General features: G+C 49.8%; 1 protein-coding gene and 2 long non-coding RNA genes across 3 annotated transcripts; 1 reads left to right on the plus strand and 2 right to left on the minus strand.

Annotated features, from left to right (window-relative positions):
* Positions 1-74142: 74142 nt before the first annotated feature.
* Positions 74143-174145, minus strand: BMP7 (bone morphogenetic protein 7). Its single transcript, XM_005569414.4, has 7 exons — positions 173229-174145; positions 135841-136033; positions 110076-110224; positions 89372-89569; positions 80369-80445; positions 78593-78703; positions 74143-76482 (listed from the first exon to the last, which is right to left on the minus strand). Exons 1-7 carry the CDS (start codon positions 173644-173646, stop codon positions 76333-76335), a joined length of 1296 nt encoding a protein of 431 aa, XP_005569471.1. The 5' UTR covers positions 173647-174145; the 3' UTR covers positions 74143-76332.
* LOC135965673 (uncharacterized) lies at positions 173979-174814 on the plus strand. The gene is made up of 2 exons (XR_010578738.1): positions 173979-174173; positions 174311-174814. It is a non-coding gene; the product is annotated as an uncharacterized lncRNA (long non-coding RNA).
* Positions 174815-179825: 5011 nt separating this feature from the next.
* On the minus strand, positions 179826-196734 carry LOC102129297 (uncharacterized). The gene is made up of 3 exons (XR_281597.5): positions 196630-196734; positions 183601-183807; positions 179826-179915 (listed from the first exon to the last, which is right to left on the minus strand). It is a non-coding gene; the product is annotated as an uncharacterized lncRNA (long non-coding RNA).
* Positions 196735-215917: the final 19183 nt, after the last annotated feature.

Consider the following 215917-nt stretch of genomic DNA (forward strand, 5'->3'; position numbering starts at 1 on the left):
ACATGCTTGCTCACACACAGACCCCTGCACATTCACACACACTCATACAGATGCACGCTCCAACATGCAGGCTCGCGCACACACACACACTCAGAAAGACTGTCACGCACACCCCTTTCCATACACCCAGCATGCCAGGACAGGCCTGTTGTCCGCCTGAGAGTTGCCTGTGCCCTACCCAAGGTGTCCCGCAAGAGCCCTGCCCTGAGTGGTGACCTCAGAGCCTCAGACCTGCTGGGAGGGCCAGGGACCTGTCAGGTGGCCGTAACATCCCCCTAGGCCTGCGCGTCCTGCCAGGGCCAGAGGGCAGTGAGGGTCCCCAGACCGGGACACGCCCCAATAGGGATCAGTCAGCCCAGCTGGGAGGGCCCCCTTTTGACCCCTCCTCCAGGCAGGCCCAGCCCTATAATAAGCACAGGCACACACACTTCCAACCCACAGCCTGCATCCATTACAACCACCCTTCCACCCGCACAGACTTGCTGGGAGCCTGCTTCTCTGCGCTCCCTCCTTCAGTCCGCACTGGGTCCTAGGGAGCAGGTGCTGCTGTGATGATGCCCTTTTTTTTTTTTTCCTTGAGACAGAGTCTCGCTCTGTCGCCCAGGCTGGAGTGCAGTGGCGCTATCTCGGCTCACTACAAGCTCCGCCTCCCGGGTTCACGCCATTCTCCTGCCTCAGCCTCCCGTGTAGCTGGGACTACAGGCGCCCGCCACCACGCCCGGCTAATTTTTTTTTGTATTTTTAGTAGAGACAGGGTTTCACCGTGTTAGCCAGGATGGTCTGGATCTCCTGACCTCGTGATCCGCCCGCCTCGGCCTCCCAAAGTGCTGGAATTACAGGCGTGAGCCACCGCATCCGGCCAATGCCCACTTTTCTATGAAGAGGAAACGGCTCCAGGGTGTGGGGGCTGCCAAGAGTGGCACAGGAACCGAGCTGGTGGGATCCGTGCCAGCCTCCTGACCCTCCCGTTCTGGGTTCCCTGAGTTGGTGGGAGAGCATCCAGCCCCTGGGCAGGGAGGCCAGGTGCCCAGCTGCCCAGGCCTGGGAGGGGCAGAGCCCTGCCCACCTGGGGTGGACATGGCACTCCAGGAGGGTGACAAACTCACTGGACCTTGGAGAGGCATGAGGGTGGGGGTGAGTGAATGTGTAGGAATATTTGTGGGGAGGTGCTCATCTCTCCACGCTGTGAAACGGATGCTCAGAGAACTCCCCAGGAGGCTGGTGGGAAGGTGGGTGGGGAAGGGGGAATGCCTGCGTGACGTAGAAATAGTGACTCGGGCAGTGTCATGGCTCATGTCTGCGGGCACCTACGTGCAGGCTGTACTCCTCATGTACACATCTATTAATTTGTTTAGCCCTGACGGCCACCCTATGAGGCAGGCACTATTGCCATCCCCCTTTACAGAGGGGAAACTGAGGCACAGGGCAGTTAAGTCAGGGTCCTGCCTGAGGACCCTGAGCAGCAGTGAGCAGCAGAGCCACGGTGCAGACCTGAGGAGTTTCCCTCCAGAGCCAGAGCTTCCTCTATCACAGATGGCCGTGAGCCTGGCGGCGTAAAACAACACCCACATGTCACCCTCCAGCTGGAGGTTGGATGCCAGCTTTCATCTTCATCTCATCCCCATCTTCGTGTCTCAGAGGGCATTTCCGTTGTATCCCCAGTCCCCTCTCCCTCCGTGGGTGCCACTGTGTCCCTGTCTGCGTGCTCCTTCCCTGTCTCCATCTGTGGGCATTTCTGTGCATCTCCATATGTGTTTCTGTCTCCACCCCATCCCTGCCTTGCGCTGTCCCATAGAGGAGTGGGGCAGGATGGCCAGGCCCTCCCATGTGGACAGATCTTGCAGTTCCTCATGGAAATTTGGTGTCCCTGGGCCTCGGATCTCCCTCCAATGTGAACCAAGCCTGGGTCTTGCTGTGCCCCCGGGTACACCAGCTGGAGCCGCCTAACCTGAGACCCTGCTGAAGGGTTCAGCTCTGATCTCCCGGGTACCCTCTGCCCAGCCGTCCTACCCACCCCCCGCCTTGGTTCCTGCCTGATCACCCCACATCAACCTGTGACACCCCCCACCCGCTACTCAGTAGAAGCCTCAGACCTTCCCTGAAGATGAAGGGGAGTGGGGGCAAAGGGAGGCCTGGAATCAGGGGGTTGTAAAATTGTGTCCTGGAATTTGCTGGAAGCAGAAAAGCCCCCCATAAAAGTCTTCGGATCCCTCATATTCAGTTTCACGAGCCAGTCGTCCGGGAAATGGCTAAGAGCAGCTCAGCATCAAAGCAGCGGCCTCTGCTCCCCCAGTCCCAGCCTGGTGGGCAGTCAGGCACGGGAGAGGCCAGGGCCTGGCCACCGAGCCTGTCCTTTGCTTGCAGCTGCAAGATGCTGAGTGGCCACGTGCAGCCAGGATGACTGTCTTGGGTGGGTGGCCCTCCCAGCCAGGCCCATGAGTAGTCTAGAAGACAGGACAGAGACCTGGGACCTCCGCCTCTGTGGACACAGAGACCCCAGTGGACTGCCTCAGGCTTGACCAGAACCCTGACCTGGGTTGCACCCCTCATTCCCCTCCAGAGCAAGTTCGTCCCACACTGCGTTTCCTCACCAGAATAAAAGTCCCCACTGTTCAGATCACCTGGGCAGCTCCTGATGGGTGAGGACAGGATCGGGCAGGTGGGAAGTAAGCAGGTGCTAGAGCAGGCTGAGAATCTTGAATAAACAAATCCATTCATTCACTCAGGAAAGTGTCTCTTGAATGCCGGCTAGGAGCAATGTTTAGTGAGCCTGGGCCGGTGGGGCTAATAAACCTGCCTCGGGGGGCTGCTGCATGAATTAATTAATTGCTCATGGTAATCAAAATGGACTTAAGGTCAGGCTCAGTTCAAACCTCAGCTCTACCACTTACTAGATGGAGTGTTGAGATGCTCAATGTGACGCATCAACCCGGTGAGGCCACAGTCCCCTGTTATTCAACCAAACACTCATCTAGGTGTTGCTTCAACAGGGTTTGGTAGATGTGATTAAAGCCCGTCATCAGCTGACTTTAAGTAAAGTTGGCCTCGATGACCCAGGTGAGCCTGATCCAGTGGGTGGAAAGGCCTTAGAGCTGGCGGAGGCTCCCTGCAACAGAAGAAATTCCTCCTGTGACAGCGGCCTGAGCAGTGCCCAGGAGACCCAGCCTGTCCTCCATGATTCCCAACTTGCCTGGCCAGGCCCCACCATCGCCTAAGCCAACTCCCTGCAATTAAATCCCTGAATATCTGCCTCCTACTGGTTCTGTTTCTCTGGTTGAACCCTGACTGATACAGAGGCACTGGGCAAGTTATTCAGCCATAGTTTCCCCAGCTGTAAAATGGGAGTAACAATCTCTCATCAAATCGTAGTAAAGAAAGTGGGATCTACATAAAGACCATCCAATCACTTTCTAGAACATACTAAGCTACTTCCTGCTTCTGAACCTTTGTGGTTGCTGTTCTTTTTACCTGAAATGCTTCTGGATTTCTGTGTGATGGTCTTTCATCTTTCAGAACTTACTTAAAGGTCACCTCCTCCAGGAAGCTCTCCCTGACCACCCTGGACAAAGTAGCACTCTTTCCATTACTCTTGGTCGGATCACTCTGTTTAATTCTTCTGCTGCCCTTAGCATGGTTGAACTATTTCATTGATTATTATACTGATGGATTCAGATGTATTTAGATAACTTGGTCAACTTGTTTATTGCTCATCTCTTCCTCTAACCTGATGTTTCTCAATCTTTTTTATTTTTTTTAAATTAATGTCTCCCCTCCCCCTGGCAAGCTTTTTATTTTACTTTATTTATTTATTTATTTTGAGATGGAGTTTTGCTTTTGTTGCCAGGCTAGAGTGCAATGGCATGGTCTTGGCTCATTGCAACCTCCACCTCCCAGATTCAAGGGATTCTCATGCCTCAGCCTCCTGAGTAGCTGGGACTCCAGGCACCCACCACCATGCTGGCTAATTTTTGTATTTTTTGTTGAGACAGGGTTTCACCATGTTGGCCAGGGTGGTCTCGAACTCCTGACCTCAGGTGATCCACCCACCTCAGCCTCCCAAAGTGTTGGGATTACAAGTGTGAGCCACTGCGGCTGGCCAGGGAAGCTTTTTAGACATTTTTTTCTTATTTATCTCTCCATAAAGTGCTAATGCCACACATACACTGTCTATCTGTTTACCCACTATATGTATATCTATGCTTCCTACATAAAAACACTAAGATTCCTTTTGGCCCTCAAGAGCCCGCTACCACTCCCCATCGGCCCCTGCATGTTCCAGCCCCTCAACACTCATAACATGGTCCAGGACAGTCACATCGGAGCCCCAGGAGCAGGTGAGAATGACAGACTGCCGTGTTGCGTGGCATTAGCCTCCATTTTAACACGGTTGCGTGACTTATGCCCATGTCACACTTTGGGAGGAATTGCTCCAGACTTTACAGTCTTCCTTGTTCATCTTGGGACCCCAGAGCCTCATTGAGAGCCTGGCACACAGAGACTCCATATATGTGTGTTCCAAATTCTCATCCCCTTCCTCTCCGTTACCTCTTTCACCCCTTGCTGCTCCAACAGAAATAGGGCTGCCTTAAGGCCCAAAGCCACAGATATGAAAGACCAGAGACTCGGAGGTCTGAATCACCCAAGTCTGAACCACCTGCCTTCAGGCTATGAGCAGAAACCCCTGCACAGGAGGGAGGGCGGGCACCCGGTCCTTTCCATGTGTAAGATACGGGCACATGTTTCCACCTCAGCACCATTTTACAAAAGAGACAAAGCTTGGTCTCTTTTTCCTCCCTTAACTTGGAACCTACCAGCTAGTCTACCAAGTCTCTACAACAAGACAGGAAGCGTCCATTCCTGACACATGGAGGTGATGGGCATAAGGCTGCCAGATAAAATACAGGATGCCCAGTTAAACTTGAATTTCAGAAAAATGACAAATAATGATGTAGTATAAGTATGTCTCATATATTGCATGAAACATACTAACAAAAATTATTCATTGTTTATCTGAAAATCAAAATTAGCCAGAAGTCTTGTAGTTTTACCTGCATGGGACATACTTATGCTAAAAGAGTATTTGTTGTTTATCTAAAAATCATATTTAATTGGGGGTACCATATTTTTATTTGCTAAACCTGGTAACCCAAAACGGACAGGAGTGGCTACATAATTATTAGGAATTATTACAGATTTCCAGATGGTGCTAGGAGAGTTTTAAACCGAGCCTGAAGACCTTGTGAGCATGGGCCCTGTGCAACTGCCAGAATTGCACACCCTGGAAGCCAGCCACCCTGAGCCCTGCCCGTCCTCCCTCTGGCCACACGGAGGGAATGTCCCGGCATTCCCACTCTCTGTCAAGCGGGACAGGAGATATGGCACCTTAACAGGTGACAAAATTCAGGTGCTATCTCAAGAACCCAAGGAAGAAAGGTGAGCTCAAGAGTTTCCCACCGACTCCCATGCCATTAATTCCATGTCCGATAGATGGCAATTTCGAGACTTGTGCTTGCTATTATAAGCTGCTTCCAATCCCTCAGGAAAGCAGCTTTAGATAATGATAATTCCTAAAGAGGCCATGGGCATGGGATTAGGGAGGGAGTATGAGGGCCTCAGCTGTTTCTGTAATGATTTAATCCTTTTAAAAACAAGTCTGAGACAAAGAAGGCAGCATGCTAAATGAGCAAGCAGGATGATAGGAACACAGGGATTCCCATTAGTAACTAAAGGTTTATTAAAAAAAAAAAAAAAAAGAGGCGTGGGCCACACACTTGATCTAACAAGGGTCCTCCCACTCTGCAGGGCATAGCCAAGCCAACTGGCCCAGGTTATGCCTCTAAAACTCAAACCTTTGTTTTCACGTCTCGCCTGGAAGACCACCCAACTGTAAGAGCAAGGATTCCAGTTTGCTGATCAGTTCTAAATGTTAACATTGGTTTGCCAACATTAGAAGCTAACTGTTGCATATGGATCTAGTATCCAGAATATATATATATACACTTATCACAGTTCAACACCAAAAAGACAAACCAGGCAATTAGAAAATGGACAAAGGACTTCAATGGGCATTTCTCCAAAGAAGATAAACAAAGGGCCAACAAACACATGAAAAGACGCCAAATACTGTTAGTCATTAGGGAAATACCAATCAGAATCACAACGGGATGTTTCTTCACACCCACCCAAGATGGCCATCATCAAAGGAATGGAAAATACCAAGTACGGGTGAAGCTGTGCAGAGATTTGAACCCTCAGATACTGTTGGTGGGAATTAAAATGGTGGAACAACTGTGGCAAACAGCCTGGCATTTCCTCAAAAAGTTAAATAAACCTATGACCCAGCAATTCCACTCTAAGATATATACTCAAAATAACTGCAAACTGACTCTCAGACAAGTCCACGTATGCACCTGCTCAGAGCAGCATTGGTTACTGCAGCTAAAACGTGGAAACAGCCCAGTGTCCATCCGCTGATGAATGAGTCCACAAAATGTGGTCCAGACACACCAGAATAGACCACAGAATATGATTCAGCCACAGAAAGAATCAAAAATCAGCCACAGAAAGGAAGAAAATACTAATACAACTACAGCATGCATAAACATTGAAAAAATTATGCCGGCTGGGCATGGCGGCTCATGCCTGCAATCCCAGCACTTTGGGAGGCCAAGGCAGGCAGATCACCTGAGGTCAGGAATTCAAGACCAGCCTGGTCAACATGATGAAACCCAGTCTCCACAAAAATACAAAAATTAGCTGGGCATGATGGCAGGTGCCTGTAACCCCAGCTACTTGGGAGGCTGAAATGGGAGAGCTGCTTGAACCCGGGAGACCAAGGTTGCAGTGAGCCAAGATTGTGCCATTGCACTCCAGCCTGGGTGACAGAGTGAGACTCCATCTCAAAAAAAAAAAAAAGTAAAAAAGAAAACATTATGCTAAGTTGAACAAGCCAGTCACAAAAGGCCCCATATTGTGTAATTCCATTTATATGACATATCCAAAATAGGTAAACTCACAGAGACAAACACAATTGGTGGTTGCCAGAGGCTTGAGCCAGGATTTAGATGTCAACCCCAGACAGCCCAGCCAAGCAAGATTCTTCCCACATCACCACCTCACCTGTGACTGCGGGCGTGATGTGGAGCAGGTCACTTGGCCTCTCTGAGTCTCCGTTTTCTCATCAATAAAACAAGCATTTAACTACCAAACCTCTTTTAGTGCTGTTTTTCTTTCTTCCTGGATCCCATGTCTTGAAGATAGGCTTACCAATCTATATTTTACAATCCATTTCCCCCTTTGGGTAATCAAAAACTTTTCAGCATGTCAGACAGTTCCGAATGAGATCACCAGAACAAACACACAGAGGCGAGGATCTTCACTTCCTCGCCTACAGCCAACCCAAACCCCATTCTTCTTTTCCTCCACTCTAGGGGCTGGAAGAGCAAACCTTACTTTCTCAGACTCCTCTGCAGCCACATGTCACAGTACATTTCCGGTGAGATGTAAGGGGAGTCTGCTGGAGACCTGGGAAAGCTTTTGATCTTATGCTAAAAGGGACATATGTCATTGACATCACATTTTCTTCCTTTCTTCCTGCCCACTGACGTGATGCCTGGTGCTCCAGCAGCCATTTTGTGGCCTTGAGAAAAGGCCCAAGAGAATCACAGAGGCATCAGCAAACTGCTAAACCAATGGTAGCATGTGCCTCCCTCCAGCCTTCTTGTTACGTGAGCAGTAAAGCTCCTCTTAATGGAGGCTTCCACTCCTTGAAGCAGCACACGAGCCCACCTGTTATATCTTGTTCCTCGACACTTCTACAGATGCAGTGGCCAGTGTGTCGGCTGGAATCATTCTGACTGCAAGGTGTGTTCGCCTATTTGCATTGCTATAAAGGAATACCTGAGAATGGGTCGCTTATAAAGAAAAAGTTTACAGGCTGTACAGGAAGCATGGTGCCAGCATCTGCTTCTGGTGAGGCCTCAGGAAGCTTAGCCAGCCTGTCACATGGCAAGACAGAAAGCAAGAGAGAGAAACAGAGGTGTCGGGCTCTTGTAAACAACCAGCTCTCAGAGGAACTCCCAGAGTGAGCACTCACTGATCACCATGAGAGGGCACCGAGCCATTCGTGAGGAATCTGTCCCCATGACCGAAACTCCTGCCACCAGACCGACCTCCAACACTGGAGTTCACCTTTCACATGAAATTTGTAGGGGACACATCCTAAACCATATCACCAGGGCTGGAAACCCGACTCACAGCAGCTTAAGCAGGAGAAGAACTTCACTGGCTTCTGTGGTTGGGAAGTTGGGGAGGAGCATTTGGCTCCAGACAAGGCTGAAAACAAAGGCTCAGATCAGAGTCTGTTAACCTTAGTTAGCACTGCTGACATTCAGGACGGGACCAGCCTCTGATGATGTGGAGTGTGTCTTCAGGCTCTGTCAGTCTATTTCCACTCTGTGTCAGCCTCACCATCTTCCCCACGGATGTGCTCCCTCATGGAGTCCAGGAAGGATCCAGGCTTACACCACTCCCAACCTAGCAGTCCCAGGGCAGGATTCCGATTGGCTTGTCCCCCTAGGATCACGTTGCCTGTCCATCTGATTGTATGAAGAGAAAGAAGGATCAGGGCCAGCATGGAGCGACCGCCCAGGCCTGACCTGAGCAGGCAGGTGTGCTGGGGCGGGGCAGGTATGGGAAGCTCACCAGGGTCAAAGAAAGTGGTGGAAAAGCAGTTTCTCAGAGGAAAACTGGGTTCTGTCACAAGAAAACCAGTGAAACAGAGGAAGAATAGATTTCTGGTTTCATCCACTCCAAAACAGACATAAGAGAACTTCAGAAAGCAAGCTGACTTGCTAAAATTGAGATGTAGCCAGGCACAGTGGCTCACACCTGTAATCCCAGCATTTTGGGAGGCAGAGGCAGGTGGATTACCTGAGGTTAGGAGTTCGAGACCAGCCTGGTCAACATGGTGAATCCCCGTCACTACCAAAAATACACAAATTAGTTGGGCGTGGTGGCAGGTACCTGTAATCCCAGCTACTTGGGAGGTTGAGGCAGGAGAATTGCTTGAACCTGGGAGGCAGAGGTTGCAGTGAGCCGAGATCGTGTCATTGCACTCCAACCTGGGTGACAAGAGCAAAACCCTGTCTCAAAAAAAAAAAAAAAAAAAAAAAGAGAAAATGAGAGAGAATTCACATACCATACCATTCACCATTTTAAAAGGTATAATTCAACAGTTTTTAGCATGTTCACAAGGCTGTGTGGGGGTTGCTGCTATAGGAGTAGATGAGCTCACATGACCTTGTACGTAGCAAGAACCCAGCTCACACTAACCCAACACACGGCATCCCAGCTCTGGCCAGATCACACTCTCGTGTCTGTTTTACAGATGAGGAAACTGAGGCTCAGACTAGAAAAAAAAACTCACTGAAGATCACCTACCCACTTTACAGAGTGTTCATGGAAGATTCAAAAACACTCCAGCTCTCTCCCCTTGAGGGCACCTCCCTGCCTTCTTAGAGTCAGGGGTGGCCACGAGATTTGCTAAGACCACGTTCTCTTTTCCCTCTGACCTGACTACTGGCCACATTTAAGTGGGTGGCTGTTGTCTGCCTGGGTCTCTGAGTGACCATGGTAGCACTGTCTCTCTGCCAACCTGCAAGTGGCATGTGATGTGTGTGAGAGATACACCTCAGTTTTTAAACCGTAGCGACGTCGGGCTTGGTTGTCACCTCGGCATAATCTAAGCCATCCTGGCTGATACAGTCACATGGCTAAGAGCCCAGAGCCAAGATTTATACACGAGTCTGGGGCCCAGGCCTCAGGCCCTAACCACCCGGCTTTGATGGAGAGTGTGGGGTGTCCAGGGCCATCGCTGGGGCTTCTGAGGCCTGGCATTGGTAAGCGGCTCTGAGTGTCTGCTCACGGCCATGAAGGCAGGCATGGAAGGTGGAATGCCACATGACCCATCAGCAGCCCACCCCTGACCTCATAATCCCCCCATCTCCAGTGTGGAAGGACCTGTGGGTGCCATGGGCTGGTGCTCCATGAGCAAGCTCTGCTACGGCACCGTGACTGATAAGTTGAAGGGGCCCTGACCTAACAGCCAGGTGAGCCCTGAAACGGGACGAGGCCCCTTCTGGAAAAGGAGATTCAAAGCCTAAAAGAGATGTGATGTGAGGGAGATTCTTGGTTGCTGGCTTCAAAAATGGAAGGTGCCACGGAGCCAGGAATGAGGTGGCTATCAGGAGCTGAGAGTGACCTTGACGGCCAGTAAGACCCAAGTCCTACTCCACAAGGATGGCATTCTGCCCAATCACATGAGCTTGGAAGGCCACCCGGAGCCCCAGAGGAGCATGCAGGCTGCCGACACCTTGGCTTCAGCCTGGCGAGACCTGGGGCAGGGAACTAGTCGCACTGTGTGAAACTCCTGACCTCCAGAGCTGATGGGTAGCAAAAGGATGTTTTAAGCCACGAAGTTTATGGCGATTTGTACACAGCACTGAAAATGAATACAAAAATATGTCTGTTGAGCCCAGGGAGAACCTCTCAGAAGACCCAGTTCCTCCTCTGTCCTTGGGTCCCATTTTCCCAGAAACGCCCTCGCTCAGCACACCTGGAGATCCTCCCCAGCCCCCTGCCTCTATTCCTGGCAGCTGCTCTAATTCCTTTATTATTCCCTTGAATACCTGCTCCACTAATGCGCCTTGTGACAGAAAGCTCTACTTGCAAGGGGTGAAAAAAAAAAAAAAGAACTTAAGCTCTCAAATGCAGACTCCTAGTCAGAGCTGAAAACACTGGGCCGAGTGGGCACAAAGAATGCCAGCTCTTGCCAACGTTGTTGAATGAGGTTTTTTAGTCTCAAACAAAGCTCTCCCTTTGAGGATTAACTGCTGACAGGGGCTCTTTGTTTTGAGTAGAATTTAAGATTATTGCTGGGATAGAAATGGGGAGAAAGGTGACACTGTCAAGATTGCGCCGCGCAAATCCAGCATTATAGAAAACATCGTTTTTAAAAAGCTTGTTGGCAAATATGGATGTAGATTGTGCTGACACTCCAAAACGTCCACTTGATTTGTGACCAAGTCCTCGGTCTCATGTTTCCCAGGCAGGTGATGCCTTCAAAGATATACATGGATAGCTGAGCGCAGTGGCTCACACCTGTAATCCCAGCAATTTGGGAGGCCAAGACGGGTGGATCACCTGAGGTCAGGAGTTCAAGACCAGACTGACCAATATGGTGAAACTCCGTCTCTACTAGAAATACACACACACACACACACACACACACACACACACACAAATTAGCCGGGTGTGGTGGTGTGTCCCTGTAATCCCAGCTACACAGGAGGCTGAGACAGGACAATCGCTTGAACCTGGGAGGCGGGGGTTGCAGTGAGCGGAGATTGTGCCACTGCCCTCCAGCCTGGGTGCCAGAGCAAGGCATCATTTCAGAAAAAAAAAAAAGAAAAAGAAAGATATGCATCCAGTATGCAGATCCTGGCACACAGAAAGGCCTATTCTCACTTGTTAGCTTTCTGTGTTAGAAAAAAGGAAAACAAATCCTCAAGATATAGCCCATGTGTTATTCCCGAGGTAGAAAACCCAGGCGGTGGGTGGAAGTGTGGGTGGCTACAAGGCAGGGCTAAATGCTTCCTTCCAGAAGTAAGCCCTGGCCTGGCGTCCATGACCGCTGACAACACACCTCCCACACCTTCCGTCCCGAGCAGAGCTTGCTGGGGGGAAGGCCCTGCCTTGCTGCTCCCATTCCGACAGGTCTGCTACTTACTCTCTCTCTCTCTCTCTCTGAGTAAACTCCAGGTCCCACTCTTGGGCCATGGTCCTCACCACCTGGCTTTCCTGCTGTGTCTCCATCTCGCCTCCCGGCTCCCTCTATCCCAGCCTTGTCTGGAACACGCTAGGCATGTTCCTGCCTCAGGACCTTGGCACAGTCATTCCTTTCACCCAGGATTCTGCTCCTCCAAATATCCACCTGGCTGACTCCATTTCTTCCAACTTGTGCTCAAGAATCAAGAATATGATCTCCTCAGAGGGCTCCCTGCTGCCTTATCTCTTCTCTGCGTACAGCGTCATCTCACAGGCTTAATTCTCCATTCTCTCCTCCTGTGGGGAGTGGAGGCCCCACACTTTGATTCACATTTGTCCTGGCCTCCTCGGAGCATTTGGGCCAGTGGAGAGATGACGACAACACAGTGTGCACCCCGCCGTGGTCCCTGCCCTCCTGGGACTCCTACTTGGGGACAAGTCCTGGACACTAGGCTGGGAGAGAGGGCGGGAGGGTCAGCAGGGGTGACGTGGGGCTGGCCTGTTTCCCCTCCTCCAGCCTGCGCTTGCCAAGAGGCCCCAGGCCAGGTTCCAAGCAGCCCCGTGGCTGAGTTCCTTCCTGGTAATGATTTTAGGGCCACTCAACTTGTCAGCTCTGTCTTTTGAAGCTCCTAGGCGTGGGCTCTGAGCCGCGGTCACTCCTCGGTGATCTCAGCTCAGGGAAGGGAGTCACGACACACTTAATCCAAAACAGCTGAAAACCAACAGTGGGAAGAGGACTCTGGTGACAATGGCTGGTGCTAAGGACTTGACTCGCTCTGCAGCCAGGCCAAGCGCTTGACACCTGCTCTCTCTTCTTCTCTAAAGGGATTTTTCATCTTAATGAGTTTTCACTGTATGTGAAGCTGTTCTCCTTTGACTTGCAACATAAGCCTAACCACTAATGGAAAGAGAAGATGCTCTTTATTTTTTTTATGAAACTGAGCATCATTGACTGAGGTAGAATTTATGTATGGTCAAGGTGCAGTTCTGTGAGTTTCGACAAACATCCAGTCACAAAATCAACTCCCCACAATCAAGATGCCAAGAGTTCCACCCCATCAAATTCCCTCAATTTCACGCTGTCTTATTTAATCCTCACAGGAACCGCAAGGAGCTACTGAACTGTAAGGACTGAGAGGGCAGGATTTTGTCCTCATGGACACCCCGACTTCCCACTGCCTGGCACAGTGTCTGGCATATAGTAGGTGCTCACTATGTGTTTGTCAAATGACTGAATGAATGATATTGATATTATTGTTATGAGCAGTTTACAGACCAGGAAACTGAGGTTAGAGAGCAGAAATACTGTGACTAATAAGATATGGGTCAAGGATGCAATTGCAAGTCTGTTGTTTGTATCTGTGGCCCCTGCCACAACCAGGGGTTCGGTTCTCAGATCCAGAATTCCTTATGTAGGATGCCAAAGGTCTGGGTCGGGGTCTCCATGCAGCCTCACGTGAAGCCAGCCTAAAACCTGGAAACCTTAACCTCTGTCTCCTGTTGCTTCTTAGGTTCAGGAACATTTATGTAGAGGATGCTTGGGGGGCAGGGGTGGGAAATGGGGCAGATTGACTTTCCTGACCACAGGATGGGAGAAGGAGTGCTAAACTGGAGCTCTGCACCCTCAGGTCCAGTCCCGGCTAAGGAGTGTCTCGCTGTGTGACCTCAGGCAAGTACCATGGCCTTTCTGGGTTCTAGTTTCTCCAATTACAAAATGAAAGAGGGGCTTCCACCTCTTAACGGGGCGAAAGCATCCTAATGGCTCTGCTCTTACGGTTCTGTATTGGTCAGGACTTTCTTGGTTGCAAGTGATGGAAAAATCCCACTCGTGCTGGCTTAGGGAAGGACAAGGGAGGATTCTTCTGGCTAACCAAGGAGTTTTTGGGGAGTGTGCTGATTCAGGCATGGCTCGATCCAGGGGCGCTGACAAAATTACCCAGAGTCAGTCTCTCTCTGTCTCTGCCTCTGTCTATCGATCAGTCTGTCCTCTCTCCCTCTCTCTCTGTTGTTTTCCCTCCACTCTGGGCTCTGCTTTCCTGTGTATTGGCTCCATTCTCACGCAAGCTATCCCTGTGGGATGGGGATCGTTTCCACCAGCCCAGGTTTTTATCGTGTCTTCCCTGCGCCCCCAGCAGCAACAGCAACAGCAACTCCCTTCGCCCCAGAGTTCAGGCAAAGAGTCCACATCGGCTCTGATTGGACAAACTTGGGTCACATGCTCATCCCTGACCAGTCACTGTGGCCAAAGAAGCAGCGTTCACTGGTTAGCTAAGCCAGTGTCACAGAACCACATCTGGCTATGAGGGTGTGGGTGACATGAGCCACATCATGAAACTGGAGGAAGAGCAGTTTTCCAGAAAAAAAACCTGGAATCATTTCCAGAACAAGGGAATAGATGCTGGGCAGGGAAGCATTTTTAAAAATCCATTAGAGAGTCTGAATTACACCTTGTTCAACTGAGACCAAGGAGATTTACCTCCACTCATTGTTTTTCAAACCCTCTTGGGTGCTAGGGGTCCCCCAGCTCCAAAGCCAGCCAGGCACAGCCTGCACCGTCACTGCACACCCAGGATCAGTTCACTCGCTCTCTCTCTTCCTTCATGCTCTGATCCGAAAAACGGTCTTCCTGTATTCCCCCCACACCTCAGAGAGGAAGTCCATGTCTACTTCCTCAAAGGTGGCTGAGGGATGAGGCTCTTCTTGCTGGCCTCTGAGGTCACATCAGTCCTCAGAAGAAACTGAGAAACTCCTAGTAATTTTCGCTAAAGAAGATGGTTCAAGGTTGTGTGTGTTTCCTCTGCCTGCTGTAATAAATTACTACAAATTAAGTGGCTTAAAGCAACACAAGTCTATTCTCTGACAATCCAGACCCCAAAATGGGTCTCACTGGGTGACTAGCATGGTGCCAGCATGGCTGTGTGCCTTCTGGAAGCTCTGAGGGGAATCCGTTTCCCTGTCTTTTCCAGCTTCTAGAGGCCCCTGCACTCCTCAGCCCATGTTCCCTTCCTCCACCTTCAAAGTTAGTAGCACAGCATCTTGCAGTCTTTCTCACACCTCTGTTCCCCGCTTATAACGACTCTTGTGATTACACTGGGCCCTGCCAGGTCATTCGGGATAACCTCGTCATGTCAAGAGCGATCTAATTTGATCCCATCAGCAAAGCCCCTTCTGCTGTGTAAGAGGACACATGCGCAGGTCCTGCGGCATGGACGTCTTTGGAGCCATTATTCTGTTGACCACAAAAGTCATTCCACTCATTCCCCTGCCACCTGGTCCTCCACCCAGACTAGACCAGTGAAAATTTGCTTTGTCTTGTAGAATGGCCTTACAGTGGATTAGGATAGAGTAGAAATTCTCCACATTCACACAAGCACACACAAACACAAACACAAACACACACAAACATGGAAGCTTCTCACCTCCTCTCGATTGCCAGCAGTACACGGCACACACACAAATTCATTCATTCATTCAGCAACTATTTGTGAAGCACCTACTATGTGCTTGACACTGAACTGGCGGTGCTGTGGAGATCAAGACAGGGTCACCCTCAGGAAGCTTACAGCCCAGTGCAGGACAGAAACATCAAACCAAGTAGGTACGTCCAGACCTATGAAATAAATGAGAAGAAACAAACAAAAAACCTCACAAATAAGTACCAATTCATTCATCAATCTACTCAGCCAATACTTATTAAAGGCCTACTATGTCCCAGTCGTGTGTGAGGCCCTAGTGAGTGGGGTAGAGCTAGCCCATGTCCTCGTCCTCATGGAGTGTACACTCTAATGTGCAAAACAACACGTAAACATGTGACAGCAACGGAGATCGGCTAGGAAGAGGGACCACCCAGAATGGGGGTGTTGACAAAGGGGAGCAGTGAGCTGTGTATCTGTTATACCTAGCTGAGTGACAAGCCACCCCCAGCCACCATGGCATTTCTCACAAGTGTATAGGTCAACTGGAAAGTTCTGCTAATCAAGGCTGGTCTGCACTGATCAAGGCTAGGCTTGAACTTGTGTCTGCAGTCAGCTGGAGAGGTCAGTTGGGGTTGGCAAGTCTAAAACAGCCTGGCTTAAATGCATAGTGGTGGCTGGCTGTCAGCCCATCGGCTGGGTCTTGTACCTCTCATCTTCCAGCAGGCTAGCTGGGTTTTGCTTACCCAGCAGAGGTGGGGCCCAAGAGATAACAGCAGAAATGTGCATGGCATCTCCTGGACTAGGGTTGCAACTGGGACAGCCTCTCTCCCACCACATGACATTGTCCAAAGCAAGTCACAAGACCAGCCCAGGTCCCAGGAGGGCAGGATGGACCCCACCTGTTGATGACTGCAACAGGATAGTCACACTACCAACAGTAAGGGCAGAGGGAGTGGTGGGGCACGTGGCTGTTTAAAAATTCTACCACTAGGAAGATGGCAGAAAGCCGCCCAGGTATTTTTCTCTCTCTCTCTGCACCTGCACCACTCACATTCCACGTCTGGCCACTGGGAAATTCTTCCTCTGACATCTCCCTGCCTGTGCCTCCTTCTTCATCCTGCTCTGATTCCAACCTAGGACACCTTTGCTGGGCAAATCTGCCACCATGGAGCTGAGAAAAGAACCATGAGGCCGCCGGCAGGCTCCCACATCCCCAGCACTGGAGGTTCCTGGTACCTGATGCCAGCATGCTGGACCTCAAGGGGGCCACAGGACTTCTCAGCTCGGCTCTTGATTTTCAACCACCAAGTCATAAAAGCTTCCACAGAAATGGCCAGGAGAGCCCCTGTAGCCCTTTTGTAGCGCTGGTTTCTGGGTTGGCCTGACCAGCAAGGATTTTTCCAGATCTGCAGTAAAATCTGACCTTCCATTCAACCCGGCTTAATGAGTACGTGCGGCTCACAAAGGCCCAGCACAGTCCCCAGAGCTGCTTTGGGGTGAGGCCTCCAGCCATGGGGCCAGCCCTTCCCCGTGATCTCAGTGCCCCCTCCCAGTCCCCACAGAGCCAGCGGTGGCAGCTGTGGGGCTGCAGTTTGGGAAACGAACTGAGGCAAGAGGTGGAAATGCTGAGAGCTAGAGCAAACCCGGCTGCTGGGAAGTCCCCGCAGGGCCAGCCAGACCTCCGGAAGGCCTGGAGGGTCCCAGCCTCTTTGCTTGCACAATGTAATGAGGCTGTTAACAGGGTGGGCCCTAGCATCGGACTGCCTGGGTTCAAAGTCCCGCCCTGCCGCTCACCAGCTTGTGATCTGAACATGTGGCTCACCCTCTCTGAATGCATATTGGCCATCCTCAAGATGGGGTTAAGAGCATCCAGCACCCAGGCTTACTGTGCGGACAAAAGAAGAGCCACGAGGAAAGCTCAATAAATATTAGCTCTAATTGTTATTGCAGGCTTGGGGCACACCTCACTAATTTGGAAGGCGCAGCGCAGAGGAACCACGCCCAGCCCAGCAATGAGAAAGCTTGTGTTCTAGTTCCAATTCTGGTACTGAGACACTCTGTAGACACACCCTGGAAAAAAGGACTCATCCCCCCGTATCAAGAAGGAGAAAGGCCTGGGGGTAGCGCTTGGTCTCATCATGCAAACAGCACCCCACAATCGCCCACCAAGGGCCAGACCCTGGGTCAGACCCATCATCTCCATCATCATCGCAACCCTCCCCCATTTCACAGGAGATTAGGAGATGGGCCCAGCCAGGAGTCACCCCCGGCCTTGCCCCCCAGCCCCAAGCTCTGCATGTTTGTAGCTGTGTCACCAGGCTCTGAGCACTTAGGCTACAAACGGAGCACAGACTCTGAGGGCTGGGGCCGCTGCTGCTCCTGCAAACAGCCCATGCTCCCAGTCTAGAGAAATCCTTCAGAAGATGACAGTTCCAGCTGACGGAACTGAAGCAAGCCCCCCACAGGAAGTCAGTCTCCAGCTGACCACTGTTCCGTGAGGCTGTCTGAGCAGGCTTCTCTATGCACACATAACAGCGACAGCACCAACAGCAGTAGCAGCCCCAGCTGGCGCGGGGGGCGCTAAGTCTTCCGGCTCGGCGTGTGCGGGGCGCCGTGCTAAGTCTTCCCGCTCGCCGTGTGCGGGGCGCCGTGCTAAGTCTTCCGGCTCGGCGTGTGCGGTGTGCTGTGCTAAGTCTTCTGGCTGCATTCGCACTCTTTCCCTCCGCCTCAACTGTGGCAGTGAGGCACTGCTTTGTTTCGTTTTGCTTCTCAATTTTACTGTGGTAAAATACACCTAAACTTCACCATCTTAACCGTTTTTAAGTGTACAGTTCAGTGGCATTAAGTACCTTCATAATGTTATACAACCATCACCACCTCCAGAACCCTTTCATCTTCCCAAACTGAAACTTTGTTCCTGGTAAACACTAACTCCCCAATTCCCTGCTCCCCCACCCCTAGTGACCACCCTTCTGCTTTCTGTCTCTATGAAACTGACTGCTCTAGAGACCTCCTATATGTGGAATCATACAGTATTTGTACTTTTGTGACTGGCTTATGTCACTTAAAGTAATGTCCTCAAGGTTCATCCATGCTGGAGCCTGTGTCAGAATTCCCTTCCTTTTTAAGGCTGTATAATATTCCGTTGTGTGGATGCAACCACATTTTGCGTATCCATTCATCTATTGATGGGCACCTGCGTTGCTGCCACATTTCTGCTGGTGTGAATAACGCTGCTATGAACATAGTGTCTCTTCTAGACCCTGCTTCCAATTCCTTTGGGTTTGTACCAAGAATTGCTGGAATTGCTGGATCAAGTGATAATTAAATTTTTAGTTCTTTGAGGAGATGCCATACTGTTTTGCACAGCACCTGTGCCATTCCCACCATCAGTGAAAAAGGGTTCCAGTTTCTCCACATCCAACAAGGTATTGTTTTTAAACCCCTTTTTACAGAAGGGGAAACTGAGGCCAAGAGAGGCTAAGTCACTTGCTCCAGGACCTCCAGTTAGGAAGCAACAAAGTCAGGACTGAAATCCAGACCCAACCAAGCTCTGAGCCCTCACACTGCTCTCATGCCCTTGCAAGGATGCAATTCACTCGGCCCCTCACTCGGAGCTGGAGCTGCAGGTTTAGAGTCACGGATGTGCTCTAAGGCGGGGGTGGTGCAGTGTCAGGAGCACAGGTCAGAAGCTGCCTGGGCACCCATCCAGCTGATCCTCAATTTCCTCACATATACCACAGGAATGAGAGACATTTGGGATTTTCATGATGATAATAAATGTAAAATTTTAAAAATCACACTTGGTACATAGTAAATGCTCAATCAATTATTATTTAGTCTGGTCCATGCTCCTTGCAGAGAGATAGTGTGTGGAAATTCCTGGAAGCAAAACAGCATGACATCTTCAGGGACGTTCAAGCAGCAGGGAGCAGGAGGTGGGGGGAGGGGCAGGCCCAGGCTGCAGGGGCAGACGAATGGCCAGACCTCCAGCCACCTCAGGTCATGTGATGAACGTTAGTTATCTCAGGGCCACCAGAGGGTTTGTGCAGGGGCATGATGGGGACACATTTCCATTTTAGAAAGCCCATCTGAAACATCCAGAAAGAAAGGGGCCAGAGAGGAGACTGCAGAGTAATCAGGAGAGAGACGATTGGGACCAGAACCAGGCTGGCCGGGCCGACTTGGAGGTGGGTGGCTAGAACTTGGGCATATTTGAGATGGGAGGGCCCAGGAGCCTTTGCTTCACTGTGAGGGGTGAGGGAAAGGAGGCAAGGAAAACCCTGTGGTCCTCGAGGATGCCTGAGGAATCATTCACTGAGCCAGGGGACCCACGCCAAGGAAAACTGTCATGCCCGTTTCTGGGTCCACTTTGGCCCGTTGGTGCCATAAGCCTTGGTGCCAAGGCATGGTCACCATTTTCCAGGTGTGGTATGAGCCATGAGGACTCCAGCAGCACCATCTCCTCCCTTGTTCCCCCTACCATACCTCCATGAATGCAGCCCACGTGAGGGGTTAAGAGGGAGATGGGCCCATTTCCTCAGCCAGCTTGTCTCCTCTCAGTGGCCTGTAAATGGTCTTTGAAAGAGGAAGACAGCCAGCCAAGATTTCTGCAGTGAATGTCTCTTTCCTTCCTAAAGAGACAACCTGGGGGGCCTTGAACCCCAGCTGCACTAGCACTGCTAAATGGTCATGGGCAAGTTTCCGAACTCCTCTGCTATGTCCTCGTCTTTAAAATAAAGACGATCAAAGGAATTTAGACATGAAAAGTCCCTTGTATCCAGGATGCAGTAGAAGCTCTATCCACTGTAGTTTCATTGTTGCTCTGTTGGTCATTGGTACTGGTGGTGGTGGTGGTGATGGTTAGTGTGACAACTGTCGATGAAAAAAGTCAAACTCTGAAAAATATTTAGAGGTTTATTCTGAGCCAAATATGAGTGACCAAGGCCTGTGACACAGCCCCAGGAGGTCCTGAGAACATGTGCCCAAGGTGGTTGGGTTACAGCTTGATTTTATACATTTGAGGGAGACAGAAGGTACAGGTAGACATCTATCAATACATGTAAGGTGTACACTGGATTGGTCTGGAAAAGTGGGACAACTCGAAGTGGTGGAGGGGCTTCCAGGTCATAGGTGCATTCAAAGATTTTCTGATTGGCAATTGGTTGAAAGATTTAAGTTACTATCTAGAGACCTGGAATCAACAGAAAGGAGTGTCTGGGTTAAGATAAGGGGATGTGGGGACCGAGGTTCTTACTCTGCAGATGAAGCTCCAGGTAGGAGGCTTCAGAGATAATAGATGGGAAATGTTCCCTATCAGACTTAAAAAGGTGCCAGACCTTTAGTCCGTTCTGTCCTGAATCAGTGAAAAGACCTGGAAAGGGAAGAAGATTCCTGCAGAATGTAGAATGTCTCCCTCTCCATCTCCATCTCCATCTCCATCTCTTATGTTTCCTCCACAAGAGACAGCTTTTCAGGGCCACTTCAAAATATGTCAAAGAAATCTATTTTGGGAGAAAATCGTTTGATTTCTTTCAGGGCCTGCTATCTGTCACGTGATGCTGTGCTGGAGTCAGGTTGGAATTTGGTATCTTATTGCTACAAAGAGCCTGTTTTGTCAGTCCTAAGGTCTCTCTGGTTTAATGTCAATGCTGGTCAGCTGTGCCTGCACTCCAAAGGGTTGCATGAGGCATATCTGACCCCCCTGCCCATCATGACCTGAACTAATTTTTTGGGTTGACTTTGGAAAGTCCTTGGCCGAAAGGAGGGTCCATTCAGGCAGTGGGGGGCATAGAATCTTATTTTAGTTATACATGATGGTGTTGTTTTTGGTGGCAGTGGCCCTGGTGGTACTGGTGGTGTGGATGGTGGTGGCCCTGGCTGTAGTGGTGGTGTGGATGGTGGTGGCCCTGGTGGTACTGGTGCTGTGGATGGTGGTGGCCCTGGCTGTAGTGGTGGTGTGGATGGTGGTGGCCCTGGCGGTATTGGTGGTGTGGATGGTGGTGGCCCTGGCTGTAGTGTTGGTGTTGATGGTGGTGGCCCTGGCTGTATTGGTGTTGTTGATGGTGGCCCTGGCTGTATTGGTGTTGTTGGTGGTGGCCCTGGCTGTACTGGTGGTGTGGATGGTGGTGGCCCTGGTTGTAGTGGTGGTGTTGATGGTGGTGGCCCTGGCTATAGTGGTGGTGGGGATGGTGGTGGCCCTGGCAGTACTGGTGCTGTGGATGGTGGTGGCCCTGGCTGTATTGGTGGTGTGGATGGTGGCGGCACTGGCGGCACTGGTGGTATGGATGGTGGTGGCCCTGGCTGTAGTGTTGGTGTTGATGGTGGTGGCCCTGGCTGTATTGGTGGTGTTGGTGGTGGCCCTGGCTGTATTGGTGGTGTGGATGGTGGTGGCCCTGGGTGTAGTGGTGGTGTTGATGGTGGTGGCCCTGGCTATAGTGGTGGTGGGGATGGTGGTGGCCCTGGCAGTACTGGTGCTGTGGATGGTGGTGGCCCTGGCTGTATTGGTGGTGTGGATGGTGGCGGCACTGGCGGCACTGGTGGTGGTGGTGGTGGTGGCCCTGGCTGTGTTGGTGGTGTTGATGGTGGTGGTGGTATTTGTGATATTAGTGTTTGTGGTAGTGTTGTTTGTATTGTGGGTGTTGGTCCTGGTGATGTTTATGCGGTTGTTGTTGATGGTGGTAGTTGTGGCACTGGTGGTGGTGGTGATGGTGGTGACATGTGGCTCCACAGGACCCACTGACAGGCAAGGATCAGCCCAGGTTGCAACCTGAGTTAGTATCTGACTCAGCTGCTTGCTCCTGGCCTGGAGCGTCTGGGGTTTCTGACCCCTTCACTCCAATCCATGAATCCCTCCCAGCAGGGATGACTGCCTGACCCAGGGGCTCTGGGAAACAGGGGTTTTCATCCTACACGAGAAGGAACCACACCACCCTCCAAGGGAAAAAGCAGTCACTGGCAGGCCTCAAGGTGCGATTTGCAGTCTCCTGGGTTTCTGGGGCCATTTGTCCTGGTCCCACTCTGCTCTCTGCACATCCCTGCTGCGTAAACTGCACTCTCTCCCAGAAGGTCACTGCACACTCTCACCTTTGCTTTCCTCAACACCCAGGATCTATAATCAGGACTGCCACCTTCTGCCCTGAAGGTCAAAGTGATCCAGCCAGGGGGAGGAGGGGCCTAAGGAGCCAGGTGCAGGAGGTCAGGGGTCAGGGGTTAGGACAGTGGTCCCAGCCAGCTGGGCTCCATCACACAGGCACTGCCCCCTTCCCCGGCCCTGCCCCAGAGCTGAGGGAAGGGAAGGCAGGAGAACTAGAAAGAAGGCACAAGGACCAGCCAGCTGGGAGAGGCCAGGTCTGTGGAGCACCTGCTCTGTGCACAGCAGCTGCTGCCTCAGGTAGAGTCTGTGGTTCCTAGAGTGGGGACTCATCCTGCCAGATGGAGGGCTCTGGGTTCTGCTGAGCACCTTCAGGAGTTGAGGTGAGAGCTATGGGACTTGAGCTGGGGAGAGCTCCATTCCTTTGTGGAACATCACAAGGTGAAGAATCTGCAGCTGGGGGAACAGTGGGGGCAGGAGGGGTGGGAGCCAAGATGGAGGAGACCGGAGGGAAAGGCAGGCGCTCACCAAGCCCAGCCACAGGTCCTGACACCCGCATCATCCAGGCCCAAAGGCACAGACCCCAGAACCCCTGCATAGCTCCTGTGGGCCACCCAGGGAACCCAAATGGGCTCTTCTAAACATTGTCTTAGTCTGTTCAGGCTGCTATAACAGAACGCCACAGACTGGATGGCTTAGGAACAACACAACTTTATGCTCATCATTCCAGAGGTTGGGAAGTCCAGGATCAAGGCACCAGCAGATAGGGTGCCTGCTGAGGGTGTGCCTCCTGGTTTGTGGGCAGCACCTTCCTTGCATAGAGGCAGGAATAAGGGCGCTCTCTCTGCTCTGGCTTTTTAAAAGGGCACTCATCCCATCTATGAGAGCCCCACCCTCATGACCTAATCACCTCCCAAAGGCCCCCCTTCCTGATTCCATCACAGTAGGGGTGAGGACTTCAACCCAGGAATTTTGGAGGGACACAAATATATTGTCTATGCCAAATACATATATATATATTTTTTATTTTTTTTTTTCAAAATACACATTTAAATTCTCATAGAGAGCTCATGCACACTTCTTAACAGTCCCAGAGAAGCCCCACCCTGAGTCAGGCACACGTATCAGACCCAGAATGAAATGCGATGCTGTATTTCCCTAACTCCACCCATACCTTCCGTGAATCACTCTTCATCCAAACAGCAGCTTCCCGTCCACTATGGCTGTTCCCATCAGGGGTTGCAGCAAGGTTTCCAGAGGGCCTTGCGGCTGCAGCAGTGGGAGCTGGGGACATGCCTGGCTGCCGCTCACCTGCACTGCAGGCCACTATCCGCTGAGATGGACCACATCCTGCCCATCCTTGAGATTCACAAAGACATCATCCACTCCATCCCCTCCCGCATTCCCAGGCTCCAGGTGTCTCCAAGTCTGCCTTTACTTTGGGGACTTCTGAGCATCCCTGGACACAGGGGTAGGGTGGGAGAAGAGGCTGCTCCACTCCCCACTCAGGGCTGGAGAAACTCACAAAGCAGAGGCAAGCTCTCTGCTCAGATGCAGACATGACACAAACCAGCCATGTTTCCTCTGTCACCTTAGCACAGCTCATGGCTCTGCCCTTGAGCTCCCACCGCTCCAGGCCTCTCTGATTTGTTCCTGCATGGGGGACTTTCCATGAAACTCACCCAGGAAGGGCAGAACATGAAGCCCCTTCTCAGAAGCTGCCCACCATCCAGCCTCTCACTTCTCTTCCTCCCTCTCCCAGCCCAGGATGTTCTACCTCTTCTAGAGGTAAGAGGATGCTGGCTCATTCACCACTCATTCCTTATACATTGACTTCTTTAGGGATGAAAGCTTTGAAAAATTATGCTTTGGAGAATTTTTTGCAAGTGATTTGATTTATAATGCCGACATTTTAGAAGGTCAATAAGCAAAAATGGTTTTCTCATAACTGGATGAAAACTGCTATAACAAAAATGAAAAGAAAGTCAAAGTTACTGCTTTGCATGCAAATCCCAGACCGAGCTGTGTTTACCCAGACCGAGCTGTGTTTACCCAGAATGAAATAAAAGGACTTTTGATTAAACTGGTAGAAACTCACCATAGGTTTTGAATTCATACTTGAAAATCACACCCAGTGGGGCTGACGTTTTGTTAAATCCATGCTCACGGCAGCTTGGTCCAGAGGGCGACTGGTCTAAACCAACATCTCCATTCATGGTTCCATTCTTGCAATTCTTTAGCCCAAAAACCTGAAGTCATTCCTGAGGGTCTCTTTCACTACACTGCTATCCGATTCATTAGCTAATCCCGCCAGGTCTTCCTTCACACTACACCCCTCCGCGTGCATCTGCTCTTTGGAAATGAGATGGTGGCCAAGATAAAGCTATTGGCTCCATCCAGACGGCTTTCTCCACAATTGTTTTCCGTCCTTCCCTTTTGTGTCAGTTGTGGTGCTGGCTGTGAGTGACAAGGACCTTGATCTGGCTGAAGGAAAGAGTGTTGGCTCCTGAGAGTGAAAAGCTGAGGGTAAGTCCGATGGGCACGGCTGGATTGGGAGCTCATGACATCAACATCCCCTCTCTGTGTCTTAGGCCCACTCTCTACCAGGTTGCTGCTCTCCCCAGGCTCTTCCCTCATGGGAACAAAACAGCTGCCAGCAATGCTAGATGTACATCCCCTCAATCTCCCACCGGAGAACACAGCGGGCCGCATCCACTTCCCACAGCCAATCGCCCTGGGCCAGGATCATGTGACCGGCTGATAGGCTCAGGTCTCAGTCATGAGTTCCACCTTTAAGGAAGGTGGGGGCAGAAAATAAGTTTCCCTCAAGCCCTGTGGCCTGAGATTGGAAATAGTGGCTCTGCAGAAGGAAAGCAAGACACAGTGACCAGAGGAGGGCACATAGAGGCCAGGAGACCAAACAGCAGGTGGCCACCTCACCTGTGGCACTGCCCACCCCCCAACTAAGCACCACCCACCCAACCACCTAAGCACCACCCACCCCATTAAAGTATCACCCACCCCACCTAAGCACCACCCACCCCATCAAAGTACCGCCCACCCCACCTAAGCACCACCCACCCCATTAAAGTACCACCCACCCCACCTAAGCACCACCCATCCCATCAAAGTACCATCCACCCCACCCAAGCACCACCCATCCCATCAAAGTATCACCCACCCCACCTAAGCACCACCCACCCCATCAAAGTACCGCCCACCCCACCTAAGCACCACCCACCCCATCAAAGTACCATCCACCCCACCCAAGCACCACCCATCCCATCAAAGTACCGCCCACCCCACCTAAGCACCACCCACCCCATCAAAGTACCACCCACCCCACCTAAGCACCACCCACCTCATTAAAGTACCATCCACCCCACCCAAGCACCACCCATCCCATCAAAGTACTGCCCACCACAACTAAGCACCACCCACCCCATTAAAGTACCGCCCACCCTACCTAAGCACTGCCCACTCTCCCACACCTGCAGCACTGGCGGCCTCACAGGGCAGGGCCCCACCTGCCTCAGAATAAGAAACCAGCAGCTCCATCACCCCTGGAGGTGGCGCAGCACTGGAAACATTCCTGAGAACACAGCTGCCTTTTCCGAGATTCAGAGATGGCTCTAGTGCCTGTCACCCGCCCAGGAATCCTGCTTTCCAGCAAAGGTGCCTGTAATTCTAACTTTTTTTTTTTTTCAATTTAAAAAAAATTTTTTTTTATTATTGGGCCGGACACGGTGGCTCACACCTGTAATCCCAGCACTTTGGGAGGCTGAGACGGGCGGATCATGATATCAGGAGATCGAGACCATCCTGACTAACACAGTGAAACCCTGTCTCTACTAAAAATACAAAAAATTAGCCAGGCATGGCAGCGTGTGCCTGTAGTCCCAGCTATTCGGGAGGCTGAGGCAGGAGAATCTCTTGAACCTGGGAGGCGGAGGTTGCAGTGAGCCAAGATCATGCTACTGCACTCCAGCCTGGGTGACAGAGTGAGACTCTGTCTCAAAAAAAAAAGAAAGAAAGAAAGAAAAAGAAAAATGTCTCAGGATTAACAGGGAAAAAAAACAGTGACTAGGACCAACGGCTAAAATACATCTCCCCCAACTACTCTGTACATCCACCCAGCAGGAAAAATGATGCTTCTGAAATAATAATTTCTCATTTCCTAGGGCTCTAATAAAATCTACTTTAGATAGCAGTAGCTTCTCTGTTCAAAGAGACGCTGGCGAGTGGTCCATGTTGTTGCTTTCTTCTGCGACCCTGTGTGGAGAAAGATGAGATGGCAAAGTCGAAGGGATTTCATCATTGCAAGGATCTTCTCTCTCTCCCTTTTTTCCTTCTTTCTTGGAGTACTTGATCTCTCTCAGTTATTATTTACCAGTTAGGGATTTTAATCAGTAGTTTGATGAAATCATTTTTAGGACTAAACAATCTGTTCGATGGAAAATACCGAGGTCACCGCCTGATGTGTAGTATGCACCCAATAAATGGTAGGGTTAAAAAAAATCAGTATCTGGCCGGGCGCAGTGGCTTACGCCTGTAATCTTAGCACCTTGGGAGGCCAAGGTGGTCGGACTGCCAGAGCTCGGGGGTTCAAGACCAGCCTGGGCAACATGGAAAAACTTTGTTTTTACTAAAATACAAAAAAATTAGTTGGGCGTGGTGGCGTGGACCTGTAGTCTCAGCTACTTGAGAGGCTGAGGCATGAGAACTGTGTGAAACTGGGAGGCAGAGGTTGTAGTAAGCCAAGATGGCGCCACTGCACTCCAGCCTGGGCAACAGAGCGACACTCTGTCTCCAGAAAAAAAAAACAGTATCATGGTGAGAGCAATAATTGTTAATGTGGAAATGTTCCTGCCCCAACTGCACCCTGACCTCCCCAAATTAATTCAAAATGACATGTTTGCCAGATATTCCAGAATGAAAACCTGGAGAATGGAACAAGAGAACCAGGATCAGAAAGATGGGCCCAAAGCGGCTCTAATCCACCTGGGGAAGCTGTCACTCTCCATATGAAGGGAGTGGGGAAGTAAGGAGCGAATCTGGCAATGCTGGAAGTGGGTGAGTGCGAGGCTCACGGTCAGCTGTGGGTGCAGGGGTTGGGAGGGGAGGACAGGGAACTTGAGGAGCGAGGTTATGGGTTGTGATGTAGATACTCGTTGATGCCGTCTTCGAGATGCCAGTGCACGCTGCAACAGTCACTGGACGGTGCTTCTTTATACGAGACCCTGTTCAGAGACTGGGACCTGTGGGGCCCCAGCTTTTCCCAGGGCACACTGCTGGTTCCCTCTGGGGTGCAGACAGCAGAGGCGCATGCAGGTTTTCTCAGATGATGAGAGTTTGTTTCAGGAAAACCCTGGGAAGCAAGGAAGACAGAAAACAGCCTTAAAAGGCAGGCATCCTAGAAAGGGGCTCCCTGGGGATCCCGGGACTCCACAGAGCTGGCGACACTTTCCTGCTGGAGCCGGGCATGTCCTCTCCCCACTCCCCGGACACTCACCATTGTGAGTCAACCCCAGACCCCCTCTCAAGTGCTCCTTTGTGGGCTCCCTAAGGGAGTCGGCCTAACTGCTTGGCCATCACCACCAGCACCGTGCGTCCCTGGTGGCATTGCTGTCCTGTCAAGCCGTAGATGGCTTCTTTGGAGGTAAGCGTCTAACCCTACAGCGGGTGCCATGATGTGCCACCCAGATCCTCCCTCAGGTCTGAGGCTCATTCCCCAGGCTGCTGGGGGTGATCATTCTAGCTGAGTCCTTCTCCAGGAATTGTCTTCAGGCTCTGACAGCCAGCTGCCTCAAAATCAGGCCCCTTCCTGGGGTGGCCCATGTGCAATGAATGGTCAAGGAAAAACCAGAAAAGTCCAGGCCCTGTTTTCCCCTATTTATGATCTTCTGAAGGGCCATCCTGACTCCAGACTTCTGTGGGTCAGCTGAGGTCTTTGCTGTGCCATCTTGAAAGCTCAGCTTCTCCCTCCCTGCACATGTTCATCCTGGAATCACTCCCCACTGACCTTCCTTCACACCAATTTCACCTCCTAATCTGCTTCCTTAGAAACCCATCTATAACAGTCCCTAGGCCAGGTAGCTGTGAGAGAGGCACAGCTCTGGAGTTGCCAGATTTCATTAATAAAAATGTAGGATGGCCAACAAATGTTAATTGCAGACCAACAGCAAATAATGTCTTAGTATAAGTATGCCCCAAGCCATATTTGGGAATATGTATACTCAAATATTATTTGTTGTTGACATGAAGTTAAAATCTAACTGGGCATTCTGCATTTTATCTGGGAACCCCAGAAGGATCATGGAGTAGAGAATACAGGATCTAGGTCCACATGGGCCCATGGCCACAGCAGACATTCAGAGTATCACAGGCTCTTGTTACACATGCAGTTCAGCTTGAATTTCTCCTGTAAGAAATAAAACAACTCCAATGTGATGCTATTTTCTTTTCTTTGCTTGAAAAAATAATAAAAATAATAACTACCATGCATTGAGGACTAACTCAATTCCGGACCATGTGCTAAGTATTTCAAAGCTGTTAATCCATTGTCAACCCATTCAATTGTCACAACGTTTTGAGGTAAGCATATATCAGTTAAGATCAAGTCCAATAAGAGTGACAGAAAACCCAAACTACCTGTGGTTTAAAGAAAATTTAGAAGTTCAGAGGTAAGCAATGCAAGGCTGGGATTGGGAAACTCCATCCCTTTCCTTTTGTTTAACTCTGTGTGGTCTATATTCTCAAGGTCACCCACACGGTCCAAGATGGTTGCTGGAGATCCAGCCCTTACACAAAACTCCAGTCAGCAAGAAAGAAGCAACATCGCCACCCTCCCCTTTAAAGACACTTTCTAGAAATTAAAAGAGCACATGTTAATGTATCTTTTGACAGAACTCGGTCACATACATGATCTGGGTGCAAGAAAAGATGCAAAATGTGATTTTTTTTTTTTTTTTTGGAGACAGAGTCTTGCTCTGTTGCCCAGGCTGGAATGCAGTGGTGATCTCAGCTCACTGCAACCTCCACCTCCGGGGTTCAAGCGATTCACCTGTCTCAGCCTCCCAAGTAGCTGGGATTACAGGTGCCTACCACCGGCTAATTTTTGTATTTTTAGTAGAGACGGAGTTTTGCCATGTTGGCCAGGCTGACCTCGAACTCCTGACCTCAGGTGACCCACCCACCTTGGCCTCCCAAAGTGCTGGGATTACAAGTGTGAGCCACCATGCCCAGCCTGCAAAGTGTGATTTTTATTCCAGTTTGTCACAGGTCCAAGTAAAAATCTGAGTTTTCCTTGCTAAGGAAGAAGGGGAGATGCATAGTGAGGGGCAATGATCAGATTTTGCCACAAATAGGTGTTATTGTTATTATCCTTGCTTTTAGATAAAATTGAGGCTCAGGAAGATTAAATACCTTACCTAGGGTCATGCAACTCCCAGCCTGCCCCTACAGCCTGTGCCTGCAATAACCACTATCATATAATTCCATTTAATTAGATTTCAGAGATGCCAATTATATAAAGAGGGTCTGATGACCGGCAAACTCTATTTTTTAAAAAATCTAACATTCAAACATCACAACTTTGTAAAACACCCTAACGAATGCAGCAAATGTAGAAAAACATAGGAGAAAAAAATGTTTAAACTATACACACAGAGGTATAAAAGAGAAGCAAGACCAGCTTTTGCACAGATCAACAGTCCTTCCAGAGAAGAAAAAGCCCATCACGTGTTCCGGAAGCCAATTTAACTAGGATGATCACAAAGAAGAAACAAGGGAGTGTACCAAATGGCAAAGCGGCCACAGGGTGGGGAAGTCATGCTTGAAATCAGTAAGAATAAAAGGTTGAGCACTGGGGCCTCAGTGAATATTAAATGGGCTCTGTGGGTTTAAGTAATACAACTCAACAACACCCTGCAATAACTTTGAACTCTTGGATCTTGGGGAAATGGCCTGGGGAATGAGAAAATTCTCCAAGAGAAATATTATTTGTATTCCACGGTTGTAAAAGTTAATAGCCCTCCCCCATCCCAAACCGTGGCATCCCAAACCAGAGGAAGGGAAATTTGAAACATGTAATTTAGAAGCTGGGCTACAAGGAAGAGAGCCTGACCCCCAAGCTGGCTGCCTGGGGCTTTATTTACACAGGTCTAGAAGCTGAGTGGCTCTAACTGTTGGGAAAATCTTCCCGAAATTCCACAACTTGGTTTACCTTCCCCCTGCTAGGATGAGGTTGCTCACAAAATCATGGTTTCATAGAATGCAAAAACTAACATAAAGCTTAGTGATCATCTAAGGCTCAGATTCAGCTGGGTCTCATCTTGAAGGAACTCCCTTAACTGGGAATAGCTGCCTGGGTCACAGCACTATGCAAGTGTGTAGAGCTGAGGCTGGATTGAGTGGGACAGAATGCTTCATTGTGATTGATCTGTCGTGTCTGCTTCGGGCACAGAATGATAGGGGAAGCATGTGCATCGAATGTTTTTTGACTATAAACTTTGTGAAACCCTTCATTTTATAGAGGAAGTAAGTGGGGCTCTCTGAGTGAAAGCAAATTGCTCTAAGCTTTTTGGTAGCTGAGTGAGAATGACAAGTCAGTTCTCTTCAATTCTCATCCTGTCTTCTTTTTACCATTAGCTTCAGTGGCTGGCAACTGGAATTTTCGCAAGAGTAATTCCTAACGGCCATTCACACTCCACTCAAACAGAAAGATCTGCCCTTTCAAGGGGTTCCATTTCCACTTTCCTTGATTCCTGTTCAGGTCTGAGCATGGCACAATTGGAGGTAGTAGTTTAATCTTGGTAGTTGACATCCCCAGTAGGACAATAGTAAGGGTGACCCTGTGTGCTGCTGTAACAAATAATCCCTAAACCACAGTGGTTTAACACGGAATGCCGGGTGAAGAACAACTGCTCGAAGATGACCAGGTCCTAATTTCCAGGACTGTGAGTATGATACTTTACATGGTAAAAGGCACTTTGCAGATGTGATTAGATTAAAGATATTGGGGTAGACAGATTAACTGGACCTCTTACAATGGTTTTTCTAAGAAGGAGGCAGAAGAAGAAGATAAGATGACAGAGCACAGACAGGAGCAGAAAGAGATCTGAAGATGCTGCACTCCCAGCTTTGAAGATGCAGGAAGGAGCCAGGAAAGGCAGGTGGCCTGTAGAAGATGGAAAAGGCAAGGAAATGGATTCTTCTTCCAGCCTCCAGAAGGGAATACAGTCCTGTTCAGACCTTGATTTTAGGCCTTCTGACCTCCAGAGCTATAAGATAATACATTTTTGCTGTTTAAAACCACAGAGTTTGTGGTAATTTGTACAGCAGAAATTGAAAATTAACATACACAGTAAAAGTTTACTTCCTGTGCCTCTTACAATCTAGCGAAGTGAGACCATTTCCCAAGTCGTGATCGGGGCTAGTCCCTACCATTGCCAGGCTCTAGGGGTCCCAGGGCCTCCAGGCAACCAAAGCTCAGACAGAAGAGGTAAGGGCAGAGATCCTGCAGGGGGCTCCAAGTGCCAGGCTTCGAAGTGACTTCCACCCACCCTTCATCTGGTAAACCCATCCCACTGCACCACTGAGCTGCAACTGTCTCCTGGGAGCCCAAGAGGAGTATCAGACGGGTTTAAGAAACACACAGCATCTGTCTCTCCACTCATCCCCTTTCCTCTCCTCGCCATCACTTCCTCCCCCAGTTCTTTAGTCCTCAAGAGTCAACCAAAACTGGCTCTGATCCCAGTTTGCCACTCAATAGCCACGAGCAACTAATTGGACCTCTCTGACCCACTGCATCCTTATCTATAAAATGAGAAAGGGGGTAAACAATTATTATCATAACTGTGAATAGATTATACCATTATTATAGGCGTATTATTATAGAGGTCTAAGAGTTAGATGATAGGGCATAAAATAAAAACACTTTTCCAGAGGTTCTCAGCCTGGGGACATCCTCAGAATTGCACGTGGACTTTTAACAGCCACACATATGGGGCCTCCACAGGTGGCGGCTGCCACATGGGACGATTCTGCAGCTGGATCATGACTGCTCAGTTCAAAGGCAACATACCGAGAAACTAATACTGGCTCTCAAGACAGGACGCGGCATCAGTCACTTAAGAAGCTGCATTGCCCTCCCCAGGAATATTTACATTGAAAATTTGAGCTCCAATGGCAACAACATCCTGCTAAGTGAAAGAAGCCAGACACAAAAGGCCACAAAGTGCATAATTCCATTTATAGGAGATACTCAGAGAGGGTCAACTCGTACAGACAGAAAGCAGATTCGTGGTTACCAGGGGCTGGAGCAGAGGGAAGTGGGAAAGACTCTTTCACAGGTACGGGGTTTCCCTTCGAGGTGATGAAAATGTTTGCAGCTACAAGTGATGGCTGCACAGCAGTGAACACACTAAGTACCACTGAAGTTCATGCCTCCAAATGCTGATTTTACATTACGTGAATTTTACCTCAATTTTGTTTTTAAAAAGCAACATCTCTGCTTCAGGGACATATTTAAAGGCCAGCATAGTCCCAGTTGGCCTGAAATCAAATCCCAATGCTTTGCCTATATATAAAATTGTCCCTGTGCTAATTGTATAAAAGGCCCCTGTACAGTAACTGAGACACAAGGACAGTCTTCCCCAGCTGCTGGGGATGTCAGTGACCAAGGCCCTTGGCTGACAAAAGCCGTATCCCCAACATCACACCCTGGCGCGGGAGGCGGCCTTGTGCCCATTGACAGGTTATTGGGGGAGGGAGTCCTGGTCTCTTGCCCAAGGCAGGACACCTCTGCAGGAGCACAGGACCCGGTTGAGGCCCTTGTGACCACCACATCCCCATCCAACCCCATCCACATCCTCTGTCCACCTTGCTGATGTCCCCACCCCACTGATCCCAAAGCCCTTCCCCCAGCAACCTCTGCAGCAAATCTCCCTCTGAGACCTGCTGGGATGCCCAACCTAAGATACCTGCTCAAGGTGAGTCCTGCTGTCAAGTTCTACAGCAGTGGTTTCAACCAGGCAACAATGTCTCCCACAAGGGATGGAGCTCCATGAGACATTTTTGTTTATCAGGACTTGGGGGGGTGCAGGTGCTACATCTAGCAGGTAGAGGCTGGGACATAACTAAATACACTACAATGCCCAGGACAGCCTCACCGCCACAAAGAATGATCCAGCCCAAAATAGCAGTGGGGAGGTTGAGAAACCCCGTTCTAGAATAGAAGTTCCTTGAAGACAGGGTTTTTTTTTTTTTTTTTTTGGTCACGTGTCCAGCACATAGTAGCTGTTCAATCTGTACTTGCAGAATAAACGAGTGAGGGACTGAATGTGAAAACGCATCAGGGCACCTCCACCTCTCCTCAGGTGACGTCTCCTCAGAACACACATTATTGAGGCTTCCATTCTCTGCCTCCTCTTCCCCCAAGGACTTAAGGCTTTCTGTGGTCTGGCTCCTGCCTGCCATTTGGCCTCATTTCTTAGCATTCTCCTCCTTGCTCACAGTCGTACAGTTTCCTTGGCCTTCGGGGGTCTTCAAACACACAAGCTCACTCAGAAACTTAAGGGCAGCAATCACGGGGTCCTTGCATCTCACTTTCTTGCAGGGTGGGTTCCTTACCTGATGGTCTTTCTAAAATAAAACCCGTGCTCCTTCTGGTTACTCTTACCACACCATTCTGTTTGTTTCCCGCACAGCCCTTGCTATCATGAAAAGTACCTTTTTGCTTGGTTGCTCATTGTTTGTTCTCTGTCTTGTCTCCTGGGAAGGTGCCACGTTGCAGTTTTTCTCCGCTTTGCTCTGTACTGTGGAATTATCTGTTGCCTGGATGAATACAGGAATTGGCAGAACAACTGGTACTCTGAACTTGTGATAACAGGGGCCCAGGAAACTGGGCCTCATGGAGGTTCAGGACCCGTTGAAAGAAGGAAGGAAGGATGGGCCTGCTGGGGAGAGGGGCCGCCACATGCCCAGTGGCCTCTGTTAACAAGGGCAAGTGTGGACAAACTCCTGGGGGCTGAGTCATCTCTTTCTCTGGAGCTGTGCGGGAGGCAGATGCCTCCAGGCTGGGCAGGGGAGAGGAGGCCCAGGATTTTGTCTGGGAAGTTCAAGGCGGAGCACAGGCAGGATTTGTTTTCACAGGGAGATGTCAGCCCCACGCCCCCATGTCAAAGGACTCTTAATTACGCTGCCAAAACCAAGGCTCAGTGCTAACCTGTGACCCCAAAGGTGTTTATATTTCCCTCCAACACTCTCTTTTGATCATCCCCCTAGAGTCAAATGTATCGCAAGGCCTGAAGATAAACTGTTAGTTTTATGGGGTCGCTTTTACTCCCACCAGAAAATAAAACGAATGCACCTCGGTGTTTGGGGGAAGCCATTTGCATTTCCGTGCCTCCCTCCTGCTTTGCCCGCTACCTTCTGCACTGGTGGAGGCTCCTCTTGCCACCTGCACAAGGCTGTCCTGCTCTTCGCTGCCTGCTTCTTATCCGGGTTTTACCCAAACTGAAACAAAAGGAAGCAAGATGAGATCTGCGTGCAGTCACCCTCACCACGGGCAGGGGAGAGAAGTGAACAGTGCTTTTCGAGTTAACAAACTTTCCGAAATCTCTAGGATGTGGCTCTCAAAAAAGGTCCTGGTGAAAAATCTCCTCTTAACATAGATGAAAACCTGATATAACTGAATGTGGAATGGCAGGGGATGGTACCACCCCCTGGTATCATCCATGATGAGGCCACGCTCTGCAGCCGCAACAGAGCAAAGTGTACTCACTGAACTGGAAAGAGGTTGGTTTTCCGTCCAAAGGGAAGGGAGGTGGCAGATGACTTAGTGACCAGGACTCTAGCAGATGCTGTGGGTGCCCTGTCCTCACCCCCTGGGCCTTCACCTTTCCTGGGTATTGGAACCCAACAGCTCCCAGTGCCAGGACATGCCAGTACTCCGCAGAAGTACTCAGTGCAGACGGGTTAACACTCTCCTGGGAGCAGCCCCCAGGCAATGGTTAATGGGAGGAGTGAATGCATTGTTCATCCCCAAGGGCGAACTCCCAGGCACCTCCTGTACTGCCTGTGGGAAGCCTCCAGTGAAACCGACCCCCAGGTGCCCACAGCAGAAACCTGCTCCCTTCTGTTTGCCCAGCGAATCCTTCCTGGAATCAACTTCCAATTCACTCACTTGCCACCCCAGGGGCTAGAGGCTATAGAAAAAGGGCAGGAGTTTGCCATTCCTGACACAGGAATGATAAACACAGAGAGGACATGCGGCATTACACGTGGGCTGCCAGGCACACAGTGGAGGCAGTGCCTGTGCCTAGGAATCTGAATGTTAAATACGCACTCCTGCCCAGAGAGATTCCCGTGCTCAACCAGCAACGGAGCCTCCGCCAAGCCCACGCCACCAAGACCATGGAGCCCAGACATCAGCCTGCTGCGAAGTCATCTGAGAAGCATGTTAGAAGGCTTGGATCTGGATCCTACCCAGAGAGTGGGAGCCAGCAGGTATGCAGTGGGCCCAGGAATGGGCATATTACACAAGGACCCCGAGCAGTTCTGAGTTCCAGGGTGAGAAACGCTGGGCTGGCAGAGTGGACGGGTCCATGAGACAGAGGCTGCTCTCTAAAGACAGCATGTGCTTGCATTCCTGATGGTGGCCAAGGATCACCTGTGTGATCTCCCCTTGGCTGCCCAGAGCAGGGGAAGGAGAAATGCTGCCTGTGTTTGTTTCCTCATGGTGCTGTAAGAAATTACGACTAATGTGATGGGCTTAAACCCACAGCCATTTCTTGCTGATAAGCTGATGCCCCTTCTGTAGGTGAGAAGTCCTAGTGGGCTCAGTGAGGTCTCAGCCTTGGGTCTCACAAGGCTGAGATCTAGGTGTCAGCAGGGCTGAGCTCCTTCCTGGAGGTTCTGGGGAGGAATCCAGAGCCGGAATTGCAGGCTCATTCAGTGACTGGCTGGATTCAGTTCCTTGTGTGTGAAGGACTGAGGTCCACGCTCCTCACTGGCTGTGAGCCTGGACAGGCTCCGAGAGGCTGCTGCGGTCCTGCCTGCGCTTTCCATGTGCCTCCTCCAGCAAAGGTGAGTTAAGTCCCTCTCGTGCCATGAATGTGACGTCTCCTTCTGCCACATCTAACTTTGGCCAGAGAAAGTTCTCTGCTTTTAAGGGCTCATGGGATTACATTGGGTTTACCTGGAAAATCCACGATAATCCCCTACTGTAACATCCCCACCCTTAGTCACATCTGCAGAGTCCCTTTTGTTATGTAAAATTACACACTCTCGGGTTCCAAGGATTAGGGTGCGGACATTTTTGAGGGGACATTCTGCCTACAACAATGCTATGTCACAATCAAAGCCACTGGATTTCTGGTCTTCTTGCAAATGATTCTTTGCTTCAGGGATTGTGTGTCTATAGGCCTGAGATAGAGGAGGCAGGAGGCAGAAGAGTTGGACCCGCATGGAATTAAGAGCAAAGCTCTTCCTCCATAAGAGTAAGGTGTGGGAGGAGAAGGGCCTTCCTTGTTCTTCTGCTCAGAATACTGTCATTTAAGGATGCTCAACTCAGAATCTTGGCAGCCATCTTGCCACCATGAGACAAGGCCAAGCACTAAGGATGGCAGGCCAGGAGTCCAGGAGGAGGTCATTGCTGACTTAGTTAAGGGGGCCAGTCATGGTGGCTCACATCTGTAATCCCAGCACTTTGGGAGGCCGAGGCAGGTGGATCACCAGAGGTCAGGAGTTCAAGACCAGCCTGGTCAACATGGTGAAACCCCATCTCTACTAAAAATACAAAAAAAAAAAAAAAAAAAAAAATTAGCCAGGCATGGTGGCACATGCCTGTAATCCTGGCTACTCAGGAGGCTGAGGCAGGAGAATCTCTGGAACCTGGGACGCGGAGATTGCAATGAGCCAAGATCACGCCACTGCACTCCAGCCTGGGTGACAGAGCGAGACTGCGTCACCAAAAAAAAAAAAAAAAAAAGTCGTGGAATCATCTATCTCCACTGTCTCCAGGCTTCTTGTTGGTGAGGTGATCAAATCTCTATTATTTAAGCTAAGTTTAGATGAATGTTCTGTTCCTCACTGATGGAAGCATTCCTAACAGATTCGTGTGATGTGTGCAATAGTTTGGAGTACTGTTCAACACACAGTCACTCCCCTCTCCTTTGCATAATAGGCAGAATATGCCTCTTATCCTGTTTATGGTGGGCTTGGCGAAGTGACTTGCTTTGGCCAATGAACAGCAATGGGTATGACATTCAGAGGCCTTCAAAGTCCTTGCACGTTTGGGCTCAGCTCTTGTGCCCCAGTGATCTGCCACGAGCAGAATACGTCCAGGATAAGCTGCTGCCCCTTCAGCCTGGACCCCCAAACAAACACATGTGCAGCTGCGTGAGCCCGACCTGCGTTCTACAACTGAGGCCAGCAGGACCCTCAGCCCGAAGCAGAAACCTCCAGCAGGGCCCAGCTTAGATCACCTGCATCACGATCAACCGATCAACCGCTCTTATTGCTCCAAGCCACTGAGCTTAGTAATGGTGTGTTATGCAACATTAGCGTGTCAATAGCCGACTTGCACAATGGTGAAAGTGCAAGAGGTCCACACACTCCTGTTCCCCAAGATCCCAAAGTCACGTGGGGGAGAGTGATAGAACTCTAGGCTGGGGATCCAAGAGCACAGAAAATCTAGGTCAAGCATTCACAGAATACAGGAGCTGGCAAGCTCCCCACATCCCCCTGAGACACAGAGGAGCAGGCACAGAAGAAATGTCTGCCTGGGTGCCTGGAAGCCTCACAGGGTTTCGTGGGCTCAGAACGCCCCAGTATCCAATGAAAGCTTCCCATGGGCTGGGCTTTCAGTCTGCCCTGGCAATTGCGGCCAAGGGACCCAGCACTCCCGGAGAGGCTCTGTTCTCAAGATGCAGAGGGCACAGGTGTGACCGGTGAGAACTGAGGACCACTCCAGAGGGAAGGAGGCGGTTTCCACGGATGTCTGGGTCACCGGGAGAGAATCCAGGCCGACACCACCCGCATGCCTGGGCTATTGGGTCTCCCCTACCCCCCATTGCCCGAACTGGAGCAATCCTTAGGGAAAGGGAGAACCCAAATCCCTAAAATTAGGTTTCTGCGGCTGGGAACAGGGCTTGAAAGATAAATTAACTTTCGTTAGACTTAGAATTCTTGCATACCATCGACTGCAGACTGAAATTCAAGCCCACTGCGGACACAGAGAATGCATTTAGTCCCTGGGTAGAGTGGTCAGCTTGCTTCAATTCTGGGTGTCTCCGTTCCCATTGGACTAAACTTTCAGCAAACCGGGGCTGACGGGTCAAATCCGGCTGACTGCCTGTTTTTGTAAATAAAGTTTCATTGGAATAGCCACTCCCTCTTTGTTCACCGCTGCAACGACGGGACTGAGTGGATGCGACAGAGACGGTCTGGCCTGCAAAGCTGAAAATATTTATTATCTGGCCCTTTGCAAAAAAACTTGTCAACCTCTGCACTTTCCCACCTGCTCCAAATCTCAACTTCCCTGCGCTGAGCTCCGCTTTCATTATACCAATACAACCAGCGTTGGAGAACGAGGCACACAGCATTCAAGAACCCCAGCCCTCGAGTGGCCCAGGGAGCTCTTTCCCACACCCCACAAAATTCTCCAGACTTCCCCCTCCAGTGAGCCAAAGGGATGCGACCGCACAGCACTGTACCCTCTGCTGCCCAAGATCAATGACTTTTCCTCTTATTGCTCGCATGGCCTCCTCCCTCCTTCCCTGAGACTTCTTCCCATCTTCCCTCACCCTGGTGCTCCTCAGGAGAGGCCCAAATGAGAAGACGGGTCTCCGAGTTTGAGTTCCACATGGAACTCTGCTCTGGCCAGACTCCGCCCAGCACCGTGGACGCCAGCAGAAACCCCATGTTTGTCCCCATTAATCACAGGCGGAATCTGCAACTTGAGCCCCATCAACCCGAAATGAGTGGAAAGAGTGCAACCTGACCACAAAAGTATTATTTTATAAATAAGGCCCTTCAGTAGTGGTTAATTGGATACACATTTTGTAAGATTCAGGGAACATGAAAGCTATCATACTCACATTGACTGGCTGCGTTCCTGTTAGACCGCAGTGGCCATTTTCTGTGCAATATCAGGCCCCAGGCTGAAAGTCCTAGCTTGGAGACTTTATTTTTCCCTTAGGGATTATGCTTCTCCACCCCCACCCTTACAAAAAAAAGAGCAAGATTGATTTAGTGTATGTTTAACAGCTCCATAAATCACTCAACATACCCCAATGTCATCAAAATTCTGCCAGAAATGATTTCCACCGAAGCAGATGGCCTGTATGGGAAACGAATCTGGCATGCTTTTGTTTCCACCAAATTTCCATGAGCTCCTACTGTGTGTCAGCGCACACCTGGCCTTGGAAGAAGTTGAGGGGAATGCTCCAGTCCAGGGCCCTACATCCCAGAAGAGGAAACACTGCAGGAGCTGGAAGGAGATGTTCAAGAATACAGGGAATCCGCCGGGAAAACTGTGGGCTGGAAGGCCTGCCCCCGTTTGTCTGAGATGGTGTAAAATTCACACACTTCTTATGAAGGCAGAATAAGAAAGACAAGGCTAATTTTGCATGCTCTCTCCTGCTACGCTTGCGCTCTGTGGGTAGTCTGGGGACAGTGATAGGACCTAGCTATGCCTGCTACAAAGAGATGACTGGATGACTAGACAGAGGGATGGCAGGTTGGGGAGGTGGCCTCCCCTCCCCAGCTGGTGCGGGCAAGCTGACAAGAGCCAGCTCTGTAGAAGGCTCACCAGCGAAGGCCGAGGGCCTCATCTCCAAACTGAATGGCCAACCTTGACAACCACACGAGGCCAAGTGTCTGCATTTGTATGTGGCGTAAACCAACACCAGGGAGAGAGAGCAGTGGAGACTGAGGAGTCAGGAGAGCTTCAGAGAGGAGCGGGATGGTGTTCAGACGAAGAGAATGAATAGATGGGAGAAAGTGAGAAATCCACTGTGCTTTCATGACCAAAACAGCTCTTGGGAGCAACGTGTGGTTGTTTCTAAGGAGTAACAATAGTAATGATCACAGCTAAAGTGTGCTTAAAGAGTCACTCCATGCCAGGAAGTTCATATGCACTCTTATCTCTCTGATCACTCAAAACCATCCTAAGAGGTAGTTACAATTATTACACCTAATTCACAGATGAAAAAACCAAGTCTCTTAAGTTTCCCAACTTTTCCATCAAAATGCTCCAGGAAGCCGAAGAAAAGGAGCCTGTGAGCTGAAGACTCAGAGGAGTTCCCCAAATCTACCACTGCAAATGCAAAATTTCTTTGAAGTTCTGTTTTTTATATTCCTTTTTTTTTTTTTACCCTCTGCTCTATAGCTCTGTTTTAATGTCAAAATGATGTGCTTAACTGTCTTTGAGTGAAATTTCACAAACTTTCTCCCCTAAAATGCTTCTAATCAAATTACCCTTCCCAGAGGATGAATCTTATTTCTTCTGAGGCTTTTCCGACTCCTTCACCCACTGACTTGGATCCTAAGGCTAAACATGCTCCAGTTTAAGCAGCTCAGCTGGGGAGAAGGGCTTGGACACGGCTGGCCTCTGGTCCACTGTTTTTGTTTGGCATGCATAGTGTCTTTCAGTTTTCACACACACACACACACACACACACAAATCCACATTTCCAGATTCTCCTAAAATTGGTTCCACTGTGGCCACCATTGTGTGGCTCTGAGTAGTGACACAGGCTAGGTACAAGACACTAGGGAGTGGTGGGGATTGTGGCAAAACTGCCACCACTCCCTCGCGTCTTGTACCTAGCCTGTGTCACTCCATATTTCTCTAGACCCTGGAGTACATGCTTTTGTCTTGGAACTCTTGGTGTTTCAGGTACAACATGCTGAAAAGCCACGGGGTCTTGGTAAAACAGAAAGGGCTCCAATCAAAAGAGATCAAGAAAAGGCCGCCCACAAAATGTCCCTGCAGACCCAAGTCAGCACCGAGAGGGGAAAAAAACACCCCAATGATGCTCAGTGAAGCCTTTTTATTTTCCACTCTACCTCTGACGCTGCTCAAAGTGATGAATTAGAGAAGCTCATTTCCTTTGGTTAAAAAAAAAAAAAACCAGAAAGCAAAAGAAAAAGCCAGTGTTCAATAAAACGTGGGGGAATGACGCAATGGTGTGCAGAGCCCTCAGAGCAGAGCTGTTAATTGCTTCCTTCCCGGGACGCTGGCTGGCCCCTTTCTCAGGGACTCGGATGCATTTGTCAAGGAAAGTATCAGCCCCCCATAACTCTCCAAAATGATACAATACATCACTTGAAAGTAAGCTAGGATCAACACGTTGTTAACTGTTTGATCTCGCAAGTCAGAATTAATGATAGGTATTTTGCACAAAGAGAAAAAAATGAATGTTAAAAGCCTATTTACGTTAACTAAAGACATCCCTGCAGCATCAGGGCTGAGTTGGAGGCGATTTCCTGCGGCACAGCTGTTCTACGTTTGTTAGTCTGCGGGTGGGTGGCAGCCCAGTAATCAGAGCCAGACTGAGGATGTGGGGAGCTGAAGAGATGGGAGGCGGGGGTCAGGAATCTTTACACAGAAAATCCCAGTGACCACCTCGAGAAAGAGGATCCGGGTGAGAGCTCAGAGTGAATTCTTTCAGAGCTTTGGAGAGAGCTGCAGACCAGTTTCTTCATCTGAAAACTAGCTTTCATTCATTCATTCTGAAAATGCTTACAGAGTGTGGACTGAGCACTGGGGAGCATTAAGGACCAGGTCCTTGCCCTCGTGGATCTTACAGTCTGGACAACAAACTTTAACCAATAAGGAAACAAACAGATTAACAGACAAAACTTCAGGTCATGAAAATACTATAAGGAGAACAAACAGGATGGGATGTGCCCAAAAGGGACCAGGGATGGGGCCACTTTAGATTGATGGCCAGGGAAGGCCTCTCTAAGGAAGCGACATTGGCCTTGAACCTTGGATGGAGTGAGTCAGGTAACACCCAGCCGGCAGAGTGTTCCAGCAGAGGCTGTGGCTGGTGGAAAGGCCCTGGGGAAGGGACAGGCATGGAGCGCTCCTGCTACAGCAAGGCAGTCCACGTGATGGAACCAAGGGAAGGAGGAGAGTGGTGGCAAAATGGGGACCACAATGTATACGGCTCTGGGGCCAAAGAGTCTAGCTATTACTCTGAGTGTGAAGGCGTCCATTTGAAGATTCTGAGTGGAGAGAAATGAGATTTAATTTGCGTTTTAAAAATGTCTCTGGCTCTGGATAGAAAAATAGATCGTGGGCCAGCAAGGGGAGAGGAATCAAGAGACCAGGTACAGGCTATGGGAGGTGTCCAGGCAGAAAGGAGGATTAAAGTAGATGAGGCTGGCAGCCCAGGGCTAGCACACACTCAGTCAGGGCTGGCAAGAGGACAGAGAAAGTGAAGTGTTCACCTCGAGTGCAAAATGTAAGATGGGGAGAGGGAACTGCCAAAAAACTCAGTAATCAAAATAAATAAAGACACAGTTAGTATTACTTATTTTTCCTTTTGCCTCAGGCTCCAATATGGCTCAACACGGCGCTGTGAATGACCCTGTCTTTCTTTAAAATGTGGATATTTTGTTCATCATGGAATTTTGGGCATTAATTTTGATTTTTGAATGCATTGCATTAAAATATTATTTATCTGGATGACTTTTTTGGCACCTCCTTAAATTTTGTGGCTGAGGCAAGTACCTCCCTTGTGGTACCCTAATCCTGACTCTGCACTAAGTACTCAGCACCCTACAGCGATTGAGGCCATTGCTGTTGTTTTTTGGCCTCTAAACCCCTAAGTAAATGCATAAGTGGACACCAGGGGAGACAGGTACAAGGTGGGTTCTGGAACCTTCCCATGTTCCCAGCTGACCTGATTTATGATGGAGATGGGAATGAGCAAAGCCTTTGGAGTCATCTTAAGAGCTTGTTGGTTGCAGATTCTACTCAAGCTGAGGGGAAATTTGTGGGAAGGAAGGAGCCTGAGGCATCTCAGAAAATCTCCAGCCCCAGGCTCTGTGTCTCTCAGGACAAATTCCCCCAGGAAGTGCCTCTGATTGGCCCAGTGTGGGTCACATGCTGTCCCTGAGCCAAATCAGCTGTGGCCACCCAGGCAGCGTCGTGATGCACAAACATGGCTGCCAAGAGGCCCACCCTCTTCGGTGGGACAGTTCTCCCCAAAGAGAGATGTAGGCTGAGGTGGGGAAGGGGTTGTGCTGCTAATGGTGTTTGTTCGTACAACAGTATTTCCTGCTGCCAGGGAGCTGGAGTTAGGATTCAGAAAAGGCTGGGGAAGTTTAGAGGAAGCCATAGCTGCGTAGCAAAAGGGGAAGTTGAAGAAGCCCTGAACAACATCTTCCGGTCGTTGCCTTCTTGGAATAGCAAGCCTGCTTCTCCTGTGCGCCTTGCCCGCTCTGACCATGAGGGGGACCCCCTGGAGCACCCTGTACGTTCTCGGATCATTCAGATTTGCCATGCCCACTCAAACAAATGGGAGGTTTTCTGGAGAGAATCAGAGACCATCAGAGGGGGTCTCAAAACCAGCTCAGCTCCCCAGTGTGGGAAATGAGTTTCTAGGCCACCAGACAGCTTCCTACCAAGGACAGAAGCCCCATCACCTCTCCACATTCAAGTGACAGAAGTGGAGGGACAGGCCGGGCGTGGTGGCTCACGCCTGTAATCCCAGCACTTTAGGAGGCCGAGGCGGGCGGATCACGAGGTCAGGAGATCGAGACCATCCTGGCTAACACGGTGAAACCCCGTCTCTACTAAAAACACAAAAAATTAGCCGGGCACGGTGGCAGGCGCCTGTAGTCCCAGCTACTCAGGAGGCTGAGGCAGCAGAATGGCATGAACCTGGGAGGCGGAGCTTTCAGTGAGCCGAGATTGCACCACTGCACTCCAGCCTGGGGCACAGAGCGAGACTCCGTCTCAAAAAAAAAAAAAAAAAAAAGAAGTGGAGGGACAATGAACCACAGCAAAGCACAGCAGGAAGCAGCGGGTCTCCTTGCGATGTTCAATGAGAGCCGAGCGTCAATTCTGCTACCAAGCATCAGTTCAAGTGAATCAAAGTCGTATCTAGCATTTATAATTTTTTTTACATTGCAAAGAACTTTTCCCTTTAAGAGTTTACTCTGATGTTTCACAAAGGGTGTTCTGAACACTCCTGGTAGCACATGAGACGATTTTAGGCAAGACACCAACAAACATTTTTATTTTATGTATTTATGTTTAGATATATTTTAAAAACATAGCAAGCACATCAAGATAATTGCTTAAGTCGGGGCTAAAGTAAGTATTCAAATGAGAAAAAAAGGGGCATGGTTGATTTAAATAAAATGTTAAAGAATAATACAGTCATTTGATGGGTGAAGGTAAAAATCGTGAAGATGAGTGAAGTTTGGGGAACAATTGCTCAGCTGACGGCCACAAGTTCTGGAAAAACCATTTGATCTGTTCGATCTGCTGCGATTGTCTCCAGGCAACAGATGACAGAGTGGAGAGGGAGAGTGGCACCAAGTACGTGCCTCAAGTCACACATACACCCATGTGGGGCCAGGGCAAAAACACTGGATGTGATGTGATGTTATGTTATGTTATGTTATGTTATGTTATGTTATGTTATGTTATGTTATGTTTATTTTATTTTTTGAGACAAAGTCTCACTCTGTTGCCTAGGCTGGAGTGCAGTGGTGCGTTCTCGGCTCACCGTAACCTCTGCCTCCCAGGTTCAAGCAATTCTCCCGCCTCAGCCTCCCAAGTAGCTGGGACTACAGGTGCATGCCCCCACACCTGGCTAATTTTTGTATTTTTAGTAGAGAAGGGGTTTCACCATATTGGCCAGGCTGGTCTCAAACTCCTGACCTCAGTGATCCACCAGCCTTGGCCTCCCAAAGTGCTGGGATTACAGGTGTGAGCCACCATGTCTGGCCTGGATTTTAAGCTTAGTTCAAAAGTCTTTTCACCCCCTCAAACTGAGAAGTCATCTGTTACTTTAAAATGTGATCTTTGAAAACTGACCCCAATATAGTATTTCTCAAAACTCCTCTAGAAACAGAGAAAATATAATAAAATGTAATAACTGTCTCCTTTTATCCATTTGTCTTTCTATAGCAGTGGTTCTCAGCCAATGCATGTTTTGTTCCCAGGGGACATTTGGCAATATCTGGAGACATTTTTGATGTCACAGTTGAGGGGTGGGGAGGCGGGTGGGGAATAGAGACCAGAGATGATGCTAAAAGCTTCCTACAATATCCAGGACACTACCCTCTCCACTGCCCAACAAAGAAATATTCAGCCCCAAATGTCAATAGTGCCCAAATTGAGAAATTGAGAATCACCATGTCCCATTTCATTCACAAAATCACATCTCAGACTGAAGGATCAGAAATCTGTCTCCTGGCTGGACACGGTGGATTCCACCTGTAATCCCACCACTTTGGGAAGCCAAGGCAGGAGGATCCTTGAGGCCAGGAGTTTGAGACCAGTCTGGGCAACATAGCGAGACCGTGTCTCTAAAACAACAACAACAAAAAGAGAAAGCTCTCTCCCTGTTGTGCTCCTGACATTTGCCTAGAAATTAGCATTTTGGTGGCTTAAAAAATAGGAAATGTTTCCTCAGGAATAGCTGTCGTATAATAATATCTCTCATACATGCTAGCATTTATGGAGTCTCTTGCTGTGCCAGATACCAGCCCAACAACTTTGCAGGAAATTCTCACAACCACCCCATGGGGTAGGTACAGATGAGGAAACTGAGGCACAGAGAGGTTAAGCCATTTGCCTGAAGCACCACAGCCTCTGCTTCAGAGACAGGATTTGACCCCAGGCAGTCTGGCTTTGGAGCCTGCACTGTTATTCAAAACAGTATGTAGTCTATGTTGTAAGATTATATATTTTCTATGGGACACACTTTAACGACTTTCATTATTAAATGGGAAAAAGAATGCCACACATAAGATTTTTATTTTTCCTGAGTCGGTCTTCATGAAGAAAGAGGACTCACCACTGTTTCATATCATTCTCCTTTACTGCAGTGACTTCCCCTGCAATTTCCCTGTTTGGCCTTAATTTCCTTTGAGTCCTCGAGTGCCACGTAAACTAGGATTGGAAGAGTTCATGGAGAGGGCTTCTGTTCAGCTTCCCAGGCCCAGGACAGACTGCCGGCTTCTTGGAGCAAGGCTTGGTGGAGTAAACGGCACGCTTTAGAACTGTGCACGTCTTCACTTTTATTTCCCGGGAGCTAAGATCAGCTGGCACTTCTTCCGTGCCAGGGGCTGTGCAAATGCTTCACAGGTGTGAGTTCGTTTCAGGTCCAACTCTTTCTTTTTATCTTTTGTTTTCTAGTGAGGTAAAATTCATACAACAAAATTCACCCTTTTAACCATATTAAAATGTACAATTCAGTGGCTTTCCATGCATTTATCACCATTGTTTAATTCCAGAACGTTTCATCAACCCAGAGAGAGATCTCATATCCATTGAGAAGTCACTGCCCATTGCCCGTTTCCCGTCGCCCCTGCCAGCCACTAATCCTCTTTCTGTCTCTATGGATTTGCCTGTTCTACACATTTCCTATAAATGGAATTGCACAATATGCAGCCTTTTGCATGTGGATTTTTTTATTTAGCAGAATTATTTCTAGGGTTCATTCATGCTGTAGCAGGCAGCAGAACTTCTTTCTTTTTTGTGGCTGAAAAATATTCCATCGTATGGACAGACCACAGTTTGTTTATCCACTCATTAGTTATGGATATTTGGGTTGCTTTTACCTTTCGGCTACTGGGAATAGTTTTGCTATGAACTTTCATGTACAAATTTTTGTTTGAACACCTTTGAAGCATAAGTAACACTTTTATTTATCTTGGACATACATTTAGGAGTGGAATTGCTGAGTCATACGGTAACTGTATGTGAGACACAGTTGTGGGCCCACTTCACAGGTGAAAAATCTGAGTTTCAGTGCAAGCTTGCCCAAGATCATTGAGTAGTAAACATTAGGGCTGGAATTTGAACCCAGTCACAAGGCCATCACCACTGGTCTCCCTATCTGTCATCAGTGAGCCTTGGGAGAAATTGTAGATGGAGTTATAGCAAGAAAATAACACTTCATTTATCTAATTTAACTTTTACAATTTCTTGATTTAATTTTATTTTGTTGAAAGTAATGCGTGACCATGTGCAGTGGCTCATGTCTGTAATCCCAACACACTGGAGGCCCAAGGTGGGGAGGATTGCTTGAGGCCAGGAGTTGGAGACTAGCCTGGACAACGTCCATCTCTATTTCAAAACCAACCAACAAAACTTACAAAAGTAATGTATGCTCCGTGCAACAAGCCAAATGATTTTTTAAAGTGAGTATATTCAAAGAAAAAAAAACCACGTGGTTCAAGGTCCACATGCACTAAGCAGCTCTTACTTTTGAAGCTGTTCTCTATCCTCAGTAAAGGCAGCGATAGAGCAGCCCACAGACAGAGCGACACCTGAGGCTTCATCAGACTAACCCGGGGAAGGGGCGACTGCCCCACAGTGGCCTAGGCTATGCTGTTCCCACAGACAGGAGTGATGGGGGCGTCAAGGGCTGGAGCTGAACCATCCGGGGAAGCTGTTGTTCCCTCTGCAGCCACAGAGGCTTGGCCAATAGTAAGGGAGACCCTGAGCCAATAGCATCAGTTCCCAGGTGAGGGCAACACTGGCCTACATTTGATTATCAGGGAAACCGCTATTTTTTTCTCCTTTTGCTTCAGATGAGAAAACTGAGGTTCCAGGAGGGGAACTGAGTTGCTGAAATAACAAGGAAGTGGCTGGTCTGGGTTCCGATCCCGCCCCTTCTCACCTTCAATCCAGAGAAGCTTATTGGCTACACACTCTTCGCTTTCACACTCATGGCCACATTTGATTCACAACATCCTGGGTAGGTTCTTTTATTATCCCCATTTTGTAGATGGGGCAACTGAGACTCAGAGACAGGGAGTGATTTAACTGAGGTCATTTAGCTAAAGGTAGAGCTATGCTTGAATTGAGGTATCAGGTCTGAGCCTGTCTTTATTGCAAAAAAGCATTCTCTGGCAATTCAGGTGTTTACTAAATGCATTTGGTTTGTTTTGTTGTTGTTGTTTTGTTTTTGTTTTTGTTTTGGCTTTTTATCCCGATGTTAAAAGCTTCTAGGTTTTCACCTTGATTAGCTCAGTGGGCTTTGGTACCATACAGACAGGCCCAGTTCTAACTTAGGGTTTTTTTTTGTTTTTTGTTTTTTGTCCTTCAAGATGCTTGCTCCTCCTCCTTTTCTTTTTACCGCCCTACCTTTATTGTTGGTGGTCACGAAATGACCGTGTATTATGTACTTTGCTATAAATAAAAACTGAACAAAAAATAAAAAGATAATATAATTAAAAATTTTAAAATTTGCTTGATAAGTCAAACTAAACCATCTCTATTCCACAGATAAATAATAAAAGAATAATCAATTAGAAGGAATCAATTAGAAGATATAATCACAGAAGGCATATCTATTCCATGGGTAAATAATAAAGGAAAAATCAATCTGTGTAAACATCTTACATCCTGCCAGAAACAGGGCAAAGCATTTTCTACTTATTAACTAATTTAATTCTCACAATACTTTGACCTAGGTATGGTTTTTGTTCTCATTTCATAGATGTAGACACTGACACACAGAGAGGTTAAGTGACTTGCCTGAGATCACACAGCTTTTAATTGCCAAAGTTGGCATCTGCAATCTAAGCAGCTTGGCCCCAGAGTTTGTGCTTTCAGATACCAGGCTCAAAACTGCTCTGTAGAACTACATGAACCAGGATGGCAAATTCTATGAGTTCATGTTTAAAAGTAGGTCACAAATCAGCACGGCTGCCCCTCTTTATTTTAAATTTATACATAACACTACTTTTTTGTAATGTTGACTGTGTGTTGGGTGCTAAAGCAAACACTTTGAGTATATTGTTTAACTGAATCTTCAAACAGCCCTGCAAGTAGGGCATTGCCATGGACATATTCATATGCAGAATGAAGGCTCAGAGGGGCTCCATCACCCAGCCTGGAGACACTTGGCCTGCAGAATGAGCACGTGTAGATGCACTCACTGGCTGATATCACACAGCTGCTTGTGGGAGCTTCACCATGGGCTCCATGAAACAGCAAGAGGCCCTAGCTGGAGACTGCCACCCGTGGATGGGTGGTGTGTGGCCTATTCTAGCCTAGAGACTCACCCCACCCACCCTTGCCCACTGCTTTGCAAGGATGTTTTGCAAAATATTTAGCAAGGCACAGATGGAGCAGGTGCTTGGAAGTCCCCACTGTGTGGGTGCTGCTGTTTTAGATGCTGGATGCGGGGAGCATCTGGGGCAATGTGGGGAGGCACCTAGTGGGCTCAGGGCCAACGTTGCCCACTTGCAGCTTTTCATTGCAGCCACAGTGAACACCAGCCCTGTTCTTCTGCCTGGAGAAGAGGCTGGGTGCCAGGGTTTCCTGTCTTCCCTGGGAAGCTGCCTCCAAGCTCTGACTCTCACGCCCATCCCCAAATACAGAGCTCCCAATGGGAAGACCAAGTCTGGAGGATACTGGGATCATGAGCAGCTGTGGAGGAGCGGCAGAAGGGACATTGTGGGGACAGGCTCAGATGCCTGCCCTGCCATGTGCATGCCAGATGCAGGACAGGGAACAGAAAGTACATCAAAGTGGCTGGAGTGGGAGGGGACCGAGGAAGTGTATGGCACAGTGACAAAAACCGAAGCCCTGCAGAACTGGGGACAGCAGGGACGGTGGTCTGAACGGGCCCAGATCCAGGATGGTCTAAGAACTTGGAGGAACTCGCACTTCCTGCATCTCCTGGCCTGAGGGGATGGGCCAGGCTCATGGGTCAGTGGGGCCACAGCAGCGTGGCAGCGCCAGCATTGCAGCAAGGATTGTGTGGCCAGACCATGCAGAGGGCAGCAGCGCAGGCTCTGGACCAGAAGGCCTGGGCTGGAAGCCCAGCCTCATAAATCACTGGGAGGTGTAGCCTCTCCGGCTCTCTGGGTCTCAGTTTCCCTGTCTACAAAGTAGGAACAATAGTGTCTACCATACGGCGTTGCTGGGAAGCTAGGGTGTGTTTAGCAAAACATGTGGTGCATAGCAGCACTCTTTAAATGTTATTCAGGTACTGGGAGTCACCCTTGACTATGACGGACAGAGTTCTGGATAAATAGCTCAGCCACCATGCTGCTCTGAAGGGCCACGCTCTTCCCCAGAGTTCTCCAGCAAGAGGGAAGCTCCACTCCCCACAGCCACCACAGCCATGGCCTGCCCCTGAGCGCACCCTTGATGACTTCCTCCCTTTCTTGCCTCACTTCCCTCCTCCCCCTCCTCCCACACGCACTCCTCAGCGCAGACTCAGGATCAGCTGAGCCTCATAGATGGCTCAGACCATGCTAACAGTATCAGCCCTCGATGCTGTCGGTCAGATCTCAGTGGGATTCCGCACTCTGCCACTTGTACCGGCAACCTTGGGCAAGCAAGGCAATACCTCTGAGCCTCGTTTCTCATCTGCACGATGCGGACTAGAGTGGCAGCCACCCCGTAGGGCAGGTGTAAAGACTCGCTGTGTGCTATAGGTCAAGTGTCTAGCACAGATCCTGGCACACAGTAACCACTCCACAAAGATTATCTATTAATATTTCTAGTACAGGAGATTAGACCCAGGGGCCGCTCTATGGGCAAGAGCGCTCTGCAGCCACTCAGGGCTCCATGCTTGGTTTAATGCTCTCCTTTTGCTGTCTTGAAATGCTTAAAGATTTTTTAATTAAAGGCTCTGCATTTCCACTTTGCACTGGGCCTTGCAAATGATGCAGCTGGTCCTGGTGAGTGCTCTCTGGGCCTCAGTTTCTTTAACTGTAAGATGAGAGTGATAACACAGTCAACCTACCCTGCAGGAGCATCATGAGGCAGAAGAGTGTGTGCCTATAAAAGTGCTTCACTAATAAAAAGACAAACAACCCAATTAAAACATTGGCAAAGGGTCTGAATAGACATGACTCCAGAGAAGATGTACAAATGGCCCATAGGCACATGAAAAGACACTCAACATGTTTAGTCATTATGGAAATGCAAATCAAAACCACACCAGCTACAATGGCTATGATCAAAATAGCCAGTGTTGGCCAGGATGTGGAGAAACCAGAACCCTTATACAATGCTGGTGGGAATAGAAAATGATGCCAGCCCCTTTGGAAAAGTCTAGCAAGTTCCCAAGAATAGTTACCATCTGATCCAGCAAGTCCATTTCTAGGTACACACCCAAGAGAAATGAAAACATATATCCACACACAAAAACTCATACACAAATATGTACAACAGCATTATTCATAATAGCCAAAAGTGGGAACAGCTCAAATGTCCATCAACTGATGAGAGGATAAACAAAATATAGTCTTTCCATATGATGGAATATTATTCATCCATAAAAACAAAGTCAGTACTGATGCCTGCTACAACATGGATGAGCCCTGAAAACACGATGCTATAGACACAAGACTGTATAAGTTTCCACTTAAATGAAATGTCTAGAATTAGAAAATCTATAGACACAGAAAGTAGATTAGTAGTTGCCAGGAGCTGGGGTAAAGTGGGTAGAAATGGGGAATGTCTTCATCAGTTCGGGCTGCTCTAACAAAATACCGTGGACTGGGTGGCTTGAAAACAACAGAAATTTATTTCTTGCAGTTCTGCAGGCTGGGAAGCCCAAGATCGAGGGCCAGCTGGGTCGAGTTGTGGTGGGGGCCATCTCGCTATATCCTCACGCAAAAGGCCAGGGGTATCTCCCCAGCCTCTTTGATAAGAGCACACTAATCCCATTGAATCACCTCCCAAAGGCCCCACCTCCTAATACCATCACATTGGGAGTTAGGATTTCAACAGATACATTTTAGAGGGACACAAACATTCAGTCATAACACAGAGTGACTGCTAATAGATACAAGGTTTCTTTTGGAGATGATATTCTAAAAGTGAATGTGGTAGTGGTTGCCAACTCTGGATATACTAAAAATATTCAATTGTTCACTTTCAGTGGATGAGTTGTGTGATATGTGAATTATATCTCAACAAAGTGAGAGAGAGCAGCTTTATATGTCTATACATATGCACACACACATATACGCAAATAGAGACATGTATAAGTTTAAAAGTGCTTTGCAAACTCTAAGGTGCAGACACCTATAATAATGCATGATCACAGCATAGTCCCGTGCTCACACCATGCAGACACACGTGTGCGTGCACACACACGCACACACACACACAGCACACACACAAACACACATACATCCACATACACACAGACACACACTCATGTGCCGTGACTGCTTGAGTGCCCAACCTGACTGTTCCCCGCTGGGTTCACTGTGTCTAGCCCTCATTCTTGGGAAAACATGTTCACTACCAACTCCTGGGGGGAGAGGCCCCAAATAAATACACCAACAAGGAGGAATCAGGGGCCCTGCTGGGGCATCTTCCCTGCGTTTAGTCCACCCTGCATGAAACAGAGGTCAGAAAGACCCAGTGGGACAACATGTGACGTGGCCCTTCCTCAGGGCAGGAGCAGCTTTCTGACTGTGCCAGAGGCAAATAGTTGTCATGCCTTGGTTCAGAATGTGGATGATAGAGGGCTCAGGATAGCGGTGGCCAGATGGAGGGCTTCCCAGGACAGTCAACAGTCAAATAAATTTGTGGTGACTCCTGTGGTGTGGTCTTCACCTCCCTCTTCACCCCTCACCCCAGTGTTAAGGTGTGTCCCTTTCTGATCTTCTGATTCTCACCTCATAGCTGCAAGATGGCAGCTGTGCCTCCAGACATTACATCCATGTTCCAAACAGGAAAGAAAGGTTGAAGCAACATCAATTCATGCCTCAAAATATCTTTCCAGATATTTGTGACAGGGACAAAAATCTGACAAATGTTTGAACGCTCCTTCTTTTACTTATGCACTCCACAACTACCACATCCAAAGAGGATTTTCTATTTCACCTGCCCAATTTTCTGCTCTCTTCTGTGCTCCATAAACAGCCTGGCCTGATCCTGGGCCTTTGAGAAAGATGAGTGAGAAATGATGGATAGGGACAGAGAGACTGGTGAGGTGAGAGTCACAGGAAATGAGGAACTAATTCAGCTTGCAGAATCTTTGAGGGTGTATCAGTTCTGGTCCTCTGGGCTTCCACCAAACCTGTATTTACTTCTACCACATCAAGTATTTGATTTCTTCTATTCATTCATTCATTTATTCATTCATTCATTCAACATTCCTTCCTTCCTTCATTCATTCATACATTAATTTATACATTCATTCATACATTAATTCATTTATACATTCATTCTACATTCATTTATACATTCATACATTCATTTATACATTCATACATTCATTCATTCATTCATACATTTATACATTCATTCATGCATTCATACATACATTTATTCACGCATTCATTCATACATTCATTCACTCACATACATGCTCATTTATTTATTCCCTTTCCGATGTTAACAAAAACCAAGGGGCTTTACCTCATCAGCTGCAGTGTGATTGTCTTATACTTGTCAGTGTCCTCCATGAGACTTGAGCTCCTTGAGTCTCTCAAGGACCAGGCATCTGGTGTGCTGCATGTTTATTAGACAAAGGAACGATGCAGGGACCATGTCATGATGCTTCCCCAGGAAGGACCCTGGCTGAACAAAGCTCAACTAACCAGAAATCTCTGAATCAGAGGAAATGGGGATAGTGAACATTCCAGCCACTTTTCTCCATGATCCCTCGATGGTGGATATCTTGCTGAGATACCTTGACCTGTCTCTCTGCCATGGTCAAGATCCATGAACTTGATTGACTTGATTGGATCTCTCTTTAGCACCTGTGGCTCTTAGAAAGCTTACCACATCACCTTGAGAGTGGAGGCAGATGGAGAGGCTTCTAGGAGACTGGCTGGACTCTGCCCTCTCCCAGGACCTGCTGGCCCTTAGCTTGTTCTCCACGTGTTGTGAAGTGTAGAAGTGTCCGTGCGGAGTGGGGGCAGAGCAGAATCTGTTCAATGGGTAGGCTGATGAATTGAATGCCAATTAATTGTGGTCTCTGCTATGGTTTGAACATGGTTTGTCCCTGCCAAAACTCAGGTTGAAATTTGGCCGTGTTGGGAGATGGGGCCTAGTGGGAGGTGTTTAGGGCATGGGGATGGATCCCTTGTGAATAAAATAATGCCCTCCCTCAGAGGTGAGTACGTTCTCAATCTCCAGGAATGGATTCACTCCCATGACAGCAGATGGTTAAAAAGAGCCTGGCTTTCTCAGTCTCATTCTCTTGCTTCCTCTCTCATCACGTGGTCTCTTTGCACACACCTGCTCTCTTCCTCATTCTGCCATGAATGGAAGTGGCATGAGGCCCTCACCAGATGCAGCTGCCCAGTCTTGAACCCTCCAGCCACTAGAATCTTGAGCCAAATAAACCTCTTTTCTTTAGAAATGACCCAGCCTCTTGTATGCTGCAAAAGCAACATATATGGACTAAGATAGTCTTGCTTAGCTGAAGGTTGACTCACAGTCTGCTCTTTCCTGAACCTCCCAGATCAGACAGTGGCCACCTACAGCAGAGCAGGGATAAGTTCCACTGACACAGAATCTATTGTGTTTCTTGAAGAATAAGAAAACGAACATGGTAATAATAATAAGAGCAATAGTAATACCAGTCACCGTGTACTTTAATTATGTGCATATTTTCACAATATGCTCAGCACATGATATTTATTTTTCTTTTAAATCTTCACAACAGCCCTATGAGGTAGGTGCTATAATTACATCCATTTTGTAGATGAGGAAACTGAGGCTCAGGGAGGCCAAATAAGACAGGCAATGAGTGGGTGGATGTGGGAGCTAACCATCAAGGCACACACCAGATGGTCCTCTTTCCCCACCAGCCCCTCCTCTGCCAGGTCACCCTCCTGCCTGCCCTCCAGCAACTGCCTTGCACTGGGCTTTCCTTCATCTCTGTGTAAATTAATTTGTTCTATCGTGTGATGACTGCTAAGCTCAAGTCATCCTAAAGATATTTGCCTTTTTAAGTCCTAATCCAAACGTGTACTTCATTCATAGAATGTGGAAAAGCACTAACCGAACAAAAGGGCATCTCCTGATGCCATCCTCATGGCATGGGGTGGACAGAGGTGCTGAGAAAGGTCAGCTGCCTCTGTCTTCCAGCTACAAACCCCACTGCAGCAGAGACGGTGAGAGCACCACCTCCAGCCCTGCCCTTGGCTGTGAGTAAGTCCTCCCAGGCTTTTCCATGGTGATTGTTAATCTTCAGCCCTAACGACCAGCCTGCTCTCTGCACTTCCAGGTCTTGTTTGGACTGGAACCATTTGAAATGCTGTCTTATAATTACAGAGGTTGCGAGGGCGGGGGCTGCGCTGCCAGGCGGCCGTTGGACTTGCACGTCTCTGCTGCAGCCAGCAATTTCAGTAATGATAGTCATGCACACCGTTTATCTTTGGGGTTTCCAGAAATACAGGGACTTTTCCAGACACTCACGGGTGTCTGACATGAGTGATTTCATCTGCATCGTTCTCTGAGGCCGCGAGGGCGTGCTTCCTGAATGAGCTGGGATGCTGGCAGGGGCTGTTTGGGGAACACTGAACGCGAACAGGTTCAGAAATCCAGGAGCCTCAGACGTCATGGCTGGAGAAAGGGTCTCCCCTGGACTGAGGGGTTTCCTGGGAGGTAAAACTTCCGGTTTTAAAACCAGCGAGTCCTGGGCAAACCCGGACAATGGGTCACCCTGTTCACGGTAAACACAGGGAATGGAACACAGGCATTTTTCTTTGCTCCATCCAGAGACCTTTCTATAAAGGTAACAAACTGTTGAACAAAGGTATAAACCTGACGAGCAATAAACGGGAAAAGAGGAGGCGACAACAGCAGTTGAAGGGCCCTGCCAAATGCGGGAAGGTGGAAGGCAGGTGGGAGGGGACCCCCCATAGCCCCACAGAAAAGCTGACTGTTAAGAAGCCTGGGCTCTGGGACAACAGCAGGGGGCCCGGATAATCAGGCCCCCAGTACTATTGCCTTCCCAGAAGGAGCTGGGAGGACTGCCCCTCAGAGGCATTGAACCTGAGACTCCAAAGCCTGAGATGCCGGCACAGTGAAGGGTGGGGGCGACCCTGCGGTGAAAACAGGACCTGGGGTGTGGGGAGGACTCCAGTCTCCCATCACACGGAACCAGAAGCTGAAACCCACAAGCAGAAAATGATGGAAGGCGCAGGAAGCAACGATGATGCAGGGACAGGAAAAGCTAGAAACATTTGTCAACGAAAAGAGTCAAACTCTGTAAAATATATGAAGAGATTTATTCTGAGTCAAACATGAGTGACCAATTGCCCAAGGCACAGTCTCAAGAGGTGCCGAGAACATGTCTTAGGTGGTGGGGCTACAGCTTGGATTTATCCAATTTAGGAAGACATAAGACATCAATCAATACATGTAAGCTGTACATTGGTTCCGTCTGGAAAGACAGGACAACTCCAAGTAGGGGAGAGGGCCTTCCAGGTCATAGGTGGATTCAAGAATTTTTTAGTTGGCAACTGGTTGAAAGAGTTGAGTTATTGCCTAAAGACCTAGAATCAATAGAAGGGAGGCTCTGAGTTAAAATAAGGGGTTGTGGAGACCAAGGTTCCCATTATGCAGATGGAGCCTCCAGGTAGCAAGATTCAGAATCGATTGTAAATTTTCTTATCAGACTTAAAAAGAAAATGTGCCAGACTCTTAGTTGATTCTCTCCTGCATGAGGAAAAAGGCCTGGAAAGGGAAGGGGATTCTCTACAGAAGGCAGATTTTCCCCACAAGAGACAGCCTTGCAAGGCCATTTCAAGATATGGCAAATAAATGTATTTGGGGTTATAATATTTAGATTTCCTTTTTTATCTGTCATGTGAGGAAGGAAGAAAGAAGAGAGAAAGAGAAAGAGAAAAAGAAAAATATAAAGAGATAAAGGAGTAAAAATAAAAAGAAGTTTCCTCCGGAGGATATGAGTCCAGATTCAAAGATTCCATCAAGTGCCTAGTACAATAAATTGCAAAATGATAGATACCAGTTTGTATCCCCACTGGGAGCAGGAGCCAGTGGTAGAAAGCAGGGTAGGACACAGCATCTTTTTATTATCAACCTTGTATTAAAGTTTGACTTTTTATTTACTGTTGTACACATGTAAATTCAATTTAAAAAGTAACAAAAGGACAGTTTCCTACCGGGGAAAAAAGCATCAAAAGGCATTCATTGGGATACACACCCCAAAACCCTGGAGTGGCCTGCTTTCGGGTTCAGCTGGATTCAGCAGCTCAAATGATGTCACCAAGACCTAGGGTGGCCAACTCAACCTCATTTGTCTGGGACTTTCTCAGTTTTAACACTTACATTTCTGCAGCTTGTGAAAACCCATAGCGTATCTATCGTTATGGTCTGAATATTCATGTCCCCTCACCCCCTACGAATTCATAGGTTGAAATGTTAACCACGAAGGTGATGGTATTAAAAGGTGGGGGGACTTTGGGGAGTGATTAGGGCATGAGGACAGAGTCCCCATGAATGAGATGAGTGCCGTTATTTTAAAAAGACTCAAGCGAGTCCCCTCACCCCATCTACCATGTGAAGAAACACCTAAAAGGTGCTGTCTATGAACAAGTCCCAGGCAAACCACAGTGTCAGTCTCCTCGTCAGGGCCCCGTTTTCCTCTTTCTCTGATCTGCTTTCTCAGCATCAGCAGCATCGTGCTCAGATCCCCGGCAAAGTGGCCCTTCAGCAACATGGTGTGACTCTCCTGTCCCAGATGCTGACCACCACCGACTTCTCTGTTCCCTTTGAAAAGCATCTTACTCCAATTTTATTTTCAACCTCCTGCTTTTCACATTTAAGTTTTTTAGTAAGTTTTCCTCAAAACCATTTTTTGGAAACAGGCCATCTATAAATCCTAAATAAATAAATGCCTCACTCTCCTTCCCACAGCTGTCATGGTGAGAGCAGAGCTCAGGGCGAGCTGGCAGGCTCCCTGATCAGTGGGGACCACCAGAGCACAGTGAATTTTTTAGCCTAAATGATCAGGTTTGCTCATCTAGAGTGGCCAGAGAGCAGGAAAACGGCCAGATCTCCTCCTTATGCTGCACTCAGTGGATTACCAGTAAAGTCACTTGTTTTTATTTTAATTCATCCACATTCAGGTTTGGGCACGAGGCTCTTTCCCGGGTTCCATTTCAAGTTCTCTGATCATGAGTCCCCACGTTTTTGATGTTCAAGGCCTGGAGCAGAAGCCAAGAGGAGAAAAACAAATTGCTGGTCTGTGGGAGTAGTATCTAGGTTCTCCCTTACCCGGGCAGCGGAACCATTCCAACAGGCAGAATAGTGCAGGAGCTAGCAGCAGGAACTGGCGTGGGACAAATCTGGCCTCAGACCCCTGCTCTGAGCTGTGAGTCCCTGGCAAGTTGCTGTCTCTGGGCCAATCCACTTTTCTCCTGGGCTGTTGATAAGCCCATCCAGTGCCTTTGTGTGGGAGGAGGAAGTGTCCTACCTTTCTGGGTAGATGTGGCCCCACACACAGCCTGCCCCAGGGAACCACAAACATCAGGAAGGGAAAAGACCATTGCCACACAGCATGTAGCTTGTCAGCAGGGCTCAAGAAGAATAAGCAAGAATTGTTGTCATGGGCAGGGATGATGGGGATGAGGAGAAGCACACTGTCAGCTTTCTGTGTAGATGGAAAATTTCAAACGGACAGAGAAGTGAGTTTAACAAACACACCCACATGCCCACCACCAAAAGCAACACAGGTTCACATTTTCACATTTGTTTCCGATTACTATAAAGTGTTGCTAAGTAATAAACACAGCTACAACCCTATGTGATGCATTCATTTTCCAGGCTCAGAGAACACAGCACCAGCCCAAGGTCCATGAGTGAGAGTCCAGTTCTGACCAAACTTCCTCCCACTTGCTGCTTGACCACGGGGCACTTCCTGCCCCTCTCTCAGCCTCAGTTTTCCCATCTGTGGAGTGAGGGGTGTGTGAGTGCTGAACTGGATGCTCTCCCAGGGCCCTGCGCAGCTCAGCTGGGCTGCCCCAAGTTTCCAGCTCTCTATTCAGCAGCCAGAACAGTCTCAGTGGGATGTGGCCAGGCCACCCTCCAGAGTGCGGTCATACTGGCTGCCTGCCACTCTCAGATGCAGTCCCTTAACTGTGTCAGCCCAGCATGCTTTTGCCTCCCTGCCCAAAAGCCACTTAACAGTTGCACATGTGTAAAGAACAGGAGGCACAGGGAAGATGGTGTGGTGGTAGTGATGATGGTGATAGTGATGGTCGTGATGATAATAGTGGTGGTGGTGATGGTGGTGATAAGTAATGGTGATAATGGTGGTGGTGGTGATGTTGATGGTGGTAATGATGATGATGGTGGTGGTGGTGATGATGACGGTAATAGTGGTGGTGGTGATGGTGGTGGTGATGCTGGTGGTAGTGGTGATGATGGTGATAGTGGTGATGGTGATGGTGGTGGTGGTGGTGACAAGTGATGATAATGGTGATGTGATGATGGTGGTGGTGGTGATGATGATGGTGATGATGATAGCGGTGGTGGTGCTGATAAGTCATGGTGATGTGATGGCGATAGTGGTGTTGATGATGGTGGTGGTGATGTTGATGGTGGTAGTGGTGGTAGTGATGGTGGTGGTGGTGGTGGTGATAATGATGTTGATAGTGGTGGTGATGATGGTGGTGATAATGATGGTGATAGTGGTGGTGATGATGGTGGTGGTGATAATGATGGTGGCAGTCGTGGTGATAGTGGTGGTGATAATGATGGTCGTAGTGGTGGTGATGGTGGTGGTGATGATGGTGATGATGATAGTGGTGGTGATGGCGGTGGTGGTGATAATGATGTTGATAGTTCTGGTGATGATGGTGGTGATGATAATGATGGTGATAGTGGTGGTGATGGTGGTGGTGATGGTAGTGGTGATGGTGGTGGTGATGATGATAGCAGTGGTGATGATGGTGGTGGTGACAATGATGGTGATAGTGGGGTGATGGTGGTGGTGTTGATAATGATGGTGATAGTGGTGTTGATAATGACGGTGATAGTGGTGGTGATGATGATGGTAATAGTGGTGGTGGTGGTGGTGGTGGCGATAACGATGGTGGTGGTGGTGGTGGTGATAATGATGGTGATAATGATGGTGATAGTGGTGGTGAGGATGGTGGTGGTGGTGATAATGATGGTGATAGTGATGGTGATGATGGTGGTGTTGATAATGATGGTGATAGTGGTAGTGATGGTGGTGGTGTTGATAATGATGGTGATAGTGGTAGTGATGGTGGTGTTGGTGAGGATGGTGGTGGTGGTGGTGATAATGATGGTGATAGTGGTGGTGATAATGATGGTGATAGTGGTGGTGAGGATGGTGGTGGTGGTGATAATGATGGTGATAGTGATGGTGATGATGGTGGTGTTGATAATGATGGTGATAGTGGTAGTGATGGTGGTGGTGGTGATAATGATGGTGATAGTGGTGGTGATAATGATGGTGATAATGATGGTGATAGTGGTGGTGAGGATGGTGGTGGTGGTGATAATGATGGTGATAGTGGTGGTAGTGGTGGTGGTGGTGATAATGGTGATGGTGGTGGTGGTGGTGATAATGATGGTAATAGCAGTGGCGATGGTGGTGGTGGTGGTATTGATGGTGGTGTGGTGGTGGTGATAATGATGGTGATAGTGGTGGTGGTGGTGATAATGGTGGTGGTGGTGATAATGGTGATGGTGGTGGTGGTGGTGATGATGGTAAGAGCGGTGGCGATGGTGGTGGTGGTGGTGATATTGATGGTGGCGTGGTGGTGGTGGTGATGATGAACTTAACAGTGATGATGGGGACAGTGGTGTTGGTGGTATTGCTGGCAGTACTAATGGTGAGGATGATTTAACAGTACCCATACTCACTGTAAACCAGGTACTCTTTCTTTAAAATTTTTTTAGGTTACTAATTCTTTCCACTCACTCTTGCTGTCATCTTATGAACCAAATACTCTTCTAAGCACTCCACATATTAACTCACTTAATTCTCACCATACTCCTATGAGGTTAAAAATGATTATAAGCCCGATTTTACATGTGAGAGGACCACAATAGAGAGGTTGTCACTTGCTCAAGGTCATACAGCTAGTTAGAATCAGGACATAAACCCAGGCAGCATGTGTGCATACTCAGTCCAGATGGCAGGCAGGCAGCCATCAAAGACAGGGCTGCAGAGGGGTATGTGGCCCAGGACAACATTTGTGATTCAGTAAGTGAAGAGAGAAGGCTACAAAAATTGAGTATAATCCCTTTTGTATTAAAACAACAACAAAACGATGTAAGTATGGACAGAAAAAAAGTCTAGAAATAAGTATAGCTAATATCCAGTGGAAGCAGAAGGTCGGATTTAAGGACAGTTTTTTTTTTTTTTTTTTTTTTTTTTTTTTTTTTTTTTACTTTTTCCTGTGTGCTTTTCTTTATTTCCAAATCTAGGACCAAGAATGATAAATGTGAACAAAAGAAGCATTCTGATGATGAGCTGTGGGCAGCCAGAGAAACACTTAAGGCACGATATTGAAGGTGAGCACCCTTCAATATCCCTGTCCCTGAAGCAGGGACAAGGAGGTCACAGCTGGGCAAGGCTGGGAGGAGGAGTTCACAGGGCCCACTCTGGCTGAGGACATGGCGGCAGAGGCAGCAGCAGGTGTCTGTGCACCGTGGCTTTGGTTGGGTGTCACATACCAGGTGTGCCAGGCTCCGCCACTGCTGCCATGCCTGCACAATCAGACGTGGAGCCTCTTGGACTATTTATACCCCTTGGAACATCAGCAGGCCAACCAGGAGGCAAAGACCTTCGCAACACGTCCAAGGCCCACAGCTGCTACCCCTCCTCGCCCAGGGCTTCCGTGAGGACCTGCTCAGTGTTATCAGCGCACCCACTCCACAGATAAGAAGCCGTGCCTGGCCCCACTAATGGTATTATTTTAGGGACCACTCAAAGGACAGGCCAGGATTGGGGCCTGGGTCATCTGTCATTCCTTCCTTCATCAACACACTAAATAAGGATCAAACAGAGACCAGCACTTGTTTGCAGGGCTGGAGGGGCTCTGCCAAGCCGGGATATCATCCTCCCCAGAGACTGCTGGGAAAGGCATTTGCTCAGAGCAGCTATTTCTGTCCCACTCGCAGCACCTCTCGGTGACCCACCCACAGGTCGGGGTGACCGTGCAAGGTGGAAGGACAAAGACGTTGCTGCCTAACTCTTGGCAAGAGGGAATGTATACGAAGGCTTATGCTCAAATCTCCCAAAATAGAGAGACCACAGATCTGGATTCTGTTAGGAAGGGTCAGAGCTCAAATACGTAATTTCTCTGCTGGCTTTAGCATTCGAAACCATTTTTATTCAGCATTTCTTTTTCTTTTTTTCTTTTTTCTTTTTTTCTTTTCTTTTTTTTTTTTTTTTTTTTGAGATGGAGTTTCACTCTAGTTCCCCAGGCTGAAGTGCAATGGCACAATCTTGGCTCACTACAACCGTTCCGCCTCCTGGGTTCAAGCGATTCTCCTGCCTCAGCCTCCTGAGTGGCTGGGATTACAGGCATACGCCACCATGCCTGGCTAATTTTGTATTTTTAGTAGAGATGGGGTTCTCCACGTTGGTCAGGCTGGTCTCGAACTCCCGATCTTGGGTGATCTGACCATCTTGGCCTCCCAAAGTGCTGGGATTACAGGCGTGAGCCACGACGCCAAGCCCAGCATTTCTATAATTTAATTGTGTTAGATATGCACCACCGAGGGTCAAGTACAAGGGTGTGGACCTTGGAGCAAATTGTGGCCAAAGTCACCACCCACCATCCATCTCCGCCTTCACCCCCACAGATACCCCCTGCCAACACACACGCATGCGTGCACACACACACACATAAACGTTTCTTGGGAATTATTTAGTCTGTTACTCAGTGACTTGCTTGTGGCATTAAACAATGATGTGAGTTTGAGCAAACATGCATCTAAGGTCAGATTCATCACACGTAATTTCTTTCCTAAAGCCACTTCCTTTTCTAGAACAAAAAAAGAGCACAGGAAAGAGCTACAGGGTCTGGGATGAGGGTCAGCAGGTAAGGCCACTGCTCTGTCGGGGGAAACATGCTCCTGGGCACACCTGAGAACGCTTTTCACTGATGACCCGAAGATGCCGCCCAGCACTACCAAAGGGGCCAATCAGATGAAGCCCACCCACAAGCCCCCGACTGTAACCTTGACCTGAAAGTGGGAGGCCCAGAAGACCAGGGTTAAGGCCCTCCCCAGGGTCACTCAACTGTGAGGGGCAGAGCCCACGTGTCCTGATTTCCAGCTGGTAACAATAATGACATTTATTCATCAAAACATGTCAGATAAGCTCTGCTGTGTGCCAAATCCTGTGCCGGGAGCTGGGGACACACAGTGACCAAAGCAAAGTTGCTGCTCTCCAGCAGTGGAGACAGACAAGCTGTCTTCCGTAAGGCATTCCATCGTTGGATGGCGATCAGCATTAAGGAAAGAAAGCAAGTGACACGGGAAAAGAGACCGCCAGGAGGAGACTCAGGGGTCAACAGGGCTCAGAAGACTCTGGGCGAGGTGACTTTGGACAAAGGCCTCAAGCAGCCAAGGGAGTAGGCCTGCAGCTGTCTGTAGAAACCGTATTCCCGGTCCCAGAACCAACCCTCATTCACCAACCTGGAAGCTCTCTGAACCCCTTTGTTCAGGGAGGGATCCGCGTGACTGATTGAATCTTTAGCCATTGGTGATTAGATCAACCTTCAGCCTCTCTCCCCTCCCCAGGGCCAGGAGGTGGGGCTAAAAGTTCCAACCCTCTAATCACAGGGTTCATCCCATTGGCCATTCAAGGGTTACCTAATTAGCATAAACTCAGGTATGGTCAGGAGGAGATTGGTCTGAATGACCATCGAGGCTCCCATCACCCCCTCTGGGGGAATTCCAAGGGTTTTAGAAACTCTCTGCCAGGACCAAATATTTATTTTTTATGATATCACACCTTGCACAAAAGACTTTGCAGGTGTGATGGAATTCAGGATCTTGAGATGAGGAGACCATCCTGAAATATGTGGGTGAGCCCCATGTCATCACAGGGTTACCGTAAGACAGTCAGAGAGAGAGATGACAAGACTGTGGGGAGCAGAGGTCTGAATGAGAGCGAGTGGGGAATGCTTCAGTGCTGGCTGTGAAGATGGAGGGAGGGGCTGTGAGCCAGAGTGCAGGGCCCCGAAAGGCTGGACAAGGGAAGGTTTCTCGGAGCTTCTGGAAGAAGCCAGCTCTTCTGAGACGTCTGACCTTAAAAGAATAAATATGTGTCATTCTAAGGTACTAAGTCTGTGGTCATGTATTACAGCAGTCATAGGAAATGAAGACTGGGGTGGAGGGGGCAGACATAATGCCAATGGGGAGTGGGGGGTGTCCTGTACGGCCCTTCTGGTGATTTTACCCGAATGAGGCGGGAGCCCTTGGAAGGCTTTGAGCAGAGGACCCTAAGTGTCATTGGATCACGGTAACAGCTTCAATAAGCCAGCTCTGTGATAAAGGTTCTGCTGACATCACCTTAATGAATGACCCCAGCAACCCTAGGAGGTTATTATGGCTGTGCCCATTTTACAGAAGAGGAAACTAAGGCTTCAAGGAGCTACGTGACATGCCCATGGTCACTCAGCTCACAAGAGGCTCTAAATTCTTCTTTTAAAAGGACACACAAGGTCCTTTGTCTGGTGGCCCTATTTGTCATAGAAGTTTCCCTTCAATAAATTCACAGCTCTCCATGCCCCTTCCCAGCCTCCTGCAGATCCCTGCGGCTTTCATAAGGAGGCAGATGCTGGCAGACCACAGGCTCGTGATGGCCAGCCCGGCAGGCTGGATGTCACTGGGGTCTCCAGGAGGCAGCACAGGGCTCAACCCCAGCTCCTTCACTTGTCCACCTGAGGATCCTTGAGTAAGTGGACCCCATCCCTCGGAACTCCCTGCATCGCCCCAGACCCCAGCCTCCAGCCTCATTGTTGACTCCAACTTCTCTGATGCAGTGGTTCTCAAATGGGGGTAATTGTGTCCCCCAGGGGACACGTGGCAATGTCTGGGGGATGTTACTGGTATCTGGTAGGTAGAAGCCAGGGCTGCTGGTAAACACTTTACAATGCACAGGATGTCCCCACACAAACAATGCTTCAAACCCTAACGTCACTAGTGCAAAGGGTGATTTCTGGAACCTCTCCAGCTTCACTGCCTTTCCCCAGAAAGGGTCCCCTCTGGCTTTCCCTTGGGGTCTCCCTCATCCCTTTAGCCTTGGGGACATTTTACATGGATTCCGTGCACTCTGCCTTACACGGCTTTGTACATGTCCCAGCCCCTTCTCTTCCACCTTCCCAGTTGGTCCTAATTTGAGCCAATTTTGTTTCCTACAGGGATTCTTTGTTAATCTTTTTGTTTTGTTTTGTTTTTGTTTTCGTCTTACCCTGTCGCCCAGGCTGGAGTGCAGTGGTGCAATCATGGTTCACTGCAGCCTTGAGGACCAATGATCCTTACCTCTCAGCCTCCCAAGTGACTGGGATTACAGATACATACCATCACACTCAGCTAATCTTTGTATTTTTTGTAGAATGGAGACTCACTATGTTGCCCAGGCTACTTTGTTTTTGTTTTTTGAGACGATTTTTCTCTTGTTGCCCAGGCTGGAGTGCAATGGAGCCATCTTGGCTCACTGCAACCTCCACTTCCGGGATTCAAGTGATTCTCGTGCCTCAGCCTCCCAAGTAGCTGGGATTACAGGTGTGCACCACCATGCTTAGCTAATTTTTATATTTTTAGTAGAGATGGGGTTTCACCATGTTGGCCAGGCTGGTTTTGAACTCCTGACCTCAGGTGATCCACCCGCCTCAGCCTCCCAAAGTGCTGGGATTACAGGTGTACGCCACCTCTCCCAGCCTACTTTGTTAATATTCTACCTGACACCCGCCATTGCCTGAGGGCTTCCTTGATGATGTACTCACGAGCCTGTCCAACCAGGGGCCACATCATCCCAGAGCCCAGAGCCCCTCCCTCCTCACCCTAGAGCCCAGGCCCCTCCCTCCTCACCCTAGAGCCCGGGCCCCTCCCTCCTCACCCTAGAGCCCGGGCCCCCTCCCTCCTCACCCTAGAGCCCGGGCCCCCTCCCTCCTCACCCTAGAGCCCGGGCCCCCTCCCTCCTGACCCCAGCGCATCCCTCTGCCCAGAACACTGCCTGCAGCTCGCAGGTGCTCAAGACCGACTTGTTGAACGATGACCGTGACAGACACCTTGCTCTGTCCATTGGGCACAGGACCAGCTAGAGAATCTGGAGGGCCCAGGGCAAAATGAAAATGTGGGACCCTTGTTCAAAAGGTATGAATAAATTCAAGACAGCAACAAAAAAAGCGTGAAACCAGACTCCAGGCCCTCCTGAGCACAGAACATGAGGGCCTCTTGGCCGGCCAGTAGTTTGCACCTGTCTTCCAACTCGGGCTGCCAGTGTGGGCTGGTGATCTGTGGACACCCTCAGTCCTCACACCAGCCTCCAAGCCACTCAGAGCTGGGAAAGCTCTGGGCATTGCGTTCTGCGGAGTCACAGGCCTGAGACCGGCCCCGTCTTGTCCACCATGAGAGCCATGTCTGAGAGGGGCTGGGAGAAGCACCGAGATTCAGTCAGGGGACCATGGCTTTTCCAGCCCAGGTGCACGCTGCTTCTGTCCAGATGGCGGCATCCAGTCCAAAGCTTTGGAGAGTTCTGTGTTTTTCCTCTTCTATTTTTATTTCCTCAAATCTGAGACCAAGAGAGATCAGCTCCAGAGTCCTGGAGGGGTCTAAGCCAGGAGGAATTGATCCACAAGCAATGTGAGTGTCCTTGTCAGGGATAGACGGGCGCCAACTCCAGGGTGGGCTGGGCCCTGACAAGAGCTGGGTCCTGTGAGAGAGGGTCCGTCCTGCCATCAGATACCCTGGCCTGGGGCTGGCCAGGGCCCCCTCTGCACTGCCCCACCCTGGAGGAGTTGTTTCCACTGACGCTTGTGTGAACAGCGCCCCCTGGGGTTGTGAGGACCCAGCGCAGCAAAAAGTTAAAGGTCCTGTTTGGTCTATAGAGGCAAGGGCAGTTTGTGGCGCAGCTCTCAGGTTTGTGAGCGTTCAGTGAATGAGATCAAGTGTGAAGCATTTGTTATGCCTTGAGCAGGGTCCTTGGCCCAGAGGAAGGGCTCAGAAGCTTGTACTGTGTTTTGCAAAGATTCAGACCGGTCATCCATCCTCCTTCCCAGCCACACGTAGGATAACTGGGGTGACAAGTGACTCTGAAGAATTGGGGGCCTACAGATAATGCCAAGCACATAAAACTCAGGCCTCAAATTGCTCAAATCATCAGATGTGGTGGGGGGATTCTTAGTGGGAGGTCCTCGGATTCCACTGCAGTCCCTGTTGTTTTATTTTGCACCTCCTCTGTACCAGGTACTTTATTCTTAGTGCAACCTGCGGTGTGTAGTGTAGCTTAGGTACTGTGGGAAGCAGAATTCTAAGAAGGCCTCAAAGATTTCTGCCCTCCATATAATCTCCACCCCTTGAGTGAATACAGTGGGTATTGCTCTCCAAAGTAAAGGGATTCTGCCTATGTAATTTAGGTCCCTAATCAATTGACTAGGAGTTAAGCAATGGGAGATGATCCTGGGTGGGTCTGACCTCATCAGGCGAGTCCTTACAAGAAGTGAGAGATATTCTCCCACTGGCTTTGAAGGATTCGCTGCCAAGTTGCAAGAAGGCCACATGGAAGGGAACTGAGAGAAGCCTCAGGAGCTGGAAGTGACTTGGTTGACAGCCAGCATGAAGATGGGGCCTCAGTCCTACAATTCCAAGAGACTGAGTTTGGCCAAAACCTGAATGAACTTGGACAAAGACCCTGAGCTGCAGATAAGAACACAATGCTGACATTTCACATTTAGCTTTTGTAGGATCCTGAGCAGAGAACCCAGCGAGGCCATACCTGCACTCCTGATCCATGGAAATTGTGAGAATAAATGGGTGTTGCTTTAAACCACTAAGTCCATCGTAACTGTTATAATCATAGGAAATTAATACAGATAGGTAATTGCCAAGTGCCAGAGTCTTTAAAATTCTGCTGGTAATAGGACTTGGACTTCTGAGTTTTGGCTGTGCCTAGTGTCACTCAGAATAAAAACCTATAGTTACCAGTCTCCCTTGTAGCTACATGTGACTGCATTTGTGCTAAATGAGAGGTAAATGGACTTTTTGTGTCTCATCTTTGGGTTGGCTGCTTAAAGAAAGCACACAAACCTAGAACACAGATGATATGGTCTGGCTGTGTCCCCACCCAAATCTCATCTTCAATTGTAACTGCCACAATTCGCACGTATCATGGGAGGAACTCGGTTAGAAGGTGATTGAATTATGGGGTTGGGTCTTTCCTGCACTGTTTTTTTGGTAGTGAATGAGTCTCATGAAATCCGATGGTTTTAAAAACGGTAGCTTCCCTGCACAAGCTCTCTCTGCTGCCATTCATGTAAGACATGACTTGCTCCTCCTTTCCTCCTGCCACGATTTTGAGGTCTTCCCAGCCACGTGGAGCTGAAAGTTCATTAAGCCTCTTTCTTTTGTAAATTTCCCAGGCTTGGGTATGTCTTTATCAGCAGCATGAGAAAAGACTAATACAACAGATATGACTGGCACTCCGACAGCCATCCTGGACCATGAGGTGGGTTGTGGAGATGAAGCCATGAATTAAGACGGTAGAGCAGAAAAGTAGGAGTCTAGATCCTTAGGGGCAGAGTAAGACGACTACCGTCCTGTCTTTGGATGACTGACCTTCAGACTTCTTTTAGATGAGACAAAAACTTTTATCTTCTTTAAGCCACTATTATTTGGGGTTTTTCTGTTATATGCAACTGCTGTTAAATATCCTAAGTATGGGTAGGCACCACACCCATGTCACAGATGAGGAAACTGAGGCACAGAGAAAGTGATAAGTTGCCCAAGATGGAGGTCCCACAGCTGACTAAGTAACTGGGTCGAGCTCTGAGCTGGAGCCAGCCCTGGCCCCTCTGCCCAGCACGTGCTGCCTCTTGCCTAGTGGCATGAGAATTCTCCTTTGTCCCAGATAAATAAGAAGGTGGCAGATGTCTTCCCCAGAGGAAGTGTGTGTCCTCTCAGCCGCCTCCACATGCAACCTTGACTGGGTACCACTTCCCACTCTAAACACCGGACAGAGTGGGCTTGTGCGCCCGTCCCACGGCCAGTCTCTAAGAAAGCGACCTCCCAGGACGAGGAGGAGGAAGGGGGAGCAGCTTCATTGGTGCAAAGTGGGATTGGAACGCCGCTTCCTCCCGGTACCCTTAACCCTCCCCACTGTGGCTTCCCCTGGTCTCTGCATTTGCAATGGCCCCCAGTGCACTTTGGATGAAACCCAGGGTCCCTCTGTGGCCCTCAACACCATGCACAACCAGCCTGCTCTCTCCCTGCTGACGTCCTGCCTGCCTCCCTCTGCCGCAGCCACGTGGCCTTCCCGCTGTTCCTCCCGCCTGCCACCCCAGGGCCTTTGCACACACTCCTCCCTCAGGTGGCTAAGAGCTCTTCCCTGCAGTCCCCCCGGCCCTGTCACAGCCCACTGTGGCCTGCATTCAGGTCTTCGCTGAAAGGGCCTTCCTCACAGTCCGTCCCTGACCACCCTATCCTCCCTGTCACCCCACACACTGTGGCTTCCCGATACACATCATTCCTTGGCATGAAATGGCTCAGTCAGGTCTGGCTTCTCCACTAAACGTGGTAGACACAGTGCCCAGCCCCATGGGACTTTCAGGGACCCACAAATGCATTTTAATGTCCTTTAAAATCAGAGCAAATGAATATAACTCTGCCTGGTTGGTATTCATCTTTATGCCAACACAGTAAAAAATAACAATTTGTCTTATTTCCAGATGGACAAGGGGCCGCAGTCATCCTGGCATGGGGTTGGGTCCTATTTGCTTGCTATGTCCTCTGATCGGGACCCACTTCCCCAAGCGCAGACACCTGTTTCCTGTACCTACTGCCCGCCATGGTGCCTGCTGCACGGTGGACACACAATGAATTAGTGAATGAGCAGATGAAGAATGAACACTTCCAGCCAAAGAGGAAGCTCCTGCTGTCCCCAGAGCCCACCCTGCTCCTAAAAAGGGCATCGCATCACAGTTTGGCTTCCCCAAGCCACCATGGTCATCCTTATTTATGGCCACCTGCTGCTGGATAGGGGACACTGGCCTGGAGCGCCCGTCCATCCGCCAGTCCCCTCGCGGAGAGCACCTCCAGTAGCACACGAGAAGGGTTGGAGCTGGTGGGAAGCTGAGGTTGGGCTCCCGCAGCTCCTCCTCCAGCTGTGGGAGCTCCAGAGTTCACTCTGCCCAGCATGGGCAGCAGTGGTGGCACCAACCAGGAACAGTGAGGACAAACTGAGGCTGGATGGAGAAGCTCTGAGAGGCCCAAGAACCCTGTGGTGGGAAAGGAGAGGGTCTCGTGATGGATTGAATGGTGGCCTCAAAAAAGATATGCCCGTGTCTGAATCCCCCAACCTGTGAATGTGCCCGTACTTGGAGAGAGGCTCTTCACAGATATTATTAAGGATCTAGAGGAGGAGGTCATCCTGGGTTATCTGGGTGGACCCTAAATCCAATGACAGGTGTCCTTATCAAAGGCACACAGAGGGCCAGGCGCTGTGGCTCAAGCCTGTAATCCCACTTTGGGAGGCTGAGGTGGGCAGATCATGAGATCAGGAGTTTGAGACCATCCTGGCTATCATGGTGAAACCCCGTCTCTACTAAAACTACAAAAAAAAAAAAAAAAAAAAAAAAAAAAAAAGAAAAATTAGCTGGGCGTGGTGGTGGGTGCCTGTAGTCTCAGCTACTCAGGAGGCTGAGGCAGGAGAATGGCGTGAACCCGGGAGGCGGAGCTTGCAGTGAGCCGAGATTGTGCCACTGCACTCCAGCCTGGGTGACAGAGAAAGACTCTGTCTCAAAAGAAAAAGAAAGAGAGAGAGAGAGAGAGAAAGGAAGGAAGGAAGGAAGGAAGGAAGGAAGGAAGGAAGGAAGGAAGGAAGGAAGGAAGGAAGGAAGGAAGGAGGGAAGGAAGGAAGGAAGGAAGGAAGGAAGGAAAGAAAGAAAGAAAAGAAAGAAAGGAGAGAGAGAGAGAAAGAAAGAAAGAAGGAAAGAAAGAAAGAAAGAAAAGAAAGAAAGAAAGAGAAAGAAAGAAAGAAAGAAAGAAAGAAAGAAGAAAGAAAGAAAGAAAGAAAGAGAAAGAAAGAAAGAAAGAAAGAAAGAAAGAAAGAAAAGAAAGAAAGAGAAAGAAAGAAAGAAAGAAAGAAAGAGAAAGAAAGAAAGAAAGAAAGAAAGAAAGAAAGAAAGAAAAGAAAGAAAGAGAAAGAAAGAAAGAAAGAAAGAAAGAAAGAAAGAAAGAAAGAAAGAAAGGCATACAGAGGAGCGATGGAGAAGGCCATGTGCCATGTGTAGACAGAGGCAGAAATCGGGATGATGCAGTCACCAGCCCAGGAACACCTGGAGCCACTGGAGGCTGGAAGAGGCTGGGAAGGGTCCTCCCTGAGAGGCTCCAGAGGGAGCACAGCCCTGCTGACACCTGGGTTTTGCATGGCTGCCCTCCAGAGCCACAGGAACAAATCTGTGCTGTTTTAAGCCAGCAGTTGGTAGCGATTTCTTATGGCAGCCCCAGAAAACTCACATGCTCAGTGTCTCCAAAAGATCTGAACAGAGGGCAGGACTCAAAACATGCCAGTGAGAATCCACTCTATAGATGGCCCCGGTGACCACTGCTAACCCTCCCAACCACCCAGCATGGTCCATACACTGTTGTCACCAGGCGATGGAGGAGAAGACAGAGGGAAAGGACTACTCATGTGCAGCGTCCACAGTACAGCAGGCTGGCCACCAGCCCCACCCACCAGGGAAGCTAAAGCTCAGCATCAGTGCACACTGAGGAAGGCCCTCAGGCAATTTGGAAGCAAGAGGGAGGCTGAGCCCTGAGCAACGGTCCAGCGACTCAGTCGTCAGGGCCTGACACACAGGACTGGGGACGCACATTGGGAGGCTCAGAACTGCCAGCCAGTAATGCCCACGTTTCTCCAGCAGCCCCGGGAGATTCCAGCTCAGGAAAGCCTGGGGTTGAGCCCAGGTTTTGAGGTTCAAATTTCAGTTCCAGTAACTATTAGCTGGGGGACTTTGAGTAAATTCCTTCACCTCTCTGTGCCTGACAGTGAGCGGGACTGAGAAGAGAGGCAACAAGAAAATGCTCCAGGGGGGAAATGAGCAAGAGAGGTGGAAACCAGGAGGATGGAAGGTAAAGAAGAAAGGTGAGGCCATTTGTGGTGCTACAGCCACAGACGCACATGCCTGCAGGGCCTGCCCAGGGGGCCAAAGAGGAAAGTGGGACAGCGGTGATAAAATGATGTTTGTCCTTTCCAAAGTGCCCGGCTCTCCCAGGCTAGCCTCTAGTTTCCTGCTCTTAATAGGACATTAGGGACATGGATGCACATAAATCGGCATCTACAATTTTAAAAACAGCAACTGACATTCACCCTTTTGTAAGAGAGGCGATAGGGAGCAGTGGAGACTGGGCACCAGCTGTCCCTCTGCAGCCACCCAGAGCGGCCACGTGTGTGGGGCCCAGAGTGGCCAGGCCTGCCGATTCTCAAGAGAAGCCAGATTTGGGGAGTTTTTCTTCACCAGCTTCTTCTGATACTCAAAAACATGTTGGCGATGAATGCACATTTTAACACACGGATAAACACCATGCCGGGGAGTCAGACCCATGTGGAGGCCACATCTGGACCTCCGGTGTGCGGCTCTGGTCTTCAGCCTGGAAAATAGAACAAACGCTAAACTGCTCATCCGGACAATGGCAGGAGGGTCTGGAAATCACAAGGGTTGGACTTGTGAGGAGCAGCCGTTTTATTTCGGGCAATAGGGGAAGAATGGGCAGCCTGTCCAAGTATCAGGCTGGGATTCCAACAACAGACATCAGGTGACCTGAGTGTGCACTTCAAAGTGGAAAGGCGTCCAAAATGCTGCTCCACGCTACACGGCCAAGTGCTGCTCCATGCTCGGCGAGGCACCTTTGCCAGGCCTGCTGGGAGCCGTGCACATCCACAGCCGCGCTCCAGCAGCTGCTCCCCACTGCCCCAATCATTTGCACTGGACAGTGTCAGCTCCGGGGCCGGCACTGCTTTAAAGTTTTGGGTGTGCACCTCCTGCCCTTTTTCTCTCTGTGCTGCCTCTATTTTATTGGGATGACTAAATCTTTCAACTATGTTAGCAGTAAACACAGCTAATTTACCCCCTGCCTCTTTGAAACAGCTGCTGACAGCTGCACTGTAATTCAATCAAGGACCTTTGTAGTGGAGCCTCTACCAAATTCACATGTGTTGTTTGGTTCCATCTCTCCTGCCCAGAGCCCCACACAGCTGCACCAAATATTGACGAGCGCCCACTTCCCCCCAAGGCCTGAATGCTAAACAGTGTGTTCACGGTGGAGGCGAAGGCAGGGAGCTCTCAGCAGTGTGAGAGAACTTCAGTGTTCAGAAACTGAGAGAAAAACACAACACACACAGACAGACACAGGCCAAAGAACCAGAACCAAACGTCTCCTTTTATTGCAAAGTCAAACCCTTTTTATTTTGTCTATTTATACAGAATTTTCACTAAAGACTGTTCGACGCAACAGCCATGAGTACATTGGTCCAACCATTAATAAATAGTCTTAAATAAGAAAACAAACAGGTTGAAGGAAAGCAAGCTCGCCATCCTGAACGAGGGATTAAGGGGTGGGGGGTTCAAAAGAGCTTTGGATGGAAATAAATAATCTCTTTGCTTTGTAACAACTATTTACAGGTTTAAATGTACAAACGATGCTAACCAGAGGCTGGTTGGGTCAGTAAGTGGTGAGAAAACCTGCACCAAGAGAGATCACACAAAAAGCCCCAGCTCTGCAGGCAAATGAAACCAAACATAACAAAAAATACTCCTCCCCAGTGACTAGAGAGTGGAGGCTGCAGCCCAAGCTACTAAAGAAGAAAAACATCAAGGAAAATAAAAACAGAGCCCCGGTGTTTCCAGGAACCGTCTGAGTCAAGATGGAGAAACAGTCCCCCACAAGACCGGGTTCCACATGGCCACAGTCTCGGATCACCTTGCTTCCTTTACAGATGCGGAAAACGTTTGTAGACAGTGTAGCCCTCCCCCAGGCCTTGTGTTTGTGGCCGTAGGCTGACTGCATACTATTTATGGGACTCACCAGCCAAGGCAAGGCGGGCTTACACCAAGAGCCATGTCAGAAATGCCACCTCCAAATCGGGACACTTGGTTAGGATGTTACCCTCAACAAGGCTTCTGTTTGCAATGTGAGTCCAGCACATCCTGCACCCATCAGACCTCCTATTATGCCATCTCCCCCTTACTTCAAGGAGCAAATTTGTTTGCAGAGACTTCTGATCAGGGTCTGCAAATGAAGAGACAGCCACGGGTACCCTTGCCAGGGCCCAGCCTTGGAATGCCGCTGCAGACAAAGACCAGAGGGTCCACTGGGAGGATGTGCAGTACCCCTGCTCACCCCACTCCCGTGGAGAACTAGGCTTCATTGGTGCTTCCTTTTTTTTTTCTTTTGAGATGGAGTCTCGCTTTGTCACCCAAGCTGGAGTGCAGTGGGGTGATCTCGGCTCACTGCAACCTCCGCCTCCTGGGTTCAAGCGATTCTCCTGCCTCAGCCTCCAGAGTAGCTGGGATTACAGGCGCGTGCCACCATGCCCAGCTAATTTTTGTATTTTTAGTAGAGATGGGCTTTCACCATGTTGGCCAGGCTGGTCTCAAACTCCTGACCTCAAATGATCCGCCCATCTCAGCCTCCCAAAGTGCTGGGATTACAGGCGTGAGCCACCGCGCCTGGCCCATTGGTGCTTTTTAACAACAGGGTCGAGTTGCAAGTTCCATCCTACTTGCTGTCCTTGTACCCTCTGCAATTTCACATGGATTTACTACCACTGGGGCGAGCTGAAAAGCCAATTCCAAATGTCTGCGGGTGTTTCACACACCTAGTTTCATATCTGCCACTGCAAATCCAGCTGAACAACAGAACATATTTTACCTCCAAAGGTCAACACACAACCCTCCTCCGAGCAGACATTTGCTCTTTCCCCTCCCACTAGATCTTGGATTTGGGCAAACCTTGGTAAACACTGGAACTCTGCAAGCCTCAGAATGAAACCTGTAGGGAATGGAGAGGGACCTCCCCGCCCTCCACATGACACAGCTTCTGTTTATGCATCAGGATAAACGGAGAAATGGGGATAAATTGTTTAGGAAAATATATTTGTAACATCCTAACCATTTTCATTCATTCGTTTTATTGTGACATTTATTACAGGAACTTCCGGGTCAATTTTCCTTTCGCACAGACACCAATGTGCCCACCCCTTGCCACGCCCCCTTCCTCCCACGGCTGGGTGGCCTGGCTGGCGGGCCCTCATAATTACCTCTGGAAACAAGTCCGTGCATGGCTGAGACTTCCCAGCCAATGACCTAGCCCGGCCATTTTTCTTTATGCGTGTTTTTTTTTTCCCTGCTAGGTTTTGCCTGTACAGCTTGTAGGATCTTGTTCATTGGATGAAAAATTGATCAAAAGCCATATGCTGCTCACGTTTCCTAATACTCTTGCACCTTTAAAGTTGGGGATAGGGAAGGAAAGGTCTCACAAAAGGCAGTTGATCTGCTGGTTCCTGGCCAAGGCGAGCAATGGAGGATCCAGAAAAACTTGGCCCCAAAGGGTCTGAATTCCCGGAGGGGCTAGTGGCAGCCACAGGCCCGAACCACCATGTTTCTGTATTTCTTCAGGATGACGTTGGAGCTGTCATCGAAGTAGAGGACGGAGATGGCATTGAGCTGTGTGGGCGCACAGCAGGGCTTGGGCACCGTTTCCGGGTTGATGAAGTGGACCTGAAACACACACCAAAACATGGGCAGTGGTGAGAAGCGGTGAGTCCTTCTAACTGGCCTCCACGTTTCTATAAAGAAACATCCTGTCTGGGCATAATAAATGACTGCAGGTGACACTCCCCAAGCCAAGCACTCCCTGTTCTAAGCACTTTACCTGGACAACTCAGTTCTGGGATTACCCCTGTTTTGCAGACAAGCGAACCAAAGCATAGAGGTTTTCACACTATGCAGTTGAGAAGGAAGGGACCAGATCCGACATTCAGGACCAGGTAATTCTCTGTTGGGGAACTGCCCTGTGCACTGCAGAATGCTGAATAGTGTCCCTGACTTGGAGCCACCAGAAGTGCTCCATCTTGCTCATGGGCTTCTCTGTACCTTACAGAGGATGTGGGCCAGGGACACACAAACTCAAATGCCTATGGGTGCCACATGAGTGCCACTGATGAGCAAAGTAGACCAAGGGTAAGACAATAGGGAATAGTGGGGACTAAGGCAAACTAAGGGAAGAGGCCGCCACTCAACCTAAGCTGACGGCAGCCGACCGATCTCAGTAAATTAGCAGATCTGCCACGTGTCCAAGATAGGCCAGAGATTCCACTCTCCTGTTGTTTTTAATGTGAAACTTCTGGGTTTCCAGCAACTGCAGGTGCCAGGCAAGAGCATCAATGACTGGCACTCTGTTCCCAGCGTCCAGGCTGTGACCGCTGACACAGGCTAGCATGCTTTTTACACATTTTATGATGGACAATTTCAAACTCTTACACATCCATACCCTTCCCTACCTGCTCCACCTTGAATGATTTTAAAGTAAATTCCAGCCATCAGCTCATTTCCTCTGGAAGCATTTCATCAGAACTCTCTAGAAGACAGTTGTCCCCTTTTAAAAATGACCACAATTGCATCATTTCACAGTCCCTGGAGAATTCACTTTGATCCTGCAGATCTCTGGTGAAATACTGATGGAAGTAGGTGCACACAGGACGATGGCACTCCTGTTCCATGGGCCATGAAGGCAGCGGTTGGAGAAGGATAGAGATGTGTCCCCTGGCGGCTGGGGAGACATGCCTGGCACCTTCCAGGGGATACTGGCACAGCATAGCACATCCAGACCAAGGAACACGTTGGGGAGGACTCTTCCCTTTCCAGCCTAAGGACCTTCAATCCCAAGTAGGGCTTTGGAGTTTACAATTGAGGAGGGGAGAGAGGGCTTTGGAAAATCAATGCTTAAAAAAGCAAACAAAGAAACAAAAACCCTTACCCTCAAAGAGCAGAACCAAATGAAAGGGATAGATGAGATTTTTATCCAGGATTTAACACACAGGACAGGGGCAAGAAAAGGAGGCAGATTACTAAATGAAAGGAGGGAGTAGTCCCAGTAGTGAGCTCTCTGTCACTAGAAGCATTCAAGGCAGGGTGGATGATCAGTTGGCGGGAAAGGTTCAGATGATGTTCATGGCAGGGAGCTACATAACCAAGGTCCTTGAACCTTGGATTCTAAGCAAAAGAACACAATCCCTATAGCTCTTATCACTATGGTTGGTGTTGGCAGAGCAGGAATAACATCTACTGAGTGTCGCCATGTGCTGGGCACGTTCATCTCATTATCACACAGAATCTTCCCAGTGACCCCACTGAAATTTTACTCGAAATGGCCCCGTGGGTCCCCACTCATCTCTCCATCCCATTATTCTGCTGGCCAGCTTCTGATCAGTCTGCCCCTCGCTGAAATTTCTCATCTGTTTACCTATTTCCTCTACAGGAAAATGAAGCAGGGCCCAGTGCTTCATTAGGCATTCACTGTTAGGCACAGTAACCAGCACCCACAATACTACAAGCATCCTCAAAGGAGCCCATAAAACTTTCAGTTACTTTTAAAATAAGGAGAAATAAATGTACTTCAGGGTCAAAGATTATACTCCTCTTTATACCAAACCAGTCATAAAATACAACTTTTGCTTTTTTTTTTTTAATGGGGCAAGGAGCCCCTGAAGGTCATGACATGGCAATGGGCTGACATCTACTCAGGCCCCAGCTTGGAGGCAGCAGGATCTGGGGGCCCCGCAGCCTGCCCAGCCCAGGTAACCACACCCCAAGACAGTGTGACACCCACCAGTGTCTGCACGATGGCGTGGTTGGTGGCGTTCATGTAGGAGTTCAGAGGGAAGGCACACTCCCCCTCACAGTAGTAGGCAGCGTAGCCTTCAGGCGCGATGATCCAGTCCTGAAGAGGAGAAGAGAGTGTGGGAAACCATGCGGAAGGCCTGAGCCACATCATCCCAACCCCCATGCTGGCCAGAAGCCACCACGCCAGGCTCACGACCTGAGGATGAAGGCTCAGACCATGCCTTCTGAGCAGCAGGGGGCCCGGCAGCAGTAGGAAACATGGGTGGCCTCTCATGGTCCCACAAGAATGGAAAGGAGGACCATTCTATAGTCTTGGCCTACAGTCCAAGCTACTTGGGAGACTGAGTGGGAAGACAGCTCAAAGCTGCAGTAAGCTATGATCATACCACTGCACCCCAGCCTGGGTGACAGAGCAAGACCCCATTTCTAAAAAAAAAAAAAACCATAAAATAAACATGAAGGAAAGCCCCACAGAGCTTGGCTGATCGTAAAATGGACACCCATGGCTGTGTCTTCTGGACAGAAGGTGGCACAGCAAGGAGCCTCTGGTGTGAGGCAATCATCCGCTCTACCCGCCACTAGGTGGTCATACACTGGCAGCTCACCTTAAACCAACCTCCATGCCTCGGTGTGCCCACCTGCCAGAGAGGCTAATAACTCCTCATGGCGTCACCCATGCTGGCTCAGGATGAGAATTCAGTGACAGTGTAGACAGGTCTGTACACTGGTCAGGAAAGGAACCATGTGCCATACCTGCCTCTAGGGTCTGGGTGGCGCAGAAACGTTGCCCAATAATCAATACACTCCTTGGTGAGGCTTAAGCGCATGGAATCTTCCAGCAGGGGCCCCTGGAGTTTGGGTTCTGTCCCAGCAGCGGGTGGATGTGGTCATCAGTCCCGAGGGCAGGCTCACAGGAGGGCTCAGAGCTGGCTATGTGTGTGCACGCCCCGAGTGTGTCTGGGCATAATCCCCAGGGAAGATTCTGGACTCTCCCACTGAACTACAAGCTCCCTGAGGGTAGAATACCACCAGTTGCCCTGATGACCTCATGACAATACCCTCTCCAGGGATATTTGAGCCCCACGGGGCAGATACATTGCAATGTTCAATGCTGCATCTGCAATCCGGTACCAGAACAGGGCCCAGAATGCTGCAGACGCTGCACGACTGCTGAATGAGAATCACACCAGAGCTCACAGCAGACACATGGTGGATCAGATGACCTTCACTCCTCTCCTAGGATTCATCCCCTGCCTTTTGCCTCACTCCATGCAGATGGCTCCAGAGGGGGCAGCCATGTGCCAGTAACATGACCACGTCCCTAAAACAGTTGACTGGTCCAGGAACAATGGCCTGAACCAAGTTGGGCAGATCTGTCCCTCCCGTGGGAATGGGAATGGGATGAGGACAGAGGGCAGAGGGGGAGATGGCTCCCCAGGTATCTGGATTCAAACACACAGCCCGGCATCATCTTGAGAAGCAGCCAGCCGACAGATGGGAATGATGTGCATGCAGAGAATGGGGTTCAGAGTTCAAAGTGTTTGGGTTCCTGGTTCGAGTTCAAGTCTCAAACACATTTCTGCTCTTGGACTTCATGAGGCCTCCCTGTATCCTTAGCCCAAGTCCCCTTCTGCAGCGAGGCCACTTGATACTGGAGTCTTAACTGGCAGAGATGAGAAACAGGACCGAACACAGACCCGCTGCCTCGTGGGAGCCCACGCCAGAGGCCCCATGCCCAAGACAGACCCAGCCAGCCCCTTACCTGCCAGCCCAGGTCTCGGAAGCTGACATACAGCTCGTGCTTCTTACAGGCCTGCCTCTGGTCACTGCTGCTGTTCTCTGCGTTGACAACGAAGTGAAGAAGCAGAGCCCAGTGAGAAGAAAGAAACACACACACATCAAAAGTTCCCTCCATCTTAGGTGGTGATGTGAACAGCAACCAAGCACAGATGGCTGAGGGGTAAATTTCCTGATTCAAAAGCCAGTTCAAGGGTCTAACTGCCTTAATACTCATTTCTACCCCCAGCAAATGCCCTACTAAGGGAGGTGCCAATGCCCCCATTCCTCTCTCACGCAGTCTTATCCCATAATACTTTCTGGATCTTTCTGCGGACACTGGTTTCTTTTATACACGTGTGTTGTTTAAATGCTGACATCTGCCTGGATTCCATAAGGGACTCAAACCCCATCCACCTCCCACAGTGCCACTGCAGGGGCCCTGCTCAAAGAGATCTGCTTATGAACGACCTCAACGTGTGAGGCCCCAACACACTCATCCCTCTGCAGGGGCAAGAGGATGCGGGGACAAGGCCTGGGACAAGCCCCCATCACCACCACCAGCAATAAGCAATGAGACAGCAAAGAGTCAAAACCTGATGACCTTTCAGAGAAAAACACTCCTGAGGTTTCTTTGAGCAGTGAAAATTACACACTGGGATTTTCCAGAACGATGTAAGTTTGTAAGCATTTGGGTCAGGGCCTGAGCACTTGTAAACACTGCAGAAGTTTCTGTCTGTCTGTCTCTCTCACACACACTGCAACCTTCCTTCCACCCCACGGCAGAGGGATTGCTTTTTTCTTAGTCATGACCTGTCTTTCCTCCACCTACAACTTCCCAGGGGCTCTCTGTCATACTCAGAGCAGGGCCCAGTGTGCTCTGACAACTGATTGATCAAACACCGAGCTCACTCCCACCGCAGGGCCTTTGCATGTGCCGTTTCCTCGACCTGCAATGCCCCTTCCTGCAGTCTTTGTTGTGTCTGGCTCAAGCCTTGGTTCCAATGTCACCTCCTCAAAGAGGTTTTGTAAAGTCACTATTGGATCCCCAAAGCTAAGCTCATCAGTGCACATCCTGTCCAGGAGTCAGGAAGTGGTTCAGGGAAGGGCAAGTGACCCGGCACAAACTAAAAGAGATCGAGACTTCCGGAAACAGTTCCCCCGTTCCTAAGAAAGACCCATGGGGAGACATTCATTCTCTTCCTCCTACTGCCAGGGAGCAAAAAATAATGAAGCTCCCCTGGCTGTCCCCATGGCCAGCTGCAGCTGTGGCCTTGAGAGGAAGCAGCACTGAAGATGGTGGGGTGGGGGCAGAAGGAGCTGGGGCTCGGAGGACACTGTTAAGCTCCTGGATCCACCAACCCTAATGTCCACCCAACCTCGGCTCTGTGGGCTGATGAATTTTGTACTGGTTGAAGCGCATTTGACTTGGGTTTCTGATATCTGCAGCCAACCCTCAACCCATCCCAACTGGCCGCCCTGTGAAGGCTCATCCCACATAGAAAATGGTGGTCAGTTTGAGCTCAGGTGTCACCCTTAGAGGTGTAGACCCTGGAGCACAGTCAGCCTCTGAGTGGAGTCTAACCTGTGAGTCAAGACCAGGCCCTGGAGACTGCTCCAGCTATGGAGTCCAACCCCAGCTCTCCTAGATCTTGGACTCCTGGTTTGCAAAATGAAGAGAGCTCCTATACCTCCTGGGGTAACCTTGAGTGTTCATGTCAGTTTTATATTTTATTCTTCTTCTAGCCCACTTGTTAGGGAAATTTAAAACTACACACATTCTCCATTCACACACACACACACCTGTTAACTATTTGAATGCATGGCTGTTTCCTCCACACCCACAACATGCCCAACATGCCATTAGGGTATATATCAAAGAGTGGAACATCACCCAATTTTTGACTTTTCTCTGATTCACGAGAATTCTATCTGCATGATTTCTAGGATAATGAGAAATAGTAAGAAGGGCATCGCTGAACTCCCTTCCCTGAGCCTCACTTTCCTCATCTGTAAAATGGGTGGGACAGGAGTGGTGCAGTAAGCTAGCCTCCCATGGACCACATACTGCAAATTAGGACACCTCCTCAGGCACAGACTGGACATTCTGTTGGTCCTGGAAACCTTCAGTGTGCAGCCGCCTTAGCTACCCCATGACTGAGAACAATTCTGGAATGAAATGGGCTAGAGACAGCGAGCGAGAGTGGAAAGCAGAAAGAAGGAGAAAGAAGAGTGTTGAGGAGGAAGGAGGCGGGAGAAGGGAGAACAGCATGGAGAGTACAGGAGTCGGGAACCTGCCTCCAAGGCTCAGGCTCAGACAGGAGCACCATGCTCCCTGCTGGGGACTGAAAAGCAGGTTGCTTTTGTTTTCATCAGCAATTTTTTTTTTTTTTTTTTGAGACAGAGTCTTGCTCTATTGACCAGGCTGGAGTGCAGTGGTGCAATCTTGGCTCACTGCAATCTCTGCCTCCTGGGTTCAAGTGATTCTCCTGCCTCAGCCTCCCAAGTAGCTGGAACTATAGGCACTCATCACCATGCCCGGCTAATTTCTGTATATTTATTAGAGATGGGGGTTTCACCATGTTGGCCAGGCTGGTCACAAACTCCTGACCTCAGGTGATCCGCCCCCCTTGGCCTCCAAAATGCCATTTTTGAATGTATCTATTTATATAGATATAAAATTTATCTATAGTTCAGAAAAGCAATGTGGAAAGATATGCACACCAATGAGGAAATTACATTTAATTGATTATAACCGAATCATGTGTGTTTAGACCTGGTCCTGAGGAGACACTCGAGACTCTCTGCGAAGTGACCTCTGTGAAGGCTGGGGCGGGGCAGGGGGCCTCCAGGCTGTGGGGTGGGAGCGCTTGCCCTGGGTGCCCTGCCCTCACGGCCTGCATGCCTGGTGGAGTCATTCATTCAGCCATTGCTAGGGGCTGCTTCCTAGTGTACAGGCATGAGATGAGTCCCGGGTGTAAGACAGCAAAGGCCTGCCACTCAGGGGCTTTTCCAGAATGAGAGGCGGGTCATAGGTAAGTGAGTGCACATGACTTACACGGAGATGAGGGCTACAGAGGAAGACAAGGCAGGAGAGCTGCAGCGAGTGGGCATGCTGCAGGGGGTGCCGGCAGGCGCTCTTCTGAGGAGGTGACGTGTGGATAAGGACCAAAAGGAAGTGAGATAGGAGGGTGGGGAGGCATCCAAGGGCGAGGCATTCCTGGATGAGGATGCTGAGCAGCGGGGACGAGGCGCCCTCCATGCCTGAGGCTGCTGGAGCAGCATTGGACAGAGGATCAGAAGCAGGCACTGAGCCCCACAAGGAATGAAGCTGGGGCCTGGGTCAGCAGACTGCGTGGGCAGAGGGAAGATCAGCGTGGCTGGAACCAGCCCCCAAGGCTCAATGCTGCAAGGGGGTGCACAGAGTGGATGGAGGCAGCCAGGGGGAGCCTGGAGGCCCCTAGTCCCCCCCCTCAGTGGGGGAGTAGCAGGGCTGGGAGAGAGAGAACCAGCTCTGGGGCAGCAGGGACCTCCCCAGGGCCAGGGTGTCCTCAACATGAGAAAGTCAAGGTCAAGGAACCATCAGGGAAGAGCCCAAACAGCTGGACTCTACAGCCTGCCCTCGAGAACACACAGACGCCAAGCAGAAACCTAAGATGGCCTTTGTGGCTGCAGCAATGCCCAGGGCCACAGGTAGCCACGCCCCTCCACGACTCTCCTCCCTCTTCCCTATGGAGAGGCAGAAGGCAGGGCGGAGGAGAAGGAACATCCCCTCAGCTCAAGGAAGTGTTGGGTGAAGCTGCTAGCTGGAGCCAGGGACATTGCTGACTCCTTGGTGTCCTGAGTCAAGGAGGATTCTGAAGCTGCGTGCAGGCTCCCTCAGAAGGAAGTCCCATGATCTATTAGCAATGTCTGTCATGAGCACAGGAGGGGCCATGATCTATTAGCAATGTCTGTCATGAGCACAGGAGGGGCCATGATCTATTAGCAATGTCTGTCATGAGCACAGGAGGGGCAAGGAGTGGCCTGGGTGCTACTTTCCCCAACCCTGTCTTAAAACAAAGCCACGACATTTGGCATAACTTAGTTCAAACCCAAGGCCAAACAGACCAAGGCTGAGCACAGCTCATGAAGCTAGTTGTGGTGTGCGAGTGAGGCGTGGGCACTGGCCCTGCCACCAAGAATCCCAGACCCTGCTCTGTACTTCCAGGGCTCTTTGATGATGGCTGTCCCAGCGGAAAGTGGCCGGAGCTCCAGTGTATCCTTAGGACTTATTAGCAGGAAAGCAAGGAAAGGAAACAAAAGAGAGACTCCCAGCTCCCCTGTCCCTCCAAGCCTGCCCCACCCACCCCAAAGCAACAGAACGTGAGCAGGAGACAGCCCAGATGCCAGCACCGTGGATTCATCCACCTCCTCAACCCCCTGCCTGGGCCGCAGACAAGTCTGGACTGGTGCTCAGGCTCAGCTCCCGCCCCCACGGGTCACCTGGTAAAGGCAGCTGCTTACCAGGGAGCTGGGTCCAAACGTGGGTGGGGAGAAGGAAGTGCAGGGACCCAGTTTCTCAACCCCAAACTGCACCATCTGAAGAGCACGTGAAGCCCCGGGGAAGGGGGCTGGTGGGCAGGAAAGCGAGCTCCGCGTGGGGTAGCGTGCCAGAGCATGTGCCCCCGCTCCAGCACACACAAGGCTGCCGAGATTCAACTTGTGTGGCCCCACGGCAGGGCTCCAGCCCATCACAGGGGTGGGGGGGCAGAGGGGAACGAGCGATTCAAAGGGGCAGGCACACAGGCACACATACTCACACTCACACTCAGGGACTCTGGCCTAAGCCTAGGGTGGGGCCGGGCCTCGGTATTTTTTATTTTTACTTTTTTCTTAACTTCCAGGCAGGTTTTAGAAGAACTTCAAACAGGGCCACGAGCGATCCGCGGGAAGGAGGCAGGTTCCCAGCAATGAATTTCTGCCACGGGAAACAGTCAGAGCCCCGTCCTGGGAGCTGTGTAAATGGAGACTTGGTGGGGCTTTGATGAGGAGGTGGTGGGGAAAATCAGATTGAATTCTAAACCTGCGAGGCCTAGTTCCTCTCCCCCTCATTACCCAGGTGCGTGCACCCGATGGAGCTCCAAGACACGGAAGTCTTCGCCGGGATGGAGTTTGCTGCACTTCCTGCCTGGATGATCTGTAAAAATCCTCTAGGGAGTCTCCAGGCTCCGAGCACCCCCTCGGCACCTAGCCTGTTCCTCACCTTTCTTAGAGCAGCCAGAATGATCTTATCACCTGCACCGCACACCCCAGCTTGAATCTCTGCAAAGACTTCTGAACATGCTTGGCATGAAGTTCAAATTCAAGGCTCTCAAGAGAAGGCCTGACTCACCACCCTCGCTCCCCTCCCCTGCTTCAGCCCCCACAGCCTCCTGCCCCCTCCCCAAAGCTTCCAGGAAACCCCACAGCACAGGCCTCTGCCCCTGCAGGTCTCACAGCCCAGAGCAACCTCTCCGGACCAGCCTGGCCTCATGGGCACCCACTGGGCCCAGAGCTCTCAGCTCACTCACCACAAAATCTTGTCTGCATCCCTCGGGATGGGCTGGGTTCCCTGGGCACCACCCTGACTCTGGGCTTGTTACTATGTATGGATGTGAATGGCAACCCCCTCCTTCCTGTCCTAAATTAACACCCCTAAGGGCAGCCTTTGTGTGGGTGTTCAGCATTGAACCCCAGCCTTCAAGAGTCCAGCATAAAAGAGGCTTTAAATACAAATGAAGAAATTCAGTTGGTTTTTGATTTGGGAGACCACAGACCCCTCTGAGACACCTGGAAAAATGGATCCACCTGCCAGAAAAGAAAATACACAGAATCCCTACACACACTCTGGGCCACACAGACGCACTGAGGTCCATCTGGGGGCCCCAGGACATCTGCCAGGGGTCAGGAAGCCTTGTCTGAAAAAGGCCACCAACGCTGCTGACCTGCCTTCTCCCTTGAAAAGTAAAATGAACATAAATTTCAAGCTAGGCTAGGTGAGGAGGAAGAAGCTTTTGGCACTAGAGGGTTAGTTTGGGGGTGGGGCTGCTGCTGTCCTCTCGCCAGGACCTTTCTCGATAGCCCCTTGCTGCCCTTAGGTGCTTCCTGGGACCAACCGCAGGCCCCAGAGCTGATAAGCAGATAATAGCTTCCCACATAGCGGCAGGGCAGGTTTGCACCTCAGACCTTTTTCTGCCTTGTGATCAACCTGGAGCCAAGAAGGCTGCAACTCCTCCTGAGCCGGCCCCCAGACGGCTGTGTCCCAGCTCCTTAGCAGGATGAGAGAAGCACTCTGAGGAGGCCGGGAGCACTAACTTGCCTGTAATCTCAGTACTTTGGGAGGCAAAAGTGGGAGGATAGCTTGAGCCTAAGAGCTCCAGACCAGCCTAGGCAATAGAGGGAGGCCCCGTCTCTACAAAAAATAGCCAGCTGTGGTGGCATCCATCTATAGTCCCAACCACCCGGGAGGCTCAGGGGGGAGGATTGCTCGAGCCCAGGAGGTCAAGACTGCAGTAAGCCATGCTCACACCACTGCCCTCCAGCCTGGGCAATGACGCAAGACCCTGTCTCTAAAAAAAAAAAAAGAAAAGAAAGAAAGAGAAAGAGAATCACTTTGCCAACAAAGATGTATTCTTTCTTATTACTGCTTTAACAAATTACCAAACAAATTATCAAAACAATACAAACGGATGATAGCTCTGTGGCTCTGAAATCCAACACCAGTCTCAGCAGGTAAATGCAAGTGTGGGCAAGATGGGTTCCTTCTGGGGGCTCTAGGGGAGGATCCCTTCCTTGCCTTGTGCAGCTTCTCCAGGCCACCCGCATCACAGGGCTGGTGGCCCCGCTCATCTCCACCCCTCTGTCCTCTGTGCTCACATGGCTCCAACCACAGCTCGCAAAGGCTCTCTCCTATAAGGACTGATAGGGCCACCCTGCTACACAGAGCCCGCGTATTGGAAGGCCAGCTGATTAGCACCTGTGATTCCAAGGGCAGCCTTAACTCCCCTTCGCCCTGGAGGGTGACACGTTCACGGGTTCCAGAGATTAAGACACTGGCATCTTGGAGAGGCTGTTGCCCTGCTCATTGCAAATGGCTTCCTGAAGAGCCAGAGAAACAGCACCCCCAGGCAGCAGCTCCCCTGGCCGGCGGGATGGGACTGGGGATAGGGAGCAAACTGGGTTCCTTGGATCTGGGGGCAGGTGTCACCCCTCCAGTCCACTGGAAAATGGTTTGTTGTGAGGTTCATTGATTCGAAGCTTTGGTTTTGGTCTGGGACGAGTCCAGATGCATCTTCTGGCAGACTTGACACTGCATGTGGTGGGGCGTGAGCCAGGCAAGGGGTGTGGGAGGGCTGTCCACAGACGCCCACAGTGCCAGCAGGGCTGGTCCAGGCCAGCCCGCCCCCAAAGCCCAAAACCAGAATGCACCTTCTTGGGACCCCAGCACCCGCAGGCCACCACAGGCTGTCAATGTCGGTTCCCCAGTCAGCCTATGGGGAAAGGGATTGCACCCCAGCCACAGCCCCAGTGCCCGGGACAAAGCCAGGCTCCTGTGGGGGCCCCACAAATGCCTGGTGACTTGTCAGAAAGCACTCAGTGGGATTGTTGGGGACACTGAAGCTCATCCAGGCCAGGCAGATGGCCCTGGCAACATCCAACAGGAAAGAGGGCCTGGGGCAAGGGACAACCCAGACCCCAGAGACCCAATCCCAGGGCTGCCACTTACCTACACCATGCCCTTAGACAAACCACTTACCCTCTTCGAGCCTCAGTTTTCCTCTCTGTGAAGTGGGAGGCCATCTACCTCAGAGCCTCAAGAACCACACAACATGATGGGCTAAAAGCTGTCTGCTCTAGAGGACCTGCAGAGTGCGACCCCCTGGAAGTCTCCTTCGCACAATGCGTTAACTTTACTTATATTTACTGTTAATGTTTGATTTGCTTGCAATGAAAATATTAGCTTTAATTTTTTAAAAATTTATTGTAAAGAAACATTTCAAACAAACTGAAAAGTATTGCAAATCATATATTCTTTTTTTTTGAGACAGAGTCTCGCTCTGTCGCCCAGGCTGGAGTGCAGTGGCACAATCTTGGCTCACTGCACGCTCCGCCTCCCAGGTTCATGCCATTCTCCTGCCTCAGACTCCTGAGTAGCACAAATCATATATTCTTTAAACACCTACCACCTGGCCGGGTGCAGTGGCTCACACCTGTAATCCCAGCACTTTGGGAGGCCAAGGCAGGTGGATCACTTGAGGTCAGGAGTTTGAGACCAGCCTGGCCAACATGGTGAAACCCTGTCTCTACTAAAAAAATACAAAAATTAGCTGGACACAGTGGCGCACACCCGTAGTCCCAGCTACTCGGGAGGCTGAGACTGGAGAATCACTTGAACCTGGGAGGCAGAAGTTGCAGTAAGCTGAGATCGCACGACTGCACTCCAGCCTGGGTGACAGAGTAAGACTTTGTCTCAAAAAACAAAAAACCATATATATATATATATACACACACATACAAATATACATATATACATATATATTTATCAAGTATTAAAGTTTGCCATGAATTTAAAATATGTTTCATTTTATGAAATAAAGAAACAGCAAATTCTACCTCCCCATTTCTTCCTCCCCCTCCTTCCATGGGTAAGCTCCCCGGGGGTCTTCCCATCCATGTTTCAGAGTCTTCCTTCATCTCTGTGTAGCTGCAAGCGCTGTCATTGTTCTGTCTATTTAAATATCTACACGCTTGGCATTGTATTATACTAATGTTTTGCAACTTGCATTTTTAAGCTAGTTTATTACTTTTACAGAATTAAGATGCTCTGTGTAGGGAAGGATTTGGGGGTTTTCTTCCTGAGCCATCTGGCGAGCACCTGAATGGATTTTGAGTCAGTCCCCTGCTGGGTCCCGCTGGGGCCCTGCTGGGTTCCTGTGGTGAGTCTGTGATCCCCCCTACCTGGGCGTACCTGCCACATTGGCCATCCGCAGGGCTTCCTGGTTCTTGGGCGTCTTGGAGCGGTTCTGGCTGCGCTGTTTGCTCCCCGTGGACCGGATGCTGCGGAAGTGGACCTCCGTGGCTTTGAAGAAAGCCACCATGAAGGGCTGCTTATTCTGGGGCCCGTGCCGCCCAATCAGGCCCGCCAACTTGGGGTTGATGCTCTGCCCTGGACAGGAAGCAGCCAAGTGCACAGAAGAGTAGTTACAGGAGGGCCACGAGCGGGACAGGGCTGCAGAGACGCTACGCCTCCCGGTTCATTCATGAACTCTTTATTCCTCCATCCAGCAAGTATTTATTGAGTACTCACTCTAGGCCAGGTACTGTTTAAGGAACTTGGAACACAACTGTGAGAGCAGCCAAGAAAACGTCCTGTTCTCTGGGTTTCCATGCAAGTGGGGAAGGCAGGCAGGAAATATAAGGGGTGGGGAACCAGGCTGAGGGCTGCGGAAGGTGGCAAGCTAGCGAACCCCATAAGTGCCACTCACATTCCATTGGCCAAAGCAGGTCATGGTATCTGCCTAATATCAGGGAGTTGGGGGGCAATCTTGCTCTGTGCCAGGGAAGGTGGGAGCAACTACAAACAACCCTAATGACTACAGGGGCCATCTCAGTAGAGATCTGGGTAACAGTGAGTGAGGGGGCTCAGTAGATGTTTGGGAAGAGTGTATTCCAGGCAGAGGGAACTGCAGAGGTGAATGTATGGAGGCAGGAGCGAGGAGGGTGTGTTAAAGGGGCAGGGGTAAGTAGCAGGGACAACTGGGAGGGGCAGAACGGGCATGAGTCAGGTTGGGTCCTATTGGCAACACGAGCACCTGCCTCAGCCCAGTGGCCTGCATTGCTGGTGTCCCCTAAAATTCACACCCACAAGCACCTGCCTCAGCCCAGTGTCCTGGGTGGCTGGTGTCCCCTAAAATTCACACCCACACAGAACCTCAGGATGTGACCTCATTTGGAAGCACGGTCTTTGCAGATGTGCTGTCGTCAGTTAAAATAAGCTCATACTGGATTAGGATGAGCGTTAATCCAGTGACTAGTGTCCCCATAAGAAGGCCACATAAAGACACAGATGCAAACAGCCCGGGGCAGACAGAGGCCATGAAGCACCAAAGATGACCAGGAGCCACTGAAGCTGGAAGAGGCAAGGAGGGATTCCTCCCTGGAGCCTTTGTAAGAGGACAACCCTGTGGGGCACCTTGACTTTGGACTTCTAGCCTCCAGACTGTGAGAGAATAAAGCCCTGTTGTTTCAAGCCACCCAGTGAGTGGAACTTCACATCCAGGGCCCTGGTTAGGACACCAAGGCACTCTGCAAGAAGTGAGAACCACTAGGGTGGGACTTTCAGTGGTTTTTATAAGGTCACTCAGGCTGCCCCTGGAGACCCGACTGCAGGGGTCAACCTGGAAGCAGGGAGACCAGGTGGAGGCAACAGAATGGTTCAGGTCAGAGGTGACGTGAGACTGGACCCAGGGTGGTGGGGAGGGAGGCTGGTGAGAAATGGCCAGATCCTCAAGAGTTCATTTTTAAAATCCACCTTTAGAATTTATTTTGGTTTTAACTTTTTGCTGTGAAATGATTACAGATTCACAGGAAGTTGAAAGACAATGTACAGGGAGGTCCCAGGTGCCCTTCATCCAGTTTCCCCCAAAGGTGACATCTCAAATAACGAGAACACAGCCTCCAAACCAGGAAAGTGGCAGATTTAGGACTGAATTTGGGGAGGGATTATAAAAGGTGTGAGATAAAGGGGAGTCTCATGAGACTGGCATGCTCTTGGCTCAAGCCCCTGGAAGAAGAGAGGGGCTATTTACCAAGGTAGGGAAACTGAGGCAATGGAGCATAAGCTGGGAAATAGAGGGTAGAAGACAAAATGCAGTTTGCTTTAGCAGATATTATCTGAAATCCCTACTTGACACCAAAAGGAAGGTGTCAGGTGGGCAGCAGAGGTCTGGCCTAGGCTTGATCAATTGATCAATTGGAAGAGATGAGCTCTGGGCTAGTAAGGGAGGCAGCCGGGCCCAGGCCAGACCGCCTGGGTTCAAAGCCCTGCCTCTGTCACTTAATGCACAGCTGGGGCTCAGGGCAGAGCTTTGTGCACCCTAAGTGCTCAATAAATGCTAGCTCAGGGCAGTGGTCCAGATAGTAATGTAAGCTTGGGCATCCCCAGCATAGAGATGGGATTTAAAGCCAGAAGACTGGATGAGCTCGCCTGGGGAAAATGTGCAGCCTGAGAAGCAATGTGAAGACTGAGCCTAGGTGGCCTCTGTCTTCCACTGAGAGGTCAGGAGAATGCAGTGGAGACTGTGCAGGAGTACCCAGTAAGGAAGGATCTGAAAGAAGCTTGGGCAGGAAGAATGGGGACACCAGCAGGGTATGGGGTCCCGGAAAACAGGGGAGGAAAGTGGAGGGAGCAAACTCCATGTCCTGTGCTCTGCAGATGGACCCAAGAACACACTACCTCTCTATTGGCCGACGATGATGAGGTCATTGGCAATATATATGTAACACCATGCCTGGGGGTGATGAGTATTTCAAAGCCAAAAAACAAAAAAAGCATCCACTGGAAACAAAGCCTATTTCGCACATGACAGCACAAGCTCAGAGACGCTGAATAACCCACCCAGGGATACCCGGCTTGGAAGCCACAAATCAGAATCCGAACCCAGATGAGGACAACAGGGAGTTGGGGGGGCTGAGCCTCTGCAGATACAGTGCCCCCAAGTTGGGTGGGAGGGGTCAGAGGCCAGCAAGTGATGGGCCCGTTCACATCTGGAATTAACTTCACCTGGAGTCCCCCAGACGGGCCAGAAGTCCAGAAACCCAGCCTCCCAGGACCAGATTGGCACCAGGGGGTTCACTTTGGTTTTTTAACAACTAATGTTTAAAAAAACACATTTCCCCCCACCCGCCACTATTTTACCTTAACCCCCTTTAACGTTCGGCTTCCCTGCATTCTTGAGCGGGGTTTCCCCGAGTTCACCCATCTATAATTTGAATGGTTCTATAAAAGAAACCATTAAAGCTGAGCCCCTAGGAATTGTGTTTCCCCCCTAGAAGGCTTTTAGGGCAAAATAAAAATGCCTGGCCTGAAAAGCTGATGCTGTTCCAGATACCTTAAATCCACGCGCTGCAAAAACTCTCCGCGCCTCTGAGCAGAGGCGTCTGGCTTGCTTTGGGCAGCTGTCAGGACAGCCACATCCAGTGAGCCACAGCCTCAGCTGAGAAGTGTCAGGACAGAGGGGCAAGAAGTGGGTCTCAAGGGTGTTTAAACCCACGTCTGCCACTAACCAGCCTATGCGGGCTGAGAGAGGCAAGTTGTATGCTGGGGCCTGAATTTCCTCATCTGTAAAATGGGGATGATGCCATGAGACACATCTGCCCCCGCTTTCCTTGGTAGCCAATCGGATTTTCATTGAGGCAGTTGTGGCTTACACAGCCTCCACGCTGGCCTTAGAGGAGGGGCCTGTGGTTTAATAAAAGGCAGCTAATCCTCTGGCTACAGTGATTAGTTCAGGGATGAGCACATGACCCATTGTGGCCAATAAATGAAGGAGAGGTATCCTGGAGGTTTCTGGAAAAGAAGCCTCCCACTCCGGTGTCCAGAAGGAAGCCCCCCGCCCCCTCTCCCTGCCCTCTCTCTCTCTCTCAACAGGATTGAGGGAGGACGGATGGATGCAGCCACAGAAACGGCCACCATCTGGCAATCACAGGTGACCATGTTTCCAAAGAGGCCACGCTGGTAGACGGCAGAGCAGAGAGACCGGATCTCTCCCGACATTGCTAAGTCACTGGATCAAGTCAGCCCTGAAGCCCGCATTCTCACCCCAGCCACTAAGATGAAAAACCCTTTGACTGCTTAGTCTGAACTGGTATTTTGGGTTATTCTTGTCCCTTTCCTAGAGACTTGGGGACAGGGAGCATGGTGCCAGCCATCTGGGACCTGACATGGAACAGGTGCTCTGAGGGCAGGTATGGAATCTTCCCCTCTGTCACCGAGTTTGGGAAAAGGTTCAGGATTTTAACCTAAAGGCTGAACAACACCACGGCAGACACTTATTCACCTTCAACAACAACAACAGAGGGATACAGAAAATACACTGGCAATTCCTAAAAAGGGTTTAATATGTAGTCTTCACGTGACCCAACAATTCCACTCCTAGGTGTGTACCCACGAGAACTGAAAACACAGGTTCACACGAAAAACTTGTACACGAGAGTTGGCGGCAGCATTATTTATGGTGGCCAAAAAGTGGAAACAACTCGATGTCCATTAACTAATGAAGGGATAAACAAAATACGGTGTATCCATACAGTGGAATATTGTTTGCCATAAAAAGGAGTCATTTTCTGATCCATGCTACAACACGGACAAACCTTAAACTCGTTACACCAAACGGAAGAAGCCAGATGCAAAAGCCACACATTGAATGATCGCATTTCTGTGATATGTCTGGAACGGGTAAATCCATAGAAGTAGAAAGTAGCTGACTGGTTGCCTAGAGCTAGGGGTTGGGGTAGCAGGGAGTGGCTGTTAAGGGATATTTCGGCGGGAGTGATGGAAACGTACTAGAATTAGACAACGAGATGGCTGCACAACAATGAGAATACACTAAAAATAAATAACTGAATTGTACACTTTGAAATGGTGAGTTTTATGTTAGGAAAATTAGATCTCACATTTTTAAAAAGGCGAAAAGCAAAACAGGGGTGGGAATGACCCACTCACTGTGCCTTAGAGGGACAGTTTTTATGAATAACTGTAAGGATGCCTACCGCACAGTCTGGCTATATACTCAATGAATAAATGCCTGCCTCACCAACAGCAGACTGGGAGCTCACGGCCCACCCCATCCTCAACACAGCCCCAGGGCAGATGCTGCAAGCTCACTTTGCAAAGGAGGAGCACGACTGAGTGAGGAAGGCCTTTGAGCTGGTCCATGGCAAGGCCAAGATTCGAACCCTGGTCTGTCAAAACCAAAGCCTGCATTCTCTGCCATGATGGCTACAAGCCCTCGTGCTGCAAACACACCCAAGGCCTCCCTTCCGTCTGGGTATACAGTTGGTACTCAACTAGGATCAAGGCTCCCCAGAAGGGCATGGGGCCTACACATGAGCTTGGAGGTCAACACCCCAGGGGTGGGGAGGGGACAACTTCTCCCAACAGCTAGGTCTTTTTGTCCCTGGTATTCCTTGAAATGTCAAATGCCTGACTATAGTCATTTGGAAGAAATTGGGCTGAAATACTCTAAACTCAGTTATCTGACTTTTTCTTGGGGTACAGGGGGCTCTGAAAACAATACCTGATGACTGCAAACAGAGGAAATCACAGAGAACGTAGGCCCTGGAACGTCTTGCTCAGAGCCCATGTGCGGGCAGCGACCTCCCATCCATCTCCAGGCGCCAGCACCAGCTATACAATTTGCCAGACCCAGTGCAAAATGAAAACACAGGACTTCTTGCTCAAAAGTGATTCATCATTTCAACGTAGGGACAGCAGAAGCAAACCCAGCACAGGGCCCTTCTAAGTTCACCCGCACCTGTGAGGCTTGCCCTGTCACACACGCGTGACGCAGACACAGGGTGCGATTCCACGTGATTGGGATTGCACCGTCAATCCTGTTTCATATAACTCTGCCCTTTACGTAATATATTGCAGACATATTTCCACGTCAATGAAACACGCACTGACCTCCTCCCTGGAGGCCACAGAGGAGCTTCGCATCTGGAAACGCTGAGATAGAAGCATCCTTTGCCTCGTCCTCTTCTCCTAATGTAGGTTCTGTGTCCCAGGCTTGAACAACTAACTTGTTTTTTCATTGATTCATTCAGCAACTATTTCTTGAGCACCTACTATGTGCCAGGGGCTGGGGCACATCAGTGAATGAGAACGCGACCACCCAGGGAGCTGACTGGAGAGGGAGATCGGCTCAGGGGTGTAGAGTGCTGTGTCTGATGGTGGCAAGCACTAGGAAGGACCCAGGACAGGGTAGCAGGGACACGACAGTGGGGCACAGTGGGGAAGGTGTCTGGGAGGCACCTGGAGCACAGGGCAGAGTGAGCCGTGGGAGGCCTGGGGAGGGAATATTCCTGGCAGAGGGAATGGCACATGCCAGGTTCATGAGAAATACAGTGTGTTTCAGCACAGTGAGGAGGCCAGCGAGGCCGGAGAGAGTGAGCCAGGATCCAGAGAGTGTGAGGCCGGAGAGAGTGAGTGAGGAGCCCGAGGGGGAGAGGCTGGAGAGAGTGAGTGAGGAGCCCGAGAGGGTGAGGCTGGTGACAGTGAGCAAGGAACCAGAGAGGGAGAGGCTGGAGAGAGTGAGTGAGGAGCCCGAGGGGGTGAGGCCGGAGAGAGTGACCAAGGAGGCCGAAGGGGTGAGGCTGGAGAGAAGGAGCAAGGAGCCCGAGGGGGTGAGGCCGAGGTGGGTAGGGGCTGGGTCACACAGGGTGTCCCAACCCAGCGAGGGATTTGGGCAGGGGGCGATGTGGCCAGGGTTCTGTGGTAGGAGACCCATTCTGAATGCCATGTGGGGAACCAACAGGGCTGGGAGAGAGAGTGGTGGTCCGGAAGCACATCCCCTCCTGCCCACCCCTCCTCCAGGCCCCACCATGCTCAGGGCCGGCCTCCCTGGGACCCTCACACATACTACCCTCCTCCTCCTCCAAGCTCAACACCTCAGGGAAAGGATGGTCTCCTTCACCCACTGCTCCTGCACAGAAGCCAGCTTTAATGCTGGCTCCAAAGCTTGCTCACCAGACAGGCCACAGCCAGCATGGTGGGCCTGCCCACTCGGGCGCGGTGGGCATCGGGGCTGCCTCATGCATGGCGGGATGTTTAGCAGCACCCTTGGCCTCTTCTCACTAATGCCATCGGCACCTCTCCATTTCATGACAACCAAAAATGTCTCCAGACATTGCTACATGTCCCCTGGGAGGAAAACCGTCCCTGGTCAAGAGCCGTGGCTCTACAAACACACTCCCTAAACAAGCCAAGAAAGGAAGATGTGTAAAGGTGAGTCATCGCAGCGGAGTCCAACCTACAAAACCCGAGAGAGAATGTAGTGCTTTATCAAGATGAGATTAATGAACGTAGAAGGTGCATCATGAAGCAGCAACCAGTGCCTGAAGATTCATTTACTGAACACGTGTTCATGCCTCGGGTACTGAGCCCAGCACTACCCTGTGCTCTGGGGTGCTCCAGCGGCAAGGCAGGCCCAGGCTCTGGTGGGGCCAAAAGAAGGAAAGTTCCCTCCCATGGGGAGCTGCACGCAAATTAGCCTGATTACACCTAGGAAGAAAGAAATGTAGGCCAGGTGTGGTGGCTCACGCCTGTAATCCCAGCACTTTGGGAGGCTGAGGCAGGTGGATCACTTGAGGTCAGGAGTTTGAGACCAGCCTGGCCAACATGGAGAAATCCCATCTCTGCTAAAAATACAAAAAAAAATTAGCCAGGCGTCATGGTGCATGCCTGTAATCCCAGCTACTTAGGAGGCTGAGGCACAAGAATCGCTTGAACCTGGGAGGCAGAGGTTGCAGTGAGCTGGAGATCGTGCCACTGCGCTCCAGCCTGGGTGACGCAGCGAGACTCCACCTAAAAAATATATACATATAAAATATACTATGATATAAAAATGTATATTATATATAGTATATATATCATGGTATATAACATAGTATATACCATATATAATATGGTACATATGGTATATTATATATAATATATATTTATAATATTTATAAATTTATATATTTATATATATTTATTATATTTTATATTATAAAGTTATAGTAATATATATTATATATGCTATAATATGTATTATATATTATATATAATATATACTAATATATATAATATATACTATTATACATAATATATTATAGAAGACATATTAATATATTATATATATATAAAGCACATACTAACATAGGTGTTTGCATATGTAACATCTATTTTGTTCTAATACCCCAGGAAGGGCTGAGAAAGGTTATTTTGCAGGAGAACAATTCCTTTTCATTTTATATTATAAAATATCAGATTTAGTCAGTGCGTGTAACTATTTACTTTGATTATTTGTATTTAAATGTCCTGGACAAGTCACACTGGCTAGGGAGCCAGCCCGCATCTGTAAGGCATAGGGGTGAGGTGGGTGAACAAACTGATGTAGGCAGGGAGGCAGGACGTGCATCATATTTTAACCATAAAATCTGTATGTTTGAGAAAGTTGGAAAACATATTTTAGCAGAGGTTTGAGAGGTTTTTTTTTAAAGCCTGCAGATTTGCCCAAGAATAGCAGATATTGCAAAAAAACAAAAAACAAACAAACAAAAAAACACACAGGGTGCCTGATCGAATTTGAATTTCAGATAAACACATAATGTTTGCAACATGGGGGACATGCTGAACTAAGTGATTCTTTGTTGTTCATCTGAAATTCAAGTTTAACTGGGCATCTTGTATTCTATCTGCCAAGATATTCTCCTTAAGGCTGGGACACAAAGGCTTTCCTGCGGGGTAATGGCATCTGAGCCCTCTGCAGCCTGCAGCAGCCGGGTGGGAAAGAGGTCTGGCCTACCTGAGAGGCAGGTAGAGGGGCCCAGAGGCCAAGGCTTGGCTGGTTTCTTCACTGGGACTCAGTGCTTGTCTCTCTGTGGTGTGTTTTGTTGCTTTTTGAAGTCTCAGTTTTTAAGTTACCGTACAGTAAAATCGACCCCTTTTGGTATGCCCATCTGTAAGTACTAGCGCGTGTATAGATGCCGGTACCCAGCTTCAATGGGGATACAGAACAGCTCCACGCCACAAAGAACTCTCCAAGCTGCCTTTTAGCTCAGTGGCTCCCAACTGGGGTGATGCTGCTCCCCAAGGGACATGTGGCAATGTTTGAGACATTTTTGGTAGTTGTAACTGAGTAGTTGCTACTGGCATTAAGTGGGTGGAGGCCAGGGAAGCTGTTAACATCCTAAGATGCACAGGACGGCCCCACAACTGAGAATTACCTAGTAGTGCCAAGGCTGAGAAACTCCGCTTTGTAGTCACGTGGCCCCCACCACCGGCCTCTGGCAAACACGGACCCACTCACATCCCCATGACTGCATTTTCTAGATATTTCATACCAATGCCACTCTTTGGCACTGGCTTATTCCAACCTGTACAATGCCTTTGAGATCATCCACGTAGCTGCGTGTTTCAACAGTTCATTCTTTTTTTTTGCTGTATGTAAGTAGCACAATTTTTATCCATCCATCTGGTGGTTCCAGCTTTGGTGATTATGCATATAATGACAGACACAGTGTACAGGTTTTGGGGTGAACTTACCTTGGCATTTTTCCAACATAAAGCAGAAACTGAGTCCTTCACATTGCCAAAACTTCAGCCCTTTGCACACTGTAGGCGCCATCTGTTCACAAAGCATCACAGCTACTATTGTCTGAAGAGGCCAGGAAAGCTGTCTGACCACACCTTTGCTCCAATGGTCCAGAGCAGAATGGAGGAGGCCCAAACCATTCTCACCCAACCCTCACCAGGCAGGTGAGGCAGAAGTGGCTGGTGTGGACCCCACAGTCATGCGCGGCCCCCTCGTGCCTGGCCTTCCTCCATCCATGAAGGTTGCACATTAGACCCTTTCCAGCCTCCCCTGCAGCTCCTGCTGGGGATGGATACTGCAGGCTTCTCAGAAGTGTCTTCTTCCCAAAAAAGGCAGGCACATGATGAGATAAACATTCTTCCTTCTTGCCCACTGCATTTTCCTTCCATGCTTGGGGACATGGAGGCAGCCACGTTGCCAACCATGATGAGAGAGCCTCAGGACAAAATGTCAACGCTGTCAAGGTGAGGGGGCCGGAAGGAAAAAAGCCTTGAGCCTATTGATACTCTAGCCCAGGGGTCAACAAACTACAGCCTGCAGGCCATATCCAGCCCACTGCCTGTTCTTGCAAATAAAGTTTTATTGGAACACAGTCGATGCACAGTCAGGAACACATGACCTGTGGCTACTGTCACACTAAACAGCAGGCAAAAACAAACATCTGACCCTCAAAGCCTAAAATATCTACTCTCTGGTACTTTACTGAAAACCTTGGCTGACCATGACTCTAACCAACCCTAGATCCAATTACTTCCAGACTTGTAGGGAAAACCATCAATATCCTCATGAGATAAGACATCATTATCTTCAATTATTCGCTAGTATAAGTATTCTGGGTACAGCTGATTCCATCGTTGCTTCTCAACAAAAATGAAAGCCCACCAATGTGTGCCAAGCACCGTGCTGAGCCCGTTCCATGCATCGCTACTCACTGGAACCTCTCAAGGTAGAATCGTAACCCCACATTTACAAAAGAGGAAAGCAAAGTCACAGGCGCAAACTCACCCACCAGGGACCCAATGCTAGGGAGTGCAGAGATGGAGTCCACACCCTGGCCCAGCCAACTGGAGCCTGCGAGCTTGACCCCTGCACCATCTGCCAATCAGTCCAGGTGATGGCAGGGAAAAGGATCCCCCAAAACTCAAGAGAGCCTGCCCAGGCATGGACATAGGTGACCTACGGGGACTCCAAAGGTAGGAGGGATTCTCTGAGGAATAGAGGGAAAGGCCTTCCAAGAGGAGCCGGGCGGAGGCAGGACTCAGAGTGAGCTGAGGACAGGGCCCAGCCAGTGCATCCCAGCACCACTGGCAAACCCCAGGCGACCTGAGCAAAATCGGCGTGGCCAGCCCGAGGAACCCAGCGAGCTCTGCAGAAAGACCCTGAAGAGCAGGCAGGGAGCACAGTGGGGCCCCTTGATAAAGGAGGGGATGCAGCCCACCCACACTGCACAGGGGTGGCATCTGGGTTTCCTTGTGGCTTCTTTGTTTTCCAGGCCCAGGGCTATAGGCTACCCCTCCAAGGCCCACACCACAAGAATGTTTCTCATTAATTGTGAAAAACACATTCACTCCAGTCACTTCTCTCGATGGACCAAGGCCCAAGTGACAAGTGAGAACTTAGTTTAACACTTGTGACATCTGCCTGGCCCCAGTTACCCAATTCCGCCCTCCCCATCCCTGCCGTCCCAGCCCTGGAAGGACCGATCCCAGCCACTGGGTCATCAGGCCTTTTCTTTCCTCTCCCTCTCCGGCTTCTGGACAAACAGGATGTGAAGCAATCGCATGGAGCGAAGGCACCTTGGAGCCAGCTGCACTGTGGGCGGCGTCGCTCACCAGCCTTGGCTTTGTGGGGCTTAGTTTCTGCAGCCGCCGCAGGCGAGTGGCTCACCTCCTGGCTCCTTCCTCAGCTGCCACAGCTGAGCGTCACACTTGGACAGCACATGCCCTTCAATCCTTTAAATGCTCTGCAATCCCATCCAATTCAATCTGGAATGAGCATGAAGCGAGACACGTGCTCTCGTGTCACAGGAGAGACGCTCGGGGTTCTCTGCGTGCAGATAGCCAAAATGCACATGCTCCTGACCCCCAGGCGACTGCAGGAAGCAAAGATGGGGTGCAGGAGGGAGAGAAGGTGCCCTATGGCCTTGGAGCTCAGGGGATGGAGAGCCAGCGCTCACAGGAGCTGGAGAAATGGGTCCCCAACGAGGGAGTATGATATGAGGCAGACAAGGCCTCCCTGGTCATCTTCTTGGAGCTGAGAGGCAGGGCTGATTGACGTGGCCCTCCTGAGTCCCGAGTGATTTCTTCTGCAAACAAGGAAGAGAAGGGGTACACCATGAACCAGGACAAAAGGGTGCAGTCCCTTTCTTGGGACAAATGACCTGCTGCTTCCATGTCTGCAAGGATGAGAGTCTCCCCAGCCCAAATCAGTCTTCATCTCTCTGCAGCAGGCTTTGCGGGTGGAAGACAGCACAAGGAAAATGGGCGTGTTGGTTTGTAGAGCAGCAGGAAGCCCTTCTGAACCATACTCAGAGCCTCAGACCTTATCTGCATGGCTTCACCCCTGCCCTTCAGTACATGGTCTCTCGTTACTGGTGGGCCTCCTCCTAGAAGAATGTGAGCAACACAACAGCCAAATCTTCCTTTTGTTCAGGCTGTACCCCTGGTGCCTAGAACAGTCCTTGGCTCGCTATAGGGGCATGCAAATGTTTGTTGAGTGAATAACTGTACTTCCAACATAAGTGGAGAGGCTGTTTGCTGTAGGAAACTTGTTCTAACAGTGGGGGCGGGGGAAGACCATCATTCATCATTCACTCCCCATGCTGGGATGCAGGGCCCATGAAAATGCAATAATGTCTCTTATAATCAGAAGATAAAACATGAACTTTTAGTATCTGAGAATGTTTTGGGTTTTAATTCAAAGCTGGGCACCTGCGATTCCAGCTACTCAGGAGGCTGAGGCCAGAGGATCGCTTGAGCCTGGCCAGCCTGGGCAACATAACAAGACCCCATCTCAAAAATAATCTTTAATTTTTAATTCACCAAGAATTATAATATTCATCTTGATACCAACATGACCATAAAACATACTTTAATTTAAATTTTTTTTTTTTTTTTGAGACAGAGTCTCACTCTGTTGCCCAGGCTGGAGTGCCGTAGTATGATCTTGGTTCACTGCAACCTCCACCACCTCCTGGGTTCAAGTGATTCTCCTGCCTCAGCCGGGACTACAGGTGTGTACCACCACACCTGGCTAATTGTATTTTCAGTAAAGACGGGGTTTCACCATGTTGCCCAGGCTGGTCTCAAACTCCCGACCTTGTGATCTGCCCGCCTCGGTCTCCCAAAGTGTTGGGATTACAGGCATGAGCCACCGTGCCCGGCTCTAATTTTTTTTTTTTTTTTTTTTGGTAATGGAGGGAGGAGCCCATGGAAGTCAAGTGCAGCCCTGGCCACTTCTGCAAAGGGGGCTCCTACAGTGGTTCCTACAAGAAGACTACTGTCTTCTGAGTTCTTTCTAGAAACACTTTCCTTCCCGGGTGAGAAGCCAGGCAAGACCTAACATGGTAGAGGGTCCTGACATCTCTACCTCTGGACGGCCAGGCTGGGTCCCCTGCAGGTGCTCGTCTACCTTCCAAACCCCATCCTGAGGCTGCAGCCTGGTGAACACACTCATTGGAAGATTTTCCAGCAAAGAGGAAGGGGGCTGGAGTCACAGTCCTCTGGTCAGAGCCCAGGTCTACACCTGGGAGTCACGAGCAAGTTTCCCCGCCTTCTCAGTTTCTATTTCCTCATCTATAAAATGCTGGTGATATCAATTGTGTTACCTGGGCAGGATTATTGTGAGAACTAAATAAATCAACAATTAGAACATCTAACATTCATGAGCGCAGACAGGGAGCTGGGCCCAGGATTCAGCATGTTCTGTGAACTCACTTCCTTCTTCCAGCTGCCTACAGAATCCGTGATGTTATTATGTTCATGGAGCAGACAAAGGAACAAGACCCCAAGAGGTTGGAGCAGCTGCTGAGACTACACAGAGGTGACTGAGGAGCTGTGCTATGACAGGGCCATGGGTGCCAGAGTATGTATGTGCAGGGGCTGCTCGTCCATCCTGCTTCTAAAAGCTGCATGGACACTGGCAGCTCAGGGCCTGGCCTGCAGGGAGGGCTCCTCTGCCTTAAGGCCACAAGGTGGGAGGAGCCCCGAGCTGCAGGATTCCCTCCACTCAAGGGTGCCTGGCCTCTCCTCTCCTCTCGCTCTCCTCTCCCTCTCCTCTCCTCTCGCTCTCCTCTCTATCCTCTCCTCTCCTCTCGCTCTCCTCTCTATCCTCTCCTCTCCTCTCGCTCTCCTCTCCCTCTCCTCTCCTCTCGCTCTCCTCTCTATCCTTTCCTCTCGCTCTTCCCTCTCCCCTCCCCTCTCCTCCCATCCTCTCTCCTCTCCTCTCCCTCTCCTCTCCCTCTCCTCTCCTCTCCTCTCCCTCCCCTCTCCTCTCCTCTCCCTCCCCTCTCCCTCTCCCTCTCCTCTCCTCTTCTCTCCTCTCCCTCTCCTCTCCTCTCTCTCCTCTCCCTCCCCTCTCCTCTCACTCTCCTCTCCCTCTCCTCTCCTCTCCCTCTCCTCTCCTCTCTCTCTCCTCTCCCTCTCCTCTCCTCTCCCTCTCCTCTCCTCTCTCTCTCCTCTCCTCTCTCTCCTCTCCCTCTCCTCTCCTCTCGCTCTCCTCTCTCTCCTCTCCCTCTCCTCTCTCTCCTCTCCCTCTCCTCTCCCTCTCCTCTCCTCTCACTCTCCTCTCCCTCTCCTCTCCCTCTCCTCTCCTCTCACTCTCCTCTCCCTCTCCTCTCTCTCTCCTCTCCTCATCCTCTCCTCTTGCTCTTCCCTCTCCCCTCCCCTCCCATCCTCTCCTCTCCTCTCCTCTCCTCTCCTCTCCTCTCCTCTCCTCTCCTCTCCCTCTCCTCTCCCTCTCCTCTCTATCCTCTCCTCTCTATCCTCTCCTCTCCTCTCCTCTCGCTCTCCTCTCTATCCTCTCCTTTCTCACAGGGCTCTGGGCAGTGCTAGATTCACCCCGGGTCCCTGACACCAGCATCCAGTGTGGGGTGTAGGACACAGCCAGTCCATGGGTGGGAAGCACAGCCTGGGGGCTGCAACAAGTGGAGAGGCTGCCTCTCCTCTCTTCTGTACTAAGGGAAAGACAAACAGACTCCAGCCCTCATTCCTGCAGCGCCAGCCCATCCCCAGGGAGATGAGACCGGGCTCCCCGCTCGGCCCCTCCTGACGAGCTGCAGGTGCCTGGGAGTTATAGGCTTCTCCCCACGAGGGCACGCTGGCCCGGAGCGGAGCCCCAGCTGCGGCTGCTCCGCGTGGTGACTCACAGGAGGGCCCAGCTGGGAGGAAGAGGAAACAGACGCACGCTTCCTGGGTGGTCTCAGAAGGGCACCTCTGCACTTTGACCTCAAGACCCCCCACCCGTGGTCAGCTGGGAGGGAAGGAGGGCGCCATCTGGGCTTTGGAGTTTTGGAGACCACTGGCAGGCAGGGGCTCACGTCGGGTCAAACACCAGGCTTCCGCAATAAGGTCTTTGATGGCTGCGCCCCACTAGAATGGAAGCACACTGGCCCAAATTACTTTCCTCCACATGCCCATTGTGTGCATGAGAAAAGTAAGGCCCCAGGAGGTGTACAGACTCCAAATTCCAGCAGCTGCCAGGGCCCCTTCTACATCCAGGCACAGTGTAACTGCCTAGTGGTTGCAAGGTTCAGGTGACCCTGTCTCTACCCCTTCTGGATGGTGACATGGGTATGGGCACTGCTGCCTGGGCCCCTGTCTTCTCTGGATGCTGGTGCAGGCAGATTATTCTCTGAGTTAAGGTCAGTAAGAAGTTCCCAGGGTAGGGACCAGGGCCTCTGCAGCCAGCTCGGGGCCAGGCACAAAGCAGGTGTGCACTGATTTGTCGGATGCACACCACCTCCCACAGGCCCTGCTGCCCTTCCCCGTGCAGGATCCGGCAGGGGAGGGTTGAGACCCAGAACCCAAGGGGCACCTGTCAGCCCAGGCACCATCTTGTAAACAGGCTGCCCCAGGCACTGTACACGACTTTGCCAGAGTGTTGTCACTGGCCAGGCCTCAAGTTACCCAAGTCTTATTTTAAAAGGTGACTAAGGAATAAAAAACTACATATTGGGTGCAGTGTATACTACTTGACTGACAGGAGCACTAGAATCTCAGACTTCACCACTATATGATTTGTCCAGGGAACCAAAACCACGTGTACCCCTAAAGCTACTAGGGAAAAAGGGCATATTCCTGGGCGCACCATCAGAGATCCCCCACTGTGGGTCTGAAATGGAGCCCAGGCACCCGCACGTGCAGTTTGCCCTGCAGGGTGACCCTGATGGACACCAGGCTTGAGATCCTCCACAGTAGGGAAAACAAAGCATTTTCACAGCCATGATGTCTCGAAAATCCTGGACTCACTTGCTCCTTAGCTCATCCCCAAAAGGTCCAAAACTCCACACAGCCAACTGGCCATTATATACTTTTCCCCTCCCTGACAATCTGAGTGGGTGATCCTCCCCTGACTTGGGCAACCACACCAAACTCACTGCTTGGGCGCGCACAGTACCTGGACAAGCCAAGTCCCTGGGCGGTGGCACCACACCCGGCCCCCAGCGCCCTGCCCAGGAGGGGCAAAGAAGGTGTCATGGAGCCAGAGGGGGTCACGGACGCAGCATCTAATCCTTGATCTGACTCTAGATAGCAACTTGCAGCCTACGGAGAGGGTCTCGGGTGGGCTGCTGAAATACGGAGCCCCGGCAGGTTCTCAGGAGCCTCCATTTCCTGCCTGCACCACGGGGATGTGAACCATAGCATCTACCTTGCTGGGTAATTGTGATGATCACAAGACACAGCGGTGCTCCGTAGCAACCACACACTGAGCAATTACACTCTTCACTCACATGAGCTCATCTAATCCCTCATAACCACCCTTGGGGATGGAAACTATTATTAACCCCATTTTCCAGATGAGACACATTACGTGACTCACCCTGGGTCACAAGGCCGGAAACAACAGGGCTGGGATTTGAACCAGGGGAGCCTGGCTCGGGAGCCTGAGCTCTAACCATTGGGCAGCACTGCCTCCGCCAATGCTGAGCCTTTCCCCATAACCTGGACAATGGGGGGAGTAGGTGCTGGAGGCAAAAAGGGCAAAAGGACTCTGAATGTGTCTGGGGGGAATGGTGAAGGCAGGAGCGGTACTAGGAGGAGCTGGCCACAGGGCTGGCATCAAATAAGAGAAAAATCACCTGAACCAGCCGGGCAGGCAAGACAGAGAAGCACAGAACCCACTGGGGCCCAGTTGGAAGGTCTCCCCAACATCTACAAGTCCACAGAAACGGTTACTGTGAAGAAGGGAATTAAGTCCACCTTAGCCATATTACTTCATTTTTATCTTATCCCTAGAATGTTCCACAGGGGCTTCTAGGGAAAAAGAAGTCAAATGATTCTGTTGCTAGATGAGTTTGGAATTCCTTGAGGCAATATTTCCTATCCAGAGATTCATAATGGACACTGGCAAAATAAATGCTCTGATAAGTCCTGCAGAGAAATCTGTTTCATTTATTCAGCCTAGCATTCATCATATTTAAATGACTGTGAAACTCTTCCTTTTTCCCTGAGGCACCTATTGGCCTTCACGGAACAGTCTGAGGATTGCTGGTATAGAGCAGGCATCACAAACTTTTTCTGTTAGTATTTCTGAAAATAATACATATTTTCAGCTTAGCGGGCCACAGGGTCTCTGTTACAATTACTCGACTTTGCTGTGAAAGCATAAAAGCAGCCCCAGACACAATGTAAACAAATGAGTATGGCTGTGTCAATAAAACATTAGGTATGGACACCAAAATGTACATTTCATGTAATTTTATATGATATTAAATATTCTTCTTCTTTCAATTTTCCTCAATCATTTAAAAATGTGAAACTATTCTTAGATCACAGGCCACACACACACACACAAATCAGGCTGCAGGCTGACTTTGGTCAGCGGGCTAGAGTTTGCCAACCCCTAAGATAGCAATGGAAAGCTCCAGTGTCTTCTAGGACCACTTTTAACTCTCAGGGGCATGGAAAGGGGAAGAAGAACAAGTTGCAGGGTGGGGGGGAAGTGGGGGACAAGCAGTAGAAAGAAGACTGATCTGGGATTCAGGGGACAAGAGCGTGTGCTAAACTCTTCAGTCCGCTCACATGGCCTGTGACTTTACGTGAGTAATTCTACAACTCAGGCAGAGCGCATGTTCTGGAGGGTCTGGGGTGAGGAGGGTCTCTATTTTCTCACTCAGACCTCCCGCAGGCCTATCAAATGCTGGAATTGTTCCTGCTACCCACATCCTACTGCCAGGCACCTAAGCTGGAGAAAGAGATAGGGCCCCTAAACTACACTTTGATAAATTATCCCCAAGATGCTGGCCAGGATGTGCCTCCAGCTCCAGACTAAGGCAGTGGCCTTTGATAAGAATTGAAAAAGAGACAAAGTCCAGGATCAATCAAGGAAAAGGTTATTACATTCAGCTCTATTGTCTTTTTTTTTCTTTTCTTTTTTGAGATGGATTCTCTCTCTGTTACCCAGGCTGGAGTGCAATGGTGCCATCTGGGCTCACTGCAACCCCCGCCTCCCGCGTTCAAGTGGTTCTTCTCCCTCAGCCTCCTGAATAGCTGGGATTATGGGTACGCACCACCATGCCTGGCTATTTTTTGTTTGTTTGTTTGTTTTGCATTTTTAGTAGAGACAGGGTTTCACCATGTTGGCCAGGCTGGTTTCAAACTCCTGACCTCCAGTGATCCACCTGCCTCGGCCTTCCAAAGTGCTGGGATTACAGGCGTGAGCCACTGTGCCTGGCCAAGCTCCACTGTCTTAATCCACGTGGCAAAATCCAGCATACGCAAAGTAAAAATTAAACTAAAAAACTGGGGAAATGTTTGCTGCTCAAACTGCAAAGAACCAAAATCATATAGAAAAAGACCAAAACTTACCAGAACAATGGGCAGAGGATATGAACATACCATGTGCAGGAAGAAACTGCAAATGGCACACATGAACAAAATGCCCCACCTCACACAGAATAAGAAAAAAAGCAAAGTCAGGCTACAAGATACCATTTGTTATCTGTTGGATTAGCAAAAATCTATGTTTGAGAACTTGAACTGGCAACAATGGGAAAACAGGCACCCTCACGCATTGCTGGTGGAGATGCAAGTGGAATGGCCTCTAAAGAGGCCAAACTGACATTATCTATCAAAACTACAAATAGGCCAGGCACGGCAGCTCATGCCTGTAATCCTAGCACTTCAGGAAGCCAAGGCGGGTAGATCACCTGAGGTCAGGAGTTCGAGACCAGCCTGACCAACACGGTAAAACACTGTCTCTACTAAAAATAGAAAAAGTAGCCAGGTGTGGCGGCAGGCGCCTGTAGTCCCAGCTACTCAAGCAGCTGAAGCAGGAGAGTCGCTTGAACCCAGGAGGCAGAGGTTATAGTGAGCCAAGATCGTGCCATTGCACTCCAACCTGGGTGACACAGTGAGACTCCATCTCAAAAACAAAAACAAAACAAAACAAACAAACAAACAAAAACTACAAATAAACAACACCACCTTCAGGAACTGGTCCTAGAGTTACACTCAAATGAAAAATGACCTACACACCGAGGTTTCTCACTGAAGCCCTGTTTGTGAGACCAAAAGACTAGAAAACACCTAAGCATCCATCCCAGGAGAGCTGGGTAAGTCAGTTATGATGATGATGGTGGTGGTGATGATGATGATGATGATGACTGCTCTCCTTTACATGTGTATGACAATTAGGTCCTGTTCTAAGCCTCATTACTCAAAGCATGGTCCAGGGACCAGCAGCTTCTGTTACCTGGTGGCTGTCTGAAAACACAGACTCCTCTGCCCCAGGCCAGCTGAATCAGAATCTGCATTTTACCAAGATGCCTGGGAAAATCCCATGCACATTAAGGCACTATTTTAAAAAACTCTTCCCATAATAACCCATTACATCTTGTAACAACCCAATAGCCCAAACCCTCTCATCACCTGCATGCTGGAGATGAGAAAGCCCAGGCTCTGACAGGTTAGGGAAATTGTCCAACGCCACAGTGTGTGTGGGTGGCAGAGCTACATGGACACAAAACACATGGAACAAGGAAGCTCTTTAATGGCTGACAGGACCAATCTCTGAGATAAGTCATCAGTTGGAGAACACTGTATATGCCAGGCCACCATTTATGGGAGGGGGAAAAACTGAAAGCTGAATCTCCATGTAATTTCTGAAACACCCAGAGAGCATCTCTGAAAAGAAGGAAACAGCAATTGTCCCTGGGAAGTGGAACTCAGCAGCTGGAGAAGAAAGTGGGAGGGAAACTATTTCGTGTTACACATGTATTGCTCATAGCTCCAAAGGCAAACATTGTGAAGGTGTTTATTCAAAAATAAATGAAAAAAAATTGTTGTTCATAAAACTGGTGGAAGGAAGAAGTTACACAGCTGGAAACCATCACCACTGAATTTTAAGCAAAGTCAAGCTACAAGATACCATTTGTTATCTGTTTGGGGTGGGGGAAAATTAGCATAGAGAAGCCCATTCCCACTTCCCCACTCACCATCCTTCCTTCTTCCCTTCTCAAAGGAGGCAGAATTGTGGTGGGAATGAGAGGTGTGGGGGAGGGCAGACTCACAATGGATTCTCCAGGAACTGGGGACTCAGACCCACATTCAGGTTCTAATGTGGAAGGGACTAATGCCTTGCATGAGGGCAACTTTGTCCCACAGGGGACAATCTGGCGATGTCTGGAGACATTTTTGGGTGTCACAACTGGGAGATGCTACTAGCATCTACTGAGTAAGAGACCAGGGATGCTGCTAAACACCCTGCAGTTCACGGACAGTCCAGAATGTCCTGTGTCCTGTGGTGTCACCTTGGAGCTCTAGTTAAAGTGCAGGTTCTGATGCTGCAGGTCTGGGGAGGGCCCGGGATTCTGCATTTCTCATAAGAGGGCTGCCCTCCCCCCTGCTGATGTGGGACCACCCTTTTGTAATGAAGCCTTACCCAATTCTGCTATGGCCAAACATGTAATCTTCTCATAGAAAGGGGAAGGGGCTGCTTCCGGTTTGGATCAAAAGGCTGAACATGGAGTACTGGTTGGGAGGGGTGGGGAAGCCTGTTTGTAGTGAGGCAAGCATGAGCACTACTGAGACCCTCCTGAAGTCCAGGAGCACAGGCTGCATTAGGACTGGTGGTGGCAGTGGCCGGGGGACTCACCATCCAGTGTCTCCACCGAGAGCTGCAGGCCCAGGTTGTGCCGCGGATTGACCACCCAGTGGTTGCTGGTGGCTGTGATGTCGAACACCAGCCAGCCCTCCTCCGAGGCCCAGAGGGTGCGGCTGTCGAGCAGGAAGAGATCCGATTCCCTGAGAGAGAGGAGGAGAGACACAGGCTTTGCGTCAGCCAGGTCACAGCTCAGCTTCCCCAACAGATGGGAAGCAGAGCCTCATGGAAAGAGTCCACTGGTCCCCCACAAGTGGGAACATCAGACCAAGATCCAGGCACAAAGACCCCTCAGTAGTTGTGGTGAGGAAAGAGAGTGCAGAAGAGCTACAAAGAGACACATGTAGGGAACAGGCAGCTGTTACAAGGCAGTATCACCCCACAAATTGTTAGGGGCATCCCAGCGGGACACAGTACAGGAAGACAGGGATTATGCAGCCTCCGTGTTGCTGGAAGAGTCTCAGAGAGCAGAAGTTGATAGTGACTGCACTATTCACCATGTGCCAGATACTGTCCCACAGGCTCAACACTACACTGTCTCATTCAATTCCCACAACCCTAAGTTCATTTCCAGGACGTGCACCATCTTCCTCAGCCCACCAAGGGGCAGGAGGTGAATCTCTGGACTGAACAGTATTAATAGTGAAAATCCTTTCATTCTCTCTTCCTCACTTTTTACAGTAGCAAAATGGGGTACAATCATAATTAACTCGATAGGGGATGGAGGGTGGATGGATGGGTAGATGGATAGGTGGGTGGATGGATGGGTACGTGGGTGAATGAGTGAATGGACGGATAGGTGGGTGGATGGATGGGTACATGGGCGAATGAGTGGATGGATGGATGGATGGATGGATGGATGGGTAAGTGAATGGATGGGTAGATGAGTGGGTGGCTGGGTGGGTGGGTGGATGGATGGATGAGTAGATGGGTGGGCAGGTAGGTGAATGAGTGGATGGGTAGATGGGTGGATGGATGGATGAATGGGTAGATGAGTAGATGAATAAGTGGGTAGATAAGTGGATTGTTATGTTTCTGGATAGTAGAAATTTAGTATGAAAAATCTTCATAACATTTCTTGCACACCTTTAATAAGGATTCAAAGTTTCAATACTTTAAGTCCTTTAATAGTCAACTAGAATGTTTATACCGCTGTGTTGTACCAGAAACCAAGGCATAATGATGAACAACGTGACATTGGGTCCCTGCCCCAGGGCAACAACAGTCTCTATCATACTTGGAGTTATCTAATCTTCCTGGGGATTACAGTGAATCTTCTCTGCTCACACATAAAGATGTCAGACATACCCTTTATGGAGCACTTACCATGTGCCAGGCTCTGGGTTGAAACGCCTGACCAGTCTCATGTCACTTAGTTCTTACAATACTATGTGGGGTAGATAATATTCCCCATGCCATTGTGCAGAACTCAAAACTGAGGCTCCAAAAGGTCGAGTTATTTGCCCAGGGTTATGCCACTAGGACAGTCCAGGCAGGACTGGAAACCAACCAGGCTACCTGCAAGCCCAAGCTTGCAACCATACACAAAGACAGTTCTTCTGGACACTGCCTTTTCAGAGCCTTTCAGCAGTCAACCTCATTGGAATGTAACCCACTAAACCACGGGCAGGAGCCGAGCCACCGATGTCCCTTTGATGAGGCACACATCTCCAGTTGGCTCCAGCCCCCAGCTCTCCCTACTAACACTGTGGAAAACCACCCTTATTTATCTTCCTGTCTGACCTGGACAACTCTAGGTTTGTGAGGTCTGCTAGATCACCCTTCTGCTGCATGCCATAATCTGTCAGACATTCATCAGGCACATCAATGTGAACAAGGCTCAGAGAAAGCATACGGGAAACAGATCTGTAATGTTAGTGAGTGCTGGGAGATTAACAGACCCAGAGAAGCATACACAGGGAAGAAGAACCAGAGTCAGAAACCGACAGGAACCAAGGCAGGCGCGAGGGCACAGGGCAATTTTCTCAGGCACAAGCACAGAAGGAACAAATCGGAGCTGCTTTTCCCTCTGGGCCTCTCTCCATCCAAAACTCTGGGGGAGAGAATCCAGTTGGCCCAGTCAAGTCATGTGCCCACTCCTAGCCATAGAAGGGTGGGCACTCCACAGCAATGGACAGCATCACCAGGACCAAAGATGGGGGCAGGAGTCACCTCACCCCATGCCCCCCCAAACTCTCCTTTTTAACAACCCCAGAACCTGATTCAAAAAATGCTTAATTCTGTTATTGCTATGGTTTCAATGTTTTGTCCTTCCCAAGACTCATGTTGAAAATCCCCAATGCATCATTATTAAGAGGTGGGCCCTTTAGGAGGTGATTAGGCCATTGGGGATGGATTGATGTATTTATGAAAGAGTTTGGAAAAGTCTGGTCCCTTTTTGTTTTTCCACCTTTGACCACGTGAGGACACGGCAACAAGGTGTCATCTTGAAGCAGAGGGCAGCCTTCACCAGACACTGACCCTGCCGGCACCTAGATCTTGGACTTCCCAGTCTCCAGGACTATGAGGAATGAGGTTTTTTTTTTTTTTTTTTTTTTTTTTTTTTTTTTTAAAGATTGTAAAGGACTCATTTCTCTCTCAAGCACAGAGAGATGACAGAAGCAAGGAAGTCTTTTTAGAGCCACACAGGACTTTGAAGACCCTAAGTTTGCCTTTCACATCCAAACTGAATTAAAATAATGAGATGATTTTTCATGACTCATTAACTTCTTCCCCATGCTCTTTTAGAGATAGTTTCAGGCTGGCTTTGGGGATGTCTACACAGATTTTAAACTTATAAACAAGAATTTCCTGCTGTCTTATCTCCAGTTTGCCTGGATGACTTTCCTGGCTTTGAAAAGCTACCAAGGTTGTCAATGAACCATTAGCTATTCTCAACAATTAACAGATGAGACAAGAAACACCACTCCAAGTTGAAACAACTTCTCCTACTGAATCAGGCTCCCAAGGCCCCTGTAGGAAATATCCACACCCCAGCACAGAAGTCACAAACCCAGGTGGTGATTTTGCTGGAAAATTGTTATTAGCAGGAAAATGTGACCAGATAATCTGGACAGGCCCTCCAAGACAGTGAAACAATGAATGGTAACCAGGGGAACAGAGTGAGATCTTTAAACAGAGAACGCCTCGCCAAACGATACTGAGCATTCTCTTATTGCAGGCTATGACACTGAGGGCAGATGCTACAGGCCAGCGCTGACTCATTCATGAATCAACGTGAACGCGTCGACTCCCCTCCTTCAAGTCATAGTTTGCAATGTGTCCCAGGCACGTTTAGGAGAGCCAAATCTTCATCGGAAGGCACCGGGAGACAGGAGCCTTGCTGAGATGGGTCAAGTGTGAGATGCTAACACGGGCTTTGCTTTCAGACTGAGAGCCCAGGTGTGAGGTTGGACCTCATGGAAAGGACAAGGAAGGAATTACTCAGAAGCCAGGTCCAGTCTGACAGCTGGGAGAGGGGGAATTTCTAGCTGCCACCTCGAGCATCATAAAAGAACACTGGTTCTTACAACCAGGAGAGCACTGAAGGAGCCCTTTGTGACGTTTTTATTTACCTTGAACACATTGGCCTCCCTGGCCCAGCCCAGGTGAGAGAAGAGGTAGGGAATGCTCAGGGTGAAAGGCCTTGAGGAACCTAAATGTGTTCTTTCACCTTCGCCACTGCTGAGAATCTCGGTGCTTTCCACACTTTGGTTCTCCAAATCTCCCCACCAGCCCTATGAAATGGTCAAAGTCCTGTTACCGTTTTACAGATGAGAAAAGTCGGGGTCAGTGAAATGAAGCCAATTGTTTGCAGTGACACACCTGATAAGTGGCAGAACCAGGTGACAGCGCAGGAAACCTGACTCAAGAACCTGAGTGCTTAAACCCTGCCACCTCCTTCACTCACCTGGGGACAAGAGACACATAGGAATATGTTGAATCCTGTATGATACGTGATGTCATCACAGACAGAGAAAATACGAGAGGGATGAAACCCGGGTGATGGAGAAGGGATAAGGCAAGGTTATGCCAGATAATTCCTGTGTCTTGGTTTCCTCTTATGTAAAATGAGAATAATGCTATCTTTTTCAATGATTAGGAAGAGCCAAGTTAAGACCAGCCTGGCAGCAAACTCCCAGATGCTCCGGGAATATAGTTATTATAAGGTATGTCAGTTTTGGTGTCTATTCTCTGCTAAACTTCAGGAAATCCTAGGATGGGGACTTTACATGTCTTGGCCCCAGAGGTTACGTGACTTGCCCACAGTTCTCCAGTCAACAGACTACATGTCCATTCCAAGCATGTTTACCTTGGACTCCAAAATTTGTCAGAAAAGTGTACTGTGTTCACAGTAGTGTTAGATTTTCTGCAAATACGGCCACCAATAATTCCTTGTCTCCGTACGCAGATGCTGCTGTCCCATAAACTTGTGGAGTCTGTTCCCCACCTCCGAAGTCTGGACTGACCATGTAATCTGCTGTGACCAGTAGGACCCAGTGGAACTGAGGCCCTGCCAGGCTCAGGACTAGGATTTAAGAAGCCTATCATTTCTATGTTTGCCCTCTGGGAAGCAAGCCACTGAATCGAGAAATCTGACTACACTGCTAAAGGAAGAGGCCACATGGAGGGGAAGGAGGCACAGGCTATGGAGGATAAGGATCTATAAACCAGAGAGAGACAGAGAGAGAGAGAAACCAAGTCAGTGAGGCACCATCTCAGGCCTTCCAGACCTAGTCAAGCTCCTAGCTCCATCAGTGACCCCAGAAGACACCAGAAAGAGTAGAAGAACCACCCGGCTAAGCCCTGCCTAAATTCCTGAGCAATAAAACAATGTTGTTTTAAGCCACTACATGTGAGTGGTTAGTTTCAGAGATACATAACCCAAACAACAGTCACATTGTTTATAACAGAAAAACTGAAAACTAACCATCCAGTGAGAGAGACTGGTAAAAACATTATGGCACGTCTAAGGCAACAGAGCCCTGCACAGTCACTTCAAAGGACCATATAAAGCTACACTTGTTGACAAGGTGGAAATATGATAGGAAAGTACTTAAGAAACAGAATTTGTAGGATGTAAACTTCTGGGAAAATGCAAAATGCAAAAATTGGTGCAAAAAGAAATGAAAATTTTGATTTGCCCAAAAGAAATTGAAATAGGAAGGTCTTTCCCACCCCCATACCCCAGTTGGTTTTATAACCACAAATTTTGCAAATTATCAACAGATAATTCTTTCTTATATAATTTGATCAAGAACATGGAAGAGGGAGAGTTTAAAACCCATATTGTAAAGCTAGCATGCCACTGACTCCCAAAATAGAGAAGGCTAATTTGAACAGATGTTTTCCTAAAGAAGACGTGCAAATGGCCAGTGAGCCATGAAAAGATGCTAAACATCATCAACCATTAGGGAAACACAAATTGAAACCACAGTGAGACAGCACTTCACACCCACCAGGATGACCAGAGCCAAAACCACAGATGATAACTAGTGTTACTGGCAAGGACGTGGAGAAAGTAGAACTCTCATACATTAATGGTAGGATTGGAAAATGGGGCAGCCACTCTGGAAAACAGTATGGTGGTGTCTCAGAATGTCAGATGTAGAATTACCATGTGACCCAGCAATTCGACTACCCACAGAAGCAATTAAAATACATGTGCACCCAAAATCTTACACATCAATGTTCATAGCAGGATTATTCACAGCCAAAAAGGTAGAAATAGCGAAGTGTCCATCAACTCACGAACAGATAAACAAAATACAGTACATTGATACAACAGAATATTATTTGCCATTAAAAACTGAAGCTCTGATAAAGGCTACAACACAGATGAATCTTGAAATCATTATGCTAAGAAAAAGGAGTCAGACTCAAAAGATTGCATAGTGTATGAGTCCATTTCTATGAAATGTCCCAAATAGGCAAATCCATAAAGACAGAAAGTAGGGCCAGGCATGGTGACTCACGCCTATAATCCCAGCACTTTGGGAGGCCAAGGCGGGCGGATCACCTGAGGTCGGGAGTTCAAGACCAGCCTGACCAACATGGAGAAACTCCATCTCTACTAAATTGCGTCATTGTACTCCAGCCTGGGAAACAAGAGCAAAACTCCATCTCATAAATAAATAAATAAATAATATATATATAAAAATTAACCAGGCATGGTGGTACATGCCTGTAGTCCCAGCTACTCGAGAGGCTGAGGCAGGAGAATCGATTGAGCCCAGGAGGCGGAGGCTGCAGTGAGCTATGATCACGCTACTGCACTCCAGCTTGAGTGACGGAGCGAGACACCATCTCAAACAAAAAAAATAGAAAAAAAGAAAGATGAGTGGTTGCCAACAGCTAGAGAGGTAGGGAAAATGGGGGTAACTGTTAGTGGGTATGGAGTTTCCTTTCGGGGTGATGAAAACATTCTAACATTAGACAGTGGTGTTGGTTGCACAACTCGGAATGTACCAAAAACCACTGAATTATACACTTTATATCTTAATAAAGCTATTTTTTGAAAATGGATAAGACCAATCTAAGCCCCAAATAGAGCGCCCCAAATATAGGTGCCATTATGCTAATAATTGTTTAAAGTATACACACATCGGCATGAAACATTTATATGCATACAGACCAGAGGGGCAGCAGCAATTCACTGTGAAATATTTTGCTTCCCTTTACAAGCTAACACATGTACATCAATATTGTCTCAGTTTAGTAAGCACGTCCTATTTCTGGAAAAAGCTAGATCTGTATGGGGCAACATATTTCCATGTTATACTTGATCAGCAGAACGAACCTAGGTAAGGTGGCAAGCCTGGCTCTCACCTCGTTTCCTGGGTTCGGACAGATTTTCCCCCTCCTCTAATCTCACAGAAAGGCAGCAGAGCCAGGGGACAGGCCACACGTCTTTTGTCTATAAACTTGATGATCCTTCCACTTTCTCAGGCTGTTTCTGATTAAAGAAATAGCAAGACCCCAAAAGTCATCTTCTCTTCTCTTCTGAAATTGGGTTCTCCCATGGCCCTGCTCTGCAAGGCATGAGCCACTGGTGACCCCGATGCCGCAGCACTGAGACGTTAATATTTAACCACCAGCCTGAGAACAGTGCGTTGCTGGGCTTTCGGGTGCCTCCTCCCAGGGACACCCAGGTGAACCGGCTGAAATCTAATTCTAGAGGGAGCAGGAGGAGGAACCGCAAGTCCCCAGGCTCATTTCCAGTGTCTCTCAGCCCACCTTCCCCTGGAAAGTCCTACCACAATGGAAAAGGGGATATTTTAAAATCTCAAACGTGGGAAGGCAGGAAGTCCTTTTTTTGGCCTCTGGTTACCTTCCTAGAGGCTATTTACAGACTGATCCTTATGGGCCTTCACCCACCACCCCACTCCCAGGGGAGTAAGACTCCCATGTGCGATGCAGGACCAGGGCCTCAGCAGAAAAACAGATCCAGGGAAGCTGGCCCTGAAACTCCCCCAGGGCAAAACACAGCGGAGTTGGGAGTCTGAGGATCTCTCTGGCCCTGAGGCACCCAGGCAGGCGTTGGAGCCACAGGAAACACAAATTCCAACATGGCCACGCAGTGCACACTGCCTCGTTGCCTGGAACAGTCGGTGTCCTGTCTGTGCCCACTATCAGGGCTCCTTCAGCCTTCTGCCCCTGGGCCCAGCCATCCAGGGTCTTAGGAGCAGAACAAGCCCTTGGAAATCCATTCTGGTCATTTTAATTTTCAGCTTGGAAGATCAGAGAGCTTCTGTCTCACACATGGGCAGCTGGTGGCTGAACAAGGATTAGACACCAGTTCTGGGCCATAATTTAGGGCAGTGTAATGAAAAATCTTCTCACCATCACAGCCTGAGAGCCAGCCTGATCTCCCCCTCTGCTACCTTCAGACACAGCCCCCCACCACCTTCAGGGAGCTGGTGCAAGCCAGGGTTGGAAGGGCCGCATTTGGAATCACCTGGCTGGTGGATGGGGGCCCTCAGCACCCTGACACCTTGTCCTGGGCACCTACTGCACACTAGTCTCTTAAGGGACACTCTCCCACCTCCTCCTTCCTCCTCCAACGAGGTCAGTACAATCTGTAACCCCACTTAATATCACCTCAATACCACCTATTACATGGGGATGGGGATTGTACCAAAAACTGAGGGGCAGGGAGGCTCAGGACAGGCCTCCGCTGGGAGCAGCAGGTCCCAGGCCAGAGGTTACTCGAAGCACAGAAAGCTGTCTCCAGGGGCCCCACCCAAGTTAGAGGAGGCAGGGCAGGATAGCACAGGGCTGGCCCAGGCCCACCATCAAAAAAAGGAAAACACACTTCAGATGATACGGTAGGCAGAATAACACCCCCTCAGACACGTCCAGGTCCTGATCCCGGAAGCTGTGGGTATGCCACCTTCCAGGTCCGATTCCGGAAGCTGTGGGTATGCCACCTTCCAGGTCCAATCCCAGAAGCTGTGGGTATGCCACCTCCCAGGTCCTGATCCCGGAAGCTGTGGGTATGCCACCTTCCAGGTCCGATTCCGGAAGCTGTGGGTATGCCACCTTCCACGTCCTGATCCCGGAAGCTGTGGGTATGCCACCTTCCAGGTCCTGATCCCAGAAGCTGTGAGTATGCCACCTTCCAGGTCCCGATCCCGGAAGCTGTGGGTATGCTACCTTCCACGTCCTGATCCCGGAAGCTGTGGGTATGCCACCTTCCCGGAAGCTGTGGGTATGCCACCTCCCAGGTCCTGATCCCGGAAGCTGTGGGTATGCCACCTCCCAGGTCCTGATCCCGGAAGCTGTGGGTATGCCACCTTCCAGGTCCTGATCCCGGAAGCTGTGGGTATGCCACCTCCCAGGTCCTGATCCCGGAAGCTGTGGGTATGCCACCTCCCAGGTCCTGATCCCGGAAGCTGTGGGTATGCCACCTTCCATGTCCTGATTCCGGAAGCTATCGGTATGCCACCTTCCAGGTCCTGATTCCGGAAGCTGTGGGTATGCCACCTTCCATGTCCTGATTCCGGAAGCTATCGGTATGCCACCTTCCAGGTCCCGATCCCGGAAGCTGTGGGTATGCCACCTTCCCGGAAGCTGTGGGTATGCCACCTCCCAGGTCCTGATCCCAGAAGCTGTGGGTATGCCACCTTCCAGGTCCGATCCCGGAAGCTGTGGGTATGCCACCTCCCAGGTCCTGATCCCGGAAGCTGTGGGTATGCCACCTTCCATGTCCTGATTCCGGAAGCTATCGGTATGCCACCTTCCAGGTCCTGATCCTGGAAGCTGTGGGTATGCCACCTCCCAGGTCCTGATCCCGGAAGCTGTGGGTATGCCACCTCCCAGGTCCTGATCCCGGAAGCTGTGGGTATGCCACCTTCCATGGCAGCAGGGACTGTGCAGATGTGGTGAAAGATTTTTGAGTTGGGAGATTATCCTGGATTATCCTCATGGGCCCAAAAGAATCATAAGGGTCCTGATAATGGGGAAGGCAGGAGGCCAGAGAATAAGATGTGACAGCGAAAGCAGGGAACAGTGTGGTGTGACTGCGGCTGGGGACCTCTGTCTCCTAGAAGCCAGAAAAGGCAAGGAAACAGATCCTCCCCTAGGCCCCCCAGAAAAGATGCAGCCCTCTGGACACCCTGATTTGGGCCTAGTAAAACCCATTTCAGACTTTAGACCTCCCAAACTCTAAGAGAATAAATGTGTGTTGTCTTAAGCCACTAAGTTGGCGGTCACTTGCTACAGCAGCTACAGGAACGAACAGTTTCTCTCCTGAGATCCACACTGAAACGCCTCCTCTCCACAGGTGCTCTGCTAGGAGCAAGAGACACAACGGCAGCCGGAGATGGAGCTCCGGGTCCAGAGGCCGGGCGTGCGTAGCACAAAAGAGGGTCATTCAAACCCGAATTAAGTGGTGTGAAGGAGGGAAGTGTCCTCTGGGTGAGCAAGACAAAAGAAAAGGACTAGATGTGAGGTGTGAGGGTGTGCGGGAAGGACGTTCCACAGAAACATCTCCTGTCGGGGGTCAGAGGATGAGTAGAGCTAACACAGCTAAAAGGGCAGGGAAAAGCGTTCCTGGCAGAGAGAACTGAATATGGAAGTCACGATGAGAAAGTAGTGAGGAGAGGGCACAGGTACATGATGTCCCCTGCAGGGCCTCTGGCCGGGGGAGGTCAGGTCTTGCTGAGCGCTGGGAAGCCGGGAAGAGTTCTAAGCAGGGGTGGAGATCACAGGTTTTACCACTCGAAGACCCAGCTGACTCTCCCCGACCCCTAGTCTGACTCTCACCCTCGCCTCACCCTGCTGCTCTTTGGAAAACTGCAGGCCGGACATTCTGAAGGCCTGTGTGTTGTGAATGGTTGCTGGGCCGCAAGGATATTCCTCAGAAGAAAAGGAGCAAGAGAGCGAGCCAGCGAGCACAGCCAGAGCATTCCCAGGCTAGCATGATGTCATGGAGGGAGCACAGGCTTGTGGCTGTGGTGTCAGGCCGGGAAACTGCAGCCCGCCACGCACCTGGAGTCAGCCCAGCAGCAACCCCGGCCTGCAGGGAAGCCTGGGAAGGAGATCAAAGGAGCCCAGGAGGAAGCCGGCTCCACCCTGGCAGCCAGCTCCCGGGTCCAAGGGGTGCCCCTCCTGAGCTGTAGGCTGGGGAGGACCCAGCCCGGGCCCCAGGCTCCCCGACCTCAGCTTCAGGGAATGCCCTACTTTCCTGCCAAATCATAGAACAGTCCCTGGCATCCCCTAGACGGGAAGATGAAGTCAGGGAGGTCCAAGGCTTTTTTAAAACACACTTCCTTGAAGACGGTGCCTATCCAGGAAGACTAAAATTAAAGCTCTGGGGAGTAAGGTGGAAAAATACACAAAGAGGCACAATATCCTCCTGCCCCAGACAGAGCTCAGGTGGCCACCCACGGCCCTCTCACCCACCCCACGGCTGTCTGTCTCCCTCTGGGCAGGGCCAGCTGACTGCGGACAGCACCCGCCCAGCCACTCATGGGAAGGTCAGGAAGACGCCCGTCCGGCGCCCGGAGGCCAGTGTTGTCACAGTCAGAAAGCGAGTCAGTGGCCCTTATGTTCTAGCCCTCGGTTTCTCCACCCACAAGACAAAGGGTTTGGAGTTTTTCAAGATCTCAAAAACTGCAACTTATTAATAGGATAGCTAAGAGAGGAAAATGGGAGGGTCAAAAATCCAAAATGTGCTGTGGTGAAATAAGGTTGGGAAGCGCCGCACGACACATTGTTCCTTAGAGATGTCGTCACGCACCTTAGCTCTTTAAAGGCTCTGAGAAGTCTGCTGCAAAGAAATGTCTGCTCCGGCAATGGAGCACAGTAATGAGTCGTTCAAACTTGTGTCTAGGTGCGGATCACAGAGGCAGGGGGTCAAGAGGGACGAGGATCATGGCGACAAATGGAAGGCTCTCCCTCATTTGAGACACAGCCATCAGCAGAGACAATCAGGAGGTCAGGGGCCCGGAGTCCTCTCTGTGATGAAATCCCCAGAGGGGTCCTCTGGTCCCACAGTGGGTGTTCAGGGATGTGGGCTGTAGGGCTCCAGGCTCTGGGTTGCGGAAAATTGGAATTAAATCTCAGTGGAGTAACCCTGAGCAAGTCAGCCTCTGCCCATCAGGTTCTTTTGTTTATAAAATGGAGGTAGCCATGAGGATTGTTCTGAGAATGAGTTAAATGGAAAGATATGCTCAAGACGCCAGCTCAGAGCCAGATACTCAAGGCTCTCAGCTGGTTGGAGCAAACCTCAATGTCAGTGTGAATCTTCCACCACGGGATTCAAGCTGCCTCGGCTTTTAAAGCAAGATCACAACTGCAGCAAGCTGACCCCAACTCAGGATGGAACCATCTCAGAACAAGGGCCCGAGCGAGCCCACTGAACCCTATGGCACCTGAGAGGCAGGCACCGTTGTCCCCTCTCACAGGTGGGAGACTGAGGCTCAGGGAAATGCAGGTAGTGAATGGAGCCAGCCCAGAGCCCCGTTCCAGCAAAGTGCCAGCCCTGCACAGTGATGGTTTGATGGCGGAGGGAGAGCTGCCGCCCAGCGAACCCCGGGGGTTCCACTTCCACTCTTCTTACCCCGCACTCCCCCTGCCCCAGCAGCCTGCAGGGGCTGAGCAATTCACTTCCCTGCTTCAAACCCTTTAGCAGCTCTTAGGATAAAAAGCCAAAGCTCTCGAATGTGTTCTGTGACAAAGAAGACTATGGTACTGACAGTCCAAACCGAGAAACTGGGGAGAGAGAGGAAGCATTATCATCAACTCCAGGTCACCCAACCTGTAAGGCCCTGGATGGTCTGGCCCCTGTCTCCACAGTCTCCTCCCACCCAGCCGTCCTCATCTGTGCCAGTCTCCAGCCCACCACAACCCTTCACACATGCTGTTCCCACTGCCTGCAACACTGTTCCCTGCCTTTTCACCTCCCTCACACCTGCCCGTTCTTGAGCTCCCCAGGGAAGCGTCCACTGATGCCCTCCTACTGGCACATCCACGTCGGACACCCTCCAAGCCCAAGTCCTCTCCCCTGCGCCATCTGGGCTGGAGTTTCCGTTTGTTTGTATAGTTTTTTGGGTTTTCCTCTTTCCTCGCCAGGTCTGAAGCTTTCTGTCAGCAAGAACCAGCCCTATTTTGTCCAGCCCTGGAGCAGCCTCTGCGCTGGTGCTCTGCACCAAGCACACAGCTCAGCACAAAGCAGGCCTTGGATGCACACTGGACAAACGTGCTGGCATCCTCTGTATCCTTACAGCCAGTGAAGTTTTCTGGTTTCACTTCCAATAGTTTATATTATTAAAAGAGAAATGGTAAATACTTTTTCAGATTATTCCAGTAGCTCCAGAAATGGCTCTGACTCACAGTTCACTGGGGCCTTAGCCCACCCTATGCCCCACTAGGTGCCCACTCCCAGGCCACGGGCACCCAGCTGCACACGCTAGTTGAAGGGAGACCCTCGTCAGCCCCTGGGCACCTCCATACCCTCCACCTTCACAGGCCTGGCTGTGGAACCAGGGGGCGGTCAAATTACCTCAAACTGACCCCCCGCTGGAAACTGCCAGGTTGCACGGCCTTCCGGTTTAGTGCCCCCATTTCCTGTCCCCGTCACCTCTTCAGAGCCACCTTCTTTCCCCACATCAGGAAAAAATCAAGAGGACTCAGGCAGGCAGAGAGCAACAGCTGGGAAGAAAGCATGTCTCACATTTCCTTTTGGACCTGACTCTTGTCACTCTTTGCTTAAGATACCAGGGTTTCAGCCCCAGAGTTTCTGGAAAACTGGAGGCTCTACCATTCCATTCAACCCAGGCGTGATCCATCCGGAAACCCAGTGGAACTGAGCCGCGAGCTGGCTTCCGGCCCACAGAACACATCAAGAACTCTGGTGAAACGTCAAGAACTCTGGGGGGTCCCCCCAGAAAAACTTGGGGGGCACTGCAGAGCTTCTGACGCGGCTCTGGGGGAAATCCCACACGGACGGGCAGCTCCCTGCGTCTGGCACTGTGGAGGTGGGCGGGCAGCCATGGAGGATGGGGACACTCATCTTTCTAGACTTCCCCTGGGGGCCGCATTTCCTCCAGCCTCCAGGTCCAGACCAAAATAGAATGAGGTAAATTCAGCCCCTTTCATGCAGCACACTCAAGGAATAAACAAGCACCACAAATACAGTCTTCGAGCTGGGTCATCTTTCCAACCTGTTTTTTTTTTTTTTTTTTTAAGAGAACCACAGGCTCTTTTAAGATTCCAAAGCCAGAGACAGAAAAAGTGCAGCAAAGCAGGGAGACAAGGGGAGAGAAACTTGACAGTGCTTTGCAGACAGAAACAAGTAATGCAATTTCCAAATTCAAGAGTCTCAAAAACAGAGGCTGGGTTGGAACCTCCAGAAAAGGCCAGAGCGGGGTGTCTAAGACTTATTCTCATGGTAGCATCCTTAAGCCAGGGGGTCCAGGAAGGGGGCAGGCTGAGGATGTCGGCTTGCACTTAGTAGACCCTCACCGGGTCCCAGGAGCTGTGCTGGTGCCAAAGCTGCCCCTTGCCAGGGAGCCCTCCCAGCTGCCCTGTATGGTTGACACTTGGCCTCTGTCATGCTTCAGTGACCCCAGAGGCAGATCCTGAGTCAAGGACTTGAATGCAAGTAGTTTGTCTGAGAGGTGACCCCAGGAACCACCTGGAGGGGGCGGGGAAGTGAGGCAGGCTTGGAGATCGTCAAAACAGAACACTGTGGGCCTGGGACTCAAGCCGGTCAGAACCTCCTGGAGACTATGCTCCTGAGGGGTGCACCTGAGGGTGAGGGCTGTCTCCTGAGGGCGAGGGGCCGTCTCCTGAGGGCGAGGGGCCGTCTCCTGAGGGCGAGGGGGCCGTCTCCTGAGGGCGAGGGGCCGTCTCCTGAGGGCGAGGGGCCTGTCTCCTGAGGGTGAGGGGCCTGTCTCCTGAGGGTGAGGGGGCATCTCCTGAGGGTGGGGGGCCTGTCTCCTGAGGGCGAGGGGGCCGTCTCCTGAGGGCGAGGGGGCCGTCTCCTGAGGGCGAGGGGGCCGTCTCCTGAGGGCGAGGGGGCCGTCTCCTGAGGGCGAGGGGGCCGTCTCCTGAGGGCGAGGGGCCGTCTCCTGAGGGCGAGGGGCCGTCTCCTGAGGGTGAGGGGCCTGTCTCCTGAGGGTGAGGGGGCATCTCCTGAGGGTGAGGGGCCTGTCTCCTGAGGGTGAGGGGGCCGTCTCCTGAGGGTGAGGGGCCTGTCTCCTGAGGGCGAGGAGCCGTCTCCTGAGGGTGAGGGGGCATCTCCTGAGGGTGAGGGGGCATCTCCTGAGGGTGAGGGGGCATCTCCTGAGGGTGAGGGGGCATCTCCTGAGGGTGAGGGGGCCGTCTCCTGAGGGTGAGGGGCCTGTCTCCTGAGGGTGAGGGGGCCGTCTCCTGAGGGTGAGGGGCCTGTCTCCTGAGGGTGAGGGGGCCGTCTCCTGAGGGTGAGGGGCCTGTCTCCTGAGGGTGAGGGGCCTGTCTCCTGAGGGCGAGGGGGCCGTCTCCTGAGGGTGAGGGGGCATCTCCTGAGGGTGAGGGGCCGTCTCGTGAGGGTGAGGGGCTGGGGAATTCTCCATGGGCCTTGACTCCGACTCCTCAGTGGGTCAGAGAAAGCTCCCAGCAGAGCTCCGCATAGGGAAAGGTGTGTGGGGAGGGGAAACCTAGAGGTCTGCGGCTCAGCCGGTCCATTTCTCCGAGGAGAGGTGGAGACCCTGTCCAAGGTCGCAGCTGGTGAGGCTGACGTGGCGGGAGTCACCGCCTGAGGAGCCAGACATGGGCTGGAGGAGAAATGCAGTTTACACGCATGGCAAGGACCCCTGCCAGGACAACCTGTGGTGGCATCTGCAGAGAAAAGGCTCAAACACCAGCGATGCAGGGGAAGCTGGAGGATCCCTCTTATGTCAAGGAGCAAGACGAGGGCTTCAGAGATGCTTTTCCTACTGCACCGTGGGCCCCTGCACGTGGAACCCCCAAGGGGAAAAGGATGGAGGCAGGGCTCAGCTGGAGAAAGCTTTCCAAGGAGAATGACCATGACAGGTTTCTTGGGAGGCTCCTGGTTCCAGCCCTCAATTCCACTTGCAAACCTGACTCCCAAACCACCCCCACCCACCCTCTCCCACTTCTGGAACCTGTGGGTTCAACCCCAGAGCAGGAGGCTGAGCCCACTCCCTAAGCCCACAGCACGGAGGGGAAAGAGCCTGCTGAGGATACCTCAAGTGCCACCTTTAAGCACCCCTACCTAGGCCCTGGGGAAGAGTTAGGAGACAAAGAACCCTTACCCCAAAAAGGCTCTTATAATCTAGTTTCCACTCAAGAAGCAAAGCCACGTGGAGTGCTCTGTGCCAGGCAGTGGGGTCACCATAGCTGAAAGCCCAGGGGTTACAAGGACTCCCGTCTGGGGACCCCATGTGGCTGTGACCCAGGTCACCCAAGCTCAGAAGACAGCGAGCCACAGCCAGAGCGTAAGGATTCGGGTTGAATTTTAAAATAGGTGGGGCTGAGACAGACCGAACACTAGTGGGAGAGGATTCTGCATCAACTCCCTAGCAAACGCCGGGTGACTGTCACCTTCAGAAACAAGCAAAGCCAGAGAAACACACAGGCAGGAGGAGCCCCAGGAGATGTGGCCACTGAAGGGTAGGTGGCGTCCTGGACAGGACAGAAGGACAAGAAGTAAAAGCAAAGGGGTCCAGAATAAATGACTGACTTTCATTAATAAAAATGCAGATGCTGGGTCCTTAATTATGAAAACTGTACCCTATTTGATGTAAGGTGTTAAAACAGGGAAACCAGGCGTGTCTGCGCGTCCGTGGGCTGTATCTGTGTTTCCAAGGATCTGTCTGTGTTTCCACATGTTTACGTGTACAGGAGACAGCCGGAAATGAGGCTGGGGCTGAAAGGTATCTGTATAAAGATATCTATCAACACAGATATCAACAGACATCTATATCCAGGGAGATGGCAAGGCCAGGGCTGACTGCATGGGCGTGTGACCCATGCAGTCACACGGGGCCCAACACACAGAAGTACTCCGAGCTTGGTTTCATGCTGTGCTGTTGCTGTCTTGAAATCCTTTATACATTTTTGACAAGGGGCCCAACATTTTCATTTTGCAGTGGGCCCCAAAAGGGACACAGCCAGTCCTGGGAGCTTGTTTTCAAACGTTAATGATGAAAACTCCATGCCCTACATCTGACTAGTTGGGGTTAAACATGGGAACCTGTATTTTTCTCTTCCGATGTATTTCCAGGAGGTTCTGACAACAGCCGGGTTTGAGCACCACCCCAGACAGATGTGTGTGAGGGGCTGCACAGCTGGTGTTTGGTGGTAGGTAGCAGTGAGCAAGGTGAATGGGAAGGTGGGAAAAAGACAGGGCGGTCGAAGGACTTCCCACTTAAGTATGTTCAGCTTCGGTTGTGTCACCCAGAGGCACTTGACATCCCTCCCTCCACCCTGTGCTTCTCAGTCAAGGCCATTCTGCACTGTCTCCTAACTCTTCCCCAGGGCCTAGTTAGAGACCCGTTAAAGATGGGACCCTGACAATGTCTGCTGACATTTTTGGTTTCACAACTGAGTGTGAGGATGTGTCACTGGCATCTGGTGGGCAGAAGCCAGGGCTGCTACTGAATGCCCTACAATGCCCAGGATGGCCCTTACCCCAGAGAATGAGCCTCCCCCAAAGGTTACTACTGTGGAGGATGGAAAATAGAAACCCTGCCTCAAATGACAGGGTATAAACACTTCAGCTCTCTTGATGGGACTAGGGTGAGGGTGCACCTTTGTCTCCAGAACCTCTAGCAGGAAGAGTGAGCCAAAGTCACCCTACAGGGTGCTCTGCAGCAGCACCGCTCCCTCACCTGGCCTCCCCACCTCCCCACCGTCCGATGCTCTAAAGGCCTTTCTTGGAAACATTTTCTAATCCTTCACTCTCACAGCCACACAATCCTCAGCTAAGGGTCAGCTTCTGAGAAACCTGACCTGAAACCAGTTTCACTTGATGGCAGCTTCACTCAATTGGCAGTGGCTGCCTCATTTAGAGATCTTTACCAAGGATCCAGGGAAAGGGAGTGCTGGGATCCATTAGCAATGCCTGCCTTGGTCACGGGAGGAGAAGGGTGGCTTGTGTGCTGGAATGCAAAGCCAGGTGTCAGCTTTCCTTCTTCCTTTCTTGGGGTGGCAAAATGGAAAGCCATGGGCATTATTGAGGAAAAAGAAGAATATTGCACTGACAGAGGTGGCAATAGGAAGACAAAGGAAGAAGCAGGGTTTGGAAGAACCTTGAGTATTTACCCACATGCCTACTTCCAATCTGAACTTGAACTAGCTTCATTAATTGTGGTTGTCTCCTTTAAAACATCATTTTCCTGCTAAGCCTGTATTCCTCATCCTTAGAGTTAATATTTGAGCAGACACTTTTCTTCCCAGCTACAGATGACTGCTTATGACCAAATTGAAAAATATTAATTCTCTTTGTCTCCTGCCAAAAAGGCTAAAGCGATTACAGATCCTGATTCGAAACACAGATGTTAATACATTTGGAAAAATGAGCTTCTATAGGCAAGCAGAGGCCCAGGGCCAAGCATGAAGTGCTTTTGGAATCAAAGTGCCAAATCAAGTTATCCAGAGAGCTGCCTCCACGAAAGCCTATTCTCCCCAAATGCATTCCAGTGTAAAGAACCCCAGGCTGCCGCACACATGCTGATGTCTCCCCTATTTGCAAACAAGAACTGACCTACCCTTGGGTACCCACTGGCACACAGCTCTAAATAACGTAATTATAATCATCACAGGGAAACATCCATAGGATCAAAAAGTATCATAATTACAAGCAATTTTCACTTTTCGGAAATTGGGCTCAGATGCTGAAGGAAAAAGGCATTCTCGAGTTTCAGTTCTGGAAGAGAAAGCATGTTGGAGTGTTTGCTAGGACGGACTAGCCCCAGGGCAAAGATACTGTGGCCAGCACCTGCTCATCCAGCAGGCATCTGCTGTGCGTGTGCTCGGGCACACAGGACCAGACCATGCGGTGTGTGAATTCAGGAAGCCCACATCCTCAAAGGAGAGGCCGGGTCATGCTTTCATCCTTTCATGCATTCAGTGTCTTACTGAGCACCTATTATGTGCCAGGCTCTAGGAAAAATGGATACCACAGTGAGCAAAACGAACGAAACTCCTGCCCTTGTGGAGCCTCCGTCACTGTCTCTGCTGGGCCCCACTCAGATCCCGCTCAGATCTTCACTGTGCAGCCCACGCTGGCTCAGCAAGGGTCCACATGCTGTCCAAGTCCATGCAACTTCCAAGGGGTGGAATAAGAGGCAGCTCCAGGTGCATCTGCAAAGCCTCACTACACACTGCTGGGACAGGCTGGGCAGGTCACTGGTCTCTGCCTCAATTTCCTTGTGTGGAAAATACGAATTGCCCCACCATTTCCCAATTTACAGGACTGGACTGCCATGAGGAGAAAGAAAAAAGTGTATCCACCAGCCAAGGAAGAAAAACATATGTGACTGGGGAAAGATGTAAGCTTCTCATCCTTAATCCCCAACCCAGAATTGTGCCTACATTTCCTTGTCTGTGAAAAAGGGTGTGGGAGCAGGCACGGTGGCTCATGCCCGTAATCACAACACTCTGGGAGGCCAAGGCAGGAGAATAACTTGAGGCCGAGTTCGAGATCAGCCTGGACGACATAGTGAGACCTCATCTCTACAAAAGTAAAAAACTAGCCAGACAGTGGTGTATGCCTGTGGTCCTAGCTACTTGAGAGGCTCAGGTAGGAGAATCGCTCCAACCCAGGAGGTCGAGGCTGCAGCGAGCTGTGATCACTCCACTGCACTCCAGCAGAGCAACAGAGCAAGACCCTGTCTATCTCTAAAAAAAAAAAAAAAAAAAAAAAAAAAGAGGGCTGGGCAGGGATAAGGGTGCCTCCATGGAGGGTTGTTGTGGGAAGCAGTAAAGAGTCCCTGTTGCATACAATTAGCTTTTGTCATCATGACTGTTTCCAAAGGCAGACATCCCTTCTCCCAGTATAGACAAGCATCATGGGAGAGAGGAGGCTCCAGGATCGCATTGTGGACCCGGCTAAATCGATGGAAACATAAAGGGAGCAGACCTTTCCCACAGATGGCCTACAAGAGGGCGGGACTGACCACCTTGTGGGGACACCTGCTCAGCTTCACCGCACATGATATAACACCTATAGGGAATCAGGGAAAATGCGGGCAACCTGCTGAGCCCCCGCCCGCCATAAACACTCAGCGAACAGAATCTGTTGCCGTTGATTCCCAGCCACCACCTGTATGCTCCCTGTGAAGCCAGGCTTGGGATGAATTATGGGAAGAAATAACAGGGACAGAGATCAAAAAGAGCCACCAAGGCCCACCAGATGGCCTCAGACCACAGGACAGGAAGCCAATGGGCATTTGGCCCCCAGATGCTGAATAGGAGATGCTGGCCGTGTCTCCAGCATTAACTGGCTTGAACACAGTGGTTTGCTGTCTCTGCCCAGCTGGGTGGTTTTTTCCAGAGGGATCCCTGCAGATCCATGAGAGGACCCCAAGTGGAACCAAAAACATTAAGGCCTGCCACTCCCACTCAGGCAGCTTCAGCCTGGGTTCTGGAGTGGGACCCAGAGAAAGGGGCTGCGAGGAAAAATGCCAAGTCCCCTTGGTGAGGACTGCTTTCCTCTGACCTTCTAGGATATCCTGGAAGTTCCCAGTAGCCAGAAGGAATCCTGCTTGTCTTCTGAAAAGTCTACTCAGGAAGCTGAACTGGCACATCCTGAGAAGGCAGCTCAAAACCAGAGCTCATGCCCTGGGGCTGAGGTGTAGTGGCAAGAGGTTGAAGTCAGGAGATGAGGAAACAGGCACACAGCCTTCAGGAGCAGCAAGAAGCTCCAGAGGCTTCCAGAAGCTTCCAGAAGCCTCTGGAGCCAGAGTCCAAAGGGATCTTCACCCTTAGCCAGTCCCTTTCCTGTGCCATTGAGACTGACAATTGTGTTCTGGAATATACTTTGGGCTCACTCTTACAGCAAGAAAAACAGTCTTCTCTGAGACACCAAGCTGAAGGGAACATGGAATGTGTCAGAGAAGGCCAACATGGTGAAACCCCACCTCTATTAAAACTAAAAAAATTAGCCAGGCGTGGTGGTACACACCTGGAATCCCAGCTACGTGGGAGGCTGAGGCAGGAGAATCACTTGAACCTGGGAGGTGGAGGTTCCAGTGAGCTGAGATGGTGCCATTGCACTCCAGCCTGGGCGACAGAGTGCAACTCCATCTCTCTCTCTTAAAAACAAAACAAAACAAAACAAAAAAAACTATTTCCTTCCTCTTGGGCATGTAAGACAGCTCATGGGTGAGAAATCAGAGAGATCTTACCCACCTGTTCATACCCTAGCACACAGGGAGCTTTTAAACCACACCAATGACAGTTCAACCCCTACGGATCAGGACTTTTAAAAGGCTCTGTAACTCTAATGCACAGCCAAGGCTGAAAACCAACTCAGGACTCATCAATGGACCCATGTGAGCCCCAGGTGAGGAAACCAGCACTATGGGAATCACTGAGGCACGGCCATGGCTAAGACGGTGAGTGCTGGAATCTAAGAGCCTGGGTTCGAGTCCCACCTCTGCCACTTTGCAGCTGTGTGCTCTCGGGCAAGCTACTTCCCACCTCTGAGCCAGGCTCTGCAGCTGTAAAATGGGGATGATATGTCTTCATAGGAAACTTTGCAAGGCGTGAAACAAAGCTGAAATGTCCAGCACAGTCATAAACCGTAAGCACCACGCAACGAGAAGCCTCAACCACAGGGTGGAGACGTGCTCTGGAACGTGACCATGGCTCTCTGCCCAAACACACTCATGGGGGCTAACGGCAGGGCAAAACCCACCCAGAGTCTTGCTACCAAGTCATGAATCTGCACATCACAAGTTGCCGCCACCCCAGCATCCCCAGGAAAGGACTGGGCAAGGAGCCCTGGCCCACTGCCCAAGGGCTGTCCTGTGAGGGGGCTGCAGCATTCCTCCTACCACATCCAGCCCCATCTACCTTCTCAGGTTCAGGGACCAAAATCATCAGGGCGTCCCCAGGGAGCTTGTCAGAAAGGCAGAAACTCAGGGCCCCCATCCCAGGTCTGGTTGAGGGTAAGAGCCTCTGCCTAGGCTGAACGTACCCAGGAAGCTGAGCCCAGGCCTCCTCTGCCAATCCATCCTGTGCGGTGGGGACAGGCAGGGGGCAGCTCCCTCTTCCTCAGAGTGACTCAGACTGCAGCTGATCCAAATCTTGGCCCTGGAGACCACACTGAGGTCACCCTCCTGGCAGCCGAAGTTGCTGAGATGAACCAGAGGACATTTTCATCCAGCTGCCGACATCATCTCGACCTTGGTGGCAGCTGACTCCCTTGGAGCAGATTCTGCTGCCCTGACTGGCCTTGGCCTCCCAGGGAGGTTCTCATAGGCCAGCTCCCAAAGCAGAGTGTGTCGCTTACATGTGGGGCAGTGCTGCGGAGCAGGGCAAGCCTGGGACATGCTCAGGGAGAGACGGGGAAGGCTGGGATGGAAGATGCCAGGTCCCAGTTCCACAGTAGAAATAGGGCAAACAGCATGACCCCTACCCCAAACATCCTCACCTTCACCTGGAACCAAAGTCTGCACCAACGGGGAGAGTAGCAAGTCCAGCTCCTGGAATTCAGGCCCCAGCTGGCCTGGCCTCAGGCCTGGGGTTCAGAAAATGAGGATAAGACTCCGATCCTTTAGCAGCCCCCTCTCGCCCCGGCGAGGCCTCTGGAGCCAAGGCCACTGTCCCCAGACCTGCCTCTTAGCCCCCACTCGCTCCACAGCCCGCCAAGGGCGGATCCAACTTGTCTTTCCAGCTGTCTGGGGCCGCGCTTTAAACAGAGCCACAGGGCTGTGGAAGGCCTCCAGCTCAGCTCATTATCGGAATTTAATCTGGATTCCGAGAGATCAAGAGGACTCAGTGGAAAGTGACTCCCACAAGGGGAGAGACGCTGAGGCCGACCCAAAGCCAGCTAATCCCCGGCACCCCCGGGGCTTTCCTGGAGCTCAGGCACAACTTGTCAGATGTCCCAGCCCTGCACAGCTGGACGGCTGGCGGCACAGAGACCGAGGCAGCCACACGGCGGGGGCAGCAGGGCAGGGTCTGGGCTCCCCTGGGCTGAGATCTGCAGGAGGCCTTCAGCTGGAAGAAGCCGTGCGGGCCCAGGTTGGGGACACGCAAAGAATAGCCCCATCTCTGAACAGGCGAGCTGGCAGAAGCGTACGGGATTCAAAGAGCATTTTCCAGCTCAGGGCTTTGTTCCCACTGGGAGACTGCAGAATTAGGGGAACTGGCTCAGTGGACATACACAGGAAGGCAGTGCCACAGCCACCACCCAGGGCTCTTATCTTCCCAGGGAGGTCTTGCTCCACTTCCTGCCATGATGACGATGATACTAACGCAGGTGACCATTTATTGAGCACTTCCTGTGTGTGAGACACTGTTGTAAGTATGTCACCCCCTTCCATCCACAGCACAACTCTGGAAGGGAGATCCAGTTATTATCCCCATTTTACAAAGGAAAAAACTGAGGCTGTGAGAGGTGACTCTTTCCCAAGGTCACACGGGCACCTGGTGGCAGGATTTGAATCCATGCTCTCAATAGCTGGGAACTACATAATAGGGGTATCTTGGTTCTAGATTCAAAAACAAAACCACCTGTCCAAAAAAATGAATAAATAATATTTTTTTTAATTTAACCATTTAACGTCTGAAGAATGGAGGCTTTGCTGCAGGAGGCACAGGAAGAACATGTAGAAACCTAAAGAAAGCAGCTCGGTCTTTCCCTCCACTGCTTCTCACCCTGCTCCCTTCCCTGCTCAATGCTCCCACCTGCCATGTCCTCTCCTCTGCTGGAACGTGAGCTTCCAGAGGGCAGGGACTCATGTCTAGTTCGTTCTGGTCGATGCCCTCAGGCATGGCATGCAGCAGGTACCTGTGCTGAGCGGGGACTCAGCCACCCAGCAGCCCAGAAGCCCCCAGGAGCAGGACCCCAGCACCAGAATGGGCATCCCCAGCCCAAGTTGCTTGTTGCCAGCAGCCTGGCAGGGAGGACGCCTGGAACGCCCATCCCTGCTCCAAACACACTGCTCAGGCCTGCTGCCCAACCCTGCAGCCCTCAGGATCCACCCCGTGGATCTCAGGCAAGACAGCAGAGACACCTCAGACCATGATGGGACCAGGTACCCATGAAGCCAGCAGGAAGGACCAAGAGCTGCCAGAGCTGAGTGGAGAATCCAGATAACAGCCTGGACGCAGAGGCTGTGGTTTCACCCTAAGAAAGAAGCTCCCTGGCTGCTGGGAGTAGATGCCGATGTCACCTCCCAGGAGAGCTGCTCAGCAGTGTCTACCAAAGCCACCCACGTGTGGGCTCTCTGACCCCACAATTCTACCTCTAGAACTTTATCGGACTGATAGACATGAACAGGTGTGTCAGCGAGGGTACCTGCCCTGCGGCACCATCCATCATAGAACAGAGGGGCCAGCGTGCACACATGAAAGACAGCACACCCCACGCTGTGGAACAGTGAGGTGACTCAGAGGACGAGGGCACCCTGCGTGACCCACTGGAAAGGGCTGCCAAGGTTCATCATCCAACGATGAAAGCCAGGGGCAGGAGTGAATGTACTGTGGGGTGCCACAGGTGAAAACAGCAACACAGATCCCTTCGCTGATTTCAGGAGACTCAAGTAACTGGCAGCAGGAGCTGCCTCAGCAGGAGCTGGGAGCCTTCATTTTCACTGTGGTTCCTTCTCTTTCCTTTTGATTTTATACCATGACCATGTCTTGCTTACTCAAAAACCCTTTTTTTTTTTTTTTTTTTTTTTTTTTTTTTTTTTTTTGAGACAGAGTCTCGCTCTGTTACCCAGGCTGGAGTGCAGTGGCACCATCTCGGCTCACTGCAACCTTCTCCTCCTGGGTTCAAGCAATTCTCCTACCTCAGCCTCCCAAGTAGCTGGGATTACAGGCACGTGCCACTATACCTGGCTAATTTTTATATTTTTAGTAGAGACGGGGTTTCACCATCTCTACTGGGGTTGGCCAGGCTGGTCTTGAACTCCTGACCTCAAATGATCCACCCACCTTGGCCTTCCAAAGTGCTGGGATTACAGGCGTGAGCTACCACACCCAGCCTAAAAACAAATTTTTGAAAGAAATATCGTTCATAAGCGTGGGCTCCAGCTTTGCAAACCTGGGCTCATGTCCTAACGTGGCCACGTTCTCTCTGGGTGGCCTCATTCTTTGGCTTCGGGCCACTTTAGTTCTCCCCGTTTTACAGATGAGCCACCACTTCTGAAGGCTACTGTGAATGTGAAACAAGATATCTCAAGTGCAACACACTGGAAACGCTCAAGACAGTTTTGTTTTCTTGGTACTTAGATGACCATCCCCCCGCCCCCGCCAAATAGCAGTGCTTGGCAAATGTGGCTGTGATGGTTCTTCTGTCCCTGTCTATGGTAACAAGTCCCCTTTCTAGCTGAAGATGCTAGGCCTGCACATCACAAGGAGGTGCCCACAACACCTTTCTTCCATTAATTTCCCTGCCCAGTGTGGACGGTAGACGTCTGACAGCCTGAGGGGTCCAGTAACCCAGCCACTAAGTAATAGGACCTTGGTCATTTCCGCCTCCGGACTGTCTGAATAGAATGCACCTGCTAAATGTCCCAGCCCTTTTTCTTAGCCTCCTTACCTCTCACAAGACCTTTAAATTAATGCATCTCGATAAATTAAAGACTTTCAACACACACGTTTGGTTTCTGAGCTAGTGATTCTTGGAAGCTAAGAGTTCTCTGTTTATTTTTGGTTTGGGCTTTTTTCTTCCCCTAACATTTTATTTTAGATGGCCACCTTAATTGGTTGCCTGACATTGTGCGCTGGGTTTCAGAGTAAGGAATGGGAGAGAGGTAGCCCTTCAAAAATGTTTCTTCCCCTTCCCCTTTTCTTCTATGTCCCTTAGCACCCAGACAGATCCAGACTGCCTATATATACCCATATGGCACCATGCATCCTCGGGCTCCCTGGCCTTCTACTATTCCTGAATTCGTTGTTGGTCATGGTTTTAAGAAAGTGACATACACCATACACCTTCTTTAGAAGGGATAATCTGGTACAGGACCTGGAACGTGGCTGCACCAATCTGTCCCATCCTCTGGCCATCACCCCCTTTTTCCTCTGCCCCCAGAGGAAACTCAGCACCTCTCCCAGATACTCATACAGCACCCACCTGCCCAAGTGCTCCTGGAGCACCTGATAAACGCTGATCCGGAACGTCTCATTGTCGAAGCGTTCCCGGATGTAGTCCTTGTAGATCCGGAATTCGGCTGCTGTGACAGCTTCCCCTTCTGGGATCTTGGAAAGATCAAACCGGAACTCTCGATGGTGGTAGCGTGGGTGGAAGAATTCCTTGTCATGTTCCACTGGAAGAGGAAGAGAACACACACCAACACCGACAGCTTATTAGTGTCTGGGTTTCACTCTCAGGCTCTGAGTTCAAGCATCTTGCCTAAGCTAGATGGAGGCATTCCTGTTGCCAGTGACCCCAGTGACAACTGCTCCTTCTGCACTGACACACTGCAGACTGGAGGGTCACGGGCTCAGACCCCACGGCCCCCATGGTCATCCTGAACGACAAGAGCATGATTTTGCGTCCAACCTGCTGGGAAAAGTAGAGCACTAACCACAGCCATCCAAGAGGTCCTGGCCAGACTCAGGTCCCAGGGGCTCAGGCCTGGGTTGGAATCTGGCCTTAGCTGATAACCAATAGAGTGGCCCTAGATAAGGTAACAAAAAACCTCTATGGAACCCAATTTCATCATCTAAAAAATGGGGATCATAATCCTCCTTCATGGGTTGTGGTCTGGGTTGAATGATCTCATTAACACAAATAGTTTAACATCTGCTAGGGCTGGGTAACTGTTAGCTATTGTTGGTAAGCAGAAACCTTACTGTGCCTACTACGGGACATCTCTAGGACCAGGGGTTCTCAGCCCTGAATGCACATGAAAATCATTGTGGAAACTTTTAGAAAATATCGATGTCCTGGCCCAGGTGTGGGCTGGTAAACATTTAACAACCGGCTCTCTGGGACCTGATCTGAAGCGCCTGCTGACTCCACAGTGTAAATACCACCGTCTTGGCAGATTCCAAGATACCAATGTGAGGTTGCTGGACATGGATGGGAAGAGAAGCACACAGCGGGCTCCAGCACACAGCTACTCCTACCCCCTCCTGAACCAAGGGAATCAATATCTTTTTAAAGCACCCCCAGATATTTCTAATGAGGTGCCAAGGTTTACAGCCACAGCAGTAGACTAACAGCAGTAAAAGAAGTGAATGGCAGAGTGGGGGTGGGGGTTGAAAATGACTTCAAGACAAAATAAGGCAAAAGACCTCCACCCTTCTGCCTTCTCCTGGCAGCAATATTAGACTAAGATGTCATTTCCATTTCATGAATGATAAGCACCAGGATGAACGCCCAGGAATGGTGTTTCTGGGTTGAGAGCTGTGGCTCCTGTGGATCATGCCCCCTCTGGACCAACACAGAGCAGGAATGACACTGGGAGCCACAGAGTGCTGGAAGGGACAGGATGACCACACTCGGGCCAGTGGGCAGAACCTCCAGACACCTTTCATCTGCTGAAAAATACAAGCCCATCTCCACTTCCTGTCTGGGGGTGGGGAACTGGAGAGAGAAGGAGAAAGAGCAGAACCAGTTTGGCCACCAGATTGGTCAGAAGAAAGGAGAAATACGATCAGCAAGCTCCAGCTCTCAGGCTGGGTTATGGCTGCCTGGTTCCCGGTGGGACAGCAGGATGGGAACACCAATGAGGAAGAAGTTCACAGCACTGGCAGCCCCAAGACCCCGGCTGCACTGCTCCATTAAAAATAATCTCGTTTAAACCTTAACAATAGTCCAAAAAGAGAGCAGGGTGAGAGCAGGGAGCGTGGGGGAATGATCCACTCAGGCTGTTTCCATCAGGAAGAAGGGGCAGATGAAGTCCCTGAGGCTGGGGGCTCTGGCTGGGCACAGCAGCATCCCTGTCTTTGGAGACACCTCAGGAAGACGACCTTTGAACCACAGGTGCTAGAATCCTGGGCCATATATGGAGAGCTGGCAGGAGGGAAGGACTCTCCAGAAACTGTTCCAGGCTTCCTCCAGATGACAGTTCTCCTTGTCACAACACGCCCCTCATGCCCACAAGGAACCCTTCTCTCCTGACTAATCTATGGGACAGGCCATGACTCCACAGTGTAAACACTGCCATCCTGGCAGATTTCAAGCTACCAACGTGAGGTAGATATTTCTAATGAGGTACCAAGGTTTACAGTCACAGCAGTAGACTAACAGCAGTAAAAGAAGTGAATGGCAGAGTGGGGGTGGGGGTTGAAAGAGAGAAGGCGGCCATGGGGATGTCACCAATCCCCCCCTTTGATTTACAGAGAAGGCAGGAGTCTCTGTAAAGGGCAACCACTTGGAAACCAAGTGAGCCTCCGGAGGTGACCCCAGGTGGGAAGGCAGGGCAAAGGGTCTGACTATGTACCGTGGGACTGCCCAGGGGCAGTCCTCTGTCACCTTTCCAGTTCAGTCGACCCTCATGCCAGCCCTAAAAGGTGAGCAGCCCGAGGAGGTGAGTACAATCCCACATAGGTAGGTGGAGCATGCAGCTGAGACCCAGGAGGTGTCCAGTGACCTCCCCAGGGTCAAAGACCTGGGATTCAAGCCCAGGTCCTGCCCAAACCAGAGGCCTGAACCACCATGCATCTCTGTGGCTGCATGAACAGCTCAGCAAGGGGCGTTCCTTTGCTTGCTTGCTAGAACTGTTTAACTGCACTGCTGCATACATGTAGCGTGTGTGTAAACCAAAGTAAACCCAGTCATGGAGAATCCTCTGGGTCAAGAGACAGAACACCCATTTCCCTTCCTGGACTTCTCAAACTATAGGTTAGTTTCGCCTGGTTTTGAACAGTCCCTGCAGGGCCTCATACGCTATACTCTCTTTTGTATCTAGCTTCTTTCATTTAGCAGTGCTGGTGTAATTCATCCACGTCACCGTGCATGCTCGTTCATCCTCACTGTCGTATGATAGGCCATCGTTGTATTAGACCACAATTCATGTATCCATTCTACAGTTCATAGGCATTCAGGGAGTTTCCAAATTGGGGCTCTGAAAGCAGTGCTGCTATGAACATCATAGGGCATGTGTTTGATGCCTAGAAGTGGAATTGTGTATGTACAGCTTTAGTTACCCTGGAAGCTGTTCTCCCAAAGCATTGCATCTAAGAGGTTTTGAAGAGTGTGCTAGGAAAGAGGTGGAAGAGGCCAGGTCTGTCCATGAAGGAGGTGACACAGTCTTGGGACAACTCATGGCTTCTCAAGTGCTTTTCTCCAGGGGACCAGGAGAGGTGAAGCACAGATGAAATCTTGTTCCAACCATCTCTGTTCTCCACCGGAGCACGGCCAGGCCTCCAAAGGCCAGGAGGAGACTTTGAGGTGTGCCGTGATTCAACTTTCAGCAGAGAGGGTTGCTCCTGCAATCATGCACAGGAGCAAAGTGCAATGCCTTGAACACAGTGGGTCCCCAGCAAACCTCAGTTCCCTGCTCCCAGCGCTGGATGAACCCAGCTTCAGAACAGCCCCACTGGGAGATACACAATCCGACTGAGCAGAGAAAGGGGCTGGGGAACATCCGCTTCACAACTGAGGACGGCTGAAGAGCCCAGAAGTACAAAGCGCATGTTTCCTGAGTGCTTACTCTGTGAGCCCCACACTGAGCACTCTTTGCCAGCATCTGATGGAACCCCACGAGGCAGGATTGATCCCCATTTTACAGATGAAGAAACTGAGGCTCAGGGAGGCCAGGTAACTTTCAGAGGTCACAAGCCAGGTGAGCGGCTGAACTCCAAAGCTCACCCTCTTGACCTTTACTCTCTAGAGCCAGGTGGCCTGAGTTTGATCTTGGCTGTGCCACTTACCAGCTGTGTGACCTTCCCCAAGCTACTTAATCCCTGTGTGTTCCCCTCTCCCTAGAGATAGTAACAATGGCCCTTTCTCATGGAGTTGTTGGGAAGATCACAGAAGCCATTTGCTCACAGGAGAAAGCCACAGGTGAGCCATTTGAGTCTGCCATTGTTACAGGTCCTCCAAAACAATGAGCCAGAAGAATGACAATCAATGCAGAAGAAGCAACGTGTGCTGTGGGCATTTACACAGTGCACTTATGATTACATTTGAAAATAAAAAGTGCAATAGACCGAACAATAAAGATATGTTTGAATAAGCATGACATAAATACAGGTACAATCATTAGAGTCATGCCCAATGAAGAAAGAAAACACTGATACATAATCACAAACACAAGGTTTGTTGCAACAGCTGCAGGTACAACTGTTTTTAATATGTAAGATAAACTGTATCTTAACTGTTAAGGTATCGGGGTTACAAGGTTTCTCTTCTAAAAAGCAACTCAGGGATAAAGTGAGGAACTATATTTCTTGCAAACATTTGTGGGCTCCTTGGTATGGCTTTCTGAGAGGATTTCCTTCATTAATTAATTGGAGACTATGAGAAGCAGGAGCCACAATATTACTCTATTCTCCCTGAAACCCACATTGTCACATGTTCTGAAAATAATTTTGTACCCTTTATCAAAGAAAGAACAGTCATGAAGTACACACACACACACACACACACACACACACACATACACACACACACAAATAAGCAGTGGATAATTCAAAGTCCAAACCAAATTCCAAATCTCATCTTTCCAAGGTTTTCCTTTTCTATGGAAGCCACTCTACAGCATGGAATCTGCACCATTTCAACTCAAGTCTCAAGACGATTGAATTGTTACCACTAAAATAGGTAGAAGCTTGCATGTATTTTTCAGGTGAAAATATGTCTTTATACTTTCTTCTCAAGTTACTGTATATAGTTGATTACCCAGGACTTGAGTTTTAAACTAAATGTCTAGAGTTGACATCTCCCCATGCCCACAGGGAAAAGCTTCCTTAGGAAGCCAAGAGCCTAGGATTCCAGCTTTTCCTCCCTCTACCTCGTTACATCCCAGCACCCCAAGAGCTGAGAGAGCTCACAGGCATTAACAAAGGACTTTCATCTTCAAAAAATTAAAAGAGCCTAAATCCCCAAGACCAAAAGATAAGTCCAAAGAAAATGGGTTCCAGAAAACACCATCCTGACAGAAAGCAGCCCCGTCGCTGTCCCAAAGACAAGACCGACAAGACCAGTGTCTTTCTTTTACAAAAACCCGAAATAGCCCCAGAACAGACCCCAAGAGGGGAAATTCTGGGCTGGAGGGTGTCAATAATGGGTTAGAGGCAGGTAGGAACAAGAAGCTGCCCACTTGGGCGCCCCCCCACCACCACGTGATCCTTTGCCATGTCAGGGAAGACTTAGGTCCCAGATAGGAGTCACACCTGCCCCGAGCATCACTCAGGAGTACCTTGCCTCTCCCTAACATCTGGGGTTCTTCCTCCCACCTACAGTTATGAGAAATATTCAGGCAAACCCCTAAGTTATAGTTGTCTGATACAAAGGGAGGGCCACAACCAAAGAAACTGGCAACCCACTGTGTAGACTTGCAAAGGGCAGCTCATGCTTAAACAGAACCTGCAGTATTCAGAGTCGTGCTTTATGGGACAGTATTTAACACCCTAAAAATTAGGGGTATGAACCCAAATATATGCATATGTACAGCTGTACATCATAATACACAAAACTAAAATGAACACAATAAATGGTTACCGACACAAGAAAACAGTACAGAAGATATATTTCTCCTGTTGCCTGGGGGTCACTTTGTGCTGGGCATAGCTCACCAGGATGAGCAAAGTTGGGGCATGGTTCACTGCGATGCACAGGTGATAAGGAGCCTTGCCCATGTCCCCCCACCCCCACTCCCCATCCCTCGTGTGTCTGTCTCTCTTGGAGAATCCATCATCACTGTCCCGGTTGAGCCATGGGACTCCAAGGGAGCCACCATCTTGTTCCATGACCCTCTTCTCCCCAGTTGAGGGACAGGAGGAAGCCAGTCTTAACCTTGGCCACACATAGGCCTTCTTTTTATTGGAACCTGGTATGAAAGAGCCCCTGTTCACTCTCCCTGCCTTGATTTCTAAGGATGTAATCCAGTGCGCTGGGAAGCCCCTTGCCAGCACCCTGCAGGGATGCCTGGTCTGTGAGAAAGAAGCTTCCAAGTACAGAGGACTGAGGCTGGAATTGAGGAGAGAGACCTGCTGGGTTGATCCCCTGGTCTGGTAGTCTCTGCCCTTCCTGAAGTTTGGGTTTCAGCTCTTCCAATCTACGAGTTATGTTGAAATCCTTCAAAGAAGTCCCCTTTAAGCTAACTCTAGTCAGGCTGCTGCCTGACTGCAACCAAGGCAGTTCTGAGCAAAACACACACAAGCCCAATTGTATATACACCCAGAAGTGGAAACGGATGGGCAGGAAACACTCCCAGGTAGCTGTGTTCTCTCCAGATGACCATTCACCATGAAAACTGCTTTCTTCAGACTTGGATCATTCCCAAATGTAAGGCATCCCCCTTGACTGAGCTCTGTAAGAACAGGACCCATGACTGTCTCAGCTCTGGATCCCATGCCCTGCACAGCCTGATGCTTAGCAGGGTCTCATAAATCTTCCACACTGAACACATTCCTCTTCACGCAATTCCTTTCTAGTTTAAGTAAACTACTTTGTTGATAACGTACACACAGTAAGGCACACAGACAAGCGTTCAGGAAGTGTGATGAATTTCCACAACGTGAATACACGTAGAGCAGGACACAAAACATTTATTACCAGCTCTGAAGTTTTCCCGATAGGGGCCCCTCCCAAACACCAGTCCCTGCTCCCCTAAGGCTGACTGCCTTCCTAATACCCAAAACCGCAGACTGGCTCTGCCTCCATGACACCTGACTATGGAATCACAAATGTGTTCTCTTCTGCGTCTGCAGCTTTCGACAGCCTCACTCATGTGGTTCTGTGTACCAGTGGTCCCTGCATTCCCACTGCTGTCTAGAACCCTGTCTTATGAATAGGACACAACTCATTTTTTTATAGTCATTTGGGGAGTTTCCAGTTGGAGACAAACCGTGCTGCAATGCATACTCCTGTGCATGGTTTCTGGTGAACACGTGTCCACTGGGTAAATGTCTCGAAGCAGGACTTCTGGGTCAGAGGGTGGGCACGTTCAGCTTTAGTTCCACATCTGACTGTTTCCATGGCAACAATTTTGGGGAAACAGGGTATGAGGCCAAAGGAGACATAGTCCCTAAAGAGATCGTTCATTTTCGCTGATGTTGGCAAATCCCAGTGCCTGTGTTTAGGTATGAGGAAGGTGGGAGGCAGCTCTGCAGGTGGTGGTTCTTCCCAAGAGAGGTGCTGAATGGACTCTTAAGGAAGAACGGAGGCCCACTAGCCCCAGAGGACAAGGAAGCGCACTGCAGGCAGAGGGAACAGCGTGACCGAGGGCCCAAGAGACAAGAATTGCTGAGAATAACAAGAAAAAAGCAACAAATTCCTCATTGGGAAAATGCCTGAATGTCAAGCTAAGGGGTTGATCTTTGATGTCATCAACCATGATGGCTTCCTCCCTTGTTAGACACAAAGCAGTGCCCTGACCAGATCTATTTTAGATAGAGGACTGGTGACCCTGTGGAAAGTGGATTGGTTATAGGGAGTAAGGACAGAGGCAGGGAGCTCAGAGGAGGCTCTGGATCAGAGATGATGCATACCCAGTACATGCGCCCTGCTCCTGCCTCCTGGCACCTGAGGCAGGCATCACTAAACAATCGCAACACTCTTCTTAATTCTGGCACCCAGGCAGCCACTATCAATCCTGACTGGCTCAAGAGAAAAGATGTTAGCATTTTCCGTCCCTTATCAGGACGCCAGAAGTGTAATGGACCAGAAGTGCTTCTCTAGGGGAAGGGACAAGACAATGGATCAAAAGCAAGCATATGAAGAGGGGGAACTAGAGGATGCTGCCCACTGCTGGCCTGGAATGCCAGGAGGGCGATAACACCATCAGTAGATGTCAGTGCAGGAGAGACTGCTCAGGTGAAGTGGTAGGGAAGAAAACACGTGTGGCTGCAGACAGGTGAAACTTGAGATGACCTGCAGAAAATTCAACTGGACAGTTGAAAAAAGAGGTTTAGATAACCCTGGAAAGAATGCTCAAGCTCGGAGTTGTTGAATTGGGTTTATGGATAAAGTTATGCAGGAAAAATGCATTTATGATGAGAAAGACCAGCATGGCCTTGAAGCAATATTTTGGGACTGCCTGGGAGAGGGAGAACCATGCCACCAGAAGGACTTGGTCCAAAGGAAGGGCAGGACCAGAGGACAGGCAGGGCAAGACGGCCCAACAGTGGCCAGATTCAGAGAAAGGGGGCAGGGAGATTCCTCTTCCAGTGACCATTCACTGGATTTGGTCACTGGCTGCTCAGAGACCTCAGGAAGCAGCACTCATGGGGACAGCCATGCAGAAAAAAAACACCTGACGAGCAAGACTGTGGCCAGTTGCATATGAAAGATATTTGTATCCATGAAAAGGGAAACCATCAGCCCAGGCAAAGCCGCCTTCATTTCCTCCTGAAGCCGCTCTCCCAGCCAGGGCTGGAAAGAGTTGATAAATGGATAGTAAATAATCACCCAGCAGCTCCTTCCAAAACTTTATGGTCTTCAGAAAAAAAATCGGTTAACCTTCCAGACTATGCGGTCTTCTCACTGCCCCCAAAGATGCTGCTAAACTATGAGGCAGGAACAAATATTTTATGAGCGAAGGGATGCTTTCCAGGCAAAAACCACAAGTCCAGCATTAAGAGTTCCTCACTCAGAGTCTGGTTTCTGTGAGCACAGACTAGTCCTAAGTGTTCTTCAGCTCCAGTTAGGGGCTGGGGACAGACACCTGCACCCCGCTTTAATGAGGATGAGGCTCAAGGAACTAAAAGAACTTATCAAAGTCTACATTATAACCAGAAGTTAGAACTGGGTTTTCACGGACCCGAGGACTGCTTAGGGCCCCATATCCCGGCACTTCCCGGGTGCCCATTTAACTCTGAAACTACCAACCCTGGCTCGCTCTTTTCCTGGAGGGCTATAGCTCATCTGGAAGGTTCTGGCACACACCAGAACTCACTGGAGCTAACTTATCCCGGCTGCTGTTAGAAGGCAGTGTACGGCCCGCAATTTCAGGGATGTGAAATTTGATGATGACCATTCATTCATTCAAAGATTTCCATGGCAAGATTAAGGAGCCTGAAAAAGCCGCCAGAGGCATGCAATAACTCCACTACTCTAACAGGAAAATGTTCTCTTAATAACACGAACAGCCTGAGGAGGCCACACTGACATACGCAGCTTTTGGGAGAAGGGAGGAGAATGCCCTATGCCCAGAGAAACAGAACATCGCCTAGAAGTCGACAATGATACGCATTGTCCAGATAACACCTCCACTGTACTCATTCAACAAGGACTGTCTGGCTACCCCAGCAAGGACCTGAGAGCCCTCAGCTGTACTGTAGCAGAGCAGTTCGTAGAAGCTCACCTAGATTGCAGCTCTGACAACCTATGGAACCCCTAAGCCAGGTAAACAGTCACCATTTTTTTAAATTTTATTTTTAATTGTGGCAAAATACACAGGATATACAACTTAATATTCTAACCACTTTTATGCGTACAGTTCAGTCATTTTAAACACAAGGGATGCCATTCTTGCACATCCAGTCTCCAGGACTCTTTTCATCTTGCAATGCCGAAACTCCGTCCCCATTAAACACTAACTCCCCTTTCTTCCTCCCTCCTCCAGCCCCAGGCAACCACCCTTCTACTTTCTGTCTCTATGAATCTGACTGCTTTGGGCAACACCTATAAATGGAATCACACGGTATGTGTCCTTTTGTGACAGGCTTATTTCACTTAACAAAATGTCTTCAAGTTTCGTCTGTGCTGTAGCCTGTCAGAATGACCTTCCTTTGTAAGACTGAATAATATTCCACTGTATGGATGGGCCACGTTTTGTTTATTCATCCCTGAATGGTGGGCTTCCATGTTTTTGCAATTGTGAGGAACGCTGCTGTGACTACGGGTGTGCAGATATCTCTTGGAGACCCTGCTTTCAAATCTTTTGGGGATATACCCAGAAGTGAAATTGACGGGCCACGTCGTAGTTCTATTTTCATTATTTTGGAGGAAGCACCATACTGTTTTCCATAGTGGCTACAGCATTTTACCTTCCCGCCAGCAGTTGGGAAGAGTTCCAATTTCTCCAGATGTCCACCACCACTTGTGATTTTCTGTTCTGTTTTGTTTCATTTGATGGTGACTGTATTAGTCCGTTTTCATGCTGCTGACAAAGACATACCCGAGACCAGGAAAAAAAATTAAAAAGAGGTTTAATTGGACTTACAGTTCCACATGGCTGGGGAGGCCTCAGAATCATGGTGGGAGGCAAAAGGCACTTCTTACATGGCAGCAGCAAGAGAAAATGGGTAAGAAGCAAAGCTGAAACCCCTGATAAACCCATCAGATCTTGTGAGATTTATTCACTATCGTGAGAATAGCATGGGAAAGACCAACCTCCATGATTCAATTACCTCCCCCTGGGTCCCTCCCACAACACATGGGAATTCTGGGAGATACTATTCAAGCTGAGATTTGGTGGAGACACAGCCAAACCCATTTCACCCCTGGCCCCTTCAACTCTCATATCCTCACATTTCAAAGCCACCTATGCCTTCCCAATAGTTCCCCAAAGTCTTAACTCATTTCAGTATTAACTCGAAAGTCCACAGTCCAAAGTCTCATCTGAGACAAGGCAAGTCCCTTCTGCCTATGAGCCTATAAAACCAAAAGCAAGCTAGTTACTTCCTAGATACAATGAAGGTACAGGTATCGGGTAAATACGGCCATTCCAAACGGGAGAAATTGGCCAAAACAATGGGGTTACAGGGCCCATGCAAGTTTGAAATCCAGAAGGGCAGTCAAACTTTAAAGCTCCAAAATGATCTCCTTGGACTCCAGGTCTCACGTCCAGGTCACGCTAACTCAAGAGGTGGCTTCTCACGGTCTTAGGCAGCTCTGTCCCTGTGGCTTTGCAGGGTATAGCCTCCCTCCCAGCTGCTGCTTTCATGGGCTGGTGTCGAATGTTGAGTGACTGTGGCTTTTCCAGGCACACAGTTCAAGCTGTTGGTGGATCTACCATTCTGGGGTATGGAGGACGGTGGCCCTCTTCTCACAGTTCCATTAGGCTGTACCCCACTAGGGACTCTGTGTGGGGGTTCTGACTCCACATTTCCTTTCCCCACTGCCCTAGCAGAGGTTCTCCATGAGGGCCCCACTCCTGCAGCAAACTTTTGCCTGGGCATCCAGGCATTCCCATACATTTTCTGAAATTCTAGGTACAGATTCCCAAACCTCAGTTCTTGACTTCTGGGCACCCACAGGCTCAATACCATGTGGAAGCTGCCAAGCTTTACCCTCTGAAGCCACAGTCCAAGCTGTACATTGACCCCTTTCAGCCATGGCTTAAGTGGCTGGGACACAGGGCACCAAGTCCCTAGGGTGCACACAGCAGGGGGACCCAGGGCCTGGCCCATGAAACCACTTTTTCCTCCTAGGCCTCCAGGCCTGTGATGGGAGGGGCTGCCATGAAGGTCTCTGACATGGCCTGGAGACATTCTCCCCATGGTCTTGAGGATTAACATTAGGCTCCTGCTACTTACGCAAATTTCTGCAGCCGGCTTGAATTTCTCCCCAGAAAATGGGGTTTTCTTTTCTATCACATAGTCAAGGTGCAAATTTTCTGAACTTTTGTGCTGTTTCCCTTTTAAAACTGAATGCCTTTAACAGCATCCAAGTCACCTCTTGAATGCTTTGCTGCTTAGAAATTTCTTCCACCAGATACCCTAAATCAGCTGTCTCAAGTTCAAAGTTCCACAAATCTCTAGGGTGGGGGCAAAATGCCACCAGTCTCTTTGCTAAAACATAACAAGAGTCACCTTTGCTCCAGTTCCCAACAAGTTCCTCATCACCACCTGAGACCACCTCAGCCTGGATTTTATTGTCCATATCACTATCAGCATTTTGGACAAAGCCATTCAACAAGTCTCTAGGCAATTCCAAACTTTTCCACATTTTCCTGTCTTCTTCTGAGCCCTCCAAACTGTTCCAATCTCTGCCTGTTAGCCAGTTCCAAGTCACTTCCACATTTTCGGGTATCTTCTCAGTAACGCCCCACTCTACTGGTACCAATTTACTGTATTAGTCCATTTTCATGCTGCTGATAAAGATACACCCGAGACTGGGAAGAAAAAGAGGTTTAATTGGACTTACAGTTCCACATGGCTGGGGAGGCCTCAGAATCATGGCGGGAGGTGAAAGGCACTTCTTACATGATAGTGGCAAGAGAAAATGAGAAAGAAGCAAAAGTGGAAACCCCTGATAAAACCATCATATCTTGTGAGACTTATTCAATATCACAAAAACAGCATGGGAAAGACCGGCCCCCATGATTCAATTACCTCCCCCTGGGTCTCTCCCATAACACGTGGGAATTCTGGGAGATAAAATTCAAGTTGAGATTTGGTGGGGACACAGCCAAATCATATCAGGGGCCATTCTGATGGCTGTGAGGTGGGCAGCCAGCATTTTAGAAGCCCTCCCACTGGCCTGGCTGCCACTTCACATGTCCTGTAGATCATCTCATTGAATCTTTATGAAAACCCCACTCAGAGGCAGGGGCACACATCATGCCCACTTTCCAGATGAGGACACTGAGGCTCAGACCGACTCTTGTCCAGGGTCACACAGCTGATCTAAATCCTCAAAGGTCCGTACTCTTCCCCACTCAGCCATACCAACTCTCTTCCTCACACGGGAGCTACCAGCGACCTCTTAGCTGTGGTGATGATTCGACAAGGACACCTCTGAGCTGAACCACGCTCTTGGCACACTTAATGTGCTCGCCACATAAATCTCCAAAGCTAAACTCAAAGTGAAGGCTCTGCATCCGACTCAGCTCCCTCCCAGGCTTGTAAATTTTGCTCCTGCCTAATGCCAATCCTTGAGGGACAGAGGCTGACGGCCTGAAGGTTTTGTAGCATTCACCCATCTCCTCGTCACCCCTCCCCAGGCCCCCAGACTGGGGGGCAGGGCCCTGCCTGGCAGAGGGCACACAGGCAGCATTGTCTCCCCTGTCCCTGAGCTGCTTCACCTCTCGAACTTTCCACCAAATGCTTCAGCTGCCAGCAATACCACCTGGAGTCCTACCCGCCCGGCTCTCCGAGAGGGTCTTTGGAGACACTGCCGCCTTGTTAGGTGCCAAGGGGCTGCGTCCAGAGACATGAGACCCGGAGGCGAGATCACAGGCGGGCCAGGCATCTCCCAGGCCATCCTCTAGTCATGAGCCCTGAGTCTGCAGCCTGCACAGATGTTGGGGTAGGGGCCAGAGGGAATGATTGTACCACAAGATTAAACACTTCAATGTCAACATGTGTGCAGTGTTGCTTGAACAATGTTATCATTGTGAATTGAATGAACCAAAGAGTTTAGGGGATGGGGCAGGGAGAGGGAGAAAAGATGGGTTTAATTATCTCTAGAGCTGAGGCCAGTTCTTTGCCTAAAAAAACCCAGACGCCCATAGAGCTGAAAAGAAAAATGGGCTGCAAGCACATGCCGCTCCTTCTACTACAGACCCAGGCAGCCCCCTGGCCTATGGCTTCCCACCTCCCAGAGGGAGGAACGCAGTCCCCAGGGATTTCTGAGTTCCAGCCCCATCCTCAGCCCATTGAAATTGAGGGAAAAGAATGAAAAGTAGTTACTATCTTCACCTAAACCAGTGGTTCTCACCCAGAGCTGACTTTGTCCTCCCCTCACTCCCATGAAGGCACCTTGGGCAATGTCTGGAGTCATTTTTGGTTGTCATAACTTAGGAGGGCGTGCTCCTGGCATGTAGTGGGTACAGACCAGGGACACTGCTAAACATCTCGCAATGCTCAGCATGGCTCCCCATCCAACCCCAAATGTGACTAGTGCTGAGTTGAGAGTCCTTGACCTGAACAGACAGGCAGAGTTCAAGAGGGTCAAGAAACCTGGGGTTTGGTCTCATCTGAACTGTGAGCTGGCTGGTATAACCCCAGGCTCACTGGGCCTCAGTTTCCTCCCATAACAAAGGAAAGGACTGAATTTCTCTGAAGTCCCTTTTCTGACCTATTAGACTGTACCATGTAAAGCTGCTGATACTTTACCAGTTTTGACCTGTACGCGGTTCACCCTAACACCTCGGGGCAGCTTGGAGGCTCTATCTGTGCTGGCTGGTAAGGCACACTGAGACATGTGGGGCTACTAAGCGCAGGAAATGTGGCCCCCGTGACTGAGATCTGAATGCTTAATTGTATTTCATTGTAATTAATTTAAATCTAAATAGCTGCCAGGCACAGTGGTTCACACCTGTAATCCTAGCACTTTAGGAGGGCAAGGTGGGTGGATCACTTGAGGTCAGGAGTTTGAGACCAGCCTGGCCTGGCCAACATGGTGAAACATCGTCTCTACTAAAAATACAAAAATTAGCCAGGCATGGTGGCACACGCCTGTAATCCCAGATACTTGGGAGGCTGAGGCACAAGAATGACTTGAACCTGGGAGGCGGAGGTTGCAGTGAGCCAAGATGGCACCACTGCACTCCAGCCTGGGCAACAGAGCAAAAATTCCATCTCAAAAAAATAGAATAAAATAAAATCTAAACAGCTGCATGTGGCTCATGGCCTTCCTAGTGGACAGCCAGATCTCAGGTGTCCCCATCACTGCAGAGGTGCTATTGCCCACACTGCTTTGTTGCACCAAGGGCTTGCAGGGGGCCACTGCAAATAGGGGTCCTTGCCTATGTTCTCAGAGATGCAGGAGAAAGTTTTTCTTTAAAACCTTGGGATTGGTGGCTCATGCCTATAATCCCAGCACTTTAGGAGGTCGAGGCAGGTGTATCACTTGAGTCCAGGAGTTCAAGACCAGCCTGGCCAACATGCCGAAAAGCTGTCTCTACTAAAAATACAAAAATTAGCTAGGCGTGGTGGCACATTCCTGTTGTCCCAGATACTCGGGAGCCTGAGGCACAAGAATCGCTTGAACCTGGGAGGCAGAGGTTGCAGTAAGCTGAGATCGTACCACTGTACTCCAGCCTGGGTAACACAGCAAGATTCTGCCTAAAAAATATATAATTAATTTAAGAAATAACGAAATGGCGTTCCCAGTGTGAGAAATTCTGTGGAAGCAGCAGGAATTCAACTCCTGACTTGCGGGTTTGAGGCCTGGCATGCGGGCTGTTCAGGTATGAGGATCCGCACTCTGCTCATGGGGTCACCTGGGGAGCAAACATTCCCCATCAAGCACCTGGCGAGTGGTATCCTGCTGATAACTGTCAGACATGCCAAGTTCAAGACGGCAGAGGCTTTGCTCCAGGCCTGCCCGGGCACCGTGGCCCCTCCCCACAGCTGAGTTGGTCTCACCCCCACCGACACTCTCCCTGGGCCTCCTTCCCTCTCAGCCTCTTTCATTTCCCTCCCATAGCCTAAATACTGGGATTATTTTGGTGAGAGGCCTGCTGACCTGTTTCTCCGCTGTCCTCTCTTCTAGATTTTAACTCCAGGAGAGTAAGAACTGAGCAAAGGAGCAGGACTCAGGTTTCCAGAGCAGAGCTGGGCAACAGGGCGAGTCTCGGCTCTGCCACTTGCTGGGGCGTGTCACTCCTCTTCTGTAAAATGCAGGTGGAGCTAGTAATAGCACTGACTCCACTGGGCTGCCAGTTAAAGCCCGGGAGTACAGTAGACCAGGCACGCTCCGCCTTCAGGATGCCCAGAGTCACATGCGAGCTTATTAAAGCACAGGCCACTCGGCCCTACTCCCAGCATGTCTAAGGTGGGTGGTCTAGGGTGGGCCCAAGAGCATGTCTAACACATGCCCAGGTGATGGTGATAACGCAGGTCTAGAAACCCCACTTTGAGAACCAGAGGAAAGGAGAGTGTCCGTGGAGTGCCTGGCACACGTAATAGTCTTGGAAGCTATTCGCTCTGAATGCTCTGTTGCTTAGCACTGTTCACACACCACCTCCCACACTCACTTGCTGGGCACTCAGCAGCTTCTCTGGAGACTTAGTGAAGTGGGTTTTGAAACTCTCTCCATGAGCAAATCAGGAGGAAGACACCTGCTCCTCAGCCTCACTCAGCCCAGGATGCAGGAGAGAACTGGGGTTGAGCATGGGCCGTGGGGCCTGGAGGTCTGGTTCACACGCAGGCTCTGCCAATCACCAGCAGTGACCCAGGACAAGCTAACCCACCTCCTCTGGAAGGCTCAACTTTTTCTCCCTATAAAACGGGGACGGACAGAGGCCCCCAGTTCTGGGGCTGTTGGGAGAATTCAAGGACATGGAGGCTGGCCACCAGGGAGGGCAGCAGAGACCTGTGCCTTGCCTGCTCCCAGCCAGGCCAGAGCAGGCCCCAGGAGCAGCCAGGTGGGGGAAGTGAAGCTGCCGTCCTCCCTCCTTTCCCCAGGACAGGAGGGGCCTGCTCAGACCTTCCCCCAGAGCAGCCAGAGACGCTTGGGTCAGCTGGGCAGACACAGCTGGTTTAAGGTATTTTAGAGGCAAATCAAATCAAATGAGAATTTATAATCCTTCCTGAGGCCTGGGTTCCATCAACCTAAACTCATTAGGCCCAGGAGATGCAGGTGCAGTGAAGGAAAAGATGGTTCTGCCTTTCCTTCATGCCCAGCCCTTGTCTCCCTTTCAAAATAAGAGTCTTCTTTAAAGCCACACTCTGTCCCTGGACCAGAGTAATCAGCTTCATTTCTGAAAACAGGATGGTGCAGAGACATACAAAAGCCACCCCAGGGGCTGATGGGGGAGATTTGGTGGGAACTGGAAATCTTGGAGAGCCTCACTCATTTCAAGTCCACACTGTAAGAACTCGAACTTAAATTCCTAAGCTAAACTATCAAAACACCCTTAAAATTGCATGGTTGTCCTTTGAACCTATTTCTGGTGTGGGAAGCAGAAGAATATGAGATCAAACCAAAAAACTGGTGTTTTTTTTTTTTTTTTTTTTTTTGTAAATAGAAATAGGGTCTCACTCTGTCACCCTCAGCTGGAGTGCAGTGATGTAATTACAGCTCACTGAAGCCTTGGACTCCTGAGCTCAAGTGATCCTCCCGCCTCAGCCTCCCAAAGTGCTGGAATTACAGGCATGAGGCACCCCACGAGGCCCAGAGAATGGTTTTTAAATGACATTTTGTATTCTATATGAAATGTAATTGGAAGAGTTGCAAACAGACTCCCAAAAGTTCTACTTGGGGTCTTCTTTCCAAATAATTGCTCCTGTGATTCGTGATTTAAAAGTATTATTGTACAATTAAATTTACATAAAGCTTAGAAACAGGCAAGATTAATTTATGCTACTAGAAAACCGGACAATAGTTACCCCTGGGTACAAGTACAAGGGGGTTCTGGTCGATTCTGTTTCTTAATCTACACACTGGTTACCCTGTGTGATTGCTTTGCAAACACTCACAAGTATTCTTGATTTCTATGCTATTCTGCACATGTTACACCTTAATAAGCAGTTTTATTAAAACTCAATTAGCAGTTTTATTCATAAGTGTTGTTAGCTTTACTCACTGCCAGCTCTACTCAACATACACGTCACCATACTAAGAGGCACAATCAATTCAACAGCAGCTCTTTGGGAAAAGATACCAATATCTTAATCAATTTAAAGACATCCTGGTTTTCAGAGACTTTGATAAGCAAATATATGGAGCATTAGGCCTGACACACATAACTGTAAAACCCCCAATGTGGCTTCCTCCTGCCCTCATGTGAGACTCTCCAATTAGCATTGCTGTTGACTGGTCTGCTCCAAACCTATCCTTCAGGCCTGAGAAGCAGTTCAGGATCAAGTGTAAGAGGGAAGGCTCAGGAACTGGATCTCCAAATCCAATGACGCTTAACTGGGTATGTGTTCTTGGGCCAACTACTGCTCTCTGCTCATTTATCTGCTAATAATAGCCCCCACCTGAAATGGCTGTCATGAAAATTAAATAAGTTAATATTAACTAAAGAGGACAGGCTGGGTGCAGTGGCTCATGCCTATAATCCCAGCATTTTGGGAGGCCGAGGTGGGCAGATCACCTGAGGTTGGGAATTTGAGACCAGCCTGGTCAACATGGTGAAACTCCGTCTCTACTAAAATATAAAAATTAAGCCGGGCGTGGTGGCACGTGCCTGTAGTCCCAGCTACTCGGGAGGCTGAGGCAGGAGAATCACTTGAACCCAGGAGGCAGAAGTTGCAGTGAGCCTCAAGATTGTACCACTGCATTCCAGCCTGGGTGAGAGAGCTAGACTCCATCTCAAAAAAAAAAAAAAACCAAAAGAGGACAAAAGCGTGCTTGGCACATAGTAAGCCTTTGACAAATATTCGCTACTGGGATGATTATTACAATGGCTAACATAGCTGCAATCAGACAGTAGCCACACCTCCACACCCCAGCCCAAGCACAAAGGGCCAGAGGCTGACTCCAGCAACTGTGTTGATGTAGCCTGGTCTACCCTCTAGACCCAACTGATTCATGAGTGAACATGTGATTCAAACTGCTTAAGAGCCTCTCCCCAAAAATTGTAGCTGAATGTAGTAGTTCAACCATATGACTAAGAACCCCAATTTCTTCTGTCTTTTTTGCTCTGTCATTGTCTGCATGTTGACTTATCTCACAGTCACAAGATGGCTGCTGTGGCTCCAAGCAACATGTCTTCACAAAACCACATTCGAGGCAAGAAAATGGGGAAGAGAACAGAGACTTCCGTTTGCTCAGCGGCCACTTATTGGAAAGCAAAAGATTTTTCAGAACCACCTCTCAGCTTCTCCCCTAATCATCTCTTCAACCAATAGGCTTAAGGAGGCACCCAGACCTATCACCTCAGTCTCCCATGGGAACAAGCAGAAGGAATATAGGTGCCCAGAACCCTTTACTAGAAAACATTTGATCAGGCTCTCAGTGTAAGCATGAAGTTCCACCATTTCGCCAGGGCAGGCAGGCGTTTCTTTCAAGCAGCTCTCCACTCTTGGCTAACAAACACTGACACAGATTCTTAAAATGCTTTGAGTCTCTTGATCTGTTCATCCTCCACTCAGGGGAAACAGGAGCTGCCTGTCTCACAAGCAGAACTCAAACCAAGCTCCACCCCAGGCTTTGCTTCCTCCCAGGGGACAATAATTCCTGCCCTCCTCGGGTCATTTTCAAGAAATTTTGGGCCGGGCGCGGTGGCTCAAGCCTGTAATCCCAGCACTTTGGGAGGCCAAGACGGGCGGATCACGAGGTCAGGAGATCGAGACCATCCTGGCTAACACAGTGAAACCCCGTCTCTACTAAAAAATACAAAAAACTAGCCGGGCGAGGTGGCGGGCGCCTGTAGTCTCAGCTACTTGGGAGGCTGAGGCAGGAGAATGGCGTGAACCCGGGAGGCAGACCTTGCAGTGAGCTGAGATCCGGCCACTGCACTCCAGCCTAGGTGACAGAGCGAGGCTCCGTTTCCAAAAAAAAAAAAAAGAAATTTTGCCCTTATCTCAGGAGATCAGGAGGGTTATGTTAGTAAAACAAAGCTTGTTTTCAGCAAATAACTGGCTGTTGGCTAGAGTTCTATATAGTCTTCAAAGTTAGAGCTAATGTTGTACCTACTTGTAGGTAGGTATGAGTTTAAAGAATAACTAAAATCTCTCTATGGGCTACAGAGGGTCTGGTTAAATTAATGTCAATGTGCAACCAACTTTTGGATATATTCACAGTGGAACACTATCGTCTGGAGGCTTTGGAAGCTTGCTTAGGGCCTCTATTTATCTGTGCATACAGTGGAGCCACATCACATGTACAAACACCTTTTGTAAATCTAACTGTATACAACACAGGAAATAACAATAAAGAGGGAGAGAGAAACCATTTCAATCATTTGCACGTGGCCACCCAACAACCACTTCCAACCCACTTTTCCCTCCCCTGCCTCTCACTGTGCTGGCTGGACGCCAGCTGTATACCTTCATACCTTCCCTCAAAGCAACAAGACGGGGGCTTACACACAGTTTAGCCCAAGAGACTTAAGGAGAAGTCTTCCAACAAACTTCTAGGAAACCAAGAGGCAGGCAGGCAGGCAAGGAGAGCTCTTTGCACCATTCCCCATCCTCCTGCCTTGAATGTGAGATTATATGAGGATGAACTGGCTGGGGTGGGAGCAGCCATTTTGTAAGCATGAGGTAAGAGCCATGAGGAATTTGAGGATGGTGGTGGGGGGAGGTGGGAAGCTCATGGATGCTTGGATGGTATCACTGAGCTGCCCCCGCAAACGTGAACTCGCCTCCCTGAAGACTTGCTGCTAGGGGAGATAATGACATGTTTTTGTGCTGAAGCCATGCTAGGCAGGTGTTCTGTGAACTGCAGCTGAACAAGTTCTAAGTGAAACACCATTCCTCTCCACGGAAGTAGGTAGTGACCATTAGGATGTGTATCTCTTATAGTATCTGCTGTCCCAGAGGGTGTTATAGGTCCTTAAGTGTTAAGTATAACACCAGGAGGGTCCTTAAGTATAGGACCTGTATTGTACCAAACTTCTTACCTTTTAGTGTTTGAAGGTAAGTATTTTGGTACAATACAGGTCCTACACTCAAGCAGGTTATTTCATCCCATGTGCAATGGAAGAAGCAGCGATCTGCTGCAATACTGGAAGAGAAACCGGGAGAAGGGACTCAGCCATACAGGGACACCGCATAACGAAACAGCTTCCCATGGGAATTCAAGGGTAATTCCCACTCTGCCCAATGTCTGTCCTACCTGCTGTCTTTAGCCTACGCCTGATGCAGGGGTGACTACATCACACTTTTTCAAATTCCCGAGATTCTTTTCAAAATCTATAATAAGAATTGAGTAAAATACATATAATGTTTGAAATGTGAAGGTACTTAGGGAAGTGTATAGTCTTGGATAAGAGGGCTGCATTTGGTCACGAACTTTCAGGCATCTCCAATGAATTGCAGCAGGTAAACAAAAACATCATCAGGCCATTGTCATGTTCCCTAATGACATCAGTCTACTGTCATGTTCACAGATGAGCCTAGAAGAGGCTCTGCAGCGAGACTGGACCCCCAAGGCAGCCAGGAGCAGCCCTGTTTACTGAGAGTTCCCTGTAGGTAAGGACTGAGCCCCTTCCTGCCACGATCTCATTTAATCCCAGTGTCCTGAGCCTTGAGTGGCTCACCATAGAGGGAAACTGAGGCCCAGAGCACTCCGACCCTTTCAGTAACTTGCCTGAGGACACACACCAGTGATCTGGACCCAAAGACAGACAGACTTGCCGTCCCCAAAGCTGGGCGAGTGATTTGTCATTCCTGATCCCATTTTCACATACATAAAAATAAATGTTGAAATCATGCTATTTAATGAACAACTGGCATGGGCAGGTCCTCACTTAAAATGAAGAAATGGGCCAGGTGCAGTAACTCACACCTATAATAACAGGGCTTTGGGAGGCCGTGGCAGGAGGACTGCTTGAGCCCAGGAGTTTGAGACCAGCCTAGGCAACATGGTAAAACCCAATTTCTACTCTCTCTCTCTCTCTCCATATATATATAATACATTTTTATAAATATAAATACATATCTATATTAAATATATATATACATATATATACACACATATATACAAAAAAAAATTCACCAGGCATGGTGATGCACACCTGTAGTTGCGGCTGCTCAGGAGGCTGAGGTGGGAGGGTCACTTGAGCCCAAGTGGTAGAGGCTGCAGTGAGCCAAGATCGTACCACCGCACTCCAGCCTGGATGACAGAACCTGTCACCCTGACTCTGACTCAAAAAAAAAAGGAGAAATTCATTTATCCATATCAAAAAGTGGGGGTAACACAGAAATGCCACCCACTAAGTCTGACATGAATGGTATTCAGATAAATAAAAGAAAAACATACAACTTTACTGTGAAAGTTTTATTTATGTGCTTTTTTTAGAGTAGGCCAGCCCACAGTCAACTGTCTAAACCCAACAGGTTGCCTGTGCCCCCAGCTGGCAAGGGGGGTGCAGATCTGGGTGTCTCCTTAAAACTCTGCACCAATAAACACAGATCTTAATCAGCAGAAGGCAATTTTCTAGTATAACTGGATTCGTCACAATACAGCCAGTTTCCTGTTTTGCCTGTGCCCAGTCGACACCAACAAGCCTCCAATTTCAGCTGGGGTATCATCACAAAGAGAAGGCCAGCTGCCCTGATCCAAGTCCTGTGGAGACACGGCTTGGAGGCCACCGTGCCCACAGCCTGCTCTGGATCCCAGCACAAGCCAGCAGCACATCCCACCACGGTGGGTAACAGAGCAGCTGAGCAGAGGGCACAGGCAGGTCCCGTGCACGATGGATCCTGATCGGCTATGGTGTGGCAAATGACAGCATCGCTGCCTACCACTGGCATCCCCAGCCACCAGCGGCAGGCGGCCCGAGGTCAGCCCTCCTCCCGTCTCCCCACGCGGGATCTTCACAGCAGCCTAGGAGACAGGCACCCACATCAACCCCAGAGTAGGAAAACAGGAGACCCAGGGTTTAACAACCTGCCTGAGTGAGTCAGGCAGGTGGGGGCAGAGCGGTGGGGACAGAGCGGTGGGGGCTCTGCAGTCGGATAGTCTGACTCAGACCCAAACTCTTAACTACCATCTGAGACATTTTAGAACTTTTTCAAAAACAGAACACAGGAGAACAGCGTGCTGGGACCAGGCAAATACAGGAAAAGCCTCACTGTGTTCACACCACCCTTGTGGGGACTCGGAGCACACACCTCATGTTAAAGACACAGAGGAGTCTTCAGAGGGGACATGCTTTAACCCAGAGCTTTCGCAGACTCAGAGGAGCTCCATCGAACATGGAGGGGAGCAGGAAGTGTGGCTGACTCACTGTCTGCAGAAGGACAAAAGGGACTGATAAAAAACTCAGGCTTTTGGCCAGGCACGGTGGCTCACACCTGTAATCCCAGCACTTCGGGAGGCCGAGGCAGGCAGATCGCTTGAGGTCAGGACTTTTGAGTCCAGCCTGGCCAACACGTTGAAACCCCGTCTCTACTAAAAATACAAAAATTATCTGGGCATGATGACCAGCACGCCTGTAATCCCAGCTACTCAGGAGGCTGAGGCAGGAGAATTGCTTGAACCCAGGAGGCAGAGGTTGCAGTGAACCGAGATCGCATCACCGTACTCCAGCCTGTGTGACAGAGCAAGGCTCTGTCTCAAAAAAACAAAGCAAAACAAAACAAAAGTCAGGCTTTTTTACTTTTTGTACTTTCCCAGGTAGGGGACACAGCCTGTGGAAAGCAGGGCTCAACAAACCCCATGAAGAGCCAGACAGAAACTACTCTAGGCTTTGGTCACCATCGTGTCTGTGGAAACTCTCAACCCTGTCGCAGCAGCAGTAAAGAAGAGAGAACGAGTAAGTGGATGGATGTGTTCCAATAAAACTTTATTCATAGACCTTGAAATTAGAATTTCACATTATTTTAGTGTCATGAAATATGATTCTTCTTATTTATCACACTTTTTAAAAATGTACCAGCCATTCTTAGCCCACAGGCTGCACAAAAACAGGTGGTGGGGCTGGAGTTGGCCTGTGGGCTGGGGTCTGAAGCAAGCAGGTCTCCTGCTCCAAGCAGCACTTAAGTCACAGGGAGACACGAGAAAATACAGCTTCTGTGCTCACCCTCCCTCTCCCAACCCCGAGTAAGTTACCTGCCAAGAGAGGGGAACAAGGTGAGAGAGAGAGATCTGCCCTATTCCTCCCGAGGAACGTCCAAGGAGAAAAATAAAAGAGGGGCCAGTCCTCAATGTGTGTTTAATAAACTTTTAGCATCATCAAGCAAAAGGTGCAGTAAAGTATTTTGGTTCCCAGGAGACGATGCTTGCTCTTTAGAGACCTGAGCTCCATTTCAGTCTCCAGGGTGTTTTAAAGCCAGGTAGAGCTGTGTTCCCAGGAGGAGGCTTGAGTTTTGATTGCAATCTGTGCTCCTTTCAGCCAGAAAATAACCCGCCCGTCTAGAAATGCTGTTTTTCCCACTCACCACTGTGGGCCAATGGGTTTGAGGCTAAGGCTCCCAGAGGAATTCCCAGGGTTGAGGCAAGTTATCCTAAACCAGTGGTTCTCAAATGGGGGCAACTTTGCCCCCAGGGTACAGTTAGCAATGTCTGGAGATACACTTGGTTGTCAGATCCTGGGGGAAGGGCCAGGGATGCTGCTAAACATCCTATAATACACAGGACAGCTCCCAGCAGAGAACTATCTGGTTAAACACACCAATAGTGCCCAGGCTGAGAAACTGTACACTAAACGTACTAAAAACGGGCGCTTCCAAGTTCCAGAGGCGCAGAGATTTCTGGGTCCCCCCTTCCATCCCTGCTTCCCGCCAGTATATTAAGATAATTAGGAGCTCAGGGTCTGAGTAGGCATAAGGCAAGTAGCTTCATTTATCGTTTCCTCCTAAAGGAAATGACCAACCAGTGCCTCCATCCCATAAACATTTACTAGCCTGGAAGGTTCTGAGGCCCTGCTGCCATTTTTAAGGGCTTCTCTCTCAAGAAATGTTAGGTCAAGTCAGTCAAAAACTGAAACTTGAGAAGGGGGAAGATTGGGGAATGGAGTAGGGGGCATTTTACAAAATTCAGGACCAAGAAGAAAATAGAAAGATCTTTCAGATCTGCTCCCACCCTACCCCCACTTTCTTGACCATAAACAAACAGCTGCTTTATATCGGGCACCTTATGAATGAGGAAAAGAGAGTTTTAAAGTTCTCAGGGCACTGTCCTGTGGGTTTTTCTTTTACTCGCTGAGTCCCTGTCGTGTTAATGGGTCTGTAGATTGATTCGTTATTGGCCTTCGGGGCATCGTACTGAACAGGCTCTGGGACTGGCTCTCCTGCCCCCAGCCTTGGAAATGGCAGGACCACCACAAACAGCAGCTGGTGGCTGAGCTCGTGGACATCCATGCACCAATAACAGAGAAATGATGAGAGCTTGCATCATAGTTGCTTCCTTTAAAAAATAAATAAACTTCTTATTTTAGAATAACTTTATAAGAACATTGCAAAGCTAGTACAGAGAATTCTTGAGTACCCTTCACCCAGTCCTCCCAGGGTGAACATCTTCCACAACCACAGGACATTTGACAAAACCAAGACGTTCACATTGCTGTGTAACTGTCAACTCGACTCCAGATTTGTTTCAGACTATACCAGTGTTTCCACAGATGTCCTTGTTCTGGTCTAAGATCCAGTCCAGGACATCACATTGTACTTTCTTTCGGTTCCTTTTTTTTTTTTTTTTTTTTTTTTTTAAAGACAGAGTCGCTTTGTCATCCAGGCTGGAATGCAGTGACATGATCTCAGCTCACTGCAACCTCTGCCTCCCGTGTTCAAGTGATTCTCCTGCCTCAGTCTCCCAAGTAGCTGGGACTACAGGTATGTACCACCACACCCCACTAATTTTTGTATTTTTAGTAGAAACAGGGTTTCGCCATGTCGGCCAGGCTGGTCTCGAACTCCTGACCTCAGGTGATCCACCCACCTTGGCCTCCCAAAGTGCTGGGATTACAGGTGTGAGCCACTGCACCCGGCCTCTTTTGGTTTCTTCTTATTAAAAGACAGAAAACTTGACAGAAATAGGTGAAATTTACTTGAAACTCTCATCACAACTATCCTTTCCCTCCTCCCCAGGGGCAGCTCTCACCCTGAAGGTAGGGAGTCCTTCCTGCACATGTGTCCACAGTATTACTGCAATGTGTATGAACCCACAAATAATACATTTATAATTTGAGTTGGTGCCCTGGTGTGGGAGGTTGGGGGTGCCTGTGTGCGTAATTAACAAACGGTTACATCCTAAACATCCTTCTGCTACTTGCTTTCTCCTTCTGACACTGTTTCCAGTCTACATTGATACAGTAAAAAAATAAAAAAATTAAAAAAAGAAGTCCCTGCTGGGGTAACTCCATTCCATATCCCCTCCCAGAGCTACACCTGCTTCTCTCTCGAATCCCCTGTTCATGCGCATTTGGATTCTGGGGACTTTACAGTATTACAGACCATACACAAAGGCATGCTGGCACATACGGAAAAGACTGTTTCTGTGGTCTTTTTTATATGGCATTTTGAGGAATTGCTATTAAAATACCAATCTCTGGCTGGCTCTGGAATTTCCCCATGGAGGGGGTAGGGGGCACATGTAGGTGCCCCCCACAGGCACTCAGGGCCCTCTGCCCTGACAATTATTTTTAAACCATAAAGACCGAGGAGAAGGAAGGTATCACAAGCAGGGTGGATAACAGAAGGGAACGGTGTGTGCCTGCTTATCTCTATGTCACTCATCAGAACACGGGACCACACAGTCAAGCCCAGGGGCTCGGCTTCTGTTTTAATGGTCTCAACATCATCTCCTCCACGCTCCCCACTCCTTATTTGATACCCCACAGTTCAGGAGGAAAGAATGGGTAGCTCGACACCCAGCAGGAGCTGGACAGACATATCGGCCCCATACTTCCTAGCTGTGCATGTTTGGGCCTCTTCGGCGTCCTCCTCTCTAAAATAGAAATGACACTGCTTCCCTTGCAGAATGCTGAGAGAATGCAAGAGGGCCCCAGAAAGATGGCTACTCTGAATCTATTGCTGCTACACAGAAAGATCTTAGCCCTCTGAGGTCTACAGTCCATTTCAGTGATGCATTTAGATGATGAAGGGGTCTCTGACTTTAATGTCTAGATTCAGCCATGCAAGATCCTGCCTGGACTAAGAAATGTCTCTAGGGGGCCAGGTGTGGTGGCTCATGCCTGTAATCTTAACACCTTGGGAGGCTGAGGCGGGTGGATCACTTGAGGTCAGGAGTTCAAGACCAGCCTGGCCAACATGATGAAACCCCATCTCTACTAAAAATACAAAAATTAGCCGGGCATGGTGGCAGAAGCCTGTAATCCCTGCTACTCAGGAGGCTGAGGCAGGAGAATCGCTTGAACCTGGGAGGCGGAGGTTGCAGTGAGCGGAGATCATGCCACTACACTCCAGCCTGGGGGATAATGAGAGACTCCATCTCAAAAAAAAAAAAAAAAAGAAAGAAAAGAAGGAAGGAAGGAAGGAAGGAAGGGAGGGAAGAAAGAAAGGAAGGAAGGAAGGAAGGAAGGAAGGAAGGAAGGAAGGAAGGAAGGAAGGAAGGAAGGAAGGAAGGAAGGAAGACAGAAAGTCTCTAAGGCCCAGGAGAGAAAGCAAGCAGCTCTTCCATTGTGGACAAGATTTCATGGCAAAGTGATAACCTGCACCTTCCAGGGAAACACCAGCAGTCACCTCATTAGCCAGGAGCAGAGTAATGCTCCTTAATTCTCTAGGTAGTGAACTGGACAAAAGCTGAAGCTTGCCCTTGCTGAAAGACAAATCATAAACAGGGAAGTCATTTTACAAGTGGGAATGGAAAGAGATGTTATTCTTGTCAAACCAATTGAGTACTTCAGTGAGATGGAAGCTTCCAGAATATCAGTCTCCAAAATGGAGCACAAGGAGGGAGGAGGCAAGAGGAACCCATTGGGAGGCAGGGAAAGATACATTACAATTATAATTGTTAAGCAAATTCCAACTGACAATCATGGGAGTTCACGAGCTTCAACAAAAATATATGACAGAGCCGGGCGCGGTGGCTCACACCTGTAATCCCAGCACTTTGGGAGGCCGAGGCGGGCGAATCACAAGGTCAGGAGATCGAGACCACGGTGAAACCCCGTCTCTACTAAAAATACAAAAAATTAGCCAGGCGCGGTGGCGGGCGCCTGTGGTCCCAGCTACTCAGGAGGCTGAGGCAGGAGAATGGCGTAAACCCAGGAGGCGGAGCTTGCAGTGAGCCGAGATCGCACCACTGCACTCCAGCCTGGGCAACAGAGCGAGACTCCATCTCAAAAAAAAAAAAAAATATATATATATATATATATATGACAGGTAGGGTTGAAAAATGAAGGTCTGGTTTCAGTAACGCACCCCACAACCTACTTCTCACATTTCTGTCTTTGAATCTTATGAGAGATGCTTCAGCCATGATAGCGTGGTGTCATCCGTGCCATTTCCTGGACACTCTCTGGTGCTTTGCCTTTCTGAGCAAGTGGTGGCATCATCATCTCCTTGCCCACCTTGGGTCAGGTTTGGCCACATGGCCCACTTTCACCCATGAAATGTGAGCAGAAGCTCTTTCAGGTGGAAGAGTAAATTCTGGGGTACATACCCTAAATAGAAATAAGTTGTGGCTGGGTGAGGTGGCTCACACTTGTAATCCTAGCACTTTGGGAGGCTGAGACGGGTGGACAAAACCTGAGGTCAGGAATTCGAGACCAGCCTGGCCAACATGGTGAAACCCCATCTCTACTAAAAAAATAAAAAATAACAAAAATTAGCCGGGCATGGTGGCAGGCGCCTGTAATCCTAGCGACTTGGGAGGCTGAGGCAGGAGAATCACTTGAACCCAGGAGGCGGAGGTTGCAGTGAGCCAAGACTGCGCCACTGCACTCCAGCCTGAGCAACAAGAGTGAAACTCCATCTCAAAAAAAGAAAGAAAGAAAGAGAAAGAAAGAAAGAAAGAGAGAGAGAGAGAGAGAGAGAGAGAGAGAGAAAGAAAGAAAGAAAGAAAGAGAAAGAAAGAAAGAAAGAAAGAAAGAAAGAAAGAAAGAAAGAGAAAGAAAAGAAGAAAAGAAATAAGTTGTACAACTACTAGTTAGGATAGTTTGTACTTCATAAAACATACACAAAAATAGAAAATGTTGAAGTTAGAAAGTCACTTCCAGACAGAAATATTAAAAGCCAAGGCACAGCTCACATTGTCTTTCCTTCTGGCACCTTATTCGTGACATTCTGAGGACCTAAGCCTCTCCCAGGGACCCTGCTGCCACCAACGTGCAGAACTCCACACCGCAGCCCTGAACCCACGATAGAGCTATAACCTGATACAAACGAAAAACAAACTTCTGGGATTTTTAACCCACCCAGATTGTGAGTTTCTTCACACGCAATAACTTCATGTATACTGACCAGATGAAGGGTCATCGAAATTTGGGACCAGGCCTTTAGATCAGTAATCCTAAACTGTCAAATCATGATTTTGAAAACATCAAAGAACAGTCCCTTGCCTTGCAAATTTTCACGACTGCAAACTTAATTAAATTATGTTAAAATTTAATTAAGTTTTAATTAAATGTATATTAAGATTGTTAACAATTAAAATTAAAATGATTCATTAGCTAAAATTTATATTAACACCAAAATTTTGTATTGCTTTAGCTTTAGTGTCTCCGACTTAAATTTCTATTTTTGTCTATGTTTTATGAAGTACAAGCTATCCTAGCTATCCTGCAGTAGTTAGACAACTTATTACTATTTAGGATATGTACCCGAAAAGCTAGTAGTGGGAATTGGAGATCAAAAGCATTCAGAAGAGACTGCTTAGACTGTCTTCATGCCATACGTGCACAGAAACAACCAATATCTGAGCACCTTCTATACCATGAGAATTCTGCAAGGCTGTGCATGGGCGGGAGAATAAGGCTGTCTGAAAAAAAAAAACAAAACGGAAAAGTGTCCTTTATTGAAGGCCAAAACACAAGCCACCAAAAAAAAACAAAAACAAAAACAAAAACAAAAACAAAAAAAACACACTTGCCTGCCTTTGTGTGTGTAAGTTGCCAGGGGGATGAGTACTTGGACCATTATATGCCAACTGTCATGCTAAGAGCTTAGCTTTTTTCTTTTTTTTTTTTTTTCATGTAGTCCAAACTACATGAAAGCAGAAGAGAGGCTGGAAGCACAAGACAGGGCAGGCCTAAACCCAGTGCTTAGAAACATGTAAGTTCTCGATTTTGGAAATGGTGCAAGTTTTTATTCATGACCACATTTAATTAAGCCAGGCAACGAAAGACTGAAACTTGAAAGCTACTCCAGGGAGATAAAGATGTGATAGAACACGTGACTTCAGAGATGCAGGGCAACCTAATACTTGGTAAGTCGGATTTTCCAAACAGTATAGAAAGAGTTGAAGGGAATCTACGGAAAGTCTTGAGCGAGAAAATGCCACCCCTCAGTATCTGGCCCTGGAGACATTCTCTTTCGTCCTCTGGTCTCCAGAGGCTTCTAAACACGCTGAATTCACACAGGGCTTTGTTGTTGCAGCCTAACCCCAGCTGCGGGAGCCTTGGGCAGCCTTGCACCTGCTCCAATAAAAAGTGGGGAAGTTGTGCAGTTCTGTTAATGAATGCTTTGGGCTTGTCACTCCCTTGAAGGGAAAGACAATTTGTACTTTGACCGTCTTCCAGAAAGGAGTGGGAAGAAATACTTCAGTAATGTGATTTTTTAAATTAAACATTTTATTTTGAAATTAATTTTTAATTCAAAGTTGCAAAGGCACTACAGAGAGTTCCAGTACACCCTCTCACTGAGTTCCAGTTTCCCAAGTAGTAAAATCATTAAATAACCATAGACGCTAAAATTGGGGGAAAGATTCAGCCTTAGACTCTATTCATCCTCAAATAAGTTTGGTGCGTTCATTCAAATTCCAGTGATCTCTGAAAGAGGGAGGCGCGTGCATATTCACACTCTGGAGATCCTTTTTTTGACATTTAAAGCAACATGGGCAGTTTAATCTCAGCATTTTAAGAGTAAGTACTTAAAAACTGAAATTTGGACTAATATACCAATGTAAATCTTCATCTGGCCAAAGCAGTAAAAACAAGAGCTACCATTTGTTGTACACCTACTAGGTGATGGCCTCTGCACGTGAGTGATATGATTTCTGTTTCTTCAGAATCTGTTGAGGAAGAGATTCTATTGCAGCCTTTATAAAATGAGGACACAAATGCAGAGATGTTAAGTAAGTTGCCCAAGGTCACACAGCTAATAGGCAGTCATCGTGGAAACAGACACATGGGTTTAGGCTGTGTCTAAAGAGAATCACTGTGGATGCCGTTCCAACCTCCCTTGCCAAGTCACACCCACTGCTGTCACCAAGAACTTCCGTTACACGGCAGTGAAGCCCCCAACCCCTCACTCCATATATCACCCAGAATTAGCTGCAAAGTGTCAGGAGACTTGGCCAGGCAGCCCCAAGCATCAGCGAGGGCTGGAAGCCTTCACTGTGAAGCCCTTTATAGAAAGCCGCGGTTGGCAGCCCCCGCTCCTGCATGGGAACAAATTAACATTGGCATTCCAAACACAGGAAAGGAAGGAAATTGGAAACACAGTTTATACTTGGCCAGCCCTTTGAAATACTGTACCATGCTACCGACATCAATTAATGAAAAGCAGGGTTGTGTGAGAGGCTCTGGTTTGGAAATGCATTAACACACGTTCAACATGTTTGCACAGGAACCGGATTATAAGCACCCTGGCTCCAAAACAATAAAGCAATTACCCTAAAGCTGGTGCTCTCGGAGTTGTCATTAATTCAATCCACTCCACGCGGATCAGCACAGGCTTTGCGCGGCTCCCCACCATGCCTTCCAACACAAATGTTGAAAAGGCAGTACTGCACATGCTCGCCTGAGTTTCGCGTAAGTGTCAAACTTCATGCACTCTAATATCCCCCCAAATCATAAACACTCCACTTTGGAGAGGGAAAAATACGCAGCAGCCGCCCTGGTATTCCCTGGCATTGCCGTTTCAGTTCGGGTTTGAGCAAATTTTTTTGCCGGGGAAGCTTAAATGACCTATCTGTTCCATATTAAGAAATACCAAGTCACATTTTTTTGTCAAATATTATTTGTCGGATGCCATTTGCTGCGAAAATTCAATCCCAGCTTGAACACACAGCTAATACCAAACGGTTCACATAATAGCCGCGGTCGTACATGGGATCATTTGCAGTGAACAAACCCCCCTTCCTCTATAAACTGTTTCAGGGATTGGAAAGAAAAGCATGTGAAGCTCTGGAATAAATAAAGCACCGTGCCTTGAGCTGCCCAGCGCAAATGACCCTTGCAGACGGGGAGAACAGGCTCAAAATGACCCGAGAGCAAGTGTCCCCTTCGCAATTTTGTAAGAATGCTTCCAAGAAAGGATTTTAGATGATGTGGGTAAATCTCACTGTTTCTGATCTGCAATAGAAAGAACCGGCTCACTTCTCTGAAGGACCAGCATCCCCAGGCACTGCCTCTACACACACGTCCACCTGCATCTGGAATCCAGGATCCAGGCAACAGACATCACGGTTGTCTCCTCCCCGCTCCTGGTGATGTCATCTCCTCAGCTCAACCCCACGTTGATCTGGGATCCATCAGGCTGGAGCAATTTGAGTGTGTAAAGCTAAATGTGTTATCATTTTCACCACAAATTAACAGTTTCTATGTAAATATTGGTATTTCCTCACCCCATGAAGGCGAGAGGAGGCAAAATGGCACCGGCGCATTTGATTTAAACTAATTAAAAGCAGAGGGTTGTGCAATTCAATATATTGATTTTACCAGTGGGACTTAAATCTTTTATAATAAGTGTACACAGCTGCAGTGCTCTCCCACCACTATGCTGTAAAGGCTAATCCGCACATTCCTTCTGACGATAACATGACAGGTCCCACACATCCCCGCCTGTGCCCTAACCCCGGTGACAGTGTCAGAGTGCATTAAGGTGAAGCCTTGCAGTGGCTTGCCAAGAAAACAGTGTGCCGACAGCCCCCCAGCTAAGCCTGAAGAGTGAGCGTGAAAGAATTCATGTGGCCAGAAGCATGGTGCAAAGGGCTCCCCATTCAAAATATTCAGCCGGTTACATGGATGGGCAGACGGGGAAGGGTGGAGATGGGGGAGACTTAGGACACGCTGATTCTTGCAATGGGCCAAATATGACCTTACTAAATGAGGGGGAGATATTAAAGCGATAGGAGTGATCAATCAACTTAGATGGGACTCTCCCTGGAATGAAGTCATCACTTGTCTCTGAGTTCAGTGGACATGTGATATTCGCTCACATCACAGGCATTCCGGTGGTCAGAGGATCGTGCACCAGCTGTGTTTATCTCGGCCAAGGCTTGATAGCCTACTACGCCATGGTAAAGCCCCAAACTGTAGCTTGAGGGGGCTGCATCTCAAAAGCAGTTTCTTCTCTCTGTGCATTCAGAGAGTCATCCCTCTTGTTGCCCTGAAACTGATTTGCAAATAGGCCATCTCTGTTACCCCTTCCATGGGGACCGCTCCACTACCGAATGACAACCCTGGAACCAAAACCAAGAACAGCCACCCAGGCTGGCATCCAGGTTTCAGCCTTACCCTGCCTTGATTCCAGAAGGAAAATACATAGAAGATGAAAAAAGTTCAAAGCTGGGTCACATACATGCTTGGGAAAAGTGGAGGAAAATCTTTGATTTATATAAGCAGGAAAACGAGGTTTAAAAGAAGTGATTTTGAAAGGGTTACGAAAAACACAGCTGTTGGTGCACTCCTATAGCAAAGGCGCTCTGCAGAAAGAAAGAAAGAGGGGGGAGCTGTGTGACATCTATATTAACCTTTGGCTGCTCACCAGTGAGGGCCGGCGCTCCGAGTGCTGGAATGTGGAACAGCCCCTTCCAAATTTTAACACAAGCCAGGTTACAGCTGCAAATGCCTGCAGTCCACGCTCCCCTTTGCGAAGCACTCCCTGAAGGAAATTTTTAAACTGTAACAGAATCTTTTTCTAATACTCTACAGTGGTAGGGACCGCTCTTGAGGGGCAATGGGAGAGGTCTTAATGCCAAACACTTGTCAACAAAAAGGACAGCCAGATGGCATAAAAGCAAAAATCAAACTGCACGGCCTGCTCCCTGCTCTTCAGCTACAGTAACAAAAGCCACTTTCATAGGCTGACTCCAGTAATGATAGGTTTCCAACTTTCTCTTCTTTTCAATGTAGCTTCAAAGATTACACAAATTTCATGCCTTCATTACCTGGATCAGAGATAAACATGCTGACTTCCACTGCCCTAGTGCCAGCCGGCTACTTTAGCAGATCCCTGACAGAGCTGCTGGGTCTTCCCAAAGAAGGAACGGCAACGGGCTACGGCTCGATTCAGTGGGCAGAATCGCCATTGCCTGGGGATTATTTAAGAGAGGGTAGCTGTTTTGAATTCCAAAATTAAGTCTACACAGAGGAGTTGGGGTTGTTAATCCAAACCAGTTTACAAATCTTGCCATTGAACTTAAGGGGCCCAGGCTGGGAAGATGGGAGTCTCACTCAGGCAGCTCAGCTCACATTGCCCAGGGCTTTATGGTACAGGCTGGGCTTTGTCATAAGGTGCAGCCTTTAGTCCTCATTCCCACCACCTGGTTTTGTCGTAAATTCCCCTCTAGTTTTCCCTCTAGTTTAGATCCCGCTCAGCCTGGCAAAAAAGTTGAATTCCAAGAACAACTTACAGGAACAAAAACCAGTTTGGCGGCAGACAGAAGGAAGAATAAACGCACCAGGTCTGCAAAAGCCTTCAGAATTCAGGCAGGGGTCCCCCAGCGTACGCAGGCCGCCTGCCTGCAAGACAGCAGAGCTATGCAGTGCAGGGGGAAGGGGCAGCAGAGGCTGCCAAGATCCTCACCCATGCCCCACCCCCCCGACAAAGTCCCACCATAATAATAAGGAATGGTTTGATATGTGCTAGTGATATTTTCTCACTCTTCTGTAAATTGTGAGAATAAACTTACCTTTAGAAAACTGAATACTACAGATCAACATGATTTGCAATCCAAGGAAAAACAGTATAGCAGTGTTCTTTCTCAGCAAACTCAGTGGCCAGACAAGTCTGCTACACCTCCCCCCAACCCTCTTCAACCCTACTGCCACCCCCAAGTCCCTCCTATGGAGAAATTCCAGGCTACAACAGAACAGAAGGGACAGGCAATTTATTCCTGTGCTGCTGCTTAGCAGAAATTAAAGGCCAACATTAGAAGCATCTACAGGAAGCGTCTTGCCAAACTGCAGCCCAGGTCTTCACCTAACTAATGACCTCGAGTTTAGGGACAGAGAGAAAGAAAACAAGGTCAGTGCACTCTGTTAAAAGCCACTCTGCCATCTAATTTGGAGTGATGTCCCAGAAAGCTAGACCTGAGAAAGTCAGGGTCCCACAAAGCCCAAAGCCAGCCTGACTGATTAAGAGGCTCAGACAAGCCGGTCTTTGTCCTTTCAAGATGAAAGAAATGGATTGAAAGGTGTGTGTACAGCCAGAGGAGGAAAACCACCCAGCTGTGGCCTTCCCAAACAAGTCCCAGCTTGCTCCTGCCGCCATGGGGGAAGCAAATAGCCAGCACCAAGGTTCCCAGAGGCACCCTCCGAGCAAGCTGGTCTTTCTCTGGGGGACAGGGAGCCCCTGGGGCCTCGCCCACACCGCCGGCCCATAAGCAGTGGCAGCTTTTTTGCTCTTGGTTTGCAGGGCCTTCTACAGAAGCCGGAGATTACAAATACCTTTTTAATGACCCCAGCCAGGCTCTGAAGGCAGCCGCTGGGATCTGCACATTCAGTGGGAGTCCAGGGTACCCAACAGAATGGAAGATGCCATAAATCCCCCACCAGAGAAAGGGCCTTGGCTAACCCCAGGCTTCAGGAGGGCGACAGAGCTCTGCCTTCATTATTTGTGTGTATGTATTTGGAATTTTCCTTTAGTTTTTGGTATAGTTAATAAATACGCATTGTTTTTTTAAAAAAATCACCAATACAGAAGTGCAGACAATGAAACATTAGACCCCAGCTCCCACTCCCTAAGCCCCAGCTGTGCCCCCACCTCTCTAGCCCTCCAGTAAGATCTCTCTCCAGTTCCTGGTGTCTTCCTCCAGGAGGACACGATGATACACAAAAGCATACATGCAGGCCGCTCACCTGCACCTTGCTTCTTTCCACCTCATGCATCTCGGAGATGGTTCTAAATCAGGTCATATGTTGCTGCTTCCCTCTTAACTGGCTGCTTAGTATAATTTAAACTTTCTTGAAGGTATTTTGGCATCTAAACCTCCCACCCCTTGCTCGCTGAAGCTTGGCTCACTAGCTGGATTTGGTTATTAAGTACAGACAATGGCCTCCCCGGGAACTCCAGGGACCTTATCAGGAGGGGGAAGCATGAAGGCGGATCTGCGCTTCCCCGCGCCCCCAGTCCACGCCCCAGGTGCCCAGCGTGGGGCTTCAGTATCATTATTTCCATGTTGACACAGCGCCCGTGGGCGTGAGTTTGCTGTCTTGACTTGGTTCGGGTTTTCGCAGCAAGTTACACAAGTAGAATGAAAGCGCTCAGGAAACAGCGCTATCCGGGCGTGTTATCTCGGAAACCAAATATTTGATCATCAGTCCCGCAGAGCGCTGCCGGGGGTTAGTTTGAGCAAGTCTGGAGAATGAGTGCGCGCAGACGGAGGGGGAGCTCCCCGGCCCTCGCCGCAGCCCCAGGCTCGCGTCCCCGGGGTCGTCGCGGCTCCAATCGTAAACTGGGACCCCCAGTCGCCCCCGCGGCGTCAGCTCGGAGATCCCGCGCAACCCAATCGCCAAAACCTGTGGTTTGCGCGCCACACGTGATAAATGCTGAAAATGGATTCTGCCGGCCCGAGACCTACCACTAAATATTTAAAATAGAAAACTAGAGCCAGGGCACTGTGGCTCACGCCTGTATTCCGAGCACTTTGGGAGGTTGAGGCAGGAGGATCACCTGAGATCGGGAGTTCGAGACCAGCCTGACCAACATGGAGAAACACAGTCTCTACTAAAAATACAAAATTAGCCAGGCGTGGTGGTGCATGCCTGTAATCCCAGCTACTCGGGAGGCTGAGGCACGAGAATCGCTTGAACCCGGGAGGCAGAGGTTGCGGTGAGCAAGGATTGCGCCATTGTACTGCAGCCTGGACAAGAAGAGCGAAACTCCGTCTCAAAAAAAAAAAAAAAAAGAAAAAAAGAAAATAAAGAAAATAAAAGAAAGAAAAAAAAAGAAAAAAGAAAAGAACGCAAACTAGCAAGCTCCCCAACTCCAGCCAAGAGAGAATGGGGCATCCGGCGGCCCGGAGAGGGGCCCCAAGGCGTTCGGAGCGCGCGGTAGGCTAAGGCGGGCGCACCACTAGGGGACAGGTAGGGCTTGTCAGGGCGGGTAAGGGAGTGCGACGGCCGAGATGCCAGGGCCAGGCAGGGCTGAGAGGGGCCCAGGAAGGGCGGGAAGGCAGCCTCGCCGGGAAGGGCCCTTTACATCCAGGTAGCGCGAGCCGCGCCAGCCCAGGACAGCTCACATGACCAAGCCCCGCGCTTTGAACGGCCGGCGCCTCCAGTCCCAGAGATGCGGCCGGCGGCGTAACATGGAGGGGACTTCCGAGGATCCCTCCTTCCCAGTAACCCCCACAGGCCCACCGAGCCCAGCGCGCCAGACCTGGAGGCGCACACAGCTTGGGAGCCATAGGGCCGTGGGTGGGAGACCCTCGGGCAGGCACTGCGATTTCAACCAGGAGCAGAAAGCTGGGCGGGCTGTATAGAAGAAGCGGCTCCCTCCCTCCCGGTTTCAAAGTGCCCCCGAACAGACACGCGTACCCCCGCCTGCCCTTACCGAGGTTGACGAAGCTCATGACCATGTCGGCGTCGGTGAGGAAATGGCTATCTTGCAAGCTGGCCAGAGGGGGGCCCTGGGTGCTGAAGACGGCCTTGTAGGGGTAGGAGAAGCCCTGGCCGCCGGGCCCGCCGCCCTCCTCCACCGCCATGGCGTTGTACAGGTCCAGCATGAACATGGGCGCCGAGTTGTGCTTGCCCTGGAGGTGCGGGCGCGGGCGGTGGGGCAAGCCCAAAATGGAGAGGATCTCGCGCTGCATCTCCCGCCGCTCCTGGCTGCGGAGGCGCCGATGGATGAAGCTCGAGTGCACCTCGTTGTCCAGGCTGAAGTCGGCCAGGGCGGAGCGCAGCAGGAACAGGGGTGCCCAGAGCGCCACGAAGCTGTGCGGCGCCGCAGCGCGCAGCGAGCGCACGTGCATCGCGCCGGCTCTACGCGCGACCCGGGCTCCGGGCTTCGGGCTCCGGGCCCGCACCGCCCCAGGTGGCAGAAGGGGCAGGCGGCCGTTCGCGCCGCTCGGTCACTTGCTGCAGACGGGCCCCGCTGCGCCCGCGCCAGACATGGCCCCTCCCCGGCCTGCCGCGCTCTGCCCGGACCCCCGCCCCCTGCTGGGTGCTGGCCCCGGGCCCCTCGCCCCGCACTCGCCCGGGCGCACCGCCGGGCTTGGAAAGCAGCCCCGGCGAACGAAGAGGCGAGTGAGGAGGCGGGCGCGGGTGGGAGGAGCAGCCAGCAAGCCTAGGAGTCCAGAGAGCCAGTGCCGGGGAGGCAGCGAGGAGGCAGGCGGGCGGGCTAGCGCTCCTTCTTCCCGCTCCTCTGGCGCTCTCGCCCTCAGGCGGCGGCGACCCACCCTCTTCCAACCTCTGGCGTGGAGAGCAGGGGCCCCGGGGCGCTCTCCCAGCCCTGCGCGCCCTGGATCGCACAAGAGGCCGCCTCTGGAGCGCCAGAGTGGTACACGCTGGGGCCTGGGCAGAGGAGGAGGAGGAGGACGGGCTTCAAGGGGCCCCTCCCGCGCCGGCGGCCTCCCACCTGCCCTCGGCCCCGCCCTCCCCCTAGCTGTGCCCAATGGGTTCATTCATTCCCTCTAGAGCGCTCGACAAATGTTTACCGAGTGCCCACGGGGAGCCTAGAGCCTGGCGGGACGTCGCGGGGATGCGGCTGGAGGAATCCAAGCCGGCCCTGCCCTCTTGGCACTCGCGGTCCGGACCAGGAAGGCGGCCCGAACGGGACCGGTGGGCTGCGGGCCGCGGTGGGAAAAGTTGGGGGAGCGCGGAGGTGGCGCGGAAATAGAAGGCTTCCTGGAAGCGGTGACCCTTGAGGCGGTCTTGCCCCTCAGTCCCCGTCTCCTTTTAAGCCAGCCACGCTGACCCCTCCGCGCCTCTCTGAACCGGTTGCCAGCTTGTCTCTGCGCTCGCCATTCCCTCCGCCTGGACGCCTTCCGGCTCACCACCTCCCGCCCCCCATCAGACCCTGCTTTCTCCCAGAGACCTCCAAGACCTGCCAAGCTGAGGTTGTTTCCTCGCCTCACCCCCACGTACATTTGTTTTCTTTCCTGTAATTTCTCTTGCTGTCTGGAATTGTTGTTTGAGTTACTCCGTGCCTTCTTTATTGCCTTCTTATCCCCGCTAGACGCCCAGCGCACTGAGGCCAGGACCAGCGATCTTCTCCGCAGCTCTGGTGCCCGCAGTGCCTTGAACCCAGCGCCTGGTAGCCACTGTGGCTGCGCAATCACGATTTGTTGAGTGAATAAGTGAACTTCGTTTGAGCTGGGGGGTTCTTCCCACTTTCTCCTCTAAGGGGCCCTGTATCTTTCCAGCCACCCCTCAGCCTGAGACCAGACACCCCAGCCCCACCACTAGGGGTTCCCATCAGCCCTCCCCGTCGCAGTGCCTGGGGAGCCAGCCGCTGGTCTTCGCATCCTCTTCCCCTCCAAGGGTCTGTGCCTGAGACCTCCCCATCAGCCTCCTCTCCTGCCTCTCCTCATCTATTCATCCCTCAATCAATACTGAGACATGCACGCTGTCACAGCGAGTCCCCAGACCACTCAGAACCTACTGGTCCCTCTGCCAGTGTGGGATCTCAAGGGAATTACTGCACCCAGAGTGGCAGTGAGGGCAGCAGGGTAAAAGTTCATCCTGTCTCCTTCCCCTGCTGGGGCTGGGTGAGAGAGGATCCCCAGAGGGGCTCTGGGATGAACTGGGAAGGACTGAGGTTAGGGAAGCGGGTGGGGGCAGGGGGGTTGTCTGGGAGGGGCTCTGGCTAAGCCTCACTTTGGGGCTGTCCTTCCTGGAGCACGAGAGCTGGGGAAGAGAATTATGGTCTTCGACAGTTTTCTGGAGCAGAAGTAGTTTGACCAAGTGGTCCTCTGGGTCTCCCTTGGGGGCTTTTGGACTAGATGGCAGCCTGAGGAGCCACATGGGTAGAGAAAGGGGAGGCCAGAGGCCAGGCAAGGAGCAGAAAGATACCAGCCTGCAGGTCCTGGCCATTTACACCCAGGCCCCAGGCTGTGAGATGGAACAGGTTCTGAGCCCCCATGCCAGCCTGCAGGTCCTGGCCATTTATACATAGGCCCCAGGCTGTGAGATGTAACAGGTCCTGAGCCCCCATGCCAGGGAGGGGCCTCTGCCCACCCACCAGGCAAGGTCCTCAAACCACCCCCACCACCTGGTCTTCATCCATTCACTCCTTCCTTCAACAGACAAGCATGGAGCACAGGATATCAGGTGGGGAGCTGTGGGGCCTGCAACCTGGACAGTCGTACAGGGCCCCCCAGCTCTCAAGGGCCCCACACTTGGTTTCCTACTCTGGGGTCACCATATGCAGTTCTAAATCACCTATGAACAAAGTCCCCCCTGCCCCGTATTAATTTTGCACCTGACCCAGATATTACGTGGCCAGTCCTGGGGCCAAGCACAATGCTGGGCAGGAAGACACGGCCATAAGCGAACCCACATGGCGGACTCCATCAAGGAGCCGCGGCCTCCAGGCCAGGGAAGCAAAGCAAGAGCCTCAAATAAGAGTCAGGGACTGGAGGAGAGGCAGGTCTTGTCCATCACTCTCTCTGGAAACAATTCAGAAGCCAGGCAGAGGAGGACATGCAGGAGGGAGAGGGAAAGGTGGGCGTCGTGGTGTGCAGGAATCCTACCCCAGGGCCACTGGGGAAATTGCAGTAGTGCCACAGTCATCCAGGATCCATCTGAGAGTGTGCAACTGGAGAACCTGGGTCACTTCAGCCTGTGATAACTGACAGGCAGTCGGGGGGGGGGGGGGGGGGGGGGGAGGGGGGAGGGGCAGATAAACAAGGTGAGGTGATGGAGGGTGGGGAGGGGAGCTTTTGGAGGAGATGCCACTGACCTGAGTTCTGAAAGACAAGAAAGAGACAGGCTTTTCCAGGGAAAGGCATCCCAGGTGGAGGAATAGCAAGTGCTTGAGCCCTAAAGAGAAGGGAACAGAAACCAGGCTCAGTCCCCAGCCCTGCATACACCCTCCGGCGCTGGCTTGCCAGGGGCAGGCTATGCCACCTCCAGTGCCAGCAGAGAGAAAGGAGGTCACTTTCTTGCAAAGTCTGAAATAACAAGGAGCCAAAGCAGCCCTGCCCTTCGGCGGTGGTCTCTGCTTTTTATCTACTCTCAAATCTTTTGGAGGGATCTTCACAAGCAGGTGAGGCTGGGGGCAGGGGCAGCAGGTCTCGGTGCTACAATTTACATATGAAACAACTGATCTGTCAGTGTCTAAGCAAGGATTCTAGTTTACCCTTCTTTGTGCATCTCACCTGAGCCTATTCTGAGCCTGGCACACAGCAGGTGCTCAATTAGTACCTGTTGAATGAATAGTAATAAGCACAGCCAACACCTAAAGAGACCGGTTGACTGAGGCCTGACCATGCAGGCGCCAGTGCAGGCGCCAAGCTAAGGCATCTCCCAGATCCCTCACCCCAGAAACCCTTCCTCCGAGATGCCACCTTTTCTCATGCAAGAGGGAGAGACAACATGCCCTTCATATCCAAGACCTCAAGAGATAAGGTTTCCTCTGAACTCCCACAAACCCCCATTTAGCCTTATCTTTCCTGTGATCCACGCTGGGGGAGGGGGTCTTTCTTTTCCCTGTTTCCTCCCCCAGAGGCATCCCCAAGACTGCACCAGCCCCTCAGTGAATGCCGAATGAATGAATGAATGAATGAATGAATGAAAACCAGCAAGCAAGAAATATCCATCTGGGAGTGCATCCGATGCCAGTTTGGGAGCTGAGGCCACCACCAGAAAAGGCTTTGAGATTGCTGAGGGCAAATCTTGTGTGGAGGAGGTAGCCTGGGCACTGGAGCCTGCCCACCCACATTCACACTCCAGCTCTGTCTCTTCCAGCTGTGCACCATGGGCAAGGGACTTAACCTCTCTACACCTCAGTTCCCCCATCTGTAAAATGGGGGACTGATAGCGCCTGTCTTCTGGGATCGCTGTGAGGTTTCAGAAGTTAATTCATGGAAAGAGCTTTGCACAGTGCCTGGGACACAGAGAAAACCCTTGATAAATGTTACTATGTTACCATCTGGATGAAAAGGAAAATACGGTAACAGAAAAGCCTCCTGAGTTACAAAACAACAACAAAACTTTTCATGATGATCTGCTTTTTGGCCAAGCAGAGAAAAGCAAATGGATCCTGACTCTGAGAGCAAGAGCAAAAGTACCAGAGCAAAAGAGAGAGCGAAGTGGAAGGGAACATTAGAGATGAAAGGGCCATCACTGCATTCCGATCCTCACATTGTGCCCAGGCCCACCGCAGGCCAGCCGGGCCCAGGGACTTCCCTGGGGCCTATCTCATTTCCCCAGCAGCTAGTCCCCCACCCACACACTCCCAGTTGTGGCTCCCCTGGCCAGGGCACCCAGCACTAGCCTCCAGGACCGTAATCCGATCTGCCCCAGTCTGCTCCACACCTGGGGCCGCCTTTGGCTGGATGAAAGATGGCCTGGAATTGTGAGGGGTGTTATTGTGTCAGGCGGCCCCGGCCCAGGGTCCGTGCCCCTCGCCTGCTGGCCTCCCAGTGCTGGGCCAGGAGTTTTCATTTCCTCCATCATCAGTCACATCTTGCCGAAGCGATTTTGACCAAGTCAGCGTGTCTCTCTAAGGCAGTAAAAAGAAGAAAAGAATTCTGCTGACACACACATTGTTCAGCGAGGTGGGGACCTCATCTTCATCCATCTGCCCTAGAGGAGGTTCGGCCGGCCCTGGGGCTACCTGGGGAGCACAGTCAAGGAAGCCAGTGGGCGGCTCTCTCTGTCCACACCACCTGGCTAAGGCCAGATGACCTGGACCTCCAACCCCAACAAGGAATAGAAGGCCAAGAGCCGCCTCGTGCACAGGCTTGAAAACCCTTGTGTGCAGAGAGGTGGACCCTGCAGAGGAAGTTATTAGAGCACACCTGTGGTGAACTTTTGTCTCCCATGCAGATCTCTCATTGCACGGGAGGCTTGGACTCCTCACGTTTGCCCACTCTGAGATTTTCTTTGCACAACTTTAAAAGCAGCAGAATGAGAGACTAAACGTCTTCCATCAGTCTTAAATACACATGGCAGTGGCCACAGTTCCAAATGGAAAACACAGACGACACACACACTCTAGAGAAAGCTGATACCATGCAGGATTTCTAGGATCTGGAAGCCAGCTAGGGGGAAGCAGTGTTTATTATTATCAGGGCTGTATTTCTTCCTTGATTGGAGGAAGTCTGGTATGGTTTTGAGCACTAACTATCCTTGGTTCAGCATTAGAGGTAGCCTTTTCCTCCTTCCAAAACGTGACAGGGAGCGGCCGACCTGTCACCTGTTGGGAGCACTTGCTTCTGCTGGACACCTGCTAAGCCTGCACTGCCCAAGCCCACGTCACCTGCAACCCCTCACTGCATGGAGAGGCTAGTTCTGCTCCTCACATGGCAGAGAAGGAGGACCAACGTCCAGAGAGCACCTTGCCCAAAGTCAGACAGCCAATCTGTAATGGAGCCAGGATCCAAAGCCACATCTGTCTACACAGCACAGGCCTTTAAGCATCAGTGAACGTTCAGTGACCTGAGAGCAGCCCCTTCCTTCCTTGTTTTAACGTAAAGCAACACTTCTCCAACCCAACTGTGCATATGAATCCGCTGGGGGTCTGCTAGAACACAGATTCCCACACAGCCAGTGTGAGTGGGCTGAGATTCTGCACTCCTCATCAGCTCCTGGGGGCTCAGAGGCTGTGGTCTTCAGACTGTATGTTGATGATCAGGGCTCTAGATTTCTGAAGTTACAGCTGACCAACTGGGGCTTCAAATTAAAACTTCATTATCTGTGATTCCGGCTGTCTTTTTAAATTAACTCATTACTTCTCCCAATTACCTTGTATTATTTTTATTAGTATTATCCCCATTTCACAGATGAGGAAATTGAGGCTCAAATACTTGAGGGAACCCGCCCGAAGCCACACCGATGGTGAATGAATGGTAAAATCAGAATTCTGACACCGGCTATCTTGTTCCAGGACCTAAGTCCTTAAACATTGAGGTACACCAAAACACAGGGTTTGTCTCAGTCCTGGATGGACCTCCCAGTGCCCATGGAGGCCTTGCACACAGTAGATGCCCTATCAGTGTTTGAGGAACATACCTCTGAGCCCGTCTTCAATTCCTCCTTTATTGCAGAAGTCACGCACTCAAAAGCCAATGGGCACCTGCCACGTAACATAAATACAGAGATGCAATGTGAGGCCCAAGGAATATTTCCCTTCCTCTTAATTTAATGAAAGGTAATCATGAGCACAGACACAGCGACAGGTGGCAGGAGACACTGGCCTGGATAAGTAAGGAGGGGTGCAGACTGGGGTGAACTGGAAACCACATGCCCATGGGTGATGCCATCCAGAAATTTGATTCCAACATCACCAGATAGTTCTAATTTTCCAGAGAAGCTAGAAACTTGAGTTTGAGTGGTGACATCTCTCAATGTTTATCTATTGGCAACCAACTGAACTCGTTTTGGTCATTAGACCAAAGAAGACACATCTACCAGTCAGATTCGATGAATCTGGTTTGCCCCTGGTCTCATAAAGGGCTCTGCTGTGTCTGGAGGATGTGCCCAGACTCCCACAACCCATCACCCAAACCAAAGGACCACCAAGGATGGTGCATTTCAAGACAGCTCCATTGAATTCATGATTTGAGGACTACTGAGCCAGTGGTTGAAAAGGCTGGAACTGTCGGCCCCTTTAGGCAAACTCTGACCCTAACCTTCCCCAGAGTCCCTTCCCAGCAAAACTCTGCTGTTTGGCCCCTGGTGACTGATCTGATAAACTCCCCGTCTCCCCAGAAACATCAAAAACCAGAATTCCATCTGCAAGAGCAGGAGTGAGGGTTCACTGCTCCTGCTTTTCAGCATCTCCCTCCTCCCAGCTAGATCTGAGCCCTCTCTTATGGTTGAGGATGCCCCATCTGGTGAATATCCAGAAAAGCACTGTCTCGCCTGCTTTGCAGCCAGAGCCCTGACAGGTGACCAAGTTTCAGTCAGTCAGAGGCACCGACCCCAGAAGCTATCAGCGCAGGCCCAGACCATTCTGCAGAGTGATCTGGGGCCGTGTCCCAACTACAGAGCCCCGAAGCCTGGTTCTCTGGCCCTCCCAGGGGTTCTGTGAGCCTCTAAGATCCTCTAGTGGACTCCTTTTCTGCACCAGCCTGCCCAAGCTGGTTTCTGTTGCCTGCAGCCAGGAGCCCTGCTGGATACAGCACTGGGGAGCTGGAGACGGCATGGCAACCATGTCAGTTAAAAGGATACAGGCCTTCTCTTTTGTTCAGCAGCTAAAACTTTTGGTCAAGGAAGTTTTTCACACAGGCTCGACACAGAAAATAGAAACAGAGCTTCTTTGGTTAAATAGGGCAGGGGAGGGACTAGGGTCGCCACATTTAGCAAAAAAATATAGGGTGTGCAGTTCAATTTGAATTTCAGATAAACAGTGAATGAATTTTAGTATGAGTATATCCCATTATATTGGAGTATATGTATTAAATATACTCATACTGAAATTCACTCGTCATTTATCTGAAGTTCAAATCGGACTGGACACCCTGCCTTTTATCAGGTGATCCCAGCAGGGGCCCAGAGCCCCCAGGCTTGGTTTCTTTTCACTACCATTTTCTCTGCTCCCAGGGTTTCAGAGAAAACACTTTGGAAGCCCACCTAATTTGAGACCCCTGCCTTTTCTCCTTCTTCTGCAAAGATTTCTTCTGTTTTCTTTTTTTTTTTTTTTTTTTGAGACAGACTCTCCCTCTGTCCCCAGGCTGGAGTGCAGTGGCACAATCTCACCTCACTGTAACCTCCGCCTCCTGGGTTCAAGCAATTCTCCCTCCTCAGCCCACCAAGTAGCTGGAATTACAGCTACTACGTGCACTACCACACCTGGCTAATTTTTGTATTTTTAGTAGAGACAGGGTTACACCACATTGGCCAGACTGATCTTGAACTCCTGGCCTCAAACAATCCATCTGTCTTGGCCTCTCAAAGTGCTGGGATTACAGGCATAAGCCACTGTGCCTGGCCAAGATTTCCTCTGTTTTCCTCAGTGGAAATGTCCCTTCTTCACTGTCAGTCCCTGTATTTCAGGTTGAACTATCCTCTTCTCTAAAATTCAGGTGGGTACGTGACCCAGCCTGGTCAATCAGAGATGCACGTGCGATAGGTTCAGTGAGTCATGTGACCTAATCTAAGTCAGTGAGATTCAACTTTAGAACTTTTGCTGGAACTACCAGGAAAAGGGGTCTTTCCTCCCACTGGGGTTGCTAGGTCAGCGGCTGCTGCTGGCAGTCATCTTCCCTCCCTTCAGGGAGAGCCTGCCCTGTGAGAGAAGCCACAGGACAGTAAAACAAGAGGAGGCAGGAGACCGACAGCATCAGTGAGTCCCTGGAGCCCACTATCCCTGAAGCCAGCCCCACCCAGGACTGTTCAGCTTAAGCCATTGTGTACGGAGTTTCCAGTCCATTACAACAAAAGTCCTGCAGACATGTGGTTCAATTCCTTCATCTTGAAGACAGAGAAATTGACACCCAAAGAGAAACTGTTGAACCCAAAGTCTTACAGTGAATCAGGGCAGAGCTAGGATTAGGCTGGGCTCCTGGCTCCCAGAGTCCTGGGAACTCCTCACCACCCCACGTCGTGCTTCTCTCCATCTCTGTTGTTTTCTTCCTTCTCTCACCTCCTTCACTGTGTTTCTGCTCATTTAAAAAAAAAAAATGTGTTCTTTCTTTTACTTCGAGTTTTATCTTTATTGCCTCCCTGTTGGTAAACCATTACTCTAAATATAACAGGTTAGTCCCAACTCATGTGAAAAGATCTTATGGGAAGACTAACAGATTTGAGCTCATCTTACATATGATGCTCTAATATAACAATATATAAACAATATAATAATATAAACAATAAATAATATAAACAACTAATAAGAGTGAGCGTGAGTGACACAGCTATCTGATGTCCAAGCTTTGCTGATTAGCTCTTGTCTTCGAATCACCCTGAAATTGGATGCAGTATCTCCCATTTCACAGATGAAGATATGGAGGCCCAGGGGTCAAAGGACTTGGCCAAGAAACATGACTAACAAATGACAAAGCCAGCATTCAAACTGGATGACCCAATTCTGATCCCCTATTTCACCCAGTCAGTTGCCCCTGGAAAGCCAGCCTGAGATTTTTATTTCCATAGCTCACATGATAACAAACCACTGAGTTGAGTTGCCAGATTTGGCAAATAAAAAATATAGGATATCCAGTTAAATTTGAATTTCAGATAAACAATGACTCATTTTTTTTTTAATAAATATGTGCCAAGTTGCACAGGACATACTTATACTAACAATGAGCCTTTGTTTATCTGAAATGCAAACTTAACCTCTCACCATGTATTCTATCTGGCAATTCTACACTAAGAGCTTTTATGCATAAAGCAAGACGCATCAGCTGTGTCCTTGGTTCTGCAAAAGCCTCAGGGCCTTTGCACTTGCTGGGCCATTTGCCTGGAAGGCTCATGCTGATATTCACCTCCTTCACCTCCTCTGGGTCTCTGCTCAAATATTTCACCACTGACGTTTTCCCTTGCCCGTCTATCAGAAGCAACCCATGTTTTCTTTTTCTCTTACCACCACCACCTGAAATACAACAGTTACATGTTCATTTGTTCATTGTCTCTCTCCTGCCATGGAAATGTGGGCATGTGTTTTGGTCTGATTTGTTCACTACCATGAGTAGAGCTCACAACAGTGTCCCATATGTAGCTGATACTCGGTGAATATTTGCTGAATGAGTGAATGAACTCTCTGCGAGCACGTCTTGGTTTCTGTCTGGAATACTGCCTGACTCGGGATTGTCACTCACCTGCTGAGTGGCAGTAGGCATGTCCCTGAGCTCCCCACTCCTTGAGCCGCACTCATCACACATCTCAGAGTCACTGGGAGATCAGGTGACAAAACAGCCTTGAGAGTCAGATGCAGACTTGCCGGAGCACGTGCGCAAGCATCCCGGGGAGCTTTTCTCTTCTTCAAGCACTCGTGCCCCAGACAACTAAGCCTCAGAACACAAACCCTAAAAAACAAATTTTTTCGGGCCGGGCGCGGTGGCTCACGCCTGTAATCCCAGCACTTTGGGAGGCCGAGGCGGGCGGATCACAAGGTCAGGAGATCGAGACCACGGTGAAACCCCGTCTCTACAAAAAATACAAAAAAATTAGCCGGGCGCGGTGGCGGGTGCCTGTAGTCCCAGTTACTTGGGAGGCTGAGGCAGGAGAATGGCAGGAACCCGGGAGGCGGAGCTTGCAGTGAGCCGAGATCGCGCCACTGCACTCCAGCCGGGGGACAGAGCGAGACTCTGTCTCAAAAAAAAAAAAAAAAAAAAAAAAAAGACGGCTAATAGTCTAGACGCCCGGTTCAGTTATCTGCATCACCTCATTTCATCCTCACAACTCTTTTGAAACAGATATTTTTGTGCCCAATTTACAGATGAGGAAACTGAGGCTCAGATTAATCAATTCCACTGCCAGAAAGCAATGGAACCATGTTTTAATTCAGCCAGCCTGACGGCAGTCTCTGAGCCCATTTCCTCACCTGTAAAGTAGGTATAATTATAGTGCTGCCTGGCCGGTCACAGTGGCTCATGCCTATAATCCCAGCACTTTGGGAGGCCAAGGTGGGTGGATCACCTGAGGTCAGAAGTTCAAGACCACCCTGACCAACATGGTGAAACCCACTAATAAAAAATACAAAATTAGCTGGGTGTGGTGGTGCATGCCTGTAATCCCAGCTACTTGGGAGGCTGAGGCAGGAGAATCACTTGAATCCTGGAGGAGGAGGTTGCAGTGAGCTGAGAGCATGCCATTGCAGTCTAGCCTAGGCAACAAGAGCAAAGCACCATCTCAGATATAAATAAATAAATAAATAAATATGCTGGCTTGTTGTGGGGATAAAATGAGACATTGTGTGTGAAGTATTTGCATGGGTCCAAGCAGGCAGCACACACAGGTGACCACCACAGGCAACCTTGCCCCCTCCCCAGCCTGAAAAAATCAGGATAGAGGATGTCATGTGAAGGCTATTACTCCAAGCTGCCCAGAGTGACCGATGACATGGCTTGAGGCAAGACAGCTATCCAGAGTTATCAGATTCACTTCCTTGGGTATTTGAAATAGGAAATCCAGAGAAAACGAGGTTACAGGAGTAAGGCCAGGTCAGGAGGTAGAGAGTGTAGCCATGATGGGTGGTGAGCAAGCTTGCCTTACAAAGGAGCTCAGGCCACTGGGGTCCAGTAGTGTAGGTTGTACACTGTGCACTCTGGGATCAACATTCCTATTCTTGCCTTTGACAACGGTGACCTCCGGAGTTGTGCAGTACACACTCTCAGCAACTGTACCCAGCAGCCCTGAAATTTTATTCGTTCATTGATTCATTCACATATATATTAATTTATTCCCACCATGTGATAGTCTCTTTCAGACCATGAGACAGTAGCAGTGGAAAGATATTCAAGATGTCTCACACAGGTATTTTAGTTAGGGGAGATGGACGAGAAGCAGGAGTGACTGACAAGTGCCATGGAGAAAAAGAAAGCCCAGTGAGAGGCTGAGAGCAGAGGGTGGGAAGGCCTCTCTGAGGAGGGGCGGTCTCTAAAGCCAGGCCTAGGAGGAGTAGGGGGAGGGGACTGTGGGCAGAGGCAACGGTGGGGACAAAGGCCCTGTGGTGACCACAAGAGCATCTGGGATGCTTGGCTCCAGAAGACCCTCCTAACTCCGGCTTTTCCTGGAGCTGATGGTTCCCCACAGGTGTCTTTATGATCCCACCGCATTCCTTGGGGTGACTCAAGTTGGTGCCCAATTCTCACAGCCCAAAGAACTGCGACCCAACTTCCAGCTGGGGCCCCTGTCCCTGAACAGAGTCTCCACACATGGGCATTGCTGGCCCTGGTCTGTTCTCCTCTTCCAAGGCTCAGTGTCCCTCCTCAGCCAGACTTCTGCTCCACCCACCTCTGCTCCCAACAAGCTCCCAGTGAGCTGCCTGCATCTGCAAAACCAGGAAACATGATGTTCCCAGACATCAAAGAGTTTGCAAAAGATCATGGTCACCTGAGACCCAGACCATTTCCTAAGGCTGCTGTTTAGATACCAAGTCCAGGGTTTTTCTTTAGGGCTCCAGTGAAGGGTAGAAGCTACCCTACACCTCAAGCCACCACCACCTCCCTTCCCTGGACCCCACCGTAAACCATGGCTCCTTACAACCCTCCACATCTCTGGCACTGGAGCCCTGATTTTGTTTTTATGGGGTAATATTCTTTCATCCCCAAACGCCATGTAGGAATTTGCTGGGGGTTGGGGGTGGGAACCACCTCATTATAACCAGAAAATTCAATTTACAGACATTTGGTTCTTTTATTTCCATTTTTTTAAGGAGAGAAAAGAAATCAGTCTAGTGTGGACATTTTGAGTCCCTTGCTTAGAGGTTCAAGGCATCTGTGACTTCGGAAAGCCTTCTTGGCATGAAGCAATAAACAGGCTGAGCAGATAAAACCACCCTGTGTTTAAAAAGCAGGCCTGTCTCTGAGGCAGAAATTTTATAGATAAAACAACAGAACGTGACTCAAAAAAGTCGTGTTGTGAAAATGGCCCCGTGTAGATACAAAATTCCTTACTCAGGAGCTAAGTTCTACAACAGCACAGGAACATTTGATCTAGATAATTCTCTATGTCTGGCTTCAAGGAGCCACTTTGAAGCCCCATTTTCCAGAGGAGTTTCGTGTTGCAAATATCACCTCCACCCCTTCAATGTTTCACTGCATCGAGGACCCTCTCTCTTTCTCCTGTTCATCAAAATGTTTGCACATGTTGTGAGGGAAAATGGCTTTCTGTCAAGTAAGTTTAAGAAACGATGGGCTCCAGAAAGGAAAACATGTTTCTTCACTGCGGGACTTCTCAATACCTTTTTTTTTTTTTTTTTTTGAGACGGAGTCTTGCTCTGTCGCCAGGCTGGAGTGCAGTGGCGTGATCTCAGTTCACTGCAACCTCCTCCTCCTGAGTTCAAGAGATTCTCCTGCCTCAGCCTCCCAAGTAGCTGGGACTACAGGCGTGTGCCACTACGCCCAGCTGATTTTTGTATTTTTAGTAGAGATGGGTTTTCACCATGTTGGCCAGGATGGTCTCGATTTCTTGACCTTGTGATCCACCCACCTCAGCCTCCCAAAGTGCTGGGATTACATTCTCAGTCTTTAATTAGGGAGGAGAGGGTAGAGTGTTTCGCAAGCTGTTACATTAAGTCAGAGATCTATCATGTGCAAGTGTCAGAAACCCACCTCAAAACGGCTCAATGCCCAACTCAGAGTGGAGTCCCTAACAGGGAAGTCCTATCAACAGTGTGCCCAGGGGCTCATGGAGTGACCTCTGTCTCCGTGGCTCTGTTTCTCTCTGTCCCCATCTTTCAATTTGGCATCTATCTGAATGCTGGCTTCACTATTTCCTACCGCGGAGAGGTTTCCTCTGCATTGCCACATGTCCAGGCCAGCAAGTGACCCTGGGAAGAGAGAGAGAGAGCCTCTTGCTCCCAGGAGAGGATATCCAGGTCTTGGCTCACCTCGCACACCAGTAATGGCAAACGGGGAAGGGAGCACCTGGATTTCCCAGCCTCACCTGCTCACCTATGAGTCAGCGTAGAGGTCAGGGCACTGGGTCAGCCCCACCAGAGACCATATCGTAGGGCAGGCACCATTTCCCCAAAGCAGGGGGATGCTGTCACCTGAATCCAGGAAGGGACACTGGGTCAGTAAAAAGAAAACCAAATTTGCCTAGGCGCAGTAATCCCAGCACTTTGGGAGGCAGAGATGGGCGGATCACCTGAGGTCAGGAGTTTGAGACCAGCCTGCCGAACATGGTGAAACCCCATTTCTATTGAAAATAGAAAAATTAGCTGGGCATGGTAGTGGGTGTCTGTAGTCCCAGCTATTCAGGAGGCTGAAGCAGGAGAATCACTTGAACTCTGGAGGCAGTGGTTGCAGTGAGCTGAAATCATGCCATTGCACTCCAGCCTGGACAACAAGAGCAAAACACAATCTCAAAAAAAAGAAAGAACGAAAGGATGAAAGAAAAGGAAAGGAAGGAAAGGAACGAAAAGAGAGAAAGAGGAAGATAAGAGAAAAGAAAAGAAAATTTGATAAAAAAAAAAAAAAAAAAAAAAACCCTTGATGGCCAAGCACCCAGCTGAATGGGGGCTCTGCAGACAGACAGAGGCCCTGGGGGGCAGGCACGTACCCCTGACAATGGCCTTTCCAGCTCTGAATTTCCGCACGGACAATGGCCTTTCCAGCTCTGAATTTCCGCACTGGCATGGGTTTGCAGGTCATTAGCACTGGGTGCTATGTGCCCGTTGGTTTGTGAGCTCCCAGAGGACATGCCACATACACTGTTTTATACTTTCTGTATCTAACACAGGACTCTGCATACAGTCAGTGCTCAATGAATACTTGATCGATAGAGGAGTTCACAGAGCCCCTGTCCCTTTTCAGCTGTGGCCCTAACTCAGTCCAGTGTGGTTCCTGACTTCTCATCCACCTCCGTCATGAGACCATCTGCCGCAGGCTCCTGCCTCCTGGTTCAGTACCTGGCAGGTAGCAGGGACTCAAGACACAGCTGCTCAATCAGGGAGCGGCTGTCGCTTGCCGCTGGGTTTTGCTTGTGTGTTGGTTTTTGCACCCCTGTCTTTGTTCCTACTTTGAATTTTAAACTCCTTTTGTCTGCTTTTGGAATAGATTCTTCTAGGGGTTCATTCTATCCTCTTGCATTAATTATTTAATGAGTATTACCAGGTGCCAGTCATTGTTCTGAGTGTGGTGCATACAACAGTGAACAACACGGACCAAACTTCTCCACACGAGGCTTTTACCCTAATAGGGCTGTTAGACAGGGCCCAGTAACACAGGGCAGGGGTGCAGAGAGGGACAAGGATGCCACTTTAGCTATGGTGATCAGGAAAAGCCCCGGATCTGAGCAGGGACCCCTGAGGACAGAGAGGGAAGGAGCTGCTCACATCACTGGGGAAGAGCATTCTGGTTTTTTTTTTTTTTAGAAAAAAAAAAGGCTGGAGTGCAGTGGTGTGATCTGGCTCACTGCCACCTCCACCTCCCGGTTCAAGCAATTCTCCTGCCTCAGCCTCCCGAGTAGCTGGGACTACAGGCGCCCACCACCACGCCTGGCTAATTTTTGTCTATTTAGTAGAGACGGGTTTCAGCACCACCAGGAGCAGGATATCAGCCCACCCAGGACTCCTGAATCAGAATCTGCCACTCGCTCACCATGTGACCCTGGACAATTTGCCAAACCTTTCTGGGTCTCTGTTTTCTCATCTGTAAAATGGGCAAAATTATTTCTCTCATCTGTGTCCCTCAGATTGCTGGGAAGAACCAATGGGATAATCCATGGAAAGTGCCTAACACAAAATCAACTTAAGAAATGTCAGCCAGGTGCGGTGGCTCACGCCTGTAATCCCAGCACTTTGGGAGGCCAAGGCGGGCGGATCACGAGGTCAGGAGATCGAGACCATCCTGGCTAACATGGTGAAACCCCATTTCTACTAAAAATACAAAAAAAATTAGCCAGGCATGGTGGCGGGCACCTGTAGTTCCAGCTACTCGGGAGGCTGAGGCAGGAGAATGGCGTGAACCCAGGAGGCAGAGCTTGCAGTGAGCTGAGATTGCTGCTACTGCACTCCAGCCTGGGTGACAGAGTGAGACTAAAAAAAAAAAAAAAAAAGAGAAAAGAAATGTCAACTGGCCAGGCACGATGGCTCACGCCTATAATCCCAACACCTGGGGAGGCTGATACGGGTGAATCACTTAAAATCGGGAGTTTAAGACCAGCCTGGTCAACATGGTGAAATCCTGTCTCTACTAAAAATACAAAAATTAGCCAGGTGTGGTAGTGGGTGGCTGTAATCCCAGCTACTTGGGAGGCTGAGGCAGGAGAATCGCTTGAACCCGGGAGGCAGAGGTTGTAATGAGCTGAGATCACCCCCACTGCACTCCGGCCTGGGCAACAGAGTGAGACTATGTGAAAGAGAAGAGAGAAAGAAAGAGAGAGAGAGAGAGACTGGCAGCCAGTACCACTCTTCATGTCGGCCTCACAGTTGACATTTCCTCAGGAGGGCACTTCTGAATTCCTCAAGGGAGAAAGAAAAGCCGTCTCCAGGAATGTCCTGGTCGTTGGGCACAGGGAAAGCAACATTGCTGATGTCCATCTGATATAGAATTCTCAGAAATGCTGTGATACACCTGTTGGCCTGTAGCTTTCTGGCTGGTTCTTGTTTGCACTTGGGGGTCGTCCTCAGGGCCTTGCAGGGACATTTTTTCTGGAGTTGAGAATCCAAAACAGCAAAACTGGCTCCTGCGACTCTTGTATTTCGACAGATTCATGACCCGAATGAAAGTGGCTCTGAGCTGCGCTAGGCCCTGCACACAGACACTAACTGGCAGTTTTGAAAATGACCATTCTGGAAATCTGCATGAGGATTCCAGAGTTCAAACTAAATAAGCTGCTAAAACTAGTCATCTCTCGAAATTTCATCTTTGGCAGACAGAAAAAAATTTTTTCAATAACTTTTTTTTTTTTTTTTGAGACAGAGCCTCCCTAAGTCGCCCAGGCTGGAGTGCAGTGGCGTGATCTCGGCTCACTGCAACCTCTACCTCCCGAGTTCAAGCGATTCTCCTGCCTCAGCCTTCCAAGTAGCTGGGATTACAGGCGCCCGCCACCACACCCGGCTAATTTTTTTGCATTTTTAGTAGAGACGGGGTTTTGCCACATTGGCCAAGCTGGTTTCGAATTCCTGACCTCAGGTGATCCATCGGCCTCGGTCTCCCCAAGTGCTGGGATTACAAGTGTGAGCCACCACACCCTGCCTAAAAATAACTTTTTTAAAACAAATAAAAATTTTAAAATAACTTCTTTTAGGCAGTCCATTCCATGGAATTGGTGGCACTGACCTCATCTGATGTCCCAGAAAGTTAGCCACAAAAGTTTCCATCCCCCATGACAGACAAACAGTTCCTCTCTGGGGCAATTCTCCCTGTGTCCACACCACAAATGCCCCGGCCTGTTTGGTGCGTCTCAGCAGCAGAAAATCACCAACCACAAAGCTTCCAGGGCAGGCATTTAAAATCAACCCAAAGACACTCCCCTTCCACATGCTTTGGGCTCCGTGCGATCTTTCCTAGTGCAGCTCCACACTCTTCCTTGCAGACAAGACTGGCATTCAAACCAGGAATTCTTTTAAGGGGCTCTGTGTGCAGGAATACAATCACCTCGAGCTCGTGTAAGAAGAGAGCTCCAGTTACTGGGGCTTCCGAAGGCTTTTAATAGAAAACATTTGTGCCAAATAAAAAGCTTCTCCTTGTGTTTTGCTTTAGCTGTAAATTATCTGCTCCAAGGATCCATCCAGAAATCCCTACTGAGGGCGAACTCCACAGCCTGGTTGGGTCCAGATTTGTTGCTCGGTCCAGATAGATTTTCAACTGCTGCATCCAAACTGCAGCCAGGGGGACAATAAGAACAGAACCTCTTTTGTTCTGATGAAACTGTTTTTAATGGTCCCTTCTAGGCCGGGCCCTAGTGGAAGTCTCAACAAGGCTGCTCATTGAAACGCCCTTGAAAGAGCCAAGTGGGGAGCGCGAGGGACCCTGGGGAGGGGCTGGCGGCCCTTTGCTCAGCCCTGGTGGTCCTGCCGCAAAGGAGAGCTGGGTTGTTTTATTTGTTGTCTGAGATGGAAAAGGGGGAGGGGGTCGGCGAGACGAGGACCGTCCCGCAAATTTCTATAATTACTGCCTGCAGAGTGTTAGGGACACACACACACAGTAACATCATCCCCTGGAGGGACAGGGGTTCCCAAAAGCTGAACACCCAGAAGCTGGTAGAGCAAATCCACTAAATGGAACAACATGTGTTCCCCGGCCCAAGAACTCCAACTGCATTAAGGGAGGCACGTTTCTGACCACTTTACTTTTCATCTTGAGGCCTCAGGGGGCCCTTTGGTTCATGCAGAATCCAGGATACAGAAGGGAGGAAACAGATGGGAAGATACCAACCGCTGCCAGGGCACAAGTAGCTGCCTGCTCTGCACCCCTCTTAAGCCCCAACATCTGCAGGTGTCAGTCCTCTGAGGGTCCCCCAGTGGCACCTGAAGGATGCTGTCCACGTAGCAAGCGGGACAAAAGAAACAAGGAAACAAGCCGGGCACGGTGGCTCATGCCTGTAATTCCAACACTTTGGGAGGCCGAGGTGGGAGGATAGCTTGATCCCAGCAGTTTGAGGTCAGCCTGGGCAATGTAGTGAAACCTCCTCTCTCTACAAAACAAATTAGAAAAAATAAAAAAACCAGGCATGAAGGCACATGTTTGTAGTCCCAGCTACTGGGGCTGAGGTGGGAGGATCCTTTGAGCCCAGGAGTCTGAGGCTGCAGTGAGCTATGATCAGGCCATTGCATTCCAGCCCGGGCAACAGAGCGAGACCCTGTCTCTAAAAAAAGAAAAATGAAACAAAAGCTGTGATTTATCCCTCAGAGGGAGTTTCCCCACTTTTGAGTGAGATTTTAAGTTTGCCTCTGAAGAACATGCTCTGGTTCCCCACAAAAGCAATCAGTGGTTCTCGGCAGGGGGCAATTTTGCCCCCACAGAGAACATGGAGCAATGTCTAGGGACATTTTTGCTGTCACAACTGGGGAAAGGGGATGCTACTAGCATTTAGTGGGTGAAGGTCAAGGATGTTGCTTAACACCCTCCGATGCACAGGACGGGCCCCCCAACAGTGGAGGATCCAGCCCAGAAGAGAACAGTGCAGAGGCTGACAAACCCTGGGCTAGGAAGAGGTGACTCAGACCCCATTAGAGCACCGACTGCCGCAGAGATGGGAAGGACCCTCATTTGTTTGAGGTTCAGGAAGGATCAAATTGCTGTTTGACTGGTGGAGGCACAATTTCTCCTTTCCAAGTGCATTAGAACAAGGGTGACTAAGGCTCTTTAAAGAAACAGCTTTTAGGGTTAGTCTTTATTTGTCACTAAATCATCTTAAATTGTGTGGGGAAATGGAATACAATTCAAGTTGTATTACTAATCAATCTTTGAGTAGAATAAATCGCACCGAATGATATTCTATTAAATCTGAAAGTAATTAAAAACCATGCAAATTTCTGGACTTCCATCAAATTTTGCTCAGCTCAAACCTCCTACCCTGCCCCAAACACACCTGCTCCCATCACCAGAGACTGTCTGGAGGTAGAACATGCTTAGTATTTGACATATTGATTTGTTAATCACATCTCTTTGTCTCTAAGAAGTGATGAGAAGGTCTGATATCAGAGAACTTTGAGCAGAGAGGGAAGGGGTGAAGTTTAGGATCTGAGTCCCAAGGTTTGAGTCCCAGCTCTGCCAGTGGTGTGACCTTGGGCAACCTGCCCCCACCACCCCAAAACCTGAATTTTCTTATCTGTAAAGAGGGAGTAAAAATAGTTTCCTCCTCCTAGGCTTTTTTTGTTTTGGGGGTTGTTTTTCTTGCTGTTGTTGTTTTGAGACAGGGTCTTGTTCTGTTACCCAGGCTGGAGTGCAGTGGTGCAATCACGGTTCACTGCAGCTTTGACCTCCTGGGCTCAAGCAATACTTGTGCCTCAGCCCCACAAGTAGCTGGGACTACAGGTGTGTGCCACCATGCCCAGCTAATTTTTTGTAGAGATGGAGTTTCACCATGTTGCCCAGGCTGTTCTCGAGCTCCTGGACTCAAGTGATCCACCTTCCTCAGCCTCCCAAAGTGCTGGGATTACAAGTATGAGCCACCGCACCCAGCCTCCCAGGGTTCTTATAAAGACTGACATAAGACAATGGCTGTAAATTTCTCAGCATACTCCCTGGCCTCTGGGAAGCATCAGAAGGTGTTGGCTTTTTTTTTTTTTTTTTTTTTTTTTTTTTGAGAGAATTTCACTCTGTGGCCCAGGCTGGAGTGCAATGGCGCGGTCTTGGCTCACTGCAACCTCCGCTTCCCGGGCTCAAGCGCTTCTCCTGCCTCACCCTCCCTAGCAGCTGGGACTACAGGCGCATGCCACCACACCGGCTAATTTTTGTATTTTCAGTAGAGACAGTGTTTCACTATGTTGGCCAGGCTGGTCTCGAACTCCTGACCTTGTGATCCACCCGCCTTGGCCTCCCAAGGTGCTGGGATTATAGGCATGAGCCACCACGCCCAACCAGCTATCTTTATAGTCCAACCTTGCCCCTCTGCAGGCTCCAGGAAGCCTGGAGTGATGGGGTCCATCCCCTTGCAACGTGTTGGGCACCCCGGTTCTTTGCACCTACATAATTATATGGGTCCCAGTGACTTTTGTGGCTTGGAGTCTGCCTTCCCCTGGAGAATAGAAGCTCTGGGAGGGCACAACAGGGCTGTCTCAGCACCTGGCACAAAACTCAATAAATGCTTGTGAAATGAATGGCAAAGCGAATATTTGCCCCATGTGAAGAACCTGGCTCCAAGTCCTTGCCCTGCAACTTACTAGCTGTGGACCTGGGGTAACAAAAACAATAGCCTTCTTCTCTCCCGTGCATCTAAGTCATCAGCAGGTCCTGCTGCTTCTACCTTCAAGGTAGAGTCTGACCCTACCCACTTCTCCTGCCTTGGATCCAGGCTACGTCTTCCTGGACTGTGGCCCTGGAAGTCCACGCCACAGCCCACAATTGCCCCCCACCTTGCTGCCTGCCAGTATCACTTTGTCCCATTCCAGATGTTCCAGCTACCATGTCTCTTCCTTCTATATCACCACCCAGACCACCTTAGCAAAATCTCTCCCCCTGGGGGCAAGCATTGTCTTTAATATCTTTTATTTATCTGCCGCATGTTACCTCTCTCCATAGAAGAGTCTCCTTCTTCCTCATCATTGCATTTCTAATGCCTAGAACAGTACATGGTTCATTAAAAGAAAACTCCATAAATATTTCCCGAACAAATGACTGTATTGCTTTAATTAATTGATGGCTGACTAATTAATAGTGAAGGGCCCAGACTCTGAAGCCAGACTGCCTGGGTTCAAATCCCAGTGGCTTCACATTCTAGTAGAACGTCCTGAGGCATGAGATTTGGGCTGTTTGAGCCTCAGCTGCCTCATCTACAACATGCGGAAACAGCCACATCCATTTTTGGGGTTGCTACAGGGATTAAGCAGGTCCACACTACGGACCAACTTAGCCCCACGCCGACATCTCAGAGATACTCGGTGACTGCGTGGGGAACGCGTTACTGCCCTGTAGTAGGACGAGGCTTGCCCATTGGAAAAGTACTCCCACACTCTATTCTTTTAAGCAATTCAGGTGGGACCTTATGAAATTGCTGATATCTGACCATTTTAACCTACCAAAATGGCAGCTTCATTGGGGTTAAAAGATGTTTCCCCAGGCCACACGGCTGGAAAGCGCAGGAGCCAGTCTTGAATCGGAACTCCTGCTGTGTGTTAACTGGGCCCCTTTGAGCCTTTAGAAGCTGGCGTCTGACGCCAAGAGAACTCCAGGTTCACTTTGTTCCTCCCTGGTGGCAGGGAAGAGGCAGCTGCCTAAACTGTGGTGCCAGGAGGGATGATGGCCACAAGGGCGGGCAAAGGCAGGGACCGCAGTGCAGCTGAGCAGGAGATGGCGTCTTGCATGGTAGGAAGAGATGCCCCCTACCCAGCCTCTGAGCCCATTCCCTGAGCACATCACGCAGCTCCCTTTCCTCTCTTCCTTTCCCCGTTCCTTCCTTCCCTCCTTCTCTTTTTCCTTCTTTTTCTTCCTTCCTCCCTTTTCTTTTGCCCTTCTTAGCCTTTCTTTCTTCATTTTTTAATTAAACAATGACTGGATTCCTTTCTAGCAGTTTCACAAGGGGTGAAATCACTTAGCAACCTTAATTATTTCCAACTTAATAATGTCCTGGGGTGGGGGGACAGGTCGAGCCCCCAGTGGGCGGAATGCCTTGCTGGGTAAGCCGCTCAGAGGCGGGCTCTGGAGCAAATGAAGCGTCCAACCAAATACTTCTCATATTTTCCCTCTCCCTGGTAAGGGCTTTTGTTTGGAGTGAACCTTTTTTTTTTTCCTCCCCCGATAAACATGAATGACTACAGTTGACTGCAATTTTTTTCAGCTGGCTGTAGCTTCAAAGATTTCAGGGGTTTGAATTCCAGGCTTTAAATCACTTTTTTTTCCCTTTTTGCTCTCAGACACACCTATAGTAGATAATAGAAATATGAATTTCATCTTCAACTGAAAGGAAAATAGGGAGATCTGTTGTTGGGAGTAGAGGAGTTATCAGCGGGTCAGACTGGTGTGAACAGTGTGCAGTGGTGGAAACCCCATAGATCATCGCCACCCACTGAGTAATGACAGGGAGGCCAGCATGGTCCTGCCAGATCATCTCAGCCAACAGTTAGCAAGCCCTGACAGTGGGCAGGCACCGGGCATAGCCCCTCATAGACACTGTGCCTCAGACCACCCTAGAAGGTAGGTTCCAAGCTTACCACTGAAAAAGTTGTGGCACAGAGAGGTTAAGCAGTGTCCCCTGGGTCACACAGCTCCATCATGAAGCTGAACCCAAATGCATTTTGCCTCCAAAGCCTGCCTGCCTCCCCCAAGACCTCTCCTTCCTCACCAAAGGAATAACACTCATGAGCAAGCAGCCATAAATCAAAACAAATAAAACATCTACTTTGAAGTGCTGCCGTGGTGCTTTGATGAGATAAAGGGCACAGAAGATTCTGGTTCGTGATTCCTGAAGAAACACTCGCCCATTTCCTGCCTCTCCCAACTGGCAAGACACTTTTGTAAATACCAAAGGCAAAGATTCAGACAGATTAGGGTTCAAATTGGGCACACGTCACTTACTGGCCATGTGATCTGTGATCTGGGACGGCTCGCTTAACTATTTCTAAGCCTCAATTTTCCTCATCTGGAAAATAGGGCTCATGGCAGCGCCTACCACGTGGGTCTGTGGAGAGAATTAAGGGAGAAATAACAGTGAGTACTCGATAAATGTCATCTATATTTTTAAAACTAAACAAAACAGTAATACGCTGGCAGAACTACAGAGGATGGCGGAGACTGCCGGGCGCTTGCCAGATGGTGTCTTTGCTGAAGGAGGAATTTTGTGATGCAGCCTGAAGACAGCCCCAAGTGACTTTCCTCAGCGTTTGCTCTGTGCCGGGCAATGTGCTACTTTCCTTCCAGGAACTGGCCCAAGAACATCGCCACGGTGCTCTCATTTAACCCCTGCGACAGCCCTAGGAACAAAGTCTGGGTGTCAGCTCCGTTTTACAGACTGGAAACTGAAGCTTGGAGAGAAGTCACTTCTTCAAGCTCACACAGCGAGGGTGGAGCAGTGAGGATATAAACCAAGACCAGTCCAAAGCACCCCTCCGCACCTCCCGACCCAGCTGTCCATCGCTCCAGGGTAGCCACTTCCTGCCATCTTATATTCATTAAAACTTTAGAACCCACCTACTGTGCATCAGCCACTGAGTGATCTAACACTATCATCGGACGGCACAGGGGTGACGTGCCGAGCTGACACCTTTGCTGTTTCAAAGGGACGGAAGAGCAAATGACCTAATACGTAGCCGACTTTGGGGAACCCGTGGGGACCCTTTCATAGCTGCTCCCTTAGCAATATGGTTTGCAGCAGCGCTGTCATAGGAGAACAAGGGTCTGGGTTCTTAAAAAAAAAAAAAAAACCCACATCCCGCAAAGCAGCGGGGCATCCTCTGCATGGGGTGGGGGGCGCGCCCCACCCCCACCCCATGCAGAGTAGAAGCAAATCCTGAATTCTTGAAGTTCCCCAAAAACACTTGTCTGGTCAGATGTTCCAACCTCCTCAAGGGTGCCTGGAGACCGGGTGATTCTTTGTCATGTTAATGAATCATTTTAATAGAGTGTTTTAACAAAAACATTCATCACCTTTTGTGCAACAAGGATTTTCTTTTTTGTTCTACTTAAATGGTTAAGTAGGTAATAAACGCCTATCAGCTCCACCACCACAGTCTGGTAATCCCTCCAAACCCTAAATCATAGGAGGATTATTATTGTCCTGATAAATTAACACTCGGAGAAAGCTGGTGGGCCAGGGTTTGGAGCTGTCTGTCCCACAGGACTGGGAAAGAAAAGCTGGGTTTTCTCTGAGCCGAGTTCATCAGCTGACCAGCTGACTGCCCTCCAGCCCGGGCAACAGAGTGCGGTAGATCAGGGAGGCCCCACTCCCACCCACCAGGCCCCTGCAGCTGCAATGCCACCCCAGGGATGGGCGCTTCTCTCTCCTTGCAACTCCCCACCCTCTCCATCAGTTACAAAAGGCCCTACAAGGAATCGGGCCCTTTGCTGAACCCTCGGGCAACCAAAAGAAGGAACCAGACGGTACCTTGTCCTCAGGGAGTCACGGGCTCCTGAGGGAGCCTGGAAAGACTGTCCAGGGCCCCAGTGCAATCGTCACTGTGGTTGGCACCAGGAAGCCACGCAGAGGACTGGCATGGGAGGGGGCTTGGCAAAACTCCGTGAGGAGGAGACATTCATCCCGAGGCTGGGGTGGCTCTGATCTCCTGCGGGGCCTGGCTGAGCCACACTTCCAGAACTGTCTTCCATGTGGGTTTCTGCTGCGAGCCTGTTTCCAGAGGCTGCTGTCACAAAGTTCTGAACCTTGGATGACTGAAAACCACGGAAATGTGTTCTCTCACAGTTCCAGAAGCCTGGAGGCCAAAATCAAGATGTCAGCAGGGCAGAACTCCCTCCAAACCTCTGGGGGAGGAGCCTTCCTGGCCCCTTCCAGCTTCTGGTAGCCCCAGGTGTCCTTGGCTGTGGCTGCATCACCCCAATCTCTGCCTCTATCTCCACCTGGTCATCTTCTCCCTGTGTGTCTTCCTATCGTCTTCCCTCTCCAGGTCTGTGTCCACGTTTCCCTCTCCTTATAAGGACAGTTGTACTGGATCACGAGCCCACCCTATTCTAAATGATCTCATTACCTCAATTAATTACACGTGCAATGACTCTAATTCCAAATAACGTCACATTCTGAGACCCTGGGGTTTAGCATCTCAACATATCTTTTAGGGGACACAATGCAACCCGTGAGAAAGAGACCAGGAGAGAGACCCTCAAGTGAGACCTGAAGGGCGAAACCATCTCGGCCCTTGCGGCACGCGCACACACGGTTGCTCTCCACTGTACACTACATGGCCCGGGACAGCTCCTCACCATGGTGAGAGGCAACAAGAATGGATGCGGGGCTCTGTCTGTCCTCGGGGCACCAGCTCGTGCTGTCGGTTCCAGCTTCTCCCTCCTCTCCCCATTTTGCATCCACCTTCCTTTCCCAACTGTCTGTTCTCCTGACTCCACCCACCTGGACCTGCCCAGGTCTCCTCGGGTCCCCCTTTCTGCTTTTGTGCTCTCCTCCCAACTTCCACAGCCGGCGCCTGGTGCTCTGTGTCACAGATGCTCCCCCTGCAGGTGCACGGAGCGGGACACACCTGGTCCCTACCTTCCTGAAGCCCTTAGCCAGGGACTGAAAGCCCAGTCCTGCCTCCAGGCAGGCCAAGCTCTGGGTGTCATTCACAGCCCCGAACTCCCTGGGATCAGGTGAGGCTGGGATTGTGCCTAAAATCACAGATTTCCTTGACTTTTTCCCTTCTCGGTTCTGCTTTCCTGACTCCAATAGTGGTTTCTCCTGGACATGTATCCCCAATAAACCACCAGCATGTGAATCAGTGATTCTGGGTCTGCTTCAGGGAAACTTGCTCTAATGCAAAGATATTTAGCAAAGTGATTTCAAACAGCAGGTTAGGAGTCAAACAGCCTGTGCTGAAGCTTATGGAAGCTAAGACCAGGGGCATCAGTGAGTGCGCCTGTGTGTATCCTGGGGCGCCACCCCATCTGGCCACACTTTGTGTTAATGGGGGACACACAAAGGGGAGACCTTAACCCACAGGACCAATAGGTCTGATCACACAGGCTGCCCTGCGCATGTGAAAAGTGGGAGCTGAGATCAAGCCCACTACGACTGTCGGGAGGAATGGACATCTTTGCTTACTAATTTTTGTTTTGGAAATAATGTTAGGCTTGCAGCAAGGTTGCAAAACCAGCAGAGTTCCTATCTGCCCTTCACCCGCCTTCCCCTAATGTTAGCATCTTGCATAATCATGGTACAAGGACATCTTTTTAAAACTCAGCTAAGGTACCCATGGCTAGCAGCTGCACTCCACCCAGAATGAGTGGGGGAGGCGGGGAAAATGTCTGCAGATCTGAAGGATGGGTAAGGTTCTCCAGGACGATAACCCTACCCTACCCCAGAAGCAGGGAAAGGCGTTCTGGCACAGACAGAGCAGCCTGTGCAAAGGTTCAGAGCGGAAATCCCGTGTCCATTGTGCAGCTGAGGAGGGTGGTATTAGGGGGTCCTAGGGGAAGCAGGAGACAAAAGGGGCTACCAGATCCTGGCAACCACACCATGCTACAGCCAGGGGGACCAGGGCAGGTTCTCAGGGCCCTCTCTCCACCCCAGAGGTGGCTGTCTTCACTCTAAGAGAGTGGAGAAGGAGTGACCAAAGGATCCACAAACACACAAATACTCCACAGAGCAGCCAGGGTCCCAGGACCAGACTCATGAACAGGGGCTGGGGTCACATCCCAGCTGGGGCAGCCCTCTCCAAGCAGGAAAGGCAGCGCCCCAGGGCTCTGTGGGCCCCTGGTGTGTGTGTTTGCGGGATGGGGCCGGGAGGGCGGAATCTGGGCAGTCTAGGCTACCCCTTGGGGACTGACTCCACCCCACTCTCCTTCCTCAGTGGCCAGGAAGCCGCCCCTTCCCCTTCTTTCCTGGCTCACTCTTCCTTGGAGGTCCCTCCCAGAGACAGCTTTGTCCACATTATCAGTTGTGCACCCCCAATTCTACGCAAGCCTGTGCTGTGTCTCCTTAGAAAGAAGTCTGTCTCCTTCCTGATAAGCCCTGAGGGAAGGAGACTGTCCTTCTTTCCCCCAGCCTCAGGCCCACATCTGGACATCCAGAGGCACCCGAGAAGGCTGAGGTGCTGATCTAATTAGCTGAGTAAAGCAATTGGCACTAAGCTGTGGGTGGCCCAGGCTGCACCTGGGGCTGGATGTTGAGAGGCCACAAAGTGAAACTGAGGAACCTAGACCAGTGTGCAGGGGAGGGGACAGCGGACGGGGAGGGGCACACAGGTGGCTGCCCCAGGAGGTACTCACCTGGAGGCTGTCTCAGAGCAAGGACCCCTCCCATCTCCCTTCCTCACCTTTGGGGGAATCTCTGCCCTCCCTCCCTTCCCACTAACAGGTATCAAAGCCCCGCCTGGAGGACACTTTTGCCCTCTCACAGATGGAAGCCGGCTCAGCTTTGACATCTGTGCTGAAATCATCCCAACCACCCCCATAGGTCTCCAAGGGCACCGTCACTGCCAACCACAAATGACACCAAATCCACCAATGATGTACAAAGGGAATGCCTGGGGGAGAGGGGTCACCTAGTGGACCAGTAGTCTTGGGTGCCCATAAACTTCTTAAACCACTTTCACGTGAATTATGTTTAATTCAACAGATCACGATTCCAAATCTGCTTACACCAGCAGGCAGATCGCAAGTGAACATTTAAGCTCTGTACCTTGGTTTCCCCATCAGTAAAGGGGGGTAAGGAGGGCTCCTGCTTAATGGGGTGGTTGTAAGGATTGCAGTGGCAGAATCTATGCAAAGTACTCGGTCGGCCATTGTAAACTGAAGGCCTCTGCATTCTGCTTCTGCTGTAGTGGAGGAAGGCCGAGTTGGCAACAGCACGCCTGGATACACTCTTTCTGGAAGACGGTGTTGGAATATGGGTCAGAAGGCGAAACATACTTCCTACCAGCCATGTGATTTCAATTACTTAACCTCTCCCTGCCTCCGTTTTCATACCTGGAAATGGGACTGGCAGTGCCTGATTCATAGATCGCTGTAAGGATCAAATTAATTGGTAAACAGGAAGTGCATTAAACCATGCCTGGATCCAGTGGGCCCTTGACTGATATTATGGCTATTACTTGGCCCAGATTCTATTTTTGCAATTGTAACTTCAACTTTTTTTTTTTTTTTTTTTTTTTTTTTTTTTTTTTTGAGACGGAGTCTTGCTCTGTCACCCAGGCTGGAGTGCAGTGGCCAGATCTCGGCTCACTGCAAGCTCCACCTCCTGGGTTCACGCCATTCTCCTGCCTCAGCCTCCCAAGTAGCTGGGACTACAGGTGCCCGCCACCTCGCCTGGCTAGTTTTTTGTATTTTTTAATAGAGACGGGGTTTCACTGTGTTAGCCAGGATGGTCTCGATCTCCTGACCTCGTGATCTGACCGTCTCAGCCTCCCAAAGAACTTTCAATTTTACAGTTCCTCAAGTGTCATACCATATGTGTATAATGCTGTTTCTTGCTGCAGAGCTATTTGTAATAGCAAAATGTTGGCAGCCACTTAAATATCAACCCATGGGGTGGGAACAATATACTCTAGATCAGCTGTCCCCAACCTTTTTCGCACCAGGGACTAGTTTCATGGAAGACCATTTTTCCACGGACTGGGAGGGGGTGGGTGTGGGAGATGGTTTTGGGAAGAGGCTGCTGCACCTCAGATCACCAGGCATTCGTTGGAGTCTCATAAGGAGTGTGCAGCCTAAATCCCTCGCATGTGCAGTTCACAATAGGGTTCATGCTCCTATGAGACTCTAATGCCACTGCTGATCTGATAGGAGGCAAAGCTCAGATCGTAATGGTCGCTCGCGGCCACCACTCACCTCCTGCTGTGTGGCCCCATTCCTAACAAGCCACAGACCAGTGCTAGTCCTTGCCCAGGGGCTGGGGACCCCTGTTACAGATCATCCATATGATGTGATTCTTTGCAGCCGTTCAAAAAGGATGACTGTATTTGGAATAATGTCCAAGATGTGCCTAAAGTTAAAAAAGAAACAAGAAAATGAAGATGACTAAACAATATGTGGTTATTCCATTTTAGTTTAAAAATTATGGTGAGGGTAGGCAAATATATTCTAAAGGAATTTTCACATACTGCTCATTTCTGGAGAAAAGGATTCACTTTCTCCGTTTATGTTTCTATATTTTTATAATGAGAATATATGACTTTTGTAATTGACAAATACTAACCATAACAAGAAGTGCACATTGAAATGAAAATGCCCATGATTGCTGTCTTTGGAGGAGGGTGGGAACAAACTGTGGAATACTATGACTCTGGAAAGCGGGAGAGCCCAGCTCCAGAGGTCAAATTCCACTGCATTGACCTGGAAAGGGCTGTCACATACTTTGCAAAAGGAATCTCAGGGCATCGAGTGTGACTTCAGGTAGGTGACCCGAGGGCTGCACTAGGGGATATGTTGCTAATCAGAGGTGCAGGCAGACAAGGAGTGGGGCCTGCCATGCTCCATCAGCACCCTCAGGACACCTAGAAAGACCTGCCAGCTGCTCAGACCAGGGAGACTTTGATCTAAGGGGCGACAGATGAGATTCTGCCTCCTTGGGATGTGGCCACTTCAAAATGGAAGAGGAAAGAGCAGATCGGGGGACAGAAGGCTGAGATCGGGGGAAGGAAGGCTGAGGTGGCACAGTCCTCCTTTCCTCCCGTCTTCCTTGCACACAGCTTCTTCCTCAGCCATTCTAGCTTCATGAGATGTCACAGAGCTGTCCAGGTCCTAAGCATAATCAGTGCTAGCATTGCTGAGGGCTTTCTGCAGGCAGGCACTGCACATTAAGCACTATTTTATTTTTTTATTTTATTTTATTTTATTTTATTTGAGACAGAGTCTGGCTGTGTCGCCCAGGCTGGAGAGCAGTGGCGCGATCGTAGCTCACTGCAGCCTCCACCCCCCGAGTTCAAGCAATTTTCCTGCCTCAGCTTCATGAGTACCTGGGATTACAGGTACCCACCACACCCGGCTAATTCTTTTCTAGTTTCTGTAGAGACAGGGTTCACCAGGTTGGCCAGGTTGGTCTCAAACTCCCGTCCTCAAGTAATCCACCTGCCTCGGCCTCCCAAAGTGCTGGGATTACAGGCGTGAGCCACTGCTCCCGGCCGCACTAAGCACTTTCTAAGGCTCACTTTCTTTCACCTCCTGAACAAGCCTGTGGGTTATGTTATTATCCCCCTTCATACAGTCCAGAGCCCGAAGCTCAGAAATTTAAATATTTTTTTTCCAAGTCACACAAATAATAAATTGTAGATTTTGCAAATCTTAACTAATGTGTGCATTTTTTTGTACAGATTACAATTTTCACAAACTGTAAAAGCTGGAATTTCAATTGATTTTGTGTTGAAAACGTCACACACAATAAATCAACCAACAGCAAACAAGAATGGTGTTGCTGGAAAGCTCTTTAGAGACTCATTTCATTGCCTAACAAATATCAGGTTGAGCATCTTTTATGCACAGCATACTGTCCACGTGTTCTAGGTCCTGAGGTGCCTCCTAGTACTTTTTTGTTTTTTTTTTTTTTGAGACAGAGTTTCAGTCTTTTTGCCCAGTTTGGAGTGCAATGGTCCAATCTCGGCTCACTGCAGCCTCCGCCTCCTGGGTCCAAGTGATTCTCCTGCCTCAGCCTCCCAAGTAACTGGGATAACAGGCACACGCCACCACGCCTGGCTAATTTTGTATTTTTGATAGAGATGAGGTTTCACCATGTTGGCCAGGCTGGTCTCAAACTCCTGACCTAAGGTGACCTGCCCACCTCGGCCTCCCAAAGTGCTGGGATTACAGGCGTGAGCCACTGTGACCGGCTCCTCCTAGTACCTGAAACAGTGCCTGACACCTAACAAGGACCCCAAGTGATATTTCTGGTATTTCTGAATGAATGAAAGAATGAATAAGTAAATATGAATGATAATTTTTTTAAGGCAGGGTTTCACTCTGTCACCCAGACTGGAGTACAGTGGCATGATCATGGCTCACTGCAGCCTTGACCTCCCAGGCTTAAGCGATTTTCCCACCTCATGTACCCAAGTAGCTGGGACCACAAGCATGTGCCACCACACCCAGCTAAGTTTTTTCCTTTTTGTAGAGACAGGTCTCATTATGTTGCTCAGGTTGGGCTCGAACTGCTAGGCTCAAACGATCCACCAGCTTTGGCCTCCCAACGTGCCGGGATTACAGGCACGAGCCACCGTGCCTGGCCAGTTCTGCTCTTGAGCAGGACTAAGATCATTTTTGTACAAGGTTAAGTATTGCAATTCTCTCTGTAGAAACAAACGATCAACCACCACCTAAATATTTCCAGCAAGGGGGCCTCATCATGGCACATCTCATGAATTCCATGTGCTGAAGTGAAAGGAGCTTTGAAAGATGGCTCAATGGAAAAAGCAAGATGCAGAAAAGTGTGCATAATATTCTGCCTTTTGTGTAAAATGGGGACTCTCTCTCTCTCTCTCTCTCTCTATATATATATATATATTTGCATTGCCTTTTATCTATAAAAAATATCTGGGAGGATAAATAATGAACTATTAATAGGGCTTTCCTATTGGAATGGGAACTGGGGTGGATGGATGGGGGCAGGGCGGAAGGGAGGCCTCTTAATATTAACTTTTACATACTTTTCGAACTAGAAACTGTCTGAATGTTTTACCCACTCAAAGTACCAAATAATTTTTATTGAAATTCTGTTAGTTGAATTTTATTGAAATTCTTTTAGGATAGCAAAAAAAAAAAAAAAAAGTTAAAATACCAAGTATTGATGAGAAGGTGGCACAACTGGAACCCTCCTGCCTTTCAGCGTGGACGCTCCATGGGCTCCACCCCTTGGGAAACTGCTGGGCTGCACCTACTCATCTAAATGCATGCTCTCTTTGAAGGCAGGAGCAAGACAAGTGCATGCACATCTGCACAAAGAGAATCACAGGCTGCTCAAAGCAGCTTGGTTCCTTAGAACGAAGAACTGGAAACAACTCAAATATATACATCAAAAATAGAATGGATAAATAAGTTATGGTCGTCTGGGCATTGTGGCTCACACCTGTAATCCCAGCACTTTGGGAGGCCGAGGCAGGCGGATCACAAGGTCAGGAGTTCAAGACCAGCCTGACCAACATGGTGAAACCCCATCTGTACTAAAAATACCAAAAAAATTAGCCAGGCGTGCTGGTGTGTGCCTGTAATCCAAGCTACTCAGGAGGCTGAGGCAGGAGAATCGCTTGAACCCAGGAGGTGGAGGTTGCAGTGAGCCAAGATCACACCATTGCTCGCCAGCCTGGGTGACAGAGCGAGACTCAGTCTCAAAAAAAAAAAAAAAAAAAAAAAAGGTATGGTATATTCATCAGTAGAATACTGCTCAGCAATAAAAAACAACAACAACATCAATGAATCTCATAGATGTTGTGTTGAGACAAAGAACCCAGACAAAAAACAGAACTCACTATATGATTTTATTTACGTAAAGTTCCAAAGCTAATTGACAGTGAGAGAATTCAGTACAGTGGTTACCTTTCTGTTGGGATGGGAGAAGTGCTGCCTGGAAAGGGGCTCGAGAAAGTACTCCAGGGTCATGGAAATGTTCTATCTCTTATTCCATATATATGGAAAAATTCATCAAGCTGTTTATCTAACAATGTATGTACTTGATGTACTTGATGTAAAGGTTGTAACTCCATTACAAAAAAATTCAGCCTGGTCAACATGGTGAAATCTTGTCTCTACAAAAAAAAAAAAAAAAAATACAAAAATTAGCTGGGTGTGGTGGTACACGCCTATAGTTCCAGCTACTAGGGAGGCTGAAGTGGGAGTATTGCTTGAACCTGGGAGTTTGAGGCTGCAGTGAGCCATAAGCATGCCACTGCACTCCAGCCTGAGTGACAGAGTAAGACGTTGTCTCAAAACAATAAAATATAATACAATAAAAATAAAAATAATTCATCAGAACAATTTGACAGTTCCTCAAAAAGTGAAACAGTTACAACATGACCCAGTAATTCCACTCCTAGGTATATAGCAAACAGAATGGAAAACAGAGGCCCAGACATATATCTGTACACAAATGTTCCTGGTAGCATTATTTGCAATAGCCAAATGGTGGAAACAACCCAAATGGCCATCCAGAAATGAATAAACAATTGTGGCATAGCCAGGCAACCAAGTATTATTCAGCCGTGAAAGGAAGGAAGTTCCAATACATGATGTAATACGGATAAACTTTGTAAACATGCTAATTGAAAGAAGGTGGACACAAAAATCACACATTGTTATGATTTCATTGATATGCAATGTCCAGAATAGGCAAATCCAAAGAGGCATAAAGATGACTCATTGCCAAGGGCTGGCAGGAGAGGGATGAGGACTGACTAGGTAACAGGTGCAGAGCTTCCGTTTGGGGTGATGAAGGTGTTCTGGGACTGCAGAGTGGTGATGCATGCACAGCGAGAATGTATTAAAAGCCACTGAATTGTACATTTTAAAGTGGTTTATTATATGTTATGTAAATTTCACCTTGTTTTTTTTTTAATTTCTTTTTTTTTTTTTTTTTTTTTTTTGTGAGACGGAGTCTCACTCTGTCACCCAGGCTGGAGTACAACCTACACCTCCCCGGGTTCAAGTGACTCTCCTGCCTCAGCCTCCCAAGTAGCTGGGATTATAGGTGTCTGCCACCACACCTGGCTAATTTTTGTATTTTTAGTAGAGACGGGGTTTCACCATGTTGGCCAGGCTGGTCTCGAACTCCTGACCTCAGGTGATCTGCTCTCCTTGCTCTCCCAAAGTGCTGGGATTATAGGCGTGAGCCACTGCACCCAGCCTGTCTTCAACCAACTTTTATTTTAAGTTCAGGATGTGCAGGTTTGTTGCATAGGTAAATGTATGCCACGGTGGTTTGCTGCCAAGATCATCCCATCACCTGGGTATGAAGCCCAGCATCCATTAGCTATTCTTCCTGATGCTCTCCCTCCTCACCCCCCAAGAGGCCCCAGTGTGTATTGTCCGCCCTGCCCCCCGCCCCTGCCATCATTCAGCTCCCACTTATAAGTGAGAGCATGTGGTGTTTGGTTTTCTGTTTCTGTATGAGTTTGCTGAGGGTGATGGCTTCCAACTCCATCCATGCAAGGACATGATCTCATTCCTTTTTATGGCTACATGGTATTCCATGGTATATATGTAGCGCACTTTCTTTATCCTGTCTATCATTGATGGGCATTTGTGTTGATTCCATGTCTTTGCTATTGTGAATAGTGTGCAGTGAACATATGCATGCATGTATCTTTATAACAGAATTATTTATATTCTTTTGGGTATACGCCCAGTAATGGGATTGCTAGGTCAAATGGTATTTCTGTCTCTAGATCCTTGAGGAATCGCCACATTGTCTTCCATAATGATTGAACCAATTTACACTCCTACCAACAGTGTAAAAGCATGCTCCCCTGCCCAGCTGTGAGGCAACTGCTCACGGGCTCTCAGAAATACCTTCCTAGCATCTGCCGCAGGCCCCTGTGTGACTCTCTTTCTCGCAGGCATCGTGTTACAGCCTCGCATTCAGGCCCTGCGGCTGCTTTCTTGCACACCGCAGCCACGTCTGCAACGTGCCCTCCTTGGGGCCTGCTGCACCCACCACGCACCAAGCAGTCTGTCAGCAAGAGCTGCGTGCTCACAGAGAAGTGAGCTCTGGTGACATTCAGGGGGCTGCATGAGGCAGACCCTCAGGGAATTGGTGTTGAGGCCTCCTTCTCGCCGTCCTGTCCCCACTTCCAGTCTGCAACCATACTCTGCCAATCTCATCCCCTGAGGAGCCCCCAAACGCATTGGCAGTGCTCCGGCCCTGTCACTACCATCTCATCCCAGCCAGTGCTGCCTCTCCCGGGACAGCTGTCCCTCTTCTGCGATCACTTCATAGCTATCCATTCTCCACGTTGAGGCCAGAACCATCTATGGAATCATGAATAGCAGCCAATCACAGTGAGCATCACTAACTTCCAGGTGCTGGTCTAAGGGCATCGTGCATATTAACCCATTTCAGCATCTTTTTTTTCGACGGAGTCTCCCTCTGTCGCCCAGGCTGGAGTGCAGTGGCACCATCTCAGCTCACTGCAAGCTCCGCCTCCTGGGCCCACGCCTCTCTCCTGCCTCAGCCTCCCGAGTAGCTGGGACTACAGGCGCCCGCCACCACGCCCGGCTAATTTTTTGTATTTTTAGTAGAGATGGGGTTTTACTGTGTTTGCCAGGATGGTCTTGATCTCCTGACCTCGTGATCTGCCCGCCTTGGCCTCCCAAAGTGCTGGGATTACAGGCGTGAGCCACCGCACCCGGCCTTTTTTTTTTGAGATGGAGTCTTGCTCTGCCTCCCAGGCTAGAGTGCAATGGCACAATCTCGGCTCACTGCAACCTCCGCCTCCCAGGTTCAAGTGATTCGTCTGCCTCAGCCTCCTGAGTAGCTGGGATTACAGGCGCCCATCACAATGCCAGGCTAAATTTTTTTTTTTTTTTTTTTTTTTTTTTGAGACGGAGTCCCGCTCCGTCGCCCAGGCTGGAGTGCAGTGGTGCGATCTCTGCTCACTGCAAGCTCCATCACCTCCCGGGTCCACGCCATTCTCCTGCCTCAGCCCCCGAGAAGCTGGGACTACAGGCGCCCACCACCACGCCCGGCTAATTTTTTTTGTATTTTTAGTAGAGACGGGAGTTTCACCGTGTTCCCCAGGATGGTCTCGATCTCCTGACCTCGTGATCCGCCCACCTCAGCCTCCCAAAGTGCTGGGATTACAGGCGTGAGCCACCACGCCCGGCCCAGGCTAAATTTTGCATATTTAGTAGAGATGAGGTTTCACCATGCTGGCAAAGCTGGTCTCGAACTCCTGACCTCAGGTGATGCGCGCCCCCTCAGCCTCCCAAAGTGCTGGGATTACAGGCATGAGCCACCACGCCCGGCCTATTTCAGCTTCTTAACCAACCCATGGCAGATGGTACAGAAGAGGAAACTGAGACCCACACAATCAGTCATGTGCTTTAAGTCCTGTATCTCAAAAGTGGCGGCAGCAAGACTTGAACCCAAGTTGTCAGACTCCAAACCACCTGCTGTGAACCACACACCATGCACACAGGCTGTCTAGGGCTCTCTTTGCTTCCATGTCCAGCTAAATTGGCTTTGCAGGGGCAGGATCTGTGTTTCCAAGGATCCTTCTTCATGGGCTTCAGGTTAATTTTTGCAAGGAGAGGTTCTTCTGAGAAACCTGGACAGTGGAAGAAAAGAAACAGCTGCTGATCTCCAAGGCAGCTGCAGCCAGACGCACAGGAGACCTGAGATTTCCCAGGGGCTTCTCAGAGATCTGACAACCACACACCCGGCCAGAGCTTCTTTCTGAGCCCTCTGTGAAGCAGACCATGATCTTTCCTGGCAACACCTCCATCCTTCACTACCTTTGCTCCTGCAAAAGCCCCCAGTTCCTCGATTAAACCCTACAAACTTGGAGTACCTAGAGTAGCTTCTATTTCCTAAGCTCTGATCCACTGCCATCCACTATTGATGCCTGAGGCATACTGATCATTTCAACCACCACCTCATGATTGCTCTTAGACAAGGACCAACACCGAACCAGTCCCACACCCGCACCAGTCCTGCAGGTGCTACTTGCTCTGCTCCACGGTCCTCTCCAGCCTCCTCTCCCCATTTCCTGTCCTGCTCCCGATACCTCTCTGCTGTCCAGCTTCACCCACTTCTGAGGTCACCATGCTTCCTTGGAACATTTGCATCTGCAGTCCCTTTTGCCTGGAACTCTCTTCTCTGCCACTTAGACCAGGTAACTTCTCATCTGTCAGACCAGCTCAGACATCACCTCCTCCATGAAGCCATCCCTGATTCCCCAAGGGGGAATTCCTCAAGGGATGTCCTTGAGGTTTAGGGCACTGGTCACCTTGTTATTTGTGTGGTTGTGATATGGTTTGGCTGTGTCCCCACTCAAATCTCATCTTGAATTGTATTAAGATGATTAATAGTTCCCGTAATCCCCATGTGTCATGGGAGGGACCCGGTGGGAGGTAATTGAATCGTGGGAGTGTTTACCCTAATGCCGTTCTCAAGACAGTGCGTGAGTTCTCAGAAGAGCTGATGGTTTTATAAGGAGCTTTCCCGTTTTGCTCAGCACTTCTCCTTGCTGCTGCCATGGGAAGGACATGTTTGCTTCCCCTTCCGCCATGATTGTAAGTTTCCTGAGGCCTCCCCAGATATGCTGAACTGAGAGTCAATTAAACCTCCTTTCTTTACAAATTACCCAGTCTCGGCTGTGCGTGATGGCTCACGCCTGTAATCCCACCACTTTGGGAGGCTGAGGTGGGTGGATCACCTGAGGTCAGGAGTTCAAGACCAGCCTGACCAATACAGTGAAACCCCATCTCTACTAAAAACACAAAATTAGCCAGGTGTGCTGGTGCATGCCTGTATTCCCAGCTACTCGGAAGGCTGAGTCAGGAGAATCAGTCGAACCCAGGAGGCGGAGGTTGCAGTGAGCTGAGATCACGCATTGCACTCCAGCCTGGGCAACAGAGTGAAACCCCATCTCAAAAAAAAAAAAAAAAAATTACTCAGTCTTGGGTATGTTTTTATTAGCAGCATAAGAACAGACTAATACAGGCTGATTCTTGAGACTGTAACTTCAGGAGAGCAGGACCATGCCTGTTGGCTGTCCATGGCTTCCCCAGCCCCGAGCACAGTGTCCCCCCATAGATTCTCATTAAGAAACCACTGATTAAGGAACAGCCCTGGGGGAAGACGGGACTGGGCCTAGATAGCCCTGAGCTAGGCAGTCCTCACCATACATGATGCCTGTAGGGAGAGAGGAGAAGGTGTGAGATTGCTCCCAGCCAGGAAATACAGGGCGTGACAATGACCCCAGCTTTGGAGTAATACAGGGATGGGGCAGCTGGGAGGCTGAGTGAGCACTGTGTCTTCTGGCCAGGCGGGAAGCTGGATACGGAGGTAGGCCTTTGGGAAGGTTAAGAACCAACATGTATTCTTCTGTCTGTGTAAAACAGACCCACTCTCTTCATCAGGGGAACTGCTTTTTCCCACTGTGCTTTCCCACCATGGTCCTGGTACAGCTGCCAATCCCTGTGACCAGATCTCCTGGCCATGTTGTGGGACACAAGACTCACAACCTCATGCCCTTGGCCACCATGGTTTTGGGTCTTTACAAAGGTATTTTAATGATGCAGGGAAAAGGTTACACTACTTAAGTGAAGCAGCAACACACACAATTGTGTAAGTACAATGACCTCAATTGTATAAAAATATAGTACGTTTAAAAGAGCTGGAAGGAAATATGGCTTCCTCTGAGTGTGAGATTGTGGGTAGTTTTTTTCTCTATATTTTCCAATATGTCATGCCTTACTCTGTAACCCTGGAAGAAAACATTGTTAAAAGGGGGGAACCACACCTGAACTGCCCCTTAAGAAGTACGTTCTGCCCATAGGTTGCCGCGGGACTGCAAGCAAGAGAGCTGTTGGAGAGGTGACAGCCAGAGCTCCTCTGGCCGTGACAACAGAAAGGGAGAAGGTGAACACTATGAGAGAGTTCTAAGAAAGATCTTTGTACAGGACATTTGACGGTTTTGTCTTCTCTTCTCAGAATGTTAACCTTTTCTTTCTTCTAGAACTTTTCCTCAGAGACTATAAACTGAATGCTTGTGCCGCCAGTGTGATGGGGTTTGGAGATGAGGCTTTTGGGGAGTGACCAGGGTTAGATGCCACGAGGCCCTGGTCTGATGTGATGGGAGTGGTTCCCTTCTAAGAAGAGACACCGACCAGAGCATCTGCTCGTTGATGCCCCACCTCCGTGCACACTGAGGAAAGGCTGTGTGAGCCACAGTGAGAAGGCGGCTGTCTATAAGCCAGAAAGAGGGTCTGCGCCAGAAACTGACCATCTTGGCACCTGGATCTTGGACTTCCAGCCTCCAGAATGGTGAAAATATATAATTCTGTTGTTTAAGCCACCCAGTTTGCGGTATTTTGCTACAGCAGCCCAAGTAGGCTAATACAGAGACCCCCACCCAACCCTGCAACTCTCTCCACATAGTCCGGTGGGGCTGAGCCTGGCTCTGTCCACGGGTGAACTGGGCACAGAGTATCGCATCCTCCCACCCCCACGAGCAGGGATGGACAAGCGTGGGTCAAAGATGGCTCAAGGATGGACACCTGACCCAGGCCAAGTTCATCAGAGTCAATGCCACTCAGTCCCAGAATTCCTTTTGGAAGTCTTGTGAGAGGCAATTCTTTCTGCTGGGGTTACTACGAGGTTTGGACATACCTGGAGCTCCAGACCACCATCTTTCTGGGAGAATGCCTGCCTGAGAAAGGAGACAACACAGAGAAAGGCACTATTTGAACACCTGGACACAGCCTTGCCTGAATGAAGCCATCTACTCTGCACATTTCAGTTACATGAGCTAATGTTTATTTTTCTGTTGAGCTGGTTTGATTAGGTTTTCTGTCACTTGCAACCTAAAGAGTCTCACTCATACCCAAAGGCAAAACACACATAGTTGCTTTTGAAGTTGCTCCAGTAGCCACACCTCCTAGACTTGCCCTTGGTGTTCTGCAGATGGCTGTGAGCTGGCCCTCCTGCCCAACAAGTCAGGCTTCTTTGCGGGGCCTGGGGCAAATCATCACAGCTGCCCAAATTCACTCCCCAACACCTGCTACTTTTTCTTCTTCCTCTGTTCCTCCACTCCCCTTACGTTCTTCCCCCTCTTCTTCTCTGCAGAGCCTGTCTTCTCTCTTGAGGGAGACTTGCAGACAAGTTGAGTCTGAGTGTACAATCTAGAGCCAGACATCCAAGATATCATAAACATCAGACATCAAGTATTCCAGCTGCATGACCTGAGCAGATTTCTTAACCTCTCTGAGTCTCAGACTTTTTTCCCATAAATGGGGATAATAAATCCTATTCATGGCCAGGCACGGTGGCTCATGCCTGTAATCCCAGCACTTTGGGAGGCGGAGGCGGGTGGATCACTTGAGGTCAGGAGTTCAAAACCAGCCTGGCCAACACGGTGAAACCCCATCTCTACTAAAAATACAAAAATTAGCCAGGTGTGGTGGCAGGCGCCTGTAATCCCAGCTACTCAGGAGGCTGAGGCACAAGAATCGCTTGAACACGGGAGGAGGAGGTTGCAGTGAGCTGAGATGGCGCCTCTGCACTCCAGCCTGAGCGACAGAGTGAGACTTCATCTCAAAACTAGTAATTCCTATTCATGAGGAGTTTAAGTCACGCATGTGCCTGGCCCATAGAGAGTACTCATTAACACTGACTACTATTGCTAATCTGTACCTTCTCTCCCCAGTACACAGCCTAAGTCTACCACTGATGCTCTATAGCCATGGGTGACTTGGAGCACTAAAGAGGCTACCAGACCATGGCCTGCTCCTTGGAAGTTGCCATGAAGTCATCTGCAGACTCTGTTAGTCGATGACTTAATTCCTCAAACAGGGCCCACCCCAATGAAATGCCTGCCTGCTCAGCCCGTTTTAAAGAATATTTACCACCACTGGCAAGGTTCAAAGCAAGGACCAGTTAATGACTACCCCTAATGGGCCTTCAATCTAAGACAAGTTTCAGCTTGCTATGCAAGGAATGGAGCTTCCCTTAGGTGAGACTGCAGCAAACAGCCTCGCCTTGCAAGGAGCAGTTTGGCTTAAGGAATAAGAAACTCATGGGAGCCACACTGTCTGTGTCCTGGGTCCCCAGGCTTGGCACTCTTACAGCAGAAATAATGCAGTCAATGCATGGACATTTGCTACAGGTCTCTAGTAAGTCCCATCATGAATTTAGCCTGTGAATTAATTGGAATAGCCCACCCTCAACCATCACTGGGAATGCTATCGGGTTGTGATATATATTATTGAAGCTTTTTCTATTCACAGAACACTCTTCAAAAATCCTGCTATTTGTGTAAAATGTTGAACACCACATGACACTGAGGTCCCATCCCAGCCCACGTCCTTGCATAACTAAAGATTCCCTTGAAACGGCAGGGGAGTTTGTTCAAGGCATTTGGAAGTCACAGAGTACAGGTTTGTGACTGGGGTATACAGGCCCTTGAGCTGGTCCTTCTGTAAGAAAAGGGATCTGAGTGGTGGAATTGGAGCACCTTGTCTGAATCTGACTTTTTTGTAAAGTGCACTGCATAGCATCATTATCTGTGCAATTGTCTCCTCTCTCTAGGGTGAACTGTAAGCTTCTTGAGGGCACGATGGGTCCCCTCTGAGGCCCCATATGCTTACCAGCTGAGTACTTTGGCGAACTTCTTTCATTTCCTCATCTGCTAATGGGCATCCTAATGGTTCCTGCTTCGTCAGCTGCTGAAGGGATTAGTGACCACTGCCTTCATCCAGCCTGTGTCCTGCAGGGTGTCTGCGTGCTTGACATGCGTGACCTCATTTAATCTGGGCAACACCCCAACGAGATGGGTACTCCTATTATCCCCATTTTACAAATGTGGAAACTGACAGAGAGAGAGCCTAAAGAACTTGCCCAAGGTCACAGATCTACCAAGTACTGCGGCCAGAAATGAAGCCAGGCAGTTGGTCACTGGAACCCAGCTTTCTGACCACCTGTCCCACTGTTCCCTGGTTCAATGTAGAGCAGATGTGGAGATGTCCCCTGGCCTCTGCACACAGCCGTCCATCAATGGTAGCCATCTGGCCATTATTTATGTCCTCCACAGTACTCAACACATATCACAGGTTGTCCAATAATTTAACATTTAGTGAATGGCTTAGCACCACTGTTCACCAAATCCTGATTGAGTTCCCACGAGGCACGAGACACTCGCTATTCTAGACACAGGGAAGGAAGCAGCAAAAGACTTACAAAGCCTCTGTCCCCCTGAAGCTGCCACTGCCGGCAGCACCCAGAGAGTCAGATGTAACATCAGACATCACATCATGTCAGAAGGAGACAGGAAGAAACGTAAAGCAGCGCAAAGGGAAAGACATGGACAGGAGCTGAAAGGGGAAGAATTTAGTTTGTTTGAAATGTGTCATGTAAAATGGGAGGAGAGAGAAAAGCCCCAAAGGGAATATATTTGCAAGTTTGTCATACTTTGGTAAAATTAAATACCACCACATAGCAGTGAAAATTATACTAGGGTTTTGAAATGGCAACCAAAAGAGATGGCTGATGAGGTTGCACTGG

This window comes from Macaca fascicularis, chromosome 10 (genome assembly GCF_037993035.2).
Source record: "Macaca fascicularis isolate 582-1 chromosome 10, T2T-MFA8v1.1".
NCBI lineage: Eukaryota > Metazoa > Chordata > Mammalia > Primates > Cercopithecidae > Macaca > Macaca fascicularis.

What these genes read in the sequence shown, in the direction of transcription:
- BMP7 (XM_005569414.4), bottom strand. Translation starts at nt 173,646, where the DNA reads ATGCACGTGCGCTCGCTGCGCGCTGCGGCGCCGCACAGCTTCGTGGCG. An exon ending in CTCCAGGAGCACTTGGGCAG is followed by an intron (nt 110,225 to 135,840) that starts GTGGGTGCTGTA and finishes CCTCTCTCTCAG; the next exon opens with GGAATCGGATCTCTTCCTGC. An exon ending in TCCGAGACCTGGGCTGGCAG is followed by an intron (nt 78,704 to 80,368) that starts GTAAGGGGCTGG and finishes TCTCCTCTTCAG; the next exon opens with GACTGGATCATCGCGCCTGA.